The 237,842-nt window shown below is 41.0% G+C and overlaps 6 protein-coding genes and 2 long non-coding RNA genes across 24 annotated transcripts; 5 read left to right on the plus strand and 3 right to left on the minus strand.

Moving 5' to 3' along the window:
- The first annotated feature begins 2,470 nt into the window (after nucleotides 1-2,470).
- On the plus strand, nucleotides 2,471-30,202 carry GEMIN8 (gem nuclear organelle associated protein 8). 3 transcript variants are annotated; one of them, XM_075775757.1, is made up of 6 exons: nucleotides 2,481-2,619; nucleotides 3,459-3,510; nucleotides 7,159-7,195; nucleotides 8,085-8,267; nucleotides 9,977-10,403; nucleotides 28,207-30,202. In XM_075775757.1, the coding sequence occupies exons 5-6, from the start codon at nucleotides 10,043-10,045 to the stop codon at nucleotides 28,455-28,457; spliced, it is 612 nt and encodes a 203-aa protein (XP_075631872.1). In that variant the 5' UTR covers nucleotides 2,481-2,619; nucleotides 3,459-3,510; nucleotides 7,159-7,195; nucleotides 8,085-8,267; nucleotides 9,977-10,042; the 3' UTR covers nucleotides 28,458-30,202. The 3 variants fall into 3 exon arrangements, with proteins under 3 accessions (XP_075631854.1, XP_075631872.1, XP_075631862.1); XM_075775739.1 differs by lacking the exon at nucleotides 8,085-8,267 and having other exon boundaries at nucleotides 2,471-2,619; XM_075775747.1 differs by lacking the exons at nucleotides 2,481-2,619; nucleotides 8,085-8,267 and having other exon boundaries at nucleotides 3,437-3,510.
- Nucleotides 30,203-32,932: 2,730 nt separating this feature from the next.
- LOC142605172 (uncharacterized) lies at nucleotides 32,933-36,055 on the plus strand. The gene is made up of 2 exons (XR_012838903.1): nucleotides 32,933-33,626; nucleotides 35,912-36,055. It is a non-coding gene; the product is annotated as an uncharacterized LOC142605172 (long non-coding RNA).
- Nucleotides 36,056-45,906: 9,851 nt separating this feature from the next.
- Nucleotides 45,907-156,436, plus strand: GPM6B (glycoprotein M6B). 9 transcript variants are annotated; one of them, XM_075776130.1, is made up of 8 exons: nucleotides 45,907-46,401; nucleotides 130,983-131,102; nucleotides 141,780-141,966; nucleotides 145,667-145,823; nucleotides 149,000-149,171; nucleotides 151,086-151,159; nucleotides 151,471-151,536; nucleotides 153,860-156,436. In XM_075776130.1, the coding sequence occupies exons 1-8, from the start codon at nucleotides 46,398-46,400 to the stop codon at nucleotides 154,007-154,009; spliced, it is 930 nt and encodes a 309-aa protein (XP_075632245.1). In that variant the 5' UTR covers nucleotides 45,907-46,397; the 3' UTR covers nucleotides 154,010-156,436. The 9 variants fall into 9 exon arrangements, with proteins under 9 accessions (XP_075632245.1, XP_075632227.1, XP_075632253.1 ...); XM_075776112.1 differs by having other exon boundaries at nucleotides 46,128-46,401; nucleotides 152,245-156,436; XM_075776103.1 differs by lacking the exon at nucleotides 45,907-46,401 and adding an exon at nucleotides 98,344-98,359.
- On the plus strand, nucleotides 53,401-59,768 carry LOC142605231 (uncharacterized). Its single transcript, XR_012838955.1, has 3 exons — nucleotides 53,401-53,772; nucleotides 54,878-54,964; nucleotides 59,669-59,768. It is a non-coding gene; the product is annotated as an uncharacterized LOC142605231 (long non-coding RNA).
- Nucleotides 156,437-156,883: 447 nt separating the features above from the next.
- Nucleotides 156,884-192,546, minus strand: OFD1 (OFD1 centriole and centriolar satellite protein). Of its 2 annotated transcripts, none has more exons than XM_075775878.1 (23): nucleotides 192,413-192,538; nucleotides 192,174-192,275; nucleotides 189,398-189,598; nucleotides 188,477-188,545; nucleotides 188,364-188,391; nucleotides 187,462-187,569; nucleotides 186,621-186,757; nucleotides 184,347-184,520; nucleotides 182,250-182,356; nucleotides 181,239-181,358; nucleotides 178,727-178,800; nucleotides 177,947-178,038; nucleotides 177,616-177,805; nucleotides 176,821-176,951; nucleotides 176,337-176,448; nucleotides 174,276-174,887; nucleotides 169,801-169,933; nucleotides 164,485-164,585; nucleotides 160,878-160,997; nucleotides 159,674-159,825; nucleotides 158,551-158,721; nucleotides 157,825-157,895; nucleotides 156,884-157,053 (listed from the first exon to the last, which is right to left on the minus strand). In XM_075775878.1, the coding sequence occupies exons 2-23, from the start codon at nucleotides 192,267-192,269 to the stop codon at nucleotides 157,008-157,010; spliced, it is 3,045 nt and encodes a 1,014-aa protein (XP_075631993.1). In that variant the 5' UTR covers nucleotides 192,270-192,275; nucleotides 192,413-192,538; the 3' UTR covers nucleotides 156,884-157,007. The 2 variants fall into 2 exon arrangements, with proteins under 2 accessions (XP_075631993.1, XP_075631986.1); XM_075775871.1 differs by having other exon boundaries at nucleotides 156,885-157,053; nucleotides 192,417-192,546.
- An 83-nt stretch (nucleotides 192,547-192,629) lies between these two features.
- On the plus strand, nucleotides 192,630-198,783 carry TRAPPC2 (trafficking protein particle complex subunit 2). Of its 2 annotated transcripts, XM_075776276.1 has the most exons (5): nucleotides 192,630-192,699; nucleotides 193,375-193,484; nucleotides 195,629-195,773; nucleotides 196,571-196,656; nucleotides 197,339-198,783. In XM_075776276.1, the coding sequence occupies exons 2-5, from the start codon at nucleotides 193,392-193,394 to the stop codon at nucleotides 197,435-197,437; spliced, it is 423 nt and encodes a 140-aa protein (XP_075632391.1). In that variant the 5' UTR covers nucleotides 192,630-192,699; nucleotides 193,375-193,391; the 3' UTR covers nucleotides 197,438-198,783. The 2 variants fall into 2 exon arrangements, with proteins under 2 accessions (XP_075632391.1, XP_075632384.1); XM_075776269.1 differs by lacking the exon at nucleotides 192,630-192,699 and having other exon boundaries at nucleotides 195,629-195,772; nucleotides 196,570-196,656; nucleotides 197,339-198,014.
- RAB9A (RAB9A, member RAS oncogene family) lies at nucleotides 197,586-233,843 on the minus strand. Of its 5 annotated transcripts, none has more exons than XM_075776202.1 (2): nucleotides 233,706-233,843; nucleotides 197,586-203,277 (listed from the first exon to the last, which is right to left on the minus strand). In XM_075776202.1, exon 2 carries the CDS (start codon nucleotides 203,241-203,243, stop codon nucleotides 202,638-202,640), a length of 606 nt encoding a protein of 201 aa, XP_075632317.1. In that variant the 5' UTR covers nucleotides 203,244-203,277; nucleotides 233,706-233,843; the 3' UTR covers nucleotides 197,586-202,637. The 5 variants fall into 5 exon arrangements, with proteins under 5 accessions (XP_075632317.1, XP_075632307.1, XP_075632324.1 ...); XM_075776192.1 differs by lacking the exon at nucleotides 233,706-233,843 and adding an exon at nucleotides 212,268-212,387; XM_075776209.1 differs by lacking the exon at nucleotides 233,706-233,843 and adding an exon at nucleotides 212,272-212,370.
- Nucleotides 220,375-233,835, minus strand: TCEANC (transcription elongation factor A N-terminal and central domain containing). The gene is made up of 2 exons (XM_075776090.1): nucleotides 233,706-233,835; nucleotides 220,375-221,639 (listed from the first exon to the last, which is right to left on the minus strand). The coding sequence occupies exon 2, from the start codon at nucleotides 221,629-221,631 to the stop codon at nucleotides 220,549-220,551; it is 1,083 nt and encodes a 360-aa protein (XP_075632205.1). The 5' UTR covers nucleotides 221,632-221,639; nucleotides 233,706-233,835; the 3' UTR covers nucleotides 220,375-220,548.
- Nucleotides 233,844-237,842: the final 3,999 nt, after the last annotated feature.

Raw genomic sequence — 237,842 nt, forward strand, 5'->3', positions numbered from 1 at the left:
ATTCTTTACAGTGAGGGTGGTGAGGCACTGGAACAGGTTGCCCAGAGAGGTTGTGGAGGCCCCATCCCTGGAAGTGTTTAAGACCAGGTTGGATGGGGCTTTGGGCAACCTGGTCTAGTGGAGGGTGTCCCTGCCCATGGCAGGGGGGTTGGAACTAGATGGTCTTTGAGGTCCCTTCCAGCCCAAACCATTCTATGATTCTATGATTCTATGATTATGGGACACCACTGATAAAACTGGTCAGTAAGACCAAACTTCCCCTGTGATGTTTTGGCCCCAAACCTGAGAGGGAAGATCTCACATTGGAATCAACAGCAGCCACCCTTTCCTCACCAGTGTTAGCTTTGGGAAAGAAATCGCAGGGGTATTCACTTCATTCTAGACCCAGTTTACATTTTTTGTCTTTCATGAGTGTAGAAGAAAAAGATTTACAAATCAAGAATTAACGTGAGACCTTTACCTCTGTTGGGTTGTATGAGGGACCACACCAGAGGGTTGCCTTTAAAAAGCAAACCTTTCTGCCAAGCTGCTCCTTCTCCTCTGATAAAAGGTTTTTAAATACATGAAAGATCTACATGGGCTTCCAAGGAAAACACAGCTCTTGCAGCTGCAGATATTTTGTGAAAGTGAAAGATTCAGAAGTGATGCAGTGAAAGTGATCAGGTGAAACACAAAGAAAGAAATCAATCTTCAGCAGGCAGAAAGTACTGATCTCACTGCTCACAAAAATGTATATAATCAGAGGTTTATTTAATGTGATATTTGTGTAGATCCCATAAGATATATAACTTTTTATGTGCTTCCACAGAGATGATAATTGTGCAATTGCAAATATGCATAAGTAAGGCGGGTAGAAGGGAATAAATAGGAAGCAGTGGACAAAGAGAAGGTACATTTCATAACAAGTAGTACTACCCAAAAAAGTCCTCTTTTAAATTGAAATATTGGAAAACTAAGAACAGTACAATCGCCTTTTCAAAATCTAAACAGCAGCATCAGTAAGGTGCTACTTGAAGTCTTTGCTTGAGATTGATAACCTTAATAAAACCAACACACGTCATGCCTTTGTGCAGTTTGCCTTGATGCCTTTCTCCCAAAGCACAGCAGTTCAGCAATAATGCACGCCTTCATTTTAATATATAGGTAACATAACACTTAACTGAGTCCAACCAAAGGACTATCCAGTCCATTACACTGTTTCTGAGAGTGGCCAATGTCAGAGTCCTCAGGAATAAACAGGGCAAGCACGCAGCAGGTCTTTCTTAGTGCACAGGGACTTCCTAAGCCAGAACTGTATCTGGATGACTAATAGATATCCTTGTATGATTTGCCTAATACCTTTTTTTAACTCACTGACTCTCTGAGTTAGCCTAGATGTTCTGCTGTCCACAACTTTCAGCCATCAGTTTGCCATGTGGAAAAGCAAGCACTAGTGTGTGAGCATAAAGCAATCCAGATCTGTCTGTACCAATACACAGGTCAGAGGGGAGCAAGAAAAGCTTGAAAAGTCTTTCAGTGCGTTGGGTGCTCAGAGAAAAAGCAGGATGGCAATTGCATCATACACTTGCCTTGGAGACAGAAAGGCTGTCTACAAATGTCTTGGCCACACACGAGGAAATCACAAAACACTTGTGATACAGGGGCTGAACAAGACCACAGTTAAAGTCCACTGCAGTATCTAGACTTCTCAGCTCTACACAGATGCCCAACTCTCATAGGAAACCATACAGTGACGGAGTAGTTGGAGGAATAGAATACATAGATGATGGAGAAGCTGCTAGTGTTTTAAGAGGGGTGATTTACTGCTCTTAACATGCTGAGAATGTTCAGTATATTTACTTCCTATAATTAAACTCTTGCATGTTTTACTGCAGGGCCATCATTGCCGGACTACCTCCTTTAGCACTCCTACCATATTTGTGCTAAAGCAGTAAACTGCTGCAGCAAAGTGTATACTTCTGCAAATCTTAGATTTTATCTTGATGATAGCAAATAAAGCAATGTCCAATTTTCTCTATAATTATCTGAACAGACCAGATATAATGGTATTATCCAAATGCTGCTGATGAAAAAATGTACACCTCAATGGGAGGACCATCAACTGGGCTGCCATGCAGTTGGGAAGGTGAGTCAAATTCAGTACATATATACAAATTGTCCACTGTAAGTATCATTGATTAGACAATTCAAAGTGATAGGTATGTGAACCGGTCCATTCTTACTGTTGCAGGAGCCATAAACAGAATCAGAATGATCTCGGGAAAGAAGTACCGACGGGCAGACGGGACGGGACGGGTTCGCACCACCGCCTCTATGAGGGGCAGGCGGCTACATGGGGCCGCCCCCTCCCCGAAGGAGACGGTTGCGCTGCCGGGGGCCCACGGCCGCCCTCGGGCAGCCGGACCCCCCGCCGGCGCCTCCCCGCAGCCCCACAAGATGGCGCAGTGTGACCGGGGAGGGTCCAAGCGGAAGCGGCGGAAGGAAGCTCCGCTCGCTGTGCCGTGCCGTGCCGTGCCGTACCGCACCGCACCGCGCTTGTCCTCGCCGGAAGGGAGGGAAGAAGCACCGGAGGCGACTCTGCTCGGCTCCCCTTGCCCACCGGAGCCCCAGGCTGCCCGGGTGGGTGCGGGGACGGCGGTGCCCCTGTGCAGGCAACGGCCCAGGCCTCCCGCCTCGCTGGGCCGCGGCGGGACTGCTGAGGGAGGGGCACCCGGGGCGAGCGGTGGCGTGAGCGGGAAAGCAAACGGCTCGGAAGGGAGTTTTGCTTTCGGCGCCCGGGCGCTTGGCGGGGGCGGAGAGGTGGTGTTTATGGCACGCACATCGGCTGTAGGGGCTCAGGGCTTTTCCTTTCCTCTGGAAAATGTCGGCCTCCGTCCTGAGCGGTGCGGGAGCTCGGGCGAGAGGGGTCCTCCGTGTGCTGGGGGTTGGGGCCGGGGTGAGCCTGGGCGTAAGGGCTTGTTTTCCTGCTAGCCCTTAGATTTAATTGTTTGCCCTATTTGGCAGAGGTGAGAGTTGCTCCTCGGTTTTGTGATCCTTAAAGTCACTGACCAGAGTCTGGGCACGGCATCTGGGAGACCAGGAAATTAATTTTGCCTTTAAAAGCAATAGCCTGGAAGTTTCATACTTCTACTCGTTTATGACTAAACTGACAAGCCATATATGAAACATAAGCTAAGTGGGGCTACTAATAATTGCACAGCACTTCACTTTTGACCTCTGATTTTTGGCCCAAATAGGTTTTGGGTTTGTGTCCTGAATCTCAGAGAAGACAGACCCTCTTTTTAGGAGCAGCAGAGGATTACACTGTCAGAGGCTCTGCTCAGGTCAAAAGAGCCATAATGCGTATATTGAAGTTTGATCTGGGTGCTTTGTTTGCAGGTATAGTGGTTAAATGTGGATTGTCACTGCATTGAACATAATTTTCTCTTCTGTGTAATTTGTTTCCCTTCCATTTGCAGGAATTACTACTATTGGTGTAAGAACATTGGTGTGAAGACATCATAGTGATAGGTAGGTCTTCACATCTCAACTGACTCTCCTGTTGGGATGACAGCCAGCCATAACTGTATCCTAAGTGCTGGACAGTGTATTTACAGCCATTCACAAATAAGAATGCATTGTATAGTGTTGAGAATTTTTACCCTTTCTTCTTTTTAATGGAAATACTTGTACTGCCAACTGTCCTGGCAATCACAGGCTTAAATTTCTGTGTGACTGTAACTAGGGCACTTTGGTATTAAAGTTAATGTCATACACCAGCAATGCACAGTATTAATCTGAAGCAGAGAGTGTCAAAACACTTTTCAGACATTTCCGTCTTCTGGTGGTAATTCTGCACCAAGAGTAAGCATTAGAAGTGTAACATGAAATAAATATTTGTGGGAAGATGCACACTGTTGATGTTGTTTTTCTTGCTGAACTCTTCAGATGTTTTTTAAAAGCACATAGTAGAGTTCAAATTACACAGTGCAAATTCATGTTTAACATCTTAAATTGAGAAACTAAACTGCCACGGGTTGTTGTGGAAAGACTTAGTATACATGGGTTCAGAGAAATGATACATTCTGGCTTTAAATGCCAAAAACAGTTTGGAGCTGAAAAAAGTATCATCTGAACTACTACTTCCTGAAATCAGGAGGAATGTAACTAGAAAAGTAATTCCTGTATGCATACTCTATTGTATAGTGTTACTATTTTACTGAGTGTTTCTTACCACCCATGGCCAGAAACTGGATACTGAGTTAAGGACGTCTGGCGTGACTGAAGAACGCTAAAGGACCAGGGACAAAAGCAGCAGTGGGCAAAGCATGTGGTCAGTTGTCTGTTGTTTTGGGCATTTCTGATTTAAACATAATTTGTTTTTTCAGGAAAGCTTTACATAAATGTTTTTTGTTGAAATCTGAATTTACTGACATTTCACCTTCCTATAATAACATTTTATATTTTAATACCATGCAACAGGTTGATTAATGTTGTGCTCATCGGTGTTCTGAATAAAAGTCAAACCCTCCTTAATCCCGCGTTGGTAGGTCTTGCTGAGCTGTACCTGTCACCCCCAGTATGGCAGCCATGTGGCAGCACAACAGCCAACACACCACTAGAGGGTTTTGCTCCCGGGGTATGAATTACATTACCAAGTTTAAAAAAACAGTATTTCATCATTGTGTTTTGCAGTAGGACATTGTCTCAACTTCCTTTAACTCCAGTGGAATTAAATGCTATCATTGCTTTGATCAGATTTATTTATTTTACTAATGCTTACTTGCCTCAAGTTGGTATGGAGACAGGCATGTTTTGATGAAAAGGAGTACATCCATATTTAATTATCAATGGGGAAATATTTTAAAACTGAGAAAAGGAAGTAATAAAATTTATAAAAAAACAACTTTTCCATCATTAATGGTCAGCATAGGCAAACAAATCTCCTGATTTTAAATTTTACATGTTCTGGTGAGTTTCATATGTTCAGTTGCTGCTATATATTTTTTAAATATAAATTATAGAAGTAGAGTGATGATATTTATTTTCTGCTTCTTGTCATGTTTCGTATTTTATGTAGTTTGGAAGAGTAATTCAGCTGAAAATAAAACAAACTCATTCTTTAATTTAGGGTTGCAACTTGCAACATTGTTATGCTCTGCTTTATATTTGTTGTCTAATGTTTCATTTATGAAAATAACTGAAGTTTCTGTGTTTGGAAAAACAGGTTTTTCATATTTGGTAAACTAAGATAGTTGGATAGTTTTGCCAGGGTTTTTCCCCTCCCCCTTCAGGGAGCATATGTACATGTTGCGTACTAATAATAAAGTCTCCGACTTCATCATTTAGTGCTTTAAAAAGTGTATTTACATTAAGCTCTGAACCTGATTTCTGTTTATGCTGAAGCTAGTTCAAAGAATATTTTGTCATGTAGAAATTAGAGTGACCATGAAAATGAAATGCACATACTTTTTCTGAAGTGGAAAATGGAAGAATTGGCTACCGTGGACTTAGGTTTTTAAGTATGAGAAAAAGATACTACAGCAGCCTTGACAGTATCCAGAGGTATATGGGAAAGGGACAGAAATCTGTACGTCATGAGAGTGAGATAAAAGTTTTGAAGAGCGCTAGCGTGGGAGATGGGGTGTTTGAAATGAACAAAGAAGGATAGCCCAGGAGTCTTCTATATATGTGCGGGTTTTGAGTGTTACAAGTCACCACAGTGCTTTAGTGACCTCAGGGCTGGGTTTTCCTCTTCCTCCAAGCAGGAAGGTGAGAATACAGTGAACTCTCACACTTTGGTTGCCTGATTCCTGATCCTACAATCCTTTGCTCGCATGAGTCCCATTGATTGCAATGGGGCTGCTCATGTACGTAGGGCTTCTGTTAGATGGGTTGGTGTGACCAGGGCATTATGGGTTTAGCTTGGTGTGTGCTTTACAAAGGACAATAATTTGCCTTTGTAGTAGCTGCATGATTTACATTTTCTTTGAATATGGCCAATCCCCATTCTCCTTTCATTCAATATGACTTGTCTTAAGAGGCAAAAAGTTGCTGTTTAATCAGTATTGTTAAATATGAGGCAGAACACAACTGGTGTAGGTACTGTATTCATGCATTTTGAAAAATCCTGGTTTCATGCTGGTATAAATCTACAACAGTTTTAAGTGCTGTTTTGGCTATATTCCAGTATTGCTGGGAATAGCATTTGACCATGTCTTAGGGGTAGCAATGGCAGTTTAGCATACTGGATTTCTGCTAGCGTTCACTGGTACTCACCTAACATAAAGTTCAAGTTGAAGCTGCGAGCATCAGGAGAAACATGTGGATGAAGCAGCTAACATCTTAATGTAATAAAATCACTGTCAGATAGGGAGAGGATTCAGAATCTATCTCAGTGATTCATGCTGGTAAATTACACTGAAAATTATGGTAATTATAAATCCTGCCTGGTGGTTATAGATATCTTGTTCTCCCTCTCTCCCCCTCCTTTTTCTTTATTTTTTTTTCTTCTCCAGTTGCCCCTCTTCCTTTCACCTTTTCCTCACATTTATCACATTTTAAAAATGTGATTGCAACCTGATTTGGCTTGTTTTCTTTATGGGAGGCAGGATCAGATGTCTGAAAAAAAAAAAAAAAAAAAGAGAAATAAAGTGAAAGAAGGGATTGTATGCAGTTCGAAGTGCACTATAGGTTTAAACAGAAATCTTACTACTTGAATGGAGTCAGGATAGGTTTAATCATTTTGTGGTAGTTGCTTCTTTTATAGCTGTCCCTGTGCAGGCACCACTAACGAGAGAGAACAGTGTGTTTCATTTAAGTTTATGATTTTTGTTTGGCATTAATTTGGAAACTAAAGGTTGTAGAAACATAAAGCATGGGAGAAAATAGAAAAGGGTTATGGGGAAAAAAAGTGTTCAGTCCCAGCATTTTAGGCTGCATTGTGCAGAAGGCTCCCTTTTAACCTTCTTACTGTAGTGAGGAATTTTAAGGAATGGGATTTTTACTGATGCTAATCAAAAACTATAAATAAGAGACTTCAACTAGCTACAACAGAGAAGGGATATTTAATAGCTGTAGGCCATAATACTCAAGTTTAACAAAAATATATTTGGTGCTTGTGACCATCTTAATACATATATTTTTAATGAATTAAAAAGCTACTGTTTTCTTTTCTAGTTCACCTTGATCACCAGGAAAAATTCCACAAGACATGGTAAGCGGTCTTTATGGATTTCTATGTGACAACTTAGTCGCATTTTACATACAAAATGCACATAAACACTTTTATTGAACTGTCAATGCAGACGTGTAAAAATTAGATGTGAAAGTATCTAAATTGCTTTGAAAATAGAATTCACATTACAACAGTGAGCGATTTGGGATGATACTCCTGGGAAGAGACTCCAGAGACATAACAGGAAAATAACAGAGGACTCTGATCATTTGCCTTAGATTTATAGCTTTTGTTTCCTTGAGGAAATCTCTTATTTCCATTTATTCCACAGCTGAAAAAGCACAGACATAGAACTAAGTTAGACTTTAAAGTGTTCTTTTCCCTTTTCTACCCCAATGTAGAACATTTCTGTAACTTCTTTTTTAACAGATGTATTCTTAAAATTCAACTGTAAAAGAGGTTTTCAAGGGTAACTTTCAACAAAAAAGCCACAAAAAATAGTTGGACAGGCACCAGCATCACAGTTCCGTCTACATGAACTGGCTTTTTGTCTTCCTTTCCCCTAAATTAACAAGTGGAGCTAGTCAGCTAGACAAATCAGCCAGCTGGATTCCAGAGTTTTCAGTAAAGTCATCAAGGCCCTTTTTAGAAACATTTTAGAAGAACTGGAGATATTTTTTGAGCTTTAAAAGAATATGTTGTCTTCTTTGAAAATACATAGAATGTAGGAGATACCTGCTTTTGTCAAGCTTCATGATGTTTCAAAACTGGATTTTTAAGTAGTGGAAAAAATAGACAAAATGTTCTGAAAGTAACCTGTGAACGTATCAGATTTGACAACAGGACGTTCTCATCTGGCTGCTGAAGGATGAGGAGTCACTGTGACATTCTTAAGCAAGAACAGTAAATAAAACATTGTTCATCCCAGCTTTTAGGTGGTTGGATGATTAAGAATGAAGAAATTCCATATGGAAGGCAGATGCTTTGCTTGCACCCACTCATCTTGGGAATAAATCTTCTGAAATGCATGGTCTTGTAGCAGCACAAGGTTGAACCAAGAGAAAAATCAGAATTAAGTTTTGCTTCCATTAATTGTTACTTTTTAAGAAAGGTAATTTGTCTGGACTTTTAAATCACGTAGCTGAGCCCCACAGCCCTTCACAAATAGGGTGCAATTTTTGATCAGAAATTCTTGAGGAATGCAAGTTTGTTGTAGTGGGTTTTCTTTATGTACTCTATTAGCTGGAGGTATGTTGTTTCTCAGAGAGCTTACCAATGACCTTAAAAAAAGAGGGTTTATAGATTTAAGAGACTTATAGATCTCTTATGGGATAATGGGCTCAATTTTGCAGAAAGAAGGGAAACGTAAGAGTTACAATTATTATTCCAAACTCTCTAGCATTTGCATTATTGCCTGAGAACCAGAAAGTGAAAACAAATGCAAGTAAATGAAATTAACCTCTCTTGATACTGTTAGCATTAAATGGAAAGTATTTCTTAGGTTTGTTTTTTCTGTTTTGTTTTGGGACTTTTTTCCCCAGGAAAATCATTCTTTTAAGGCTATGGAATGGTGCCAGTGCAGATCAAAAAAACATGCTTAAAGAAAGATTTTTGTCTTGTATGCCCTTTGTAAAAAAAAAAAAACAAACACAACACTCATAAAGGACTGTAAATGTCACATTCACCTCTGAAAACCTCAGCTAATCTTGCCATAGTTTTGAGTGTTTTCCAAAACATGGCTTAATTAAAATCTTCCAATTTAAAGTACAGGCATTCTATTTTGGCCTAGACGAAAGATTTTTTTTTTGTGGAAATTAAGATGTGGACGGGAAAGAAAAAAACATTTGCTATTTCTTTTACTTGTTCTAGGCTCTAGTTTACTTTATGGCCTTTTCTTAAGATCTTTTATTATCCCCTCTTCTTGACAGTAGGATGAGGAGGGAGATTAAACGGCCTGTAGGAAGGGGGCTTAAGGCTAGATAGACTGTGGGGCTTTGTAGTTGCTGGTGAAGTCTGAACAGCATGAAACTGTTTTTTCAGGAAAACTAAGATTAGCTGGAAGACAGGAGAAGGTGTGTTACTGTGTGTTTCATTCTACAGAACTATTTTTCCGTATTTATCAGTGGTACTTTGTTACCCCTTTTCATACATTGGTTGCTGATGAGTACAAAAGGGAGATTTACTGGCAGCTTGCACTTCACCAAATACAGTCTTGTTTTTGATCGAGGCCATGATGGATATATGAACTTGGCTGAATTGCCATTTGACCTTTTCTGAGAAACTTATTTGGCAGGCAGATGGAGGAAATATGTTACTGGATAAAATGAATGCCTTTGTTTAATATGGAAGAATTTTAATCTCTTGTGTTTTCTGTCTGCGGATTTGGAAATCAGGTGTAGGTGTAATACATACACCTTGGAATGATTCAGTTTTTACAACTCACATGAGTGGCTAAGGAATTGTGGAATATATCCACAAGGCATAGCCCCTAAAAACAACTGATTCCCACTGTAGTAGCACAAACACTTGGAAAATACCTTCTAGACACTACAACTTCTCTAATTTTTCACGGGTAGTTGTGTTGATGAAAAAACAATCTCTTGTAAGAGTAACAAAGTGTAGTGCACTTGCACTGTGTTAATACTTGTCCTCTTTCAGGTCGATATGGTTTATCATAGGGAAAGGATGACTGATGATTAAAAGGCAAACTTTGCACATGTGTTTAGTGTTTCTCCCCTGAATTACCGTTTGTTTTCTCTCTTTTTTTTTTTTTTTTCTTGTGTGTGTGTTCTTTCCCTCTCCCCCATGCTTTGACCACAGGAAGACACTGAGCCATGGTATTCTCAGCGAGTGTATGCAAAATACTGGAAGCACTATGACTTAGCCATGCGCTGGATGCGTAGACACCAGAAAGCCTACAGGAAAGCCATGGAGTCCTTTTATCACCTACCGTGGCATCCTTTTGCAGCTTCTCCAAGTAGCCGCTACTCAGATTGGGATGGGGATGATCTCCCACATACCCAAAACTACTCTTGCAGCTATAGGCCACATGGCAGAGCTCAGTACCATGGGGGAGCTCAGCGCTACACAGACACCCGCCAAGGGAGGGAGGATGCTGACAGGGACTCCGAAATGGAGGAGGACTCTGAGTCTGAAGGGGAGATAGAATATGACTTGAGTAACATGGAGATCACAGAGGAGCTTCGTCAGTTTTTTGCCCAGACGGAGAGGCACCGGGAAGAACTGCGTAAGTCCATGCTGGTTCCATGTTTTCTGGTATTTGGTGGCCATCACATTGAGTGATGGATGGCTTCAACATTTACAGATTTTTGTAACAGTTTGCAGAAATAGGTGCCGCAAGTGAGCAAGCCAAATAGAATGAAGCAGGCAAAACCGGTGGGTGCACCTAAGTACTGTTCATTAGAAATAAGTGTCAGAAAATGTTTGAAGGTTTTTGGTTAAGAGAGAGAAAAAATGATGACTGCAAAGTGAAAAATGTGTCCAAAAGACAATATTCATCTTCAGTGCTGAAGGAGAAACTCCAGAATTTTTATGGTTAAATCTAGTTAACATGCTATGTGTCAGAGAGGAGAACCCAGAGGAAGTGCTTTACTACATCACTAAACCCTAGAGTAAGCCTCAATTTATTTTATAACACAGAGCAGCCATTTCGTTTGTTATTTTTTGGCTAACCCAAAAGTAAAGTTCCACGTCCTTTTTCTTCTCCCCCTGCATCCCTAGGGTACTCTTTATTCTGTATTGTACCACAAGTTTCTCTTTGTTTTGCATCTTGATCTGGACTCAAGTCCTTAAGCAGGGAATATAAGCCAAAGACTTAAGATTTTTCTCAGGTCTTACTCCTCAGAGATATTGGTCATCTTTGTTTCTGTGAAATCTTTAAAAGAAATAAAATATTATGCTGTACTTTATTGACACTTTACTATATATACAAATGTTGCTGGCAAATTTATTGTCTGTTTTAAGAAAGCAGCATGATGAAAATAACTTTTCCCCCATGACTCCAATAGGAAATACCCAGAATGAATGTTTAATAGAGCTTTCTCTGAAAGAGGGAAATGTTCTAAAACTGCATAATAAAGGCAATGATTGGCAGGGAGAGATAAAAACTGTGTTATTTTAAGTTCGTTGATCAGAGGGTATCCAGTGAGCTGAAACACTTAACTGCACGCTTCTCATCAGTATGGTGCACAGTTGCTCTGGTTAGCAGAGAAATGTCAGTTAAGGAGCTCAGTGGTTGTACCTGACACGCATCCCTTTTTCATCACGGTTTTGCAGAATCAGCTTGGTGTTCTCTGTTGAAACGTTCCTTTGATGAGGTACAGGACGCTTTAAGATGCTCGACTACTTCTGGAAATGCATTGCATTTTCTTTGGATTTATTTTGTCCTTATGGTTAGTGGTGTTTAAAGGTGTGCGAGTGATTGAAGTGGTGTGCTGGAAATTGGGAAGTCTGGGCTTGGAAACATTCTCTGTCGCAGATATCCTATATGACCTTGGTATAGCTATTTAATCTCTTCCTGACCCCTCGCTGGCTGCTCTTGCTAAAAATATTATTTGATTCTTTATGATGAGCAGGTGAATTGGGAAGAGGTTTGTGACTCAGCATAGAGATTTTACTTTTGTTCCTTCCACCACAGCTGTACTTGGAGCCTTTTGAAATAATTAGGTCTCTGCTGTGTGCCATGTACTAGCCTAGTTCTAGGTAAGTGTAACTGCATTTACTTCAGCAGCACTGTTCCAGATCTTTGTGCAAATTTAAGCAGAATCTGGTCTTTAGCTACTACATGCCTCAGTTTCTTTAATAGTTTCCCTGATAAAGTAAGGATGATGATGATAATAATCATCTGTAAGTCCTCAAAGCATGAAAAAGTAAACAAGTACTTGATGTAATTGAAATTTAAGTATGCCACAGAACTCTTGGATGAACGGTGCTATCTAAATGCTGATTTTGTGAGTAATTAAAAATACAGTATGATCTTGTTCAGAAATATTTTTTCTTGTGTGGTGGGGGAAAAGGAAAATAGAATAAATTTTTAATTCTCTTGAAGTTTTTCAAAAGAAGAAACATAGGCAGCAGGAGGAGGGGAAAATCATTGTTTCCCCGATGGTGTGGAAGTGAGCTGGTATGAAGACCATGTTGAAGGCAGTATTGCTTTACTTTAGGAGGTAGTGTTATTAATTTTCCTGGATGCTGTTTCTGAACAAAATGAATTTTAGGGGTTCCTTAAGCTGCGATCCATAATGACACTATGATGTTCTATCTTTCATACTGTGCTGAAGAGTGATTGTTGTTCTGTATTCATGCTCAAGAAGATGAGGATAATGCATCCACAAAAGAAACCTATGATTACTTAAGTTTTTCTTCTCTGATGCCTTTTCTTTTAAATCCCTGGGCTGCCCTACCCCCACCACACATACCTCAGGAGCAGATTTGTAGAGAAACTTGGGTACTATAAAGCTCAGTAATGCCTGAAATTTAGGCATCCATCTCTTGAAGAGACATTTGTAATGTTGAGGTAAGAGTTTTAAATTTTCTCTAAACAAAATGAGAATGTTTGGGCATGTCAAAGGGGAATACCAATAGTGACTTGAGGATCAGTTGAAGTATAAGCTAGCTGTTAGGGAATGTGAAGGGGAAGGCTGTCTCTTGTGTTTTCTTTCTCTGGCATAAATAAGGAGCCCCAGGTGGGGTTCACAGCCTTTGACCCCTGCACCTTGATATGCACTTGGGAGCAGACACCTGGCTTACTCTTCTTTGAAAATGAATGCTGTGCAAGAGTTTGATATATGTTTATTGGCAACTTGCTGAAGTGTGAGACACATGGGAACAGAAGAGCAATGGGACAAATAGAAAGGAGAATTTGGCACATAAGGAAGGGGATACTAGTACAGAGGGTGGAGGTCTGATTGTGAAGGATGAGTTCCGTTAGTCTGGTGTTTTTCCAGCCCTGTAAAATTAGGGAATGCTACGCAGCATTGATTGAGCTATTTTGTATTTTGGACGTGCATAATGCGTGTCTTGGTTTACCAAGTAAGATATAGTTGGTTCCCACACATGATCCATGTCTCATCAACATGTAGAAGGGTAATCAAATGGACTAAAACAAATCCTAGCTGATGACAGACTCTTCAATTCTAATGCCTGCTCTAGAGTCTGCTGGAGATAAACGTGATCGCAGACATCAGAGGATAAGATACTGCAAACTTTGAAGACTGAAACAGGCCCGAGATATAGGCAGGAAAGGCATTTGTGTCTGGATGGTGAAATGCAAGTATTAACAGTAATTGCAAAGAAAATAGTTTCAAAGATAAGAAAGCCATCATGTCAGACTAGCCAGAGAGGAGAACTTCAAGTTTATTTCATATTTAGTAAACTACCACAAGCTTGAAAAACAAGCAGATTCCTAACTACTGTAGCGATTTTTTTTTTGTTTTGGTTTTTTCACAGTAGGTGTTTGCAGCGATTGGCTGACTTGCACAGTAAATCCTTTGAAACTGGCAAACTCTGAGCCTTGCTGCGTGATTTAACACTTCAGCAGTGATACAGTTGCTCACAAACAACCTCTTTTAAAACAACCTCTTTTTTTGCCTTTGAATTCATGTCAAATTCTTACTAGTTTTTTATATTCATGTCATGTGTTGCAATGAAGTTATGTGTTCCTGGAATGCCCCGAAGTAATTGCGAGCAGAGTTTTACTGAGGCTATGTGAGCTCAGACATACTAATGCACTACAAACTTACCTCGTATTCTAGATATACTGTGCATTTGGTTCAAATCCCTTATAGACAGTTTTAATTCTTTCCTCTTCAGATGTTTCTTCATATGCAGTCATAATTATCTAGTGATTCTATTTTTAGGGAGTTTTCTTGTCAGGCTAGTGTATTATTCTGGTTCTTCATGTAACTGGTGATTCTAATGTACTGTGCTTCTTGAGAATGTTTTTAGTTGCATTTAAAAGTCTTCCCTCTGGCTGTTGAAAAGCATAAAGTTATTTTTCTGGGTTACCATACCTGTCAGATCTAGGTAGTATACTGAATTCTCCCAAGCATCTTAGATGTAAAGGACACAATATAGTAAGTTGCCATTTTATATTTGCTAGAATTAAAGGACAAAAACCCAAGAAAGGAAGATTCACAAGCCTAACAATTCTGTAAATTGTCTAATTTCACATATTTATTAAACTTTTAACTTTAGCCTTTGAAACATGTAGTTTGTCCTTATGCAGTTTTTATTTGTTCTGTTTTTCATATAAGAGAGCATGAATATTGTAATTGAGTGACTACAGCATTGGGAGTACATTGAGAACCATTCTGTAGCAGTCAGCAGGCAATGAGACAGTGTCTTTTATTTAAAAACAAAGAAAAGCAAAGGAAAGTACCATCATGTCAGTTCATTACTGAAGGATAATAGTTGTCATTTGTTAATGCTATGACTAGTTTTTTCCATTAAAGCCTCTGTATTGCCCACACATACCCTCCAGCTTTTCCCAAAATAATGTTGTCTCAACTTAAAATTTTCATGCCAGATGGAAGACCTTTTAAAAAAAAATGAAAGGAAATGGTGAATGCAGATGTTTGTTTCAAATCTGCAATTGTAGGGTTTTTCCTTCGGGTTTTTTTTTTTTTTTCTCTGAAAGATGACAGTTGCCACTGCCTCTTCCGTGAAGAGGGAGTAATGGAATTTTCCATGTTTTGAAACTTCTTTGAATAGTACCAGATCCATGAAGCTTTTGGTTTTGTTTAAGGTCTATGTGTTTCATTGGAAAATGGACTTTCATGCAGGTTTTTTGCCACCGTGTTTTCTTTCTTTCCTTCGGTTTTGGTAAATACTTCTCCCTGTTCTTCACCTGTCTTTTTCTCCATCAGACTGTAGTTCAAATTCTTACTCTTGGTCACCAGCATCTTTTTCATTTCTTCTTCCCTACCCTAAACTGTCTAGGCAGTGTGGATGATGACCTTACAAATGTGTGCTCAACTTCCTTGGCTTTGTCAGCCTTGTCACCTGAACTTTTCCCACTATCTTCAGAAGTTGAATTGCTGAAGCTTCTGAGAAGTATCTGTGAAATAAGAGTGCAGTATGTATGTGTGCTTGAGAGATGCTTTTGAAGCACGTTCTTTTGTGACCTGAAGGAGAAATGTGTAAGTTTCTCCTTTTGTACCACATCTCTTGCTCTTGAAATTCTAGCAGCAGAATTTTCTGAAGTGCACGCAGTGTCCAATGTAGAGGCTGTGTTATTTGGTATCGGAAGCCAACAGCTGAGAAAATGCTTCCTTGTCAGAGAAACATTGTAAAATGCCACAATTTTCACCACTTAATATTGAAAACTAATTGTGCTTGCAAAAATAAAGGATCTCAATTGCATTTGGAGAGCAACAGTTGGGCATAGTTTTATATCTGTTTCATAAGAGACAGGGTTATCTTTGTGCTGAGTGTATCAATTTGGGAACACAGCCATTCCTAGAATAGGTGATAGTCAAGAAAATGTCCTTGGATCTCATACTAGAGAGAGAATTTGAGCTTAGAAGAATGTATAGCTTTGCTATGTGAACCTAAGTCTTTCCTATCAATCCAACACATTTTGCAATGAATTGACATTATGCTCTACAGGAGTACTTGTTGCCACAGGAACTAATGGAAGAGAGACACTAGAAAGCTTGAGGTGCTGCTGAGGAAACAGTGTGATTTCTGTATCACTGGACCAGATGCAGTCAGAAATGGATATGGTCTGCTGCATGCTCAAGAGAGTTGTGTGAGCATTAATGTATTGAACTGGAAATTACATGTGAGGTCTTTCTTACTTGTTATGTGCCTCAAGGCTGAGACTTTGACAGTGTTGGCAACCCCCAAAAGTATGCAAGTGCAACAAGCCAGACTTGTTTTGCTGCTAAGGGATGCCCCAGGTGGCATACACTCCCATGCATGCAGCCTGGACGGTTTTGTGGAGCTGGGGCCTGGAATGCCACTTCCCTGACTGCCAGTGGCTGTGCTGGGCTCAGTTCTTCCTGAGCATGCTGTGGAGTACTGGTATTTGAGTTATAGCAGGTTTGTAGCTAGGGGGATGGGAAAAGAAGCTTATGTGGTTCAGTGTAATTGCAGTGTAGACCTTGCTTTTAAGAGGAATGTCAAGATGTCAAACACCTCTATTTCCTCTTATATTTGATGGAAATGAAGAATGCTTCAGTAGCTGTCGTAATACAAAAATATACATTAAACTTTGGAAACCTGTTTGAAATTGTCACCCTTTATTTATCTCTCTAATGTGTTCCTGTTGCTATAGTGGATATGGTACATACTTCAGGGGGCTTGTTGAGAGATTCAATTTGTTGATATTTATAAGGGATTTTGAGTACCTCACCAGGAAGTAAGCAAAAGCCTCAAGTGGTAGAAGAATGAACAAGATGATCAGAGTTGTTCATTCCAGAACTTTTGCTTAACAGTTCAGTTAGGTGTCATCACTGTGACCAAAAGGCATCCTGTCGACATCATCTTTGCTGAACAAATATGGGATTTGAACTGCCCTTTCTCCAAGACAGTTATCCCGAAGTTATTCATGAATCAGTGGAAGTCTGGTACTCTTGTGTTGTTGCTGCTCTTAGTAAATCAGTGCTGTGGTAAAATTCCTTCTGACTGGACTTATCTTGAGGATATGAGAATAAGATGTGCAGGACAGAGGCAGATCATTGCTCCTCTCAGCTGCCTTGTCCCTCGCCATCTATGTGCTACATCTGCTTTTGATAGCTGTTTCTTGATAGTTGCTGGTCTTGGAAGGATCCAGTGGAAACAGGTCAGTAGCTTGCTGTCACATACATGGTCACTTTCATAGCTGTGATGGATTAGCTATTGGAACTTCATTTTTATAAAGAAAATACATACGGTAATTCAGTTTTAGGTCAGACAAGGAGAGTGTCAGTGCCTGTTTTGTGTCGGTGCAGTTTCCAAGGCTTAAGGGCATTGCTGTGACATACCTGGGCTCTGCAAAGCTTTGGCAAAGAACCACCAGGCAGACCCCAGGGCTGAGAGGCCATGTGTGGAACAAGGAATCCCTCCCTAGTCTTCTTGTTAGGGCAAAAATTGCTTTCAGAGGGCTGTTAAGGAAGATTGCTTCATATGGGAACTGTTTGATGTGGGAAGACACAGACACTCAATACTTACACTCAGAACTGGTGCTGGTAATTTTTTGAAGGCAAGTCTGCCTCCTTGCTTCTGCCATTAGCATCTGCAGCTGCTCTGAGTGGCTCCTCTAGCCTTCTCTTCATTCTTTGTCCCTGCAGCAGAGCCTGTGAAACAGCTGCAGCTGCTGTGGAAAAGAGCAGGTGAGGCCATGCTGACAGACACACCTCTAGGGAACAGTGGCTTAAAAGCTGCTCTGTGCCAATCACTTGTCTCTGGCAGTCTGTCTTCACAGTTTATGCACTTTTCCATTTCCCCTAAAATTCCTTGATCACTGGTTCCATCTAGGTGCCATATGCAGTATTTCTGGATCTCTAAATGATTTTAATTAGGAGAGAGCTCTGACTCAATTCTGTGCTGATAAATCTGAATTCATCCACCTTTAGTGTGATATTCTCAAACTTGTAAGTGGACAGTGACAGTGTGGGCTATGAATTAAGTGTTTTCTAACACAACCTTTTTTTGTATCTACCTGGGGGAACTGTTGCAGTAGCAAGAATGTTTAAAGTTTTGGGATGTACTGCACTGGAGTGATTATGAAAAGCATTGTCGAGGACCAAGGTGGAAAAGGATATAACTATGTTGTCTGCTTTCTGTGCTCTTTATCTACGAAATCTGCTCAGAATCTGCAGCAGAGCATGGCAGCAAAATATCTCTAACGTTACGCATTTTAGGTCTTTCTGTTATAAAGCAAACTTCGTGTACAGATTTGCTTGGAGACACATAATTTACCCCTGCTAATTTTGATGGGGTGTTGTTAATGCCAAGACTTCAGAGGCACCGTTTGCTTTTCATCATCTCTTGCTGTGCCTCAGTTTTATCAGCAGCATCCAGATGGAATTCATGTCCATTGTCATTAGGGAAATGTGGGTGCTGTGGAGACAGAAACTGAGAGCTCGGAGACTTCCATCTGCCTGGGTCTTTTCACAACTCATTTCCTTGCATGCACAAAATCAAGTGAGAGAGACAGAGGCTGTTAGGCTACCCATCTCAGACTTGGGTGGCCTTTACAGACTTCCATCATGACATTGGACGTGCCATTTGGGATTAGATCCACAAAAGCTTTCAATGTGGGTGGAATTTATAAACAGATATCCAAAATAATGATGTGTCTCTTTCAACCATGCTTTTCAGGAAGAAGGGAGCTAGTCATTTATACCCAAAGGATGATGCATCTTAAACCCCAAGGTGGAAGGGAGCATTGTTACTCTTACCTTTTCCAGCAGCTGGGTTGAGCACCTGTGCCACCTTGTGATGTGATCTGCTGAGAAGCCCATTCTGAGGAATCTAAAGCACCTCCTGCTCTAGGAATTTGTATCCATTTTCTTTTTATTTGGACCTGCAGTACAGGGGTGGTAGCACTTCCTTGTCTCTCAGGAAAACAGAGAACATTGGTATGACAACCCACCACGAAACAGTTGTGCTGCAGCCATATGAAGTACTCAGTATGGATTGATCCAGCTGTGCATCACTGTTAGAATTGCTATTGGCCGCCAAAGTACCCAAACCCATTTATCTGGATATCAGAGCTTTCCCCTGATATTTTCAAGAATATATGTCTAAGTTGTCAGAACACTGCTCTGCAGTACACTGAAATCATGGAGGCAATGTGAGATGAAGAATAAATCTTAAATTGATATTTATACTGAAATCAGGTTTGTGTTGAAACAAATAAAATGGATGTTACACTATTGATTGTTATTGTTCACATTTAGCTGGATAAGAATCTCCTGAGTTTAATTTCATCTGTAGTTGCTGAAGTGGTGGTTGTCGCTCTAAAAGCCAGCTCTGTATACACAGAAATTGGAGAAACTTTGCCAGGGATTGTAGGTCTCCAAAGAGCATGCTGGGCCTCAATTTTAATACGGTTCTTCAAATACTAACAAGCCGATGCTGCTGTTCTCTCACTCTGCACAAGCCTTGCAGAGCACCTTCATTTCTAGGAGGTCTGCAATTTCTGATGTGGTTGCTGAGCAGAAGGGTCGGAAGATTTGCCTTAATATTCAACAGTTGTCATTGCTTTGGGATTTTTGGCCACTGGTATGGTTGGAAGGAGGCTGAAAAATTCCAGAAGAGTCCAGACTATGGAGATTGCTTCATGTGTGACACATTGGAGGAGGTGTTGAGGTGATAGATAGCAGAGCATCTGGCTGGATTTGGCGGAGTGCAGGAAGAATTATCTGCATTTTTCTGATTTCTGCATTTCTCAGTAGGTAAAGCTGTTGATGTGTAGTTATTTGCATTCCCTGCTTTTGTGTTGTTCTTCCCTTGACATTAATTACTGACCTTTGTCATGAACAGGCTGTCAGGCTAGATGGGCTTTTAGTCTGATGGCTCTCCTCATGTAGTCTTCTCTTCAAGTCACTTGAACACTTCTGTCGCATGTGAATTGCTTCATTCAAGTGACAGAGGGGGAGACGTGAAGCTCCCACTTGTTAAGAAGTACAACTTAGCATTCTGAAGGGCAGGATGCCAGCTGCCTTTTTGAAAGGAGACAGTGCTCAGGCTTCTACTCCAGCAACCGACTCTGGAATTATTTCTACTGTCAAACATCTCCCTTTTGCGGAAGGTATGATAGACGCACATCTGTAGGTTTTCTCTGGCATGTTTTCCCAATGTTTTTTGTTGTGTGTTTAATACTGGGCATAATAATTATCCTCATGTATTTAAGTATATTTCATTTAATTCACTAGAATGCTGAAATGAACAATGAGAAGCTCAGAGGTAAGCTAAGTTTCCAAAGCTATCCCTCAGCCCTTTCTTTTACAAGTTGTGATATATTTTGCTGATTCTTTCAGTTTGACCCTCTTTCCACATGGCTATTTCAAAATGATTGGTCATACACTGTAGTTTAGTAACAGTATGGAAAAAAATGCATATTGACGTGCTGAAATTAATTTTATCTGGATCAGAGATTGTTACTTAATTCCGCGTGTCTGTGGTAATACTAACTTATAGATCTGCCAGTTAACCAAAAAGTTAGATCACAGCTTGAGTATGCTTCCTTTCAGAAAATCAATGACATGGTTATAGGATGCTCTCAAAAATTTTTTTCAAATGTATTTTATAAAGTTGTAGATTTCCCTGCATATATTAGTGAGTTGCTTTCTCATGTCATACAATAAAGCAAAGTTGAATTCAGCAATGTGGTCTGTGGCTGGAGCCAAGTAAGAAATTTCAACGTAAAGTTCAAATGTGTGAGTTTGGTTTAGAAGACTGGTACAGGCTACTTCCTTTTTTTCTTTTTTTTTCTTTTTTTTTTTTTCCTGAAAGCACCAAACTTTCAGTATGATTTAGCTGTCTAGCACTGTGTACATCACGGAATGCTTTCTTCCAAGTGTATGTGCTTAATTTCTATTCAAGGCACTCGTGTTTCTTCAATGTGCTGGTTTGCTTTTAAAGCAGCACTTTTAAATTTGAACATTTCCTTGTTCGGTCTCCTCTGAATGTGCCAGATATGGATGTGTATATATGGATGCAGTTATATATAGATTTAAGTAATCCTTCTGTTTACTCTAGCACTAGTGTCTTTGTCTGGCGTCAGCATTGTTGCCCTCAGCGACAGATTGGAGTTGTTTTGGGGGATGGGAGTGCAGAGTCAGCTGGTCTGTATTTAATCTTATTGCTGTAGACTTGATCCTTACTAGAGGCAGCTGCCAGCGCCTGATCCTGTACTAATTTCTAAACAGCAGTTGGTCAGCAGCTTCCTGGCTGTTTAATTCTGTCAGATGGCACAAGCGTATAGTCTGGACGCCTTGGTGTCTCTGGTGTGATACAGACCCCTGGTTACACTGGGTTTGCCTGTGTGTTTTCTGTCCTCTGTAGAGTTTTCAGAGATGCACATATACCTGATTAACAATTACATTTAGAGCATTCACATTTCTAGAGCAGGCTTCCACTTGAGGTTCCACTGGGCTAGCTGGTTGCTTCATGTTTATGGGGTTTGATTGTTTCAGTTGTTTTCTGGTTCAGATAAGAATATCCCTTCTCAAGGGTTTTGTTGTGGAAGGTAATAGAAGAAAATAAAAGAAAGGTGATTTGTTGTTTAGCTGGGCAGTAGCCAGTATAGCCTACCGCTAGTGTAAACATGGGCGTGAAGGCTTGTATTGTTTCCATCTAGGATCTTTGGCAGTTTGTTTTGGAGACCACAAGACAACCCTTCTTGGTTTTTAATCCTATTTCTAGAACAGAAGTCGGCTTCTTTATTCTTCAGTTAACTGTGTAGCTTTCTGCCAGTTACTTAACCCATAGGTTTCAAAATAATGTAAGATAATTAATTCTTTAAAGCTCTCTGTCAGGTAGAAAATACTAGATTCATTTTACAGATTCATTACAGTGAGGCATGTGGTTAATTAACTTCAGAGTGATATGTACCACCCAGTAACAAACCTGGAAGTGGAATGCCTTGGTTCTAACTTTACTTCCTGGCATTCTATAACTTTTGATTTCAAAGATAGTTTCTCTCCACTTCCTGTCTTGGTAAGTAGTTTCGCCATGTTTCTACAGAGCTGTCCTCTTTAAAATGTGTAGAAAATATGTCTTATTGTGAAAGAGAAGGTATCGAGCAAGTACTTCAGATTTGCAAAATCTGTTTGCTCTCTGCTTAGACAGCTTTGTGCAACTGCGTCTTTCTTGGGGAGCACACTCTCTTGCCTTAGACTATATCCTTCTTTCACCAATAGATTTTCAGTCAGGCTGTGCTTCAATGAACACTTCTCAGTGCCAAAGCCAGGTTAAGCAATTTTTCTTCCTAGCCATTCACTCGTGCTCCAGCGCTCCCTTTATTTCAGCATGCGTGGTGCCAAGACACTGAACTGTACCAGGATTAAATATAACTTGTTGGGGTGTTTTGGGATTGTTTTTTTGTAATTTTCATTGTGTGGCCCCTTGGACAATTGTACTGGCACCCTTGAGGGGCCTGGGATCTGGAGTCTGCAGCTAAGGGAGAGGGCGAGGAGCTGAAACTGCATAAGCTTGTTTTATAGCTGAGAAGAGAAAAATGTCCGTGGAACCATGGTTTCAGACTGCCACAAGCCTGCCAAGGAATCACATCTGCTCTTACTTCAAAGCCTGTAACAGAACATTTTCTTTTTTCTTGAGAATATTGCATTGCTTGTAGATATATGTGGTGAAATATTCAATTTCTTTTAACTCATTCCCTCCTCAACTAGCAGATGAAAAACTTGTCTGTGTAGATAGTTGGGGTTTTAATACCTTCAACATTTGTGGTAGTTTTCTTTCATGGTGGTTGTGACTCTGGTGAGTGAGAGCTTATCATTGCAGGCAATTACGCCCCCTAAAAGACACTTTTATTCCAAATTAGTGTTTTCAAGCCAGCTAGAGCATTTGATTTTTCTGCATAGGCTGGACTGCTGCTGTGTTAAGACACAGCATAGCTGTCTTCACTTCTTTGAAGAGCAAACTTCTGTTGTTAAAAATGGGAGGGGAGAAGTGACATTGTGTCATCTGTAATCCTTTTGTTGCATTTTTTGAAGCACAAGGTTTTAAGTTTAAGGAGAAATTTAAACATAAATCTATTTTCTTTAAGCAAACTTGCAGCTAGAGTGAGGTTGTTCATTCCGCTGTAAAATCGTCACTCTTCTTTCAGTACATTTCCACAATTTCTGTAAGTTGCTTAGTGTTCTAAAGCAACCCTCCAGCAAACGAGTCCGTGCTGTTTTCAGCAACCAGGAACATTTTATCTTTACAGATGTGGGGGTAAGCTACAATTGTTTGTATCTCACAGGCTCCCACTGATGGAAACTCTTGTCCTGCAAAGCTTTGCACTTGATAAAGAGTAATGCTTGAGATGTCAGCCCTCTGGAAATCCAGAGCTCTGTAGAAATTAAACTCCTTGAATATCCTGTTTACAAATCCTCAGATTTAAATCCTTATTTTGTTGGAACTCCTTTAGGCAAAGATTTTGGTTTTCCCCACTGTATGCCTGGTTCATGCAAGTATGGGCGTAATAAAATGGTCTGGTGCTGTCACTTCAGAAAAACTCATATGTTAAGTTTATGGTAAAAGTACTTAGATTTTCTAAGGAGTTGAAGAAGCTGGCATTTTGCATTGAGAAGCCTGTGTGGGCAGAATATTTAACACGGCAGATAGGCTTGTGGGAAGTGGCATTCAAAGAGAGAACTAGGAGTTTTTAATCAGTAGAAATGGGTAATGTTTTTAACTGTTAGTGTGGGCTGCTCGAGATCAGCTCAGGTAGCATTTAAGACAAGATGAGAAAGCTTAGAAAGTGCACATGCAGCAGTAACAGGAAATCATTCATCGTTTGAAATAAGCAGGCAAATATGTGAACAGGGGTATAGGTCAGTCTGAAATCATGGAAAAGAAAAAACATATCAAGACTGGGGAAAGTGCAATATTTCCTTGAAGAATAATGTGCCAACTAAGCAAGAAGCTGAAAGTCAGTGAAGGCCATTTGACACGACACAAGCGAGCCTTTGGACTCTTGCCCTAAATACCATCATGTGGGGCAGAGCCCAGGAATGTGGCAGACTGCAGAGCGTGTGCACCTAGAGAATTGCAGAGAAGGCTGCCTGTATAAGAAACGTCATCAGCTTGCGTATGATCACTGGCTACAGTGAGCTAAGGGTTGGATGTATAAAGATTAAGAGCTAAGAATGGTACAAGAAACCACACAATGCTGGGTATTAATCTTTCATTCAAAATCCAACATAGATAATTACCCTCGCTGCTTTTGTCTCCTTTTAATGTTGTAAAGTCTCTCCATGGAGACTTCTCTCCAAATAAGGGAATTTATTTGGATTTTGGTTTTGAAGTTGTTTTTTTCCTTTTTTTTTTTTTTCCTTTAATAAGAAAAGGATGAATTCCAGAGAGGAATTTTTTTTTTTATTACTACTTAAGCTTCTCAAAGGATATTGCAAAGAAGGACAAACTTACGGAAAGTATATGACGTTCTCCTTTTTATAAAATAACAGAAACGAAACATCTGAATTTCTAAGGGCTTATGGGGGAATAGCTTACATCTTGAAGGGCTTAGGCCATAGTTTTGCTTGAAAGTATGTAAGAGGGTGTTTGTACGCATATGAAATAGCTAAGATACTAGTTACTGTTTAATCTGCTTTTGGCAGTCCCTGAGGATGGAGGTAGTTGTCTATGTTTGTTCACTTTTCTTTTTAGCTGGTATATCCTAGATCAAAAGTCATACATAAAGTGGCAGGGGGAGGGGAAAACCAGCAACCCAAAACTTTCTTGCAGGGGGCCTGGAATCACTGATGATGTCCCAGGATGCAGTCTGAGTTAGGTAGAGATCTCAGTATTCCTATGAAGAAAGAAGGTTATTTACTGTTTTCGGAAAAAAGATGTCTCAACTGGGTTTTGGCCAGGTAACTGACTTCCCAGCAGAACTGGATTTGGTAGGAATAAGTTAATTCTGAAGAGAGCTTCAAAGACAGGAGGAGCATCTTTGGGAAGAAATGGAACTGAGCATTTAGGAAAATGTCAGCAATGCTTTTCCTTTGTGCAGGAACCAACCACCGCTGCAGCTGCCTGCCTTGTGAATATTTGCAAAATACTGTTTCACGATTGGAGGAAGCTTGCCAGTAGTTGAAGCTGAATGCTGTAAAAGAAAGCACATTTATTTTAGTCCGTGTGAAGTGAAAGGAGGAACTACTTAGAACTGTGTAAAAATTATTTGTTTCACATTTATAACTTGGCAGCACAATGACTTATGAATTTGGAGTGTGAAACTGATTTGAGAATGAGCTGGGGACTTCATTGCTGCAGGCTGAGAATTAGTGTTTCAGTAAACCTTGCTACCTAATTTGTGGATGAATATTTGGTGCTTCAGAGAAATTCTCATTGCCCCCATAATGTTTACAGCAATAGTTTATAATTTTGTTTGGTTTTCCCACTGTCAGATGCTTGTTGTCATCTTTTTGATGAAGAGGTAGTCGCAAATTTAGTTCAAGTTGCATTGCTTTGTATTGTTTTTAAAGTAAACTTTGAGATAATGGAAAGAACCCAGACTGCTGGAAATAAGAGCAGTTCGACTTCCCAGCCCCTGCTCCACCAAAGAAAGTTTAGTGTGCATCTCAACAGGACAAAACTTTCTCTGCCGTCATCTATTGCTTATCTCTATGTTTGGCTGGAAATACTGCTTTTGGAAAAGCTGTAGTTTACATACCCGTTTATTTCCATGGCTTCTCTTTCCTTGATTGTCCATGACAGCAGGTAGTGCTGTCACTGATGGTGGAGTTTGTCACGGTAGTATCTCTCCGCACATAACTGATTTGAAATTGCAATGTATTCCACACAGCTGCAGTGGTATTACCAGCAACAGCTGCCATGGTGTATGCTCAAATTCAGCATTTGGTACAAAAAACCTGTGGGTCCCTGTAGCATATTTCTGTTCCTGTGCTCTGTAGAGCTGGTTTACCTGTCTGAGACTCTGTAATAGAGTCAGTCCAGGAATTTTTTCACCAGTAGCTATGGAATAGTAAAAGTCAGGTTAGAAAGTCAAGGGCAGTACATCTGATTGAAGTAAAACATATACTCCAGATGTTCGTTAGGTAATTTTGAGAATGAAATTTAAATTGGTATTATTTTGATTGTTAGTGTTAGGATCTGCAGGTTTATGAACTAACTGTGCTACAAAACGGAGATACATGCACACTAAACTGTAATCCATTCATCCATTATAAAGCTTCTGCTAGAGACCCATTTAATTTCCAAACAGAAGAATTCATTATCTATCTCCAGAGAAATTAATTTTTCTTAAGTGTTATTGTGTGCAATGAGCTATCAGAGAGCGTTTTATGGCAAGCAAGTGAGGAAGCAGCTGTCTGTAGCATGCAGCTATGGAAGCAGTGAATAAAAATTTTCCATGGGCAATGCAGAAGTACAAGGAATTATCTTTGTGGCCCAAGAGCGTCAACAAATATGGGTTCAATTCATCACCATGCTAGAGTTTTGCTGTGCAACCTACAATGGGAGACATTGGTTTTCCAGCATAGATTTTTGTTTTCTGTCTAATGCTATTCAGTGTAATTTGCATCAAGTTCATGCTTAAAAACATGTTACCTAGTTGTGGGCAGTCTAGTGTCCCAGGAAGTTTGTTTCAATGGGATGCAAGTAACCTGTGTAGTCACAGTTTGGGTGCTACCGCCTGTCCTCAATATTGCTGGGCCCTCTGTAGGCAATGTTAGTTCTTTTAACTCAGACCTTTCGGTTAAAATGGCCTGACACCAAATAAATCTGACTCTTCCAAAAACACATATGGACTCTAATGTATGTTTCCTCATGAATTCTGGCAGTGCAGACCACTTCAGGGGTGTGCCCTTAAAGCAAAATCACAGAAAGTGAAATGGCTGTCTGGAATAGATTGCTAATAACCCGTCAAGCACTCCTTCCCTTCAACTTCCAACATAAAACCGGATGGTGTTTGAAATGACAGCACAAAAACTTTCTGTGTCCCTGTCAAACAGATGCCAGAATTGAAGTTTCTGATTATACTGTTTACAATATCTATTTTCTGTGAATGAAGTACAGCGGATAATTCATTTAGTAAGGCTGACAGACGGTTGGCTGCTCTATACAGTACTTTCCAGTGTAAAAATAAACTGCAGATGTTTGACACGGATATGTCAGGATACTTAACTTTGGGTTAGGGTTTGCAGATGTCATGTGTTTTGTGGAAGCTAAATCTCTGTCTTAGAGGAAGGAGGGAAGAGGTACAATGGCACCGAACACTGAGAAGCATGTCCTGTGTGTGACTAATGCATCCTGACCTGTGGATGCTCTGTCCTTTTTTGATGTTTTTTAAAAAAAAAAAAAAAAAAAGTGCTGTTAGTAGTAGTGAACTGTTTCTGTGATGTGGTTTTGAGAACCGTCATTTGTTATTGGTAGGCGGAGGAGTTCAACAACTGCCAGATGATTTTCTTCATCTTGTAGAATTGTCCCTATAAGAGGGGAGTCTTGTATAGCACTTTACTGTTTTAACTGCATAGAGCATTATTATCCATCAGAGCGGCACCCAGGAAGCGGAGGTATGTTTGGGCATGCAAAATCAAGTTCTTGCTTCCCGATTGGGCTTATCAAAGAGGATTTTTGATGACAAATTGGTCCAAATGTTTCACCTCTCCAAACTGTTTTAAATCCTCTTCAAAAGATGTAGTACAGGGATTTATGTTGGGTGCTGGTTTGGTTTGTCTTCAAAGCAATAGCAGTAAGGCTGTCAGTTTTGAACTTGGCAAGTCTTGAGAAATGGATGAGGTTGTCTAGTTTATCTAAACGCAATGCTTACAGCTGTGTTTCATTGGATGCACTTGATGGCAGACACATACATGACTGATGTGTTCATTTTCAGAGTAGTAACTGCTCTTGGCTATGGTTCAGCTAAAGTTGCATTGTCCTGTGCATTGTTTCCTTATCTCAGCTGCTAAGTCATGATTTTGGAAAGAACTTTGTTCTTTGGGGGTTTTTTGGAGGGTAGCAGGGTGGGGTTTTTTGGTTTTTTCCCTTTCCAGGGCATGCGTGTGTTGGGGAGAAATGAAGCAATGCTGTCTTTTACTTGTTATTACTAATACGGATGTTTTCTACAGTTTTAGGATTCAATTCCAGGGTCATCTTCTCTTCTCGCTACTTCTAGCCTGGCTTTAACACGCCGTTTAGTAGGAATTTGTCATTACGCATAATGAGCACACCAGGATAAGTAATATGCAATTTGTTTTGTAAGCTTTAGAAGTTGGCTGTTCCCTAGAATGTGTGGATCTCAGCCCTCTAGACCTGGCACAAATGTGAATATGTTATATTTTAAAAGTTAAAATAAAACATGATTGGTTGATAGCTCAGTAATTTACATCTCTTGTGGTTTATCTGTCTAGGGAGACAGCAGGAGCTGGAAGCTGAGGACCAATACGTGGAGGCTGATCAAGACCTTCATAAAAGGACGGGGCGTTCTGTGCAGCCGCCTGCGGAAAGACCTGGGGAGAGGCGAATGGCAGAAATGAAGAAACTGTATGGTGCTGAAGCTGCCAAAATCCAGGCAATGGAGGCTGCCATGCAGCTAATCTTTGATAGAAACTGTGACAAAAAGCAGCCCAAATACTGGCCCATTATTCCCCTTAAGCTGTGAGTACCTGGACTGTGCTGTGATCTGGCACAGAGCTGTATGGATGGGTGCCTCAGGTTGTGGTGCTGAAAGAATAAATTGCAAATTTTAGTTTCAGTTGGGCTTTGAGGCAGGGCAGCATGTTTCTTTACCCTGTGTTCCTTTTACGCTGTCTGGCAGCAATGGTCACAGTCCATTCTACCTACATACAGTAACAGGAAGGACAGTAATATCAAACCTGTCCGAAGTCATAGTTTCACTCATTTGATACCCACCTGCCTTGACCCGGCTTGCAAGAAACGTAACAATGTCTGTACTCAGTGAACTGGGATGGCTTAAAGCGATGCACAAAAGAAAAAGAAGGTACAAGTTGTCTGCTCTTTCCATTTACGAAATTGAGTAGTCCCAGTTTTCAGTCTTATTCAACATAGTAGTATTTGGATCCTGTTTAACACAGCACAGCTTGAAGTGTTATGTCTGCAGTCTTGGATTTTTTTGAGAACCGGGAGTCCACTGGCCAAGATACAACATATCAAATTACTGTAGCCATTTGAATTCTTTTTCAAAGCTTTGTCATAAAGCAGGAAGTTTTTCTTCCAGACTGATAACTTGTCTGGCAGGAGTTTGACTTTAAAGCAAAATTATATAGAAAAATGTTTTAATGAAGGCGGGGGGGGAGTGGTGGCCTGATATGGCCCTGTTACAGATATGTTTAGCAGAAGAGAAACTTAACAGGATGAAGCACTCTTGGGGCCAGTGCCTACAGTGATTTTTGCCATTCTAATAAAAAAGCATCTAATTGGTTTGAAGCTTTAAATAAGATGTATTAGTTTGATAGACTAAGGGTACATCTGTACGCTATATATGAAGGCATGGAAGCCATGTAGCCCTGAGGGCTATGTTTATTTTAGGTGCAGCTTTCCAATGCCCGCTTGCGTATTACGTGCACAAAGCTTAAATACAGGCAAGTTAGATGTGCCTCTGTGTGTACTCACCTATCTGCACAGGCTGTTGGGCTCTGCTTCTGTCAGGCTTTACTTTTGGTCATTTGTGCTTGCCCCGCTAATAGCTGACCAGGCAGAGTGAGGCACACAAACGGTCTGTGTAGGAGGCAGAATTGGCCCCTCAATACTGGTGACTCCTTAGAAAATGGTACCCTGAACACTTCCAGGGACTCTCTGTGAAGCGCTGCTGCTACGTCTCATTGTGTGCTGAAGGGTTGTAGTTTGTATTAAGCAGCACTTCCGTGCCGGGCAAAGGAACGTTATGCTGGTTTAATTGTGACAAACATTCATGTGTCTTTTTGGCAATAGAGGAAGGTCACAACTACAATTCTAACTTCAGTTCATGCCCATTGTGTCTGGTGTATATCTGTAGAATGTGTTGTTTGCAATATACACCAGCAGTTGCTGTGCCCTCTGCAGCAGCCACCTGCACCAAAGCAAGTCCGCAGTGCAGTTTGGAATATCTTTGGTTTGGCTAGCAGTTGTTATGTTGTTTCAAAGCAGCATTTTCATTTCGGTTCCACCTCCTTCACTTTAGATGTGATGAGATGGAGTTAAATTGAACGCTGAAATCAAAAGTCCCCAGCCTCCAAGACTTCTTACTGGTATGATTAATCTGAAAAACATGCATGAGACAGGAGAGGGAAAGAGTTCTGAATAGTCCTGTATTTGTCTTCACTCTTGTTTTTGGCGGGTTTTGTCAGAAATTCAGTGTTTGGGTTTCCTTTTGTTGACCAAATAAATTGTCTTCATAACACCTTGTAATTTATTTTTATTTTTTTATAAACAAACTTCCATACTTCAGCACTCCATTTCTCAGATGCTAAAGCTTTCTTTTAGCTGCTGTATTGTTTAGAGAAGGTTGAACTTAGAGCAAGGACAGTTTTAACATACTGAGAAGCATGAAGAGTGTTGACAGGACTTTCACAGGAATGCCAGTCAATACCACGCACACATGGTATGGTACAAAATGAATAGGAGGGTTGTTGTACCCACTGGGGGAAAACCTCGTCCCAGATGCACGTGCGTAGATGTCTCTGTTCCTATTTGAAATGTTTCCAGTGTGGTGCTGATGTCTGCCCCATGCAGTACAGTACAGAAGAAAACAAGGATGGGTAGAACTGGGCTATTCTTACTTTTTCAACCGAATTCCCAGTTCTTGGCTGTGGTTGTTTCTGCACCCAACTGGTTCTGCTAGCAAAAGCAGAAATTCTAGTCTCCAAAAGTATTTCTAGAGACCTCATACAAGACAGACATTGAATTCCTTTCCTACTTCAGATGAAACATATGATAAATTTCCTCGTGTTTGGTTCTTTTAACTGTTTCTAAGAGGGTTTGATATGTTTCATGAGGTTGGAAGTAGAGAGAACTGGATGAAATGTTCCCTAGGAATTACGTACTAAGGTCTGAAAGGGAGGAACACAGTGCTGCAGACTTAGAGTTGCTGCCAAATAATCTCTGTACTGCTCCTGAATTTCAGGGGATGGGCTGTTGCTGGTAGTTGGCCAGATGTCCCATTTTGCTGGTAGTTCAGTGGAACTTGAAGATTTTGTGTTGCAGTTCTTTTACTCCATTTCCTGTGTCATTTTACATTTCTAAGAGCTATCTCTCATAAAAACGTGACCATGGAAGCAATGCAACTGGATCTCAGAAATGCCTGTTCAGTTAGAATCTCTGTAACATTCACCTTTCTTGCACATATGTATTATGGTGCAATCCTCAAACACGGGACCATGTACACTTTCCCTTCCCCCCCCCCCCCCAATATGATGTTAGGCCAGCCTCTTGACTAGAACACAACTGTGATCCTGTAAACTTGAGTCTTCCTTGTCCAGAATGTTGCACCTTTGCTTTCAGTTATGCCAGCTCCTTGTACATTCTTGCCCAAAGGGAATTCTTCCCTTGCTGGTGGTGCTGTTTCTCATGAGCTTTTTCCCAGCTGCAGTAGGAGTTATACCCTGAAGTCACCAATACAAGTTGTCATACAATTAGTCTTAATTTCAGAAACTGTCTTCCATATTTGCTACATGCAAATATGCAAATCAGTCTCATCTTCAGAAGAAGAGTTTGTGATTGGTTGAAAACACTTTGAAGATTGGAGAAAAATGGCAGTAGGTCTTTCTTATTGAAAGCATTCTGAAAAGAAATTTTAAAAACCTCTCAGAACTGGCACAGAATGAATTTAACATACAAATGAAGCAATGACCTCTATGTTTCCTACTGAAAGAAAAACTGCTTACTCTTGTGCATTGGGGACATTGTCAAGAACACTCGTCCTTTTAGAATTATTTCCCCATAAAGCAGTTGACAGTTTAGTATGCCTGTGTATACTAAGAGCGGAGATTAAACAGTTTGGTGAGCATAACTTTTCTTTTAATCAACCTTATTGGTAAGTATTCATCCTTTTTGATGGTGCTCTTGTATAATGGGTAGCTGCAAACATCTCCTGCTTAGAAGAAGCTTTAATAAAAAGTAACCTAAATTTCAGAAGCAGCCTTTGTGAAGGATAAACACATATATAATCCATATGCATTTGTTCACTCATGTCTTTTTGCAAAAGCTTTTCATTCATTATATGAAATATATTTCAAATATTGGCATCTTCATCTCTTGTTGCATTAATAGGAGTCCAACTCTTTGAATAGAAATTGAGAAAAGCAAGATGCTTTGATTCAGCTGCTTAAATTTGGATTTTAAGTATGATTTTTGGCATACTGGTCTGAATATTTTGGCTGGAAGAATTACAGAGGGGCCAAGATCATTGCCCAAAATGTGAAATACAGTCTGTCAAAAGGAAACATCCAGAACCCTGTTTTCCTTCTGGTTTCTGAAAAGCATAAGTTACTGGGGAATAGACTATTTGATAAATAATACATTTATGCTGTGACAAAATTCTGTCTTCATGTTTGTGTGCTAATTCATCAACCATCTGCCCTGTCTAACCTGCTCTACTGTCTCCTGTGATCCTGCCTGGATAGTCCAAAGGAAAGAGATTCTTACGGGCTTTCTCCTAGGTAGAACAGCAGCCTGTGAGGGAGTCTCAGCTGCTCCTGAAGGGTGGTTATAACTCAAGTATGAAGTTGAAGGCCTCACATCCCTTCGTATATTCTTAGATAGCTGGAATTGCTGAGCTGGTACGCAGAGGCATGTGCAGTGGAGCTCTGGGTGGGTAGGTGATAGACCGTGACGTTGCTATTCAGGTCTTCTCTTGGAGACCTGGCTATTGTAGCAGAAGAATTGCTTGGACGCTGTCCAGTCTTTGAAGTAGGTGAGTGCACATGCATCAACTTCTGCTATTAATTTCGGTGGGGCAGGAGCAGTGCAGAAGTCTTGCTCCACTTACAAAAGTGGAGAAAGACTTTCTCGTCTTGAGCTTTGAGTGTGTAATTGAGATTCCCTGTGGATGGATTTTATTAATTACACAGTCACGGAAGGATGTTCTGCCCTTTAATCATGAATCATTTTCTTCTAAGAAAGCGAGCAGAGTAAGTGAGAACATACGTAGTTTTTACAAAGAAAATATTTTTCAGCCTAATGATGCCAATCCCACTGCTGGTTTCCTAAACTACACTGAGATCTTTTGCCTACAAAGCCTTTCGAAAAGCTAGAATACACAAAACTGGTACCCGCCCTGTTCACAGCCATCCAAAAGAAATACCTTTGTGGAGAGGGATGAAAAAAGTGGAAAGGATTGGTAGGAGTTTTTTCCAAATACAGTTCAGAGTGGTCCTCCTTAATTTTTAGACTTTGTTTTAAATAAAAGGAACAGTTTACCAAAATCTGGGTTTAATAAAAATGTGAGGCAAAAGTCTATCGGGGCTATTAAAAATTGAGTGACACCACTGTCTTGGGATGTCCCTGAGCTGCACCTTACTGGAAGCTGGGAAGGGGTAACAAAATATTACTTTATTCATGGAATTTTCTTGTACTGTCTGCTAGACAGCTGCCACTGGGTGATGGCATAGGAAGCTAACTAGACCTCTGATCTGTTTATAGCCATTTTTAGAATCTTTCCACATGCTTATACTGAAGATCAAGATTGAAATAATCGGTCCTGAGGTTCAGCTTTCGGCTATCCCATGCATCCTTTTTCCTAGGTACAGAAATCACCACTGTGGCTCAACTCCACCAAAGTTTACTGCCGTTGAGGTCTGCCAGCAGCTCTTCATTGCACGATCACTCCCTCACTGTAAGTCAAAAGGAGTCAAGTTGCCTACTGCTGAGATGTTTAATGTAACCCAGTTCATTTGTAGAGAAAAGGATTAAGGGAACCACTCGCACAATTTGATGAGCAGATCGATGGAGGTGGCAAACTCCATAGGCATGAGCATTCATAAGGCAACATTGCCACCTCTAGAAGAGAATGTATGAGCACATTTTCATAGTACTCAGTCTTCAAGGATTTTTCCTGCTTTGGTATAAAAACAATCCCTTTACATTTCTTTTATCAGGCATGTTAGCCAGCTTTCTCTTATCACAAAACATCTAGGAAAGTGTGTGTTTATTTTCCTTGCTGAACACAGAAGGTAACACTCATTTTGGGCAAACCCACAGAAGAGTTTATTTCAATTACTAATGATTTTTTTTTCATTTTTTACACCTTCTGTGTAAAAGTTAGTGTCTTGAATTTGCAAGTTTGCAGATACTGTGCCAAGGAGCGTACTTGCACAATTCAGGTTCATACCCTTTGCTTTGGTGTGAGCTGTAGCAGGAATGGGATGACCAAGATTCAGTCAGCCCTTTCCGTCTAGACATGTATGAGCATCCAGCAAGAAAAATTCCGTGCCTTGTATTTCATTAATTTTGGTTCTTACATAGCTAAGTATTGTTCCCATCCTTTGCACTGGACAGGAAAAGATCTTCTGAGTCATCATGTCTAGTTTTTGCTACCTCCAGCAACCACATCATCTAATCCATTTCAGAAACTAATTAGGCTCCGCTTTAAAACAAATTCCGTTTCCTGTCACCCTCACTTCTGCTAGTTAAGATTGCATGGCTCACTGCTTACTTGCAAAGCATAATAAAATACCAAGGCTGCCCGAAGTTTAAGTTGTCCTTTGTCAGAGAGCTCCAAAAATTAAAGTGTGGATACAGATTATGTATCTTTGGGTTTGTTTGTATTAATTATGGTACTAGAATATCCTCCCCCTGGACAGAAGGAAAGAAATTACTGTTGTGACAGAAGTAAATGAAGTATGTTTTTACTTAAGAAATAATTTATCAAAGGCCACGCTTCTGGTCTGTAGTATATTCCATGGATTAGTTGAGTAATAACCAAAAGCTCCCATCCCACTGTCCTTTCCTGCGAAGTGGTGAGGTTGAGCTAAAACTTCAGCCAGTTATGCTGCAATGCACTCGAAACACAAATTTTGATGAGTTGCTCAAAACAGAATAATCCTTACATGACTGCAGAATATAAATCTGAAATGGACTGTAAACCAAAAGCAATTAAAAAAAAAAAAAAAAGCATTACATAATTATTACATCTGGGAAGATGGTAATACTTATGACTTTTTAACAATTTTCTATATATCTGTTGAATTTACGATTTCCAGTAACGCCAGATCACGCTGCGCTAGAGACAAAGTATTGGTTATACTGAGTCTTCCTGAGCATAAGACTTTCTCATTTGTACCACTGTGCCACGGAGCTGTCTCAGCAGTGCCACAGCTGGGTTGTGGTCCTGTTTGGTGTCACCGTCCTGGGCATTCGAGGGGTACATGTGAATCCTTGGCACCTCCTCTGACAAGCCCCGCAGGTGGTCCTCATTACGTTACCTTTTTTTGCTGGCCATTGAACTCAGAACATGCAAGCCGTACTGCCCGTTTTGAGGCTTGCTCTTGCTCTGAAAGCCACGATGCTGAGTGCGTGATGTGTGTGACATGACCGGGTGCCATGGCAGCAGGTCATGATATCATAAATGCCAGATGATTAATTCATTTCAGGGACACACCAGAAAGAACAGCTGCATTGTGCTGCAGAAAGTCCTTACTCCAGAACTGCTCTCCTCTACCAGCAAAGAAAATAAAGAAAAATGCTGACAAAATAAGTGCTTAGTGCTCCCTCCTTTGCTTGTCTGTTGAGCAGATCCCTCTTCAGGTCATCAGCAGCTCCAGTGTGAGAGCATAAACATGTATCTCTGGAGTGCAAGTCTGTAGAGGACTTTTAAAGACATTAGTTATTTGCCCTTCACAAGTGTGTTTTACTACGCAGACCCGCTCTAGGAAGATGTCCTACACTTTCCCTGACAACAGCAGTTAAATCTTGTTTGGAAGGGGAAGAAGAGCTGCCTTACTGCAGTCTCTTCCTTTCCATAGCTCTTTTAGTCTACAGTGTTACTTGTGTTATTCAAGTCTAGCAAAATGAAATCTGTTTCTATAGCATGGCTATAGCTAAAGCTTTTTTTGTGATAAATACATTGATAATTATTAACTGCACTAATGGCTTGTGTTACATTGTGGAAACTCATTCCAGGCATAGCCTGCAGTGTGGCAGTCCCTGTCAGCGAAACAGAATTGTTCGCTTCAGTCCAAGAAGATACCACATCCTACTGGAATAAAACATACCAACAGTTTATATTGTTGAAACTTTAAAATACCATATTAAAAACCAGTAATTGAACAATTTTGTTCTGCTAGTATAATTTCCTTCATGCCAGGCTTTTGAAGTGTGAAATGATGTAAAACCGCTATGATGCTAGAAAACATACAGCAGAATCTCACATACAATGCAGATTTATTTTTTTTAGTAGGGTGCCAAAAATTATTATAATAATAATTGTAAAGAAAAAATGTCCAAAAAAATTGTGTAGGGTTTGCTGATTTTTTAATCTTATTTTAACTTCCTGGTTTCCAGAAATAAAATTTGAGGGGATTTTTTTATACTCCTTAGTGGAGCAACCTTTAAAATGCTGAACGGCTTAGCAACCTCGCTTTGCAGGGCTTGAAATAACATCTGAATGCATACTGAATGTAGGAAAAACGCCTCCACTGCCTCTCCCACTGCTGCCATCCCCACAAAGCTACCTGGAATTAAATGGCTATGCACTGTGATGCATTTTTATGGCAATGTTGGTCATACTTCAGATCTCTGAGGATCCAGCTGAGCAGTTTCCAGGGTTTCTCTTTCCTCAGTCATTTTCAGTCCACCTATGCTCTCTTCCTGCTCTCTCATCTTCTTTTTCACAGAGGCTCCTACCTAGCTTGTATCCTTTCAGCCCAACACACGCTCTTCTGCAGCCTGATTCTGCGCTGTCATCTCTCAGCTCCTACACTCCACCTCCCACACGTAGGGCATGAAATGTTGCCTGGACACTCAGTAGGCAGCAGAGCAAATCAGAAGGACTAAGCTAGATGACCAGAAAAAAAGTCAGTGCCTCTGGCACCATAAATGCTGAAAGCAGAAAGTACCGAGACCCCACAGCGTTGTCCCCAAGGTGTCGGTGGCCGAGGGAAGATCACTCTCTCCTCTTTTCCTAACTGAACCACAAAACTTCCTCGCTGCTGTGCAAGCGGTGGGAAGGGTGTCACTGCCAGTTCCTCTCTCCCCACTCTGGGTAGGCTCCAATCAATCATCCACAGTAAATATTCCCACTTCTCTTAACTACCAACCAAAGCCTTTCTAAAGTTGCAGTGCAATGAAACCACCACGATCCTGTTGAGCACCAGGGGAAGCTTTTGTACGACTTTCCCCTAGTGGGAGGAACAATTACTGGATACAGAGCCTGGACTTCACAATCCATCTGGTTAATTTATAGTGTATCTGAGCAGTACATCTCTGTCAACTCCCATCTCTCCGACGACAAGGCGTAACTGTAATTTAGGAGCTCAGCCATCTGAAAGACCAACCAGGCAACTATGATCTATTCCCACCCAGCACATGAGGACATTGCTAAGGCAGTTTCTGAACTTGAGAAAGATTTTCTCTCTTTCTTTCTTTTTTCAGCCCTCTTTGCCACCTGGCATCCAGTTTTCTATTTTTCCAGCGGGCATTGCTTCAGCTCAGCATGATCCTTCGGAGGAGGAGCAGTAGCCTATTTAGAGCTTAAAACACAGAGAGACTTACTGGCTGGAACCCCAGAGAACAACCTAACAAGAGGCTGATGAGGGCACTTAGCCAAATCATCTCCAAAACACTACTGTTAAAAGAACCTGATATGCATGTTAAGTAAATATCAAATATGCAAAACCCAGCACATGTAACATGCAGATAATAGCATAAGGTAATGGGCCCTATCTCCAAATAAATAACAGTACTTTCGCAACCACAGGCAGTTCCAGTATTTTCTCTTCACTATCAGCGTCCTCTGAATGGGTCGTATCTATAATATAATAAAACTCCCACAGGCTCCAAGCAGGACTAGGATTTAGTGTTAAACCCTGGCTAAAACTAGGGGAAGAAATTTCTCTTGCACACAAACAGGCAAAAACTCTAGAATAAATGTGATCTGGGAAGGGATTATATAAAGGTGTTGATAATTTCATTTGCATATAAAATAATAACAACAAGAACGGAAGCTAAATTATCCCACATATACAGAAACCCTGGGTGTTCAGGATTGGCTACTCATTATTCTCTTCTCATATAAAGCAATTCAGTCTGCAGCTGCATTTCTCTCTTACAAATCCAATTCAATCAAGAGAACCGAAACATCATTAGCAAACCCACTGATTTATCCACCAGTAAAGTGCTGATACAGGCTTCTATTCCTGCTGCTAATAAATTCTCGACATAGCAGTGTTTGCTGCCTCTCGGGATCTCCCATTATTCTAATGGCTACAGGTTTCTAACTTTACTGCTGGAATTTTTAAGCCTGAAAATCTGTAATAGCAGGGTCCAAAGCCTGTGGGAGTCATAGGAAAGAAAGGACACAAGCCCAGAACATGTACCCAGTCGCTACAGAGATGTGGCTACATGGAACTGCAGGTGAAGCAGCAGCTGGTGCCCTAAAAACTGCTGTAGTAAAACCTTTTTTTTTTTCCTTTCTGAAAGATAACCATTGTCTCCTGGTTTGCTCATCACTTCCTCTCCCCATTTCCCTCAGTGGGGTTGCCTCCAGGGTCTTGCTTCCCTCTCTGTACCTTTCCCTGCCTCCTGCTTAGTTTGTTGCCTTAATTACCAGCTCGCCAGGCTCGTTCACCTCTGCTCCAGCCTCTCTTCTGCTGAAATGTAGCAGCTGTGAAGACCAAAGATAGGTGTTGTCTCCTGTCCCTCGTGCACATACTCTCCCACCAGGGTTCCAGGCAGTTACCTCTGAGCTCATCACAGCATCATCCCGTTGCTGCTTTCATATGCATGAGCCCTTACACACTATGTCAAGGCCTGGGCACATGCTTCTGCGTCCTTTTCAACAGGGAAGGCCTAAGGGCTGCTAGAAGTGCCATTGCCTTTTGGGAATAATTTCCCAAGCTGCAGTTTCCAGAACTTCTTTAATGGTCCTGGGTCATTTTGTCTACCAGGCTCATGTGATGTTTGGTTTCCCTGTGTCCCTTTCATCTTTTAAACACAAAGAAGTTATTACCTTGGAATATGAGAGGTCAGAATTAATGTTCTAGGCTATATGGCAGCTACGAAACGCTTGAGTTTGGACTGAACTTAATAATAAATAAAAAAGTACAAAAAGTAAGAATCCAAATCCACCTATGACAGTAGCCCATGTTTCATGTAGCTTTAATAAAAAGTTTTATTACATTCCTCTCTTGGAATGGTATTATTTTTCTACTTGCTGAACATGATATCCAAGATAACAAGAGTCTAAAAAAAGAGATTTTTGTTTAAAAAACACAGGCTCTCCAATCTATCTTATGTATGCTATAAAGGAAAGATAAAATGATTACTAATGTAAGATGCTCAACACTTTCATTTATTTACTTTCATCTCTCCTAATTGGAGAATGGAAATATATGGGTGATCAGTGTGTTCTGCTTTTTTATTTTTAATTATATGCTCAAGCATTTGCAAAACTTCAGCGTCTGGACTGAAAATAGGAGAATGCTTGTGTTTAGAATAGCTGCTTGGAATTTTTTAAGAAAAAAGCCACCATGTTTATTAGTCTAGGGAATGAGATGTTAAACTAATCTTCCAAAATGAAGATTTAATGTCAAACATCATCTCGTCGTTATTTTTCAAGTTCCTCAGTTGCATTCATCCCGGTTGGGCTTTCCTGGAGGGCTCTCATTCATCCGACCAGAGTGGCTTGTGCTTTTTTATTCCTGAATGTCACATTTCTGGCAGGTCGAATATGTTTGGCTTTCTGTGAAGTCAGAAAGAAGCGAAGCGTTTCCGTGATGCCAGCAGACCTAAAGCCACACCTTCCTTCCAAAACCCCTCCTCACAGAGCTGCTGGAGGACTCCCTTGTGTCTTAATCCCATTTCCATCATCTACCAGTGCAGACCCCGCAGGGTCACCCCAGGCGCCGTGGCTGCCACAGCCCAGGACGCCCGTTCGTTCTCTGCAGCCTGTCTGCACCATGCTGCTCCGCAGTTGGGCACGCCGAGCGAGTTACACCGCTGCCGAGTTACCGAGTCATTCCCACCTTTTCTCCAACACATTGCATTTTTTGCCACAAAACACAACTCTGAGTATAGCCATTTGCTAGAACGGGACTGTGCGAAGCGTGAAGAGCAGTACAGAAGCAATAAAACATAGTGCGTGGGAATAGGGAACGAGAGGAAACCCCAACACAAAACCCAAACTAGCATTTTTAAATGTATATTAGTAGAAAACTAAAGCTGGGTAGCCCATTATGAGTGAATTTAACTCAGCTTTATGACACAGTTTAAGTCTTACGCACCATTTATGTTTACAGACCAGAATTAAAACCTTCTGTAATAAGTTATGAGCTTGTGCCTATTGACAGAAGTGAAAAAATGAGAACTAAAATGAAATCAGCTGGCTGTTACTCAGCCTCCGCTGCCCAACTGGATCAGGCAAAGTGTTAAAATGAGTCCTGCAATTTTCCTTCCCAGCTCTTCGAGTCTGATTTTCAGTTTGCAAAAAAAAAAAGGCACCTGAGAATGTTCTTAAATGCGCTCTGTGCCTGCCATCAAAAGAGTTTTCTCCTTTGGAAAAAGAGAGCGAGCCTTGTCTCAAAATGTACTTTTGCCAGGAATTCTGTCCTGATTAGGCTGCCTTGGAGCACTTTCTTGGGTGGGTGCCATACTGAAGTTATTGGATGTCAGCCATGTGTTCAACACTCTTAAAATAAAGTCTATTCCCTTAATTTGCAACTCAACATAAAACTTAGGTTAAGTCCATTGATACCGCTGGAGGGTGGGGCTAACATACACATGTATGCAATTATTTTCAGGATGTTGCAATGAGTACATATACGCTCCCACAGAAGTTGCTCTGAAGTTGAATACTAATGTTCCTTGGGTATGCATTTTGCCCCTGTCTGGTTTCTTCATTTGCAAATTATTCCACATTCAAATCTCCCCACTGGTACTCATGAAAATCTTGGATAATCCATACATTTGAGTCAGCTCCTCCTAAAGACACTAGGCTGGCCTCTCCAGCCCACCCCATTGTACCCCACAATAGGAACTTAGCAAAGCACTTCAGTAAATGCTTATATCCAAGCCTGCTAGGCTGAACCCATCATCTCTGACCAAAACCAAGTGCATTTTTGAGCCTAAATGTTTTAGAATAAGGCATGTGGAAGAATGCCTTCACCAGGATCATTTTACCATGACTCGCATAGCAGGAGGTAAGACTTTTCTCTCCCTCACTTGGAGAAAGGGTAGTCAGCATTTCTCATCCATATTTCACAGATCTATCGAGGAGGATGAAACGAGGTGGGCTGCATAGGGAAGGAATACTGACTTGTATTTTTTCTGTATAACAGACATCTGTTTTCAGAGGTGTTAGTTTACTCTTTCACTCGCAAGCTTTCCGCTCTGTATAATGCTTTACTGAGACCATCCACGCTCTTCCAGACCTCCTATTATCTCCTACATGGTTCCCTACCAGGTGTGGGTTACCTGCGTGGCGTGCAGCGAGAGAAAGGCACGGAAACAAGTGTGTGTATCTGGAATAAAAACAGCTAATACCATTCCCTTCCCTCTCGTCTACCCCCAGACTTGGATCTCTCATGGACACTCACAGAATATCCACATGCCTAAGTGCAAAATACTGTGCTTAAGGTAATGTTCCTTATGTAGAGCTAAGTGAAACATGGTTCTTTAGTTGCCAGAGGTCCTAATCTAAACATTAATCCTTTGTTTTCAGTTATATCTTCTAATTATTTTTTTTGTACCTTTAAAATCACAAAGTGACATTGGTTATTCCACAAGTGACTTGGGGTATATGGAACAGAGATGAATCTATCTTTTAACACTGAAGATGTATTTAGTACTGCGTAATTAACACCAAGATGGTAATCACTAATTTTCAGATAAAATTAACTATGGTTCATTGGGGAAAATTATGCATTCTGTTGAATATATAATTATATCTATTCTAAAGCAATCACTGCTCATATTTACATATTGAGAAACGGTTGCTGGAAATATGACCTACTTGGTAATAAGAAACAGTTTTGGTTTTGAAGAATATTTATTCCTTACACTATCATGCCCAAATGTTAAATTCCAGGAGGAGTATCTACATGCTGGCTAAACTATATCAAATTACTTCTCAATTTTTTATCTTTTCCTTTCTCTCTTTTCCCCCAGACTACATAGTACCAATGATCTGAACAATTTTGTTCAGCATTTTGCTGGATGAACTTTGCAAACAGCTCTCTGCAGTGAGCACGAAGAAGGGGTTTTGGTAGCAGCAGTTGGAGTCTAAAGCGGATCAGCTTCACATAAAAGGTACGAACAACATAGGAGAGCATGAGTCATTCCCCTTAATCTACACTGAGATGCTGAGTTCAAAACACAGAAAGGTCACCTCTTCTTTGCACGCAGATGGCAGTACAAAGTGATCCCATTGTCATCTTATTTCTCTTTAACATGCATGGGCTCTGTAACGCCACTTTGAATGGAAGATCACATGGGAGAGAAAAACCCCAGCGTGCCTCGACTCTAAGTGGAATCACAGAAGCTCAGGACAGAGATGATGGATGAACCCCCTTGAGAAAGGCCACAGAGAACACTCACTGCAACTAAAATCAGATTTTGTCACTTCTGATTCCCTTAAATCTAAAATACACTTCTGTTAACATTGAAAGGGAGGCTGTTTTATGAGTCCCTGATTTGATAAGGTTTCGGAGAGTCGCAAGATTTTTGCAAAATCAAGCATGGGAGTGGCACCCCATACGCTCATTCTAGTTCTCTGGAAACTGGCAATGACTGCTACCCACTGACACTGCCTGTGTAGTAGTCAGAAGAAGTAATATTCACGATTAACCATTAGCTTCACTATTAGGGGAGGAAGCCATAGGAAGGGGGCTCATATACAGCCAATGGTAGGACACGGTGTGAACTGAGAACCCACCAAAGCAGGCGTCCCACTAGAACGTCTTTTTATTAAACCACTGTCTTTAATGCAAGTAAACGTTTAGTCAAAGCTAAAACATTAAGTGGATTTTACTTTTAATTGGAAAGGTTTCTGTCTAGTGCAATCTGCCTAGTTAGACAGCCTGAGGAAAGACGGTAGGAGTGGAAAACAGAGATGAGCAAACAGGCAGCAGCATCTACCACACTGTTCCATCCACCAAGAAAATAGGGATTTGTTTTAGAGCTAGGATGGTCTCCAGTGAAGAAGTGGGGAGACAGATGGAGTCTGGTAAATTAAGACAAAAAAATGCAACCAGCCTTCATTTGCTCTCAAAATCTGTTTCACTACTGCTTGCTGGAAATGGTGAAATGTATGGTGAAATATGGAGCTTCAGACTAATACTGTGCCCTCAGTTACAACTGATGAGACCCTCCCTTTCAATCTTACCTCTCGCTGACTGATCTTGATATTGAGGCTTTGCTTCCATTTTCTTCTGCAAATCAGATGGCCTCTTTAAAACGTCTCCAGAGAAGAACGCACTGCTCCAGACTAGGTTAGGAGATACACCAAGCATATTGCTACAGGGAATGAAAGTGTTTCTTGAAATACCTGGTATTATCACACTAGCATTAGGATAACACTACAAATAGAGTAATGTATCCAGGTTGTTACCCAAGCTATAGAAAAGCTTTCAAGCACCCAAGGTAGACAATAAATGGCATTAATCAATTCAGAATTCTAACCTTCCCCTTCTCTTTTATAGACCAAATTTGCAACACCACCAGGTCATGTTATAATCCCTTGATGCCGAGATTGTCCGGATCAATCTGGCTTCCAGCATAATTTACAGCAGGCCTTCAGCACTACCCTGCTGCTACCAGCTACAGCACCCAAGGAGCCTTTCAGCTATGGAGATTCTCTGAAATGCTGCACACTCCAACCTTTTTCCTTTCCGATATGTACTAGGGAAAAGAATAAGAGCATGGGCCAGAACCCAGTCGTAAGCCTTTCCCAACTAGGCAAGTACCTGTTTCTTAGTTCTGAAATGAAATCTGTTAGTTTCTACTATTCCTAGTAGAACTTCCAGCTATGTATTCCTGCCTCCTTGACCTCATTTGAGTATTGTAATCTCCTTCTGCTGAAGGAACCGAAACTTCTGACATCAGCCCTGTCAACTTCTCTCTTCACTTGTCAGACACTTGGTATCTGTGAGTGGAAATCCCCATTGACTGCTGAGCCATAACCAATATTTGGACAGCTGTTCTTTGCTTTACTCTTTGGAGAGGAAAACGACCAATGTTTCTGAGGATGACAGAAAGTTAATAAAGGACAGCGAGTCCCTCCTCTCACCGCATATGTGGTAATATGGACAACTCCCTCTGCACTACCATAGGAACGTCTGCCCCATACTTTGGTGCAAGTATGTAAACCCAATCCAGACAGCACTGACCATGTTGACCAACTTCCCTTGAGCAACTAGTCCCACAGATTTCAATGATGCAAAGTTACCCATAAGGACAAGCGCAGTCAGAATCAGGGACATATTTTTCAGCTGATCCTAATATGAATCAAGGAGTATGCTGCAAGAGCTTCACAGAATATACATTTAACTAAAGAAATTATTTTAAAAAATAAAATGAATTTATACCATCACCAGCACATAGTGCTGCACACAGCGGGGTGCTCTTACCATTTGCCTTCAGTTCCCACCATATTTCAGTGCTGTTTAGTACCACTCTAGTTAAGGGTCATGTGCCATTTACATAATTAATCTAATTTTTCAAAGGTGCGTAGCTCATCTACTTTAATTCCCAGTGGGGACTGGAAGCAGCTTGCTAGTGATCAGCTTCGGTATGAATTTTTTTTCCTATCTATACAAAATGGCTTAATCAATCAATCCGCTTATTACCTCTTAGAGAAGAGGCATTTACTCCCTGATCCCGCAGTGCTTGCGTGGTGTTGGGCCTGTAGTCCTTACTGGAAAAATGTATACGTTCCTTAATCAATGCAAAAGCCTCAGATGATTTTGGCCTGAGAGACTGGGATTTTTCATTTAATGGAAAACAAACCACAGCTTTAACGTTGCAACTTTATACGTGAGCGCAGACACGCTGCTTCTGGAGCAGGGGCCTGAAATTGCAAAGTACAAACTAATATCCCTGAAAATTAGTGTTCACACTTTTGTCACTCCTTTGCCTTCATGTTTCATTAATATGTTCTTAAGCAATCGATCTCATTTAGAGGGGAATAATATGGTTACATAATTTAACAAATCAATTGATTAATAATCATGGGAGAAGCTGAAATATATCCTTATACGCCACATAAATAACAAAATTAGGATACTATTATTGTGACAAAGGCAAAGGAAATGCATGCCAAGTGCCCAAGTAATGTAAATCCGCACAGTCTGATTGGTATTAGTCACTGTAGATGCATTTATTCTGACTAAAGAGCTGGCCTTTGCATCTGAAGCAATCAAATCACTCTGATGGTAGAAGTCCAACTTAGAAAAGCAACTAAACTCTCTTCCATACCCATCATCTGCGTCCGTAAAGGCTTGCTCTTGTGCAACACAATTATTTTTGCCTCCTACATGTCTAGGTATGGAGGGGTTTCACTGGTAAGCTCCTAGCAGAGAAGCCACCCACGCACCCCCAAACTACGCAGGGGTCCCCTTCACTGCTTTCCCCAAGAGCTAAGACACATTTCTCACAGTGTTTAAAGAAATGAGAAGTCACTGCAAGAACAGCCGTGCAAGGTTGTGTGGCTGCAACATCATTCAAGTGGCAGCTACCGCAGTGCCCTGTAACGCTGTGCAGCAGCATTCACAGGTTCGGAAGAGGCAGCGAAAATAAGAATCACATTGTTGAACAGGAATATAGATATTAATGAAGTAACGTTATGTTTGGGTACACAGTGCCCTTGCCATTGTCAGGGAGAAACACTGCGATGCAGACGCCTCTGAAGGTCACAGGTGCCCTTAGCCCCGATTCCCAGGCGAGCACCTGAAGCGGAGAGGGGCAGGGGTCCTGCCTGCCCGGGGTGCTCCTTCCTGGAAGCCTTCTGAGGAGGAACGGTAAAACACCGGAGGAAAACCGGGGCCAACGTAAAAAAGCGAGCCCTAGTTCCAGGGACACCCTGGCACCAAGGCCCCGCGGCGGGGCGGAGGCGGGCGAGGCCGGCGCGGCTGCCCGTCCGCCGCCGGGGCTGTCCCCGCCAGGCCGCGCGGCGGCGCTCCGCCACCCCTGCCCCGCGGCGGGCCGAGCCGGATCGGGCCGGGCCGGGAGCCCCTCGGGCGGCGCAGGCAGGCGGGGCCGTCCCCGCCCCTCTCGCCGCGCCGCAGCTGCTGGAGGCGAGCGGAGCCCGCCAGTGTGTAAGCTGCTGCTGCCGCCGCCGCCGCTGTCCGCCGCGCCTCCCGCCCATCCCGGCGCAGCCCAGCCCATCCCGGCGAGGCACGGCAGAGCGAGCCCCTGCCCTGCTGCCCCCGTACCGCCCAGGCGACGAGATACAGCCATGGGTAAGCGAGCCGGGCTGCGAGGGATCCCCCGCTCCGGAGCCGCAGGGGGAGCCGCGGCTGCGGGGAGGGTGGGAGCGGGGGCAGGTGCGGGGCAGCCCCAGGGCAGCCCCGGGGATCGCGGCGGCCCCGGCCCGGCCTCTTTCGGCGGGGCGGGAAGTTGGCGGGGGGGGGGGGGGGGGGCAGCAGCCTGTTGAGCGGGCCGGGGGCGGCCGTCCCTCTCGCCCCGATGGGGCCGGGCCGCTGCCACAGAAACTGGGCGAGAGCGGGCGCGGGGGTCTCTTGGCCGGCGGGGCAACGGGACCTCACCAGCTGCAGAGCGCTCCCTTCCTTTAAAAATAATTATTAATAGCACTACTACAGAGTCCCGGAGCTATACTTTGTTGGAGGCGGTTGTACGCAGCCGGTTCGGAGTGTGTCTTCTGCCCCGGTCCCGCTGAAGCTGAGGAAAGCGGTGCGGCCGGGGGACTGCGCCGTACGCCGGAGGCAGGGCGGCCGTTGGGGGCCGGAGCGCCTCAGGGCGAGGGGAGCGCGGCGGCCGTTGGCGGCCCCGGCTCTGCCCGCGGGGCTTGGTGCCGCCGCCCGGCGCTGCGGGGCGGCTCGGTCTCGCCTCAGCTTCCCCTCGGGGAAAGCCGGGGCGGAGAGTCTCGCTCAGCCCCTCGGCGCCAAACCCGCGTCCCCTCGGGTGGGGTTGAGTTTTTGCTAGGGCGTGAAGTGTGGTTCGGGAGAGGAGGAATAACCCTGAGGGCCAGGGAGGAGAGTGGACGCGCCTTCTCAAGATGGGAAGTGTTGAGTACGGCTGTGTGCCGGGCATGATGGGTTTCGGTGGGCGTTAGGGCATCCTGTGGGCCATTGAGATAACACAGTGCGCTTTTCCCTCTTGGAGCTCAGGGTCTGAGCGGTGGAGGGAATTGGGCGTCGATGGAAAGTGGCGGCTTCTGTTCCCAAACTTACGGGGAGGGTAGCGCTTGCGTGAGCGTGTTAACGGGAGGAAAAGTAGGGAAGGATGCGTCGTGCACATGGGTCGCTCGGTAGTCAACGCACGTGTTCAGCCTTCACATCCTTTTAGCCTGGGCCTTTCAGCACGGGCTGCTTCCTGGGAGCTTTCCTTTCAACCAACAGTAGAACCAAATGAATTAAGCAGTAATGAAAGTTATGAGGTTTGGAAAAAAAAGATAGAAAAATACAGCTGTATCTTTGGTCCAGTTTGCCAGTGGTGTATTACTGCCCAGAGACTGCAGCTGCTAAAGCAGAGCTCTATCAGTGTGTGCCTGTGTGTTAATATGCACATGCTGATGCTGGCACCATCTCTGGTTTTAATTAAGAAGGAGAAAGGAAAAAAAAAAACCCCAAAAGAAAAAGAATTAATTACTCGACCAAAGCCAAAGGAAGCTGACAGAATTCCTATGCTTGCTACTTTGTTAAATTAATTCGCATCACCTAGTTCCTTAATTTCTAAATGCTTATTAACTGGTTTGTTCCCTAGCCTAGTGAACATCAGACTCCTGTAGTATTACGGTCTTTTTATTAAGCTTTTTTGAAATTTCCAACACCCCTTTCAATGCATGAAACAAACAAACCAGCTGTATTACCAGCACTGTTTTTTGTGTGCGTATTCTGATGCTCACTTTTAAAACTATGCTTTCCCTATGTGAACTTCTGATATGAAATGAAACTGTAAAGTTGATTGCCTCTCCCATGTCTATATCTTAGTATCCTCCTTTTAACATAGACTTTTACTGCCATGGATTGATGTCAAATAAATCTTGGAATGGGGGTGGAAGAGGGAAAGAGAGAAAGGAATATTAAGAAAAGTGTATTCTTTAGATCACAACATCTTATTTTGACAAGGAATAAAATTTATTAGATAACAAATGTAAAATTGTTCTTAAGTGTCTTTGCTGCTAAGTCTATGAAATGGATTTTTCTTCAGTAAATTGAGTTGCTAGGGGTTTGAAACCAAAAAGTTGTGTGAAATCTTTGTGGGTGATTCATCTTGAGGAGAAGCCAATCTTTATTTTAGTCGAAAATCGTAGAAAAACACTAAAGTTAGTCTCACAACTTGTAGACCTGCAACAGTATGCAAAATGCGTGTTTTCTGTCCATATAGAATGTCTTGTCCTGAATGTAACAGTTGGGAAGAGGGGAGTGAAGAATACATTTCTTGAAGATTTTGCTAATAATGATGATAACAGCACAAAACTCCAAAGTCTGTTGACTTCTTTGCTTAGAACTGTTGGATGATCAAGCTGTGCCTGACTGGGTAATGGCGGAGAGGGGACTTCTAGCACAAATTTCAGATGAAATACTTTGAAAAGAAGTCACAAAAAGAAGCCTTTGTCAGCTGGGGATCCAGTCCTTCATGAATACGACGTTTTGTTTATGCCATTGCATAACTGCTGCTTTGGCATTAGGTAGGCTGAGGCTGATGTGACCATCTAACCAGGACTTGTTCGGAGCCTCGGTGCTGTATCAAGCTTCCTGATCCGATGGCAGCAATGTATTTGACCGGTTCTCATTAGCACCGTTTGAATTGGCCTTGCTCACACAAAACTTTTGTGTAGGACTGGTATGCTGAGACTGATTTTTTTTTTTTTTTTTTGGAGGTGCTGAGAGCCCACCATGGCCATTGATGTTCATTGGGCTTTTGGCTCACTCAGCGCTTCTGAAAGTCGGGCACATTGTGCTCAACACCAGTGAGGGTTTGCGTCGGCTGGAGGGTCATCAGTAATAACCAGTGCAGCGCATCTTGTGTGAGAAGACCCACTCGTTGGCGTCTTACGTCGTGGCACATACTCTCCCAAACGTAGCGTCCCATCCAGGAGGTGGGGAGAGGGCTGAATAAACAAAAAATGCAAAAGTGTTTTGTTCCTAAAAGTTTGAAAAGCATGATAGAGTGTGATTTCTTGAGAACTGTGTGTTTTTGTAATTTTACACCTTTTCTTCTTTGTACTTCCCAAACTGTTGCTTTCAAATAAGAGAAGTGGGTGGAGCAGAGTGGGTCCATGTCTTATGTTTTGGTTGGTTGTTTTTTTTAAAAAGAGATACTGAGGAGAGCACTATGCACAAAGAGGGGATGAAATGATGCCTGTCTTCACGCAGATATGTGTCCTGTCTCCCTGCAGTCCCTGTGCAGGAACTGCTGAGTTGCGGAGCCAGCAAACCCAGGAGTTCCCAGGGCCATCAGGCTGTGCCGCTCCTTCACGTCTTCTGCAGCACGTCCAGCTCCCCCACCAGTGCTTGCTCCTGTGTCCCCACAGCTCTTCCCTGCATCCCAGAGCAAACCATCTCTTCGTCGTAGGCAGCAACCTCGGGAGTTCCACCTTAGGGGCTTCTACCACTCATAGAAACGGTCCTTGCTTTTATGTGAAACATGTCCAAAGTAGGTTCAAATATTCCCTGAACCAGGCTTTCTTCTTATAAACAGCTGGGGGCAAATCCTGAAAGAGAATCGCTCCTCTTTCTTTCTATTCAGCTATACACTTTGTTCAGGCAGGAGCTGAAATCTTTTGTGTAACACAGTAATAGTAAAATCTGATTAGTATCAGTCATTAGGGGTGGCTGGATTTCAATTGCCAAGTGGTGTAGTCCATATATTGTTAAATCTTGCACCTCTTAAATATGTTTAACCTTGTTCCTGTAAAAGAAGAAACTAATATTAAGTTTATCTTCTCTTAAAACCTGTGAAATACAAAATTTTATATGGCTGCCCTTCCTCTATCTCCACAACACCTGCTTAGGCTATTAAAAAACAATTTTTCCTTCTCACTGTAATCCTTCTTGTTTGAGAAGGAGGCAGGGGAGAAAATGTGCATTTCGGATACTTCCCAATATCTTAAACAATCTGTGTTTTCACCATATTTACAGATTCTCCCTCTTGCTCTCTTTGTAAGCGTGTGGTTCAGTAATACAGGAAATCTGCCGTCCCATATGTGAGTTATGATATGTCTGATGGATCTTGATACGTTACATTTCAGAAAAATGTACTGGGTCATAGATTACATCCCTGGGAGGGCTGAACTGTGGCAGTGCCTGATTGTCTTTTTCAGAGTGTTTCTAAAATTTCTTAAACCAATTGAAATCTGCAGGTCGCTTTCAGTGTTCAAAGAACTTTAATTATTTTTCTTAAGCCAGGTATCTTTTTTCCAAGTTTACTTCCATGTGTCATTATTCCAGCAGTCGTCATGTTGCAAACATTGTTTTCTAATACTGTATTTTTTCTATAGCCTTTGTTTTTCAAGATGAATGCTGTCTAATCATAGAATGGTTTCGGTTGGAAGGGACCTGTAAAGGTCTTCTAGTCTGACCCCCCTCTCATGGGCAGGGACATCTTTTCACTTGCTCAAAGCCCCGTCCAGCCTAACCTTGAACGCTTCCAGGGATGGGCCATTGCAACTTCTCTGAGCAGTATTTAGTAATATCTAAAGTCGTTACTCTAAAAACAAATAAATCCAAAGTCCACTTCAGGATAAGGTTAAAATAAATTGAAAATAAACCCAGTGAAGCCCACCTTCTGTTATCATTTTTATTCCTCGTGTCATCCCTGTGTGGGTGCGCGTTCTCATAGCGAGGATTTTGTTTTCCCTGAGATATATACAGCTGGTAGAGCCATACGCAGAATCACTGCATGTATTGTCCTTCTGCTGATGGTATTTGGATGTAAATGCGTTGTTATCCTTCTAGAAGTGTGAGAGCATCGTACCCAGTGAAATTTCACTGGGGTAACACATTTGCAGAGGGAGCTGCTGTGGATTGTTACATTACCACACTCCCCACAATGGCCGTTCTTCTGGGGTTTCTCTTCTTTCTGATCTTCCCCATGGGCATCCCACCTGTGCCTGCCCTTCACCCCTCCCCAGACATGCACGGACCTGGTCTCGGTGAATGCATCCCCAGCACCTGCCCGGGCTGTACATCACCTTGCTCCTCCATGCAGCTCCTCGGGCCGTTCCTGCCGGGGACCAAGAGCTTGCATGGAGCCATGGGAGCTGCCTTCCTGCAAGCTGCTTGGGTCCACCTGCAAAAAATTTGAACCCTTTGTGGCACCAGAATGTCGACGCTGTGAAGGATGTATGTATTTGCTTATAGTGTGCTTTTAACATGGGTGCTTTTCACCCTGGAGTGTAGGGTCAAGGCTTGCTCCCAGTGGAACGTATGGCATCTCGATGGGGTGCTGGTCTGGTGGGGTGTGTGGTGGCACGTTTGGGGAGTCATTCTCCAGAGTTCGCTTCGGTGTGCTTGTGGCTGGATTGCTTTGATCCATCCAGGGAAGTCAAAATCCTTTCTGTTCTCCTGACTGGTTCCTTAAAATCCATTTGGGTACGAGTGCCTTTGGGTTTGAGTTGTGGTGAGCAAATGTAAGGAAAGATAGTTTAGTCCCCATGTGGGACATCAAAGACGACTGTATTAAAGTAATGGGTCTCAGCTGAGCCTTGCAGGACTCTGTACAGATGCAGAAGCCTGCACTGGGAGGATTACTGGGTCAATACCCACAACGGGCAAAGGACGAAACAGAGCCATATTGGCTCTTGTCCATCACGTCCATCTTGTAAGGTGGCTTCTTCTAGGTTGTATGCAACGTAGCTTGTGGCCTGGAGGAAGCAGACTCAGCATGACAGTACTGGGGAAGGAATCTGGGTCTCCCGATCCTCTCCCAACTTTTCTTCTGCAGGCAGATGTGAACCTCTGACAGCGGGGGTGCTGGGATGGCTGTGCCTGTCAAAATTCACTGTCACCCCTCCCCTGTAAACACAGTAAGCAGCAGTGGAGGAGAGTTCACCATCCAGTGTAACAAATAGACAGCATCGTATGTACCACTTGGTCTTCCGCTGTTAACTACTTTATGTTGCTGCTCTGTCTTGGTGCTTTGGCAGTCTCACTCTCCATAATTATCTGTCTCTTGGGTTTTAGGCTCAAAAGCTTCGCATGTGGAGTTGCGGCTTGGGAAACATTTACAAGCAACGCAAAGAACTATGAGAATTCAACATCTTTTGTTCTCCTCCTTTTTGAGGCTGTTTCACTAGCAACAATTTCAAAATGTGAATGGAGCTGATGTTTCATTAATAGAAAGATGTGCCTGATACAGAGCTATTGAGTGGTACAAGCCTCAGTGCATTGCTGTGCATTGGTTCTGTGTGTGTTTTATACTTTGATGGCTGAGTTCATGTGATACTTGGAAGTTTTAGCCTAAAGTTATATGTACAGAAAACAACTTTCAGGATTGTGTTTGTACTTGATGTTTAGGTTTGGTTTTGGTTTTTTTTGCCTGGGGGGGGAATAATGTTGAAAAGGACTGTGGTTCAAAGATAGCTGGGACCTGGGTCATGAAGACTGGACTTCTTGAAGTTATGAACTGATTTGGAGTATCCAACATAAGATACAACCTTCGTAATTTTGTGGGGGGTTTTTAATGTTTTATTAAGAGCATAGAGCAATCATTGCATATTGCAGCCTAAAACTGTCTTTGTGTACATTCCTTCAATGCCAATGAAAACACAAGAATTGCCCTGGTCTAAACCATACGTAAATCGGAGTGTGGGATCGCACTGAAGGCAAACAGCAAAACTTGCTCCGTTAGTGGCTCAGGAGTAAGAAAGCAAGCAGCTGTTTTGCCTTCCAGGTGCTGGTTTGTGGGCTGGCAGGCAGAAAGGACACCTTGTGTTAACAATGCAGCTGGTCAGAAGATCCAAAAACCAGAGTAAATGATGGGAGTCCAGCCAGAGGAGGATTACGTTTTGAGTGGTGCGCTGGTTTTCTTAATATTGGAAACATACATTTAGGCTTATTGGCGGTTTTGCTGAGCTGGAGCCGTGGAGCCTGCTGCTGATGGCTAACTGAGGAGGAATGTGTCTCCCTCGTGCTGCCAGCAAGGCACAGCTAACTGGGACTCTCCCATATCTGGGTTTCGTTTTACATGTTAGTCTATGTTTTTGTCAGCTTGCGTGCTAGAAAATTCATTGAAGGTTTTTGGTCCTAATGCTGAGTTACACTCAGTAAAGCTGCTGGGTGAAGGTGAGCGGTGGCTGCCTGCAGGCTCCTGCCTGTGCCCTTAGTGAGCCTGCCTGGGAGAGCGGCTGCTGTTCGACCTTATTCAACAGAGATTTCCCACCAATTTTTTTTTTTTTTAAATTCTTTGGATTTATGTGTGTTTTGCTTTCTGATGGGGACACGAGTGTTTTGCAACACAAGAGAGTGCTTTCGTCAACTTAAGACATCTTTTTAAAGCTGCTTAAAGTCTAGATTCTGGGAACTTCTGTCAGGATTTGCTGGAATGAAGTCCTGGGCACGCACCGTGCTGACAAACGGCACGCAAGTCTGAATTAGTGCAGAGCTCTGGCTGGATCTTCATTATTTTTTCTTAACTTCTCAACTGAAGTAATTTTCGTTTTCTTTTTGGTTGTTTTTTGTGTATTTTGTTTTGTTTTTTTTTAAAGGAAAAACTTTTGGAAGGTTTTAAATGATTGCTGTTTGTGTGTAAACTTATGCTTTTGTTACCAGAAGTGTGTTGACATAAATGTCATGCACTTCTCCAAACAAAAGCATAAAATGAGTTGTATTTGTTAGGCACACAGCTGAAAATAAGTTTGCCACATGGAACTTCCCATGTGGGAAATCAAATGCTTTTCTTGAGCTGCTTAGGCATGTTTTACACACACCAAAAAAAAAAAAAAGGAGGAAAGAGAGATGACTAGTGGGAGTATTTGGAGCTGAGAACGTTTGGTGCAAGCACAGGGATCTGCTTCAGCACATCTGTCAGGAGCCCACAACTTGCAAGGTGTAACAAACATAACACTTCATGAAACATCTACTTAGTCTCTGTGATGGGCACTGCTACAAAAGCTTTGAAATCTCTTGAAATCTCCAAGATATTTATCATACCATCTCAGGGGAATGTAACAGAATCTTAGTGCATCATCTATTATTGCCTGTTCCCCAGCCAGGGAAATTATTAAGTACTAATGCTGATCACTGTTTCACTGAGCCAGATTTTTATGTAAGCAAATACAAGGAATGCAATGCAGAGGGGGCTTAGCTACGCGCAACTGATGTAGCCCATGTTAGTCATTATTTCCCTCATGCAGTGTATACCTTCACTCCATAGACGTTTTTCCCATTCTGAAAGAAAAGCTGAAAGAAAGTGGCAATTTCTCATGCTTGGTAATTGTGTGATGAAAATCCCCCATGTCATATAGTGTCTGGAAACTTAATGACATGGAATGAAAAATAGCCAGTTAAGTGATTTTGGTTTTTACAGCCTGTAATTTTTAGTCCCTCCCTGTAAATTATTTTTAAACAGTTTGAAAATACCTGTTTTTCTCCTCAAACTTGAGCTATGAGAAGCATATAAAGATACTTAATCCTTAACCTCCTCCTGAAATTCTTTGAGGTTTTTCGTCCTATCTGCCACTAATATGGTTGCAACACCGTATTTGAGAAATTGTTGTAATCTACCACATATTAAATTCTTCTTATTCCTCAGTGGAAACCTCAGAGAGGCAGAAAAGATCCAGGGAGGGGTAAAAAAACTCTGGAAAATGCTAATTAAAGTAGCCGTGGCGGACTGAAGGTAAGTATTTGGGGAGTGGGTGGAACTGAAACAAAACTCAAATGAGGTAGCAGCATTAGTCAAGACTCAAATGATTTTTAGCCTTAAACGGTCTGCAGATTTCATTAAAATTATTTTATTTTCCTGTAAAACTTTATTTCTGGATTTTCTTAGGTTTCCCATGGCTGTTGTCATAAAAACTACTGAATGTTTTCCCCATTACGATCAGCTCCCCAGCACACCCCAGCATGGTTTAGGCTCTTTCCATCATCCTTGCAGAGAAGTGTCGGACCTCATGGTCAAACCTCGTCCTTCCCTCCCTCTAAGCTGTTTTCTCCCAGGTTTTGTGGGCAGAAGCATGTGTGTGGATAGATGGTTCCCTGCCTCCCTTATTCCTGTTGGCATTTGATCCTCCACAGAAGACTTTCTCCCTGAAATGGTGGCCAGGAGTGCTTGCCAGTTTTGCATGCGCGATAAGCACGGCTGTGACACCATCCAACAGTGCGCTGGGCATGTGCAGGCATGTTTTACATAGATGATGTCTTTCTGTCATAGCTGCTAGCTTTTATCTGTTTCAAAGTAAGTGAGGTGCTTCTGCTAGAGATGGAAAACAGTGGGGATATTGGGAGAAACAGCTTTAGGAAAAAACAAAATCAGGAGACACTCACAGCAAAATGAAGTGCTTTACTGGAGGGAAGTTGGAGGCTTGGCTTTCTATTTCCACAGTGACAGAAGGGCACGGCACACATGGAATATTGAATGTTGCTGCTGAGGCTAATGGGAATGTCCCAGCTGCTGTTGAAACCTGATGTATAAATATGTTAATTACTGCACACTGGATCTTTTTTCTGTTCTTATAAGAACATACAAAGAAAAAAATTGGGAAAATACCAGCATAGTTACAGTCAACTCTATCTACTTCTTCCCCTTACAAAATGGGTTTAGTTGATGAAATGATTTTGTTTCATGCTTGACTAGTTGATCTTAGATAGCATGGCTATTTTTTGTACATAGAAGTACTTGCCAAATTGATCAGTACGCTGGCATTCTACTTTCTGAAGTTCACCTACCCTCTTAAAAAGAATTCTGTTCAAATGGGTTAGAGAATTAGGAATATTTCTTGTTTGCAACGTGGTTGTTGGAGTTTAACTGAGGGATGAGAATGGAGGCAGTACCATTTTTTTTTTCTGTTAAAAAACCCCAAAGAAACAAAAGAAACACTACCAACTACTTGGAAAGGTGTTATCTCTGTTCGTTACTTCTTCCACTGGCATGCTAAATGGGTCCCTGTGCAGGACTCCTGAGGAGGGTCAGGAGTCCAAATTCATAAGATGATGCAGAAGGGGAGAAGCAGTTATTTAGCCAAAATGTGAGTTCCCGAAGCATTCCTTCCTTTTTCCCATGGTATAAGACAGGTTTATGGATTCAAAAAAATGCCATCATGCCTGCTTAAGTTCTCATCTACTGTAATCTTTCTTAAAATACTTGATCCTTAAACCCTTGTTTTTTAGGGAAGAGGATGGTAAGACTAGTAGGAGTGAAGCACGCCTTTTTCCTTCCATACGTGTTTGTGAGCGTGACTACTGTGCCTACTTCCCACATGGTCAGTAGTCTGTCTTCTTTTGCATGTGTGAAATGTCCCTTATGTTATGTCCTGTACCTTGCAAATGAAGTGTTTTCTATTGCCTTATTCAAAAAATATGTCAGGCTTTTTGCTGCATATGTTTCATTGCTCCAACACTTGTGCTTTGCATTTGCATCTGGTTATTAGATCTCTATGGAAAGAGATTTCTTCTCTTTACCCAAGTTTAAATACAGCAGAGAAATCATAGAATTATCATTGAATTGGGTTGGAAGAGGCCTTAAAGATCATCTAATTCCAAACCTCCTGCTGTGGGCAGGGACACCCTCCACCAGACCAGGTTGCCCAAAGCCTCATCCAACCTGGCCTTGAACGCTTCCAGGGAGGAAGTTGTTCTTTCTCTTCTCTCTCTCCTGTCTCTTTCTCCAGGCTGAACAATCCCAACTCAGCCTGTCCTCACAGCAGAGGTGCTCCAGCCCTCTGATCAGCTTCGTGGCCCTCCCCTCTGGACTCGCTCCAACAGCTCCATGTCTCTCCTGTACTGGGGCCCCCAGAGCTGGATGCAGTACTCCAGGTGAGGTCTCACCAGAGCAGAGTAGAGGGGCAGGATCACCTCCCTCGACCTGCTGGTCAGGCCTCTTTTGATGCAGCCCAGGACACGGTTGGATTTCTGGACTGCAAGCACACACTGCCGGCTCATGTTGAGCTTTTCATCAAACCAACACCCCGAAGTCCTTCTCCTCGGGGCTGCTCTCAATCCACTCATTGCCCAGCCTGTATCCATGTTTGGGATTGCCCTGAACCATGTGCAGGACCTTGCACTTGGCCTTGTTGAACTTGCATTTATTTGCCATTTTAGTAGTAGTTTCTGGTGTCAGGCTAAATCACTGACATCACAGGAGTATCCCAAAACTGAATTGATCCTGAGCTGCTATGTGTGGTCCCAGAGACATTCAGGCTTTTACTCTTGGGCACTCAGGTGACTTCTGTAGTCACAAATGGACTTGCAGCAGGAGCCTTTGCTCTTTGGTGGCAGACATTGCACTTAAAGCCTTCAGGCTTGGCAGCTGCTGCATGCCACCCTTTGTCCTGAAGAGGACAGCTGGGAAGAGCACCCCAGTGACAGCCTGCATCCCAGGTCTCCCACAGCAATCAGGATATACCATGCTGGTGCTTCCTGCTAGGAGATACTGGCAATTAATTTAAAATCCTTCCCCTAGGTCATCACTGCTTTTAAGGAGCTTTTGCACTTATTATCTCAGGAATTGCCTTTCTTGAGCATGACCTGCCAAGACAGCTGTGTTTCTCTTAAGCACTAAAGTTAATGATGCAAAACATGAAGCCTGAGAGGACAGCAGGATTACAGCCCTTCTTCACTGCGTGTCCACTGCCAGCATCCCTTGTGTGGGAGACGAGCACGATCAGGGGCCTTTGTGGCTGCAGGACAAAGTGTAAGGCATGGCTTGGGCATCTCCGATACTTTCTGCAAGGGGTTTTTGAGGATGATGCTTCTACGACCTTACTGGACTTAGTATAAAAGAAGGCAAGTTTTCTTTTCTTCTTTCTTGTGTCTTCTTTTTTGTTTTTGTTTGTTTTGTTGTTGTTTATGGAGTTCAATGGACGTAATACAAAAGATTTTCTTCAGATGTAAAAGTAATATTGCATAAGAGGGTCCTCCTTATGTTTGTGTATACTGCTGACACACACTTCATTTATAATAGGTGTAGGAGTAGGTGGCTTTGCGTCTGAGGGTAATCACAACGCCCCTGTATGCACTAGGGCAAAAATTGCTCCGTGTGGATGTCTGGTAGTGTTCTGTCTGGGCTGTATAGCTTCTTTCCTATCAGGGTTCATCCAGTAACCTAAACTTGCCTCTGTTCACGTGACCTTAAACTGGCTGTTAACTCGCTCTCTCACACACTAGCATACAGACTTGGTCATTTCCATCTTTGCTTGGGAGCTCCATCTCCTGCTTTCTGTTTTCATGAAGCTGTGTGTGGGCTCACCTGTAGCATGCATGGAAAAGCCTTCCCAAACATTAGCCCCGGCAGCTGTGCCCCCGGGGAGGCATGCAGAAGAGGCAGGGCAGCAGTGCCAGCAAGCTTCACCGCCATCTTTTGTTTCCCTGATGGCCATGGTGACCCTGGATGCGAGACCAGGAATGTACGCACTGGAGCTGATTTAAGGAAATGTGCAGCACTACGTGCTAATTAATTCAGGTCAGGACACTCATAGGATAAGCACAGCAGCTTCCTGGCTCCCAAGTGGTTGCTGCGTTTCTGATGTGAACCCCTTTGGCTTATGCCGAGAAAAAAACCTGTGTAGTAATTAAAATGAACACGAACTGCTTTAGAGGAGCCTGGTTTGCACTAGGACATGAATATTAGCTCTAGCAGTATTTGGCTTTGCTACGTCTTTCCTTTCCATGCCGTTCATTCCCTTGCTACTCCATCAGCTCAGTAATGTCTGCTGGGGTGGTATCTGTTTAGATGAGACCCCTTATCTCTGTAGAGAAAACAAGGGCTTGGCTAACATGTACCGCAAGCCTTGGTGGGACTCTGTCAGGGATGTGGTGCCACTACAGAGCTTGCTGATGGCTGACAGGGCCTTGTGTTAGCCCACCTCCAGAAAGCCAGGACAACGCGAGCAGAAAATGGGGAGTGAAAGGTAACTTCATTGCGCACATAACTGTACTGAATGCTGCTCTTTTCATGGGCATCTGAAATAGTTAAACAAAATCAGGCTGCTTGGAGTTACTGCATTAAATCCAAGTCCTTTGGGTTTTGAGGGCATTTTGTATGTGTGTGGGAAATTCAGGAAAAAGCAAGAGTACAACAGAGTTTTAATCTCAAACCATGGAAGCTCTGTCAGTTTGAGGGCTCAGAGTCCCTTATGGTTTTCTTTCACATGAGCAAGATGATGTGCCTATTTTTTCTTTATATGTAGATGATGCCATTTGAAAATATCTTCAAAGCCTCTTTGTGGGGTAAATTGTGAACATGGGTATTCAAGAAAAAAAAAATTGCAGTAAACGTTTTTGGAGAAGAAACATTTTGCATCAGGTTGTCTTGTCATCAGGTCACAACTATGGAGCACTAGTTTCAAAGTCTCTCATGTTACAGCTGTGCTACTTGTTTTCCAAGGCATTTTTCAGACAGGATCCACTGGGAGCTGCTCAAATGGTTTCCCAAATTCTCCTGGTAAAGTGCCTGGATGCCCTGATGCCCCTGCCGTGTTCTGCTGTGGTAAGGCTCTCCATGTCTGTGACCTCTGGTGATGGAGCAAATACTCTTTTTTCACCGTTGTTTGTTTTTACAGTGTTTAAGTGGATGTTGGCAGAAGAACAAAAACCAGTAGGAATTTTTTATTTTTAATCCAGACAAGCAGGGTACTTATACTAGAAAGACCTTTCTCTCATAAGAAATTGAAACGTCCTTTGTGGAAAATATGTTTGAAGTGTACATTATGGTATGCTGCCTTTTTTTTTTTTTCCCTCTGAAAGAATTGTCTCTGCTGTGAAATGAAACCAGTCCTTAGTTTGAAGGTTTGTATTGGACATCCCCTCAGCTTGGGAGTGATTGGAAAGGAAAGCAAATGTATGAATTGTACATATGAGAGGCTGTGTTTTGGGCTGTGCTGATTTTCCCTGTTTCTTCCTCTGAAGTTCTAATTTATCTTTGGAAAGTCCAAGAAATTAGAGGTCACTAAACAATTTTCTGTGGTCCTGTAGAATGATTAAGCGTTCATAATCCTAGATATGACAGTTCTCCTCCCTTTTTAAGAATCACATTTTTGGAAGATATCATTAACCTTCACTACCTGTAAGATGTCTCATGCTCTTTAGAGAGGGTCTCTGCTGTCCCCTTACTTTCTGTGCAGGAGGTGGATCAGCATGCTTTGGAGAGCTGCAGGCTTCTGGTTCTTAAGAACCACAAAATCTTTGCTCTTGGTTCCTGCTCCTATCTAACCATTGTCTGTTGTAGTCCTTGAATGCTGAAAACAGTCACAAGACCTGCTATTATTTTGGAGGCTTTTGTTTACTGTTTGGTTTCTGAGCCCTGAGTGGCTGGTACTTATTTCAAATTTTCCCTCTTCTGTGGTGATGCATGGAAATCCACTTTTTTTTCTTTTTTTATAACAAAAGATGCAGTTTTTCATGGATGCGTCAGAACCTGGACTTCAGTTTGGCACCAGATTTTGTTAAACTTGGTGACGGTATTGCAAGAGGCAGTTCAAGTGTAGCTAGCATGCCTCTCTGCCTGCATGACCCGAGTACCTTTGCTCTTGCTTTGGGAAAAAAAGGCTACATACGTTCCACACTACCTGCCTCTGCTTTTTACACTCTTCTCTTTTGTATGAGGTTCACTGTGGCAGGTCTATAGGAAAGCACCTAGGCAAACCCTGAGCCTACAACACATATGAAAGACCTCTGTGTTAAGGAAGCATATCTGAAAGAAAACTGTGGAAACAAAATGGGGATCATTTTTTTGGTAGGTGATACCTATTTGGATAGAAGTGCCTGGAGGAAAAGTATTGTCCCATAACATGGGGATGGTACATTTTAAATTCTCAAAATACTCTGTGCATCTTCCTCCATCTTTTCCCTGTAGTGAAACAAGATCTGGCTATAAATTTGTTGTTGGCATTTGAATGATGTAATAAGTCTGTCTGATACTTCCGTGCATTCCCTGTTTGGTCACTGAAGAGGCTCCATCAGTTGTTATGTCTTTGTTACAAATTTTAATTTAAAAGCAATAAATTTGAGGGTGGGGGAATGGAGATCTTCACAGTAATGTTGTTAAGGAAATGTTGCAAAACTGACATAAGAGTCATATTTTTTTGCTTTGCAAGCTCTGCATTTTTCAGGCAAACTTTGTCATAACAGAGCAGTGAGGAAGCAGTGGTTAGTGGGTCAGACAGGCCCAGGGGGCTAAATTGGGTTTTGTTCAGCCAAATGTTAGCACTTTTTAATCAACACTGAATTCCGCGTGTAACACTCTTCCTTCCCCAAAGCCATAACAAAATAAAAATGGGTATTCAATTGGGTCATGCACAACATCTGCCCTTTATTAGAACAGTTAGGGAGTTACCACAGCAAGGGAAGAGAAGCTGCCTGTAGTTACTGTTAGAGCATCACTTTGCCACCGTGGCTTTGGTGGTCTGGTACAAGCAGCTGTCGATGAAGATCTGCGCACAGTCCTCAAACTGCCTTTAGAAGGAAGAGGAGAATTTCCTTTCATGTTTTGTGCAGCATTTTTACAACAAGGTGCAAAATTCCAATAAAACTGTGTCCTGAAAATTGGCAGTGCAATTAATTTACAATGTTGTGAAATGATTGCATAGATTTCTTTTCACCCTGTGCAGCTTCCATTGGTGTTAGGCTACTTAATGTTAAGGAATTGTTTTTTCAGATCTTGCTGCTGCCACCTGTTCAGTCTCTAGTAAATGTAATTAATGTGATGGTAGAAATGCTGGAGGTGTTGGACTTTTTTGTCTAAATGGCTTATGTATTCTCTACTGTAGACCATGTGTTAGTCGAGCTAGCCTGAGAAGTTTCAATTTGTTTCAATATAGGTCTTTTTTGACGAAAGGATTCATGCAGGCCGATTTTATTTTTAAAAAGTCCATTGCGTAAAAGAGCCTCAGTGGACATCTAATGCAGGTGTCTTTGATTTGAAGATTTAACATTCAGCTGAACTTCTTCCAGTTAATAGGAGTTTATTAAACTCTTAATCCAAAGAAAGCTGAGTTGGTGCTGTATTTAAAGTTAAAAATTAACCATGATTTACTGGATACTTACGGGTGGTTGCTGTAAAGAAACTTAAGAGCAAAAAATGGTAATTTTCTTTTTTAAAGTTCTGAAGCAATTCACTATCTTCCATGAGAAGAAAAAAGGAGGATCTAAAGCCAGGTGATGTTCCCTTAATGTTGCAAAGAACAGGAGAATTAACTTGGTTTTTGTCTTGGTTTGGGTAAAGAGCATAAAAAATAAAAGCATTAATTATTTTTAGAGGGTTGTTTTCTACAGAATATTATATTAGTGGATGAGTTGCTCCTGAAACTTCCAAATACAAATAGTTTTAAAAGTAATGAAGATTACTCTGAAGTGGATAACTCGTCTCTGGAGACCTAGGACTTGTCTTCTCATAATGCTTGGAGTTGGCCCCTCCTTCCCCCATTATATGGCAAGCTGCAGAGAGGCAGTGGGTGCCAATGAAAGCATGAAGTGCTTATCTGAAAACAGAAAATAGGCTAAAATGTGAAACCAAATGCACACTTATTTAAATAACTAATTCTCAGAGGGGAACTGTCTCAGGGTGCAGTCTGTTAGTGGCATATACTCGTTAATACGAAATTTTGTCCCAGTTCAGAAATGCACTAATATATGTGCTTCTCCCTAGATGCATTGACAAGCAGCCTCATGAGCTCGAGAGGCAATACTTCATGCACTTAGCTTTAGAACGTATAAGTAGTCTGCTACATCAGGGTCTGTGCATGTTTGTCTTAAAAAGATGTGGGAAAATACACATGCACAGAAGGTAAAATTTAGGTGATTTGAGACTTTGCAGCAGTGTTTGATTACCATTGCAAATGCTTGCTTGCTTGCTTTAACAGACAGGAAAAGTCATATTTTGTATTACACTTAGAAGTAGGAAAAAATGGTTTGGGGTTGTTCATAAAGCATGACTTGGAATAATTTTGGTTTGGCTGGCACATTGCATTGAAGACCAAATGAAATATTTCCTTAGCTTCATCTTTCAGGTAAGCAATTACAGAAATATGCATAGCTATTTTATAATCCAGGAAGCAACTTTTGATTATAATTAGATCTACAAAACGTGTTTCATGCTATGAGCATGATCTTGGAAATTGTGATGAAGATCACCTCCATGGTAGGAGATAGCTTTCAGGGAAACGAAGTATGCTGCAACTTGGATACAAATGATTAAGCTTATGTAGAGAAGTGGCATATAAAAACATGATTATTGGCTTCTAACAGATGTTTCAGGCTAGCAATGGGGTAACACATGTAGAAGCTTTGACTTGGAACTTTTTTTTTCCAGAACCACGCAACGCTTTCTTTTTGCAACTGTTGTTACCGCTGTTTTCCATCTTGCAGTCAAATGCATTGTAATAAGTAAGAATTTGGTCTGTGGTAAAGATTGTAAGTATAATTGCAAATTTTATAGTGTTTCATAGTTGCAAAATATGTTAAACGTGCTTATACTTAATTGAAAACAGGGCTTCTGACAGTCACGGATGTGTTGGGAAGCACTGAATTGATTGCCAGGACTGCAGGGGAACATGCTGGTTGCATTTTTGGAGTTTCTGTAAAAAAGGCAGAGACAACCCCAAATGCCTGTTATTTTTTCAGTAATGAAGTGTTAACAATTTAACTGCAGCCTTCCTGGATGATTCCTCTTACACAGATAGCTCCCCTTATATGTGCATTTAATAGTATAAACTAATGCTGTAATACATACACTATTTCAAAACTGTGTTATATTGTGAATAAGCTTTCATCTTTGAAATGCTGAAACTCCTTTAGATATAGGCATACATAAACCTACATGTAGCAGCTAGGTGGCAGAAACTGTGCCTTTTTAAAATAAAGCGATACTATAAATGCAGCAGCGTTGCTTTGTAGTGACTGTTCAGTTTCTTTACAAGAAAGAATTTTATGATACCTTTATATTGCCAGAAATGTGTCCTTTGAGAAGACAAAAGTAAGCAACTTCCTTCTGTTTTATTGATGGTGTCTAAATGGTCAGAAATAGATTCTTCTGTTGCATATCTACCATCTGTGTGGTTTAAAATAAAAATAGCTGAGAGATGTCACTTTGTGCTTCTGCCACTGTGGCTTTCTTACCATCTGCTGTCAAGTCATTTACCTGTCGTACCTTGTCTAACTATACATACACTGATGAAACTATTCTTGTGAAAGAAGGTTTGGTATGTGAGTGTGCCTGTGTAGAACAGAAGCGTAGAGTGTAAGTATTTGGAAGCAGGGACTGTTTTGTTGATTTGTGCATCACTCATTAGACCTGAAGCTCACCCTAATTATGTGCTCTAGGTCCTTTTATAGTGCAGTAATTATGGGGAAAAAAAACTTTCTCTATTTTAAGATGTGCTGCTGTTTCAAAAAGAATGCCTTATCTCTTAAGAGTAAATCAATCTAAAATGGAAATGCAACTAGTAACAAACACTCTGCCCTGCTAGGAAGTTCTCTAAACTCAGTTGATTACTGGAATTGCACATGTGGCTTGTTCCGTCCTTCTCTGGGCATTGCTTACCTGCACAGGTGGCAAGTTGTTTCAGTGTGCTGCTTTAAATTCTTTGACCTTCCAGCCCTTTCTTTGTAGTAAGGGCTGGAAGTATGTGACTGATGGCCCCACTGTGGTTTGGATGGGAAACCAGAGAAGACTTAAGCTCAACTCTGCGTTTATCTCTTAACTTTGAGATAGAGCCATCATTTGAGCTGGCAGCTATTAGACTAAAGCATTAAAGTGGTTAGGCTGAAACCCTCGCTTTCCTCTGTGAGTAAGAAACTTCTTTAGGGTTCTTCAGTTGTAGTGTTGTAATGGTGAGACGAAGAACAGTCCTGTGCTTTGATTAGAGGAACTGTTAGAAAACAAAGCAAAAAAAAACCCCTCAACAGTTTATGAGCAATGGTGGCCCAGTCTTACGGGGTTTTTCCTCTGTGTAAAACATTGGATCAGCAATGTGTGAAAGGGCTGTCTATCTTCAGGCTCCGTTCCTTACAGCAGATTTGCTAGTCTGCAAGCTACCTGTGCTGTGTCAGCAGCATAAAATGTACTTTTGAGTGCACCATCTTATCAAAGTTACACAACTTAGTTTGTTTTAAGAAGAGTGCAGTAGAGTAACTGAAGAACAACCAGGTTATAATGTGTGACAGGTTGGGAAATAAATGCCTTGTTACAAAACTGGGTGTCTGAGAAAATGCTTGAGGATGCAGAACTTAGATCCTCTCTAAATGAACACTTTGTACACAATAACTCTCTTAACTCTTGAATTTCCGAAAAGCTTGATTCATTAACAGTCAGGTCTGTAGGAATTTGAAATGTAAGAGCTGCAAGATAGTTCATGTGTTGTGATGTTTAAACTTCATTAAATGTGACGCTAAATAGGATAATGTAGTTTTACTAGACTTGGAAGACAACATGCAAGTTTTCCTAACAGATAAAATTGTCGAGAGCATGGTGTCCTAAACAGTAATGAGAGGGGTCAGTGGATCATACCTCTATTGAATATTGAGGAACACAACTCTTATGTAGCAGTTGAATAATTTGTAGGGTTCCTGTAAAGCCCTTTCAGTCACTCTTGCTTTTTAATATCAATTTTGCACATTAACATTATTGAGAGAGCATTATGTTTTTGACTACAGAAAGTGCCGTCTGATGAAAATGTTCCTGAGAATCTTCCCAAGTGCATTTTTTGCATCAACAAACATATTGACTTAGCAAAATGCTAAGCTGTTCATTAAGGCAATACGCTGTAGTGGCAAACATCATGTGATTTACATGACTTTCAGGTCGTATCTGTACCCGTTTCTTAGTTTTATGGCTTCAAGCAAATGAGTCGAATTCTTTTAGCTCACTTCTCTTTCATTTGCTTATGTATTCAGGATGCTTAATGGGTAATTATTATCTCTAAAATGCTTCCGTGCCTAAATGGAGGGTGATGCTGAAGAAGTTTCTCTGTGGGGAAAAAAAATGAACTAGAGTTGCAGGTTTGATTCGTACTTGTTCTTAGCATTTTCAGCTTGAGTGTGTGTCTGCAGCCTCCAAAAGAGTGATGTCTGAAAATGCTCATAAATCCTATCCCTTTGTTTTTTCCTGTTGCAACCATAAAGCAGAAGACTGGAGGAAGAAATAGGCTGTGGCTGAGGAAGGAGACATTGTTCAGAAACCAATGTCAAATTTTTCTTGCAGTTTAGTTTCCTTCCAATGCTCTCCAGGCATGTTATCTTTCCTCCCTGTCTTTCCATGTATGTTTGTCTAAATATGAAAGACTTACAGGTTTTTATCATTTAAGAGGGAAAAAAAACCAACCAACCTTCAAAACCAACCCTGAAAATTAAGCAAGAAAAAAGCCTGGAAAAGCCTATTACCACTTCATTTTTTTGATCTGGAGCTTTCTGTGGCTCTGCCACCTCCAGAGCTTCAGAAGTAAGCAGCATGCCCTGGCTACAAACCAGGCCGTTGTTGCTTTCTGTGCTTACATTGGAAAGCAGAGTTGCATGGTGATCCAGGTGATGGAGGGACCTCTGCCTCTGCTACCTGTCTGAGGAAGAGCTGGCTGACAGCTTTTAGAGTTTTGAGAAGAGTAACCGCGTTTCCTAGAGTTTGCATTCTTGAATGGAGAAGCTCTTCTACTCTTTCCTGGCCCTGAGACATCCAGTCCCTTCCTGCTTTGTCTACCCATCTTTAAAGATGTATTTTTCCTTGTGCTCTGCCAGTAAAGTTAGCTGTGCGCTGCTAATGAGGGCAGAGACCCCGCAGCCGGAGCAGGGAAGAGGTGTTACATCTGCTGGGAGCCCTTGCGAGGTGCTAATCCCTGCTCAACTGGTGACTGAGTGACCCAGGCTGAAGAGAAGAGGGAGCCGGCGATGAGCAGGGGGATTAAGGCAGAGGTGGGAAAGGCTGTATGTGCAGGGGGGAAGTGGAAAGTTGTGGGAAAAGAGACGCTTCTTGCACATGAGGTTACAAAATAAAAAATGGTCTAAATGGGAAGCGAGTTCAAATTTGTGTTTGCGACCCTGTCAATCAAATACTGATTTATCTCCTCGTGTAATTTGTGTATATAATTTAATGTATTATTACTCTATGGATGTCAGTATATGCATTTTATTTTGGGTATGTAATGGAATGTGGCATAAATAATCTGGAATTTAAACTCACATTGTGCCCATTTCACAGTTTAGTACTCCTTTCCACTGTTAAATTATTATGATTTAATATCTGTTCGGACAAATGGGGCTACGTGGCAAATTGTGGGAAAGTGTGTGTGACTACTACTCATTATGCTTTTAACCATAAGTAATGTCTCTCTGTCTTTCTCCCTCCCCCATTTCATAAACTAATCTCAGTCTTAGCTTCAGAGTCACCGATTTACACGTATGAGCAGTTTTTCACCTGAGCAGCCTTTCCTCTAGCCTCAGGTAATGCTTGCTTATGAAATAAATACAGGATTCACAATCTGATTGAAAAGAATTTGGGAAGCTTTGTCAATAGCTTACATTTTTCAAGGACACAGGGCACTGTATTTTCAGGCCAGATTCTGATATCCTTTCTTAATGAACAGTATTCACGGCAACAAGGTCCAAATGAAAACATTGAATGTTGCAGATCTGATAAAAGCAGCAGAATTTGACCCCTTTTTGGCTCTTACTGTGTCCACTGTGAACTTCACTAATAGTTTTGCATGATGTTTGTGAGATATTCACGGTTTTTTGCTGCTTGATTTATTTCTAACAATTCTGAGGGCCAATGAATATGGTATTTTCTGGCATGAAGTGTGTGTTTGGAGGCTGGGGGGAGTGTCAAGCTGGTTTTTGTCCTTTTGTTTTTAACCCCTCTTCCATAGAAGACACAGTGTCCTACAGACAGATAGAACAATGCTATATTCCATTTTAGCATTGAATCACAAGTGGGGTCTTTGGAATTAAATTTGGCGAATTGCCTGGATATGTTCAGTTTTTAACAAGCACTGCTTTGTGCATTAGCACCCTACGCTTCCTCCCTCCCTCCCCCCGACGCTGCTACTGAAGAGAGGAGGAGAAACAAAAAAAACCCCAAAACAGAATAAAAGCATCTGTTAGAGTGAAAATGGGGAAAAAAAGAAAGGATGAAAAGAGGAGAATAGATGTATTCCAGAACAGCTGTCAAATTTGTCAAAAGAGCTGGACATAATTTTTAAATTAGTCGCACTCCTCAGTATCTGATTAGATATGTAGAATTTTTATTTTTTTAACATCAGGTGCAATGTAGATGCAACACTACTTTTTGTACAGAATGCAGCTCAACGTTCAGCAGAATGTTTGAATGCTCATTTACCCGGACTTTGAACCCGGTCATAGGAACATGAATATTTGACACTACCACATTCTTTTTTCATATGTGTGCAACTGGAGATATGCTGCGGTGAGCAATATACATTATTGTTGAGCATAGTAGCTAGGTAAAGCTTTCACAGACTTTAAGGTACATGTTAAGACTGTATTTTATTAAACGTTAATGTTTGTGCTCCTTTTTTCTTTTTTTTTTTTAAAATTTGCTGAAGGATAAATGGAAGTATCAAGCTCAAAAGATTATTTTCCTTGAAAAAGATCTATGAAAATATATCTCATGATCTGAAGGAAAGTAACCTGTGAAGTACAGTCCTACTGTTGGTAAGATAGTTATTAACTTATTGACAAAATGGTAGGTGAAGACCTCTTCCCCACCCCCTGGTACCCCGTTTTAGTTAAGTCAAGCAGTGTGATTGATTGCAAATCACTCTTAAGGTATCATTTTTGCTTAGCTGAAAAATGTTTATCTATTACGCTTTATGCAGTGTGTTGTTTCAGTCTACTGACAGAGCAAAATTTCTGACTTAAATGAATATATATTCCTAAAATTGTGTCCTGCAGTGACTGCACGCAGTACTGGGTTCCGAAGAGGAAGGAGTCCTGAATAAATGTGCAGATAAGCTAACCTTTTAATGAGATGGGGAAGGAGAGAGAGGAGTCCAGAGGAGACAGCCCTCTCTGCTCCCCAGCTGTGCTAAACTCATAGGAGCTGGGGTCACCAGGCAAAGCTGAAAATTGAGAGCTGTGAAGCTGAAGGGAATTCTTGTAATTTTTCTGCACTGCAGGCAAAATTATTTCACAGTGAAAGTTGTACCAGAGGAATGTATAAGCTCAAATATTTTAAATTTAGAAAGCGAAGGGAAATCTGTAGTCAAGTAAATGGCCATAACAGATGGCGGGTGTTACTGCATTCGTGTTTTATTTTTGACCCAGGGATGAGGCTCTGAAGCAAATCTCATTTATCCTCATGCTCCGTGCTTTGGTTCAAATTTTGGTTCTGGAGCATGCAAACCGGGTTCCTTTTGGATGAAACTGGAGTGCAACGTGCCCCCCAGGAGGGCACCTGGGAAACTCCCACCACCAAGGGTTGCTCAGTCCATGGGACGGGGCTAGAGCTGGCTTGGAGTCACCTCCTCTCCCCTGGACGTGCGTGATCTGTGGGTACTGAGGCCTCAGCAGCAACTGTTTGCCCTGCAAGCCAGCTGCTATTGCTTTGCAAATTTCTTTCTTGGTTGATTCTCCAGTGAACACTTAAAACGTTGTTGATTGAGCTATAGATAGACTTTGTGCTTAATTTACACATGGTGTTGTTACATGTACAATGTGCAGGTCTATGTTAAGAAAATACATAATCTGAGTTTCTTAATTTATTAGAAGATGGAGGATGACTGTTTGTAAACAATAAATCAGTTTAAAGTCAGGTGTTTGAATGAAGAGCACATCCTTTTAATGCCCTCCAACACCTTCAGTATTTGTTAGTTGACTAAAACAAGGCTAAATAATACTGTGTACAAAACCTCCCTTAAAAAGGAACACGTATAGTTAATAAGTAGAAATAGTTGGATCTGATCACTCCTGACTACATTTATGCTGTATTTTAAACCCGCGTGTGATCTCCCACACGCTGCCAGCAATCCACACTTGTTTTGACACGAGTCTTTATGAGAAGGTATGGGTCTGAGGGAAACCGGGGAGGTGGGGGAGCTCATGCCTGTCCCCCCTCTGTGCGATCCCTGCCTCTCTCCTTTCTGCAGCAGAGGTGGGCAGGGGCAGACATGGCCTCACCTTACCTCACTCCTGCCTGCTCCGGGGCTGGTGAGGTTAGATATGGCTTGTGCTAGGACTGTCTAATGCAGCCAGGTGGGGTGCTGCTTTGGGCAGGATGGTTCACAAAATTCCTGTGATGGCGGCAGGGACGTGCAGGGCCGGCTCTGGGGAGCGCGTCCTGGCCCCGCGGGGAAGGTAATGGTGGCTAAGGTTGGGCGCTTTTTTTTTTTTTTCCAAATCTGAATCACTCTCTCAACTCTGACAGGGCTAGAAAATATATCAAAATGAGGGAAATGTTTGCACCACAGCAGGAAAATAAGGATTTAAAGAAAAAAGCCATTTCAATAGCCTCTAATTCTGGGCGCTTAGCTAGCGACTGCTGCTAATCTGATTTGTCTGTCTTTAAAACCTGACAGAAAACATATACTCGGGTATATGCTATACACAATAATCATGTAGGTGATATATATCAGTGTAAGCCTCAGCATAGGGTTTCAAAGCTCAGAAGTAGTTTTACCTTTGAAGAAACCTAAAGGAAGTCTTTAGGTTTTAAGTTTACCTTTCTGGTATGTCCCTCCCCACACAGCCCCCCAGCCATGCTTCGATAGCTCACCGGGGTTCAGAGCAGTGTCTGTGCTAAGGAAATGGTGCGTGTGAAAAGTCAGAAGGTAAAACATATGCCCCAAGCGAGTGAAGTTATTCTGACTTATTTCACCTTGGCTTTTAACTATATGGTGCTTTTTTTGATTTGTAGTAGTTTCTGTAGTTCTCTCTTTAAATTGTGTTTAGGTTTGACAGAGCAGGCTTCAGGAAGACATAAAACAATGAAGTGATGCTAAAGCGGAGTTGAATAGGCTGTAGCACGACTTCTGAGCTTCTAGAGTGCTTATTCAGGTAGAGTACTGAAGGAAATACTTCAATATTTTTATCCAGGCTGGACACATACCACAGCTTGGTGCAGCTGGGTAGGTGAAACCCGCATCTCTTGTGGAGCCTGGTGACAGCTGTGGCTCTCATGCAACTGGGTCCGGGTCTGCATGGAGGGGAGACTGTACAAAACCACTAGATGCAGCCGGAGGTGGCCATGTCCTACGTGAGCAAGTAGTGAGGCTTATTAGGGTTGGATCTGTAGGGTGAAACTGCTGTTGATAAGGTCCCAGTGTCCTTGCTGACCGTGTTACTGGAGGGTGGAGAGTCATGTCAAATTAACTGTGGTCTGAGCCTGAAAAATGAGTGCATTTACACAGTTGGGGCATGTTAAATGTGCTCCTGGAGCACACGTTTTGGTTTAGTTTCATTAAAAAGAAAGCCAGTTTGTGTGCTCCGAGACTACATCACAGTGTGGGACAAGGTGTGGTAAGGGGGGATGACTGGGAGATTTGTATCAGAAGTGCACTTGTCATTTCATCTAAATAGTCATTTTTAGATTTTTGTAGTATAGATGCTCTGTAGCTGTTCAATCTCTGTGTGTTTTTGTACGAAGACAGTGCTAATTTTGCCAATTGTGTTCAATTTAGCATTAGTGTTCCCTGGCTATTGAATGTCTTCCTGTAATGTCTTCCTAGCTTTTTTGTTTGTTTTTAGCTGCAGCATATCCCTTGGTTATAATTCAGATGATATTGTCCATCAGTACTAAACTGCAGCATTGCCCTTGTCAAAACTTGGCTCCAGCTGTTCACCAGAGTGGTGTGAATGGTTTTTGAGTGTGCACATCTGGTCATTTTGGAACAGGTTTAGTACATTCCTTTCGGTGCTAGAGTTTAACTTGCAGCTGGAAAGCAGACCAGCGCAATGCTAAATTACTCAGTTTCAGATAAATGCTTTCGTTGTGACTGCTTTGTGAAAATGATTTATGGGAATACTCTGCATCCTGATGTGTTTCTTCCCCTTCTTCTGTCACCTGCCCAGGGTCTGACATCCTGCAACTCGTGTGTTAGGCTTTGCATCTGCTTGCTAAGTATATAACCATTACCTAAGCTGGAGATACGGACCATATAATTAAAGCAATAAACTAAAATATAAATTTAAATTGCATACCTTTTGGCAGTTGTAGGAATTGAGGAGAATGAAAAATTGAACTTTTGCAGATGAGGACCAGCAGCTTGTCTGTCCTACGCTTGAGGAATGTTTTTGTAATCTATTTCAGTACTCTTGAAATAAAACTACTCCAAAGTAGGAAAGGGGACTTTCACTGTCTGGGAGAGCCAGAAATTGATTCCGGGCAAGCAAAACTAGTTTGTTTACTATAGAACTTCAGTCGAATGTGTTTTGATCAGTAAGGCCATTTTGTGGGGAAGGCATGTGTGTGCGAAGATAATTACTGGTCTGGTATAGATCTCAGTGATGCTTAGATTCAGCAAAGTTCAATTTTCAAGACTTACAACAATAAACTGAAAGTACTTGTTTTCCTTTGCAGGCTGAGATCTTGACATTTCTTTCTAAGCAGCAAGCAGAGAAGGAGAAGTGGAGGGTGTCTTTTTGCCACAGTTGCAGCTTTGACTCTGCTCAGCTGTTGACCTTGTCATTGCTGTAATGTCTTTGCATCTTGCATCTTCTATGAGTGAAGATCATAAGGCTGTACTTGTTTTACTATTTCTGGTTTCTAAATGTAGAGGATCAGGCTATTTTATTTTTCTTTAATAATGATTAGCCCTTATTAATTTGATTTTAAATCATTGTAAGAGGAAAGTATCCTTTATTCATGAAATTTGAGCAAAGAACTTGACCATTGTTAATTACCTGTATTATGGAAGTGTAAACTTTTTTTTTTAAGGTGCAAAATGTCTTTGAGTGAGTTGTTGGACTTTTTTTTTTTCTTCTTCTTTCCCCTTCTTCAGTTCTCAGTTGACTGGTTGAAAATGCTTTTTGTCCCACCTCCCCCCAATCTTTTCCTACCTGCTCCATTGCTAGAACCTGCTGGTGCAAGCTGTTTCCTCGTAATTATCAGTTTGCTGCTTTAGCAGTTCTTGGGATGGTATGCACAAAATAAGTGATATTTCCAGGACCAGTCAAAATTGATGCTGAAGTGTTAGACAGAGAGACTATGGGAAGTGTGGATGACGATGACTTTCTAATTGCAACCTCACTTAAATTGTTGCACAACAATATTACTGCTTTCTGTCTGGGATGCAGGAGGAGAACTTACTGCCATTTATTTATCTAAAACCCCTCTCCATGTTATTTTGCTTTCTAAAATGACTTTGAAAAATACCTCATCTAGTTCCAGCAAAGAGGAAGCCACCTAACTGTTTATTGGTTCCACCATTGGGAAGATGGATAGTTGAAGTGGAAACACAGATGTGCTTGCTTTGTACCCCCATGAGCAAAACTGTTCAGGCAGTATATGGAAGAAGCTGTGTATTTGAATTCCTCTCTGGACGTGTATCACTGTGCACAGTATCTCTTGACAAACTTTCTAATAGTGTAAAAGTTATTTCCTTTGTGCAGGCATTTTCCCTCTGCCTCGAAACAACATGAGTGCATTCACTATGGTATCTAGCAATGTACTGCTTACTTATTTTCTATCTTTGCTAACTTAATTTAGCTAAGTTAGCAAATTGTTAACTTAAAATGATTAAAATGTGCTTCCTAAATAAATCACTCAAAAATACTTTACCCTTAAAAAACCCCATAAATTACTGCTACATGCTTTCCATGTGATGTAGGTCAGTTTGAAGCCTCGTGCTTTTTGCAGGCTCCTGATGAAGAGGTAGGTCATATGAAGAGAAGCACTTATTGAGAAATTTATTTTTTGTTTTGAGCTGAAAGAATGCTATACCAATGTGGAAGGTCATGTTATGTTTGTTGGGAGGGAGGCAGAATGCTGTTTCTCAGATTGTGTTACGGAGCTGAGTCTGGGCTTGGACTGTAAAATTGTATTTGTTTGCGGGAGACTACTACTGCTATAAAATCAGTCAGAACACAGACTTGTTTGGGTTTTCCTTCCTGTGTAAGCTAGTGTACACACACATATAAATATAAAAAACACATTCCTACACATTCAGAGTATTTATCTAATGTTGTAATCCCTCTCTCCTGTCTTAACATGAAATGCCTATGTTATATTTGCTGGAATATTTTATAAAAATTCCTGTTGAACTCGCTAGGTGTCTGTTACAGCTCATAATTAAAAGTAAGCTCTTACTGTCCAGCAAGTGTGTATTTTATCCAGATGCTGTCTTCATGTAGCTTGATTTTTTTTCCAGTTTTTAGTGCTTTTTTTTGTCTGTTATGGTAGAAGACTTTTGACAAGGGTGGTGGCTCTTAGCGAGAGGACAATGAGACTGAAGTTGTTAACCAACCTAATTGTTGGAGGAAAAGAAGAGCATGCCTTTTTGTACCTTGTTGTGGTCACTGCTTGTTCAGAAAAGGATTTGTTGGTGCTTCTCTCCATGTCCTGTCCATGTAAGAACCACTAAAATTCTCAAAGCAGATTAATAATGACTTGTTGCTCCTTGAGCTGCCACTTCTTTGTAACTGCTTTATCTTGGATTGACAGGTCAGAGAGGGAAGTCCAGCAGAAATCCAGTGAAGTCTTTAGAGGACTGGAGCATAGGACAAAAGAAGCTGAGGGGAAGGAAGAAGGCTGGTGTTGGGGGCCGGATCTAATCCCCAAACCATTGGGGTGTTGTAGAGAAGGTGCAGATAAATACTTCTCAGATGTGCACACCAAAAGGACAGGAGGCAATTGTCACTTGTTGCAATAAGAGAAATTTTGTATTGGACGTGAGAAGAAAAACTGTGGCGAGAGTGGTTAAGTGCTGGGAGTTGCTCAGAGAGGTTGTGGAAACTCTGACCTTCGAGATTTCCAACACTCAGCTGGACAAGGCGTGAGCAACCTGATCTAACTTTGATACTAGCCCTTTTATAAGGAGGAGGTTGGACTCATTCACCTCCACAGGTCCCTTCCAAATGACTCTGACTTAATTTGCACAGTTCATAACACACCTTTGTTGGGTGTGTATGATCCCGTTTCTTTCTCCATTTCTCCTGCACCCCCTCCAGGGAAATATGGATACATAACTGTGGGAGAGAAATCCCTGGCATGAAAAAGACTTTGTATGCTTGTTATCGGAGTTACTTGAGAAGGTCCCGTCAGACAACTGCTCTTTCAAAATACTGCCAAACTTTATAGGGAAACTTAATTCAACTGTGATTTGTCACAACTTTGTTGGTTTAAAAGATCCAAGTCAATTTTTAGATAGATATTAAATATCGGTGAGAATGTGTTCCTATAACTCGTAGCAGCTGCGTGTGACCAGGTAGTGTCATACATCACTTTTTGCAATGTCCTGCTGCAGGGTGAACATTCTGCAATGAGATCAAGTTTCAGCTCTCATTTAATACACGCTTGTCCTCTCCTCCACCCTTATCATGTAGTCTTATAGCCTGTTACCATTTTTTGTTGGTGGCAAACACCTAAGTACTTAATTAATGGAAGATTTAGTATAAGTGCCTGTTGTTTAAGCATTATTTAATGAGTCAGGCCATTTTATGAGAATTTATGGTTGACTCTGTGTTCACTGCATAATGCAAAGACTGGGCAACCAAAGATGGAAGTGGCATCAGTCAACATAAGACAATTTTCCATTTTCACTTTGAAATAGCAAACATTTATTTTAAAGGGTTGATGAAATTTTCATCATTTCCCTTTACATTAGATAGTCAAATTAATTGGTTCACCTGTTAATATCTTTGCTCAAGGATCAGGTCACCATTTTAAGAAGCCAGAATAAATAGTACAGCCAGTTTTAGGCTTTTTCCCCAACTTGAAAAAATATTGTGTTTAAGCTAAGAGATTCTTATTTTCTGCCACTTTGAATAATCAGTGACTCTTGTGTTTCAGTAAAAAAAAACCCACAACCCAAACAAAAAAACCCAAACCAACCCCCTCCCCCACCCAACCAAACAGGATGCCTATTAATGCTGTTTGGGAGTCAAGAAACGTGGTTGGGAGCTGAGAACTCATTAGCTCTGCTCAATCACATACTTATTTGTGTACTCTCAGTGTATCAAGGATCTATGGTAAGAGGATCATGCTCCTTTATATCACAGTTGTCTTGGTGCCACCATTCTCTCATTAAGTACATTAACTAGCTAGTAAGGGGAGAAACCAGGGAGCTGTGCGTGCACCTTGGTCCTCTGCCCTCCATGGATCTTCTGTGTGTCACTGTAGAATCGCCCAACTCTACAACTGCTTCCATGTATGAGTGCAAGTGTACGACGTAACCTATTTTATAGGCACACGTAAGATGTTTGAAATTATTATTCCACGTTATTGGATTAAAAGCAGTACAGATTTTCGAAGTGTTTCTGGAGGCACTCATGTGTTTCTGGAGGCACTCATTTTTTTCTGATGTTGAAGAGAGCTATTGAATGTTTTGAACCATTGATATTGTGTTTTTAACTCCTTGTAAAAGTGAGTCTGAAATATATCTAGTGGTTTTTAGGCAAACTGTCATTGAAACTTATAGTTGTTATTTGGTTAAGGTTATTGTATTGTAGGTTCATAAACGGACTTTTCCTGAATGGAAAAATTGCTTCTAAAAAGCTGATGACCAAACAGAACAAATACATATGTTGAATAGTTACATTTGTGGAGCGTAGCCAATACCAATGTGTGGAAAGAATTTCATAACTCTTAGGAGATACTGGAAAGATCTGGTCAGTCATGAACTATAAAAGATTTTCAGAAATTCCTGGTATTATTTTTAAATTTTCTATTGCTTTCTGTGACAGCTTTAAGGACACAGTTGCCAAAAATCTGTGAATAAAAGCTGTTACGCATTATCCAGAGCATTACCGTACCATTTATTTAACTACATAGTCAAACAAAGAAAAGCAACGTGTACAAAATTTCATTTTAAAGGATTAATATATATGAGCATGAAGAGGAGAAGAAAAGAGTTTAGTTGTACTGTCCTTGAGTCAATAAAAAACCCAGTGTGATTAACCTTCTTTTACTGACCTGGAGAAATAATTGTTATGCTTTCAAAATATTGATCTTTATGACTGAACAGCAACATACCAAAGAAATTTTTCTTTTCTGTCACGTATCATCCAGTAAAAGATAACTGGCTGGCTGAAATTGGTGAAATAAACTTTATTCCTTCTCACTCCTTGATCAAAAACAAAATTGCAATGTCCCTGTTCCTAAAACCCTGTCAAATCCCCCTGGATTGCTTTGAAATTGAGGAGGTGTTGTCAGGGGGGTAGTTCAAAGTCATGAGACTGGGCAGTGGTGAATTGTTGAAGGTAAGAGCTTCTCCTCCCCTCTTCAGACCTTTTAAAAAGTCTTAGATTGCCATTCACCTCTGGTGAATGCATTTCTTCTAAGTGGTAATCTCCTGTCAGCTATCTAACAGATACCTGGCTGTTGGTGAAAGCACTTGTAAGATAAAAAGTGAATTAAATCTGGTAATCACAATGCTGTAAGAAAGCACACTGATACTTACCATCCATTGGTTCTCTCTCCTCCAGCTCCTCGGGGTCCCCATGCAATGCCCAGTACAGATTTGTTTCGCCAGTTCTGAAGAGCCTCCAGGGACTGATGCTGTGGGCACCTCTAGGTGACCTGTTCTGGCCCTTACACCTGGGGTGGGCAGTTGTCTTTGTTTTTCCTGTTGTTCCTCTTCCCTTGACCACTGCCTCCCCGGCATTTCCTAATAGCTGGTCTAAATTTCTTTTTGTCGTCATTTTAATCCAACTGTACTGTCTGTCCCTGGTGTATAGGGAAGATAATACGCTCTCATCCTCTTTGCGGAAACCTTTCAGATGTTCAAAATCTTTTGTCTTGCTGCCTTCTTTATAGACTATTGATCTAATAACAGAAGTCTATCTGAGTCTAAAAAATAAAGATATCTGCGAACCCATGGGTGTGTTCGATAGCAAATATGTAGCATAAGCATTTGGGAGAAAGCACATGTACACTGTCTTACTGTTTATCACTCTAACCTTGATTTATGTGGCTTTAACCTGTAATGCTCAATTAATGACCTGCAATGCTCATTAACACGTAACTAAACAGTGAAGAATGACTTAGAAATAGCTGGCAGCAGTAGTTAGCTGCAGTCACTGGTTTATTCTTGCCCGTCAAGTCCAAGCACTGCCTGTGGGTGAATTGGAAAGGTGGGCTTGCGTTGCGATAGCAGGGTTTCATGGCTCTCTGATGTGCACCATCTGGACTCGAGTACTGCTTGATGCCTGGGTCAGTCTCCACAGAGTCTCTGATGAAACACCCCTCTGCTTGAGCCAGACTGGGGGATTTTAATCTGGCCTTGCTTGAAGGCTGGTGTTCTCCTTTTTATGGAGTGCAGAGGACAAAGAGATGCCTTTCTACTGTTTTGGTTCAGAAAGGCCTGCTGGTTCCAGTAAATGCCCATGCAAGATCTAGAAGCAGTGTTGGAGAGCCAGGGTTGAGGGTTTGTGGTTTTATGGTTTCTTTTAAAATTATATTAATGAGGTGAACTGTGCACTCTGCTTACAGAAGTTCTAGATGGCATTGCCTGAAAGCCTTCAGGAAGTAAAAAATGGCTTTTTAATGAAGGCTTTTGGACTAAGCAAGAGCTTAAGGTATTTTTAAGTTCCTTCAAGCCTGATGAGCTCATGTACGTGCATCCACTGGAGAATGTTTTCTATGCGGTGTCTTTGCAGAATCTGCCGCTGATTGTGTAAAGCTGCATGGTTGGTATTTAAACACTTTTGTACTGTTGTATTTTTACTTTTCTTTTTTACACACACCTTTAAAAAAAAAAAACAACTTGCATATGTTTTAGAAGTTGATGGATGATGCTTTCTAGCACAAGTCAGAAAGCACACAATTTTAGGAGTTTCTATTTACTGGTCTACAGTAGCAAGCAACTTAGACTTGTGTATGACCAATCTTGGGGCTGTGCTAGCACAGGAATTGCCGGCTGCTAAAACTTCTGGCTGTGGGAGGAAGTGATCTCCTGTGCTTAGTGTGGTTTGGTTACTGTGGGTTGATGGATGCCGAGGAAAGGTCTGTCCTACCATAAGAAATGAGACTCACAGGAAATAGTCTCTGAACGATTACTGGGACTTCTTGCCTTGACACCTACAGCTGAGACATGTCTTGTAAATAATGACCATACGTGCAATAATCAGCACCTAGGTTTATTTGGATCTATAGTCAGTAGTATAATAGAAATAAAAATTACTACTAGGAAGGGAGGTTTTTTTGTGTGAGTAACATTGTGGAAAAGCAGTAAGAAAAAAGGAGTAGTATTCAAGTGTTGTGGTAAAATAAATGGTCTTTGTAAACTTACAGGCATACTGCTCATCTGCTGATCCTCCCTCAAGCCACTACATGGAAGTACACATAGGTAGAAAAGGGAGAGTTGGAAGATTGCTGCAGTATTTGAAATTGCAACATTGCTTAAGCATTTCAGTAATAACAAGGACCAGATCACCTTGTTTGTAGCTAGTTAGTTAACCTTTTTTAATTTATGTCACCCTACATAAGTCCAGTTGTCTTCCTTCAAGACCATCAGCCAAAAATACATCTATTGACTATAGCTCCTTTCCACAACTCACCTACAGAAAATGTACCATGCAAAATAAGCTTGCGTTTCAGACTGGAGTTTACGTTGGTGTGTATAAGCTCTGAAACGAATCTTGGCTTGAGCTGACCTGGTCGCACTGCATTTGTTAGCCCAGTGGCAATTTGTAACTGTTAAATTGAAGCAGCCTTGTTTGTTGGTACAGATCTGGCCCTTTGCATGTTTTCTGTGTGCTTTGTTTGGACAGTAGCTGTTCCTAAGCTGTTTCTAGCAGAAACAGGATTTGGCATCAGTAGACGAGGCTTTATTGTGAACCACAAGAGGGTGTAGGGATGACAGCTTAACTCTAGCCTCTCTTGGTGAAGACCGACTGGGATTTCTCCTTGCTGAATGCCACAGCACTCTGCATGAGGCCCAGGAAATACTGTGGTATCATTTACCATTTTTTCACTTGTGCTGTTCTGAATGTAATAATGAGCTTTAAACTGAGGAGGAGGGGAATAAAAACAAAACTGAATAATACATGAAAAGCTTTGATGACTGCCAGTGATGAGGCTTGCTTTGATGCCTTGTTCAAACACTGGTCGAGACCTAGCTGAAGCCCTGATCCCATCAACCCATGCACCTGCCTGTACAACTGAAAACCTGCTCAGTTGGGTTTGTGGTGGCCTCTACTGGTGGTGCTCTGCAAAGGAAAGAAATCACGAGCTCTGCCGTTCAAGTTTGCTCCTTCAGAAACCTAATAGTCCAGAAAATCTCTACTTTGTAAGTGAAGTTGGGGGGTGGGGGGTGTTAAAAAAGTGCTTCTAGGGCATCTGCTGTTGTGGGGAGCCTTTCGAATCAAGAGTACAGCTCTTAAAGCTGCATGCGTTCCTCTGCTGAACGTTACGATTTTATTGCCTCCATGAGCAGATGTGGCCTGGGAGAAACTAGTCCTGAGCCGCACAGCACAGCTCCTGCTGGCTTTACCTCTGGGTTGCAACTGCCTGTTTGTAAAGCCCTTTTGCCAGTAAATCATCTGTGAGGGAGAGGGGATCTGTGGGTGGTTTGTCCATCAGGCGTGTTTAGTTTTTGCTAGCAGCTAGAAAGGTTACTGAGCTCTGGGATGTGCTGGTCCCTTTCACCAGCTGTAGTACGAGGAAGGTGTGGGCTATCTTCTTGGAAGGTTTTTTCCCCCTCAAATGCCCAAAAGTTGAGCTCTGGAGCCAGTAGAGCAGAGGGTCAGACCTTCTCAAATCAGTCTGTGAACTCATCTGCTGGGTTTCCAGCCATGCTTACCTAGCTCATGAGGATGGCAGTCTGATGCAGAACGTCAGGCTGTTGGAAAGTCATGACCCAAAAGCACGTGGTTTGTTTTTAAATTGTGGGCTTTGTGTTCATCAGTTTTGCCTGTTTGTGAATTGGTAAAGGTTACGTTCTCAGGCTTCTTCTCAGAAAACATGCAGCCTAGAAAATTTGATTTGGTTTAGTTTTTTTTAAACAGCTTACAACAGAGGTTTAACAGTTGAGAAGCTGAAGCCCTGATAAAAGCACTGAATATCATGAGACTTGAAATAAAATCATGAGATGGCAGTGTTGCTTCTAGCAGCTGATCTTTTTGGCAGTGCTTCATTTTCTAGGTCTCTGTGCAAATGCTTTTTGCTTGCTAAAAGCCCTATATTGATAAATTACAGCCAAGACTAAATGCATGATTATTTCCACTATCTAACCTGTTTATCACTTACATGTTGCTTCTGGATTTGCCAGTTGAAGTTTTCACAGGCACAAATCAGTGCACTTGTTTTCCTGGCAATGCAGAGATTTTGAATATGGTCGAATATGCTTACATTAATCTGACATCTGGAGATGTGGGTAGTGAGAACGCGTTTCTATGTTACCAGCTAACTTTAGCCTCATAGCTGAGGAGGTTTTCTCTAGGTAACCGTGTGCGGTGGCAGCAGGGAGCTCACAGAAGAGCCCTTTGGAGACGGCCGGTGTCGGGTATGCTCTGGCAGTGCTGGCTGTTGAAGGACTGGCCTCTTGACTGACGTACTTCAATTTAATCCAACCCATTTCAGCCACAAGGGCATCGTTGGCTTAAGAGCAACCAGGGAGCTGTCTCTGACAAGTTCAAGCGATCCTTCAACTCCTGGCTGCTTCTGTGCTTAGCTTTTAGCCTGAGGCTGTTCAGGCATGCTATGAAGGAGGCCATCGTGAGTGGGTGTGGGTGTACCCTTGATATGGAGCAAGTATGCTATGTCAGGCTGTTGCTGGCGGTGCTTTGCAAACTTGTGTTCAAAGATTTAGTTGTTTGAGACCCTGCCCACATGGGCTTGCCAGGTGCATTAAAACTCAGCTAACCTTTGCCACCAGAAGAGGTTTCTGTGAAGCCGATGTCACATGTTGCTTGCTTATCATAGTCTGGTGGCACTGGAATAATGCCGCAATGCTTCCATATCGAGCTTAAAAAAGGTTATCAGCATACTTATCCAACCCTTTCACTAGGATATAGTCCCAAGCAAGATCTTTCTCTGTGGATTGGAGGGTAACTAAACCTTTTATGTACTTGTTTTTTCCCTGGGCTTTTGTTCTCACCCCCAAAGCTTTTCTGCAGGTTAGTATACTAAAAGGGTTTGGGTTTTTTTGTTTGTTTTTTGCTTTCAACTGAAGCTAAACTTGAATAATGCTGATGTCCTTTGAGCAGGGAGAGGCAGAGGCATTTCCTGGCTAGACAGTAAACCAAACTGGTGCAGGGATAAGCTTTTAAACAGCTTGCTTGCTGTGGGGGTAACCTTCTCCATGGACTGCAAGGGTGGGAATTTAACTTCAGTATGTGGCTTTTTTGCATAGAAATCAACAGTTTTGCTTAAAGCAAATGTGTTCGAGAGGATAAGGCCTGGAGTTTGTTATTGGCTCTTGACTGAGGCAAGTGTGGTGGTAGCAGCTACTTCAGAGCTACGGTAAACTCGGGTGACTGAGCTTGACTTTGCGTGATATGGTGGTGGCAGCCTCTTGATCCCTTGTAATGCTGTAATAAGCAATGAAACGTGGTCTAAGAGTGTGAACTCAGGAGGAACAATTACAAAAATGGTGGGTTAAAATACATCAATGAAATGTAAAAATATTCTTTCCTGGATAGGGCTTTCATGCCATTTAGAAAGGAAATAAAGATGGCACCTATGTTCTTCTGCCGGGAGCCCCAGTGCACATTGGCTTGGCTTCAGTAATTTTTAATAGAATTCAACTTTAAGTGCTCCCAAATGAACAAATAGGAATTGAACTAACTTAAAGGAAGACTTTGAAATACATAGATAATAAAAGGAAAAATCATTATAGATATTAATGAGTTGCAGATACTTACCTGTGTCTTATTTTGAGGCTTTTTTGATGTCACTGAAATCTGTGCACTGCTGCTGATCAAATTCTGCAGCATCTACCACAGTGAGGGTTAATTTTCCTACCTGGAAATTACTGCCTTCCAAAGGATTCAGGATTGCAGGGAAAATTTCAGTGGTAAGTCCCCTTATACTCCCTGAGAATTTGGGAAAAGAGCTGCAAAAAATGGCCAGACTCACATGATCTTTGTAAATAGCATCTGCTTTTGTCATTCTCTGAATCAAAACACTGGGCTAGATGGCTATTGCTGTGACACAGCTGGGCATCATTACTTATATTTTTAAGCAACTCGAAATTCCTGTTCCCATGTTCCCACAAACTTCATGCTATAGATATTTTTTTCTCTGTGTATACATATGGACATGTTTATTTCCTGGGGGATGGATGCACCCCCATAGTGCTTATCTTCCCATGCTATTATTTCAAGACCACTTGACGGCTGCAAAAGTTAATTCCCTGAACAGGAAGATGTCAGGTCTAGCTTCTTTCAAAGCTTCTTTCTGGCACATTACTTAGTTGAGAGGAGGTTTCTAATTGTGTAATGTGGGGCTGAGGAACTTGAAGGGGACAGCAGAATGTTTTGTTGCTCCACATAGAAGAAAATAATTTTCTCCACCCAATTGCTACACTTAATTTTTTCAGTTAGGTATTTGCATCAAGCTATATGGATATAATCTATACTGGAGACTGGATATAATCTCCATGAAAGCTTTCTAAGTCATCTTGTACAGAGTACCTTAATGATAGGCTTGTTAAAACTTTTGTCACCTTGTTCTCAGAAATGTCAAGTGATGAATTTCATCTTGATTTTCTTAAGTAGATTAGCCCTGGCTTGGCTGCAATGCTACTCAGTCTTCAAGGTGCCTTCAAGGTTGTAGTGTCATAATGATGTTAGCAACATGTCTCAAAATGTGCCTGCTAGCAATCTTCAATATTAATAATAAACAAAATGAAGTGAATCCATATAGAAAAACTTCTGTTTTCTGTCTTCTGTCACTATGTAGAAACTTTTAGCTGATGTGCAACTTTTAGTCCTTTAACAGTAATGGAATTTGGTTTTTTAGCAAATGCCCTGTTTCAGAAACTGTTGCAGCTGGATGACAATCAACATGTCAATTCAGTTAGTTCTGGAACCAAAATTCTAGTTCAAGATTGTAAAGAGCCGAGACACAACAATGTTAAGGTGGGATCCTCTAATAACTTAGGGCATTTATGGGCAAACAGGTGGAGGGAAGAGGTGAAATCCTGTGCTCAGGACAGATGATTGGGAGCCTGACTTGGGTTCTCCTCATGGGTTCGTGTTGCCTTGAACTTCTGTGTTGGTCTCCTCAAAACTGAGGATGGATAACACTTGTTTCACAGATGAAAAGGAGTTTTGAGTGGATGGTAGTTTAGATGTGCAACTTCCACAAACAGAGTAGTGCAGCTTCTGTCAGACTGTCAGGTAACAGTTGACAGTGTGTTGCAGAGCGTAGATAAACAAACTTAAAAGTTAAAATTACTGCTGTTCTCACGCAGATGTCGGCTGTTGCAAGCCCACTTTGGCATTACAGAGTTATGATTCAGGGATGCCATCATATCTCCTCCAGTGCTGTTTATCCATCTGTGCTGACAGTTTTCTCCTGACTCTGTACAGGGATGAAAGGGAAAGACAGACATCTAGATCTGATGATCAGCTCTATCATTCTCATACTTAAAAGGCTATTACTTGCTCTCGTCACCTCCTGCACTATTTATGTTGTATGTAAATCATCTGATCCATGTGCTCCTAATAATTCTTAAGCTACTTGCCAGAGCTGCTCATCACTGTCCTTGCTACCATGGAAACAAATTGTTCCCAGTTTCATAGGAAGAATATTTTCTCTTTCCATGACAGCTTTGGTTATGATGCATCAGAAATTGAGAGGCCAGGCATCATCCTCTATAACCAGGTGCTCTTGGAAGAGTTTTTGGAGAAGCAAAAGGATGGATGATGCTGCTTTAACGTTTGTTGTTTGTTCTGTTTGGGAAGTCAAACGAAAGAAGCAGGGGGATGGGCATTTGATCATATTTGCCGCTTTCTGTTAAAGAAAACACTGCCCAAAAGTCTTGCTGCAACACGTCATTTTAAAAAATGAATGACTGCCATTGTCTTTCCGCCATCCTTGGCGTCTTCATGACAGTATGACTAGTGTGTTCCCATTGACTTTTTCTCTGACAACATTGAGCAGTTGCTACTTATTTAAGCCACATTTGACCTTTGCAACCTTGTGAACAAGAATGATGAGGGGGGAAAAAACCAACCCCTTTTCTAATTGCAGTATCTATGCATACGCTAGTGGGATTTCGTAATGATATATGGTGGTACAATGCCAACTTTTGCCTGCTCAGAGCTAACCTGCTGCTGGATTGTTACTAAATATGTTCCCAAAAACTGATTAAAGCATTTTTCCTTTTTTATATGTGTGAACAGGCAAGGTATTTTGACACCAACTTGGTCTGGATCTGAATTCTTGCTCAAACAATTCCGCTTCTCATCATGAATTTTTTTGCACACACTTTCTGGTTCTTCATAGCGCTGCTGTGTGGAAAGAGCTCCCTGTCTGGAAAAGCGATGCTTAGCTAAACATCCCTTTCCAGAGTGCGTCTACCTTGGTAGTATCAGGCTGGCCATGATATCAAACATCTGACTGAAGTCTCAGATTTTGATAAAATGTGTCCTAATTTCACTATTGCTTTATCCTTTTAGTTGAGGGATGTTCCCTCCCATCTGTTTCTTTTGTTCAGCTCCTGCGACTTGTCTGTATAGGAGAGAGTTCAGTCTAGGATTACAGCGGTCTGCTTTCTTCGTTTCTGACATGCCTAGCACAGCAGAAGCCTTCTCCCTAATTGAGCCTTGTAGGTGCTAATGCAGTAATACTTTTGCTGATTGTGACAGCTGAGAGCATATGGTTGCTTCTCAGCAGAATAAGAATAGAGAGCTGCAACAGAGCTGCAAGGTGGGCAAGGTACCCTCAGCAGGTCGGTTGCATTTCACCAAGTGGAGCATACTTGCATCAAAAAGGCTGTGGATTCCCCTCCATGCGACCTTTAGTCAATTTTTATTTTGCTCTTAGTGAATATCTGTGCTCTAGCTTTCCTGTCAGTACAGTTGTAGCAGTGTTTGATATTGGATTTGGTGGGACACGCTGTTGGTAGACTGAGGAAAAGAGAGAGAAAACAGAGGAGATGAGAATCATATTGACTTACTGGGCTTGCAAACCAGGTCATGAATGACAACTGAAATAGGCAGAGGAAAATGAGCTCACTCATTTCCACTGTCTCCCCCTTTCAGTGGTTTGGATCTTGAAAGTACATTGTTATAAACTAAGTGCTCAATTTTTCATCCTGACGTTTAAATTTGTAGGAAATGCTCTAGAAAGAATGTGCTGCCCATTGCAGTTGCTGTGACCAAAAGGGACCCAAAGGGTTTTGTGGTCATTTAGTTTGCATCTCTGAGAGCACCTGCCTTGGGTGAAAGTTGTTTTCTTACAATCTGTTCTCTGTAGATTGAAGTACTGCATTGATCCAGGTAGAGCTCTGAGTCTACGTAACTTTTTCAAATACAGGTTGTGGGGGTTTTGGGGTGTTTTTTAAGACATTTTAAGAGCCTGCTGAGGACAGACCACAGTGGAGCCCTACTCAGGGAGGATTTCACAATTTGCTGGTGACGGTGGATGAGGCAGTATGAAGTGCATTACACTCTGTTGCCATTTCTTTATTCTCCTGATTTTTTTTTTTTTCAAGCACATGCCTCCACAGACTGTATGTTACAATAAAATCTTAGAAGAAATGTAAGTTGGCTTTTCCTACACTGAATTCTTACTTTTTTTTCCCCAGGAAAAAACCATAGGTTTTTCAGTATTGAGGGTTTTAATGTAAAGAAGAGATTTCTAATGAGGACAGAAAATTTGCAAGCAAATAATTAAATTACATAGTAGGCAATGTTCTGTGCCTGTCTCGTACTCCAGCAGTTGTGAAAGTAAACGTTGGTACTGGACTTGGAAATGAAAGTGAACTCTTTTTTGTGGTCTTCCTGTGATTTACAGCCAATGAAACTTGGCAGTGGAACAAAAGAAGAAGAGAAAGCTATCAAAAATACCCTTTTGACTAACAGCATAAGCAATTGAGAGGTGTCCGGTGCCCTGCCAGGAAGATTTTGGTTGCGTGGTGTGTGCTGTGGTTCTCAGCCATCACATTTTGAGGCAGATCAGGTGCAGAGCTCAACAGACGCTTCGGAGCGCTAAGTAGTTGGGGGCGAGCGGGTGAAACACTGACTGACTTGTGTTGGCAGATGGGAATTCAGGGATTCATTAGTCATGCTGTAGTCTCTTGTTTTGCAGTGTGTCGTGATGAAAAGAGAGAAAAGAGTTGCCTTTCGATAGCTGGGGAGGGCTTTTAAATACTGCGGGCTGAAGGCTGCTGTGCTTGTATGATGTTGTTTTCCATACCATTTGATCACTGAGATAGTCCTGCAGGTAGTAAGACCTTTTTCAACTACAATATAAACATACAGTAATATAGGTCTTGTCTTACCAAATTAGGATCTATTCCAGTAAAAATCAGTCAACCGGAAGATAAATACCATTTTTTTCCTAATACATCTTACATAATGGTACCTTTATAATACCAAATTTGGGTTCTACATCTATCTTATGTCAGTCTCTCCCCAGGATGCTGTAGTGTGCCTACTTAAGAAAATATTTGCCTTGCCATCCTTCAGTGATTTGCTTTTTTGGGTGGAAATTGGGTCTAGACCTGTGCTATCTGTCAATGAAGTATAGGATGTGTGAGGCATGCTGTCCTGGTCACATCATTTTAATTCTAGATCACAGGAGGGAGGAGGAAGACAAACAAGTCTTTCCAGCCACCTACATCTTCAGTATTGAAGTCACAAATGTCTAAAAGGGTGTTAGTAGGAATGATTAGCAATGAAATCATCCGTGTAAGTTAATAGATGGGTAAATATACGATGAAGTGAAAGGTGCCATAAAATTAATAGTTGGAGACATATGAGTATTTGTAACCTTGCTAAAGTCTGTAGCAAAATGAAGTACTCTTGAATAAATTAGCATAACAATGAGAGGAGTAAGCTTATGAAAAGTTTGAGGTATGTTCTGTCAAAACTGGGCAGCGTTTCTTAATCAGGCATATCTCAGAGGTATGCTTCTGCCTGTGGAAACACGGACAAGCCTTGTGAAACAGTCCATCCAAGAGGAAACAGACTTAATAGGCACCAGGACATTTTGTGCCTCTTGGTAAAGGGAGGAGTGTGAAAGTCCTTCACGCAGTGAGACCGGCTAGAACCCTCCGAGCTCAGTTTCACATCTTCTCCTACTGAAGTGTAGGTAAATAGAAAGGATTAAAATAAGTGTTCCTCAATATAGTAAGTGCAGTTTCACCAAAGTCCTCCCATATCCTGGTTGCCTCCGAAGACGTTAAATTTTGTGCTTTCCCCATGCTCTCTTCTGTCCCTGTTGCTCTGCAAGCATTGGAAATTTTTCGTGGTAGAAGCCAGCCATTACTCTTTGGGTTGTAATGCTGGTCACAAACACCCTTCTGGCTCTTAATAGAAGGGACATAAACTGCCCTTTTTTGGACAGTTCAGATAAGCACGGTATTTGGAGGTGATCCCAGCCCGTGTTGTTCTTGAATTAAGGGGACTGAACGTTTTTTTGTTTATTTGTTAGCTGCGAGTGTCCGACACAAGCAGCTGACTGCCGAGCCTTTCCAGGAACGGTGCCCTTGGGATGCCTAAATACAATCAAGGGGCCAGGTTTGCTCATCTCTTAAGAGGCTGCTTCTGCACAAATATGGCCAGCATCCTTGCAATGCCATGGAGAACTAGCCCCATAAGAACTGAAGCCCCATCTTTGAATAGCTTCTGGATGGATGTACAGTGCGGGAGCAGCTTTTGTACGTGTGTGTGTGGGTAGAACTGAAGCATTCGGTATTTCCAAAATGTTCTAACCATACTGTCAGTGTTGCTTAGCAGCACAGGGTTTAAAATAGCGGTATTACTCAACAGTGTGAGCCACATTTGCACATGGTAATGTTCTGTGTCCTGTATTGACTTGCTACATTATAAAAGTGCTAAGTTAATGTAAGGAAAGTGAAGATAGCTCACCTCCTCCTCTCTTAACTTGATGAACAAGTGACATGTATTCCTTGTGGTTTCAACAAGCAAATGTCCAGTGCAGGACGTTTTGGTCATGCCATAGATGTGTGCACACAGACCTCACTCAGATGTAAAGGCCTTTCACACCCCGGTTTGCCTGTGAGCAAGTTTAACTCTCAACTCAGCAGCCCGTGCTGGTGCTGGCTAGGCTGTGCTATTAATGCAGCATCACTTGGTTTGGGGGGACGGGCAACAAACAGTGGGGACAAGAGCAAGTGCAAGTAACACTCAGTGACCTCTTGGCAGCCCAACTTCCCGGTCCGTGTCAGTGCACGCTCTGACTACTCATCTGCTTCCTGGGTGGTTTTGTCTTCTCAAGTGATGCTGAGAGTATCTGAGGTGGAGGCGTCTCTTACCCACCGTCTGTGGGAGTCCCAGCGTCCCCCGAAGTAAGTCAGAGGACTTGCAAGACTGCAGCTGTACTTGCTGTCTGCTGCAGAAGACTGGGATTACAATGATGAGGGCAATAGATTTATGGTGGCCAAAGTGAAAAGTTTGATCCAGGTATCAAGGAGTTCAAGAGTTTTGTCCTCTACAGGATTAAACTTAAGGGCAGACGGTGGTTAAGTTGTATGGTAGCTTACTGAAAAATATTATTTGCTTATGTAAAGATGGACAGCCCAGTGTATTACATGTTTTACCTGCTTTGAAGAGCTTCGATGCTTGCTTTAGAGCTGTGGAAATACTCCTGTAACATTGCTAATGATTTTCCTACCAAACATGACTATGTATTATTGTATCAAAATAGGGCCATATTTTAAAGTCCCGAAGTGAATTAAAATAGCAACTGGATCTGTCATTAGTGTTTTGTGCATCGTACCACGGAAATAAAATGTTGATCAGATGCAGATGTTTAAAAGCTGACCTTAAAATAAGGAAAATATGTTCTTAAGCAGATCTCTCAGGTTTTTTCAGTATTTAAAACCATGGTCTATTTCTTCAGTGAAGGCTTATAAAGAACCCATCTTAAATTGCACAGTTAGAACATAGTATAAATTTATGGCTATCTTATTCACCCTTTGCCTGAAGTATGGGCCATTTTATCATAGGCATTGCCTCAGCACACAGTATATGAGCAGTGGAGGAGCGTGGCCGTTGAGTTTTAATCTAAGACTGGACTGTGTGCAAGTAAAATACTTCACTCAACCACTTGCAGTTTGCAGGGTAGTGTTTCAGAAGGAAATCTGGTGGTGCTTGTGACAAATAGCACAGTATAAGTTGTGGGAATTAGTATTAATTTAAAATGCTAGTTTAGTGTTTTTGAGGAGGAGAGCCAAGCTCTGTGCAAGTATAAATGAAGTCAACTGTTTTGGGTTGGGGATAGCAATGGATTTAATACTTCCATAGACTTACCTGCCATTGCTTTACCTCTGTAGACACTTAAGATACAAGAGACAAGGACACTGAAAAAAAATTATTATGCCACTAGTTGCTCGGAAAGATGATGATTTTCAGTTTTTAAAAGAAAACAATACAGACGTCACATTTTAGTCAGAAAAAGGACACCTGATGCGCCAAGGGCTGATGCATTTTTTCCCCCCAAATGATTATGAAAGACATGAAGGTCATATGACAGACCTCATATTTCCCTGCACACAAGCTTTGTATTTCAGAAAGCAGCAAGTCTCATGAGATGGCAGTTGCTAAGAAAAATAGGCTTCTGTTTTCAATTAGGCAAGTGGGGTCTTGTGAAACTGTCTCTGCAACCTCCCGTAGCTTTTTTTCAAAGTTCCTGTCGGTGGAGGTGCATTCGCAGGAGCCCAACTTGCAAATTCTTCAGGTGTATAGGAGATGGTGCCAGTCATTTCTGCACAACTGGCTTTTCACGTTTGAGCCATACATTACCCAGCTGATGTGCCGCATGCCACATGCAGGCTGAGGATGTTGCTGTTCTGTGCTGGCTGGTACGCGTCTGAGCTGGCAAAGCGTTTTAGCGAGCGTGATTCAAGGGCAGTGCTTAAGGATGCACTACAAAGAGGAGAGAGCTTTTTCAACTGGGATCCCTGTCAGTGACTTGCTCTGAACAGATCCTCGACTGGAGGAGAGCAGAAGAGGGCGATGGGAAAGTGCTCAGTACAGCTGAGTGCTGCATAGATATTATTTACCGCTTCTGATTAGTCCTTAAACAAATCATTTCTCTATGTGTGTGTACATGCGTATGCCCATATGCTAAAGCAAGGCCTTGAAATGTTTATCCTCTATTTCAGAAGTACCTTGTTCTTGTGGTTTCTAGTAACAGTGCTTATCTATGACCTGTTCCCTGGAGGGTTTCCAATGAACACAAAATATACTTAGAAGAAAGCAGCTGAATGAAAATTAGCTGGACATATACGCAATATCATCCTTTATATGACTGCCTGCCCTTACTGATAAACTTCACACAGAGATGAGCAGGATTTCTTCTATTTGTTGTAGATCAAAATCTTGCTAGAGCTTGAAGTTATTCACAAGTGTGCAAAATTATCTGTTAGTAGCCTTACAGGACTCACCTGGGCTGCAGCAGGGCTTGGATTTGGTCCTTTGTAAGTGTTTCTGTACGTGTGCTCAAAATGCATGTTGTCTCCAGGCTTGCATGTTGCCTGACATTACCAGTTCATTTTCTCAGAGACCTGTTGACTCCATGCAGGAGGAAGGATGCGATGCCAGTTCTTTCTGCCACCTTCCGTAACTGTCCTAAAGGTTCGTTTCCTTGTTCTTTTTCTTGTATCTGTGCTTGCTTAGGATCATGAATGCAAACCTCTCAAGCCGGTTGCTGTGGAAAGGAGAGAAAAGCTCTGCGTTCGAACTGCTGCTGGCACGAGCCCAGGTTTGCCATGAGTGTCTCACATTAGGCTCTGAGGCCAAGCCAAGCAAAAAGATACATTTCCTGGTTCTCTTTGGCTTTACAAACTAGTTTTACATCTGGATAAACTGCTTCCATGAAATGCTTATTCCCTTTGGGCAGAGGCAGACGTAGACCCTGCACACAGGTCACGTACCAGCGCCCGGATGTTTGTTACTCTGCTCAGCTGGTCGTCTGAGAGCTGCTGGCTCCCGCGGGGTTTGCACTCGCGGACCTGGGGGAGCAGCACCCCTCCTGCTGAGACATGGGGTGATGAGCCCTTCAGGGCTTCTTAGTGGCATCCAGAAAGGGATATTAGTCTGCATCTTCTGTTACCTCTAGGTGTGCCTAAGATTCATTTTCTGGTCCACCAGCTAAGTGATGAATAGTGAACGTGGTGGTATTTCTATTTGTGACTAAGTATTGCATAAACTACCACATAAATTACATTGCTGATGAGGCCCGTGCACACACTTGACCTAAGTGTCCAAACTCTCTAAGGTCTGTTCTTGTGCTTTCGCACCTTGCCAGTTCAGGATCTAAATAATGAAAAGCAGATCTCAGGTGCATAATTTTGACTTCACTTCCCTGAAGTTTGGTGCTTTCGCATGTCAGGCTGGCATCACACTCTTTGCCAGCCCTGCAGGTAGTCAGCGACTGTGGGGAGCTCTTATGCGTCATCTCCTGTTCTGAGACGAGTTAACCTTTTGCTGTTCCTGACTTTCCCTTCATGTTTTGAAGGGAATTTTTCTTCTTAAAATTTTCCCTGCGGCCAAATGAACAATGTGGTTCCTTTTGTTTGTTTTTGTTTAATCTTAGGGCTTCTGCTTCCAAACATGGATCAGCTTTGCTCTGTTTCGCTACCCTGGAGCAGCAGTTGCTGCTACCTGAAAGGCATTGAGCCCTAAGCGCTTCGTTAGCATTTGCTGTCTGCATGCAATTCAGGGCAGGCTAGAGCATGGTGAGGTGTGACTTGTTTGTATTCTGTTGCTTTGCTGGCTGCCTGATATATGTTTACATTCAAAGCATCCGTCTCGGTCTTCCTTGTTGAGGGAGAGCTTGGGGTGTTGCTCCAGTGCTACTTCTCACCTTCCAGGGTGCTCCGTGCAAGTGTGCTGCTGACAGCACCTTTGTGCAAACTGGTGTGGTTTGGTAGGAGAAGCTCAACCTGACACAAAGCTGGGATCCACGCTTAACTGCTGGCTGAGGTGTGCTGTTTAGTGCCCTGTTTCTTAAGCCTGTGTTTTGCTTTTGCTGGGCAGAAGTATGTTGAAATCGATCCAGGAGCTGGTATTTGCAAAAGTCAAGCCAGTGCAAAGCCCACTTATCTGGTGGATTTTTTTTTCGTCTGTCTGCATATTTCCTGGTGGTCTTTCCTCTGCAGTTTAGATGTCTCGGAACTGCCAACACGTAATGATGTGTACGAGCTGCAGGATGGGAAGGGTGTGAGCAATGCAGTCCTAGATATCTCCTTGCTGCTTCCTGCCTCCTCCAGCCTATCTCATGTTGCTGTGGCAACTCTGAACACCTTCAGGCACGGAGCAGTTGCTGCCTATCCTTGCCTTCATGCTTCCTAATCCTCATATTTCTATGTCTCTCAGTTTATCACATGTTGTGGGGTTCGGAGGTTCTTTTGAGCAAGGCTAGAAACTGCTACCTTTTTAGGATGGCATTTGTCTAAGACAAGATGTCTTAAATTACTTTTGGCCATGCTGGATATTGCTTTGCGTTTGATTAAAATTCCTCAGGCTTCTTTTCTGGGTGAAATGAAGCATATGGTCATGCAGTATCCCAGTCACACAGTAACAAAGGACTCCATTGCAACATTTCATTAGGAGTCTGTGTATATCACAGTTACTTGCATGTCCAACAAGAAACCCACAAACGACCCAAGGGAAAGTCAAATATGTATACGCTGTTGTCCAGCTATCTGCAGCTGGCTGGAAAGTGTTTTCCAATCCCCAGCCTATGTTTTGTCAGATATTTTCTTTTGCTCTTTTAAACTATAAGACTTTTTTTTTTTCTTCATTTATCTAGTATTACAAAAATTGAGAATTACACAGAATGTATTTTGCTGTCATTTTCTTCAATTAAATACTTTATCTTCCTCTAATTAAGCTCTTTATCATAAGCAATTACTGTTGTCTTATAAAAAACAATTGCCAAAAGGTTATCGTCCTTTAATAAGAGAACAGGAAATCGTGCTAGGGATTACAGGCCCTGTGGAGGTTTGCCAATAAATCTTCCGCATAAAATATTTGTAATTGTAATTGCATACTGTACTTTGTGGTAGTGCAGAATCCCATTCTTCCCTTGAGTTCATGGTGCCTAAGTCTTAGGACTTTTACAATGCTTATGTGTTTAACATATGCTTGCTGCTGCAGCCCAAAAGTAGATTTAAATTACAGAGGAAGCAAAATGTCCTGTATTTGGCTTATCTCTATTACTGTGCTCTCTTACTAGTAACGCAGATGCAGATATAGGCCAGTGGAGGGAAGGACAGCATGCCTGATGGGCTGTGCCAATCCCTGTTGCTGGATATGGCTGTGGAGAAAATGCACGCAAGACTAAGGGGTGTCAAGTCAGACTCGTCAAACTAGATTTGGTTTCATGGGGGCTGCAGTGAAATTGTGTTTTGCCCTTCGTTTCGAATGAAATGCACATGTACTTGAATTTGTACAGCTTGTTCTTGCATCTCTTTCCTTGTGACTTGGCTTGTGGTTAATAACTGCACTAGCTAGAGAGGATCTAATTTGAGCATGTCTTCCTGGGCTACCATCATGCCTCTGACAATAACATGTGCTGGAGAAAAATGTATGAAAACTGTATGGGTCAGTATGCATTCCTCCAGTCTTTCCCCCTTCCCAGCTTACTCTTGTTAGGTTCTCAGCTTGGCTATATTGTTCTAGCCAGTAGTCCCACAAAATTAGGCATTGAGTATAGGAATATAAACAAAGCTTTTTTTGTTTAGATTCTTTTTTGAGTGAATGGAATGCTCTTGATATTTAAGATTATTTTTTTTAGAAGAGTCTCTGGAATAGGATTGTTGATTTGATGTTGACCCCAAAGGAACAGAGGTTTGGTTCAAAGAGATCTTACTCTAGCAAACTGCTTTCCCAACTTCGCCAATTGTGCATCCATCTACAGGATGGTTATTGGACTCTTAACATTTAATTGTATTTGCAGGCACACGTCTGAGCTCTGTATGTTCTATTTTGATTTAATGCAGCAATAATGTGTCCGATACATTGAATGTGAAAAAAAGGCTGGTGCTGTAGCAGCAGGGACAGTATTATTGTAAGGTACAGTAACTTCAGGCCAAACCCCACAACTGAAGAGTCTTCAGCTACCTAAGGTTGAATTTACAAATATGAAAATCCCTTCTCAATTAAATTCAGAAAACTTGTAGGACCCCATCTTTATGCAGAGGAACCAAAGCGGTTTTCTTCTGTTTAAGTCTGGAGCTCTGGGCAACCTCAGTCCCTTTTCCTAGTCCTGAGCTGTGTGGTGCCAAAGTCGGGGAGGGATGCAGAAGAGAGTTTACATGTGTCCTATGAATGTGGGTTTTTGAGATTGGGTACCTGGCATCATGCACTGATGACGACTGTGTTCTTCTAAAACGTCGGTGAGCAGGAGGGCATGGATGCAGACCTCCAGATGTGGACCGTGCTCTCACGTGCAGGTGTGTGTTCTTGAGTATGTAAGTGACTGTCACCGCATCCGTTGCCTTCTTTTCACGTGCCCAGCAGGTTGTGGAAGAGAGGCTCTCAAGAAGTTTTCCTTGGCCAGTTTTCTGCAACTGGGTCTGGAGTGTGCAGAAGTCGTCACCTGAGATTTGAAAAAGCTTAGCGCCGAGGTTCTCGTCACACGGCGTGATGGTGTTTCTGGGTCCCAGCCTGCCTGCCCATCTATATGCAACAGCCATCTTCTGCAGAGCCTCACTGCTGGCTCAAAGTACTGAAATCCAGTTAGGTACTAACTAAAAGTTGTCCCACTGCTTTGTCTAGGCCAGGATGGACCAACTGCAGCCATTAGCCATGTACAGCAGAAACACATCTTTCAGTGTTGTTCAATTTGTTGTGTTACCAGCAGTGAGGCAGTGCTGGGAGTAGAGGTGCACAGTGGTGGGGTGCAGGGGGACCCCGCTGTGCGCCTTGCATAGCAGATCCATTCTGCGCAACCCTTTGGTTCTGTTGTCTGTCACTTTGCTTTTCCTCAGCTTTCCTTCACAGGTAACCTTTTGCTCCAGGTGCAGGTGGGGTGGCTTTTGGCTCTTACATGGATTAGGATTTTGGTAGGCAAACTGCATTCAGGAGTGTCGTCTGTCCCTTGATCCAACTCGTGTTCTTTAGTATGTAAGGAGCTTTCTTCTCATGTCATACTTATTTAAAAACTAAAATACAGCATTTAAGATTGTCTGCAATAATCCAGTTCCAGTGCTTATCTGAAGATACAAAATCAAAATAAAAGCTAAATTTGATGTGTATAGTATATTACTTAAATACAAAAATAACATTTTCCAGCCTCAGTTGCAGACTTTTGAGTCTGGTTCTTCAGTGTCTCAGCAGGCCCCCAAATCTGCTATGCTACATGCAAAATGAAGCTACCAGTTACTCTGAAGCCAAAACCAGTCATTATAAAACCTCTGTAAGCTGGCTGCCAGCCTCGGAGTTCATTATGTGGGAGGTCATTCTTCCTTACAGGAATGAATGTAGCTTTTGAGTACATTTTAAAAGTTTCATTTAATCACAATGTGGATGAATTGTTTTAGCCGTGATCGCCTGATGGGAAACTAACTTTCTTCTTCCTGGAGGAAAAAATACCGTGTTGATTCTTGCAGCAGCTTTTAGAACCACAGGATGTGATTTCCCTTTTTTTGAAAGAGTTGAAGATTTTGGCACTAACAAAGGAAATTTTTCTCCCTCTTCTCTGCTTTTTCTTTAATACTGAGTAGTCAGTTTTCTTTTGAAATCTGTGAATGCACAGAATAAGGTCTTTAACGGGGCTCTTTCTGAAGCATCCTCTCAAAGTGTATTTTTCTGCAAATATTTTCAGTTCTTTCATAAACATTGGATGATTGCAAAATGCTTTGAAGACTGTATCAGTTTTGTGTTTGGCTAAAATGTTTTAAATGGACGGAAAAAAGTGAGTATACTTTTTTTTTCTTCCATGGTGGATAGTCTTTCATATCCTAATGGAAAGGTTTGGAGAAGAAGCCAGGCTCACCTTGTAGGTGCATGGTGTTAGGATGAGAAACCATGTCCTCAAGTTGGAACAGGGGACTTTCCGATGAGATTCAAGGAAATCTTTTTTTTCTTTCTTTTTTTTTTTTTTTCCCCCTCCCTTGTGAGGGTGGTTATGCACTGGAAGAGGTTGCCCAGGGAGGCTGTGGACACCCCATCCTTGGTGATACTCAATATGGAACTGGACAAAGCCATGAGTAATCTGCTGTAACTGACCCTGCTTTGGCCAGGGCATTAGACTAGAAACCACCAGGAACCCCTCCCAACTGAAATTATTCTGTGATTTTGTGAAATTCATCTTCATTGTATGTGCAATATCTATGGTATCGCATGAGTTTGTCGTTCTACTATATAGTCGTATTTTCTGTATGATTGCTGACAACCACAAAGAAATGGAGAGGGGATGGTCTTGGTAGAGGTCAGAAATCTACAGCAGCAACTAGTTGGTGAGCAACTCAAGGTGAGGAGGCCAGCGCAGCAAGCTGCCACACGTTCAGCATGTTCTCCTCCAGCCATGAAATGGAGGGGAGTGCGTGTACGTTATTCCTTGGCAACTGCCTGAAGATTGTCATATTGTAAGTAGCTGTGAAGAAGTATGCCCAGGAGTGATTTTCATTATGTGCATAAAAATGTGTTGGTGAACAGAAATAGTAAGTTTAAAGTATTGTATAGCTTTACTTTCCCTAGTATAAACCATTTGCCAGGACCAGTTTAGAAGAATCCAGTCTCATAGGACTAGTCCCTGAATGCTGAAAAAAACAAATAGCAGCAATTTCAAACACCTGTCTCCTCCCAGCCGAACTCCAGGACTTGGAATTTCCAAGTGAGTACTTGTTTCAAAACATGTTTGAATGTTAAATTTTCACATGGCTTAAACTAAACACATAAAGTAACAGGGATATCCAGTTCTAATCCTTTTTAAGCCTTTTGATTTACTTTATGGTTGTTGGAGAGGATATTGATTGCCTGTTGCCAGAGAGATTCAAGATGAGCAAAAACACATAGTATTGTAGATGCTTCCCAACCCATCAGGTCAGAAGGGGAAAATTCCTTGGCATTAACTAACTTTAAATGTTTTGGCAGAAAATAAATATGGTTTCCAGAAAACGTTGTGCTCTCTAGTCTAGATGTTTCCTTTCTTGCTATTCTGAAGTAAATCATTAATTCAGATGTCTTAGTTTTTAACGTGGATGTGTGAGTGCTATCCTGTTGCGGGTCTGGAGAAATTCTGGGCCATCAGTGTCAAAAATTCTAAATCAATTAGGCATGTGGTCCAGGCTGGAAGGAGATGGGTAAGAGAATTTGGTTTCTTGTCACATTCTGCATATTGGTGACCTTACATTTATTTTTTAAAGTGGCCGGTGACTTGAGGAAGAGTACTAGGCAATGGTCACTGAAAGACAAAGTCTCTTGTTATCAGATACTTCTGAAGAATCATTTTTTTTCTGGGAAGAACTCAGCCCAGTAGTGTTGAGATGTATCTTCTATACTGTGCAAAGTTGCAGAATCCATTTAAAACTGTCACACTGCTGAGCTGAGATTAAAATCTTTGTAGCTGTAACTCAAAAAGCAATACCTGGATTTTTTTCCTGCCTCCCATCACCCCTAGAAGTGGAAAAGTAATTCATTTAATGCTAGCTGTCCCTGTTGTACCTGGGCTGCATAGTCCAACAAGTCTAATTAAGGGTGACTGTTACATTCTTATTAACCAATAAAAGCAAAAAAATGCATAAGAAGATCTTGGTAGCACCATTTAAACTGTAAATAAAAATGCTATTGTGAGTAAATTATACATGACATAAAATGGATTCCGGTGGGCTTCAAGTAGATGGGTTTTTTTGGGAGGGGTGGATGGGGAGAAAAATAATCTCTTTTTTTAATTAATTCAACCATCCATATGTGATGAAGATAGAATATTGATGAAGATAAAGTAATGAAAGAGTTGAAAAAGAGATTGTATCTAGAAACCAAATGTAGGTCACAATCCAAGAGATGCAGTTTGAGAGGCACATATAGTTTGTGATGGATAACAGAACATGAGCTCTCAGTGTAGTGTACTCCGTAAGGAACACAGCTGATGCCTGATTACAGGAGTGATGAAGATTCAGTACTGTGTGAGAGAGTTTGATTCACAAGAGTTGCAAGAAGTCTAGAAAAGCTGTGAGGGCGTGAGTTTTTGCTTTGATCCACGAGAAGGTTAAGATGTTGCCAGGTCAATCTCTATGTAAGAAAACACTTCTGACAGTGGACAGAGATTGGTTCATAAGGCAGTGGCATAACAAGATTTGATGTCTGGAAGTTGGAAAATAAAATGCATGCTGCTAATAAGTAATACTCTTTATTATGCTGATGATTCATTTAGGAAAGAACGAAGGTGTAAATTTGGTAGGTTCCCCATCTGGCCAAGTCTTTAAAGACATCAGATTAGCTGTCTTTCTCTGGAAGAAATGGTATAGCTTTGTAGCAAAGGTAGATGATAGAGAGATGATCCAGGACTCACTGGGTGAAGTCTTGCAGGCTATAATAATCTGGAAGCTTTGTGATCTGGAATAAGTCTGTCAGGAACTGGAGTGAGGCCATCAGGTTTTTTTCAGATAGGCTGCTGAACAGCTGTCAGACAGTAGCTGCCAGTTAACATAAAGAATGTATCCTACGTTGCCAAAATGTCTAAGTGGTTTTGGCAGTGGAAGGAAATGTGGGCTTGCTTCATAGTCTTTTCACCACAGGAATGGATGATGCACATTATAATCTGTTCTAGCAGAGCATTTGTTTGGGCATCAGAGGAAACGAAAGAAAATACAGAACAAAAATGTAGATCAGTGCCCCGTGGAGAAGAAAGGGCAAGACTAGATCTTGGAGGCTTTTAGGTGCAGTTAGGTTCAATTCTTCAGGAAACTTTTAGAAGTAGCTTACTAAATCATGTAATATTTTCTGTTGACAGTTCTGACTTGTTTGAAGCTGTATGCATCACTGTTTGAGAGTAGCTTCGGCTGAACTCACCAGGGTTAGAGATGGGAAATGTGCCTACTTTTATATTCCTGTTGTCCAGCAAGCCTTTCTTCTCTTTGCTTAGACTGGGCCAGTTTGGGGCTTAGTGCCCTTTCACAGGTGTCAGAGCTGAATGTCATCATCCTTTACACCCAAATGGGTGCTGACCTCATGCAGACTTGGGTGTTACCCTTTTCCCAAACCTGACCTCTTAGGAGGTCTGCTCTGCTTATGGCAGGTGTGTGTGGTTTGAGATGCAAAATGTAGACCATGCAAATGTTGAGAGGGAAACTGAAATCTCTTGTACTCTGAATCTTTTATCTTAATTTTCTTCACTCTCTGCAGTACTATTTAAGCACACGTCCTGTAGGTTTTGGGAGTACCAGACTCTGTCTAGCTTGGCAAGTCTCTATGTGGTATGTATTACCTCCAATTAAATACCAATAAGAAAGTTATCTTCTGATGTTGCACTCAGTCTTGTCCTCCTACCTCTCTTGTGACACCCTGACCTACTATAGCACTTATGACCAGTTGTTGGGCCAGTTCAGTGATTCGTCTCCAGCGTATTAGGGCAGAATGAGATCTACAGGTGCCAAATCTTTCTCTAGAGCCTTCCATCTGACTATCAACCATGTTCAGTGATTCTTCATTACTAGCTCGTTGTCATCACACTTTGCAACTTTTGAGAAAGGAATAGAGATGGCACAGATATCAAACAAACCTTGAGCTCCTCAGTTTGTAGAGGTCTTGATACAGTCCATGGACATAAAAATAAATAATTATAGGGAATCCTGGATTGTATATAGACCACTGAGTGTGGCCTTGTTCCTGCTTGAAGGTACCTCATCTGGAGAGAGGCATGCGGAAAATACCTATGCTTGGCAACAGTGATCAGCTGGCAGCAATTCCTACCTTCAGAAGGAAGTGAGGAATTATACTAAAATAGTGACTACTAAGTAAATACTAATCAATTGGAAACTGGGAATTGAGAAAGGATGAATATACTACTAAAGCACAACATTATTCATATACCATAGATGTTTAAAACACTGGAAGTCAGTCTTAAAAAATAATCCATTGCAATGAAACACAACAAAGAAGTTAGAATTAGTTTCCTCTTGTAATAATCAGTAGATATATGTAAGTCGTAACTACTCACCTCTGTGAGAGGCTTGTATCTCTAGCAAAACAATTCAGTAAAGCTGACAGGGTTCACATGAAAGAGGGGTTCAGTGCATTTTCCAGTAAGTTTATTTGCTCAGCTAAAAATAAGCATATGCAAACATTATAGGGTTCAAGGGGAAGACAGTGAACCAGCTAGCTTCTAAAGGAAAAGATCTGTTGCCCATCTGTTTCCACAGAAAAGTACCTTTACCCATCACTGTATTTTGAAGGGCAACTATTGTTGGGGATCTTTTTGTTCTGTAACTGGTATCTGCTCAAGAGCTACTAAGAGAAGCTAAAAAGTTCTTTTATAGGAATTCAGGAATAGGTCAGTACCATCAAAGAAGAGTAATTGAATTGGATGCTATCACTTGAATGCCTTTTCTTGTTGCTGTTAAATCCTCACTCCTTTCTGTAAAATACCTGCTTTGCTTTTCTGAAAATTCCTCACATTTCGCATGGAAGGTCTTGTCCCCCACTAACTCCAGGCTGTGCCTGTAGGTCAGGTCTTTCTCCTTACAAACTGGCAGTTTGCACCTCATCTGATATTAGGAAATTCTCACAAGCTCCATGAGTTTGCTATGCTTTTCTGCAAATGGTGCTATATTGCAAACTTCTGCATAACATGGCTATATGTGAGATGATTACTTCCAGAAGCTTTCCTTGAGTTCGGTGAGTAGCTCTCTGAGCCTGGCAGCATACTTGAATTGCTGGCATCGTAATGCCTTGCTATGGACTGTGATGGTGCTTTTGGAGAGTATCTGAGGTATTGCATGCTGGAGGGAAAGAGGGGAGCGCCCTTCTTCCACTCGTAGTGAGACAACTTGCTCACCAGAGAAAAGTGAGAAGAAACCCACTGGCAAGTTTGGGCGTGTGTACACTGCTACACCTGCCTTTGCAATAAACAGAAATTTATCTGGTCACGGGCAAAGGAATTAACTTTTCCTCATCAGATGAGATGATTCACAAAGAGAGAGAGTTTCCACAGCACAAGAGCATTCCTGCCAGAGGACAGATTTTTGTATCAGATGCATTGAACAGGTTGAAATTATATCTAATTAATGACTGTATAAGCTGGCCTTGTGCTAGAAGGCCATATGTTCACTTGTGTAGACACGGTGAAGACAGGCAAACAGCATCTGCAGTGATTATGGCTCTGCCTCAGAGCTGCTTACTCACTGTGAAGTACTTGATGAGGAAAGTAGCCCTGGTGCCAACCACCTGAAGTAGCACTGATGCTCACTGATGATACATGAAGAGATATAGCAATATATCAATATTCATGGCCTGTTGCTGCCTGCAGCGTTTTGTCGCTGTGAGATGGGGTCATCAGCCTGTTGACTGGTTGGAGGCACCTCATCTGTAGCCGGGCTGAATTGCTGTACAAACGCTTGGCTACTCAGAGCAGCCTGTGTATGCAGCGCTAGCATGGCAGATAGTGCATAAGCAAGTGCTTCTCTTTCAGGAGAGAAGGGAAGCAGGCATGGGTGGGAAGAGTCCCCCCTGTCTGGAGTAAGCTGGGAGCTTTTCTCCAACCCTTGGTAGCAAAGTGTCTTTAATCCCCAGGTCCACAAATCCTGAAGATATGTGCCACAGCTAGCAGGAATGTGTACGTGCATGTACCTCTTTTAAGTATAATTCTCTCCAAGGAGTGAAGGGAAGGTGTGTTTTAAAGGTGAGCAGATAGTAGCTCAGTATAAAATCCCTTCTGGAAATCTGTCTCAGCTTTTGAGAAAGTACTGTGAGTGCTTTTTGGCTGTTTTTCTTTTCTGCTTGAGGACCTTGATATCAACAATAGTTCCAGGAGCGAATAAGAGATGTTGGGAAGGACCAGAGCACAGAAAATAGTTTTGCTGTGATCCATTTTGGTAAGATGAATGGTGACCATTTACCTTTCACCAGAGTTGCATTGTTTCAGTGGAGAGATGATGCCTTGGATTGTCTAGGCAGAGTCTGAGAAACTTTTAGTGAGCTAGAGGACAAAAGGCATTTCTTTGTCCTTGAGGTGTTTTGTATTTCTGTGATGAAGGACAGGTCGAACAGGCTAAGTTTGGAAAACTAAGAATTCCCAGCAATTTTTTCCCCCTGGCATTTTTGCCATTTCAGACAGCTCTGTCTTTCTAATACCATTTTTGCTCTGACTCTTACTCTGCCAGAGGCCAACTCCTACATGGATGGCTTCCAGCACTCTTCTGCACATGAAGGAGAAATGTTAGCCAAGGAAGGAGGCAGAGAAGGGGTATTGTTTGGCTTCATGGCTACATATATCCTCACTGTCTCCAAACAGGAGCACTTAAATCCTCCAAAAGTGAGGATTTGTGTTAGAAGATGGGAAGGTTTGCAGTTACTTGCAGTGATCTGGAACCACTTTTATATCCACCAGTATATTGTCAATGGGGCAAGTGGGCTTTTCTGATCAATTGCAGCAGAAATTGGAGACATTTTAGTTGTCTCAGTATCTCTGTGGGTTTAGTCCTTAATTATCCTTTTGTGCCATTCAGCTGAAGCGTGTTTGTTAATCACTCCAAAGTACTTCAGCTTCTTTCAATATATTGAATTCCACTTGGATGCTTTTAAAAGTGTTTGCGCAGCATATTGCCTTCCTTAGGAGTATGGGAAATATCCACAGTCCGAAACAAAAGTACAGTGTTCTGAACTCGGCATCCATGTTGTTATCCCATAAATTAGTACGTTCTGTGCTGTTACGTAAGTTTATCTCGTGTCAGAATAATAAAAGCTGAGTGTGCTAAAAGGCTGATAAGCCTGCCGTGAAGGATTACGTTGTTCAAATTCTTCTGCCTTAAAATAACACTTGTTGCTTTACTGACTGGTGCTGGTAGGGTAGTCTGTCTTGAGAACGAGTATAAAGTGTAAAAAAAGAAAAAGAAAAGGAAAAAAAAAAAAAGGCTTTTTTTTCCAGGCAGTTCAGATCCGAGCCTTAGTAGCCTTGAATTTAGTATTGTCTCTGAGCTGTTCTTATAGAAAAAGGACTACCAGAAAGCACAGCTGTTCTATATTTCTGGATATTAAAAATGGACAAAATGACTTTTCAGTAATACTGCCGTAGCCTTGAGGACCAAATGCAAAAAACAAGTGCTCCTTTTGTTGGCAGGTGGGAAGTTCAATCCTTTAAAATGCAAAATAAAAAATAATAAAGTAGATGGTTGTACAGATTCTGAGGGTAGCCTGCAACGAGGGCGAAGGGACAAGCACCCCACAGCTGCTGGCAAAAATCACTGCTGGCAATGTGTGCGCATAAACTAACAGCGCCCTTCCAGCAGCCCTTAAATAAATGGTGGCGGGGGGGGGGCGGGGGGAAGAGGGGAAGTTCATCCCTGATACCATGGTTCTGCACAATGATCCCTTTTCTGGGTGCCGGAGTCACAGCTGCTGTCTGGAGATTATGTACAGAAGCACTCTTCTTCTCGGGAGAGTGAGGTTTCCTGGAGGATTAAGCACAGGCTGAAAGCAGGAGGAGTTATTCAGGAGGGAGACAAAGAAAGCGAAGCTCGCGGCCGTGACAGGCGACAAGCATCAGGGGAGGAAGACCTTGAACAAGAAGACAACTACTGGTAGTTGTTGCTTGCATGGGAGAGGCTCCGTTTTGGGTCCCTGGAGTCATCCAGTTGTGGGGTGAAACCCACTATGGGTTTGGTAGGACCCTGCCTGCTTGCAGAAGTCCAGGCGCTGCTTTCCCACTCGCGTGGGGGTGGATGGAGACTGACAGAGCTCTGCTGCCTCCTGCATCTGAACTGAAGCCATTTCTTTGCTCACCATCTCAAGTCCCCTTCAGTCGTTCAGAAATAGCGATCAATGTGGTAGTCTGAATCCCCACGTAAAGGTGCATTTGCGCTCCCCGTCTGCTCAGAAAGCTATGCTTTTTGCATTTTCCTCTGTCACAAACATGGTGTCACCATGCCCACTATGCCTTCTGAGCCTGCTGTTTTGGTGCTTCCCTCTTCCTCTGAGCTTTGTGTATTATTTGGGGTTTTTTCCTTCTTTTCTCTCATATCCTGCTATTTCACCTCTTGGGTGCACGCATTCCTGGGGAAGTACCCAGAACAATCCTTCTACCCACGTATCATGTGCCAGCACCTCTGTTTTGTGTAGGAAGGTCTCCTATATTTGAAACCAGGGCCTTGTTCCTAAAAAAAACCCCACACAAACCCCCCCAAAAAACCCAACCCAAAAAAACCCAACAGGTTTCTTGTAGTTTTGTGCAAGGGCAGTGGCTACAGTTCTTCTGTATAACTTTAAAAGGAAAATCCAACCTGTCCTATAGTAATAATATTCGAAACTTCTTTCCTATTTATCACTTCTAAAGCTGAGACTCATTTCACTTACTGGATCAAATTTCCCACAGATGCCATATGCCAGCTACTTCTTTTTAGTGACTTCAGAATCCACTAGTGCTTTTTATAATCTGAAACAAATGGGTGCTGCACATAATGTCGGAGAGGTGGAGGCAGAGGAAGCTGACAATGCATGCATTCAAACGATGTGAAAATGCAAGTGGGAAAAATATGACTGTGTCAGTAGAGCTTGTCGCAGGGGGTTTGAGGCATACCGTGTAGTAGCAAATCCTAGCTATTCTGAAGGCAAAAGAACAAAACTTAAAAGGGACAGAATTCCAGAAAGACACTAATCACTAAGTAATGGATACCAGTGTTTAAATGTAATGTCATAGTTGCCAGTTATCGTCCCTGCTGCATGGGTATTTCCTAAATGCAGTATGAGTCTTAACCATCTCACTTTTAAAACTGCTTTTCTATTTGCCTCTGGCTCTGTAAAATCCCCTCTAAAGAGAAATATTGTTGAATAAACTGGTAAGATGTAAAATACTGCTGTTGCAGCTGAAAGTAGTTCACGCTTTTGATGTTGTATTTAGACACAAACATAAATACATGGTAAATGATACAAAAGCTGTTGAGAAGAGAAACCTGGTATAAGGTAAAAATGTAACCTGTGATGCTTACTTCAGCCCTTGGTTGATATTTTTGTTAGAGGAAAATACTGAAGAGCGCTCCCTTGCCAAGGAGGAACTCGAGCCACTTTGGTATTTTTTTGAATTGCAAGTCCTTAATGTGACGAGTACTGCTGATGACTGCCCACATCTGGTGAATTGGATTAGAACCTAATTAACATGAGTTTAGGAAACTTTATAAAAGTTTCAAAAATAATATGTGAAGGAAAGAAATAGCTTAGCTAAAAATTCAGAGAAGTATTACTGAAATGTTCCTTGGAGATAACTTGTAAGTAGCTTTTCTGCTCCTGAAGGATGTAGCACACATGAATAGTAGCTTATTTTGTTAACATTTGCTGTTCAGATAATTTGATATGTTTAAAGATATCTGTTTTATTAATGGACCCCTGTAGTTTAGAGTCCATCTAGAAATCTAGATACATACTGTGAAAGATCAATAAAGTGATTTTGGTGTTTGTGAAAGCAGTTTTCTGGCCTAGTTTATGCATTAAAAAGGATAATACACCTGTCCTATATTTGTGAAGTATCTCAGTAAACACAAAAGGACAGTCTATTCAGTTTATGTACTTCCTTTTCCAACACTGTTGTAATGGCATGTTTCCAAGCAAAAACATACTTTCCCCTCTAATTTCATTCACTTACATGCACATCAGCTATTTTGTATAGTGAAGAAAGGTTAAATTCAAGCTGAAGTGTGGTCCAAAGGAGAGATGGAGGCAGAAACCCTTTCTATAATGGTTACTATAGAAGCACAGAAATTCTTTCCCCATGTCTCAAATTTAGGGTTTACACCAGCACTGAGAAGCAAAGGCTTTTCAAAAAGAAAATGACCAGTTATGCCGTAGAAATTACAAATAGTTTAACATGGAAATAGCTGCTTTTATGTCTTTTATGTCTCTGCTGCAGTTCCGACTATCTACCAAGCTTTAGGTGTGCAACTTCTTTTTTCCGTGGAATTGCAGAGGGCTTATTTGCACAGCATATTCATAATGGTGCTTTAATTCGTAGGGGTGGGAAAGTGGGACTCTAGGTATTGTTAGTAGGTACTTTGTGTCCTGAGGAAAAATCTCAATTGTCATCAGGATGGACCAGCATGCCTAACACTACACCAGATGATTCAAAACTGTGGGAAAATTACTAAGTTCTGTATGGCATTGCACATATTTGGTTGCTACATCTTGGATTTTTTTTTTTATGAAGCATTTAGGAGAGAGATGAAATATTGTCAACAGCTGTGGTAATGTTATATTGCAGTTATAGCATGGGTATGAAGGAAAGAGAAGCGTGGCTTTTGAGAAGGGAAGGGTTTGTATGTTTTTAAGCATGCAGGTACTTGACTGTTTCTGGAGTTGCTATGCTTTAGAGGCACATCTCTATGCGGAAGTTCCTCTGTAGGAGGACACAGGCTACTCCTCCCCTCCCCAATTTGGGATCAGCTCACGCAGCATGCCAGGGACCTGCGAAAGATCCCTGTGGGAGACTTCAGTCACTGAATGACAACCTCTGTCCAGGCACCACACTCCAACTAGGGTGGAGTAGGATGTGTAGGATGAAATGTGGGAAAGCACTTCCTCCTCTTCCTCACCCTGCTCTGGGCCAACTCACTTTGCTCTCCCTCTCCTGATCTTGGTCATGATGTGGCTCGCAGCCCAGCTCCAGTATTTGGTGTTCCCAGCTCTCCAGCCTTGACTTGAAGGGAGTCTTCTATTTTATATGGCCCTGTTCCTCTGTGCCAGGGCAGCCTGGAGAGCCCAAGGTGCTTTCTGTAACATCTGTGTGTGTATGTGTCTGAACGAGTGCTGGGGCTCTCGCATTTAGAGCAGAAATTTTAGACTAGCAGGTTTCTACCATATCCTGAGAAGACCAAAAATCACCTCTGCCTTAACTTCATACCTTCAGTCAGGTTCCCCAAGTCAGGGCAGTGTTTAGAAAGTAGTAAAAATAGTAAAGAGCCAAAAAGACAATTTTGTTAGACTGAGTTAAAAGGACAGGAAAGGAGACATGAGGGACTTGTCCCACTTCATAGCAAATCAATCTCTGTTTGAGTGCCAGTAGTTTTGGGGTTTGTTTTTTCATGAGATTAATATAGAAGGCCAGAAACTATTTCTGTTTGCAGGAGCATGCATAGTATGTCCTGAACACTTTCCGTGGCTTTCTCTTCTCACCGAAAGCTAAAGCGTGAAGCATATTCTGAGATGCTTCTATGTTGCTCACTTGCACAGAAGAAAATAGCAGTAGGTGGGATACTGAAAAAGTTAATAGCACTTACTCAATGTGGAGGTGAGAAGATAGTTTTGTTTCAGCAAGATAAGTGACTCATGATGCCAAAATGAATGTAATGAGGATGTTTTTATTTTAACTTAGATAATATATGTACCTGTTGAGATCTAAGAAAATGCAAGCGAACCTTCGGTAGGAATATTGTCAGGGTTCAACACCCTGTAGTGATCTGAGTTGTAAAAAGCTGTCTTGTCACATGAGAACACAGAGCACTCTTTCTGGGGCTTTTTGAAAGGAAGAGTGGTGCTGTTGTTGATTGGGTGCTGCCCTGTGCCAGAACGCCACAGTGGATGGTGGCATGTGCTGTGTATTCATCGTTGGTCTCAATCCAGTGAATCTGAAGCATAAGTAGAATTTGAGAACATTTCCTTGCTTGGTAAAGTACCGTGGTCAGGTCCCTTTGGTGCATTGGCAACGTGAAAGGCACTGCTGTACCCTGCTCTGACTTCTTTCACTTCCTTTCTTCTCCATGCCCCAGCCATCCTGAGGAGAAATTCCACAGGTGAGACTTAGTATCTCCTAATCAGTGGAGGGCTTTTTTTTCTCAGACTTCTATTTTCTTGATCGAAATTCAAAGTTATGAGACTATTTTACTTAAAGTTTCTGTTGATAGATCCCATCCCCAAGAAGCCTAAAATCTCATTGCTGAGTTTACTGGACCTTTTTAGTCTCTCTTACCACCTTTTTGTGACCTGTAAGAACTGTGGTGGTGCAAGTACATCCGTTTGTAAACAGAGTTTTATTTCATTTTCTGTGCCAAGCTGTCACGGCGGTTGATTGAACAACACTTCCAAAGGACTCATCTCAGAAGTAGTGCTTACAAAGTGAAGTTCTGCTCATCCTAGTATGAGTGAGAAAACCGACCTCAGTTTTGGCCTTTAATTCCTCTGTCTCCTGCCTAGACTGCTTTATTACTCTCATCCACCTGTTAATGACTGAATGAAGGCCTCTGAAAGGCATCGTAAGTCCTTCCTCCTTCTGCTTTTGACATGAGACCTTTCTGTGGTGACATGTGAAGGTCTTGTCCACTGTTTTAATACAGAGATGTGAAGTGCCTCAGAGCGTGGGAAAATGTGTGTCCAGCCTTTAAAGGCAATTTATAGGTGGTGGTAGAGAAACATTGCCAAATAATGCATAGTAATTTCTAGCTAGATTTTTGTAGCCCCCTTTGGTCAGAAAGTCACCATGTAGTCATGTGTAGTCCCAAGTGCAGCAAACACATCAATAAAGGCAATGTATGGCTATCAGAGATGATGAAAAAGCTTTCCTGGGGGGAAAGTTGGCTCTTTACTGGCTCAGCTAGTGCATCAGAGGAGAATGCGTGTCATTAGTGGACAGACCCTTGGGCTGTAGGCGCTTGATGCTGCAGAGGAGGTTTTGGTGAGAAGAGTGTGAGAACATCTGCTGGAGGGAGGACTGCATCTACTGTTAGACCTCAGTCACTGCTGCACAGTTGCTGCACGGATGCCATACTGCATCAGCACCAGGAACTCTGGCTCTGGTGGAAATAAGTAGGTGAAACGCCTCTCCTGCCAGGTAGTGCAGATTTACAAAAACCACTGTGTTGGCACTCTACAGGAGGGAGCATGGTGCTTTGTGGGCTGCTTGGCACGTGGCAGGGTAAAAGTGGATGGTTGAGAGTGAAGTGCTCGTACACAGCAGAGACTCATGAGTATTTTGAGTGTTGCTGCTAAAGAAATCAGGGAGTGGAGATGGATCCTGGTCAGGAAAATTTCATGAAACAAAACAGGAGAAGAGTCTGAACAAAGCAGACATTTCTCCTACAAGACTCCTTCTGCAGGCTGCATCTCAGGCTTTTTTTCTGAATAGTTTTTATATCCGCCTCACTTGCAAGCTGCCTGCCTGGGATCTCATTGACATTCTGCTTTTCTGCTATAATCTCATGTTGTTAAGGAGCGTGATTTTTGTTCTTAGCTGTGCCGCATATAGAAGATTACATAAATACCTTGGAAATCTTGGGAGAGGGAAGAAGAAGAAGAAGAAACCCCCCCAAAAAACACCAAGCCCTTCCTCTGAGAAGCATTTTGACCTTGCAATCTTATGTCTTCCTCTCAGAGAAAATTCTGTTTAACATAGGACGAAAGCAGACATGCATCTTCACCAAGAAAGCCACAAACTGGCTTCCTAATGGTCCAGCTGTGCTAATGAGCAATTACAGACCAACACAGGGAGCTGAGGTAGATTTGTTCTCTCAGCAGTTGCTGCCCAAAGATGTTTTGATACAGGAGTGCTTTTCCCTCCTCTTCTCCCATGTTGAACTCATGTCATTTCCCTCTTGTTCCTCCTGCCCTCCTTTCCCTGATAAATAGCTATTCACTTTCTAATTTGAAGCTATTTCATAAAGGTCGTACTTCTGAGGTTCAGCTCTCCTGTTCGTAACCCTCAAGTTGAACCAAAGGAGGTTTGGGGGGGCTGGTTTGTTTCTCCTTGCAGCACAGCAGTTTAGTTTCTCATTGAAAACTGGTGTTTTCAGCAGTGTGCTTGGTGCAGGGGTAAAATTGAGCTGTGCGTACAGGACCCTTTATATTAGGTTACTGTGAATGTATTTGAGTCCCGAAATCCTCCATGACAGGGTCTGTGCAAGTGCTGGGGGCAGCCAGACAAGTTCACCAGGGAGTGGACCCCGAGTGTGCAGTTCAGTGGAAACGCTTCACAGATACCGTGTTGCTCTTTGCCACATCAAGATAGTGGCTTCCCCCCCCCCCTTTTAAAGCCTGAAACATATCAAATAATGTAATTTGCTAAAAAAATATTTGATTGTGCTTTCTTCCTTCTATAAAGAGTGAAAATTTGTTAAATATGCTTGCAACTCGGGAGAGAGAGGGGGAATAAAACTTCAAACGGCGTTGCTAAAAACAGCCTGGGCTGCTTTTGTTTGGACTTTCAAAACACAGCAGCTTAATGCCTCCATTGTACGCAGGGGGAAATATGCTAATTCGAAGCACATTTCCCATCAGAAGCCCTTTCAGTCCTGTCATCGTTGAGATATGAAGGATGATAAAAGCGGGGAGAAGGGGGAGGCCTGTATTATGGGAGTGCGGCTGCTGGTTATTGTGCACGGGGAGCGGGGCTGAATAGGGCGGACGAGCCCAGTCACCCGTGAAGCCCTGGGGCCACGCGGGTTCCCATGGGCGCCGGCTGCCCTCCACCCCACCGGGACCCCCTGCCCCACCACCACAGGGGCAGGCATCCTCTGGGGCGCTCCCCACCTCGGTCACCCCACCGCTGACCAGGGCAGGAGCGGAGGGGCTTCCATCAAGATTTGCAAGCGCTGGCCACCATCACCCGTCCTGCAGCCCTATACACCAGTATTTCTTTCTGAGTAATGCAGGTGGCTACTTTCTGTGAGCTTCAAGTGCAGTTTGAGCCGAAATAACTGATTTTTCCTGACAAGGCCTCCGTTGCTTCCTCTGTGAGCTGCTGGTGCCTGCAGGGCAGTGGTGCTCGCTTCGCTGCTGCGCGGTGCTCAGCTCCCGCAGTAACCAGGCACCTTCGACTCGGGACATGGGTGCTGCTGCTGTTGGGGTGGGTTTTTTCTTCACAGTTATGGAACAGAACAGAATCTGTGAAACACTACTTAGCCTGTTGCCACTCATTTATGTGATTATGTTTTAGGGTGAAATAAATACATTCATCAGTGTTTGGTATGTATGAAAAATCTGTAAGCACTACTCTTTAAATTCTGCATGATGTATACAAAAACATATGGTGTGTTTTGGTTTTTTTTCTTCTCTTTCTTGAAGTCATGAAAGGCTCTTTAAATGGTGGGTTTTGTCTCAGGAGTCTGACCCTGTTGGTCTGGAGCTGGGGAGATGCTCGGTTTACCCAAGAGGACTACATTTTCTGTTTTCTTTTTAACAGGTGCTAGTGTTGTTTTGTTGTAGAGAATTTGGGATCAAGGTTCTGATAATGTTGCTATGATATTTGCTTGGAAACAGTTTGAAATGGCAATGAGAATTTAGTTGTAGTTTGGCTCTGTAAACCTGCAGTGTACTAATGGCAAATTAAACTAAGAAAATGGGCTTTTGATTGCATTTGCAATCTGGTGATGTTCTATCTGCAATAGAAATATGTGCTACACTTGAACACACAATTAGTTTAAATATTTCTGAGTACCATAGCTGGAATTAAGTGCTTAGAAATAGTTTTAAAGTAGCAGTTTGTCTTCAGTTTCTTCCCTGTGCTAATAAACGTGTGAACAGGCAAATCGGACTGGTTGATTTTGGTTGGGCATGAGAAGCCGCAATCTTTTTCTGCAACCTGTGGACAAGTCTCTGATTTGCAATGAGAGGAGCTCTGTCCTACATTGAGCAACATGCCTTCGGTCACCTCCAGCATGGCGAGCGCACGCTTGACGTAGTACAGCTTTTTGATACAGAGACACAGTTTCTCCTATGGACCAAAGAAAGAATCTTAGTAGAAGCTTTGGTGTTGTTTCTGCCCTGTGCTTTTCTCCAACATCTTAATTACATTTTTTTTCAATATATCCATCCCTTTGCGCTTTCCCTGATTCATTAACTCCTTTCTTTTCCCTTCCAAAAGGTGCAGAAAGGTGGAGCAGATGATCGTACTTCAAGAATCAGTAATGGTGATAGATACAGAAGATGTGTCTGTAGTAGTACTGAGAGCAAAAATGCCTGGTGCCATTTTGAATAACAAAGGCAAAGGTCTCCAGAGCAAACACATAATGATAATGCTTCGTGTTTACACTTGGGAAGCTCTGAGTATAAGAGAAATGGCTACAAATGTGCTGAAACCTAGAGAGCAGAAATTAAATGGGATGGGAATGATACAAGGAACAGATGAAGAAAAGTAGATGCTAAATGAATTTCAATCTGACTCATGACAAAGTGCAGAAATGATGCCTTTCAGCCATTTAAAACAAGTGAATGTCATGTTTGGAAAGAAACAGAGAAATGGAGATGTAACTAGGCAGTGTCAGGGTGGGATCGCTCAAAAGAGAGCCTGGGTGGTTTTCAGGCAGCAGTTTCGGAGGCTGGGATGCTGCTCCTTCTGCATTGGCTGCAGTGCCAAGCCTCCGAACCTGCTGGGCTGCAGAGTGGCTCTTCCCGTGAAATGACCAAGAAGCCCCAAGCTCGAGAGACTTAAAAAAATTAGGTGAGACAAAGTGTTGTAAATGTATACTCTAGGGAATAATCCTGCCCTGGCAAGGGATTTTACTCGACAGCCTATCTGGGAATCCAGGCTGAAAGCTGCTACTTTGTCCTTAACTCACCCTATAGTGCTTTTGTCTCAGAGCTCGCTTTGTATGCAGGATCACCCACTGCTGAGGTTCGGCAAAAATCGAGGCGTGACATGATCCAGACAGAGCTCCAACCGTGCTCGTTGTTGGTGGGTTAAGTCATTCCCTGTTTATAAGGTAGAGGGTGAGTTTTTTTGTTTGTTTTTTTTAATTGCACTGAAATCTCCCAGTGCACACTTAACTTTTTATGGGCGTAAGTGAAAGACCTGTTAAACACTTCAGCAGCCGTTGTTTGTTGTCCACTGGCGGCATTCTCAAAGGCATTGTAAAGTGCAGAAGGAACTGCTACTTTATACATGACTGGGATCCCAATTGATGCAGCTAAAAGAGGGGATTGGAAAAGCTAGGCTGGTCGAAGTTGCCTGGCACATATTTAGTCGATGAGTTAATTGGACACCCTCAAAGTGGAACTTGTTAATGTCCTGCCGCTTTCCTAATGAGGATATCTGCTCTTGCAGAGAATACAATGATTAATTGGGGACCCTTTCGTTAGTGTCTTAACTGAGGATTTCACGACTAGTGTCTTGTGTGTGAAAAGAAACTATATTTGCAATTCAACAGGCAGTCCAGAGCTTCGTGGCAGAACCGTTCCAGGATCTTTCCCAAAGTATAGTTTAATTACACTGGAATGGGAATTTTCAGTATCAGGGAAACAGCTGAAGTAGTGGTGACTTACAAGGTGCTAAAACTTTGAACAATGAATTTCAGTACCTTGTACCAATCATTATTTTGATACTTTCTTTTACGTCAACATTTTGACTGCTGAATTATGTGGGCTTTTCAACACACAATACACAACCGCCCAATAATCCATGAGTGGGTCTTGGAGCAACATATGGCTGAGCCTAGCGTTGGTGTGACCAGCCTTGCGACCCGGGATACTGAGGTGAGCGGATAACGGTGCCTAAGAAACCATGCTCTTGCTGTGTGGTTTAGCTCTGCCATAAACTCCGGTCTGACACTGGGTCACTTGGTTCTGGGCCCTGAAATCTTGAGCCGGAGGAGGCTGTAGCACTGGGATGGTGCTTAGTTGTGTATTCACTATCAAACGTAATACCTATTGCATGACCCCATAAATTAGTTTGCATTCTTCATTGTGCTTCTGATGATGCTGATAAGGTTTTCTGCTCAATAAAAATATGTATATAAATATACGCATATGTTTTCTTCACGTACCCACATACACACACATACATGTTTTCTGCATATGTATACACACGCACATCTATATCTATGGTTTATGCATGGAATCCCTTATGAAACTCAGAAGGAGTCTTCATCCCCATCTCTCCCCATGCCCATCCAGTGTGGGGAGCTTTTTTATAATGAGTGCCCCTGGTTTCTTTTTGGGGAGTTGTAAGGTTTTGTACTTCTTTATATTTCCCTGCTTTTTTTCCACGCTTTGTGAAAAGACTGGACTGAGGCCAAGACTGAAGAACAAAACGAGCACTGAATAGATGAGAGATTGTAGGTGGGTTGCTGAAGTCTATGCGAAGAGTGGGAGGGCAGTTTTGAAAATCAGAACTGGATGTTAAGTTAGCACAGGACTGTCTGATTAAATCTGACTTTGTGGAACAGAAGAGTAAGTTTGTGTCAAGGCTGAACTCAGTGAAGTTTAGGTTTATTTATAGATAGAGAAAAAAAATTCAACAAGTAGCCTCCCAGTACCGGTCCTATCTCAAACTCTCATGTGTTTTGAGACTAAGCAGTTGTATTAGCAGGAGTGTATTATAATGATACCTTTGCTGCCTTCTGAAACTCTGGCAGAAATAGCTCTTCTACAGGTGCAAGAGGCACTTCTACTAAAGTGCTAGCAAGTGCGACATAAATATCTAGGATGCTATTTCAGTGTGCCCAAGTATTTAGGAACCCTTGTTAGTCTTCTGAGATGGCAGTAGGCTTCGGCAACAGCACTGGAGAAGAGGGTTCATAGCAAAAGTAGGTTGGATTGTCTTCAAGGCACAGAATAAAGGGAACGAAGACAAAAGACCTGAGCATATCATTTTCCTGCTGCACTGCAGTGTTCCTGCTGCTGCCGAAATACGTGACTCAAGGCAGAGGGATGGAGACGCAAGCATGACAGCTGAGAATCTCCTCTCTGCTGTGAAGGTGACAGAGCAAAAAAAAAGGTGGTTATGTGTGCCAAAACCAAGAACCTTGCCGTTAAAATGATGGAGGAGTGTTTGAAGCACTGTTGAAGGGCTTCATACATTAGTCATGTATATGAGGATGTTGCCACTGCTGAACAGAAAATGTATAGAAGATTGGGTAACTCAAAGCCTTGTTTTCCTGCCTAATTTTAAATTCAAAGCATTTGAAAGTTGCCATGCGTTACACTTGTAGGAAACTATACATATTGCCATAACATTGTTGAGCTGGAGTAGAAGCTGAAGACGACCATCAGGGCTGGTGCTCTGAACACTGCTTGCTGAATGAAAGCTACTTCTGGGGGAAATGCTAGGATGTCTTTGCTTTTGTTTCCTATATTTCCGTGCTCTTTCAGCTATAGTATAAATGGGCTCCAGTTTGTCAAGATATTTCTCTCTGGCTTGCCAAGACTGTGGTGCTACCTACTCCAGGCAGCCTTGCAGGTCAGAGGTGCAGGAGGCATTGTTACTTCCAGCTTGGTTTCAAATGTAGCCTATTTTGTTTTCATTTTTATTGTTTTTCCTCAAAAGTCTTTGGCATGGTTGAGATACCTGTGTTCTGTCTATCAATTATTTTTCCCAGGTCTGTTCTTTAAATAACACCCACAGTTTTTACACCCAGAAAAGAAACTTTAATAACAGAAAGAAACTTTAATAGCATTTTTTTAAAATTAGTTTCACACTGTTGACTGCAGAAATAGACCTCTTGGCTGTTTAAGAATATCATCAACTTTTGCTTTCATTTTGACTTTGATTGTAGCTCTTCAGGCTTTTTTCTTTGGTAGCTTTCACATCTCTGCCATTTGAGTCTTCTTTGAGACTAGGACTTGATGAGACTTAGCTACTGGAAAAGCTGTACAGAACCATCTATTCATTTTTTAAGGGATTTTTAACGGATTTTTTTTTTTCCCATTTACATTCCAAATAAAGGTTAGCCATCCGTGTTATGTTCTGGATTTAGGCTCTTTATTGCCTTTGATTCTTGCCAGTGGCTGTGACTGGGATGGACAAGAGCAGTGGTCCAGATGGAAGCTAGCAGGCCGGCCAGAGAAGAGTATGAAACCCAATAACTCAACACCATCTATTTTTCCTGCCTGCTAGCCACCAGGCATTTAGCTTGGCAGTAGTTATCGCCATCTTCATGTGGCTTTATTAAGGGGGTCACAGGACTGGCATCTTTACGCTGTTAAGGTCTGCTCACAGTCTTGGACTTACCTGCATCAGTTAACTCGGTGATTTTCTTTGGTTGCAGAGATAACCACTATCCATGCTTAAACCTTTAGTTTTGCCCTTTCTACAGAAATCCAAGATTGAGATCTTAAAGTGCAGTGCAAACCTCGTGGTTTTCAGTAGTCTGTATTTTACGCTGCAGTAAAAGTGCAGGTTTTTTCCATTGTTATTTATTTATTAATTTGGATTTAATTTTCCTAGTAATTTAGTATGTCTGAAAAGAATGGGCCCCCAATTTTTTTTTTTTTTAAAGTACTTGCCAGGTATATGACTGCTGCATAACTTAAAACTTGTTGTCATGCTTTGATTTTATCCACGTGGAAAATTTGCCTGCTTTTCCATAAGCATTCAGATTGGATTTTATACCCAAGTCTTAGGTAACTGGTCTGAATGTAAAAAATTACGTTCAGAGACACAGTAAGTGGTTGCATGTGTATTTGTTCTTGAATATTTTTGCAAATTTCCTAAAAAGTAAAAGTATGCTACAAGTTGTCTTTAAAATTAGTTGTTTGGAATATATATCAGTCTCATTTGAGGGACGGTCTCTGTATTTTAACTTTGAGTCTTGGATCTCGTAGGCTAATCTCAGATTGCTCTTGAAGTATGTGAGAACTCTTTATTACAGCTCTGTGAAGCCTTTGTAAAAATGGCAAGTGTGTATTCATCTCCTGAAAGCTTGTGAAGAATTTGCTGTAGCTTATGATAGAGCTTCTCAGCCTTCAGGAATGTAAACTACATTCAGTGACATTAAAGATAGATGTTCACAAGGAATTGGCACATGAACTGAATTGGGTTTTTAATACCTTTTTTTAACTTGTGCACTTGTGCTATTTTAATTGAGCAAAATGATTAAATTTTTTTTATAAAAACTTATATAAATTAGATTAAAACCTCTTTTTTTTTTTTAATTAAACTATTTTGCAGTGAACGTGACTTGGTCTGCAGTGCCTTCACGTACTTTCATCCTGAGGTTTGGCTGTAGGCTCAGAGCTGTGCTTAAGCAGCAGAAACCCTTACTGCTCAGCCCCTTTCCTCATTTTCATTTTTATTTTGGTCTGCAAATAAAATGCTGTGCTGAACTCCTGAAATGCAACTAGCTGCCTTCCCTGGTTGCTGGTTATCTAAATCAGCCTGGTCTGTACAGCAGGTTTTTGCTGAGTATCAGTCTTTAAAGATTTTTTTGTGTGTGATTTCTGCCTTTGTGGCTTTGTCTTTTGCTGTGTTGTCATAGGCTTAGACTTGATGTCTCCCAATCTCATCATGTTTTATGAAAAGGATGTATCTGATTAAGGGAGGGAGTGTTGGATGAGACACCTTGGGCTGAGATTAATGCTCGAAGCACCCGTGTTAGCACTGGAGGAAATAATATATAGTTTGGTTTATCTGCTGTGTTTATCAATGATAGGACAGAGGTTTGGAGTTTAAGAAATTACTTAAGATGATAAGTGCTTAAAATCCATCATATATTACAGCAATCTGGAAAGCAGTAAGAAGGGGGGGGGAGGCTTTACACTCATGCATCACTTGAAGCTTTTAGAAGATGATTTAGTAGGTACAATTAATGCTTTTCAATAGTTGGGATTGATGGCTTCTGAAGTCTCCAGCTCAAGCTCTTGTGAAGTTGTCATTGCTCATTTGGGGAAGGGTTATCCTGGCAGGAAGTAGGGGAAGGAGTCTCCCAGCCTGTTAGTTTTGTGTTTGTAAATCATCTGCTCTGAAGTCCTGAGCCTGCCGAACAAAATCTGCTTGCCAGCAGGAAAGCATGCAGCTGTTTGAAGGAGTAGGTCTCGCTGATACAGAGTGGAGGGCTTCGTTAGGGGCTTTCCTCCGGGGACAGGCTGTAACCAAAGGTTCTGTCAATGTGTTTTCTGTTTAAAGAAAGAAAATTCCAGATGACGTTTTGTGGTGGGTTGACCCTGGCTGGGGGCCAGGTGCCCACCAGAGCTGCTCTATCACTCCCCTCCTTCACTAGACAGGGGAGAAAAGGTATAACAAAAAGCTTGTGGGTCGAGATAAGGACAGGGAGAGATCACTCACTAATTATTGTCATGAGCAAAACAGACTGAACTGAGAGAGGAAATTCATCTAATTTATTACTAAGCAAAACAAAGTAGAGGAATGAGAAATAAAATCAAATATTCAGACACCTCCCCCCGCCCCTCCCATCTTCCCGGGCTCAACTTCACTCCCAGCTTCAACCTCCTCCCCCCTCAGCGGCACAGGGGGGCAGGAAATGGGGGTTACGGTCAGTTCATCACACGGTGTTTCTGCTGCTTCTTCCTCCTCAGGGGGAGGACTCCTCTCATCATTCCCCTGCTCCAGCATGGAGTCCCTCTCATGGGAGACAGTCCTTCACGACCTTCTCCAATGTGAGTCCTTCCCACAGGCTACAGTCCTTCATGAACTGCTCCAACGTGGGTCTCTCCCAGGGGGTGCAGACCTTCAGGAGCAAACTGCTCCAGCGTGGGGTCCCCCACGGGGTCACAAGTCCTGCCAGCAAACCTGCTCTGGCGTGGGCTCCTCTCTCCACGGGGCCACAGGTCCTGCCAGGAGCTTGCTCCAGCGTGGGCTTCCCACAGGGTCACAGCCTTCTTCAGGTGCCTCCACCTGCTCCGGCGTGGGGTCCTCCACGGGCTGCAGGTGGAATCTCTACACCCCCTCATCCTCCCTCCATGGGCTGCAGGGGGACAGCCTGCCTCACCATGGTCTTCACCACGGGCTGCAGGGGGATCTCTGCTCCGGCGCCTGGAGCACCTCCTGCCCCTCCTTCTGCACTGACCTTGGTGTCTGCACAGTGTCTTACATCTTCTCACTCCTCTCTCCGGCTGCAAAAAGCCCTCTCTCTAACTGTTTTTTTTCCCTTCTTAAATATGTTATCCCAGAGGCGCTGATTGGCTTGGCCTTGGCCAGCGGCGGGTCCGTCTTGGAGCCGGCTGGCGTTGGCTCTGTCAGACACAGGGGAAGCTTCTAGCAGCTTCTCGCAGAAGCCACCCCTGTTGTCGTGTCCCCCCCCCCCCCCGCTACCAAAACCTTGCCACGCAAACCCAACACACGTTTGTATGTTCTGTGTATTTATACTGATAAGTGCATTAATATTATACCACTTGAAGGAGTTTTTGAACAGGCCTTTTGTAATTTGGGGTAGTCAGAAGAGAGGTTTCAACCTTTTAAACTTGTAGACCTTCCAAAGTAAGCCAAGATCATTAAGAAATGGGGATCTAGACTATGACAGCAGCAAGTAGAAGTACTGACTGAACAGTAAGTTCCAAGAAGGGAATTTTGATGTCAGAGGCAATCAACCGTTTTGACCAATAACTAAAATTTGTGTGATTTTCAGCAAGTAGGGTATGTTTGCTGTGGATTTTCAATCTTACTGATGTTAAACATGGAAAAAACCCCACTCTTTGTAGAACATTTTCTTTGTATAATCATTATCCTAGTTGTAAATAAGTTGTCTTTCCTTTCATGACTCTGGGATTCGAACAACTTTTAGTAATGGTTCAGCAAACATCTATGGTTTCACCTTTCTGCTGCTTCCTTGAGGGAGTGCATTTGCATGGTCTTGCTGGGCAGGGATTTCAGTACGCGTATGGACTGATGTGTGGGCATTGGAGGAGATTGGAGAAATGCCTTGCGCCTGGGTTGAGGTCTCTGCTGAGGCTGCTGATTTGATTACCTTCAGGAACCCAACCCGTTGCCTCACGTTGGTTCCTGAGGATACTTTATCTTCTCTACAGATTAACTTCATCCTGCTTATAAAAAGGTCTGCTGAGGTGGGAGCTTCAACTGCAGACTCTAAGAGCGACTCTTCATCAGGGAGTGTAGTGACAGGACAAGGGGTAATGGGTTTAAGCTGAAGGAGGGTTGATTTATATTAGATGTCAGAAAGAAATTCTTCACTGTGAGGGTGGTGAGGCACTGAAACAGGTTGCCCAGAGAGGTTGTGGAGGCCCCCTCCCTGGAAGCGTTCAAGGCCAGGTTGGATGGGGCTTTGGGCAACGTGGTCTAGTGGAGGGTGTCCCTGTCCATGGCAGGGGGGGTTGGAACTAGATGGTCTTTGAGGTCCCTTCCAACCAAAACCATTCTATGATTTTATTCTATGGTTCCTGGGCTCCAAGAAAGCCTTTTAGGCAAATGCTTGACATCAAGTTTTAACGCTGTGATATGAAACCTTAGAATAAGTCCAAGACCTCTTGGCAGCTGGGCTGAAGCATATGTCTGAGCAGTAATGCCCAAAGCAAAGTGACAAGTATGGTGACCACAGTGAGAAAAGAGGATTTCTGCACTGATTTTTGCAAGAGAAGGGAACTTTCTCTAAAGGTTGGGTCTGAGGTTTTTTGTGCTTTTCACTAGGCACCCATAGAAATAAAAATGCGCAGCAAAATTGTGGGTGTAATAACGTTAATCAGAAGAGGCTGAATTGCAGCTTTGGACTGCTTCCCTCTTCCCACTCTCCTGGTTGAATCTGTTATATGGAACATGCAGCGTGTAGGTTTTAACATCCCCAGCATTTGCTGAATCTGCTAGTCGTCTTTGCAGCCTGCAGAATGGGCTGTGGCAGCTGGACCAGCGAAGCCTGCCAGACCACAAAGGCCATTACTCCATGGTTGCTCCATCATCCTACACATGAAAAGGGGGTGCCTTTGGGCACGTCTGCCCAGTGCAGTGTGGCACGCTGCGAGGCCACTGAGACAAGCGAAGTGATAGACAAGGTTAATTAGCCTCAGTACAGTACAGCATTTAAATATGTCAGTTATCTTGGGGCTTGGAAGGTGAATAATACCCTTGTGTGGTGTTGCCTGCTCTGTGGCTCCCCAGCACAGGGCTGCTTAGAGTGGGCTAGGGACACCTAAAGTCACCTCGCGCAGTGCAGTGTACACATGTCCTGGTTTTGTTGCCTCCAGAGCCAGGTTAGTACAGCTTGTGAGATCGCACTGCAGTCTGTCTCGATTTAGGGGAGCGATCAAACGTGCTTAACAGCAACTCTGCCCTCACTTTTAAGCATGGCTTTAAGTCTCTAATGGCAGACATCCTTTTAAAAACCCAAGCTGTGTTTTCTTAAACATTTTATCCTTTAAAGTATTGCATGTGCATTTTAGGTCATTTGAGCTTGCTTCCTTTCTGCTTGGTTGGATTTTTTGTGTGCTTTTTTTTCCATCGTTCTTGCTAGTCAGAGAAAGAATTTACATTTTTCCATGTATATATATATGCCCACTTTTGCTTTTATGCTTCTCTGACAAGAGTCTTTTGCCGTGGGTGAGCGGAACTTACTTGGCAAAGAAAGCAAACAGAGAGAACAGACCCATCGCCCTCCACCCCTTGAAAGAGCAGAGGGCATGTGGAATAAATCAAAATGCGAAGCATAATAACGAGGTCCCATGGGAAAGGGAGCCCTGTGATTGTGTGCCGGCGTGCACTCCCCTTAGAGACGGCGGCTGGGGGGCTCCTTTCTTTCTTGCTCACATCTCATCTCCCAACGTCGCCAATCCATTCACCGCCGAGAGAATTGATTAACATTCGCCGGGAGCCTTGGGAGACAGGGAGAGACGGGGAGAACGGAGGGCAAGGGGAAGGGGGTGCGAGCTGGTGATGCCAGTCCCCACGACGCGGCGAGCCGGGGCACAGTTGGGCACAGGGTGGCTATTTTATAGCTGGGGACCGTGGTGACGTATGGCTGAGCACTCGCTGGCACGGCTCCTCGTGGACCAGTCAGCGGAGCGAAATTGAAGCTGACAAGACTTTTCTGGCGTTTTGGAAAGGGCTGTAATCTACTGTAGGGGAGAACAGAGCCGCTCAATCACCGCCGCCGTAAATAGGAGACGGAAGGGAGTGAGAAAGGAGGCGAAGAGAAAAAGTGCTTGCTGGGGGGGGAGGGGGGGGCAGCATTTTTGGTGGATGGTATGAAGCCAGCCATGGAAACTGCAGCAGAGGAAAATGCAGAACAAAGCCAAGAGAAAAAAGGTACCCAGGGGTCTAACAATAGCCTGTTTAAATCTTTTCATTCAGGGGGCTTAAAGAGGTTTAGGCCAGTTTTGTCACTTTTTCAAATAGCTCTTAAACAATCATTATTGCATCTTCGGGCTTTCAGCTGTCCTTTCCTGCATGGCTTGACAACAAATTAATAGAGCGGCAATCTTTCTGTCTGCATCTGTATTTGCTCTGAATCTGTCCTAACTCTACTAGAAATGATGTTTGCAAGACAAGTCTTGTTATTGCTGCGTCTTTGATGGATTTTGGTAAATTTGTTTTACAGAGGTAGCGTGTGCCTGTGTGTTTGCATGTTGTTTTCAGAGCCATAATCTGGAGTTTTCATCGAGACTTGCCATGTAGCAAGGCTTTGCAATGCAGTGTGGGAGACCTAGGTTATAATAACATGTAATAGATTATAATATCATCACACAACCTTTGTGTAGTTAGCTTGGTGCCAAATGCTACTCTGAATTTTAAATTCCTTTTCTATGGTGTCGTCTGTCAAATTTTGCTTATGTGGAGATCTGCCTGTGGTATGATAATGGAGAATAATGTGATGAGTTTCACAACATTAGGTTTCAGGATGTGTTAATCACTGAGAATTGCTGCTTAATGGAGAGAACAACTCCATGGTAGCTGTTCTGCGGTGGGGAGATGGCAGCACAGGAACAGAGATGCTTCATCCATCCCAGCCTTACAGGTGATTTATTTGGTTTGGAGTGCGGAACTTCAGAGGGTAAATTCAACTGGTAAAGGACTGTTTTGTTTCTGAATTGTATAATTAATACCAAAGAAATGTCCCTTTTCAGTGTAGCAGACTGCTGTAAAAAATTGTAGCAATATTTTTTTGCTAAATGATACAGCAGTAACAAAATTATTAAAATTTCCCCTGCCTTTTTACATGAGTCATAGTAGACTTTTGAACCTGTTGTGTGACAGCTAAAACAATCTGAGTATCTCATAGGCATACGCAGCTGATACACAACTAATACATTTCCCCAAGTAAAATTGTTTAATTTATTGTTAAGCAGTTCAGATGCAAACGTAATGATAAATCTCGGTATTGTCCAGTACCAGATTTTGTTTTCCTTCTTTGAATCTGATGCCTCCTACACGCTTTGTATAATTCAAACCTAGCTTCAGTTTCAAGTAAATGAAATTTGTCAAGTGATTAGACATAGTACTACATAATCCCTTAGGGATTTCGCAAAAGGAGGTCCACTGATGAGAGATTAAACTCTGAAAGCCATTAGTGTATGTGGACAATAATAACCCACCTCACTGCACATATTGAGTAATTAATGTAAAAAATATCCTAAATACCTTGGCTATAAACCCACCTTGAACTCATAGATCATTCTTCAAAAATTACGGCAATTTTTTTCTTCTGATTGATGAGTTTCTTTTAAACTGATAGAGCTCATGTACAATAAACACGCAAGTAAGTTATCCGTATGCATTAGCAGCTGTGCCAAACGGAATGTGTTGCTGAGTGTGTTTATGATGAGTTTATGCCTTCCATTTTATTTTGGCAAGGATGAAAGCACAACATGTAGAATGGTAAATCTGTTACCAAGTCAAGGTGGTTGATCTGTTGCTTTCATAGGATGCAAGCAGGGGAACTTCCTATCTTAATTTTACCACCATTTCCTAGTTTTTCTGTGATAATTTTATACTTTGGATCTGTTACATAGGTATGTGTATGTAACACTTCAAGGCTTCGTTCTTGCCAGTTCCCTAATTTCTGAAAGTAACACATGGTCTCTCACATTATGCTTTTTATTTCTATTCACTTAAATTCCCAGTATGTTTCACAGCAAATTAAAATGCAGAAAGCTGAAACAGTCCTACTCCTAGTTTCAATAGCAAAATAAATAGCCCAGATCCCCCTGCAGTGTTACCGCCATGAAGCGGTGATGTAGGAGGCATATTTGGGTTTGGGGGGCAGATTTTCCAAAGTGCTGAGACTGTCTAGCCCAGTCGGGTTTTTAGATGGGCTCAGCAGGCATCAGGTACCTCTGAAACGGCAGGATTTTTCAAAAGGGCTCTTTCACCACCAGCTCTCATGGAGAAAAACGAGCTTTTTCTCTGTGTGAGGAAACTTCCTGGAAAATGTTGCCACTTCGCTTTGGGTTGTAAAACGGAAGCTGACTCCTTCAAAAATATGTCCATTTACTGCCTGGACTGGATCCTCCTACCTGCTATGCCTTACAGGCTCGCGGGGCTTGCAACACTTGCTTCTTCCTCTAAGATCCCACCTGGACTTAGTGTAATGGCTATCCCTTACGAGATGCCCTAGATCCGGTGATTGCCAGGCAGCCACCGCAGCTTGAAGCCGTTGAAGTGCTATCACTAAGTCTTTTAACTCTTCCTTCCAGAAATGAATTGCAAAGTCCAAGGAGATAAACCAACCTCAGAGGGGGGCTTGGGGGATGTCGTTATTGCTAAGACTGAACAAGAGAAGACCCCGAGCGTTTCACTCTGGGTGTTCCAGTTCTTGCACTGCCAAGTTCAGAGGAAAGTCTCTGCGTTTAACTTATTAGCAAATTGTACTTTTCAGCTAAGAGGTTTTTTTCCCTTTACCAGAATTTTATACTACAGGTCTCCAGATTGTGTTTTTTAATGTAAGGACCTCCTTAATGCTGTACTCTAATTGTACAGAATAAATACTTGGAGGAAGTCAGGCTCGGACTGCATGCTGTATCTATCTACAGGGCTCCCTGTGCTCTGGAGGAGAATTGCTGGTAGGCAATACTGCCCCAGCACCTGGGATGAGCAGCGAGAGCTATTTTCAGTTTGAGCACCTAACACAGTCAGATCTGAAGGGTGGTGCCACATAGGTACCGGTTTGTGTTTCCCATCCCTGTGGCAAGTGCGGATGGCCAGCTATTTTGGATTGCAGCGTAGTTGAGACAATTTACACAAGCTAATGTGCTTTGTGAATATTTACTGATTGATAAATGAAAATGATCGACCTTATTTAAAGTACACTGAATTGTACGTAATTGTATAAAAAATTATATTTTAATAGTTATTTTCGTGAATCCCCTGCCTGATTCAGGCAGTGGTACTGCCCAGCTGATGGATTCAGTGTTTATCAGACATTTGTTTCTCTGCGCCCAGATGAGTGGCTGCTGCCCCAGTTTTTTTAATTGGAAATGGAACAACACCCATGTTGATGGAGATAAGAAATAAGTCAGCTTTATACTGTGTATCAGCAGCTCTTATCAGAGGAGAACACCATGAGCAAGCTGAAGCAAAATGTTTAACAGATACTTTACAGGGCTGCAGGACAGATTGGATGCATTTTAAAGATGAAGGTTTACAAATTATTACAAATGACAGGGTTTATCTTGCAGGCATTAAATTAAATCAAAACGTGAGGACTGGGCAGGCAGATTTACTGAGGTGGAATAAATAAGAAAAACGAAATGCCGTTTTGCATCAGCAGTGAAGGATATAGATCCTGATACACATTAACAGAGACAAGAAGTTTTCCTTTTCATTTAACTATGAGAAATACTACCACGTTGCAAAATTAAAAAAAAAAAGCACAAACCAAAACAAAACCCCAACTGTGGATGACCATGGTGAATTTACCAATTACACATGGGAGAATGGAAGAAAGCCATTCCACTACGATATAGCTTCCTTATATGAATACATATGATGTTCAAATTGTATACACTGTGCTGAGGAATAATGAAAACCAGCCTGAGCAGCTGTACCCAAGGTTCCTTTTAATTGTCTCTTCCCTACTAATGCGCTCTCGATGAAAGAAGACCTCGTGCTCCAGAATGGCTGTGAGCTTTATTATTTTCATCGTATACGAAGCCGTCTTTCCAATTTTAAACTCTAAATAGACAAGTATATGCTAGTCAAAAATAGAAAGAAAATATTTCTCTCGAATGCAACTGTACAACTGTGTGTGGTAGTGTAAATGGAGCTGCTGAAGTGCGACGTGAGAAAGGAGTGAATGTGCAGTTTATTTCACTTTTAGCGAAGTTCTTGTTGCGCAGTGAGCTTACGACATTTTCATGCGTCACAGATAGAGGTATTTTTCATTGCAGCTAATTGACAGAAAATGGCTTTTTTATATATGTGTCATGGTTATTAGCCAAAATTTTTAAACATACTCCCTTAATGTTAGGCTCATGTAGTGATTTCAGAGCTGTCAAGCCATTTAAAGATTTTTAGTATGCTGCATATTTTTTCCTGTTTCAAGCAGTTTACTGGTGTTTCAGATCCCCTGAAAACAATAACTGCTTTAAGTCCCTGAAGAATATGACTGTAGGAAGAGAGGTCCAGCCCAGGGAGAATCTGGGACACGCGATAGTCTGGGGATAATAATTTGGCAGGCTTAGTGATTTAGGTTTTAATGAATAGGATTTGGTTTCCAAATAGGAGGGGGTTGAAAAACACTCGGAGAATGTACTCACGCTGGTCTGAACGACCTCATGAAAGCAGAAAACCTAGACACATGTGCCACAGGATATGGTAACGGGAAAGAAACCCAGATGGCACTCTACATGCACAGTGGATTCTGCAGTGGGAGCAAAGGGGCTGAAGAGGGTTGGGGGGAGAGTAACCCCCTTTGGTTACTCTGATCTTTTCCCGTTTTCTGGCCAGCCCTGCCCCTAATGCAGTATTCATCACCAGATCAGAAATGACCAAATGACGACCCTCTCTTCGCTCCCGTGGACTGCTTCGACAGATGAACGTCATAACTGTTTGTTTCCTCTAAAAACCGTATGCTAAAGGCAGCAAGCGTAAGGATGTCAGGCCCCAGGAATTTGATTACAGGTGTGCAAAATGATTCAGCCTGAATGAATATTGAACACTACAGTCACCATCAGTGTGCCTGCGTGGTGTGACGTGAAAACATTGTCAGTCCTGTAGCTGCTGTGTCCGTGCAGGATCGAGTACAGCCTAGTTCAGACGGGAGGCCTCAAGCTGTATGAGCTTGGCTGTGCAGGGAGAGTATTGTAACCTAGACCTGGGAATGCAATTAGCATAGTTAGTTCCTCAAAAAGCAAGAGATAAAGAAGTCATTTAAAGCTATTTCCTTTCCTGACTATTTGGGGTACAGCGTTAACCTCTAATTCACGCTTACCACCTGCAGTAGTTGTTATGCCACTGAAGCCTTGTGGGGTTATTGACCTGGTGGTGATTTTTCATGAGTGGGCCTTGGTGGGTGCCAGTGAAGTCAACAAAAGATACCCTTCAACTTCAGAGGTCGTGCCAGGCATGCAGTAAGGGCTACCGAACAGCAATTGCTAAGTGGCTCTTTGCAGAGCAGTGGAAAAATTGCAATTCCTTAAGGAGTTTGAACTGTCTCCTAAAGAAGAGAACCCTGTTACTGCAAAACCAGAAATTACTAATTAAAAAAAACCCCAACAACTTCACAGAATATTTTCACTTACAGAAACGATGCTACAAAGTTTACGTACTATCTCCACATTTCAGGGTTTGCTGTTTGTCCCATCGCAGACAGTGGTGACTCCACCAGCGTCCCCTCAGGCTAAGGCAGAAAGCCAGCTGCCTGCTCTGAGCAAGGGGGTTTTGTAGCCGTTGCAGGAGAAATCTCAATTTGTGGGTTCAGGCCTGGTAGGATAAAATCCTTTTAGTGCCAGGGGTTTGGTCTAGATGCTGCTGCAATGCAAATGAAGACTTTTTTTTTTTCTTCCCAGAAGTCTTTGCAGCTGGTTATTTTTAATTAAAAAAAAATAAAAATCTGAGTCTGTTACCAATGTCAAGTTAAGTAGCTTCAAAAAAACCAGGGAGCAAACAGTCGGGAGGGAGAGGGGAGACGGTATGCAGTACTAGCGAGCAATTCTGTTGTTTTCCATTTTGTATCAAATTAAATTATTATGGCATCTCTTGTGATCTCATGAACAGGATTGTTCCTGTGTAAGCAGAAGGAAATGATATCATCCTGAGCATGCACAGTCATTTTGGAATGATGCCTTCAACACATTTTGAATATGCTTATGTTTGTAAGATGTGGAATTTGGCTTTCCTAAAAGGAAGGATAAGCTGCAAAAAGCGAAATAATACCTTTTAGAAAAAATACACTACCTGATACCTGCTTGCTGATTTGTGTGCGAGTTGCAGAGAGAGGAGAAACACCAAGCCAAAAAGGATCCTTTAGAAAGCCATTGATACTAAGTTTTGCGTCCCAAACCCAAAAGACTGTTTTAGTACTGTAGTTGACTTGCTGGTGTAGGAGATGAACAAATTCTTGTTTCAAACCTCTAGATCCAACATGTGGATTCAAGGCCAAGATTTTTTCTTGACGTACGTGAATGTATCTTTGCCAAATTTCTTGTTGCACCAGCAGCAAAACCACGAGAGAAGGACCAGGTCCAGGACCTTCCTAGCCCCTCACAGGCCAGAAATTTATGGCATTCCTACTCCCCCTGTGCCCCAAAATTTGTCTCTGACCTAGTCTACGGTAGATGAGTTTTCAGCATCATAACCTTTGCTTCCTCCACCTGCCCAAATGCTGCTGAATTGGATTTATTCTGGCCGGAGATGATGGTTACTTTCTCATTTAGCCACTGCAGAGTGGGATTCTGGTGCCTTTTAAATAAAGATCTGTCTGTGTCGCCCTGACAGCCTTGACAAAGTCATAGCGGTGCCGAGGGGGCACGTGTAGGTTCAAGAGTGGTTTGATGTTGTTTTGCCAGCAACCTCTTTCAGGGAGCTTGGAAGCCCTGTGCCGATGAGTGCGCGATGAGTGTGCGAGCAGGTCAGGCGTGTTACTGCACGTGGGGTCTCGTTGCTGAGCTTCATCTGTCCTCTGAAAAGGCGAGGAGAAGGGTAACTGCTCTCCTTCATTGTAAACCCAGAGCAAGTCTGTTTTAACACACTTGGTCCAGATTTTTGGATGTGAGCAGAGCCTATGTGAAATAAAGCCCACGACTTTTTTTTTTTTTTTTTTTTAAATGTAAGAAGGTAATGGAGCAAACTCGTGTGTTTGCCCTACCTCTATGCATGACAATAACCATTTTCTTTGACAGATTTAGGATGTTTTAAAAAAAACCAAACAGGTAAAGTGGTTTTCCATGACTTTGTGTTCCTTTACTTCTGGAGCCAGAGCTCTTTGCCATGGACAAAGAGAGGGAGATTTGAGAGTGGGTGGGGGGAAAGGAATAGAGAGTCCTTCCCTACGTGTTTAATTCAAATCCTAGGTGGAGTTTTAGCTATTCAACCTTTCTTAACACCTGTGTGTCTCCCTGTCGATGTCCCTCCCAACCCCTCCCTTGGATTGGTAAAGTTATGTTGTTTCATTTCTGAAACTACAGCGTGTTTTTCTGGGCTCTTATTTTTAAATGACTGAAAGTGCTGAACTAAAACTTGCTGGTGACACTGACTTTTTACCACCTGAAATTGGCAGTGATCACCAGACCAGAAATGGAAATTGGCAGGTACCACTGGATGTACAGGAGTTCAAGGCCACACCGGTACCATCATGTGCCAGCATTGAGAGGCAATATTAGTCCTTTGGGGATTCAAGGTAAATAAAGGGCTGGGTGAAAGGGAAATGGAGAGTTCAGAAATGGTAGTAGCATAAATCTAATGCTTTGCACTAGTCCTAACAATTTAAGATAAATGTTCTTCTGTTTTTCTTGTTTTGTTTGTTAAGGCTGCAAGGAGTATAGTTCTTTCATATGAATACTTGACATAAATTTAAATTTGGTTGTTCATGCTTGAAGGACAATAAAGTGTGTTGAGGGACACCTCCCTTTTAACTCAGCTGCCCGGTAGCTTCAAAACTGTTTACAGATGAGACAGCATAGTATGATTTTGTATGCAGATGAATCTATCAAACTGATCAGTCACAAATGCAGTAATTGACACTAAAGCAGTGACAGCACATCTCATTTACTAGTTGCCTACAATATGCTTCCTAGACAATATTCTGTGGTATTGTTTGCATTTTTCCCTTGCTAGAAGCAGTAAGTGCATATGTCAGAGTCTAAAGGAGGATTTCAGCTGAGGCTTTAAAAATGCTTTGGTGATTCCACATGCCTGTCCTTTCAATATCTGGCTTGAGACCTGAAAGAGATCCTATTTTGATTTCCTGAAGCTTCATTTTAAGAGTTTGGGGGGAATTTAGTTTTGAAGCAACTCAGGCACCTGAAATCAAGCATATGATTGATTGCATCGGAAAATTCCAGTCTGACAGAGGGTTAACTCAGTGAAGGATATAAATGCTCAGAGATTTGCAGCTAGCTCTACCCAGCAATCCTCTTCTCTTTATGGAGCTGATTGACTGAAGCCTGCTTGACAGCTTGTTTGCTGGAGATGCCTGCCTCCGCATCAGAGACTTCAACAGCAGCTGCAAGGAAATATTCACCAAAGCTTGCTGCCTAATCCTTCCCTTTTCCATTATATTTTCACACACAGTTCTTTAGGTCTTTAGGATTCAAATGTTTATGGTGTGGTGTTTTGGGGTTCTTTTTGGGAAGTACTTAAGTTTCAAATCATGATCTCTGTCTTCAATATCAATATTCATTTTGGCCATATTACAAATTACATGGGTAACAGACTCGGTACCACAAGACATTTCCAAACTTCAGATCAGTGCACGTGGGATATTTTATACACGGGAGAAATGCTTCAGGAAGGAGTGACAGATTATGAGTGCTGCCTTCCTGGGAACGAGGACGCAGAGGGAGCCGGCCAGATGCCTGGTTATCAGGGTCTTGTGCCTCATCAGCTGGCTCCAGTGATGAGACACGTCCATATGTGCTGGCACGGATGAGCCAGGAGGCAGAGGAGACGCACAGCCTTCTGTCACAGCATCTGGAAGTCTGGCACCTAAAATGGGGCTAGAAACCCTTGTTTAGGCCACTGAACCCTATGCAAGCTGTCTTGAGAAGCTTCTGAAATAACATGCAGGTAAATGTGGTGCCCGTCATGGAAGAATTGAAGATGAAAGGGTTCTTGCTGATGGCAGTAAAAAAACCCAAAACACCAACAAAGCCCAGAAATACCATTTCAAGGGAAGGTGCTTTAAATGGCTGCACTTAAAGAAATGAAATAGTTTCTAGGCAGCAATAAAACGGCTCTGAACAGGTTTGGAGTAAGACCAATCTGGCAATGATGGATTAACCACAGTGAAAATATTAGTCTTTGCTCCTTTCCCTTAGATGGGAGGGAAAATTTCACTTCAGTCACAAATCACAGCTGTAACATGCCTCCCCTCAGTACTGCCATACAGCTCCCCACTGCTGGGTGGCATTGGCTAGTGCGCGGAGATAAACTCTCTGTGTCTTTGATAAGCCACACTATTTCTTGGGTGCCTTTGCAAGCGAACATTTCTACTTTGTCTCCTTTGTCAGTGTCCGAATGGACATCACTAGGAGAAGCAGCTCTGTGGCAGTCCTGGTGGCATCCACCTCTTCTCCCAGGGTTTCCACATACGACATGATCTGTCCTCCCTCTTCTAAGCTTTAATCTGGCACTTGAGCAACCAGGCTCAGTGTGGGATATTCACTGCACTGCTGGAGCCAAGGCATCCCCACAACACCTGCAAACTTAATGAGCCTTTCAAAACACCTAAAACCATTTTTTCGCAGGAAGCAAAGTACTATCTTTTGCTGTAGTAAGAGAAACTTAGCAATGGTTGTTTAACATGAGCTTAACTGCAGGCAGTCTTCCAGGCTGGGTGGGTGTTGTTTGCCTTATGGGAATCTTTTTTTTTTTTTTTTTCCTCTTAACATGCTTCCCCCAGATGCTAGGAGGTGTTTCAGTTGCTTTGTGAGCGCATAAGGGCATGTGAATGTGGATTATCTCTCTGAAACAGCCTGTTCCCTTACTGAAGCAAGCTTAAATTTTGAAAATGGCGTGGTGAGGCCTCAACTGGGGAAAGACCTGCATGAAAGCTGTTGCAGGGCAAAGGACTTCTGCAGTTGTGGTTCAGGTCTGAAATGAAGAATTTACCTTCCAAACCTTAGATCCACCAGGCTGAAATCCCCCCATGTGCTGTTTTTGGCCCTCAGCTCTAGGGAGAGAGAGGTTGTGTTTCTGTTTGCTTCTTTGTAGCTAGGGAGGAGTCAACTGGGGAAGTGGTCTGTAGCAGTGGCTCAAATCCTGTGTGGCAAAAGTATTGCTCTCCTGCTGAGTGCTGAAGGCTGATGGAGAGCGAGGTGAGTTACAGCTGCCAGAAAGGTGGAGCTAAGAGTCTCAACTCCCATCTTCCAGGTAAGATACCTTTGATTAAAGTCAAGTCAGCCTTAAAAATGATGTCAGCCAAATACAGGTGGGTCTGGAGGATGATTGAATCAAGGAAACTCAAATGTCCTTACAGAAGGTTTCACAGAACTGCTGAAGTAGTCCAGGGGACTGAAATGCTTAGGTGCCTTTGTACTTCCCCCAGCAAGCTTGTCTGGACCTTCAGGCATTTTGAGTATCTTTAGCAGTCTGCCCATCCCTTCATCTGTCTCACCTCTTTGGCATGAGTTTGTCCAAAATAATCTCCTGGGCTGGCACCTACTGAAGCAGCAGGTCTTGCATGTTGACTCTACTGAGTCTTTCTCCAAGAAGGGAAAAATAGGTGAGGTCAGTGTGACAGCAGAAAGGAGGAATGTCTTCAGACACGTTGAGCAGTGAGTTGTTGGTATGTCACCTGAGAGTTACAGCCACAGTTTGGACCAGAGGCTGCCCTTGCTGGTGCAATGTATTTGCACTTTGAGCTCTGCCTGTCAACGAGCCCTTCTACATACTCAGGCTGTGCAAAAGTCCCAAGGGTTATTTTGGATAGTAAAACATGAGGATGAGTCTCCAGGAGGAATAATGTCAAAGTTTATACCAATACTGCTTGAGTTATTCCTTATATAAGTCGTCTCTTTTAAATCGTCTACTTGATTTTTTTTCAGCAGAAGTAGCTTACAGCTGAAAAAATATCCATCCTCAAGGATTCCCATATAAACCTGTTTGAAATTCCAAAGTATAAGTTTGGTATTTTTCTTCTGCTGTGGTTTCCACTGTTTTGTAGGCCAAAAGTAAAACAGAGAAGATATGAATTAAAATAAACCAAGTTTTGCCTGACCTTTGTCCAAGAGCAATAAGCCTGGACGAGAGCAATTCTGTAATCACGCTGTCTTATAGGGCAGTGGTGTTCTTCCCATCAGGTCTGACTCCTTGCTCTCACACAGCAAACGCCTGGGATGGGCACTTGCAATAAGCATGGATGGAGTGATTCACTTTTCATAGATTGCACTGTCTGAAAAAGACACCTTCAGAACACCCGTGAGCTTAATGAGCTGGGAATGATATAGATGGGGAATGTGTGTATTTCAGTACATTTGAAGAAGATAAATTAGATAAGGCCTGTAAAGGACCATTCTGATCATCTGTCCTCACATGAAACAGGCTTGATTCCTGCAGTGGGAATGCTAGGGTTTTTTCTGCAAGTGCTGGTTTGGGCCTGAGATTTGAAGAAAAATGGGCATTATGTTTACTGCTGTCTGTTCTTAGAGTCTTTTCTGTCTCATTTAATAGCATCCAGAAGAGAGAAATCTTGCCTGGGTAAAGCAGCCTTTTCTCCAATTTGAACGTCATGTTTTCTTTAGTGAAAGGAAAAAAAAAAGTTAGCTGTTTCTGTTGATGAGCATTGATAACCTCTGCAAGGTGGTTTGGGTTTTTTTGTTAAACATGTTAGCAAAAAATGCACATGATTTTAAATCTATGTTTACTGTATTTTTACTGGAGTATTAGGAGCAGCTTATAATCATTACTCATGCAGTACCACAGAGATACTTGGTGCTTTGTGGATTTAAAAAGGGGTCTGCTAATGGTGCTTCGAGGCTGAGATGGTTGTTCTTAGCGTGCACCAGTTCTCCTGGTTTCTCTGCACCCATTCCAGCACAGAAAGCATGAGCAAGGACTTTTAGTTCCATGCTACACAAGAATATGGAAGCATCTAATGAAGTTTAAAGATGGCAGACTTAAAACTGATTATGGCCAATAAAGACCTTCTCAGAAGTGGGCAGTATGGCAGTGCTGAAACCAAATATCTGATACATATGTATCAAGAGTATCTGGAGAAGTTGTAATTAATGCTGATAACCTTCAGTAAGGAGCTACTTGTTCTTTGAGGAGCCCTGAAATAGTAAAGATTGGGATGAGATTTACTGAGTGAATCAGACTACCCCAGATCTCACTCATTTCACTTGAATGAAGCATCTCGTGCCAGCCACTGCGAAGGGTGAGAGCGGTCAGCTTGCTGGATTTCAGGTCTCGTCCTTTGTGGCCCTGTGGTCTCCAAAGAGCACGTCTTCTCCATGACAGATACTATGCTTGCTAAGAAGGCTTATTTATTGATTTACAGCTTTCGGAGAGGGTGATGCAAATGCAGGGGGGGAGATTACCGATCTAGCTAGACTAAAGTGCCCTCACGTTAAGTTTTCTGGCTCTCATGAAGAGTTCATTTTCAGTATAAGTTAATTTCACAACTTCTGATTTGGAGAGGACAAAAAGGCAAAATTAGGGAAGGTTGAATTTGAAAGGAAGTTTTCTGTGGATGAGCTTTACGAGGTTCATGGGAGGAAAATAAAGGATTTTTCTCTGTTTGAACTCATCACTTATTTAGTCTGTTTAATGTACTTAAACCAAAAGTGTGGTGAGTGAGCATTTATCGTAATTAATAACAGAGGTTTTAGCTCTGTGTCGTGTTTTGTGAATTGGCAAGTTTTAAGATGAACAGGAATAGGTAAGAAGAAGAGCTTCAACAAAGACTTCCAAGTGATTTAACACACAGCCTTTTTATTTTAGTGCCCCTATTAAAGTGTGGAGAGAAATTTGTCACATGCTTTAAAGTTCCCCTTGTAACATGAAATGTTTTATCTTATTGTACTGTTGCCACTGACCCTTGGCTGCTGATGTGGGTGATAGATGCGAGAAGTAAAGTTATCTTACTGCCAGGTACTGGCTTATTCTCACACAGGGAAGAAGGAGATAAATTCCATTTTTGCTTCTGAGGTATTGGTGTATTCCTGCATCCCTCACTGCTTCCCCCGTAGCTGTCAGTCACGCTGTAAGGTATGAAAATGTACATCCTAGTATGCATAAGCCATTCAGAATGGAGATTTTAAAAAATACAGTAGGTGGCAGAAAGTAAAATTGGCATTTGCTTCCATTGACATAAAGTTCACTTTCTGACAAAGGTCCGTGGTGGTTTAGTACTCTAGTGGTATTATACACACTTGGTACTGGGTGATCTTCAGCACTGGGGAAATAGGAGGTGAATGTAAAGTATCAAGTCCTCCTCTTTCATTTATTTGTGAATTGGGAGTAATGCTCCCAACACCAGGTGCCTGTGGATGTATAATAATAAGCCTGATTTACATGCGATGTCTCCAATTAAGATGTTATCTAGTGCTTTCATTTAAGATGTTCTTTAGTGCTTTTTCTTTCCTTAGGTTTCTTGCAACCTTCTTTTTGTTAAAACAATTCCTCCACGCGTGCTCCCTGAGCTGTGGTGCTGAAGCCAACAGATTGTGGTTCTGTGCTGAAACGTGCTGTGTAATTTCTACCACGTATTAACTGGACAGGTGTCCAACATGCCAAGGTTTCTAAAAATGCATTACACAATTACAGGAAGTGATGAGAAAAAAAATGGTGCCCATTGCTTCATCTTTCAGAACAGCAAGACAGATTTATGGGAGGGGAAGGAAAGAAACTTCTAAGGAAAAAAGGAGTGGGAACTAAGAAAACAGCCATGGGAGCCTGGAGATTTAGCTCCCTGAAATAGCGAGCTTTTCAAACCGCCTTTCAGATTTTCTTTGTTTTCTTTTCCTTAGGTTTTTTGTTCCATAGTGACCTTGACTGTGGGATAAATGGTTCGTACCTGACATTTAGGCACTAGTTCAGCCTAGGAGGAGGCTGGGACGTTAGAGGACAGGCTGGTTGTCCGGGAGGTGTGGACACTCTTCCCTTACATCATGTTTTCCATCCTTCGCTTTGAGGGACGGCTTTGTGACCATGTGTCTCTCTCAGCTTTACAAGTCTGGGCTTCAAGAGCTGATGTGTGAACTTCCTGGAGCAAGCCCTGGGAATACTCAAGACAGCTACCTGATCCCATCACATTGTCTTTTGTCAGTTCTGAAGCACAGATTTTGTCATTCCACTCCGTCTTGACCTTAGTGGGATGAGTTAGAGTCTAAGAATTGCCTTTTTTCTTCTTTTTTTCTTTTTCTTTTTTTTTTTTTTTTACGACCTCTTTCCATTAATTCTGCATTTCTGAGTTTAAATCTTAAAGCCGTACTTAACGTACCAAAGAAGGTTTAGCCACACAATTGCCATTTGACATGGGAAATTGAGTGGCTAAGCCTCTGCATATATGCAGTAGCCTGTATACTGCTGGGTAGATTGTATAATTGTTCTTCATAGATTAAGCAACCAAATTGCCAATTTGTGTACATATGTAGGTTCATCCTTTACCAATTTCCTGTGACTGATAGTTTCTAGGAGATTAAAAGAATAGTCGGTTCCTGTTTTTTCCTCTTCTCTTTATTTTTGTCCTTTAGCAAGAATATTTGTGTGTGTATGTGTGTGTTTAATAGCATTAATTCCCTAGAGAATAATCTCAGTCCTTGTTTTAGCTGGCCTCCTTCTGAGAGTGTGTTAAATCTGTAGCCAAGATCACAGGCAGCTCTGGGCAAATCATTGGGCTGTTATTAACCTGCCTCCATGGCAACTGCTGCTCGCCAGCCTGAGGACAAAAAATGTTTTTATTCTGCTGAGTTGCACAAAAGGTTCTAGTGATGCCTTGCACAAAATGGCCATTGAAAGGGGAGATGCAGTGATGTGTGTTTGTGTTGTACAGTTTCATATTTAAATGGGTTTACACTGTTGTGTTAGAAGTGGATATACAGCTGAAAAGTTCAGCATGTTGGCCATATGGAAAGTAACAACTAGCAAAAAATTGGATCTAAACTTATTTTAATATTGCTTATTTTTGTCAGCTTGAGTTCACAGGCCTTCAGCCTGCAGTTGTCATCAGTGCGTTAGCAAGTTATTTTGTGAGCCTGAACTAGGCAAACATCATAATGGCTTTTCAGTTGTACCGTGTGAAGAAACTTGCTGACTTGGGGTAACAGAGAGAGAGAGAGAGAGAGATCATAAAGTAGGTTTCCTGGAAAGCTTTCATTTTTTTCAGAAATCCTCTGATTTGCTTCAGTGCTTGTTTGGGAAAGCTTGGTAAGCGTATCTTAGTGCTTGGTGAGCTTCACATTTTAGCTGGTTTTGAAAACTGCTTCTGGCAGTACTGTTTTAGGCTTGCTTTAAAACAAAATTATAAAACCAGCTATATTGCTCAGGCTAGGTGCGGATTTAAGCTGCTCATAAAGAGTGTTTGCAGTGGGATCTGTTGGGGGGTCTGGCAGCCCCAGCACGGTGATGAGGTTGTGTCCCGCAGTTAGTTACCCTCTGGCAGGAGGCCGTGCAGCTCTGCTGTCAATTTGGGTGCAGAATGACTATGTGCAGATGGACGCTGTCTCTTGGAAACGTACTGGTTTGGGATGCTTCCTGCACTGGCAAGCTGGCAGCATGCTATTTCCCTGTGAACTGAAGTCCCTCCGCTTCCTGCTTTAGTCTTGGTACAAGGGCGAGTAGTTTCTGCAGTTCCACATTTGAGCAGTTTTCTCTGCCTTGCTCAAAATAGGGTTGTTGCTTTAGTCACCTCTTAGGGCATCCCTTGGCGGTGGTCTGCACTGATAAAACAAAGGCCACCCAAATATTGTGGTGCCTTTTTCTCGGGCTGTAGAAAAAGACATAAGGAGTATGGCCACAGAGATGCTATGCGCAGCTGCCAGTCGCTGGGAGATGAGGGGGTTTTGCCACTGCCGGCTTGTGTTCGAGGGTCTGCGGATTAGTGGCAGATATTGCCATGCGTTCAGGTGAGGGATCCGACAGACCCTTCAGGGCGAATGTTCTGCTGGCGGCCTTGAAAGCCAACTGTGCAGTGTGGGGTACCAGGAGGAAAGCTACCTAGCTGTGAGGGGTTAATTGTCAATCCTGGATCTATACCTGGTTTTAGACTTCTGTCAAGCAGGCTGCCCCCATTTTCTGAAACCAGCAGCTTTTCTTTCAGATCTCATCAGTCCCTTGGCTTTGCTTCCAGCTGTTTTTATTTCCTTTCCCTGATGGGATCCTTCTGCAAAGCAATCTGTGGATCAACGTGCTTAGGTGATCGACCTCCTCCACGCCGAGCAATGACCTAGCGTTTAGTCACTTTCTCCTATAGGAGTATGGCCCGAAAGGCCATTCGTTCTGTGCTGGGGCCAGATGCGTGTGTTGAGCGTTGCCCGCTGGATTGGAGCATGGTTACTTTTGGATAATCCTTCGCTGCTAATCCAGTGCCAGGTGCAAGCGTTTCTTGGATTAACTGTGGGAGGTTTGGGCCTGACCCGGGAGCAGATGCTGCGGAGGCGAGCCAGCCTCATGTGAACGACTGCTGTTGCGTCTGGCTTGTAAGCTGCATTCAGGCAGATTCCCCGAAGCAGAGGGTCCTTCTGCAAGGTCCAGTGTCTGAAGTTCACTCTGGAACTCTGTGATAAGAAGAAAACCAGAGATGATTTCCTCTGATAGCATGCATTTGGATTTTGTTTGCCCTGTCACTGCTAAGCTGCAGTGTTTGTTCATTCAGCAGTATTTTTGTCATGAAGATAGTTCCTACTGAGTGGAGTCCAGCTGTCGGCTTGACTGTGAAAGCTTCCCAGGCTTGTTTCTGTACAATTAAATCTTGTCCGCAGTTAGCAAAGTGGCGTTTCATAAGTCATTTCGGAGAAGATAGTTGCTTAAGTCTGACTAGGATACTTGCTAGCGACTCTCTAAAAGAAGAGTTTCCCACTTACGAAATGGGAAAGCTTTCAATTATCGGATGCATATTATTCCCCAGTGCTTCACAGAAGTGCCTGCTCTGCAACTCATTCATTACTGAGAGAGGGAGGGGGATAAAAATAAACTTGCCTTATGTGGCGGATGGAGACTTGCTGATCTTTGTGAGGAATTTTTGGGGTGGGAAGATGTGATGTGATGTACGTACTTGGCAGCTGTCTCCCTGCCTTCAAATGCTTTGTTCATTTAGCACCTTCCTGTAGCAGCAGTGGACTGTTCCTGCAACATGCAACACCGGTCGCTCCATTAAGCGTTGCCTTAATGGCTTGTGTTTTGCACAGTTGTATGAAATGCACATTAATGGAGACAGCTTAATGCCATCACCCTGAAGTAATGAATTGGTATGGATTGCCATTACCATTATAGCGCAGTTAAAAGCTGTGTTTGTTTCCGATTTACATTTCCCAGCTCCGCAAGCAGATGGGTTTTCAGGCCATGCGGTCGGGAGGAACCTGGCAATTCAGCTGCAACCTCCTTATGACAGTGTTTGTAGAGCAGCAGTTCTGGGGGGGTGTTTTGTTAACTCAGAATGCTTAGACCATGCATTTAATTAAAACTATGATTATGCTACAGCAGACTGTATTCAGGGATCACTGTAAATCCAGTGTATCCTATGAAGCTGGAAATGTATTGTCTATGTAACACAGCTTCATCGCACTGCTCTCAATAAAAATTGCTACACTTTGGCCTCCATTCAATTTTCCTGTTGTTAAAATATCTGTATCCCTATAACCTTATAAGGATTTATACAAATGATACTCGGGAGCCATGGGAGATTATAGTGTAGTTAAGTTTTGCAGACCTAAGTGTGTTCCTCTTCCAATGAAAGTGCAAAGTATCTTTTAATTTTCCAAAAGGCTTCATTGTCTTGAGTGTTTGCTTGTCTGGCTTCCTGAATGGTGCCAGCATAGCAGGTGCTTGTGCCGTTAGTGATACTGAAATGTGGTGAGCTCTGTATGAGCAGCTGAATCGCAATGGATCACTTTAGACAAGTGATTTTTTTTTTTCTTTTTCCATTTCATAGGCTGTCTCATCGATCTCCTCTTGATCCTGTAAAGATAGGAGCACTCAGCCCACTTTCTGGGTTTTGAGTCCATACCAACAGATCTGTAGGTCACTGCTTTAGAGGGTGATGCTGTCTTGCACCACCTATAGTTTTTTGCTTAGCATGTCAATGCCTGGGCCTTTTTAGTCTGCGTGGCTTTTACCAAGTGGAGGACGAATATTCTCTTCCTTATAATTTGCTTTTTGCTCATAATGTTTCTTTTGCTTTCTCTCTTCTGCTTAGGTTGCTTTGAATGTTGCATTAAGTGCCTAGGAGGAGTGCCATATGCTTCGCTCGTGGCAACCATTCTCTGCTTCTCGGGGGTAGCGTTGTTTTGTGGCTGTGGCCACGTGGCGCTCACAGGAACTGTGTCTATCCTTGAGCAGCACTTCTCCACGACTGCCAGCGACCATGCTTTGCTGAGTGAAGTGTAAGTATACCTCCCATTGCCATTATTCCTCATAACATCTTCATGCTAAATGAGTAGAGACGAATTCAAACGTCAGTCTCCATCTCTGTGTATTAGGTTGCTTGTTTGTCCAACAGCACTCAGTGGGTTTTGATGTTCACGCATGAAGAACCAGAGTGTGTATCCTGCTTAACTTGCTTATATTGGGACCAATACTGTTTAATATCTTCATCAGTGCCATAGACCATGGGATCGAGCGCACCCTCAGCAAGCTTCTAGAGGACACCAAGCTGAGTGGTTCAGTTGATATGCATGAGGGAGGGGATGCCATGGAGAGGGACCTTGACAGCTTTGAAGAGAGGGACCCTGCAAGCCTCCTGAGGTTCAACAAGGCCAAGTGCAAGGTCTTGCACGTGGGTCGGGGCAACCCCCAATATCAATACAGGCTGGGGGATGAAGGGATTGAGAGCAGCCCTGAGGAGAAGAAGGGCTTGGGGGTACTGGTGCATGAAAAATTGGTCATGAGCCAGAAATGTGCACTTGCAGCCCAGAAAGCCAGCCATATCCTGGGCTGCACCAAAAGCAGCGTGACCAGCAGGTCAAGGGAGGTGATTCTGCCCCTCTACTCTGCTCTCGTGAGACCCCACCTGAAGTTGCTGTGTTCAGTTCTGAGGTCCCCAGTACAAGACAGACATGGAGCTGTTGGAATGAGTCCAGAGGAGGGCCATGAAGATGACCAGAGGGCTGGAGCACCTCTCCTATGAGGACAGGCTGAGAGAGTAGGGATTGTTCAGCCTGGAGAAGAGGAGGCTCCAGGGAGATCTAGTTGCAGCCTGCCAGTACCTGAAGGAGGCCTACAGGAAAGATGGTGAGGGACTGTTTATTAGGGAGTGTAGTGACAGAACAAGGGGTAACAATTTTAATCTGAAAGAGGGTAGATTTAGGGTTTGTTGGTGACACAAAATTTGAAGGGATGACAGGAATAACAGGGAAGTGTTGTTCTGTCCACCCCCCCTCCAAAGAAGGTGGACTGGTATTGTACAAATGAGAAAAAAGAGAAAAGACTGGAAAGAGCTTAAATGTTTGTCTCTGCAACCATAGCCTTTTGAAATCACAACCAGTGAAATGTTCAGTGCTTTCATGTTCCCGAGGCTTCTCCGTGACAGCAGAAGAAGGGCTGGAGCCCCATATCAGGGCCCACGCCCCACCAGTGCCAGCCTTTCCCTCCCTGGATGCTGAGGGACGTGTGAGTCCCAGGCCCTGGACCAGTGGTCCAAACATGCTGGGTCTTATGCATCCCCTCCAGCTGGACCCCCAGGCTTTGAAAAGGCTCTTGTCCAGCAGCACTGAGGAATTTCCCTCAAGTTGGGATTCATGACACATGAGGACTGGTGTCGGGATACTGATTGGGTCTGGGCTCAGCCTCCTGCCCGCCGCTTACCACGGGGCAGCTCTGGCCACAGGCACCGTGTGTGGCTGGCCCTTGGAGATGTCTCTGTCCTGGGACAGGGGGGCGGCATGAGAAAGGGCAGCCAAAACCTGCTGAAAGCTGCCTGAGGGCTCTGGGCAGGGGTCCCTGTGAAGAGGGGGCCCATATGGCACGCACTTGTGGGCCAGTTCCCATGCACTCAACCTGAGGCTTCCACAACTGGCCCCTTCCCGTCCCCTGGCATCGGTCCCACAGCACCGTGTCAGGACTTCGCCCTCTTGCAGGACCCCCTGTGCCCAGACCTGCCGTGCGGCTCTGGGACTGCACCCCACTGGGGTCCTGTCCTCCCTCCCAGCGCCACAGTGCGACTGGGCACCTCGGCCCCAGCTCCAGTGTGTGAGCCGGAGGGACCCTGCAGTTAGCCACAAAATTTAGCAAGAAACTAAGCAGCTGTTCTTCAGCCACCGACTAACAAGGCGTCCTTGTGCTTGTATTGGTCCTTGTTTGAGCAAAATAGAAGAAATTGCGAAAGCAGCCATACCAGGCAGCAAGTTTTACATTTCGGAGAACTGTAGACAATGTTTCTTGTCAAGTCAGTGTCAGCAGCTGGGGAAATGTGTAATTCGTACGGAAGCAGCTGAGGTTTTGGGCTCTGTGGAGGTCTAACAAGGCAAGGAAGAAGAGGTGCTAGAAAGGGGCAAATAATTTAAGGCCAGAGAGACATAAAGGAAAAATACACTAGTAGAGCACTCTTTGTGGAATGGATTTTTAACCAGGTTTCATATTCCTCATTTGTGTTAACACGCATCAAGTTCCTCCTACAGTGTTAAGTGACAGCGAAATAAATTCTTCTATTCTCTCTCAAACACTGACAATTTTTTTCCTGCTTTACAGCACAGGTGCAACAGATTTATCCTCTTATTTTTAATCAGTTTGGAAAATAAACATAACACTTCCCACATGTAATTTTAAATAAGCAATATCCTATTTTCATACAAGGGGTGTGCTATCTGTCTGGATAACATTTAACTATATAAATGATAGTGATCAGTTTTCTTTAAATTAAGCTAAAACATGCAGATGCTCTTTGGAGATGTACATGTATGCTAGCAGCTACTTAGTGGAGAATAGTAAGAATTGAAAAAAACATTCAAGGAAAAATACACTTATCGTGAGAAAACTGGCAGTTTGGATGTATAAAATTAACCTCTCTGTTCTGTGAATAGTTTCATCCAGAATAACCATCCCAACAATCCAGTTACTTTTAAAGAAGGCGTAAGTAGTTGGAGTAGTTGTGCCAATAAGTAGTATGACTTTTGGAGACCAGAAGAAATGTTATATGAAAGATAGGGCGTTCTGGTCCTCCAAAACAATCAGGTTTAGATACTGAATCTGATTAAATATTTAGAAATTTTTCTTTCCATTTACCTGTTCTAGCCAGAGTAAAAATACCGTAACAGTGTCATTGCAGATGGTAGATTTTTAAGGAATCGAGAATCTTCTCAAATCATGCCACGTGCCCTGCAATCTTCTTCCTCTGGATGGTTCCAGAATAGCTGCAATGGAAGCATTTCCTAAATATTTTTTTCAGTTTTTTAAAATTTAATTTGATTTTGGGGAGCTCAACACTGCTGTGATTTAAGGCACTGAAGCTACTTGCTCACTTGGAGGTACCCTTCTAGGCTGTAGAGCAAACTGTTCCTCAGGAGAAGTCACTGCACATTTGCTGAGTTTTGTATTGGAGAAGCATCGCTGAATTAGCAAATTTTTGCAAACATACGTTAACTGGATTTTACAGGTGGAAACAGTGAATTTCAGGAACTTTTTAGAGATCTTTCCCTAAGCCAAAGGAGTCTCCACGGGGTCTGGTAGTTCAACCAGCAGTTCAGCTCCAGCCTTTGCCATTTCAAAGCTCTATGCTGTCCCTGTCAGACATTCCCTGAGTTAGGTGTCAGGATTGATAACAGGGGAAAAAAAGAAAAATCTCGATAGTGGAGGCATGCAATTGCGGCTTCAAGCTAGTGACTAATACCAGTCGGTGTAGGAACTGCAGCACAAACAGGGGATGCTTGAGCGGATGCAAGACTAATGCACATCAGGATTGCTTACCTGTAGCAGCGGGATAGTCATACTGGCGTGCTCCTGCAGCCTGCTGGCTAAAAATGCATTAAGGAGCCTTGAAATGGATTTCTAGAAGAGGAGTTAGCTCATACCTATTATGATTTGGGAGGCCTGACTTTGTTTTTATAGGACTAAAATCTAATTATATCTTTTTTTTCTTTTCCATTTTAGAATACAGCTAATGCAGTATGTAATTTATGGCATTGCATCATTTTTCTTCTTATATGGAATAATCCTTTTGGCAGAAGGTTTTTATACAACAAGTGCTGTGAAGGAGCTGCATGGAGAGTTCAAAACAACAGCCTGTGGCCGCTGCATCAGTGGAATGGTGAGTAGCATCAGAAATAGGAACAGTCGCCTTCGGTTGCTAAAACCTGTTGGGCTCGGATTGAACCACTATGTATTGCTGCCTTCTTTGTCCACCCATAAGGAGTTAAACAGTCAATCCCTGTTGCTAGTCCTTTTTTGAGGATGCTTGGTCAAATCCGAATTCTGCATATGGACTGTCAGGGTGCCTCCATGGCCTCCCCTGTCATGAAGCTGAACCCACCGATCTAAAATAAGTTGATGGAGACTGCTAATTTTAAAAGACTCAATGCAAGACAAAATGAAATTTGTGCTTTTAAACATGGAGCACACTAGTGATGATTAAAGGCAAACTGTAAAATGGCTGTGGTTTGCAGAGCTATTTAAATAACAAACAGCAATGCCTCTGACTTCCATAGTCAATTCTGCTTGAGGATGTCTGGATCCTTCAGACAAACAGCCATGAATGAAACTTCGCAACATCTTTGCACTTGAATCAAGTATTGCTGTCTTGCTTTTGCAGATGGCAAAAGGCACACAGATATAATTGTGAGTCTTTCTTGCAAAGCTGAAACACTTAAAGCCTTAAAGTTACAAGCCATCTTCCCTTCAGTATGCTTCTGTATTAGAACAAAATTTTAAACAAAGTTTAACTAAAAATAAAACTGCAGATTCTCACCCACGTTGTCCCCTAGGGCACACTCTGCAAGAACAGAAACATAACTATGTTTCTGAGACAGGATTTCAAAGCTATTTCTGAAAATCTGAATTCAAAGCTCGTAGTTATGAAGGAAGCTAAGCAGTATGACAGATCGCCCACGGGAAAGTGTGGGTGAAAAGAGAAGAGGCTTTTGATGTGATTGTTGCATTTTAATATACAATCTATATCCTGTACTTAAAAAAAATAGGTACTTTCAGCTGGTTAAATACAAAGGAGATGCATGTTTATTTTCAAGAGGGTTAACATTTTTCCACTGTGCTGTTGGATACTTATTGAATTTTTCAAGAGCTAATAAAAATAAGACATCTGATCATTTTCCAGTTAAGCAGCTATTTGCTCACTCTTTTTCTAGCAAGTATGATCTTCATTGAGGACCAAAATTCGATCTAAAGCGGTGTTTTCCAAAGATCCAAAATACAGCAGAAACATACACATACCTGCATCTCATTAGTGCAGACAATTGCTTGTGCAGTTGAGTAGTTGCAGGCGCATGATTGCCAGCTCCTTATACAAATACCAGCATGACACATGGAAATAGGACAGAAAAAAAAGTTTTCATGTTTGCTATATTTGCCCACACAATAAAGGAGAGAATTTAGCAGCTAAGTAACGGCTTGGAGCTCTGGTAAGACACATCAGTGGTTAGTGGTGACAGCCATGGTGTAGAAACGCTTGTATGCCACTGTGTAGTGGTAGAGCTGCTTAAAACACCAGGGTTAGAACAAGGTTTGCAAGGAGATATAATATCCTAACAGACTAGTGGCTGCAGCTGCGTACAGACAACAAGCTTTTAGACATATAGTGATTTTTTTTTTTTTTCTGCCTCTTTGATCAAGAGCTCCTCTACTTCTTCCTCAGTTACATTACTGAGTGAGGTCCTGAAAGGCAGTCCCTTCCATCTTGCATAACATTATTACAGAAGACAGACTTCCAGCTTTCCTGAATTGTTTGTGTTGGCTGTGGTAATGCAGAATAGCCATTTCCCACAGTTATCACATTAAATGTGAGAGTGAGTGCATTTTTTTCCCTGGCTATTTTAGGAGTTAAAGGCTTTGTGTACTTCCTCTCCTGCACACTTCCACGTACACATATGCAAAACCACATTTTATGTATAGTGTATCTATAGAAATCCTTCCAACTGATCTACTTGGTCCTCACCAAAATCCAAAGAGAGAATTCTGAATTCTCACGTAAAGCATACAGGTCTTGTGTGGCACTATCTAATGTAAAATAGGCTATGTCAGTTTAGTTGTGCATAAATTAAAGGCTAGCTGGGGTTTTTATGGGCCTTAGTTTTGCAAGCACGTCCACCTTGCCGCGCGCACCACCTTTGTTGACTTTAAAACCCAACGAGTCGCTCACCCTTTGCTATAACGTTTGCAGTGTTGTTCAGGACGTCTGGACAAAAACCTCTGCGTGTGCAAACGTGCACTGCTGTAGCATGAGTTCAGTCTGTCAGGTCTGGGTCGGGCTGAGACAACCTGCCCCCTCAGAGCCTTTCCATCCTCGCTGTTCTTCTCTGGCACACAAGTTTTAAGTGAGATAGTACAGCACCAGCACTTTACTGGAAGTAAAGCCTTTCCAGTCCCACCTACATTTAAGTAAGAGTGAAAAGGGAACATGCAAGATGGAACAGCATTCCCCTGCTTTCCAAGTAGGATCCAAATCCTAGTCTCACCAGGAGGACGGAGTTAGTAGCCAGAGCTACTGTTTCACCATAACGCTTAAAAAAGATGATGTTCAGTAGGAAGGGGAGGCTGGAGATTTCCAAAGCAATGAGTGCCATACCTTATAATCTTACCAAAGGAAATGCGTGTAATTTTTTTTATTTTTTTTTTCAAAAAGAGCAAACCCAAACCAGCAAATTTCAATGGAAAATCCATGATTCTCTAAGGTGAAGTAACTAATTTTCTTCTTGACAATGTGTATTAAATCAATTGAAGCTTTCTGATCTGCTGTAACAGTTGTGGTATGTTCTCAAAAATAGGTATTATCAAATGTTACATTCAAAATTGATTTAAGTAAATCAGGGAGTATGGGAGAGCTCTCTGAACATCGATTCACTCTATTGTTTTGATTTGCAAGTTGTATAGAAAAGCTAGTATGTTACAGTTAATTAAAAAAAACCTCCTTAAATTGATTTTTGTTGGGGTTTTATTGGTTTTAGCCTACAACCAGCACTCTTGCTTCACTGAGAATCTTGAGAAATTAATGGACTGCTCTTTTAGGAGGGCAAGCTGTTTATTCAAGCAGGCTGATGAAAAAGGAAATGTCTGAATTACTTTCTCAGTAGCACTTAAACTACCAAAGTATTTGTAATCAATGAGAATACTGATTTTATTTGTGCTTAGAAATCAAATGTTTTATTACTTGATTTCTGAAAGTATGCTTAAAGATTATTTTGAAGCCTTTTTAAGGAAAATTCAAGTGTTCTATTCAAAGAATAAACGTGAAGTGCTTGTGTTTTCTCTGCCCAGTTTGTTTTCCTTACCTATGTGCTTGGAGTGGCCTGGCTTGGGGTCTTTGGCTTCTCTGCTGTGCCTGTCTTTATGTTCTATAACATATGGTCAACTTGCGAAGTCATCAAATCTCTTCAGACAAATGTGACAGTTCCAGGGGACCAGATCTGCGTGGATATCAGGCAATACGGTACTTATTTTAATCCTGATTAAATGCCTTATCCTTTCTCCTTAGTCTCTCTTTGGTAGTTTTGTCTCAGCCTTATCCAATGAACCAAATGCGAAAGCATCTTGTATCTCTGAATGTGCTATTACTTTTCTAATTAATTCAGATTACGCTGATCTCTTTCCAGATGCAATCAATTTAACTGAACTGGCAAGTCATTTATCTAAAATGAGTTTGTAGTGGTTTCCAATACTATAATATTAGGTTTAAAAATAGATCAGCCTCAAAATAAACTGCTTAGAAAAAGTGCTGAGAAATAGATAACCAGATTCTGGTTTTTGAACCCCTGTGCATGTATTCTTTCCTTTCAAAAAACCTGGTTTTTATGAAGTTAACACTTGAACTTTGCTCTAACAATTACTTTCAGTTAAAAGACCAAAAACCTGCAATCAGGAGTCTGGCTTACCTATTAATGAATTAATATTGCTTTCTGATGGCACACAGAAATCCGAGTGGGTGCAGGTAGCAGAGGAGTGGGACAGTAGTTTAAAACGGGGCCAGGCTTTTCAAGTAGTTCATTCCTTAAGGTGAGTTTTTCCTGAAGTTAATCTTTTCAGCTTCCCTTGTGCAGAAGAGCTCTTGTCACCGTTACTTCTGGCTTCATTTCAGCTAGCAATTTCTAGGAATGTTTCTTTCTTTGGACTAAGTCATTCAAAGCTGAGAAAACAGATTCAGAGTTGAAAAAGAAAGCTTGGTTTTGCTTTCCTATCTGGGCTGTAAGTCCAGTAGGAGAAGATAAGATATACTAATTTTAAAAGCAAGAAGTTCCAAATCAGTTAAATGTTTGCATCCGATTTTAGCAACTGACAGCAAGAAGGCTCGGAAGACGTTTTCTTCAGCAGCAAAGCCTAGGAGTGCAGGGGGAAGATGTGCTCCTCCGCCTTTCTGCTTCTCCTGGTTGTTTTGCAGTTGTACGAGCACCGTGGAGGGTTGTGCTGTTCCTCTGCTCAGTAAAATCATTTGGGTTTCAATGAGTGATGTGAGAGAGCAGCTCCTTAACAGGCAACTTGTGTCACTGAACTGTCCTCGCAGTTTTGGGTGGAAGCAATAGCTAAAAGGCTTCAAGTATATATTGCAGTTGCAGAGAAGAAGCTAGCTTTGAAGTAAATCCTATAAAATCATTTTGAAAGCCATACCATCCCAAGATAATTTCAATGACCTGCCCCTTACAGAGTTGCTAATTCCAACCAGCTGAGTTACATGGAGGAGACAAACTGGTTTTCTCCTGTTTCAAATAGCTTTTGCTGAAGCTTTATATCTGTTGTGGGCCTAAAAGTTTAGGTTATTTTAAACTTTCCAGATCCTTGTCAACTTTTCAGATTTTCAGTCATGTAAGAAAAGTAATGGGGAGTACATGAGGTACGGCAGAGTGAATTTTCTTGTGGCGGTGTTCACTTAATGCTTTTTTTACCTACTGGAACTAAACCAGAAAGAAAAATCCTTCTGTAATTCTTCCCCCTAGCTCCATATTCACACTCTTCTCCAGCAGTTACTTGTTCAAGTAGAACTTAATCTAGTAAGTGCTATCCTGAAAGATGCCAAGTACCTCTGAGACGCAGATTATCCCTTTTGGGGCTGAGTGGGGGAGGAGGCAGTGTGTGGCTGGACCTGAAGTGCAAAAAACCCAACCAACCATTTGGCTGCCATATGGGAAAACCACATCTGAGAACATGTCTTGGCAGCCAGCCTTGGTATAAGGAGAAGGCACAACTTGAGCGAGTTGTTTTAATTCCTCCTGCCAACTCAAAGCTGTACTGGTCAGCGCGCCGATGCCCAGAACGGGAACACAACTGGCAAGTGGGCGGAAAAGATGAGAGAGGAACAGAAAGCATGTGTTGATTGCTAAAATGAGTGGTTTCTTTTGCTGTGGTATTTCAGGTATTATCCCTTGGAATGCTGTACCTGGCAAAGCCTGTGGCCCGATTTTAGAGAACATCTGCAACACGAATGAGGTACAGAAACATAACCTGCGTGCAGCTTTTGCCTCCAAGTCACTTGGGCACAGCATAATAAATAAATTGATGAAAGTTTTGGGAGAAAACTAATATTAATAGTATAAAGAGATTGATTTAAACACAACATTGAAATTATTCTGTGTTAGGTCATCCAAGAAATGAAAATTATGTCAGAACATTTTTATTTTCTAAAGCTTTGAATACCTTGCTATGCAGACAGTTTTATTATCCTTATTCTTTACCACAGTTGAAATGCATTTTATACTATCCTCAATTCCTTCAATGTTTTTAATGTGTTTTTTCTCTAGTTCTACATGTCTTATCACCTGTTCATTGTGGCTTGTGCTGGAGCTGGTGCCACTGTCATAGCATTGGTGGGTAGCATTTTTTTGTTGTTTTATTGTGTAACATGTTCCTTTCAGGCTTAAGATGCTTTAAGATGAAATTTTGTGTATCTGAGTAGTAGTGATACTGGCCATTAAGGAGGGTGAGCTGTAATCGCCGTTATTTGCTGCTGTGGTGTGGTCATTGCAGGTCAGCAGGTCCTGACCTTTTGCTTTAAGAAGTCACGTTAACCCACCCCCCCCATCCTTAGAATAAAATTCCTTGCGTGTCCTTTGAAAATCCTACTTCTCCCCACTATTTCTGTTTTTACATCCGCTATTTCTTTTCATTTTTGTCGGTTTTTTTGATCAATCGCTTGTAACCTCTTGGGTTTTTCGTCTGGATGCAGGCAGTTTGACTAGTCCAGCTCCGCAATGCCAATTACAGGTAGCAGTTGGAAAAAGGGACGTTAACAAGATGACTTGCTCCATATGTTTAACGCTTCCTCTAGCTGCCAGCTTCTAACCTCATGTCAGCCAAATCCAGGTGTACTAGTCACTACTTGTTGATGCAATAGCCTTAGGTCTGTATGTAGGTTATCCTCTCCAGATAAATGGCAAGTTATTTCTCTTGCATCTTCACCCTGGAAGAAGCTCAGAGTAACGTCTGTTGTAAAAGTATCAACAGTTGCCCATGTGGGCTTGAGCGGTCTCGCCTTGTTGTATCTTACTCTCCTGTATTTTGTTCTCTTCCACCAGCTGATCTACATGATGGCTACCACATATAACTATGCTGTTTTGAAGTTTAAGAGTCGGGAAGATTGCTGCACTAAATTCTAAATTGTATAAGCCCAGTAAAGAGCTGCATTGCGTAGCCTGAAATACCACTGACACCCTAGGCTAAAAGTCTAGCTTTCTGAGTTTTGTTACAGTAATTGTAAATAGCTTCAGTAAGCATCATTTAGCTTATCAGATTAATGAAATGACTTCTTGTATATGAACTGTGATGTGGATGAGATCTGGCTATTTTTACATGTCGAGAGGATTCAGTTACTGTAGGGGTGTTTATAAAGCATCCTCTGAAGATGGGATGTTTCCATTTCAAGTCACCACTTGCTTTCTAACATTCATCTCTAAAACAAATACTGGAACAGTTCAGGGTCAGGATTAGTTATTCCTTCTCATCCTGAACACCAAATAGAACCCCCCCCGAGCACACAAACTCTAGATGATACAAAAGAAAAGGAATAGTAAGGTAGCGCCAGTCTCCTTTGGCAGAAATCAGAAGCCCGGGTATTATGAATTAGTTGGCTTCTGTTTCCAGTGCACAGATGATAAAGTGGGTTATTTTCAAATCACACTCTGGGAGGAAATACATCCTTGTATTAGCGCTGCGTCAAACAATCACGTCCTTTTTTTTGGACCCTGAACTAGTAAGAAATGGCATGTGAAATAGCATATGAAAAGCTTCTGGTCTTGTACGGCTTGCACTTTAGTAACTGATTTCTCAGTAGCCAGATCTCAAAACTGTAAGTACGACTGCCCGGGAAGCAAAACCATGCAGAGATCATAGAGGCCTTTTTACACTGTTGGGATTAAAAAAAAGGAGAGGGGAATCGGTGTTTTCAGATGTAGATTTTTGTTTTGCATGAAGTATGGTGAAAAGAAGAGATGGGAAGAGATGAATGCACGAACTAGAAAAAGTCCACACAATAATTAAAGAACCAGTTGCTATGTATGATGTAAAACTCTTCACCTGAGGTTGGACAATGGAAGTTTCAAATGTAGTTGTAAAAATATAAGATGAAGACTTCTTAACTCAGAGATAGCATGCTTTTGCTTAGTTTTGGGTTCATGTTTTGTTGTTTAACTTTTCAATATGTTAATGTAGCCTTGGTCACGTAAATAAAACTTGTTTACAGTTTCAGGCTTTTTCCAGGGGGAGGGTGGAATTCTCATCTGCTTGTTGGGGGAAAAGAATTACCAGGATCTGGGCTTGGTTATGCATAAACACCGCAACCTTAGGAAGCAGTTCTTCAGAGCACCTCATAGTTTACAGAATACATGTTTTGCCACATAGAAAACTTCTGTTCTGCTTCCCCCCATTCTGCATTTTAATTGATCCGTACAACTCATTTTATTACCGTTACACTAACTTTCTCTAAACTGTGAATAACCACCTGAAGTATTGGCATGCCAAACTCTAGAGATCTTTGAAAATAGCCCCTGTGCTTGTTTTAATAACAGAATGCTTATTAACGTAGAATAACTGGTTTTTTGGTCGTCGTTTTAAAGAGCGTCTATTAATCTAACTAGCAGCTTGCTTTGCCTCTTGACATGCTCACTAGCCATCATGCTCACCCTTCTCTTCCAGATCCACTTCCTCATGATACTGTCTTCTAACTGGGCCTACTTAAAGGATGCAAGCAAAATGCAGGCCTACCAAGATATCAAAGCAAAAGAAGAGCAGGAGCTTCAGGATATCCAGTCTCGGTCAAAAGAGCAACTCAATTCTTACACATAAATGTTTGCCACAGTAATTCAGCAGAAGAATTCTGTAGCTCTGACAAATCAGCAAATAGCTGCTCTGCAGTACAGATGTGTGTCTACCAAACAAAATTAGAGAGAAGTGCAAAAGCTTCACATTCCAGCTCCTGGAACACATTCATAGGGAAATCTTCCCATGGGTAATCTTCCATCCTTTCATACAGAGAATGGAGGTTTTATTCTAGGCATTTTAAAAGGCAACACTTCACAATAAGTGACCAAATTATATTCTTCTTCGAGACTTTCGGTATTTAGTATTTGCCATGTTCTACAGCGTGACGTCCTGCACAAAACCGTGGCAGGAGCTCCAAACCAGCAGGCAGTAGATCTCTGCACAGACCTTAGGCAAAGGCATGCGTGACCACACGTGATTCAGTATCTCCATTTATATACCAAATGAAACTGTGGCTGGCTAAGATTTCCCACAGCTCATGCTTACGTGATGGCACGGTTGCAGCAGTTCCTAAGTTGCAACGGGGCCGTCTCTGAATGCTCTTTACACGGGCCACGGGAACAACACTCTACTTTTGTGCCACACTTTTTTATGATGAAGCAGTCATGCTCCTGCGCTTACGTGAGTGTTGAGCAGATGTCCCAAGTTTTAATCTTTTTATTAACTATTTAATGGAATGTAGATCCCTGGATCCGGATAATGATCCCCTTCTTTGAAAATAAATGTCAGCTTTGCCTTAATATTTATTTTCTATAAATGTCTTAGCATTTATATAGTGGCAGGAGACCATTATCCTACATTTTAAGTAAGTGAAAAGTGTTACCTTATTAAAATGACACTGATCTGACTATTCCAAATGAGCGGATGAGAAAGTTTGCAGAGTCTTAGACAAATGATAAAAAGTACAGCCATAAACCAGAATACAGGATGTCCACCTTTCTCTATCTTGGTGCTTAGCAGATTTATAGTCAGTGCTTACGTGTTTTCCTTTTTACAAATTAATTAGCACATTAAGAAAACGTGGTGTTCAGAAAAAAAAAAAAACAACAAAGAAACTGGTGCCATTTTAAAGTCATTTCCCATAGGAGTCTGCCTTCTAATTAATGGGTTTTTTTCAGAAACATTCAGTGATATCTTGAGTATTAGTGATGGTATATTTGGTGTTTGTTCTATATGATATATATATATATAAATGTTGGGGGGGAAAGTAAAATACATCGGTCATTTGAAAAAAATTAAATATTCAAGTCATACCCATGTTAAGCTGATGTGTGGTTTGATAGTTTTGACTGTTTGCAGAACATCAGTCAAAGGAAGCACAAATTTCTTTGAGTCAGTATTTGAGTAAAGGCATTTGGGGGGGGCATTAACCTCAAATACAACTTCGTTTTTTGGTTAAATACTGAAGTCTAATTTGACAGTTTCAAAAAAGGGGCAAAAAGTTGATCAATGTAGAGCAAATATGACAAAAATAGCCTAGTGTATGTTCTTACCTGTTGCATGAAGGAGACATTTCTACAGCAATGCAGGTGATGTTCTAGCCCAGTGTTTGCATAAGGGTAATAATGGAGGCAGTGTCTTAAAGCCTAATTCTTTTCTAATTCAGTGTAGCTATTACTGGGAGTTTTTGAAGTTTTGTTTAAGTAGTCTAATATTTTTATGTAAAGAGCATTAAATTTTGCTATGTATAAATTTTTGTAACCTAACAGTGAATCAATATTTTCTATCAGTGCCAAGGGCTTCCTGTAGTTACATCCAAGTGTTAAAATAAATATTTGTAGATAATAGACAACACTTGTGTACGCTTATTTGAAACCAGACCTACAGCTCCTCCGTACCAGCGCCTCTCCAGGCTTTATGTCTCTCTCCGAAGCCGAACGTGTAGGGTTTGGTAGTGCCCCTTCGCTCCTGTATGGGGAAGGATGCGCTGTAGGCGTACGCTTCAGCGTTGTCAACCAGCGAGTGGCTCTAGCATCAAGTGTTGGTAGTTGTTCCAGGCCAGCATAATGCAACAAGCACGGCCCATCCCATTCCTGACCTCACACGGAAGGAGTCTCGGAAATTTTGCAAATGCCAGCAGTGCTGCAACACCAAACTGAGCAGCGTGTAAAATTAAGACTGGCCACCAAATTGCTTTTTATCTTGATTTCTAAAAGTGAAGTTTGTTTCTGTCACGTTTTTGGCACATGGGCTTTCAACGGCCAGTGAATTCAAGACAGAGCTTTGGTTTTTGCCCTGAAATTCTGTCAAACTTGGCTTCGTGTTCTTGTAGTCAGGTCAAGATGAGCAGCCTCAGATGCAGTGCAAGTTGTAATATATGCTGCTGCCCAAAATTACTTCATTGATTAAAAAAAAAAAATACTGTATTTTATACTGTAAATAAAGTTTAATGATCTTGCCTATAATCTACCTACAAAATACAAAGCTTAAATAAAGGTGACTTAAATAGCATTTTTTTATTTGAATCTCTCCATTCTGGGCTGGTTCATACCAAGAAGGTGACACACAAGATCAGGCTGCTTTTAAAAGCATTTGCTTCCCTGCCAGAGCAGGAGAAGGGGCAGGTCAGCTCTGGCCTGTCATGCTCCGCTCTCTCTCTCCGCAGGACACAACTTCTTTGAAAATGTGATGATGACAGAATTTTTTTGTTGTTCCCTGTACACTCTTACTTTGATGTGCAGTTTGTAACACCTGGAGGGGAAGGGGCTGGGGGGGGGGCACCACTTGAAAAGCTGTCAAAGTTTATAGGACTTTCCCTGCTAAAGCCTGAACATGCAGATTCATTCCTTTACAGAGCCTTGTCCTTTCTCTCAACCCCCTCAAGGGCCTCTGGAGGGATTAATAACACATCAGGACTCTTTGAAGTCAGTGATTGAAGTGATGAGACAGCTCAAAATCAGCTTTATTAATTTATAATTATATAGCCTGCACATTTATTACAACTTTTTACAGGAAGAAAACTGATTTTAAAACATTTTATTGTAGTAATAATAATTAATAATAATAATTGAGTAGCTAGTGTTCACCAGAAGTTTTCATCCACATCTCCCTGAGAAATGCCTGCAGTGCTAGATTAAGGGTAGGAGGGAGGGAAAGAAAGAGGTATGAGTCTAAAGTAGTTTCTTATCGTCACTCTTAAATATAAACACGTTGTTTTAAAAAGCAAGTTAAGAGCCTGCCTATGCTGCAATTCTCTTGCGTTTCAGTGAAGTAAATAAGCAAGCCTTGAAGGGTGAGGGTTTGGGCCTTCATGAACAGAAAGCCATCTCATCTACCAAAAAACTGGTACTATCTCTCCACAACTTTTGTAGTCTTTAGCCAGTGAAAAGAACACGACACAGATACAATACAGGAGCACCAGGGTAGCATCTGCTGCATAAAACAGGACTTTAAAGGCATGGGTAATACTGAATCATTACTATGGTTAGTGTGAGCATTTAAATTTTTTTTAACCACTCCATATTTTTGGCTTATATATATTTTCAATTCTACATCCTTAAATAAACTGAAAGATTTGATAGAGGGTGGTTGGTTTTTTCCTCTTAAGCAACTAAAACCCACATATCCTTATTTTATCGATGTCTGGAGAGAACCAGAGAAAATGCCCCCGCTGTGGTAACTCACCACAGGCAGCCAAAATCAGCACAGGTCCAAATCCCACACAGTGTTTAACTTAACTGTATAAGAATTGGAAGGATCCTCAATTTTTCCAACACATTTGCTTTTAAAAAGCAAAATAAACTAGTACTTAAGAAGGCAGATGTCTCTTAATCATAATTCATACTATAATTATTAATATGGAGTAATAGAAGTGATTAATAGTAATACACAAGCCTTACCTGTCATCCTTTCCACTAGACATAAGTCCCTCTGTGAGTGAGGCTTCTCCTATTTCTTCTTTTTTTGAATCCTGGCAATCAAGAAGAAAACACACCTTCTGTAACTGGTTCTTAAGGTCTAAGTGACTCTAATAATAGTATCTGGATTTTCAGGCACCTAACTGAAAATAAAAATCTTCTGAAGGAGCCAGCCTATTTCTTCAAAGGCTGTACTGCATCTAGAATAACAACACTTTACAAAATTGGGTTGGATAATGTCTGAACAAAACGACGCTGCAGTCCTTCACCAGAGTAACGTTCACCTGTGTACGTACTTCATCTTTAGGGTCAACAACTTTTCCATTTTGCCAGAATAAATTCTATCAATCAGTTGTGTTAGTGGAACATAAGTGGACCTGTGTAGATTCAAACTGTAGTTACAGTTCAAAGTAAAAATTGAGGACATTTAAATTTAAAATACTGTCCTAGTACCTAAAAAAACCTAACCCACCCCCCCCCCCACAGCATACCAGAACAAAAACCCTTATAGAAGAAAGTTTTCAGTTTTTTTTTTTCTTTTGAATCAACATATTACTGCAATACAAATTCAAACACTGCAGGTTGTTACATAAAGCTTTCTGAATGAAGAGGAAAAAAAAAGTATTGTTTTTCATTCTAAGCATATTTAGCAAGAAGACACAAATTCAGTAAATAGTATTTTTGGGACCCAGTTTTGAGAATAATCACCTTGTTTGCCAGTTCCTGCTCTCTGCGCTGCTGAATTATTCTCATGTATTTTTCTAATGGATTTGGAATAGGATCCTTTATATTATCTTCAGCACTAGAATTACTGTTTTCAGATTTTACCCCCTCTTTATCTTCTTTTTCTTCATCTGTTTTCATTGAGTCTTGGATCCACTTTAAGACAGAAAATCAAAATTAAATACTGATCAGCTCAAGAAAAATACCTTTATCCCTTAATACCTGCACTACGTTCAGGATTTCGTGTTAACTTCGGTAAAATACACAAGTTTAAACAGCATTAAACTTGTTACGTGCAGTTCAAGATGAACTGTCAAGCTATTGCTTCAATTCAAAAACTGACATTGAAGAAATCGCACTCTAACCCTGTCTGGATGGCTGTGATGCTGTGAGGCTTCTATATATGACATCACACGTGAACTGAAGAAGATGAGCTGGCACAGGTATGCAAGTTTCTTGAAGGGCCTAGTTTGCTGGTGTGAAGGGCAGCACGAGCACGACTGATCAGTACCCCTACGCCGAATCAAATTAACCCAGGTTTAAGGGTGGGAAGGGGAAGACGAAATGGGAAGGAGCAAAAAAGCCAGGTTTTATACAGGTCCTAGAAGTCCAGAACACTGCTTCAACTCATGCCACATCAGCTCAAAGAGATACAAGCAAACTACTTAAGGTCTCCTTAGAACTCCTCCTTCCAGCGAAGTGCCCTAGATACCCTGATACAGGCTAATGAACAGGTGAACATGAACACGTTCTGGTGGTGCCTCACCAGCAGTGGCCCAGACCAGAAAGTCAGTGAATGCACAGTTTGTTCCAATAGATAGCCTGGTGATAGCTGCCTTCGAAGTTCTGGCCATAAAACTGCAGCTTGCACTTACATGAAGCATGGAAGAAAAAGCATCTGTTTCCAGTGAAAAAGTTACTTGGCATAAGGAGAAATTCTAGCGAGACTCTTTGGTTAATTGTGCAAATAGATTAAAGAACTTAACCGCTACTACTTTCACTGAAAGAATAAAAGCTCTTTTTATACAAGTAACACACAGAGCAATCCTAAAATACATGGCACTACAAAGCTGCATTACTGTCAGAAATTAAAATACTAAATCACCACCTCTTTGTTAAGCTTTTCCACTTCTTTTTGCTCTCTTTCCACAGCTTCCTGGTCTTCTCTCTCTTTCATTTCTTCTGTTGTTTTCCTTTCTACTTCTAAGTTTTTCTCAACGTCTCTATTCTGTTCTTCAACATGTCTTTGATCCTGCACCGCTGTGGAAAATTATTTCAACATCTGTGATTTGATTTACGTAGTTCAGTAATCTACTACAGTAGCATACAAATAACTAACAGGATCCTGTATAACATCATTAACAGTAAATGAAAAACAACTGGATATATTGTTTATCCATATACCAAAGTTATTCTTAGGTATCTGGTAACATTTCTTCCTACCTCTATAAATTTTTAACCTGATATATGACTCACGAAGAGCCAAAGTAGAGGCCACAGAGTTGACAAATCTCCCTATGCACTTCTCATTCCTACCATGGACCTTCTCATTAAATCTCTGTTATCCTAAAGTTCATGTTACTATACTCTTTCCCTCTCTGCAACATGGTTGGATACAATTCTTTATATTTATAAAGCAAAAAGTACTTAAAACCCCTTTGAAAACCCTTATTGCAGGACACACTGCTGATGTGACAAGTATATTCAAAAAGCTGTGTAAGTAGAGCAGTATTCAGATAGTAATGAGATGGGCAAACTAAATATTGCAAACAGTTAGAAGCTAGAAAGCTCTTCTGTAAATAATCATAATGCTTCCATCTAGAACAATTAGAAAAGTGGCATATGCTGCACTAAAATCCTCCTCATCTACCCAGCATTGTGATAATACAGTTTGCAAACAGAGTTAAGAAAAATGAAGAAAAATCCAGACGCACAGTACATAAAATACTTTTAAAAATACAAAACAAAACTTTTCAAGTCTTATTTCTATCAAGAGCAGAAATAATATTTAATAATTATCCTAATGAGAAAAGAAAAAACTAAAATTATCTCTCCAGAAGCTGGACAGGGGAGTGGGACAGGTGGCAAAAGTGTTTAAATTAAAAACAAATTTAACCAAAACCAGGGTGAAAGAGTCATCCTCATAGAGTAAAGCCAAAGAAAACATTCCTTCCTCTTCCTCGCACTTTTGGAAAAAAAATTCCAATCACTTCAGCATGCATACCTACAGAATGTTAAATATTTGCCTTTTTGTTTTCTACATTTGACATTTTAAAAGGGTATTCACTTTTGTTTCTGAGCTGAGAACTCACTTAGGTCCTGCAGCGAAGTGGCTGCTGGTCGCATAGTGGCTGTGACATGGTTTCCATTGACGATGTCCCCAGATGGATACAAGGCATCACTTTCACACTGCTCTGGAATGTCCCCCTGATCTGGAGAAGAAATTTGAACAATGGCTTCATTATTTTGTAATTACAATAGTGGACCACAGCAATGGACACAAAGTGTGGGAATGGCTGAATTAGAACACATAGACATCAGCACTAATTGAGCATTTTCCCCTTCAACTTGACCCTTTCCCTGAGGATTAAGAATTATCATAGGCTGTACTTGCTGCTTTAATTACAGAGTTGTTAGTTTTTAAATTAGCTGTTGGAACACATCTGTTAAAAAACTGTAACAGATTAATGAATAAATATACAACAGAAACCTAGAATGTTTTCATTTCTTTACATAATCAAGATACAGGTCACAGAAAAATGACATGTCCAAGCTTAGCTCATCCTTTCCAGGCACATAAAACAACCTTTAATTATTTGATCACATACTATTTCTTCAGTTCGCAGGATGGATATTGCTAACTCAGATATTCTACATTATATTTTCTTCTCCCTGTGCAATGTGGCTCTGAGTTTACAAAAACACAATTACTGTGGTTCCCCTGTGATCATTGCTATGATACTCAACTACTTAATTATTTATTTGCAAAGTATGCAGACTGCTATTATCTCAATTTTATGGCATAAAGATATAAAGAGATATAAAAAGAGATAAAAAGTCAGATGTAGCCACTATCTCTAGGTAGCCAAGCTGAAACACACAGGACCATTTTCCCAAGCATTTGGTGTAATATAGTACAGATAACCTTTTGTATCTCCTTAAGTTTGTGGTAAAGGTTTAAAAAACGTCAATTTCCCATCCTTCAAATATTATCAAGGTTTCCAGCATTTTTCTTTTCCACATTGTAATAAAACTGAAATATTTTGCAAGAAGGAAAACGACACCCAAACCGATCAGCCTCTCAGAATGATCTGAATCTATTCAAATTAAAATTCTTTTAAAGGAATTACAGATGAAAGCATCACAGAAAATTTCTGCCAAACTGTCAGTCTAACTTATGAGAATGTTTTCAGTTTCTTACAAAAGCAACAGGAAGTCCTTGCAGCTTCCCTAGGAAAGTAACTTCCATGTATGTTTTACCTAAGACCAAAATAATGCGCCATCACACTCAGAAGAAACTCTACTCTGGTTTTTTGCTCTCTCTTTAACTTTAGGTTTAAACTAAAAGGTTATCAACAACAACATTATTTCCATATGAAGCATCAGTATGTTTCAGGGTATGTAATATCTAAATAGTCAAAAAATTCTTTTCACAAATAGGCTCCTATTAAATATTATATCTAAGTTCTGATGGTCTGCTAACCACACAAACAGAAAATCCAAACCCAAAACAATATAGTATGAATCATCTTTACCTTAACCGTACTACAAAGGAAAAAACCAAAGGTAACACTCTTTGTACACCTTCACGCCTTTATGTCAGGGTGGACAGCAAGAGATGCACTATTTCCTTAAGACGGAGCCCATCAACTAGAAACTATTACTGCCAATGGAAATTCCAATCTTTTCTTGCTAGAGCTCACTCACAGTAGGATTAAAAGGCTTTCCATCTTCTTTTTTCTGGCATCTCCTTCACTCCATTGTTTTTTTCTACTCTTATCAACGTCTTCCTTCATTGTATCTTATTCTACACTTCCCTTTTAGATTTTACATTCTTATTCCCCAATTCCTCCTGGGTTACCTTCTCCTTTCTAGCCATTGTGATTTCCTTCTGCAGACCCAGACTGTCTTTTGATGCAGTCTGATTCAACTAAAGTACTGTTGATTTAGAAATCATTGGTATATGCAAACTTTTAAATTATTCTTTTCACTACCACACGTCACTAAATGATACCATGGTAACTTATTTGGGCACAGCGTCTACTCAGGCCTAATTGCCAAGAAAATGCCAGTTTATTCTCGTATGTGATAAAAGTCTCTAATACAAAAGTAAACAAATAAATCAAAATCTAATTAAAATATGAGTAGAAACCACTAGTGGCTACAGGCTTGGTTCACATTCAAATAATGCATTTAAAGCTTATAAAAAGAAAACTAAATAAGGTAAATTAAAAAAAAGTGGACTGAGTAAAACTTTGCAGAGAAATGCATAGATGAGTCATCAGTTTCTGCTAGTTATCGCTAAACACTATCAGCACATTTGCTGTTTAAACAAACAGTATCTTTTTTGTTCGGATTCTTTCAAAATACTGAAAGCCATATTCTCAGGTTCAGGAGAGTGGGCAAGGGGATCACTCCATCTTCCATACGACCTAACCACAACAAAAAGAATAAGCCAGTCTCGGACGCAGGAAAACACTCACACCAGTTCAGAATATTTTCTTTGAAATCAGTGATTCTAACTCTCCCATACAATAATTATAATCTCTTCACCAACTACGTATTTAATTATACCACCCAATGACATATCTCCACCAGTCTCAAGACTTTACAGACCTAACAAAATTTGGAAATGGGAAAGGTGTTTAGCTTACTGTTCACATCTTTCTCATTGACAATTTCACTTACCCAGAGTTTCATGTGCAATAAGGCTGCTCAGGTCCAACATTAAGATGTCACTCACATGCTAAAAACCAGGAAATAAAGCCTGTGCTTCTATTTCTTTCTCCATATACAAATGGCTATAAAGTGCATTAACTTTTATTATCCTCCTCTTTCTACAGTACCTTATTTCTAACACGGACCCTGCAGGCTTGACAAGAAAAGCATACATTTTAGAGCATGCAATGCAAAACACCACCTAAGGACAAAATTCTTCCTGCAATCAAGAGAGAGCAGAAATGTAAATAAATAAAATGCTGACCTCAGAGGAAAAAAACAAACCAGGATAAAATTCATGTTTCAGTAACTGAACCATATGTTCCCAAATACTCAGAAATGCTGAATAATGACAGCATAATTGCAAGTGTTCCTCACATATTTACACACGCTTCTAAAGTAACATCTAATTCCTAACACTACATAAGCCTCAGTTACTGAAGGAAAAATCAACAGGACTATATGTAATGGCTGCAGAAATTTATCTTCAGAATTACAACTTGGTAATACTGCTCTGCTATCAGTCCATGATGAACACTCCTTGGAGTTTTACTTTATGCAGCAAATATAATAGAGCCTCAAGTTCATTCATGTACTAGTACACTTTGCTGTTTAAAAAAAAAAGTCCTACAGAGTTAAAAAAATCCTACACAATTTTAAAACATTCTGAAACAACTGTCAGACCTACATGTGTTAATGAGAACAAGGTTATGCAAGATTTCTGAATGAAAGGTATGTTCCCAAATTTCAGAACCAACTTGATTTTAGTGTCTACTTATTACTAGATACCCTTCTTCTCTAAAGATGCAAATATGAAGAAAATTAATCCCTCATCACTTGAGCCAGTTTTTTTTTTCTTATTTCCAATATCAGTCAGATTTTTTTCATTCCAACTACAGTCTTAAACTATCAAGACAATTGTCTTACAACTGTTAAGCCCTAAGGAGTTAAACAAACTGTCTAAAATGCACTAAAACTTACATTCAAGACAAGAAATGTGTTCTTCAAGGTCCTCATACATTAGTTTCTCTGGTTTGGGGATATCACTGAAATCTTGTTTGTCTGTTCGTCGATTATGAAGTCTGAAAGAAGAAGGAAGAACATAAATAATTTAATAAATATAAATGCTAAACTTTTAGGCAAATAGCGACCTCAGATTTAAATACAGAAATTACTCACTTGCTTAGTAACAGACTAAACCAAACGTAAAAATCATGCGATCAAAATTCTTAACTTTCTGACTCAAAAGTTAAGGTATTTAAATACAGTTCTCTCACTTTTAACAAAAGTCACCTCTATCTCTCTGACAGTCATCTCCCTGCAGCCCTTCACCAAGGTCTATATGACATAAAGGCATTACACTGAAACAAAATACACTCTCAAAAAGCATAAAAATAAGGGGGAAAAAAGAAATAAAATGAAGTGTGACACTTAGTCAACTGAAATGAAGAAATTTGGTTTTTTAGGCTCTGTGCTACAGTCTAATTCCCATTTTGATGTCATCTTAACAGATGTGTTTGAAATGTATTAGGATTAGGTGTCTGGCAAAACATATATGCAGGGGTGACAATCTGGGTACTATGAAAAATGGGGTTAGTGCCCTCATTCTAAATCCCCATTTATCTCATCAGAAAGATAACGTGAAAGAACAATATCTCCCACGTGACCCAGCTACTAAACTCTGACCAGAACCAGAATAGCAAAAGGAGTGCAGGTCACTAATGAAATTCAGCAGCAGCACTTCATAAAGGAGCTTACTTCACACCAGCTGGTGCTCTTCACCCCGGCATAAATATGTTTGTGGTTACAATTTCTAAGGAATTCATGTCTTCTATGGGACAAAAGTGGAGAACAAACAAAACATACCCCCACAATGAGACATATACAATAAAAAATGTAAATCTGGGGACAAAGAAAGAAATCTACATTGTCAGAAGGATAGTTCAGAAACATCAGTGGGGAAAAATACTCTGTGGATTAAATACAACAGAATAAATGGAACTTCAAGTTTTTGGAAGTCTGCTTCATGTTTTTAGTCTTTCCTTCACAAAAATGGTTAAGTGTTGAATAATTCCTAAGGATGCAAGGTTCAAGGACATGCATGCCACTCTCCTCAATACTGTGTCTGGCTAGACAGGCTAGAAAGATAGTCAATACACTGCTCCAGGTTCAGCACACAGAAGAGATCTGCCTCATGAAGACCAGCAAACACATGTATTTCCAACCAGTTTCCAAAATTCATTCCATCAAACCACATCGGTGACCAGACCCTGGACTGTACCTAATGACAATATTCCATAAAACAGTACCGGTGTGCAAATCAACACCAGATGATTAAATTGCATGAGTTATGCTTAAAATTACCATTAAAGCTTAAGCAAAAAACAACAACCATCTAAACTATTTTATTAATATTCAAAATTACTTTTTTAGCCTAAAACTGGTAACAACCCTCACCATCAGTTTCTTCAGCCCTAAACAAAAAAAAGGAATGGTTTAGATAATAATCTGCCTTATAACTCTAGTCTTCCTGTCTGTGTTTGTTGGCTTCCATCATACCACTCATATCTTGAAACATAAATAAACAAGGAGCTCCTATAGTCCCAGAAGCAATTGTTCTTCCCCACTGACAGAGGTCTAACTTGTAATGGCTTACTGGTGTTACAGCATCGTATTTTCTTTACTTTTATTTTTAAAGAAGTTCCCATTGCCTAATAATGGGAGTAAATAACTGGAAAAGCCCACACATGCATTTCTCAAATATTTTATGTAACGGAAAACAGTCCAAGGCCCAAGAAATTAAAAAATACTCAACAAAAGAATGTTTTCCCTTTAAGAAAGTCTCAGGAAAGCAGCAAGTTCAAGAAAATTATTGGGACCTCATACTCTTGCTTTGTCACAAGGAACCCAGGAAAGCAACTACAACCCATAGCTGCCTGCCCAGACCCTGGCCTGTTCTCTGCAACGCAACTTGCTCAAACTGTTCACTCGTCAGGCAGCATGGACTCTGCAACATCCTTCAAAGAAATACAGTCCCTCACAGTATTAGAGCATTTTCCCCTATCACCTTAACATGCACGGTTTACATTCAACCTCCACTTTGTAGGGTTTGTCACAGGAATACAGGAAATCTGAGACATACTGTAGAAAATGTGAATGAGCAGGGAAAGGAGAGACAGCCACTTAAAGGAACTAACCTCACAGTCCCTAGAAATCCCAATAGCTTGTTTTCAAGGCCAAGAACATAAAGGTTCTCCCCAAATTCTAACCACAAAAGAGACCCTCTCTACATTAAATGTGCATTGAGGACTTGACAACAACAAAATAAGAAAGCCCTATGAATGCCTGCTAGAGCTGCCCCACAATAAACTTTCTTCAGCCATCAAATCCGGAATGATGGCTATCAGGTTAAGGCCAATTCGAGTGTCTCTTCTTAAGAAAGAAACATCAAAAATTAAATAGCTGAGCTTTTTCTGAATCCTATTCAGAATTCTCAGTTTTGGAGAGTGGAAGCACCAGTGACCGTTAAGAACAGAAGAATTATATACATGGAAATAGGAGATACAGAGAGGAAAGAGAAGTCATTTTTATGCAGCTTAATTTTGCCAAGTTATTCATTTACTTAAAAGAGATCTTAAAAAAAAAAAAAAAAAAAGGAAAAGAGAAAAGTTCTGCTACCATCCCCTTCCCACAGGCAAAGCAGACTGGAGACTCCTATTCTAAAAATAGTTATACAGGCACATGAACAAGCTCTTCAGACAGAAAAGAAAATTAGCATTACAGCTTGTTAATGAATGAAGTGAGATGTATGACTGCGTTGATTTAAATTCTCAAACAGGCAGCAGAAACTACTGAGCTTCAATCAGCAAAAGCTCATCAGTCAGGTCACAGATGTGAAAAATAGAGACACAATAAAAGAGACATAGCTTTGCTCAGAGAATTAATGGCCTTTTTTTTTTATTAAGGTGTCATGGTTTAGCGGCAGCCGGCAGCTGAGCACCACATGGCCACTCACTCAGTCCTCCCCCCACCCCAGTGGGATGGGGAGGAGAATCAGAAGAAAAAGATAAAACTCGTGGGTTGGGATAAGGACAGTTTACTGGGACAGCAAAGGAAGAGGAAAATAACAACAACAATGCTAATAAAAGAATATACAAAGCAGGTGATACACAATGCAACATGCTCACCACCCAGAACTCAATGCCCAGTCCATCCCTGAGCAGTGACCCCTCCTCCCTGGCCAGCTCCCTCCCTTATATACTGAGTATGATGTCATATAGTATTGAATATCCATATATTCATATAGACAGAGGTGAAAATATCAAATCATATTTGCCAAAGGTGTTAGGATTTGGCTAGTTTGGGTCAGCTATCCTGGCTGTGTCCCCTCCCAGCTTCTTGTAAAAATTAACTCTCCCAGCCAAAAACCAGGATATAAGGGGTTTTGTGTGCATCAAATATGACCTCGGTAGCTTTTGAACATCAAGTGTATGCAAAAGGCCTGTTCTGATATGGGAAAGAGAAAAGATAATCACTACTTTTCGTGAAAAATAATGTCATCGAAATATGAAGTTTACTCCCCTAAAGACCCAACTTTGTCTTCTAAAATGAAGTTTGTTCTCAAATTAGTCTACGATGTCAGCAAGAGTTCTCGTTAGCCTTATCAGGATTACATTTATATGGATGGCACAGAAGCCTACTAGAGGAATCAAAACCATCAAATCTCAAAAAAGCCCATGACAGCAAACTACTAAAAATACGTTCACATTCAGGTAATTCATATAAGGGCGAAATGTCTGATAGGATTGTTGTAAACAAGACATGCCAAGTAATAGTCAATTGGCCACTGTAGTACCTTCATGTTCCCATTTGCAACACAGTACAGACATTATTCTTACTCCAAAAAAAAAGTATACAGTCTAAATTTTTAAATTATCAATATGGTCCAAAGTTACAGGACACCAGGAAAAGTCAAGATATATCTCGGACATAAGCATACATTCCTCACATGTTTAAAAAATAAGATTTTTTCATAGATAGTATACATAGGCATGCAAGTCAGTGGTTGTTTAACTCAGACTTACTTTTAGGAACAGATTTTACATTTTTAGGAAACTTTTAGAAAACATGTTTTCTGAAATTAGTGCTTGTAATATTTGTTAATTAACAATGAATCTTTCATTCAACTGTCTGAAATTCAATGAACTGGAAGGTCTACACTGATACAATAGATTTCAAGCACTGCAGAACTTGCAGCTCTCTTGAAATATGAGGATCAACACCACACCTTGCTTTCAAAAGTTTGTCAGGACACTAACACATGAAAAGTAGAAAAGCAAAGAAGGGCAAAAGCAAAAGTTTATTGCTTAATCTAGAGCTATATCTGAAAACCAACAAAATAAATCAGCCTCACCTGAGCCCAGGAACATCTAATCTTTGTATGACTTGTATCTGTCAGGTGTGCCTTAGTGGTTACAGCACACAGCAAACGAACTACCTCCTATCTTTGAAGCCACACACGGTAACAAAGCACGGTAACAAAGCACGGTAACAAAGCACGGTAACAAAGCACGGCAACATTGGTTGAAGTAGCACAAAGTGCTGAGAAGCACAGTTCTAAACATTAATATCCAGAAACAGCAGAATTTGAGCTAAGTTTCAGTGATGGATATTTATCAACTTGCTGTATCTGCATTAAACCAACATGCACTTAGGATGCCTCACATTCTCACTCTCCAGGCTTTTCAGTGCTTTGCCTAGCACTTTCCATGGATTTTTTAGGCTCTGGAGCTAGTGCTGCCATTACCATTTCTCCCCAACAGAGAGAATCTTTGGAATAACCTTTAATCCTTGCTCAACTACAACAGTGAAATGACTTTACAGGACATTTTGTAAATCATGAAGTTTTACTTTGTCATAGGGCAGTACTATTTTTTTTTCTCTTTTTGAAAAAACATTGCACTCATCTGAAGTTTCCAATGCACTTGAGGTTTAAATATTTCACTGCACATCGCTCTGCACTGTAAGGAAGCACAAATTTAACAGAGGTGAAAATGTTAAACCATATTTGCCAAAGGTTATTGGATTTGGGAGAAGGGGAGTGTTTGGGTTTTTTTGTAACTAAGTTCCTCTCGAGGCACGATATTCAAGAATGGAAATCCTATCCATCTTTAGAAAAATTCTCACTTATAAAATTAATGGCTTGCTTGAATTCTAAAAGCAGCTATCACCATGAACAGTTAGATATATGTTTCTTTAAAAAGCAGGTTAAAAACGTTGCTTTGTAAACAATGTTACCTGATTTTCTGGCCCCGACTGGATGGCGTAGAAGGAACAGACTCAGAAGATGAAAGCGTATGTGGCTTTGAAATAGGAGAAAGCACCTGGTCAACACTCTGCTGTGAAGAGGCAAGGTATGAGCCACTGATGTCTGCAGAATAAAAATCCCACATTTTTTATTAGTCAGTTATTTGTCCTACCACTTCTCAGACAATGCTGTTTTTTACAACACATGCATAATCAGACTGTGCAGGCACCACCACTATAGGGCAACTAACATCCACGTCCTAACATGAACTTTCTCATACTGGTTATCTATTTATTTATTTATTTACTTCTCCTGTATGGGAATTCTCCTCTACAAGACTTCAGCATCATATACTTACTCCTCAGAAAGTCTTTGATTATCATCACCTCCTAATATGTCCATGTTCCCCACAAACTGCAGCCCCTCTGCCAAACACCAAATAATTTCTCCCATGCTGGGCATTACAGGAAGCAGTTATGGACCCAGATTTCAAACTAGGGATGTGCTTACTAGCCAGCAAAAGATAATGTCTCCCAAAAGCCATTCTTCATTAGGAAATTTAACGTGGAGGTTTCAGTTTGTACAGATTTGTGAAAATGAGTGATGAAGCAAAGGAGAAAATCTTTGAAGATTTTATCCTCTTACCAACAGCTGTAAAGTTATCAGGGAAAGAAACAGACAGTATGACTACAGAAGTTTTGGGTTTCTTAAGAAACTCAGGTAAAAAAACCCTAAACCCCTGCATTAAATAGACTTTTAATCAAACTTGCAAAGTCCAGCACTTCAGTTAAATTTTGCTTTGCAATCTTAATTTTCCATTCCTGTGCAGCTGCACAGGTCCTTCATTACTGGACTATGAATTATTATTTTTTCCACAAGATACGGCATTTACTCAGTAAGCAGGCACTGTTGTTTTTCTTCTCTTTATTGACCAAATAACTTCTACTGTAGCCAGTTCTAATTTGGCTCAAGAGATAGACGAAAACCCATTATTAACACTCCCATACCTGAAGTTATTTCAGGTGGTCATAGAGAAGTGCACCCCCTTCATGGTGCGCATCACACTGCAGAAGTCAGGATGCTTCAGACTAGGGGTTGCCTGTGGATTTTCATCTCCAGGCAGTCCCTATGCCCATGCAACACAGATGAATACCCTCTAAGGAAGCTGAGCACTACCAGAAAGGGACTCAGCAGTTATGTTGTACTTGTGTATCAGCAGTACCTGTTTGTGGTGGGAACCCTCAGCCCACCCACATCCATTTTTTTAGAAAACAACTTGTCAAATTTTCACATGCAGAACAAGTGGACGAGAACAGCGCATAGCAGTTACCGCACGCACCTCCTCGGCATAACACATACTGCGTATCAGGACACAGGTGGCACACCAGCCATCTCATACAGTAATTTACTGCAACCTACTACTATTTAAAAATTATCTAGGATTGAACTTACTGATTTTCTACTAAAAGACAAATAGCTGAGATCTTTGGCTCACAGCATGCCGTTTGAAAGACTCATCAACCTTGCTCTTTCTCATCAGAAGGTATGAAGTTTGGTCAAGTAATGATCAAAGTGAAAAGTACTGATCAAGTAATAGGGAGCATGGGTCAGGTGGCAATCCGAATTTTTTCCTCAGTAACTATTTCTTGATCCGGGTTACTGCCCAGGGACTGGAGACAGTAAGCAGGGGATGACAGAAAAGGATCCTGTCCTACTTTTAGTTGCTCTTACAGAAATGGGCATACTCCTTCCCAGTAGAAAGTCAAAGCCTGAAAGATGTCCAACATGCATGGGCTTGAGAAGGAAAATAGTCAGATACAAGAGCTAATTTAAAGGAAGAGAGAAAACTGCATACCCTTCCACTGGCAGAGGATTATGCAGTAAAACAGCTGCTAGATCTGCCAACTGCAAGTATTTACAGGACCCACTTCTTCCTTTCATCCTTTGAAGACAGGTGCTGACAACTGAGCTACAATTGTCACTGAAGTATACCTCACTTAAAGGAAAAAAAAAAAGATCTCAGACTCATGTGCATGATATCTTTTACCTCTTAAAATTCATTCTAGGCTGTTCAGACTGGCATCTTCAACAGCTCTGAAAAGCTCCATGGAAGCTTCCAGAATGACTTACGGTTTTCTAGCAAAAACACATCTGGTGCTTCAGCCATCTCTAGCACAAAGGATAACACATATACCAGTATAAAAACACTCCTCAGAAAACTCTTGAAACAGAGATGACATGTAATTGGGGAAGCAATCTAACTGGAAGCAGATAAATCACTCCACAGCACACTAGCACCAAAGCTACCGTGCTTACTGTGGCAAGTACCGCATCACTTTAAGAACATATCATCTAGCTGCATCCCGGTTTCCTACACTACATACTGCTCAATTTCTCTAACACCTAAGTCAGGTAATGCCCTCCTTTGCTATTCAACTCTTATCTCTCTCTAGAGCAAGTCAGTCTCGTGCATTAAGCAAAGAACACATCCAATGGAAAAAAAAAATAGTTCAGACATCATGTAAGGAGCCTCTGACAAGGTACAAAGACAGAGTCTCTTGGGAGACAGTCCTGAAGGGCAAAGGAGTACAGGAAGGCTGGACACCCTTCAAGAAGGAAATCTTAAAGTGCAGGAGCAGGCCATCCTCATGTGTCAAATGACGAGCGGGCAGGTAAGAACAACTCAGGAAAAAAAAGGAGAGTTATGATCTTTGAAAGAAGGGGGAGGCCACTCAGGAGGACTACAAGGATGTCATGAGGTTACGCAGGGAGAAAACGAGAAAGGCCAAAGCCCAACTAGAACTTAATTTGGCTACTGCCATAAAAGACAGTAAAAAAAATATTTCTATAAATACATTAGCAACAAAAGGAGAGCTAAGGAGAATCTCCATCCTTTATTGGATGTGGGGGGAAATGTAGTGACAAAGGATGAGGGAAAGGTTGAGGTACTTCATGCCTCCTTTGCCTCAGTTTTTAGCAGTAACACCAGTTGTCCTCTGGGTGCCCAGTCCCCTGAGCTGGACGACAGAGATGACGAGCAGAATGAAGCCCCCCTAATCCAATGGGAAATGGTTAGCGACCTGCTACACCACTTAAACACACACAAGTCTACGGGGCCAGATGGGATCCACCCAAGGGTACCGAGGGAGCTGGCAGAAGTGCTAACCAAGCCACTTTCCATCATTTATCAGCAGTCCTGGCTAACTGGGAAGTCCCAGTTGACTGGAGGTTAGCAAATGTCACACCCATCCACAAGAAGGGCCAGAAGGAGGATCCAGGGAACTTGCAGGGCTGTCAGTCTGACCTCAGTGCCAGGGAAGATCACGGAGCAGATGCCAGAAGTAAGATACAAGTAACACCCACCTCCACCTTCCCCCAATCAATACTTTTTTTTGGGTCCTCCTGACAAGGAAGTTTTATTCCTGCATCTATACTTGTTGCCACAGAAGCAATAAATTCCACAACTTACTCATGGTATGGAAAAGTACTTCCATCTCTTCCCTTTCAATTTCACAGGATGCTACAGTCTGTGAAATAGTGATTAATCGATCCTTTTTCACATCACTCATTGCTTTCCAGATTGCAACAGCCCACCTCAGCCAACTCTTTTCCAAACAAAGCTGCCCTTCTTGTATTTAACCTTTTTTCACAAAGCAGCTGATCATTATCTTTTTTTTTTTTTGCTACTCTTTTTTTCATCCTATTAAATCCACTTTGAGCTAGGGTGACAAAAATTACATGACTCAAGAAGAAAATGTACTGCAGATTTGAAACAACATAGTGCTTTTTTAATTTTCTTTTCTATTTTGCTTGCTTTTCTGAGTACTGCCCCTTTAAAAAAAAAAACCAAACAGCTAAGTAATTATTAGACACTGTGAAATTAATAGCAAATTACAATTTTCCAATCATGGCCAAACACTAATCCCCTCCCTCTAACCACTGTTCAAAATATTTGATAAATACGTCACAGCAAAAAGAACAAACAAAAGAAAATCTGGACCTTTCAGATTGGAAAACTCAATTGAAGAGAAGCCAGACGAAGCAGTCTGCTGCTGCACACATTAACTACAATAGCTAACTGAAAGGACAGGAATACAGAGGGAAGGTTATTGAAACAGGAAATTACAATTAATGTTGCAAAGCAGTTATACTTAATAGCAACTTTTGAATGAAACTTTGCATAGCATACGGTTAGACCTATAGTGAATTATATGATGTAGGCTTCTCTTTAAATTCACCTGAACTAAGCGCAGGCTGTTTAGCCTCCCTCAATGTACTTCTCCAGTACTTGTTTCCATGAAGAAGCAATACTCCAAACAGCATATTTTGTCTCAGACTTCTCATGCCTCACAGTGAATAACAAATTAGTGAAAGACTATCACTGCTAAATCTTTCTCTTCCCATAGCGCAAAAGGAACAATAAGGAAAACCCCAGTACCACACCACATTAACAATCGTGACTTACCATCTGAAATTTTCTTGTTACTGAGATCTCTTTCCAATTTGGAAACAGGAGTAGAAGAAAGGCGTCTTGAAGAAGACGTTCCTCTGTGTGGTGGTGTTAAGGGATTTTTAAAGATATCAACCTGCCCAGCTCTTTTGATGTATTTTTCACCTCTTGGACTGCTCAGGGGAGAATGCTGGGAGCTGGGATTATCCTCTAGAAGTTCATGCTGGGTAGTCAAAGGGGGTCTATTAACAGCACATGGTAGAAGTAAAGGGGACTGCATCTTTCTCGGTGTTTTGCTAGCAGCCACACCCTGCATGACTCTGTGCTGGTAGTTCCTATAGGCTTCTTCCAAATACTCTGCCTCTTTTTCTAGTTCTTTTATTCTAGCCCGTGTTTGCGCCATACACTCCAGGTCAGAATCCGGAGAAGCACTGCGTGGCTGTAACTGCTGACGATAGCCAACTCTTTGCACAGCATTTACCTTCATCATGTCGCTCATAACCTGATTCTTCAGGAACGTATTATCCACATAAATATCATGAGGTACAATTCTCTCACCAGTGAAGTCAAGGACAGAGCGATCGACAAGGGAAGGCTTTGGATTCCGATACACTTCATTTTCCAGAGCTAAATGATAGCAAGAGAAAGTGAGTGACAGTAAAGAGTGAGAGGTGACAGTAAAGAGTGAGAGAGGGAGACCCATAACGAAACAGAAACAGTAAAACATGGCATTTAAATTCCAATTTGATCAAATTTATTTTAACATGGAATCAGCTTAAATCTTGAGAATTTAATGGGTTGATTTAAATATATTTTTAATGTAGCTGCATAGTTGCAAATTAACACTATTATTTTTTTTAATATATAATCCCTCCATGTAAATCTACCTGAAGTATGCACGCTACAATGTTATTTCTTAAATTACGTTTAATTAAATAAATAAAAACGTCACCACTTTGGACACATTATATCCAATCATGCTGTTAAAGGGTGAGGGACACAGGGCAGGCCAGAAGGCTTAACAGTTTCCTTCTATTTGGAGAAAAACAACGTAGCACATAGATAATGTTGCTGGTTTTTTAAAAAAAAAGTAGTTCTCCAAAACTATCAGTTAAATTGAATGTTTCGGGGCTGTCTGCTTCCTGGCTTGCACTTGTATACTTCACTAAGCCCAAAAGACCAATCTATAAGGCTGTATCTTTCTCAATGAAATGGCAACCTTGCTTTTATTCTGCATAAATGGTTCTTCAATGACATCCTTAACTCTGATGCAAAATAAAAGTCTATGCAGTATTTTCAGTCGTTTAATTAAAATATCTATTTGCTATTTTGACACCAACAAATTTCCAATTCCAAATGGTACCGAAACTTGTACCATATATGAAAATGTACATATTGGTCTAGTGAAGTATATAAAGTATTGCATACATTGAACTATGGTGCAACACATGCTGTATGTAATGTATAGTCATTGCAGAATTCAGTTCTGTATTTTTAGATTACACATCCCAAAATTTATATTCATCATACCTGACATTAACAATTTGTCGAACAGGCATCTTTAGAACTACATTTCTTCAGCAGACTGAATTGCTTTACACAAGTGTCTCTCTCTTTCTAAAGTCCCTATGAGGTGCTTAGGTTATTAGCCTTGACAACAACTGTTAAAAGTTAAGGTTTAAATCTGTGAAGTATACAATACAACTTCAAATCAATTATTCTTATTATGAACATTCAAGAATCAAAATTCCTTAAAACACAACTTGCCTCCTGGAAAATGGTGATTATGTTATCACCAAACATTAATGTCTTCATGCTGACAATAAAAACATGCAACTATTCAGGGAGGAATGTATTCCTTCCGTCCTATGTGTTTGCTTTCTGAAAAGAAGGGAAGTTGTAATCAGTCTGCTTTTTAAATTGGGCTTTTAAATAGATTTTGATTTTAAATTTGAAATCTGCTCACTGGTGGTATATTAGTTCTATGCAACTGCAGCTTTTTTAAGCTTCCGGAAATTCTTAGACTGGTTAGGTAAGTGAACTTCATAAAGGCCTGCTCTGGTGGAAGATACAGACCTGCCTGTGTTTGGTTCACCTGCAGTTTCAGTTCTTCAACCTGCACATTTAACTTCCTGACAGTAGCTTCGGAGTCCAACAGTTGGGTCTTTAACTGAGCACAACGCTCAACCTATAGGAGATCAAGAGAAAATAAAAAAATAACATAATTCAAACAAAAAGAGTAATCTCAACTGGCTGAATAGTTGTTTCTAAATGTTTTTCAGGTCCAGTCAAACCATATACATGTAGTATCCTACTGAAAGTCAGTGCTGACAACTTAATGACTACGAAAGATTTACTTTGGTTATGTTGGGTTGAGGTTTTTGTTTTGGTTGTTTTTTGGTGCTGTTTTGTTTTCTTTAGAGTTGTTTACATAAAAATAAGCAGAGTACAAACAATCCCCATAACTACACACTAAACAGCTTGCACAGATACATAGATAAACGTGAACAACATGACAGGAAGAAGAAAGGATTGAAATTACTTATAAAGAATAATTTACCTCACTTTGTAGCTGTTTTTCCAAAATCTGCCTATGACTTTCAAATTCATCCAGCGCCAGCTTCCTAGAATGTTCCACTCTCCTCAGCTCCACTTGGCAGGCCAGGTGCTCTGCTGAGGGCTGGGACAGCTCTACCCAGAAAGAGAAATACCAGACACTCAGCCATAGAAGAACGAGCGTGCACTTTTTTACATGATACACCTTCAAAATATAAAGCTGATTTGGTTTTAGGAACATAACAAGGCTTTGTTTGAATAAAGTACTTCAGGATTTTTTTCTTTCTTTTACAAAGAACCAACATTTTTGTTGCTGTAGTCATTTAAGAACTAGACCCAGACTGTCCTAGCCTAAAAGAAAAATACATATCCCTCCCTTATGTAACTGGGTGGACATCTCTACTCTCTCATAATCTCAAATGCACATTAAAAATATGTGGCATTTTATAACTATAGTCAGGCAAGCACTTAAAAATAGTAACACAATTTTCTTTTACCATTATTAACCATACGGATGCTACGGTTAGAAATATGGCACTGCTTTTTTCAAAGGGTGAAAGGGATATTCTTCATATTATTATAGCTACCGCTTAATTCAGGATTTCTGCTATACAGACATATTAAAGAAAATAAACTTATAATGCCAAGGACTGCTTCATTTTACACAAACATTAGTTAGGGTTTAATGCAAACTACTAGTAAACATAATACAAATAATGTGTTTTAATGAAAATTTATTTCTAAACAAATACTTGTAGGGAAACATAAACAAGAAAATTACTAAATCATTCACACTGACTGTCTCGAAGATGCTGGTTCTCACTGCGAGTATCATCCAACTGTTGCCTAAGTAGTTTATTCTGCACTTGGAGCTCCAATTTCTCCTCCTTTAGCAAAGGATAGTCCGATACCTCTTTCAGTTTTTCTGTCAACAACTGATTCTGTTTATTTACCAACAGAACCTGGGCCTTCACTGACTCCAAATCCAGCTGCAGATAAAGAACAGTTTAGAAGCTTATGAACTGCTGTACTATTTAATTATTTTTATTTCACATTTTCTTTTTTTTTTTAAATGTACCTCAAATGCATTAATTAGAATATAGCTTCTTTAAATTCATGTTTACAATTACCTCAAGCTCTTTCGTGCGTGCTATAGCTTGCTTGAGTTCCTCCTTTTTTGAACTAAGAGCGATGGCTTCTTCATGCAAAAGCATAGCTTTCTCTGCAGGGAGGATTACAAATGCTGAATTAAAATTAGCAGAGTATTACAGTAAAAAACTGTTATCAGCAAAAAACAGTTTAAGCTGCTAAGCACAACATTCAATTTAATTCAAGACATAAAAATGACTGAATGTCATACGTGCTCCTTCAAAATTAGGTAAATCACACTGTGTGTATTTATACATATGCATACGTATACTCCTTTACAATTAAGTAAATCAAATTCATACGCACATGATATACCATCTCTCTCACGTGTCCCTAACTTAAAATTCTAAATAAGTTATGTGCCCCAGCTCTCTTCTCAAGCTCCAATTAAACATCCTGTGCACAATAAATTTAGAAACTGACAATCATTCAATGGTATGGTACCAGACTGTCCCAGAGTTCAATTAGAGAATGAATGACCTAGTAGGACTTCAGAAGGAGATGGGAAACTGAAAAAGCAGGATGCTTTGCAGCCTTTGTGCAAAGCAGCAGCTCATGGTTCCCACTGCATTCTGAACAGCAAGGAGTTACTGACCTGTCACTAGATCCTGCTACCTGTTTTCAAAATCTATTCTGATGGCTTTTCTGTCACTTATACCAGTTACTGAGCACCATGACTGTTTAGTAACAACGTTTTGATACATGTTAGTAAAAGCTCTAGAGATAAACAGCTACTTTATTAATCTCAAAGAGATGGTTACCTTTATTTTTTTTCTCATCTTCAGTAACTTTATTGGTTCTGGCTATGTATTCTTCTTTTAATTCAAGCTGATATCTAGAAGTAAAAAGAATTATGCATTCCCAAAGTACGCGTGTGCGCACATAAGCATAGATTTGTGTAAATTCCAGTCTTTCCCAGACTAAACTATAATCACACAATTATTTATTGACAAAATTAGTTATTGCAAAGCCACTGAAACAGTTGGAAAGTGCCCTGCCAATCACCTCATTCAACCACCTGCTCAAAAAGCAAGACTACCACCAACCCTAGAGCAGGTCAGCTGTGGCTCTTCCTAGCCAAGTCTTGAAAACCTCAAAGGATGTATATTCCACCATCTCCCTGGATGGCCTGTGCCAGCGCTGCACTACTCTCCCAGCAAAATTCTTTTTCCCCATGTCCAAACTGAATCTCCCAAACCATAATTTTCAATGCTGCCATATGAACTCAGAGGTCACATCCGATACAATTATCCTGACAGACCTTTACTAGGCCCTCTCCAGTTTCCTCATGACTTTCTTGAGCTGGAGAGCCCAAACCTGGGCATGGTATTCCTAGCACAGCCTTCACCAATACCCAAAGGGGATAATAACTTCCCTCACCCTGTTGGACACGCTGCTACCAATGTCACCCATCATGCTGTTTGCCTTATTTGCCAGAGCACGCTGCTGGCTCATAGTCAACCTGGCAGCTCCTCAGTCAGTTCCTTTTCCTCATTTATACCACTTCATAGGGATATTCTGCCCCGAGTGCAGTGGTTTGCAGTTCTCCTTGTTAAAATTCCTAAGATTTATGTTGGCACAATCCCCAAGCTTATCAAAGTCTGTCTGAGCTGAAACTCTGCCATTTATTGTGGAAGCCATTCCCCTTAATTAAGCCTTATGTTTAAAGTTGTTGAGGATGCCCTGTGTCAACGTCCAGATCACGGATAAAGGTGTTGGACAACATGGGTCCCAGTACTGGCCCCAAGGGTTCTCTGCTCATCATCAGCCACCAGCTAGGCACTGAGCGCTGCCCAGTCACATCACTATTCACAGCCCAGCAGTCATCCAACTTTACTGTTCAATTTTACTGGAACTTACAAGAACTAAGAAAGCTCAGCATTTTGCATGACTGGGACACAGATTATTAATGTTTTCTGATATTGCCATATCCATCCTCCTGTATTTTTGCAAATGGTCCAGACCACTCAGATCCTTCTCCCAATTATGGCATTTAATGTTCACCATAGAAATAAAAAAAGCATTTTCTAGCAAGCATCATTATTTCCAGACAATAAATAGTAGCTCTTTGATGCTTTTCATCAAGGGTTTGGGACAAAAGGACATGGATTTTATCTTTCTGAGCATTTGCAGTGTGTCTAAAATACTTTGTACATTGATAAAATAAGCTCAACAGCAGTTCATCCTTGAAATAATTTGCTTCTCTTCATGAACCAAAAGCACTTTACAAGCATTATTACAAGCATAACTACCTGTTATGGACTAGGTAAAATAAGATACTAAGTAGGTCAATTAGTTGCCTTTCACTGTTCTCTGACAAAACCCTCAAATCTACTCAGTTTCAGCTGCAGCACCATTCGTATCAAAACCTATTCTTTACATCTTTCCTCTGTAATTTAAATAAAGACACACTAACACAGATAATACTATTCACTGGCTTGCAATAAAAAGTACTGATACATCAGTCATTTGATTTAACTGCCCAACTGGAAGACTGGTTGATGCCATCAAATACGTGTGAGTAATAACATGCCAAGAGCACCTGCCTGCACTGAAGCATCAAGTAACCCTTCAAGTGACCAAGGCACTCCAAGAAAGTACAATAGCAAAGCTAGGATATACTCACTGCAACACCCCAAAAGCAGTTGCAGATGACGTCTTATGCTTTCAAAGAGCATTTCTAAGCAAATTCTTTGAAACCATGTTGAAGCAGATGGTGGTCAATAAAAGAGGGTGATCTGTATCAGAGAATCCCTCTCCAAAACTTGGGACAGGTTAAGGTAAGAGCCAATCTATCTGTACAATGCACTAGTGCGCCTCTCACTCTTTTCCCAAGAAACCTATAACATCTCTTTAATGCTAATTTCCCCTCCATGCCTTTTCTCTGTTCATTAAATGGTCAGTTCTTTTAATTGTGGCCAAAGAAAGTTACTAATATTGCTTCAAATTCTCTTGTCTATACATACAACTAATTTTGCATCTCTTTCCCAGATAACAACATAGAATTTAAACTACAACAATAATATAACCTGTAATCAAAAGTGAATTATTCTCCATAGCAAGCTTTTTCTGAACCTGACAGAACATTTTGTCTTACCTGCAAAGAGTTAAGCAATAACGTGAAGAATTCAAGCTGACTAAAATAAAAACATGAGTGCACATTTTCAAAGACCCTGCTTTGTTACACTTTTCAAAAGAAATCCCACACAATTTATTACTCTGTTTTCATAGGAAGTAGCATGCATCCTATTAGAGACAAAAGAAAAAATTTACTTTAAGAGTTCTGTCTTAAGCTTTTGGTCATATGTCTCCTCTATGTTCTTCACAGCAACTTCCCGACGTCGAAGTGCATCATCAATAGCTTTATATTTCTCTTCCTGAAGTTTCTGAGTGCTGAAATATCCATAAATATACAGAGAATGACCAGTTATAAAGCCAAAACTTTAGTTTTGGGGCATTTTTAAAAATAACATTTAGCAGTATCAAAGGGTAATGTGTTTGCTTGGAATGCTGTAGCAATTTAAAATTATCATCAGAATCTGTCATTGTAATTCATTAAGAACAAGGAGATGTGACACAAATTAAATTGCCCTATTTAAAATCCAGTATCAATCAATTATGCAGCTATCCTGGGTTAACCCTAGCTCAGTTTCCCACACGACAAAGGCTTCAGAGGAAATAGTGCTGACCATGCTATTCTATCAGCACCCTCTGCTGGGTTGTTAAAAAACCCTGAGTTTTTGCTAGCAGGATACTCATTTTGCTAGAAAAAAACAGATGACAAAGTAATTACATTAAATAGTATTGAAACATGGCCAAAAATGGTTTGGTTTAGTTATTTTTTTATTTAACCGAAGAAAATTGATCTTACTAAGTAAAAAAAAGAGACAAAAAAACAAACCAGAATTAAAGTAGTAAAATATTATATACGTGCCTCATCAGCGCTAGGATTACGTACCGTGTTGTTTGGGGTTTGGTTTTTGGGTTTGTTTTGTTTTTTTAATTTAAGTACTTCAAAGCATATATCTGTTTCCCTGCCTCCAAAGTGATGCTGCACTTTTTTGGTTGGATGAGGTGGAATAGAAAAAAAACCCAAAAATGTCTTTTTGTATGGGTTATCCTTGCTAATAGAGACAGTACACAATACTGCTTAAAATGCAAAACACAACTTCTGGTATATACAATCTATTTCAACATCATAGAGGCAGCAACAACTTGAAGCACACTTTCCAGAGAAAGGACAACAGCATCATTTAGCATTGTATATGCCCTTCAGCAACTTACACTTCAAATGCCTCAATTCTTTGCTTCAGTTCCACCTCTCTGGTCCTTATGACTTCAATATCTTTCAGCAGACTTTGTCTCTGAGCGTATACTTCCTTGGCTTCTATCTGAATCACAAAATATTATCTCTAGTTTTACTTCACACTTTATACAGGTGTTTACTGTTTAACATGTTCAAACTTTCAAGGATCTTCCTCAAGAATTGGTCTTTATCAAATAAATATTATTTATATAGTCATAATTTGAAATAACATCCAGAATTGATTGTAGTTGTTTTTTTTATTCTCTTTCTCCTTTTACTCTGAGTAAAAATGTTTTAGATGGAGTCACTACTGGCTACCTTTAAACACTTCTAAGAAATAGTACCGATTAAAACTTTTGGAAAAGGAAAAACTGGTTTTAAATTTACAGAATAAATATGTTCAAACACTTGACTTTTTTTTTTTAAAATAAACAATACTTTTGTATGCTCTTCATAAAAACAAGATTGAAAAAACAAATGCCAAAACCCCCCGATAAACCATGATTTAAAACTGAAACTGAGCAAAACAGAAGTCTTTCACTTTTTGCAGTTTAACTTAGAGAAATCAAGCAAACTGTAAAAGGGATTCTCCAAGCAATGAACATGCTAATACCAAAAGTCACATGTTTGCTTATTAATAAAAAATAGTTTTTCTTATCCTTAAGCACACAAGACATTATTTCTTTCCAAAAAAATAGTAAGTGCCTAAGAATATTATGATTTTGTCATATGTGTACTCATATCAAGTTTGTAAGCCATGTGCATTTGACAGTGCTGAAATACTTAGCTGTTGCTCCTCGTGCAAAAAACAGAGCAGTTTGTCAAGCTGTATTTCCTGGGCATAAAGTTATCTTAGTAAAGAGTTAAATGACCTTCTACCTTTAATGTAAATGTACTTCAACTTGGTACAGCTCCTGATCTCTGTTAAAAGAGTCCTCGGATAAATGAGGCATATACTTTTCAGGGAAGTGCAGAAGCTGACAAAAGCAACCAAATATTCATACACAATACCTGATAGATATGCTGACTTAGTTGTCTTTTTTTTTTCTCCAATTACTGTATTAACTTCAAACCCACACAAGAAGATTGATAGCATAAAAGAGATTATTTTCTTGTAAGCTTCCAAGGACATAACCATAAAAGAAATTCATAGCGTAGTGATAAAATGTTTAATTTTCAGACTGGAAGGAGGTCAATAGCACAGATCAGTATAATATATATAGAGACCTGTATGATTGCTTTGTTAACCAATATCACACGCCCGGCAGGGGGTGTGATGGAACGAACAAAACCAAACCTAAAAAACCCACACCAAAACAGAGCAAAAATGTGATTAGCATTTGTGGATGACTATTATTTGGGTGGGAAGGTCTACTGCAGACAGAAGGCGGTTGGCTAGGCAAACAGGCAACAGAACAGCAAACAAACTCTTCTTCCAAAAACTGAGAAGTAATAGAGATTGGGAGAAGCAATTTAGAACTATATACAAATTATTGTGTGCTGCAGTAACAGTTACTACTCTGGCAAAACACAGAGTTAACAGCCCAAAGGAGTAACTCATCAACAAAAAAAGCGTTCAAAGAAAAGAGATGAGATGCTAGCTTACAGTGAAGACAGTGGCTACTAATAACATTCAACATACAATGACACACACAGAAATGGCACATCCATACCATACAGACTATATATTCCATTTAGTTTTGAGTCCTCCTTAGCAACTGAAAGAATTTATACTATAACTAAAAGCTATGTTCAACATTCTGTTAAAAAAAATCTCGGTGATCTGAATTCAGAAAAGTTATTAAAACAGTTTTAAAAATATTTATTACATTAAATGTTTCAATCCTAGGTTGCAGAACTGTTCCTTTTCCAGCCAGCTCTACTTAGATATTTACATACTCATTTGTGCAGTTGCTAAATGTGTTCCCCTATGTATGAGAACAAAAGTAAGTTCACAGTTTTCACTAATAAGCCCAGTAAGATCTGAAGTGACATCTCCCAAAGATAAAAGAACAGTTTAATGAACTCACTATATCATTTTGTACTAGATTAACAAAAAATATACAGAACTTTACCTCTTGTTGCTTTTGAAGTCTCTCAATAGCATTCTTTTCACGAGAAAGCAAAGCTTCAGACTTTGCTTGATGTGTCCTCTCTAACTCATGACGCAGCTCAGAGATTTCTTTCTGGGTCTGCACTTTCTCCTCCATTTTAATCTTTGCTATTTCAATTTCTTTAAAATGTTCTAGCTTTTACATAAAGGAGAAAGAGAGGGTTACGTAGGGCCACCTTCAAATCGACAAAGACAATCCTTCCTCAGACAATTCTAAATTTCACCTAGAAATTCTTGTTAGGAAGAGCTAATTCGATGAAAATCAATTACTGTGAAAAAAGTAGCTTAGCAGCACATACAATCTGCACATCTCACACAGTTTTCTTACAACTCTATGGCATCCCAGAGCAGATGTTATACAAAACTAATAGCTTTAGACATGAGCAAAACAGAAGCCTATGAAGAAAAACACACTGCATGAGAGATACTCTGCTTGCAACTAAGGAATGGCCACACTCTTGAATTCCTCCTCTGATAGCGTCTCTATTCTTGCCTCTTTCCCATAGAATCACTTTTGACTGGTGATGCAAGAAATGGCAGAAGCAGACCCATCCTGAATCACCCGGGAATAACAGAAAGTCATCCAGACACACAAAAAAAAAAAAGCTGAACATGTGAAAAAATGCAGAACATGTAACTCCACGTGAAGAGGGTTACAGAAACAGAAGTCTTGACTCACAGACTTCTTTGCACAACTGAAAAAAAAAGTGAATGCATACAAACGGGAATGTACACATCTTGCAACCGCACACAAGAATTGAAGGGAACATGCCTCCATACAATATGTGAAGTGCAATATATGCAAGAATAAACAGGTTTATAAAGAATTATAATAAAAATTTGCAAGAAAATGGAAAGCAAGCATACAAGAAAAAAATGTGACAAAAACGAGCAAAAGTCTAAAAAGAATGACAGAAAAATTGTGAGACTGGAGAAAACAAGGAGGTTAAAGAGAGAGGAAAAAGCACAGTAGGAATGTCTGAACAAAGAATTCAGGTCTGTAGGCATAGATTTTGTGAAAAATTAAAGAAATGGTGAGACAGTACAGCATCACGTGTACATACACAAATTGGATTAGAAATGTCTTACAGTAATTCACATCACATTGCTAAGAAATCCATGTAAAGTTAATTGAATTTAGAAGTAATTTATATTTGGTTAAGATTCCAATCTCCCTTGCTACAACTGCTTTGCTTAAGCTGAGACAAACTTAACAATATGCAAATTAACGTGGTTTACATACTGAAAAGACAGTGTTTGTTAGGCAATGAAGACTAAAGGAAAAATGAAGGTAAAACATATTTTAAGTTTTAACTCTCTGTCCTCATACTTGTCTAGCTGAATAAATATGACTAAAATTATTTTCTCAAACAATTTATATGCGGATGAGTGCCTTTAAAAGTGTGTCTAAGAATACAAATTGATTATCAGATTATCATTTTTATATCCAAATAAACTATTGATCTTGACAGAAATTCATGGGGGAAAAAACATTCAAATAACCTGCAGTTAATTTGATTTTTTCTATCCAAATAAACTGTTGATCTTGACAGAAATTTAGGGGGAAAAAAACATTTAAATGAACTGTAGTATATTCTCTCTGCTTCACTTTTCAGCCATAAGGATTATGTGACAAAATGAAAGAAAAGTCTCTAAAAGAGCTGTCTTGAATTATAGGAAGAAAAAAAATCCCCAGAAATAATTCATAGTATTGCCTGTTATGATTTTTGTGTTTCTGTGTAATGTTTTGAAATACTATGCAAATTCTCATCAGTATTAAAATTAACTCAACTCTCCGTCAAGCTGCACGGCAGCAATTCACACCTCTCAGTTGCTATACACTATATTGAAATTCAAGCTTCAAAAAATTAATTGGGAAGGAAAATGAATAGTATGACTAAGCACAGTAAACATTTCTCCATAAAACAAAATAATCAAAGAGCAAATAAAATTTACCAAAGTAAGACAATCAAAACAAGAAAAAGTTGTGTTACAAATTCACATCAGAATAAAAAGCTTAACAGTCTGTGCACATTTAACAAAAAGCAGGAACAGAAAATATACATATGCTATATCAGCAAATTAACAATTGGCATTGGATTAACTTAGACTTTTGTGTTTGTTGTAACTCCCTATTAGATCTTCTCTTTCAATTTACTTTAAGTATTAAAAGTTTGTAATATGCAAAGTCAAAATTAAAAAATGTTTCCCTCAAATTCAATGACCAGAGTTATACCTTTTGACACATTTCTGCTTGAAGCTGCTTCTCTATTTCTTTTCTATATTCTTGAAGTTTTACTTCTAAAGATTCATATTTCTGATGCTGGGGATAAGAGTCTGCAAACTGTTCATCAATCAGCTGAAGCTTCTCAGCTATAAAAAGAGCAACATATCCATCATAATTTACAAACAGTCACCACAGTTATCCTGCCAAAGACTGCAGGAACCTGTGTCTCTGTAGGAATTTCCTTAGTTTACCTAAGTAGCACCGTCATAGAAAGACCTGAGTGGTACAAAGGCAGGGGCAGCACAGAAATGCCATTTTGCCACAATGCTTTATGCCACACAACATATACCTAGGAGGAGGCACTTAGCTGTTTAGGCACTATTTGTGCTATTACATAGTCATTCGTCCTCTTTCTTATGGTTGGACAAGAATTTTCTTTCGGGGTTTTTGTATTACTAGTAGTATGTATATTACAATTCAAGAACTCCCAATCTATGCCTAACTTTCACTGAAACACTACCACAGAAAAAGAAAGAAGGCATACATTTACAATTATGTTTTCCAGAACATATTTCAGCATATAACATTTCCAGTCCATCTAAGATGTTACAGCTCTTAGCTAAGAAAACATCTGAGTGATTAAAAAAACCCCATAAATACATAACAAGATTTTTGCCTTATTTTAAGAAAGGTTAGAAAACCAATGTGATAGGTATGATCTTTACTTATTATTACTTTAGGCTGCATTTGAGTAAGCGATGAATGAATACCATTTATACAATTCACAAATCCATACCACTTACCAGTACGAAAATATCTGGGGACACTTGCTGGCAGTGGTTGCACTTACCAAGAGATTCTCTGTAGGGAGGCACTGAGGTTGTCTGAGTCTCTGTGTCATGAGTTTCCTTACTTAGATGATGTTCTGTAAGTTCGATTAAAATCTGCATAAGAAAACCTATCAAGATCCAATATATTAGTTAGTTCTGATTTCATAGGAAAACTGAATTTGAGCCTGTAATTAACAAAGTAATTTTCACTGTACAAGAAAACCTAGTCAATTTACAGAAAGAACCAAGTATTTAAGTAAAAATCAATACTAGTAAACTATTAAGATTTTATTATAAGCATAATCCAGTTCATCTAATTCTGCAAAAGCTGTCCTTTTGCAACTTTTCCTTTCATCCATGTCTCAGACTTGCAAGGTCATTTGAGAGAGCAGATTACTACTATTTAAATTATGAGGTCATTAGGCATCGGGGGGTTCTCAAGATCAAGCTACTTTAGGGTATACAATATAGCTGGGTTTCATCATGCAGACCTAAGAATTACTTCTTATATAAAACAATGGAAAGTCACTTAAATCTTTAACTAGTTTTTGAAGTACATTACACAAGCTAATACAGTCAGTTATAAACACCAAAATCTGAGTTTGCCAAAGTTAGTGTGAAAAGCTTCCAAAGAGCATTATATCTAATACCCGATTACAGATTTTTTTCATATTTCTAATGTTCAAGACATTTATTTTGTAGGTGAATGTTAACACTTAATCCACACCACAAATAGGAGTTGGATAATCCTGAAATATAATATTAATCATCCTGGTGTACTGCAAGTTTCAAAATCTGACTGAATCCATATTATTCCATACCAACATGCACTCAAGAAATTTGAATTTCTACTGCTCACATCTTAATAAAAATTAAGCAAACACAATTATCCTCGTCTGCATCATGTATAAACATCTTGTACCTTTATTTTCCTTCCGAGTTCCCGAAGTCTGTAAGAAATAAAATATGTTTTAGCCAGTCTATTTTCATCGCAACTTTAATTTAAGCTTATTTTCAAAACCAAAATAACTTTACCAGTGATTTGTAAAGACTGGATTTTGGATTGATCCTCATTAATTGAAGAAGATCTTGCATGGTCCACATCTTTGGGGGGCGGGGGGGAAAAGGTAAGTTAGAAAAGGTTAACTAATTTAAAACAATTTCAAATATGTAATAGGCAGTATTTTACAGTTGTATAATGTTTTCCATTCGAGAAAGATCTACTTACTGCTTTGTAAAACCATCTTCACAGGCTTGCTGTTCTAGTACTACATTGACTTATCTCCACTACCTAAAATACACAGCAGCCAGCATGTAGTTTGATGATCAACTGAAGCTGTGAAAAGAGACAGGTTTGTTTCCTCCCCACCCTGGATACACTCTCTTGCTACTTTCCTCATGTCTTTTCTTGATTTATCATACAAATCAGATGAGCTTACTAACCCAAGTGACTAACCAAGGGTCAAAAACTTAATTTTCAGTTAGAAACGCTTTCAGCCCATCATATACTCGTAGAGGAGAAAAAAAGAGAGGGCAAGGCTGCCCTTTTCAGCCACAGCTTGTAGTTAGAACAGCTTAAACAGATCATGAACCACACTTTCAGGGAACAGAACAGCCAGACAAGAGGCGAGCTTTAATCAGGATCAGTTCCCCAAGCGCTCTGCCACACGGCCCCACAAATGGTCATACCAGACTGCGGCTATGGGTGAAGCAAGTGCAAGGGTAGGCGGCTTGTGCTATGTCTGTCCAGATCAGCATCATTAGCTTCTTGGCAATTTAAAGTATTCATTAAAATGGCCCTGAATAATGAAATCTTTTACAGAGATAATCAGAACCTGTTCTCATGTTTGTATTTCACTACCACAAAAGGGGATTTTTTCAATTCTGTTGGAATGTGATAACTCTCAGAAAGCAAAGCTCCTAGAAGTCTTAGAAGAGGTAAATTACTGAACTTACCTTCTTCTTCTCTAATCCACTTTCTGGAAAGAAAACAGAAAGTGAATACTCATAGCCACATCTCTGTAGATGATCTGCCACCAAACTGTTGGATGCTGTGATCAAAAGCGAACTGTCATCACTTGGAACAGCCTGTGGCTGAAGTTCTCCACTTAAAATTGGGTGCATTAGTTCATGGATTAGCTGGTTTCGGAGCTGTGTCTGATACAGAAAAGACATTATATTCTCAGGTTACACATTATTCAATGAGACGTTTTATTTTTCAAAATTCACAGGGAGTGTCATTTTACTTGTGCATGTTCTGTTACAACCTATATAACAGAAATGGGCAGGCTAACTTTGGCAAAATTTAGAAGGCGGCTTGGGACACTGTGTCTTTCTTCAAAACACTCTAATGGTAGCTACAGTGATCTTCAACTTTCCCTCAAGATGCATCAAATGTAGGACTGCAAAGTATTGTTCTCAGTCAAGAACTCGGATAAACTCTGCTCTGGTATCCCCAGTGTCATTTTTAGATCACTGCTTTCCTGTTCCCCTTCTCTCTGGCTTAAATAAAGCCTACCTGATACTGCCTCAATTTCAGGTGTACTTGGAAAACTCTCTAGTCCTGAGTCTCATATCAACAAGCTGCTGATGCCATCACAAAAGCAGACGGGAAAATAAACAGGAAATTCAATGTCTTTAATATAAATTATTTTGTAGGGAAGAAAAAGAGCACTAATAATAATTAAATTGTATTTTTTATTATTTCTTCACATTCTATGAGTTACAATAGAGAAAAAAAGTAACCTAAAATCAGAACATCTCCCTCCTGTAAAAGGAAAAAATAATAATTTTCATTATGTAATTATACAAATTGTTCATAGCGTACTAAAAGATCATGACACAAATAGCGTTTTCAGCTTTTAACAGCAGGTATGCAACAGTGACAAAGTTAATTAAAGAAGTAGCATGTTATCAAAAATGGGATGAAATACCAAAACTTAACAAGGCTAGATCATCAGACTAGCCTGATATTTTAGTGTGGCTTTCTACAGAAATTAGGCTGACAACAGAAACAAAGACAACTGAAAATTGTTTTGCTTACTAATTTCTGAACTTGTCCAGTTTTAACCAACTTTGACAGAGATGACATTGCCTCAAAAACAACAGAGACCAGCAACCTCTTACACATCTGGTGACAAAGTGCAGGTGGAAAACACAGGACTAAATCCCCATCCCTACAATGGGAAAGGAAGGCAGAAATCGGTTGTCGTGTGTTGGCCATTCAGCGTACCTGTAACCCCAGATCCACTCCGCCTCTTACTAACAGAGGCAGTCAGATAAGACCAAGAGAAAGTATTTTCATTAGAAGATGTAATCCATAAGATATCCTTAAGAATCCATAAGAAACCCAATGGTATTAATTCTTCAGCTCAGAAAAGCTACAAAATCTTTAATATGATGTATAATCTTCTAGATGAAAATGAAGCAGGAAAACGGACTTAAACAGCATGCCACCTGACAGACTATTAGTTAAGTCAAACAAGACAAGAAATGGTTTGAGCACTGAAAGTTTGGTATAAAAATCACTGAGGGAGAAACAAGTTGTCCTGAACAGGGAATTCTTGGCCATAAGATTATCAATGGTATTCTTAAAATACAGATCTTGACTTTTTTTTTTTTTTTAAACAAACTTGACATAAAAAGCAGGAGCTAAAAAAAATTCGCTAGTGACATAAAGATGTGTATAGAAGTACAGAAAGATCAAGACATCATAAAAAAACGCAATCAGATTATGTTTAAAGACTAACAAAACTGAAACTACATGAAATACGCTTCAGCATTTAAGGCCTGATACAAATTTCTGCTATAACGCAAGGGATTTATTGTTCATTTATTGTTTGGAAAAAGCAAGATGTGGATGTGTCAATCAAATAATGACTAGCACTACAAATGTAACATGTCTCAAAAAGAAACATATGCAGCCTTTCACAGACATTGCCACAAAACCAGGGAAGAATTAACACCATTCTAAACTTTGCCTGCAAAGCTCACAACAGTCATCATCTACTTCCTTTAAAAAAAGGAGGAAAGACTTCAAAGTGATGCAGAGGACCACTGGGGTAACCAGCAATAAGAGTGCTACACCTTGACTTGCTTAGCATTGTAGAACAGAATGCTGAAGAAAAGGTACGACTGCTGCCTATAAATCAGCAAGAGGAGTAAGAGCTACTTAAACTGAAGGATGCTTTCAGCACAAGAAAAGGGACCAGAGCAACCGTAAACAAACCCAGGCTACAAATCAGAACAAAGTTTCACTCTTGAACACAACCCTACTATAAGACATTTTCCTGAATGAGCAGACAGGGAAAAACCAGCTCAAGTAGTTTTAAAACAGAACTGGAATATTTCAGGAGGGTAATTCATATAGTGTGCTTACTTAGAGTAGGTAATAAACAGACTCTGTGACCTAAGAGATTCTGTATTCTCACTTATTCCCCCTCTTCCCTGCTTGACTTTTTTCTCAAGCATGAAAATTTTCAAAGACCAGCTACAGGCCTTTAACCTTCCGGAAAAAGACTCTCAGATTAATCCACAAGGAAAAGTACTTCTGTTTAGGAAGAAACTCATATCTGACAAGACAAAAAAAAAAAAAAAAAAAAAGCCTAATACGATTTAGGCTATGGCAAAAATAATATGTTTGGGGATCATGGGAAACATTTACTTGGCATGACTTTCACTGCTTTAAGTAGTACAGCGATCACCGGTAGCACCTGCTGAAAATAAAACACACCTTAAGTGTGTCCAGTACCCCTCGGTTCTTAAAGGTCTGATAGAGCCTTTTCCGGAGTTCATCTTGGGACAGCGTCTCCCTTTCAACCGAAGCCATTCTGTCCTGCAATACCAGGGAAAAACAAAACAAAAACCAAACACACAAAAAAGGACATTATTGACTCCCAGCTCGATCCACGGCCAGCGAGACGGCGAGTGCCCGAGCTGCTCCAGCCTCCCCCTCACGCAGCCTCCGCGTACCCACAGGGAGGGCGGCAGGCCCCGTCCCGAGACCGCGCCTGGCCGCAGCGCCCCGGCCCCCGGTTCCTGCCTGCGCCGCGGCGGCCGGTCCCCGCAGGCAGCAGCGCGCGCCGCCAGGCTCCGGGAGCGGGCGCAGGAAGCGCCGCTGCGAGGCTACAGCTCCGTGCGCGGCTCCCGGCGGGCGCTGAGGCGTCACGGCGGCGCCGGATGCTGGGGCGGGCAGAGCTGAGCGCTTCCGGGCGGCCGTTGGGAGCCGTTGGGAGCCGTTGGAGAGCTGGTGTCGCAGGGTGAGGCGGCGGGCCCGGGGCGGGCCCCTGTGGGCCTAGACCCCGTCCTTCTCCCTCCCTCCCTCCCTCCCTCCTTCCTTGCCTCCCTCCCCCGCCTGTTCCGCGGGCAGCCCCTGTGGTGCCCAGCCCTTCCCCTGGGGGCGGCAGCCCCGTCCGTGCACAGAGGAGCCGCCGGGAGCCCGGGCGGGCCTGAGGGGGCTGGGGCGCGGCGGAGTGGTTCGCTCCCCTCGGGTAACTCTGGAGTCCCCGGGGCCGAGCCGTGGGACTGTCCCACGGTCGCTGTGTGCGAGGGAGAACGGTGCCTGCCATCTGCCGTCCTTCCCCTTTCTACTGCCTGTTTATAGGGCCCCCGGGGAGAGGCAGATGAGGAGATTGTTCGGAGGCTGGTACACCGCGTTACTTCATGGGATCCTCGCTGTCCAGGCTGTCAGGGGTTAAAGCATCAGGCAGTTGTAGAGCAAGAGTTTTTAGGTAGTAGTAACTAGATTCACTTCCAGGATATTTTCCACTTTCTAAGGGTTTTTTTTCCACTTTTTAAAATATAAATTTGCATACCTAAGAAAGTGTTTATTCTACAGGAAATTTGAAGTATGTCTAGGAGCACTTTCAGATGGATGAAGAGTTTGTGTATAGACTCATCAGTAAAGCACGTCTATTTTTTTTTTTTTTTCTAAGGAGCACTATATTGAAGAATGTCTGGAAGTTTCTACTTTGTGATAGTTGGTCATCATGATAATCCCATATTTGAAATGGAATTCCTACCTCCTGGAAAAGTAGAATCCAAGGTGTGTTTTTTTTTTCCCCATCATACTCCTATGATGTAATTATGGTGCATTTTTTGATAATTTTACAGTGTATTAGAAACGTGACCAGCATGTTGTTAAAAGTGTTATTAGTATGCACTGTTTTCTGGGTTTTTTTACAGAAACTTTATCGTAATGAGTAGAACTCTGGAGTTCTTGAATCTTTTAAAATTTTCTTTGCCAGATCATACTAATTCTTCATAAAACATGGTTTCCTTAAATATCTGATGCTTATGGTGAAAAATATATATGCTAGTCATGCTTTGGTCATTGCTCTTAGTATGTAGAGGTTTTATAATAATGGTTTGTTATTTAATGCTACTTACTGTCATTCTCTAAGGCATTTGTATACAGTAATAAGGTAAAGTAAGAAACATAAATTTGAAAGCTCTATTCAGTCCTTTATTTTTATGCTATAAAAATCTTAATTTTTAATAATCTTTAGTCATACTTGCTTTTAAGTAAGGTATAAAACTTGTATTGATAAATACCAGTTTGAAAATATGAGAAAGGTAAGACTACTCAATAAGTAGTGTTTCTAGTGTGAAAGAAACAAATCTATCCATTGTGATAGTACATCAAAGAAAAAATAGACTTCAGAATAAAAGTGTGTGGATATGTGAGGGCGTCCAAAAATGGAAGTATATGCTGTCACTAATTTGAACAGCATGGTGTCACCTGTATTTTGAACTAGTGTCCCATAAAAGATTGTAAATAAGGCTAGTTGGACTAAACTTAGTGAGTGTGAAGATGCGTCAGATAGTGGAAAAATTCGTTTTCTGTGTTCTGCTAATGGAAATAATGGCTCAGGTAAGCTTCTTGTCTGACTGAGGTTGAAGTACTAAATTTTCTCCTAAGAGAGAATCTAAACTTGATGTGCACTGAAGGAGAACTAGTTGATACTGATATGTTTTGGCAACTATCACTTCTGTTTCTGAGACATGCCATTTAAGAGTGAATTCAGTGCAGATGCACAGCTGCCTGAAATAAGTGATTTGCATAATGTATGTGGTAAATCAGCACAAGCTTTTGCCCCTTAAACTTCACTACTTAGTCTCTTCCTCAATATGATTTAATAGAATTTACAAAGCTGTTAATGCCCTGAGCCAAACTTGATTTGGGGGAAAAACATAGTGCACTGAGAGGTGTGAGAGTGGCATTAATAGTGTCCCCATATTATGAGAAACAGTGCGAGGCTACCTGTGTTTCCAGTCTAATAGAAGCTTACAGTATGGTTTAGTCTTGTGTTTCTTCTTGGCAGATGTCCTCCGGTGTTTTAGTTCGTGTACAAAGTAAATGGCTCTTTGCCTGTGCAACTCTTGTAGTGTTAGGGCCTAATACTGTGATCACTATTATGAAGGCCATTTGTATTTTTTTATAGGAAGAGGTGCAATTTACATCTGCAAGCATATATTTAATACTAGTTACAGGATGTTTTTCTGCACTAGGCTCTTGGGAAAAAGAAAACCCCCAAAATAAGAAAACAATCCTATGTTTCTAGGCAAATAACCTAAAAAACCCAGAATCGTTAGGTGATAATGTTACCAGTATATCTGTCCTCTCTGTCTTTCTGCTTTCCCTATCAGTCCCCCAACTTTTATATGTTGTAACCTATTGTTCAATTGCTGCCAAATTTGACAGAGATGTTATGGTCAAAAAATGCTAAATTGCTGTAAATGTTACAAGAACAGGTGATTAGAAAGCAAAAAAAAAAAAAAAAAAAACCAAAAACTTTTATCAGGGCCTCTGTTGTGGAATAAGTTTGCAGTGGGAGATTACCCATTTGGTAAACAAAAGGATTCATGCTTGAATTCATTCCTGAGGTATAAATATAGACTATATTGGTTCTGCTGCTCTCAAGACTGTTTTTGTGATGACCTTTTTATTATGACTGTTTTTCTCCCTTGAAACCAAGTATCGTGACAATATATACTACTTTCATTTAATTACAGGATGGCACATATGTGGCAGAAAAGAAGGGTGTATATATAACTTTATGTAACTTGAGCACTAGTTGTTTAACAACTTGAGCAAATTATTGTTTATATTTCATTTCACTGAATTATTGTTTATATTTCACTCCTTTCACTGAATTACTAAGCCTTTGTCTTCTGGAAATGCATTAGGATGATCATCGCCATCTCAACCAGTTCATTGCCCACGCTGCACTTGACCTAGTAGATGAGAACATGTGGCTTTCTAACAACATGTACCTGAAGACTGTGGACAAGTTTAATGAATGGTTTGTTTCTGCTTTTGTCACAGCTGGCCATATCCTTCCCTCTTCTCTTTCCTTACATTTATATGGGACAAGCCTTTTGCCAGAAAGGGACCAGCTAGATAAAAGGAGTTTGGAGCAGATTTCTCTGGCTGTTCACCACTATTATTGTTAGAGAGTCACCAGCTTTAGGATGAAGTAAGTTGGGAGGCACAGCAGTTGTTTAAAACTGGGACCAACTGGAAAGGTGGATTTTTCCTTTTGGAGGAGTTGAAATAGCCTAATGAAATGTGAAGCTCACATGGAGTAGAGGAAAGAGGAATGAGAGGGAAATAATATGAGAGGGTCTGGGCAAGCTTATACGATTCTCTGTTCCCATCTGTTTGATAGTGCTGGAGAGGAGACACAGTGATAAACATGCTTGGTGTCCATTACACCATTTTGAAATGCAGCGTCAGGGCTTGATCTTGACTGTACAGAGAGTCATAGAAGTGTGTGTTGTGAAATGTTTTGTATACACAGCAAGTAACATCGAATGGCATTTTAACTTCAGGGGTATATGGCAAAGGTGCTGAGAGTGTCGTCCGTGTTAATTGTATGGCTTTAAAAAGAATAACCTTGAATAGAGAGGTGATTATTTCTAAATAGAGTAATTTTTAAACATAAAGGTAACACTCTCTAAATTTCACTGCTTCAGTTACTTCTTTAAATGCTTCCTCGTATAGAGTCACTGCTATTTCATGTACAGCTAGACATTTTAAGTATAGGCAGAATTAGGTGTAGATGCTTATCTCAAGATATGTTAAATATCTCTTCTTTGTAAAAGCTAAATTTTCCTTAATTGCTTTACATATGAGATTTATAATGCTTCATGATATAAGGCAAGAAGATGGAATTAAGAACTTCTTTAATGATGTATATGACTTGTATATAAAGGTAAGAACTCACTTCTTATGGTCTCACTTTTAAGTGTGTTCTGCTGTACATGCTCAGGCTTGCCTGTATTAGCCTGCTTTCTCCTGGGGGCCTCTCTGAGTGGAGATGTACCTATGCTGTCCACATTAGCCAGAGTTGATAACCTGTGACATAAAGGCCGTATTTTCCATTAACAGAATAGATTTTTATAAATTATTATCAACTGTGGTATTTCAGAATTGATTTTCACTTTAAGTCCAGTGACTTTGGGCAATCTTGTGTCACTAACGGTGATAATGAAAGCCAAGGGCCCTTTCTGCCGGAGGCCAGTGGAAGCGCTGGGTGCTCAGAACAAGTAGCCCGTGCTCTCACGGCCTGGTGGTACTGCCACTAGATGGGGCAATGGCGAGCACAAACTGGGAGATGGCCACCTCAGCCTCCTGCGGGGAATCAGATGATGCTGATTTCCAAAACGGAAATTTCCACCAGTGTCGTGACGGATTTGTTCTGAGGAGCTGGTACGAAGGGATGGCTGTGCGTGTATATGGGGAGAATGTAAGGGCCTGGAAAGCAAGTGACTGCTTAGGAGCTCCGTGCTCTTAAGTGGTACTAAATAGGCTGACAGCTAATCAGTTACCATTTGAAGTAACTTTTCCCAGTGCTGGACATTATGCTTATTAATAAGTTTTTCTTCTTTTCTCAGTTTGCAATGAATCCATTTTATGAACTCAATTCTCCTATTCGATCCAGTGCCTTTGAAAGGAAAGTACAATTCCTTGGGAAGAAACACCTTTTAAGCTGAATAAATACATTTCCTGAATGAGTACTTTTGTAATACTCTCCTGATTATTTAAACTGTAGTTCTTCTGTTTGGTTCTCGGCACGTTTGATATTCATCTTCTGAAGATAGACAAATTGGATGCTGGAGAAGCTTTTTTTCCCCCCCCCCCATACAGATAAGACCAACCAAGCTTCTCTGGTTAAAACATGTATCTGAAGAAGTTTCCTTTTATGTGCTATGAAAACCAAGTTTAAAAATGTCAGGGGCTTAATTGGTACAAACTGAAACATGTGGGTGTCAATGCATATGCAAAATGTAAGCCTCATATACAGGGTGGGAGGAAATTGCATCTAAATGCAAAAGATATCTCTTACTCATGTGATAATATGAGCAAAAGGGAATTCTTGACTGTTGAGCCTAAAAGTGGTTGATTTTGTTAGGAACTTTTCTACATACAGTCCTTCGCTGGAGAACTTAGCAGACTAACCAGACTAACCTTACTCTTTGTGGTATTAAATCAGGTCTATATTTATATTGTAATATGTAATGTATGTATTATAAAGTGCTCAATAACAAGAAAAGAGGATATATCAGCAAAGCTCTGTCTTCAGTATTTCAAGAAGTTTTGAGAAAAAAAACACTTTGTTTTAAAGCTTAAAATTTCAAATTTACCAGATGTTCAGTGCAATACGTGTTTAGCTGCAGTGTTGCATCAATGAAACCAATGATTAAAGTAAACCTGAACAGCTATGTGTGCCCTGACTTCAGCTCTAATTCACACGTGGAGAAACTAAACTAAAAGTACATGTTTAAGCCCACTTCTTTCCATTATCTCTGCAAATGCTAAAATTTTCTTTTTGAAATGTATTCAGAGTAGGATCTTTGAATTATGAAAGTCTATTTGTTGAGGTTTCAGAGAGGCATTATTTGCCCTGTGTGGCTACTATTCCATTGTAAAATGTGGTTGGGGACCCTTTTGCAAAACTTACTTACCATCATTCCAAACCAGTAATTTTTAACTAGGTCATTTGGCATATATGTACCCAAGATTTTGGTTGGTTTCACAATCTTTTAAGTGGTCTGTTTCCTTTTGCAGCAAATCTGTATAAGCTATCTTGGCCATTTTTTTTTAATGTCTGAAAAGTAACTTTCAAAGGAAGTGGCATGCTGTTCTAGGAAGTACATTTTGCATCGTCTGTGTAATTGAAGGGACCGCATGTGTATGTGCTTTAAATGTCTTCTCAGTCATTATTTCTTTGTAATTTACACTTACTGCTAAACTGTCACTGTAAAATAGTCCATGAGTAAAAGAACATGATATAAAAGTTGCAATATTTACCGTAAATAAAATGTGGAATGATGCAATATGGATGCCTGTTGAGTATACTTGAAATGATTTTGGAGAAAACTACATGATCACAGTAAGGCTCCCTTTACTGGTAGGGTAGCAAATGAAGAGAGGAATACTTGTCTTTGCAGAATTACTTCATAAAAACCACACCGTACAGCATTTTGATAATGTCATGTGATCTTACATAAATCAACTGTTTGGAGGGTTTTTTACTATATACATGAAAGCAACAGAAACACAGTTGAGGTAAAGCGTTCTCGTTCATATGATAAGGAGCCATTAAGTTGGCACTGTTATCCTGTTTTCTGCTTCCTCCTCAGTAGCATCGTAGCTGGAAAAATACGAACAGTTAAGATTCACTGATGAAATACTTATGTTAAATAATCATATACGTGGCAGTAAGAAAAGGTTTGACAAAGATGAAGGACTGGTGCCGAGTTTCCACTTTTAGAAACTGGGTTTTTTGATAACTGCATTCTTTTCTGCCAGTACACAGTACGAGGTTAGGTAAAATGAAAGCATTTTATCTCTGGCCTGATCTCTGCAGGCAGACAGCCAAATGGTGCCTGTTCCTGTACCCCCCATACATCTTGCCTCTTCTGAATATAGGAATTGTAAATGGGAAATGCAGTCTTACCAGTCCATCTAGGCTTTATGAAAACAGTCTGTTACTGGCCACAGGGAAGGGAGAATTTTGTCCTAACTCATCAAATGAAATCTGTTGCGGTGTAAGAAGGCAGCAGATAGCTGTATTATGAAATAAAGGCAACAAAGTTTATGAGTTAAAGGGACTGGAATTACCCTAGATGCTACAAAAATGAAGCATAAGGAAATGAGAACATTAGCACAAGCTAAAAACATGAACCAGCCTTAATAAATCTAGGTGGGAAATGCAACTTAGACTCAACTTTCTGCAAGGTTCTGTTACTGTTTAGGCCACCTGTCATATGACTTAAAGTAAGATCTGACTGAGGAACAGAGCAACTGTTAAAACAAGCAGCCTGGTTCTGGCAGCAGTCTTACACTAAGCATCTATGACGTACTTTGCTGGAACACAAGCGGTGAGCTGTCCTAGCTCCTTTCTTCTGCCCTTTCCCATTTTGCTGTCTGTTCTAACATGCACAGCTTTCATTGATCCTGCTGATTTGCCATGACAGTATTTTTTGTTCCTCGTTTTAAAGGACATCTGGAACTTTGCATACATATTACATAGTATGCTCTGTCACTCTACAGAACTGTAAATATTGCTAACAGGACCCCCTAGTACTTAAGGCACATCAGTACTTGAAATGAATCAGTGAACTGACACATAAGCCCAAGTACCTCCCTTACCTCCATATTGAATGGGAGACACTCAGCTTCCACAAAGTACGGAAATGCCCATTTGTTATTGAACAGCATTATGGCGGGGGTTTTTAACCTATCATCATCTACATCTGCTTGTCATAGGACTTTTGCTTCTTTCAAGTACATGACAGTCTCCCTCTGAGACCAAATCCTGACCTCAATGTAATTCCTATACTGTCTTATTTACTGTAGCATGTAACCCCCCCGTTATCTTTACTAGCCACTTTTGCGATTAGCATATAGTTGTGGTACCGCAGCTCCCAGGGCACAAGTAATACACTTCTGTTGTATTAAGGTTTATTTAACTTTATTAAACCTACTTCTCAGGTGGAGGCTTGGTAACCATAATGTTACATGGAAAGGGGGCAGATGGGAAAACACAGGTGGAGGCTTACACACAAGACAGACCACAATGCTTCTCATCCTTAATTGTTTCCTTTCAGCAGTCCTACTGGAATCATATCTATAGTATTCTCGTCCTGGCAACTTCATCTCCTGTTTAGTTTCAACCTTAACCTCTGCTAAAACAAGCATTAAAGGAACCTTGGAGTAGTAAGGTAGTAGTTTTACAACTATTTCACCTCACTAGTTTAGTAGCTTCGTAGCCCCCAATCTTCATTTTTAAAGCTTTTTGCTCCCTCAGCTTAATCATAAGAGGAATTTAGCTAAGATTTTCTTCACAGATCTTTTCATTCATTGCCCAGAAATTAAACATAAGTAGCAGCTCAACCCATATTTAGCTGTTAGGTGACTGAAGCTTAAAACACAGTTCTGTTGCTGCATATGCAGGACTGTAAGAATGAATTATACTTAGGAATGTGCAAAAGGTAAAAAGATGTGACTTTGAAGCAGGAGCAGCAGATCTATGGAGTAAAGTTGTCCTGGACGGGTTCAAGCAAAAATACAATACATTCAGAAAAGTGTATTAAGAGCGACAAGAAGGGTTTGTTTTGCAAGCTTTACTTCCAAATAATTACACCTGGTACAGACTGAACCGGTAGGTTAAGAGAAAACTCTCGCTGTTACTGTACTCTCAAGAAAGGCTTTTCTACTGGAACAAGAAAGTTGCTGTACAGAAAGCAGAGTCTGTGTAGTTCAGTGAATAACATGGCCTGTCCTATGGGCCTCAGACTTCCTTTTGAAGTCCGCAATGTGTGTACGTGCATGCCTGTTAGCAGCCAGATTACGCATTGAAGCAACAGTGCGCTATCAAGTTTGCTATTACAAGGACAGTGGGTACTCTGAGAGCCAACATTCAACAACTCCTCACACGAGTATTCTACCATTTAACTGCAACAGAGAGCCTCAAATACACCTTCTGTGGTTTCATCTGCATTATTGCAGAAAGACTGTCCATTAAATACAGAATTTGCTTCTGTTCGTTGTCGTGTAAGAAGTACAGTAATGTAAAAGACATTGTCTTGAATGTGTAAGTCCATATCCTAAAATAGCAAATTAAATAAGAATTTAATTCAGTTCAAACACTAGCTGTAGCTATTTCCTTGTATTAGGGCTGAAAGCTGTCACAATCTACTGTAAGTCAAGAGCTTCCTGAGTTCTCTACGTATTGCCAATCCTTAGTTTCACAGTGCAGAGATTACTGGTAAACACATTCATAGCTCAGGTTAACAGGAACAAGATGTTTGGAACTTTTAAGGCTGTATACTAAAAGTTCTCTTACAAATCTGTCACAGAGGATCCCTTCAAGTGCTATTAAAGCTGACTCAATAAAGCGTATCTTTTTCATAACTAAAAATGGTTACACATCAGTTAGATTTTTTTTTTTTACCTTATTGTCAGAAACATGCTAGAATGGGACTTAAGGCAAAGACGCGTATTAACTTTAAACATCAGCAGTATCTTGCATTAAACTGCTGGAAAAATTAGTACAGCATTAGAATAGCAAATGAAAGGAAAATAGACATTCAATATGTAGGAAATCTATTTCCTACTTAAAAAACCTACACAAATTATAGCAACGTTAGGCAATTAGAGAAGACCTGAAGGTAATTTATATTAACTTATTCTAAACACATTAGAGATGAAGTACCACTCACAGCAAAAGGAATGTAGTGAGACTGAAGTTTAATATCTAGCATTGTTAAGAAACTGACTTCTAGTGAAACAAAAATGGAATGCTGATTTCATAAAAATATACACATATAAAAGTATCTTTGTGCCTGAATTCCAGAACAGTTTCTCCAAAGTAGTGCTTCCAGAACTTTCAAGTTTTAATTATATTCAAAGTATTTATCATTTGAATAAACTTGGCAAATTACATTCTTATATTAATGTTTTTACTTGACACCTTCCTAAATAGAAAGTGTCACTAGTTCAATAATGGGTCACTCACAAATGGAATTTTTTCTTTTGCTCCCCCAAGAAAGCAGCAGAATATTACAATTTTAATATCAGAGTGAAACCCATTTGTTATTTTATCTACTACACCTTCCCCATCCTTTTATACAGCAAGCTAGTCAAAAGTAATTTGGCAAAAAAAAAAAAAAAAAAAAAAAATTTAAGTCAACAACAAGATGAACTGGGTTTTGGTTTTCGATTAAGATTTACTGTATCTGTTTGAATAAAGTGATCTGATCTATCTTCAGAGGCTAGAACTCTTCTAACGGCTTCTTCAAAGGCTGCTGCAACGTTAGTGGCATCTTTCGCACTGGTTTCAAAATAGGGATGGTTGCCATTATTCCTGCACCAGTCTTGGGCTTCTTCTGTAGACACTTGCCTTTCATCAATATCAACTTTGTTACCCAGTATTACAAATGGAAAACTTTCAGGCTCCTTGACATCTGCATAATAAATGAATTCTTTCTTCCAGTTGCTTAAGTTTTGGAAGCTTTGAGAGTCATCCACACTGAAGGTTAGCAGACAACAGTCAGAACCTCTGTAGAAAGGAGTCCGCAAGCTCCTAAACCGTTCCTGACCTGCTGTGTCCCATATTTGCATTGTAACAAAGTGTCCATCGACTTCCAATTCTTTATTTAAGAATTCCACACCTATTGTATGAAACAGCTGTGCATCGAACTTGTTGGTGACGTATCTGTTCATAAGGGAACTCTTCCCAACTCCACCATCTCCTAGCAGTATTACTTTAAGGAGTGATGATTTTGCTGCCATTGTTGTGGGAACAAATCCTCCTGGTTTCCTAGACCTGTAAAGATTAAGAAAAGCATTAAAAAGGAAAGAGTTGCGAGCAGAAAATTTTACACACACAAGTATCTAGAAAGTGTTAAAGTCCACCAACATCGTTTCACATACAAAAGCGGGAGGACAATGCTAACTAGGTCTAGATACTCATAGTAAGAATACCCACTCAAGAATAGCACCTGTTTAAGAGATGCCTCCTCCACAGACTGCAGCCTGTATGGCAGTCTAAGCACTACACTGCATGAATTACCGGTCTGTCACTTAAAACACTGAAAACCCCCAAACCCCCCAACGTTTGTGCAGAAGGGATATCGCATCACATTCAATGAGTGCAACAATTCATTTACATCAGCTGAAAAAGATCCATGGAAGAAAGTGGAGTGAGAGAACTTTATAGAGCACATGCCTTGAACTAGGCACTTCATTGCCATATTTCATTAGCAAAGTTATTTTTTAACATGCAAAAGTGAAGAGGAAACTTGAAGAATAAAGCAGGAGACTATCTGTTATACTGGACTAACTGCTGCACTTCACCCAAAACTGCAACCAGACAAGGAATTTAAAATCGACTCACAGGAAATACAGTTATCTATAGAACAAATGCAAATGCTGTAATTAAGTCAGGTGACTAGGTATTGGTACACAAACACTCAATATTTTACAGCTTACTCCTTGCAGAACAGCTGTGATGAACGGAATACGGTTACAACTACTACGAAAGCAAATTCACTGTTGCTATTTCAAATGGTACTCAAGGTGCCAAATACTGAGGCCAAGCCTAGACTGACAGCTCAGTTAGTAGGTGTCAACTTCCCATAATAAAACTGTCAAAAAGCCTGCAAGTGCTAGTGAATAGTCTGGCTGCCAGTGCAGGGATGGTGAATTAATGGCACCAATGAAGCTTTTTTACTGTCAGACTTAAAGATAAAAAAAGAAATCCTTTAACACTAAAGTAGATAGTTCATTAGTGTTTTGTACCAGCCCAAGCTTTGCTCTCATTACAGAGTGTCATCTAATATTGTAATGTGTTTTAATTGCTTGGGGGGTAAAGTTTCATTTTAAAGAGCCCAAACTTAAGTCCCCGTATGAGGGGAACTACTGTTCCTATACCTGCCTGATACTAAAAGAGCTCAAAGTAATTCAGCCAAAACGGGCTTCTCTGAAAATAGCATCTATTTAAAATGGAAATGGGTCATAAGTTGCCTAGTCCGTCTCCTCTGAAGGAAGGAATGCAGTCTTGCTAGTTGTAATTAGTGTTACTGGCATATACATCACCCGCAGAGCATGGTTATGGAATTAATACCTGATACAAGCTGGTATGAGAGTCATATGACTCTGTGCTGCCTTAGAATCAAGACTTACATTAGAACCAAGACATTTAAGGAATTTTTTTCATCTCTAACTTTCCATCTTTGAATGCTTATTTGTTAGACTCAATCTACAGTAAGATAGAAGAAATGCTTTATAGTTTGAGAGCAGCTGAAGCCTCAATACAAAAAATTTCCAAATATACAGAACAGTTGCTGCTTCCATTAAAAATCTGTTCAGAGCAAGTAATTTTATGTATTCATACTGTGTAATTAAAAATGGTGTTTATAAATCCTTTATTTTGTTCATGTTTGGATCACAATAATGTTAAAACTGCTTAAGAGCCACAAGTGAATTGTTTATTTACCTTTCAGAGAACTATGGGTAAGTGCTATGGCTCAGGATATAAACATACATTTTTATGTACATGAAAAGCCTTATTACAGTCACAGCACTACTTGCACATGAGTTTCAGTTTCATGCTGAAATCTTTAAAATGTTCCAGTGTCTTCATTTATCTCCCCAATTCCTAATGTTGGTGAACGAATAAGTTACCTGAGCTACTCCATTACATAGGAGCACCTTCTTAATAAGTAATGCATTCATGAGAACAGAGAGTACTGAATGTTTTCCTGTTCTTCCACTTCAGAGTTACGATTTATTTTTTCTGTCCTACTGAAATCACAAGGCATAATGTGAATAAATAACTAAAGTAGCTCTGACTAGTACTATGCACTTGTTTCTTTAGCTTCTACAGTTTGAAGAACTGCAGTTATTATCATTAAATTGTCCATGAAGCCACATTTTAAACAAATACAAGCAAGGAAACTCTGTTAACAGTATCATGTGCATCCAGAACCTGAGAAGTTAATTTGCACTATTTCAGGTACATGGGCCATTACAGGAGACTGATGACAGCCTTCCTAGGACTGAGAAGCAAGTCACTCAGTGTGATGCAGGCAATGTCACTTTTCAGGACAATCAGCTTCCACAGTAGAAGCTGTCATGCTTAGCTAGCACTTTATGTTTTCGTAAAGCTTTTAATACAAAATAAATGCGATATATGTTCAGTCGCTTAAATACATGCTTACAAGCTGGATCTGAAGCAGCAAATAAGCATGTTTAGACTCATAGAATGGTTTGGGTTAGAAGGGACCTCAAAGATCATTTAGTTCCAACCCCGCTGCTGCGGGCAGGGACACCCTCCACTAGACCACGTTGCCCAAAGCCCCATCCAACCTGGCCTTGAACACTTCCAGGGAGGGGGCATCCACAACCTCTCTGGGCAACCTGTTCCAGTGCCTCACCACCCTCACAGTGAAGAATTTCTTTCTGACATCTAATCTAAATCGACCCTCCTGCAGCTTAAACCCATTACCCCTTGTCCTGTCACTACATTCCCTGATAAACAGTCCCTCTCCATCTTTCCTGCAGGCCCCTTCAGGTTCTGGCAGGCCGCAATTAGATCTCCCCAGAGCCTTCTCTTCTCCAGGCTGAACAACCCCAACTCTCTCAGCCTGTCCTCATAGGAGAGGTGCTCCAGCCCTCTCATCAGCTTCGTGGCCCTCCTCTGGACTCGCTCCAACAGCTCCATGTCTCTCCTGTACTGGGGCCCCCAGAGCTGGACGCAGTACTCCAGGTGGGGTCTCACCAGAGCAGAGCAGAGGGGCAGGATCACCTCCCTCGACCTGCTGGTCAGGCCTCTTTTGATGCAGCCCAGGACACGGTTGGCTTTCTGGGCTGCAAGCGCACACTGCCGGCTCACGTTGAGCTTCTCGTCAATCAATACCCCCAAGTCCTTCTCCATTAAGAAGCATTTTTGTTTGGAAGCAGCGAAGACTTTATACAATTATAGGGTTTTTTGACTATATAGAATCATAGAATGGTTTGGGTTGGAAGGAACCTTAAAGACCATCTAGTTCCAACCCCCCTGCTGCGGGCAGGGACACCCTCCACTAGACCACGTTGCCCAAAGCCCCATCCAACCTGGCCTTGAACACTTCCAGGGAGGGGGCATCCATAGCCTCTCTGGGCAACCTGTGCCAGTGCCTCACCACCCTCACAGTGAAGAATTTCTTCCTAATATCTAATGTACATCTACCCTCCTTCATATAAGGGACTCATCTGCGGCCCACTGATTATGTGATTTAGAGTATCTGCCAAATCAGGACAGTAGTTTTCAGCACAGTAAGCTGCTGCATTTTTTCTACTTACGCATCTTTAAATAAGTTCTGATTTTTAAAGAGCTCAATCTTTGTAATTGTTTTTTTTCTAAGTTATGAAGCCTTAACACGCCAACAAATAAAATAACGATAAAATCCTCAATATGCTTGGAGAATTAATGCTATTTCTATTATTATTTCTCATAATAATATTATGCTATTACATACTTTGAACTTTTTGGAAGGAACAGTCAATATCTGATATAATATTTCTGAAGATTTATTACCTTAATTGTTCAGTTTAAATCATCATTCAGCATCTGAAAACAAAACAAAAAACTGAATTCCCAATGTGCATCTGATTGTTTTAGCCAACGTCAGGAACTGCAAGGCACCACAGAATCACAAGTAACTATTTGTTCCAGTTATTTCTTCCTGTGCTGCACAATTAATTTAACATAAAAGTAGTCTCAACCTAGTACAGAGAGGAGTCTGTAAAGAGAAGACTTTTCCCTTGTGTTTCTCTATCATTTCAATATTCAAAGAAAGTGAGAGCAAACAAATAAAAAGCAGTCCCACTCTAGTCCATTTTGATAACTATTTCTGAATTGCCTCCACCACCTTACAAGACCTCAAGCTCTTACACCACTGACCAATATTCCTGTTAAAAGCAGGAAACATTTTCCACTAAATACCATTTCTAACATTATCATATACCATAATAAAAAAAGTAATTTAATTATTTAAAAGGGAGATTCTGGGAGGCAACAGTGAACTGAATTACAAGTCTGAAACATTTCCACTAGCAGTTCAAACACTTGCTGGCAACACTAAAAACAACATGCTAAGCAACTTCAAAAAAATCAGTGTGCATTACAAAATCTTTAATTCCCAGCCCCTCAAAGCTTAGAAAAACACTACTACCTTGACCAATCTACCTATCTCGATTTTCTTAATTCCATGACTGTCAGCTTCATAGCTGCCTTTTTGAGTGCAGTTACCTCTTTTAACACTTAGGTACTGAGGCAGCACTCAAAGAAAAGTGAGATTCTCTGTCTAGAAAACCATAGCAGCAAAACAAACTTAGTCAAGGATTTTGTCTTTTTTTACTATAAAAATAATTTAATAGATTAAGGAGGACCTGCTTATACCAGAGTACTGAAGACAGGTGCTGAACTCAAGTTTTGTCTATGGAAAAACAGTGTTAGCCAACACGGTAATTGCATTATATGTATGATGTCAGCAAGCTACAACCCTACTTAAACTATTAAGCAGAGTCAACTGGACCAATTCATAGTTTCACTTTTACCCTATTGATACCAGGCACAGCAGCACACCATAAAAAAAACCCCAAACCACTGAAATCTCACCATAGCCTCCCCCCCTTTTAAATAAAGGACACAAAAAACTGGATCTGTCGCAGTATCACCACTGAATTCCGTCAGTATTCTTGAAGAAACTGATGTAAGGGACATTTCAAATTTCCAGACTATCATTTCTCCACTTGTACCCACTTTCTAATTTGGAAACAGGCACAGAAAGTTATTTCAATCACCATTTTCAGCCAGTGGTCACTGACATGTAATCAAGGCTAAACCTCAAGGCTTCCTTGAAGGTATGCAGTACACTGTCCTTTAACTAAAGCTGTTAGAGAGCACCCATTTGAGAAGGAAAAAGAACCCAAGGTAAGGCAGACTCAAGCTTGTTCCAACTAATCATGTTTATTTACAGCCTAATACGCTTTCAGTCAAGACTTCTTAAAAAAAGGGGCCATCTTTGTTAAAGATTTAAGAAAAAACACTCAAAACTACTGAAAAGCAGGATTAGCAGTTCTATAACTAGCATAACAGTAACACTGACCATGTTTCCTAACTTCCTGTGTATTCTCAAATTTACACATATACAACGCATCCATTTGAGCTTTGAGGCTTATCCACAATTTTATTTGCTAAGCCATCTTTGTCAAACCACAGGTATTAGACATTAATAGTTTAAAAAGGCACACCAACACTTCAAGTATTTTGTCAAACAAAAATGCTCGCCTTTCAATAACAATATAAACTTACTCCCTCATTAGTAATTTGTTTTCTTAACCCTAATGAAGCATTTGACATTTACCAGGCCAGTATAGAAAAAAGTTGTTTCCTGTGGTTTGTTACTTGCAGTGGCTCATCAAAAAATGACATCAATTGCTTCTCTGTAAAAAGTTGGGGAAAAAAAGTCCCAAAAACTATCAGAGTTGCAGCAGAAGGGGCAGAATCCAGGAAGCACGTAAAGTAGTTTTCAACACTTACTGTTTGTGGAGTTTTTACATCTCTCAGCCCTCAGCCACAACAAAGTAGTTATACTTGTCACCTACAGCAGATTTGCAAGTTTCTAGAAATCTGAAAAGAAAACACAGAAGCAAATTTTCTCCCTTTACTCTGCTTAGCCAATCCTTGTTCTTGTATTCAGAAGGTACTGGTTTACACCTTAGCCAAATAGGTGGCACAAGAATGGGTTTTTAGTGTGTAACAGCCCAGAAGCCTGTTTGACCTTGAAATTCAAAGGGAAACATACAGATACGAAGTCAAGATGCTACATGCTTTGTAGTTTTAAATGCATTACAGCCTCGGACAAACCAGTGAGCCTCCAAACTGGCCTTCCCCTCCATGGGGTACCAATGTAAAAGCTGTGGATCAGGAACACCCCTTTATTGACAGTCACTTGTGAGCTGTCTAGTTCTCCAGAAGCCTGGAAGCCTTTCAATCATATGGCTCAACCTACTGAATTCCTAAACATCTTGCAAGTCTTCCTTTATCTACAATTTCACCACTGCACTGTGAAGTAGTTTGTGTTTTCTGATGACAGGTTATCTGAAAATTGCCTCTCACTGTAAACAGCCTAGACATGCTTTATCTAACACCAGAGTATCACTAGAGTTTATTCATAATAATTTGTAATACAAACACAGCCCAAACTGAACTGACATACAGCTGATGCCACTCATTTGTATACCAAGAAGCTGTATTTCAGTGTTTCTTTATAAGGCTATTTTTAACTCCTATGTAGTTCAGGACTCTAATTCAGTTGCCTGGCATGACTCAGGACTATGAAAGAAGCAGCAGCCAAGGGAAGAAATCTGCTTAACCCCTGAATCATGAAATCATCCCAGTACCTACTGCCAGAATCACTTCATTTATTCTAACTTATATCTAGCCACAAACTCAATCAGCAAAACTTGTCAGGATAAATACCTACATTTATACCTCTGCTAGTTTAACCTTGGCAGAGACCTGGCCTTCACTTTCCATCTTGTTCCCCATGCTCGAGTAGAATAAGCAACCTATTATTCACTCTGATTTAATCAGAGTTGACATTTCTTAGCTGCTCACAGTTGAGTATCTCTCAAGTTCAATATTCTACTACTTTCAGCCAACTTCAAAATACCCTTAGGTGCTGCTGCTCTTGGTCCTACATTTCTAATAATTCATGAGTTAACTGACGTTCTCCTTGCAACCTACTTCGCTGTTACTACTTCTACTCTTTCAATAACTTTTCAAGCAATTATTTCTGCTCATATGTGCTCATCTTTCTCCCTTACGTTAGTTTCCCTTTTCTTTCAGGGACTCTTAGCAATAGCAGCCTCCATTGGTCAGGCTACATTGTACATTCATATTCTTCCCAATATAACTATGTGACCAAAGCCCATCTCTAAGGGATTATGTGGGTTACACTGTATCAGGCAACATACTGTCTGCTCTGTAAAGAATGAAAACAAAAAACACCAAGGAGAATGAATATTATTTAAAAAAAACCAAAACCAACCAACCAAAAAAACCCAAAACAACAAAAAAAACCCCACCAACTGATTGTTTGTTTGAACACTCAAAAGCAAAACAAGGACTGCCGGAGCTTTTCTTTTTTTACTACACACTCCCTATTTTTAACTTAACAGAAAGGGCTTTACTAAAATGAAGGCAACAAACAGAGCTCCATACCACCTGAATGAAGTCAGAGAAAAAGAACAGTTAATTAGAAATTCCACCTTGATACTGAAACACAGAAGTAGTTGTACCATCCTTTGGTTAGGTTTCTCTAGAAATAAAAGTGCCAGGAAAAGAAAGTTTTTGATATGTCTGAGAAATAGCTCTCCCTCCAGTCTGACATTACAGCTTATTACCTTATAAGCTACTAAAAAGTGACAAAAAAATCCCCCCCCCAAAGAAGCCACACATCACCCTTACTCAAAAAAAAAAAAAAAAAAAAGGGCAAGCACTGACAATTTCAGTGTTGTACAACACTGTAAAAGTAAAGACAAATAAAAACCACATACTTATTTAGCAAAGCTGTAAATTATTATGGACAAGAAGGAAAACAACACGTAGGGCAGCAAACTGCACAACAGCTATCTGCAGACAAGCAAGTGGTTTAATTCCAAAACAATATTTAGCCAAGACATTCCCTATTTGCCTACCCCACCCAACTGAATAAAATTAAGTGCTCTCCATCATGTAACCTTTCTAGTAAGGCCACTAATAAAGATTTTTAAAATTAGTTTTCTTGCACTATTCCATGTTTGTTAAATTATTTTGCACAAGTTACAGTTAACACGGAATACCTACACTGAAAACTTCTCATTAACTACTCAAGACATAAGCAAGCCAACAATCTTAACCTAAGCCTTTCAGTCCTCTAGCCATCACCACATCTAAGTTTGCATAGCCATCCGTCACGATTAGAAAAGCAACCGGCCGTTGCAGTGGAGAGCTAAATCAAGTCACTGGTTGAAAAAAGAAGAACTAAACCCCACATTGCTCAGGGTCCCCTTGGGAACACAGACGTCCTTTTTCACCAGACAGCAACAGGAAAATGCAATTAAGGGATTATTTTGGGTTTTTTTCCGTTGGGAAGCTGTTGAGGAGACAGGCACGAAACCGAGTTTCACCCTAACAGATGGGAGATCCTGATCAGTGCTGCGGTAGCACTATGGAGCCGGAGACTGATCATGCGCCGGCTGGGAATCGCCTGTCAGGAGCCTTTTCCCAAAGGAGCCACCGCCTGCCCCGGAGTCACGGGATCCCCGATCACGCCACACTTCCCCGCCGCCCGCACCGGCTCCGAGGAGCGCCCAGGGCCCCCCGTGGGGGGGGGGGGGGGAAGGCGGCCGGGGCTCCCGCTCCCCGGAGGTTCGCAGCCGGCAGTTCCGACCAAGCACCAGGGAGCCGGCAGAGATGGGACAGCAGCGGGGGTGGGCGGGGGGAGAAGGCGGAGCGGGGAACGGGGCAATAAGCGGAAAGCCAGGAGGAAGAGAAAATAAGGAAACCCCAGTCAGCTCCAGACCGCTTCCCCCCGCCAAGGCTGCCGGGGTTGGAGAGCGGCGCCGGGCAGAGCGGCCCCCTCACTTCTCAACGGCGGGCGAGGAGAAAGCGCTCGGCGCGGGCCGCCCTCCCCGGAGCCAGCGGCCGTTGCTCGCCCCGCGCCTGCTAGGGAAAAGGGAAGGGACGCGGCGAGGAAAGGGCGACCCCGCCACGCCAGCCGATACCTGCCCGCGGGAAGGAGGCTACCGCCGGTCCCGAGCCCGGGCTGCGCCGCCGCCCGAAACCGCCACCAGGCGCTGGGGAAGGAACAACATGGCGGAGGGGTAGGGGGCGGGGCCCGAGGGGATCACGTGAGCCGAGCCCGGGTACCCGGCCCCGCCCCCTCGAGGGGAAGGGGAGGGGGGCCCCGCCCCCGACCAGGGACGCGGGTGGCCCCCGGGAGCGGGACGCGCCGTGGGCGCCGGCCTCTAGCGAGGGGCGGGGGGTGACTGGGGGGGGGCGGGCGGTGTTCAACCACGTACCTGCTGCAGACTTTGGACTTGGCAAGCCCGGCCGTGGGAACGGCTTTGCTCCCAGCAAGCGCACGGCACTGAGTGTCCGTAGCGGGCCACAGCTCTCGTTGATCACTGGCGTGTAACACTTCAGAGCAGCAGCGCTGTTCCACCGCAAGAGGATAAGACTTTCATTTGCTCTAGAATGCTCTGAATTATTAAGCTTTAAATGTCTTTATGTAATATCACAGAATCATAGAATGGTTTGGGTTAGAAGGGACCTCAAAGACCATCTAGTTCCAACCCCCCTGCTGCGGGCAGGGACACCCTCCACTAGACCAGGTTGCCCAAAGCCCCATCCAACCTGGCCTTGAACACTTCCAGGGATGGGGCATCCACAACCTCTCTGGGCAACCTCTTCCAGTGCCTCACCACCCTCACAGTGAAGAATTTCTTTCTAACATCTAATCTAAATCGACCCTCCTTCAGCGTAAACCCATTACCCCTTGTCCTGTCACTACACTCCCTGATAATATTTGCAGGTCAAAGTTATTTATTAAAGGCAGTGGTCTCACTGCACTCCACATCAAGGGCCCCATGTAAGCAAAGTCATGATTGTAAGGCAGCTTCGCTTTACAGGTAGAGACATTTAAAAATATACATGGGTCAATGAAGGAATGAACCCAAATCCCAAGTATGCTATTTAAAAAGCATAGTCAGACACTTTTTTTCTGTAGCAATTCAGAATAACATCAACTTGACTGTTTAAACAAGATCACAGGAAAAAAAAGTCTAAAGAAGCTGGTGATAGTCTTTTCTGTGCTCTTACAACTCATCCTGAAGATAGGGCAAAATGTAATTAAACTGAAAAGAACAGATATTACTTAAGTGTATTTAAAGAGGTTCTCACATCATCAAGAGGAACAGGCGATGACAGGCGTAAGGAAAGAGCATTTGAAATGCACCCGTTTGCTCGAGCAGTCATCACATGCTTCCCATCACAAGGGAGATGCAATCGGACCGGAATTGCCACTTGCAGAGTCATCTTGTTTTGGATCAGATTTACAACACGGCCAAAGGAATGGAAAACAAGATCTCAGTATCATCAAAAGGAAATGTCTCCTACTGACTGGAGCAGGATTATTAAAAGGCAGTCCATGCTAGAGGGAAATCTGATGATACTAGGCCACTTCTTAATAAACCTGGACTTTGAAAAATTTCAAGTACTTTTTTCCTGGAATCTGCTTTCATCTAATGCTAAAATAAAATAGAAGTGTTGGAGGGGTAGAAAAATGGCCTATTTAAATAATAGTAATTCTAAGACATAAGTTCTGATCAGTTATGGCACTATTTTGTGATTTAAAAAGAAAAAAAAAAGTGCATTTAGAAGTGGAGGAAATAATTACTCTGTTTTGCACTTGATACCTTGTGGGATGAAGCTACCATCTTTTTTTTCTTGAAAAAAACCTGGTACTCAGGTACTTGGATACATTTAAGGAAATTTAAAATCATAGAATCATAGAATAGTCTGGGTTGGAAGAGACCTTCAAAGATCACCTAGTCAACCCCCCTGCAATGAGCAGGGGCATCTTCAACTAGATCAGGTTACTCAGAGCCCCATCCAGCCTGACCTTGAATGTTTCCAGGGATGGGGCATCCACAGCCTTCTCCGGGCAACCTGTGCCAGTGCCTCACCACCCTCACAGTGAAGAATTTCTTCCTAATACATAATATAAATGGACCCTCCTTCAGCTTAAACCCATTACCCCTAGTCCTGTCACTACACTCCCTCACAAACAGTCCCTCACCAGCTTTCCTGTAGGCCCCTTCAGGTACTGGCAGGCCGCAATTAGATCTCCCTGGAGCCTTCTCTTCTCCAGGCTGAACAACCCCAACTCTCTCAGCCTGTCCTCATAGGAGAGGTGCTCCAGCCCTCTCATCAGCTTCCTGGCCCTCCTCTGGACTCACTCCAACAGGCCCATGTCTTTCTCATGATGGGGGCCCCAGAGCTGGACGCAGTACTCCAGGTGGGGTCTCAGGAGAGCAGAGTAGAGGGGCAGGATCACCTCCCTCGACCTGCTGGTCACCCCTCTCTTGATGCAGCCCAGGACACGGTTGGCTTTCTGGGCTGCAAGCGCACACTGCCGGCTCATGTTGAGCTTCTCGTCAATCAATAACCCCAAGTCCTTCTCCTCGGGGCTGCTCTCAATCCATTCCTCGCCCAGCCTGTATCCATGTTTGGGATTGCCCTGAACCATGTGCAGGACCTTGCACTTGGCCTTGTTGAACCTCATGAAGTTCCCATGGGTCCACTTCTTGAGCTTATCCAGATCCCTCAAATTTTTAAAATTCTAGTTAGAAACAAAATTCTTAAAACTTCTGAGATAAGATGTATTTTTACTTCTTTTACATGGGAACATGAAAGAAAATAGAAAAGGACATGCTGTAACCATGGCCTACTATGCTTTTCATTTTATAAGCATAATGGAGTATCAATAGTTATTCTTATGGGTAAAATACACACATGCATGCTTGAGGATCAGCAACCGAAGGTACTTTTCCCTTGCATCCACCCTGTTACTATTATTCATGTATGTGACTGTCCCTGCATGCCTCGTCACCCACCCTCTGCTCTTGGCTTGTCTCTTCTTGCACAGCAGCCCACCCTTGCTGCTCCCTGATGTGCACGTTCATCTGAAAGCTGACCTTGCACCTTAAGGATGTTATTCACAGAGCTGTATTCAAGAAAAGATAATTGTTGTTATGTCACGTGTTAGCAAACAGCACAAATAACATCTCAATGGCAAATAAAGGGCAATTTTGTGTGTGTGTGCGCGTGTGTATGAGAAAGTTCTGTATCAGCAAAGCTCTCCTGTAACAGAGTTTGTGAATAATGCTTTTTACCATCTGTAGTTGGCAAGGAGACTTTGTCCTATCCTGGGAAGTGATGACATGGCCTCAATAAAACACGACTTTGTCACCTTCTGGCTGAATTACAGCAGTACAAAATAAGGGGATATGAAGTCATCTGCCTTTATGGCTCTGCTAATACCAGAATGCAGCAAGCCAGCCCCCAAGCAATCCAAGAAATTATCAAAGTGCTCTTGTTTCTTTCCTTATCTACAAGACACTCAATGAACCCTGAAGATTCCCTGAAGGACTGTAATTAAACGTATTTGCTCCGTAACCGCAGCCTGTTACCAGGTAATTTTTTTTTTGCCAGAAAAAGAGCTGTGCTTTTTTTTTGTTTAAAGAGTTGCAGTTCTTGGCTTTAGTAACCAATCTACCTAATACAGCAGACTGAAAGGAACACATTTTAAATAAACAATAAACAGCACCATTTTACTCTTGGCTTGGAAAGGAAGAAAAAAGTTCTAAACAATAAAGGGCAGCAGAGTACCTCCCTGAAAAGGGCTACAGTAAGAAGGTTATGAGGAAGATACAAAAGGCCCTCAACAGAATGGAATGAAATGGATCCTGCAGTGGATCTCGAGCAACCCGAAGGAGATTTGTCACTGCTGTTAGGGGAGCAACATTGACTCCTATTCAACGGAGTACTTCTCAGAATAATATCTTCGCTTTTACATTGAAAGCTGTGTGAAATTAATTGTTAATTCAGCTCTCATCTTCTTAAAACACGTATTACAAGTTCTGCATCTATAGGTTACTTGAGTTTTGAGTGCGATCTACATTTAAGACCTTATTGCTACTATTAAATCGTAGGAGTCAAGCAGCAGCTGAATTTACAGTGTCTCTGGAAAACCCAGTGAAAACAAATACAGACATTAGCCTTATTTGGCATACGTTTGTCTTATGTCCATGTGGATCACCTCTAACGTCATGCTCCTTTGTGCAGTAGCATCATGGATATGCTAAATATCATACCAAAATTATTATTGTCTCTGCTTAAAAAAGCTAAGAGATCTTTTTCCCATCTGGAACACACTGAAAAAGGGCAACTTCAACAACATAAAAGAATCTCACTTTCCAAAGCGTTCCTTTTATTCTTGTTTCTGGACTCTGACACTCCCTGTACTCCAGTAATCCAGACCCTCCTGCCAGGACTGTGTAGTTGCAAGTTGACTTTTTAGAGCCATTTTGAGCCAAAGTATACAATCTTATCTGCTCAAACATTTTAAGCCTGTGCAGTTACACAACCTGGGTAGGGGCAATAGAACCTATTGACAAACTGCACCCTGGAGTAGTACTTTGCTTAGTGCAACTATGACCACACCTTTTTATATAAGAGCAATGATCTACTTGAATGACCGTCTCTCGTATTTGGCATTTCATGCCTGTACAGTATTCTGATATATAGTGGCACATGATGCTACACATCTGCTTTCTACTAAACCCTTCAAGAAATGAGGATCGGATACAAACACAAGTAAGCGGTAATGAACTGTGTTAGGTGAAAATAACCTACGGCATAAGATGATCAAGAAGGTAATACAACGATTCATGAGTTTGTATACAGTCTCACTAACTGTTAAATGTTGCGAGCAGCACGTTTATCAGCATGAACTAGGCATAAAGTGAAGCTGAACCTAGATGAGCCTTTTCACCAGCCCTGGAACAACAAAGCCTCATTTCTCATAGATTTGTGTCCTCAGCATACTTGCCACAGTCCCAATTCACCCTCCCTGCCTCCCACTACTATCTGCTCCTTTCTGCCAGTATTCCTAGATCTCCTCCTTGTCTCAGACTACTATCTGGGCAAGCAGCAGGGTATTTGGTGCCTGGCTTTGTATGTAATACTACAACCTAGCAACTATGTGTGTGTTGAACCAGCAGCTAAGTAGCTTAGACTAGGTAAATCCTGAATAAAGGTAAGGGCTCCATCTCTTTCCATAGGAACAGGAATTGTTTTCATGATTACTGGATTTCACAAAATTTACAAATATATTCTCATATTTTAATGTCTAGCTTTAACTGGATTTGTTACAAAGGCAGCTCTTGGGTTCAATTGTTATTGGGAAGGCAGGCAATGGAGGAATGCCTCCTCACAATGTATTACCATGGAAAACTACTTTAAAATGCTGAGTTTACAACTGCGAGGGTACCAAGGATTTGCCCTGAGAGTTCTGACTGCTCTCGGTTTGAAACAGACTGAAGAAAGCTAAGGGACAGTTGTAAAAGGGGCATGGTTATAATCCATTTTTTTACTATTTGTAGTCACTGACAGTTGTTTTTATACCATAAGCTGCAACTGCAGTTGTTAGTAACTGGATTTCATTATTTCCACATCTTAGAAGAAAGGGCAAGATATGAAAGGCTAGAACCAAATATCTCTTGCTGCTGCAGGTACAGCTCACGTTTGCTCAATGATTTGAAAAAGTTTTAAGATACCCACTGTTTATGTTTTCTTAGCTGCCCAGTTAATATGGATCTGTAGAAAATCCCAGTCATGTTGGGGCATATAGCTTAGCACTATACATTCAGTGATGGGCAGTTAAAAAAAAAAAAAAAAAATCTTACATATTATGCCACAAATGTAGTCAGTATTATGGCTACAAATCTTACCCTTGAAATATATTCTATCAAAACCACCATCCATGCCTTGTAACATTTCCTGTCATCAAGACAAAACTTGGATGAGCTGTACATAACTGGAGCAGGTTCAAAACCATCTGCAGGCAGAAATTATTTATAAGTGTCCATTGTTTACAGCTAAAATAAAGTCTCCTGCTACACAGCATTCTGACACAGCACAGTACTGGCATACAGCTCTCCTCAACAGGATCATGACCTCCAAAATGACAGCACACAACTCTGTCCTTACTGTGAACCAGCAACACAAAATAATTGTTTGCTTTCCTATGGGTTTACTGAAAGCTAAAAGTAATACTTTGCACAGAAGTACTTCCACTTAAACAAGCAAGACTACTTGTAAGCAATTCCAGCACATGGGTAAGGGCTGGGAAGGAAGGTCGGATACTGAGTGGTTACACAGTTGAACACTGGGGGTCTGGCCTAATGCTTTAGTATTTGTTTTACATCAGTGCAGTTCCACTAAAACACACATTTTAATATGGCAAAAATCTAGGTAATGCCACAGTAAATCACACCGCAGAAAGTTAACTGTTAACACTTTGCAGAATGGGAAAGATTTTTCTTGGCTTTTTTCAGTAGGATAATAGCAAGTGCCTCTTTGTAACATCAGGTTACACAGCCTTTTCACCATATAAAGGCCTGTCTTCTGTTTTATTTTTAGTCCTGGATGGCTAAGCTGTTCACCAACAGCTATTTTCTCACCTCATGCCCCCAAGTCCTTTCTCTGACAGGTCTTGTGGCTGGAGAACTCCAGCGCAGTCAGCGCCTCAGCCCAGAGAAGCCGACCAGCCTCAGCTGTGTTACAGCTGGGTGGGCGCAGGAACCCTCCTTAACTCCTCCAGCAAATAATCACCAGGTTTCTCTGCTCAGCTGATGCATTTTGGCCTTGAACTGTAAAATGCCTGTTGTGCATTTGTAAGAGACATCTCCATTACTGCCAAGGATGCAGTTCTATTGTGCTTATACGAAACACTTTGTGCCGAAAGCATGGCTTTTGGCAATTTACTGACCCATGTCATCATCTCATCTCTACTCCAACAAGGAAACTCATTATGAAGGTTATGTTTCCAAACAGTACTACTGCTTTGCTACAAGAACCTATCCACGCAGGCAGGAACCTATCTACTCAGGCAGGGCAGACTTATGCTTCACTGCATTTCCTTAGGTCTGTGAGTTGACACATTCACGTGCTTAGAAAATTAGGAGTCGATGCAAGACCCATTTCCTCTCATTTAAATGTTTACAGTAACTCAAAACCAGTGAAGAAACCAAATTAGGAACACACAGTATGAACCTAGTTTTCTACAGACCAACAGCCAGCTGTGAAAGATACCCAGACTCGGGTGGTTCTCCCAGCTCAGAAAAGAAACATCTCCCTGACTTCTGATGTATATTCCATTAGACGTATTCTGAAGTAATTTTAAGTTTTCCAGAAAAAAACACAACAGGGCTATTCCTTGAGTGAGAAGAATGCCAAGGTGATATTTTTTGATAAATAAATGCTTCTACTATACAGCCAGTGTAATCCTGTTGACTGTGGGGGAAAAAAATGTATAAAAAATTTAGCTATTAGATTTCCTTCTATTTGTTTTTTTCTGAGTAACCTGCACTACATAAAACCATTAATTTGCTAAGTGCAGGACAGATGTCCCAGTTCAAGAGAGGATATCCATTCAGAAAGTAATTAACTCCTCTTAACTTCATGCCTTTATTAAATAAAGATAAATTTAATAATATATTTACATAATTTTCTGAAATAAACCATTGTCTGATCCTGCATGAATTTCGTAACAGTTGCAGGATGCACCATCTTATATTGCAAATCTAAACTGCAAACAGGTAAGATTGTCACAAGTACTATTTTCCTTCCAATAGCTATAAAAAACTAAAGCAGAATTTCATTTTTGTTTTCATTTGCTAGCTGCCTTCTCCCCCTTTTATGCTCTATTTTTCATCCTTTTTTTCCTTTTAGACATTACCTCTCAAACCAACTTAATAATCTAACACTTACTTGCAAAAAGTGACTTACTTAAGGAGTGAATCCACGCAGAACATTCTGTAATGCATGCAAGTATGTGAACTGCAGTTTTGGAAACAGTTTGTTTACTGTAAATGAAACTTAGGTTCTGTGAAAGAACTCCTGCTGAAGATAATGAAAATTCCAAGTATTCAGTACCTTGGGGAAAAAAAACGCAGCACTTGAAATATTTTTAATGGACTTACTACTGAATATTCCTCTCAGATGTTACTATTTTTTCCCTTTTATTTCTTTACAAACTGACATCACTTAAAATGACATAGATTTATTCATCTTCAAAAATAACTTAGCAACTTTTTAAAAGCTGATTTTGCACTTTTTAGTGGTAGCATCTACATAATATCAATACAAAAATTTAAATTACACAGTCTCAACAGGAATATCTTCTCATGTCTGTGTTTCTGAACCACTTATTAAAGAGCATTACAAACAAATCCATCTGCTGTGATACCACTGTTCTCCACATTCGTTACAAATAACGTAAGTCAACATTTGTTCATCTGGATTTGTGCTTCGTACCCAACCTGGAAGAAAGAGTGTTCCCCTGGCAATCATAGTGACAGTGCAGTCAAATTTTTCACAGCGCCTACACTTTATTTTGTTTGTCTGTGTACCATTAATAACTTGTGGAAGCTGATGTTCCTGAACAGATGATTCTGTGTACAGAGCCCTGAGCTGTTTCAGTTCATCGCTGGCCATTTCCATCACTGTCATCTCAGCAAAAGCCTTTGGACTCAACGTCCCTGAAAAAAGGTTATGTCTTAAGTGGCAACTTTTAGGGTTCTTCAGGTTAGAGATTTTGCTTCTGATACAGTTTTTATACTTTTTGTCATTTTTAGCATGAAGAGCAAAAATATGTTCTTCGATTTCTTTAGATAGCTCTACCCATTTATCAGTTCCTTCTTGGTCTTTGGCAGAACCAGTCAAAGCTTTATAAAGAAGATCCGTACATTTACACCTCAGAGCTCTCATCGGATCCTGCTGCAGACTTGCTTCATTAACAAGAGGTTTAGAATCTCTACAATCAGTGTGTTGCTCCTCAAAACACGAAAGCTGATTCATGCTGCCTTCTGTGTCATTACGTACTGCATTTTTTACAGTTTGCAATGGGACCAAAACTTTCGAACTAGTAGCATCTAATGCCTCCTGCTGAAATGGTCCTTCAGACAGCAACTGCTCTCTAGGAACCACACTGAGATGTTCAATTTCCTCCTTCACGGACACAGACACTGACTTTTTAACTTGCATTGACTGAACACAGTTATTCTTGTAAAGTCCTTTCCACCTTGATAATAACTGCTTTGCTTTCTTTTTCAACTCTACTGAAGGGCAGCTCTTGAGTACTCTGTATACAGCCTTGGCAACTTCTGTCCCCTGAAGATATTCTATAGTCATATCAACATCTTCAAGTTCTTTAAGATGATCCTCAATATCTTGGAAATTGTTCTCAGACAGTAGTTTTTCAATACAATGGGCTCTGTGTACAATATTTTTCTGGTCAGACATTTTTGAACCTGAAAGCAAAAAATGTTTATTGTATTTATTGCAGTTATGACATTAATTCATTTTCTGTATATTCTCACATGGTTTTCTTTTTATTTTATGTTATTTTACACCACTTTATTTGTGTACATCACTGGGTTTGCCAGCTTTTTCTTGAGGTAGTGTATAGTAGAGTTAGTGGAGCAAATGCAAATCGCAGAGGAGCCTGGGTCCTGGAAAAATGAAAGTGGGCATGCTGGTCTAACTCATGCAAGGAAAGTACCAGCAGAAAGGACAGCCCACAGGGATTTCTGCTGGAGTAGAGTTAACGATTTAAGAAGTAGGGTATGACACTAATTTTTAAGGAAAAGCAGTGTCTTGCCCAAAACCACACTAACAAAGACACTACTAACATAACAAAAATATTTGTCATACTTCTTTCTCTACACATGTATACCACAACAGAAGTTCAGAGGGAGATTCTCAACTGCTACAAGAAGGTAGGCAACTACACAACCATTCTGCTGTATGAGATTACAGGTAGACTTTGCAGTCTTTGTGCATTAGTAGACTCTATAACTACTGGACTACCAAGAAGCTACGAGTTCTGAAAATCAGCATTTTTCACCAAAAGCACCAGATGACCACCTGCTGATGTTTAAAATCTAGACACTGTTATCAAATTATATGCTTTCCAACAAATAAAAAGCAGGCTTTATAGGCAGTGTATCTCCCCCTCCTCACACATACAGAGAAACAATAAAAACATTAGTAGGGTTTTTACAGCATTGGCATCAACAAATTGAATTTAATAAGAATACTGTTTTCAGAAAATCAGTCTGTTTTTCTATCACAGAAATTTAAAGTCTATTAAAAACCATGTTTGGGACCTTCTGCTATAACAGGTATTTGAATAACATAATGATCTCACACTGTTGAACACATTCTTCCCAATAAGCTCCAGAAGCAGATTTGTAAGTAACCACTCCAATAATTTAATCTGAAAGGTGCAATGACAAGGAAGTTTACTGCAAGACTCCAAATCTGGGGAGATCATTGCTGTCATCTTTCAGAATGCATTTGCAAAATAACCCTCCTCAGAAAAACTGACTTATGTCTCAGCTTTTGGGAGCCCATATTTAAACCTTTTTTTCCATGAATTCAGTACAAGTTGCAATGACACAGAATAATAGAGAAGTGGATCCAAAAACTCCACATTGTAAAGTGCTTTTTCAGTTGTTGGGTCTTTGGGGTTGTGTGTTCGGTTGGTTTTTTGGGTTTTGTTTTTTTTTTTAAAAAAAATCAGTCATTCCTATAACTATACCCTAACTTACCAAGATATTTCCACAAATCCTTATAATAAATGCTGAGACATTTGGTTAATTGGGATTTTGTTTTTAATAAAATCTGCAAGTTTCCACTTGGTTTCTCAAAACAAACCGTTTAGTTAAAATCAAATATATAGGTTTTGTCATTAGAAGACTAACTTGGAGTAGGGACCAATGTGTAGCACAGCTATGATTTTTCAAAAATTTGTTTTGCTACTGTCATTTGTATATGTTGTAGCCTGCATAATGGAGAATCATTGATACATGTAGAAATTAGATATATGCATTAAGAATGACCGATAAAAAGTTAAAGAAAACTTCCATACTCACATTGGTTTGGTTAATAACTTCTACAGCAGACAAATGACATACCTGTGAATTGTTTTTTTAATTTCAGCCTTTTTCCTCAAGCCTTTGTTACTTCAAAAGAATAAAATTAAGGAGCTAACGTGACCATGGTAACTGACCAAAAACCACTGGCCTATATGACTTCTTCAAGCACCTGGTGGAGATGTCAGAGTTTTCAGGCCTTCTGTGGAACTTTTATATGTTACCATAACTTGATATAAATGATATTAGGGAGTTCTTCAATTAGTAAATAGCTGAACACATTTTATTGGGAGCTGCAAAACAAAGGTTTGGGGCTACTCTGCAGCAAATTTAAGTAAGTGAGCCTCAGTGGATCTTAAGCCCAAAACGCCATTCTGGTTCCTACGTGACCCTCGACCTTTCGCTTGCTATGCAAAAGATTATGTTACATCTCTTCCAAAAGCTTCTCTTTAGAGCTGCTAACAGAGAAGCAAGGTGGACTAGTAAACTTTCAACCAAGGTCCCCACTGCTGCCCTTTCCCTTGCCAGCTCTTGCATCATACAAAGTCCTAATCTAACTTCTAGGAATTTGCAAAAATAGAAAGACACATTCCTCTACATTCTAAAAAGTACCTATTTTCTTAGAGCCGTAGCATTATTAAAGCATGCTCCCATATATTCTGACGCATTAAATGGAAAGAAAAAGGGGATTTCGGAATGCAGAGTCTCATAGCTTGAGTTAAGATTTCCTTTTGATTCCTTTTTATCAAGCCCTTTGACCAAAAAATGCTCCATGCATTGCTATGTGCAAATTTACACACAAAACGAGTTAATACTACTAATGTTATTCTCCTGTTAAAGGAACTCACAAGCAGATTTCTTGCACCATCACTGTTTCCATGATGAAACCTCCTGAGAATGGGGGAAGAGGAGGGACAAGTGAAACAGCTGGGTAATTTGAACCCTCTGTTGCTTTCTATGACCAGCAGCCCAGCTAACTTGTTTTCTGCATGACAGAAACGACTTCAAACTTTAGGTACAGCCTCAGAGCTCCACAAAACAAACAGACAGAGAGAGAGCATAAACCTTCACATGTTTCTATAATCCTGAACCACAGAACCAGCCTGACATCCATAGTGAACAATCCCTGCATTTACTTAATCTGTATATAAACAACTCATTCTTGTCTGACATTTTGAAGTGCTGTGAAACCTCAATAATGGCTACTACAGAAAGTGATTTACTACTCCAGAAGCTTCAGAATCAGAGAAAGAGGATGCATATTTCAAATACTTAAGTTGAACTCTATGCATTGTCATACTGAAAAGCACAAATAATTGCATCCTTGCTCATCTCTTCTGCTGCAGGAATACACAGAGGCTGTGAGAGTGGAAAGAGGTGTTCTCTTATGTAGGGCAGCAATCCCTACAGCAGGACAGTTCCCTGTCTCCCGAACACTCAGTAGCTGGCATTAGAAAATGATCTGCTGGTATTTATTGGTTTTCATGCAATCTAGGGCAGAGCTGGTGGTAAAGTTATATCCTCAACCAGTGTGACTGCACTATGCCTTAGAATCAGTTCTGCTCCTTCCAATATACTCCAAACTTAATTTTCTTCAGTTCTTGTACCTATCTATGTATTGTATTTTGCTACACATACCATAAAATACACCTATCCAAAAACAAGATGACTTCATGAATATCAATATTTAGTATACAGGAGTATGGCCATGTAAAGGAATTACTACGCACCAAGTGCTCTGCTGAGAATTTGTCCACGCATAATACTTTTACCGTCTGACAAAGGTGAGGTATTTTGATCTTTCTTTGAGGAATCTGCTTCACAGAAAGCTTCCCTGTAGGAACTAATATCCTCCTGCAGTATTAGTTGCAGGGTGAGGATCCGTACGCAAGAAATGGTGCATAAAATCCACAGATATCATCTGCTTTGAGGTAGTGGTCTTTGCTTATGGTTATCCACTTGATCCTAGGCAGCCTGCCAGGGTGGCAAAGTGAAGACATCCCCGTTTCTGTGGCCAATCTCACACAGGAAAATTATATGGCTGAAAAAGACTCCTTTGGCTCCCCACTGACAGCTGAAGTGACTAACACAAAGCCTCTGAAGGGAGCTGGAGCCCAAAAGTTCGCACCTGCAGCAAGAACGCAGACATTCTGCCACACACGTGCTGTGAATTACCTTAGACTTACTGGATACCTACAGCTACTGAAAAGGAGCTGGGATCTGCAAACTCATCACGCCTCACTAAGATGCATTTTTGCTAACAGGCAGATCTAAGACAACCTAGTTTGTTCTTTTTTTTAACCTTCTACCAGACATATAAAAGGCTGGTTTAGATTGGATTAAATGCAGTATATACATTCTACCTCAAGACTTTTTCCATGTGTACTAAGGCAATAAATTAAATTATTAGAAATTTTAAGATCTTCTTAGTCATGCATTGACTTTTTCAAGTTTATGCAACATTAAATTCAAGTACATAAATCTTATGGCAGCAGTTAAACAAACTGAAAACAAAATATGGACATCAAAATATGAACAATGATTTTAAAACCATTTTAGAAATGCAACGACCTGACAGACTACTCACATTTAAGTCAAAACAATCACTTCTAAGGGACTGTTTTCTTCAACACGTACAACAAATAGCAAGGAGGTAGGACTGAGCGACTCCCTTCAAACTTATTAAGTAAAGCTAGGTAAAAATAACAGAAAAAAAAAAAGTCATAAAAATCTATGACAAGAACAGAACTGAAATCCATAATTAATTACTTCAATGGAGTGAGATATTCATCGGCAACTGGCAGAAGCACAAGAAACAGCCAGCAGAGAAACCACTAAACAAAGGCAATAAATATGTCTATCAGTGACAATAGAGAGGTTTCTGTGGGGAAAGCATTCTTGGAAGGGCACTGGCTCTGTTGTGGGTACCCTAGTTTGCAAAGGATTTTAAGACCTTTCGAGATGAAAAGTAATACGTTCAGCTGAAATACTACGCTAACTACTCAACCATAAATTTCATCTCAGATTCCAAATTAAAAGGCAGTATGGTTAAAAAAAAAAAGTTGTTTGGGCATTTGTTGCCCTATAAATCAAGTGAGGACTAGACTTGTCACCCATGTTGACAGAGACCATTATTTTACAGGATTAGAAATCAAACAGAGATTACTGAACTTATAAGGTTATGAGATGGTTCATTTTACTCCTGCTGGCTTCCTTCAAAGGATGAGGCAGAGCTCTTCTTTAATACTGGGAATCCTGCATAGCATTTCATATTAAGTCTGCATGTCAAGGACTTGTTCTGCTTCTCTCATCAAGGTACAATATGATTTCCTCAGACAACTGTAGAAAACATGTTTTCCACATTATTTTAGGGAGAAACAAGAAATTAGTGATGCAGTGGTAATACTGGAGTGTATTTTCTAGCTAAAGTTCACTGGGAACCTAAGTACAGCAAGCCAGCATTCTTTCCTGCTCAGGCTCCTTTTCCTTGAACTCTGATATTTCTGCTGTAAATCAAGGTTTTGCTGTTTGTGGAGTAATGGCAAAACCTCCAGGTATGGGTATGCTTTATTTTGTTACTTCATAGAAAGAAAAGTGGAAGTCTGTGATACTCAAGACAGCTGCCAGATCTCTGACTGCCCACTGACAAGGGATTTTTGAGCTTTCTGCTATGTCAGATAAGCAAAATCATTGATTCAGATAAGACTTATTAAAAAAAAATTACAGAAGAGTTTAAAACAACTCTAGGCAGTCCACAAGTATTTATCATTCTCTCTAACTCTCAGATGACAGAAGTGACCCTCGCAGGGTGAAATGACCTTGCCCAAGCTAGTTCAATAGGTCAGCTGCAGAACAAAGGCCATGATCACAACCCTTTAACCACAGCTCTACTTCTCTGGTAACCCCACAGTACTAAGCAGCTGTTGATAATGGCCAACATCTGGGGGGCAGAGGAGTGTACAACAAAGAGGAAGTTGGAGGAACCTCAAAACTTTCTGAATAGAAAAAGCAAGTGCTTCACAGAAAGACAGTTGCAGTTTCAAATGGGAAAATATTTTACCACTTGAGGGTGCTGTAGTATTGCAAACACATGCAGTGTTCTGAAAACGTTCATCATGAGAAACTCCAACTTGTTAAGAAAGAAAACAATTTCCCCATGATCTTTAGGAGACCTCACATTTTTAGGGTGCCTTTGTGCCTAAATTTGGCCAAAAAAAATTTACGTACAAAGGTGCTGGGGTACAGACAGGAGGGAAAGGGTGTATCCCCATCCAGTCATTGGCCTTTCAATTGATATTTTTAAAATTTGGAATTTGGCCACTTTCCTACCTGATTTAATGCTATTTGGAAAATGCTGCTGAAAAAATATGTGTAAAATTAACTGAATCATGTACTTAGCACTGTTCTGCTGTCTTCCTAGTTCCAAGAGGTATGAAGTCTAAGAAAAAGGTGAGTATACAACATATGTTCTTTTTCTGAAATTACAAAATGCATCATGCATTTTTTTTCCTTAATTGTAGAGACAGGAGAACAAAAGTACAAAGGACAGTATCACAATTTTGTGCAGTACAAAATAAGCATCTCCATCTCTCCTACAAATTACACCTGGCATTTCCATCCTGCTTAACTTTAGCAACGCATGAGAACATTCATTTGAACTCTAAGTGTCTGTTGAAGGTTACAAGGTAGAAATTGACTCTTGTTTACAATTAGATGGTGTAATACTGTGCTGATGAGGTACTTTCTTGCCAAAGCATTAGGACCTCTCACACTGACTGCCCAGTATAATGAGTCACTTGGGTATACAAGAATAAATGATGGTGTCAATTTGCCCCTAAGGAAGAAAAGATCAGACTATCTCAGGTTTAAAATACGGTCATCTTGTAATAATACCAAATTGAATCAGGACTTTTTAAATAATAAAATGACTAAACAGGAGAAAGCAAACAAAAAACTCCAGCCTGAGACACTTACTGCTAACTGCAAAGCCAGCCCCTGGGAAAAACACTGTCCCCTCCAAAACCATTTGGGGTAAATGCCTTGTCTCTGCTATATACCTTGCCTGGTTCAAAGTCAAAGCCTATCTTGGCTTAGCACAGTTAACACCCACTGATAAACCAAGACAAACTCAAAATGCATCCAAGTAAGTGTGGATGAATGTCTTGGAAGGGTAGAGAAGGCTGAACATCAGTCGTCTTCTCCCTTATCCCAACCTCAGATGATTTTTTTCTCCAAGGAATTCTACATAATCGGAAGAAAATCCAGACCACAGCCAAGATAAAGATCATTAACAGCTAAGTACTCCTAATGGTGTAACAAATTTTCTGCCAAAAATGTGGTTAATACTATAGCAGAGATGGTGGTACAGTACTGGAAACACCAGGTTTTATCCTTTGGGCAACCTAAATTACAAATAAACAATGAAAATGATCAAATGTTATTTTAAACTCAGAGTGGAAGAGGAAATCAGGAAATTCTCATAGCTAGCCCCCAGACCCAAAACCATTCCTTCATCCCATCTACAGTAGGAGAGCAGATATCAAAGATGTCACCAATAAATCAATTTCTGAGGCTTTTATTTCATCTTGGTAAAAATCAGAGCTCTTCCTGCCTCTCAGCAGGACTGCCTTCCACCTGAACTTCACAGAAATTCATTTTTGAAGAACAGTCACATGAATAAAGCTAAGTTAATACAATAATAACTGAGATAATATAACAGTACTATTGCCAGATATCCATGACCAGACACCTCACTGACCAAAAAGTCACCTCTTGGTCAAAGATCCAGAAGCAGCGGAGTATGTGAGCTCAGAATTATTGCAAAACCATTCCCCAAAAATCTCCACTTCACTTGTTGAACTCTATCGCTATAGCACCAGAAGCAAAATGCATCTTTTATTCTTCTGCACATAACAGAATAGAGCCACAGCGAGTAAGAAAAGAAAAATTAAGTAAGACTACCACATGAAACATTGTTTCAAGAAGTTTTCCAGGACAACATCTAGTGAAAGAGTATGTGAGTAATAAAAAATGGTCTGATAGAGTAATAGTTTTGTTCTGCATCTTTTACACCAAAGTGACTGCTCTTAACTAGTCTGGAGCTATACTGTCCTTGCGTTTATCCCACTGGCATCATTCTCCCACAGCTTTCTTCCCGAGAGTTTGCAGGGGACAGAGGGCAGAGTACATTGCATTCATATGCGGACACACATAGTATCCTCTCTTACTGGGCAAATTTTTAATCCTGATTTGGAGTTGCTTCTCCTACAAACCCCATTTTTAATTAAAAGAGAATTCTTACAAAAAAAAAAAAAACAAACCCAGCAAAAACCAATAGGCTGCATAATGAAGTTATCAAGCCTCAGGGATCGACCCCAAAGTAGAGTTGTTAGCACATTTTGCTGATAAGATCAAACAAACAAACATACACGGATTTAATGAAACAGGAAAAGTTGTCGCCTTTACCAGACTGCTTAGCCACTAGCTTCATTTGACCTCAGTATATAAGCTAGAGCTCAGGAAAAGCCTCAAAATATTACAGCTACACCGGACAAATAACACCTTTGACTTGTCTCTCTCGCAAAAACTAGCTGAGAAAATTTCTTATGAATGGAACAGCTACAGCTGGTTTGAGTTCTAGGGAGGTCCAGCTGATGTTACAGCGGATGCATGAATCCCAGCAGAGATGCTACCTTGCTAACAGTTTCTTTTAATAATTTAAACTGATTCTCGCTGGAAGATAGTTTATATTTTCCTGTATCTTGTCTGCCTTACCCATGTGAATTTCTCTACTGAAATGACTGGTTATCTGAGTTAGATAAAGACCTTAAACCCTGAAAACATTACAAGTAATCCATTATTCTACTGATTTGAAATCTTTATCTCTATTGACATGGCTGACCTTTTGAACAAAATACTTTCCACTACTTGCCAGTATGAGGTACTAGCTGGAGATTCCAGCAGGTCAAAAGTCAGGCTTTTGACACACAGGGTACATTTTCAAAACATGAACTACTGTTTTGGCCCCAAGTAGCAAATACACATAGGAAGAGTATTGAACGATATTTAAGCAGATGACTCAGATATGAATTAATGCTACCTAGCTATGGTAGGGACACAGATTGACATACGTATTTTGCGCTAATTAAGCTGACCTGCTAGAGTGAAGTTTATCAAGGGGTTCAAGCTTTTTGGGGAGGCTGCACACAATTTTTCATACAATAATTTTTGTGATTATGAATTATTTGTGAAGACTCCCTTGCAAACTAAAGAGTACAGCTTATGATCTGCACAAAAAACACGCCAAACTTGCTAGAAGTACATTTGGCATCTTCCCAACATGCCTCCACCATGAAAAGCAAAGCCTAAGCTAGGACAAGTAGAAAATGCTAATACCATTTCTATAGCATCACCTACCTTAATATCCCATCAAAACTTCACTGTGTGACATTAGTTTATTTTCCCTTTGTGAAAAAGATTCTTCATGTCCTAACATACGTGTTTTTCCAACAGTAACAGATTTTAAACCAAAAATAATTTATTATGTTATATTTGAAAGACAATATGAAGAATATTGCACTATTTTCCCACAGTAACAGGATGCTATAAACATTCCTCCTCATTCAAGAAACATACTAGCCATTACCAATATATCTAAGCAGCTTTGTGTCATTGTTTATTAATTAACTACTTTCATTCAATACAGTTTAGTCTCCTGAACTGTTCATCTGGAGGGATGCAAATGATCATATTCATACTTCCAATCACTTAGGACAGCAAACCAGCTGAATAATTTCGGCAAGGCTGTGACATCTTTCAAGGGGAAGCTGGTTTCCTCCACATAGCATTACCTATATAAGGCAATACAGTTAATGCAACTGTTCCAGTTCATGAAGCGCTCTCTCTCTTGACACCACTGGGACTGTATCAGGCATCTGGACTGCTCCCTCTACTCAATGTCTGTGCACAAGAAGCATTCATAATGCTGGCCTCCAAACACTGGGAAATCATAATTCAAAATCCCCATTACACTGTGATTGGCTTATACACTATAATGTTTTTAGAAGTAAAAAACTGGGAGCTGTTCTGCATTTCTTTTAAGGCTGGTAAGCCTCTAGTGTTCCCATCTTTCCACCACAGACAAAATGATTAGGAGTTTACTTTCCTGAAAAAGAAAGGTTATGCTATCATGTACAACATTGCTCCAAGGACCAGTACTTGAAGAAATCAGTTTTGAGCATTCTATTGTAACTGTAAAAGACTGATAATACTTTCCCTGTTTACCTGGAATAATGGTACCTCTCATGTTCCTGCTTGGTATTAGAGCTTTCCTCCACTATTTTCTAACTTCCTTTTAAATTTCTTATTCATTTACCCAGGCAGAATAAATTGAGTGGGTTTGTTGTTGTTTTTTTTAAAACCTATTGAAGTTGAGAACTTGTTGTGAAATGCAGGTTTAGAATTGGCTTTTAAGTGACAGATCTCATCTGACATTCTTGCACATCCACTTATTTTTCAGTCTCCATAAATACTGTTTATCTCCTCTTGCAGATGTGCTGATTTGAAACCTGGACAGTCTCAATCTAAACACAGCTTTCCTAAGGTGGATCTCACACTCTCCTTTCAGTAAGCTTCTGCACTGGCACAGAAGTTCAACAAAATAGACTGGCCTGCAGATAACGAGCCTAAACCAACAAGTAAAAATGTACTTAAGACGTACCTATCCAAAGTATGTTTGTTCACTTAATATTTAGAAACAAAATACGAATCATTTTGGAGAGGAACAAGCAATTCTTTTTCCTGAATATATTTTCTTGACAAAATAGCTTTCAAGATTATTCTTATTCATATAGAGCTAGCAGAGACTTCAATTCTAGCACTATAAGCAAATGTTCAGTCTGCAATGTCTTTTTATGGCAAATTGTGCTGATAAATTAATATAAAAATGGAACATGTAAGTAAACAAAAACATGTTTTATGAACTTTTGTGAGTTTTTGATAATTTGATCAGTCAGATGAACACAGCCTTTTTATTGCTTTAACATTCAGTTTCTAATTAAGCCTCAGTTCAGTACTATTTCTACTTATCATTCCATTGTCAGGGACATACTAGATATCACTTTATCATTCTTTTATAGGTTTTCTTCCTTTAAAAATAAATCCTTTATATGCAGAGCAGATGTGTTCCTGACCCCTCTACAGAGAAAGCAGATGATATAATCAAAGGGTATTTGTAAGATCTAGTTAGTGTCTGCTAAAGTTCCTTCTGCTAAAACATGAATACTTCAATATGAAAGTACATAACATCTAAACATTTGAGAGTCTTGATCAAGACACCTGACGTACTGACTGAAATAAGATGTGAAATACACTTGAAATGAAATGTATTCTTATACAGTTAATTATTTTAAATAATACTACTTTGGAAAGTGTGAACTCTCTAATTCCTTTCTATATTAATGCCAGTATTTGACTTAAGACATCAATGCTGCATGGAGACCAATATAATACCTAAAAAACTCCCATAATACTACCATCACATATATCCAACCTGCAATTTTCAAGGTCAGCCCCTCCTGTGAGTGGGAATTACAGTCACTTATGATATAAATCAGTAGGGTAATCACAACAGCCAGGAGAAGCAGGCCAGTTGTATGTATCTGCCTGAAGCCAGCCGCAGATGACGGCTGGTCTGGAACAGGTTTGGAGTCGGCCTCATGACGCCAGCAGCTGACCAACACTACTGTAACCTGCACCTCAGACACCGGCCCAAGAAACGCGGTGAAGACCAGCCTGCAAATCAGCCTTCAATCACTCCTATAAAGTGTGGGGTAGTTCACGGAGTACCCGTGCTCCAAAATGCCACTCAGTAGTGCCATGGGTACACCAACTCCGTGTTTTTTTCTCTAAATCCTCCATGGAAACCTCCTCAGGTCTGTTCCTCCTACACATCCTCAGACCCATCTAGCTTAAGTTTGATCCACTGCAGTATTGCTTAGGAGCGAAATGTCGCCCTTCCGCAGACTCCTGGCACACCCAAGGCAGGAGAAGCAAGGACGGACCTACCTACCAACGCCCCACACGCCTTAGGGAGCTGTTACCGCTGCACCCCTTCCCCTTTGGCCCCCAAGGCCTGAGCCGGGGCTGATGCGGTACTAACGGGCAAACGGGACCTGAGGAGAAGCGGGGCGGTTTGTGTCCCCCAGCCGTGAGGCGCCATTTCACGGCGCTGCAGGGAGCCCACGCACCGCTCGCTCCCGCGGCCCCTCTGGACCTCGCCCCCAGCGCCAGGACACGGGAAAGCGTCTCCCCGGCATCACCTGACGGGCAACACCTTGGAGGGGGAAGCTGCGCGCCTCACTCCCACTGCCCCTGGCGAAACACATAGAGCTACTACTACCCCCTCCCTCCGGTACCCCGGCAGCGGGGCCGCTGCGTTACCTCCGCAGCAGGCCTCAACATGGCGCTTCCCCCCCTCTTCCTGCTCCGGCCGCCACCAGCTCTGCGAGCGGGCGGGCCGGACTGCAGCGGTGAGCGGCTGCGCGCTGGCTCCTGCCCGCGGCTCCCGGTGAGGCCCGGCGCCGGTGGAGCGCCGTGCTCCGGGCGGCAGGCCCGAAGCGGGCAGTCGCCTCAGAGGGCGGGCAGCCCCGCTTGCTGGGCGGAGGGCGCGGGGCGGGAGCACTGCTGGGGAAAGCTGGGAAAGCTCTTTGGCTCTTCTTGGCCCTGAGCCAAATGAAAAAATAGATAAAATCATGTGATTTTAAGCTTTAACCTCAGTCATGACATGGTCCTTCTGGAACAAACACAGCTGGGGAAAGGCAGCGTGACACACCAAGGTGGGGAAATGAGTATCATGGCTAACGGAGAACAGAAAAAACATTGTAAAACTTCTCATTTTCAACATTGTACTGCATTACTTTTGGTATAGCCAACTAGTCTTTTGGCTGATAAATAGAACTATTGGTATACACAGGGTTAAAGAAAATAAATATTATAAAACTTACTTAACGGGGTAACAGCATATAAAGAAGCATGCTGGGCATACCAGATTATGCAGTAAACACCTAAAAGCTGATGTATTTTAGTCAAAGCAAAGGTATTTGTCGTTGCCTTTATTGCTGTGCTTTCCTCTTTCATGTATGTTTTACATAGGGCATTGAAAGTGATTTTGTAAAAGGTTAATACTTGTAGAATTTCGGCTCTACGTCAAATGTACAGGTGTGTGCTGGGGTTTATTCTCATTTACACTAGAAATTCGGTGTGATTTTTTTTAATATATATTTTTGGTTTTATTCACTAATGAGGCCTCTGTTGCCCTCTGCTGACAATAAACTGAACTTACCTACCTGAACTTGCCAAATACGTTTCAGCATGAATATCCCCCGCAGCAAACACACTTTTTTTCTCCTGTTTTCACATAATGAGCATCACCAGTACTAATCACAAAGGGGGAAAAAAAAAAAAAAAAGCCTTGCTTGTTGCATCGGAAGTGTAAAAAGTCACATAAGCAATTTATTAAATGATTGTGATGAACTAGTGGTCAGTGTTAGTTATCAAGAGTTATCAAACCTTTCTTTGCTAGTGCTGCAGTGGTTGCATTGCACTCCAATAACTCCAAGAACCCTAAATGATTGCTAACTATGTTTAATACTTAACTTGCAATATATTTGTGTCAAACTCACAAATTCATTGGTGATGGAACGCGTGGTGCAATGGTTAGCCCTGGCTAGCTGGAGGCCACAGTTAAGATCAGGCTTCCTTTTTGCCTCGTCGTTGTGGCTCACACAGCAACACAGTGTTTGGGACAAAAGCTATCCCAAAGAGTCCGTAGTTTTATGAAACAAGAGACGAAGAATTTGAAGCAGGTGACATGACTGTCTAGAACTGGCACAGTAAAATAGTAGCAGAACAGGAACACAGTCCAGCCCTCCCAGGTCCAAATGTGGCATGTCATCCAATGGCATATCTTACATATTTGTAAGTATTTTTGCAGCATAGGTATGTCATGAGCTCAGCAGAGGCACAGAGCACCTTTGGCAGGAGGGCACAAGAAGGATCATGATCTGCTCCCGTGATTAGCTCTCCTTTGAGCACTGATCAAAACTGAGGACGCTCCTCCTGGGGGTGGGTTCCTCACTCAAAGGACTGCTTGGGTGTGTTCATTAAATTGTCTTTGATCATTATTCCAGTTTCCCATTTATAAAACAGAGACAATAACGCTTTCTCAGTTACACCTGTTGTGGTTTAACCCCAGCCGGCAACCAAGCCCCACGCAGCTGCTCGCGCACCTCCCACCCCTACCCCCCAGTGAGATGGGGGAGAGGATCAGAAGGGTAAAGGTCAGAAAATTCATGGGTTGAGATAAAGACAGTTTAATAGGTAAAGCAAAAGCTGTGCACACAAGCAAAGCAAGACAAGGAATTCATTCCCCACTTCCCATGGGCAGGCAGGTGTTCAGCCATCCCCAGGAAAGCAGGGCTCCATCACGCCTAACGGTGACTTGGGAAGACAAACACCATCACTCCGAACATTCTCCCTTCCTCCTTCTTCCCGCAGCTTTATATGCTGAGCGTGACATCATATGACATGGGACATCCCTTTGGTCAGTTGGGGTCAGCTGTCCCAGCTGTGTCCCCTCCCAACTCCTTGTGCACCCCCAGCCCACTTGCTGGTGGGGTGGTGTGAGAAGCAGCAAAGGCCTTGGCTCTGTGTGAGCACTGCTCAGCAGTAACGAAAACATCCCTGTGTTAGCAACGCTGTTCGCAGCACAAATCCAAACCAGAGCCCTTCTTGCTATGAAGAAAATTATCTCTATCACAGCCAAAACCAGCACACCCCTGAAGTAAAATAAAACAAAAATATGATAAAAATTACATACCCATTATATTCATACATATGTGCATATGTGTGTAATGATACCTACGTACAATTTTGTGTTTGCATGGTTTTCCAGGATAAAATCAGTGCTACTCTAAAAAACAGCAACAACTTCCTTGAGACTTCAGTATTGGCTGTGATAAGTATCTGCTTCTCTAAAAACACAGGCTTCTATTCAATGAAGTGAGATATTCTGCCAGCTGATAAAGTGTTAAACAAACAGCCACAGAACTGGTTGGAAAAAAGGTGGTCAAACAACATTGTAAGGTTCTTGCATAGAATAGTATCAGTTTCAAGTAAGCTTCCTTAAAAAGAAATTTTCTAAAACAATGGTTCTATTTAAAGAATAACAAAATCAAAACAAAATGGTTGGGTATTATTTATTCTATAAAATTAATTGTTGTATTTTAATTTTATTTTTAAAATTATGTCATATCTTAATGTCATAACAGGCTGCTATTTTATCATGTAATTGACTGCTTTGTCATACAGTCCCACAGTGGTACACCACATCATTTTGGGCATACTATAAAAATTGAACATTTCTGAGTTTAAATGAGCTGTATGTTTGCATTTTCTGCATATGATCTACATAAAAGACAACATTCGCATAAGAACGCATGTGAACAGTTCTGGCTTGCCATCAAGCAGGAAACATCATGCAAAATTGCTACAATTATTTCTTTGTTTATTTATTAACTTCTTATACCCATATCTATGAAAGCAGGACAGTGATAATGCGGTTTCTTTTAATGAAATAAAAAGCTTTTTTAATGAGTTTTGAAGATGATGTGTGTTGATAATACATTAGCAATGAAATACTGCAGAGATGTACTCCCATTTGCAAAATATTTGTCATGTAGTTATTTGAAACAAAATATGTGTGAGTTCCCTTAAAGTTTTCTTTCCTCAATTTGTTTTACAAAGGATAAGCTTTGGTCTCTCCTTTTTATTGTCCATTTTTGGAATTGTAACAATTGCCTCTTCAGGATAGCTCAGGCAAAATGTGTTGTGGTGGGAAGGACTGACGGACAGGCATTTCCTCTAAAATCCCTGGGTACAGGCACTGGAGCCGTTGTTTGAACTTTCTGAAACTTCGTGAACAGGTGGTGGCAGCAGCCGGTCCTTATGGACTGGAATTAAGGAAATTGTATCCTCCCTGAAAACCTGAACAGGAATTGGTACATGGTCGCTTGCTAGAAAGGCTCCTGGACAGGCAGGCAAAGTCAATGTCAGCTCTTCATAACACCAGTGTAAAGTATCAGCAGTGAAATCAGATGAGTGAAAAATTTACATAAACGTGGCTGAGAACAGAATGCGTCTCCTTACCTTCAGCAAAAAGCTTGAATGCCAAAGCTGTGATAAATGATTAAAAAATGTTCTTGCCTCATGAGAATCAAAGAAAGGCAGAAATACAAATATAATTATTAAAAGTACCATTAATCCTATAATGAAGCATCATCTTTTTTGATTTACACCTCATACAGCCTTTTTTTATAGGTTTGTAAAGCACTAAATTAGCCACAGGATAGTTTTGTATTAAATGTCCATGATAATATGACTGTAGAGACAAAATGAAAGGTGGCAACAGTTCAGAAACTCTTTATTGGCATAGCTGAATAAAATGGATTTGTTCAGAATTATGGACATTTTCTGGCACTGACTTTAAAACATGATTTTTATTACTGTGTTTCCTGCCTA

This window comes from Balearica regulorum, chromosome 1 (assembly GCF_011004875.1).
Source record: "Balearica regulorum gibbericeps isolate bBalReg1 chromosome 1, bBalReg1.pri, whole genome shotgun sequence".
Classification (NCBI taxonomy): Eukaryota; Metazoa; Chordata; class Aves; order Gruiformes; family Gruidae; genus Balearica; species Balearica regulorum.

Bases quoted from the DNA above. Each gene is read 5' to 3' on its own strand.
- TRAPPC2 (XM_075776276.1), top strand. From the start codon at position 193,392: ATGTCTGGAAGTTTCTACTTTGTGATAGTTGGTCATCATGATAATCCC. The intron at 195,774-196,570 runs ATATCCTTCCCT...TAATTGCTTTAC, and splicing joins TGCTTTTGTCACAGCTGGCC to ATATGAGATTTATAATGCTT. The intron at 196,657-197,338 runs GTAAGAACTCAC...TTCTTTTCTCAG, and splicing joins TATATGACTTGTATATAAAG to TTTGCAATGAATCCATTTTA.
- GPM6B (XM_010302354.2), top strand. From the start codon at position 123,514: ATGAAGCCAGCCATGGAAACTGCAGCAGAGGAAAATGCAGAACAAAGC. The intron at 145,824-148,999 runs GTGAGTAGCATC...TTCTCTGCCCAG, and splicing joins GCCGCTGCATCAGTGGAATG to TTTGTTTTCCTTACCTATGT. The intron at 151,160-151,470 runs GTACAGAAACAT...TTTTTTCTCTAG, and splicing joins ACATCTGCAACACGAATGAG to TTCTACATGTCTTATCACCT.
- GEMIN8 (XM_075775739.1), top strand. The intron at 10,404-28,206 runs GTAAGTCCATGC...TTATCTGTCTAG, and splicing joins GAGGCACCGGGAAGAACTGC to GGAGACAGCAGGAGCTGGAA.
- RAB9A (XM_075776202.1), bottom strand. From the start codon at position 203,243: ATGGCAGCAAAATCATCACTCCTTAAAGTAATACTGCTAGGAGATGGT.
- TCEANC (XM_075776090.1), bottom strand. From the start codon at position 221,631: ATGTCTGACCAGAAAAATATTGTACACAGAGCCCATTGTATTGAAAAA.
- OFD1 (XM_075775878.1), bottom strand. From the start codon at position 192,269: ATGGCTTCGGTTGAAAGGGAGACGCTGTCCCAAGATGAACTCCGGAAA. The intron at 186,758-187,461 runs GTAAGTGCAACC...CTCTTTTTATAG, and splicing joins TCCCTACAGAGAATCTCTTG to CTGAGAAGCTTCAGCTGATT. The intron at 182,357-184,346 runs GTAAAGTTCTGT...TTTGTGATTCAG, and splicing joins GACTTCAAAAGCAACAAGAG to ATAGAAGCCAAGGAAGTATA.